General features: G+C 46.9%; 2 protein-coding genes across 4 annotated transcripts; one reads left to right on the top strand and one right to left on the bottom strand.

The window, feature by feature from the left end:
• The first annotated feature begins 5,299 nt into the window (after positions 1–5,299).
• Positions 5,300–43,448, top strand: SLC27A3 (solute carrier family 27 member 3). The gene is made up of 10 exons (XM_069768138.1): positions 5,300–5,859; positions 9,650–9,859; positions 9,934–10,092; positions 10,158–10,282; positions 10,590–10,784; positions 13,757–13,847; positions 13,922–14,120; positions 14,192–14,289; positions 14,363–14,493; positions 42,854–43,448. The coding sequence occupies exons 1-10, from the start codon at positions 5,376–5,378 to the stop codon at positions 43,028–43,030; spliced, it is 1,869 nt and encodes a 622-aa protein (XP_069624239.1). The 5' UTR covers positions 5,300–5,375; the 3' UTR covers positions 43,031–43,448.
• An 87,418-nt stretch (positions 43,449–130,866) lies between these two features.
• INTS3 (integrator complex subunit 3) lies at positions 130,867–280,865 on the bottom strand. 3 transcript variants are annotated; one of them, XM_069768127.1, is made up of 30 exons: positions 278,926–280,865; positions 277,883–277,966; positions 277,197–277,280; positions 225,024–225,137; positions 224,814–224,898; positions 224,612–224,678; positions 203,692–203,836; positions 203,032–203,161; positions 202,510–202,607; positions 201,523–201,714; positions 201,364–201,451; positions 193,460–193,539; positions 190,894–190,985; positions 189,488–189,594; positions 189,184–189,315; positions 188,924–189,053; positions 188,771–188,825; positions 188,586–188,689; positions 188,471–188,515; positions 188,254–188,373; positions 186,522–186,675; positions 186,371–186,439; positions 186,196–186,271; positions 185,998–186,111; positions 185,871–185,919; positions 185,256–185,423; positions 184,831–184,931; positions 133,004–133,076; positions 132,691–132,844; positions 130,867–131,128 (listed from the first exon to the last, which is right to left on the bottom strand). In XM_069768127.1, the coding sequence occupies exons 1-30, from the start codon at positions 278,992–278,994 to the stop codon at positions 131,051–131,053; spliced, it is 3,057 nt and encodes a 1,018-aa protein (XP_069624228.1). In that variant the 5' UTR covers positions 278,995–280,865; the 3' UTR covers positions 130,867–131,050. The 3 variants fall into 3 exon arrangements, with proteins under 3 accessions (XP_069624228.1, XP_069624221.1, XP_069624232.1); XM_069768120.1 differs by having other exon boundaries at positions 188,924–189,080; positions 278,926–279,148; XM_069768131.1 differs by lacking the exons at positions 224,612–224,678; positions 224,814–224,898; positions 225,024–225,137 and having other exon boundaries at positions 188,924–189,080; positions 278,926–278,979.
• Positions 280,866–288,358: the final 7,493 nt, after the last annotated feature.

Raw genomic sequence — 288,358 nt, 5'->3', positions numbered from 1 at the left:
ACTGGTGGGCGGCATACACTGTAGCTCCTCACTGGTGGACGGCATACATTCTAGCTCCTCACTGGTGGGCGGTATACACTGTAGCTCCTCACTGGTGGGCGATATACACTGTAGCTCCTCACTGGTGGGCGGTATACACTGTAGCTCCTCACTGGTGGGCGGTATACACTGTAGCTCCTCACTGGTGGGCGGCATACATTTTAGCTCCTCACTGGAGGGTGGTATACACTGTAGCTCCTCCCTTTGTGGGTGGTATACACTGTAGCTCCTCACTGGTGAGCGGTATACACTGTAGCTCCTCACTGGTGGGCGGTATACATTGTAGCTCCTCCCTTGGTGGGTGGTATACACTGTAGCTCCTCACTGGTGGGCGGTATACACTGTAGCTCCTCCCTTAGTGGGCGGTATACACTGTAGCTCCTCACTGGTGGGTGGTATACACTGTAGCTCCTCCCTTGGTGGGCGGTATACACTGTAGCTCCTCACTGGTGGGCGGCATACATTCTAGCTCACTGGTGGGCGGTATACACTGTAGCTCCTCACTGGTGGGCGATATACACTGTAGATTTCAAAAACCTGACCTGCACATCCAAACATAGACTCAGTGTGAACAGGTGCTGAACCTAGAGTCGCCAACTCGTATATAGTTAAGTAAATAAGGCAGCACACTGCAGCGCTAAAACATGCAAACTTGAAAACACGAAATTTGAACTGCATTACTGCACTAGAAATATGAAAAATGAGAGCTTTTAGCGCATAAAAATGGCCAATTTTATGTGTACCTGGTAGCCTCTTTACGGCATCTCTCTTATACCAGGTCCTACGCTTGCCCTACCTCGCTGAGAATAAACGTCTCCATCTGAATGGGTACATGTGAAACCTCTTCTTAGACTAAAATTCTCTCTCTCTGTGGAGGGGTATTGGACCTGCTGTAATTAAAACACCTGAAGCTAGGAGGCGGAGTGCACGATCAGAAGGCTAGAGAATACATTTCAAAAACCTGACCTGCACATCCAAACATAGACTCAGTGTGAACAGGTGCTGAACCCAGAGTCGCCAACTCGTATATAGTTAAGTAAATAAGGCAGCACACTGTAGCGCTAAAACATGCAAACTTGAAAAACGAAATTTGAACTGCATTACTGCACTACAAATATGAAAAATGAGAGCTTTTAGCGCATAAAAATGGCCAATTTTATGTGTACCTGGTAGCCTCTATGTTTGGATGTGCAGGTCAGGTTTTTGAAATGTATTCTCTAGCCTTCTGATCGTGCACTCCGCCTCCTAGCTTCAGGTGTTTTAATTACAGCAGGTCCAATACCCCTCCACAGAGAGAGAGAATTTTAGTCTAAGAAGAGGTTTCACATGTACCCATTCAGATGGAGACGTTTATTCTCAGCGAGGAAGGCAAGCGTAGGACCTGGTATAAGAGAGATGCCGTAAAGAGGCTACCAGGTACACATAAAATTGGCCATTTTTATGCGCTAAAAGCTCTCATTTTTCATATTTCTAGTGCAGTAATGCAGTTCAAATTTTGTGTTTTCAAGTTTGTATGTTCTAGCGCTGCAGTGTGCTGCCTTATTTACTTAACTATATACGAGTTGGCGACTCTAGGTTCAGCACCTGTTCACACTGAGTCTATATTTGGATGTGCAGGTCAGGTTTTTGAAATGTATTCTCTAGCCTTCTGATCATGCACTCCGCCTTCTAGCCACAGGTGTTTTATTACAGCAGGTCCAATACCCCTCCACAGAGAGAGAGAATTTTAGTCTAGGAAGAGGTTTCACATGAACCCATTCAGATGGAGACGTTTATTCTCAGCGAGGTAAGGCAAGCGTAGGACCTGGTATAAGAGAGATGCCGTAGAGGCTACCAGGTACACATAAAATTGGCCATTTTTATGCGCTAAAAGCTCTCATTTTTCATATTTCTAGTGCAGTAATGCAGTTCAAATTTCGTGTTTTCAAGTTTGCATGTTTTAGCGCTGCAGTGTGCTGCCCGATATACACTGTAGCTCCTCCCTTGGTGGGCGATATACACTGTAGCTCCTCACTGGTGGGCGGTATACACTGTAGCTCCTCACTGGTGGGTGGCATACACTGTACCTCCTCACTGGTGGGCGGCATACACTGTAGCTCCTCACTGGTGGGCGGCATACACTGTACCTCCTCACTGGTGGGCGGCATACACTGTACCTCCTCACTGGTGGGCGGCATACACTGTACCTCCTCACTGGTGGGCGATATACACTGTAGCTCCTCACTGGTGAGCGGTATACACTGTAGCTCCTCCCTTGGTGGGTGGTATACACTGTAGCTCCTCACTGGTGGGCGGCATACATTCTAGCTCCTCACTGGTGGGCGGTATACACTGTAGCTCCTCACTGGTGGGCGGTATACACTGTAGCTCCTCACTGGTGGGTGGCATACATTCTAGCTCCTCACTGGTGGGCGGTATACACTGTAGCTCCTCCCTTGGTGGGCGGTATACACTGTAGCTCCTCACTGGTGGGCGGCAGACATTCTAGCTCCTCACTGGTGGGCGGTATACACTGTAGCTCCTCCCTTGGTGGGCGGTATACACTGTAGCTCCTCACTGGTGGGCGGCATACATTCTAGCTCCTCACTGGTGGGCGGTATACACTGTAGCTCCTACCTTGGTGGGCGGTATACACTGTAGCTCCTCACTGGTGGGCGGCAGACACTGTAGCTCCTCACTGGTGGGCAGCATACATTCTAGCTCCTCACTGGTGGGCGGCAGACACTGTAGCTCCTCACTGGTGGGCGGTATACACTGTAGCTCCTCACTGGTGGGCGGCAGACACTGTAGCTCCTCACTGGTGGGCGGTATACACTGTAGCTCCTCACTGGTGGGCGGCATACACTGTAGCTCCTCACTGGTGGGCGGCATACACTGTAGCTCCTCACTGGTGGGCGTATACACTGTAGCTCCTCACTGGTGGGCGTATACACTGTAGCTCCTCACTGGTGGGCGGTATACACTGTAGCTCCTCACTGGTGGGCGGCATACACTGTAGCTCCTCACTGGTGGGCGGCAGACACTGTAGCTCCTCACTGGTGGGCGGTATACACTGTAGCTCCTCACTGGTGGGCGGCATACACTGTAGCTCCTCACTGGTGGGCGTATACACTGTAGCTCCTCACTGGTGGGCGGTATACACTGTAGCTCCTCACTGGTGGGCGGCAGACACTGTAGCTCCTCACTGGTGGGCGGTATACACTGTAGCTCCTCACTGGTGGGCGGCAGATACTGTAGCTCCTCACTGGTGGGCGGTATACACTGTAGCTCCTCACTGGTGGGCGGCATACACTGTAGCTCCTCACTGGTGGGCGGCATACACTGTAGCTCCTCACTGGTGGGCGGCATACACTGTAGCTCCTCACTGGTGGGCGGCATACACTGTAGCTCCTCACTGGTGGGCGATATACACTGTAGCTCCTCCTTTGGTGGGCGGCATACATTGTATCGCCTCACTGGTAGGCGGCAGACACTGTAGCTCCTCCCTTGTTGGGCGATATACACTGTAGCTCCTCCCTTGGTGGGCGGTATACACTGTAGCTCCTCCCTTGGTGGGTGGTATACACTGTAGCTCCTCCCTTGGTGGGCGGTATACACTGTAGCTCCTCTCTTGGTGGGCGGTATACATGGTAGCTCCTCCCTTGGTGGATGGTATACACTGTAGCTCCTCCCTTGGTGGATGGTATACACTGTAGCTCCTCCCTTGGTGGATGGTATACACTGTAGCTCCTCCCTTGGTGGGTGGTATACACTGTAGCTCCTCCTTTGGTGGATGGTATACACTGTAGCTCCTCCCTTGTTGGGCGATATACACTGTAGCTCCTCCCTTGGTGGGCGGTATACACTGTAGCTCCTCCCTTGGTGGGTGGTATACACTGTAGCTCCTCCCTTGGTGGGCGGTATACACTGTAGCTCCTCCCTTGGTGGATGGTATACACTGTAGCTCCTCCCTTGGTGGATGGTATACACTGTAGCTCCTCCCTTGGTGGATGGTATACACTGTAGCTCCTCCCTTGGTGGGTGGTATACACTGTAGCTCCTCCCTTGGTGGATGGTATACACTGTAGCTCCTCCCTTGTTGGGCGATATACACTGTAGCTCCTCCCTTGGTGGGCGGTATACACTGTAGCTCCTCCCTTGGTGGGTGGTATACACTGTAGCTCCTCCCTTGGTGGGTGGTATACACTGTAGCTCCTCCCTTGGTGGGTGGTATACACTGTAGCTCCTCTCTTGGTGGGTGGTATACACTGTAGCTCCTCCCTTGGTGGGTGGTATACACTGTAGCTCCTCTCTTGGTGGGCGGTATACACTGTAGCTCCTCCCTTGGTGGGTGGTATACACTGTAGCTCCTCCCTTGGTGGGTGGTATACACTGTAGCTCCTCTCTTGGTGGGTGGTATACACTGTAGCTCCTCCCTTGGTGGATGGTATACACTGTAGCTCCTCCCTTGTTGGGCGATATACACTGTAGCTCCTCCCTTGGTGGGTGGTATACACTGTAGCTCCTCCCTTGGTGGATGGTATACACTGTAGCTCCTCCCTTGTTGGGCGATATACACTGTAGCTCCTCCCTTGGTGGGCGGTATACACTGCAGCTCCTCCCTTGGTGGGTGGTATACACTGTAGCTCCTCTCTTGGTGGGCGATATACACTGTAGCTCCTCCCTTGGTGGGCGGTATACACTGCAGCTCCTCCCTTGGTGGGTGGTATACACTGTAGCTCCTCCCTTGGTGGGCGGTATACACTGCAGCTCCTCCCTTGGTGGGTGGTATACACTGTAGCTCCTCTCTTGGTGGGTGGTATACACTGTAGCTCCTCCCTTGGTGGGTGGTATACACTGTAGCTCCTCCCTTGGTGGGCGGTATACACTGTAGCTCCTCCCTTGGTGGGCGGTATACACTGTAGCTCCTCCCTTGGTGGGCGGTATACACTGTAGCTCCTCCCTTGGTGGGCGGTATACACTGTAGCTCCTCCCTTGGTGGGTGGTATACACTGTAGCTCCTCTCTTGGTGGGTGGTATACACTGTAGCTCCTCCCTTGGTGGGTGGTATACACTGTAGCTCCTCTCTTGGTGGGCGGTATACACTGCAGCTCCTCCCTTGGTGGGTGGTATACACTGTAGCTCCTCTCTTGGTGGGCGGTATACACTGTAGCTCCTCCCTTGGTGGGCGGTATACACTGTAGCTCCTCCCTTGGTGGGTGGTATACACTGTAGCTCCTCTCTTGGTGGGCGGTATACACGGTAGCTCCTCCCTTGGTGGGCGATGTACACTGTAGCTCGCTTGGTGGGCGGCAGACATTGTATCGCCTCACTGGTGGGCTGTGCTATTCGCAGTGATGTGGCCGGTTGTTCTCGCGCTCTTGCTCCCTGTCCTCGGTCTGTGGCTGTGGTACCAGGGCCCAAGGCGGGCGCGGCTTCTGCTGGAGGATCTCCGCTTCTGTGTGCAGGCTTGGCGGGTGAAGGGCTCTGTTCGGTTGTGGCTCCAGCAGGGGGCAATCTCTCTTCCCGGCCTCTTCCAGCTACAGCTCCGGGCTCGGGCGGACGCAGTGTTCCTCCGGTACCGGGATGAGAACATAACATACCAGGATCTGGAGTCCTCCAGTAACCGTGCCGCTCGTGCCCTGAGCTCCGCCGCTGCCCGCCTGCTCCCCGGGGCTACCATTGCTCTTCTCTTCGGGAACGAGCCGCGATTCTTGACCGCATGGTTCGCCCTCTACAAAGTCCGGCTGGTGCCTGCATTCCTCAACACCAACGTGCGCAGAGGAGGCCTCGTACACTGCATGCGGGCGTGCGGAGCCCGGGGCATCATCACCAGCCCAGGTACAGTGCGGGGCCCGGGGGGCATCATCACCAGCCCAGGTACAGTGCGGGGCCCGGGGCATCATCACCAGCCCAGGTACAGTGCGGGGCCCGGGGGGCATCATCACCAGCCCAGGTACAGTGCGGGGCCCGGGGCATCATCACCAGCCCAGGTACAGTGCGACGTCCGGGGCATCATCACCAGCCCAGGTACAGTGCGGGGCCCGGGGGGCATCATCACCAGCCCAGGTACAGTGCGGAGCCCGGGGCATCATCACCAGCCCAGGTACAGTGCGGGGCCCGGGGGGCATCATCACCAGCCCAGGTACAGTGCGGGGCCCGGGGCATCATCACCAGCCCAGGTACAGTGCGGGGCCCGGGGGGCATCATCACCAGCCCAGGTACAGTGCGGAGCCCGGGGCATCATCACCAGCCCAGGTACAGTGCGGGGCCCGGGGGGCATCATCACCAGCCCAGGTACAGTGCGGGGCCCGGGGCATCATCACCAGCCCAGGTACAGTGCGACGTCCGGGGCATCATCACCAGCCCAGGTACAGTGCGGGGCCCGGGGGGCATCATCACCAGCCCAGGTACAGTGCGACGTCCGGGGCATCATCACCAGCCCAGGTACAGTGCGGAGCCCGGGGCATCATCACCAGCCCAGGTACAGTGCGACGTCCGGGGCATCATCACCAGCCCAGGTACAGTGCGACGTCCGGGGTATCATCACCAGTCCAGGTACAGTGCGACGTGCGGGGCCCGGGGGGCATCATCACCAGCCCAGGTACAGTGCGGGGCCCGGGGCATCATCACCAGCCCAGGTACAGTGCGACGTCCGGGGCATCATCACCAGCCCAGGTACAGTGCGACGTCCGGGGCATCATCACCAGCCCAGGTACAGTGCGACGTCCGGGGTATCATCACCAGCCCAGGTACAGTGCGACGTGCGGGGCCCGGGGGGCATCATCACCAGCCCAGGTACAGTGCGGGGCCCGGGGGGCATCATCACCAGCCCAGGTACAGTGCGGGGCCCGGGGCATCATCACCAGCCCAGGTACAGTGCGACGTCCGGGGCATCATCACCAGCCCAGGTACAGTGCGACGTGCGGGGCCCGGGGGGCATCATCACCAGCCCAGGTACAGTGCGACGTCCGGGGCATCATCACCAGCCCAGGTACAGTGCGGAGCCCGGGGCATCATCACCAGCCCAGGTACAGTGCGACGTCCGGGGCATCATCACCAGCCCAGGTACAGTGCGACGTCCGGGGTATCATCACCAGCCCAGGTACAGTGCGACGTGCGGGGCCCGGGGGGCATCATCACCAGCCCAGGTACAGTGCGGGGCCCGGGGCATCATCACCAGCCCAGGTACAGTGCGACGTCCGGGGCATCATCACCAGCCCAGGTACAGTGCGACGTCCGGGGCATCATCACCAGCCCAGGTACAGTGCGACGTCCGGGGTATCATCACCAGCCCAGGTACAGTGCGACGTGCGGGGCCCGGGGGGCATCATCACCAGCCCAGGTACAGTGCGGGGCCCGGGGCATCATCACCAGCCCAGGTACAGTGCGACGTCCGGGGCATCATCACCAGCCCAGGTACAGTGCGACGTCCGGGGCATCATCACCAGCCCAGGTACAGTGCGGGGCCCGGGGCATCATCACCAGCCCAGGTACAGTGCGGGGCCCGGGGCATCATCACCAGCCCAGGTACAGTGCGACGTCCGGGGCATCATCACCAGCCCAGGTACAGTGCGGGGCCCGGGGGGCATCATCACCAGCCCAGGTACAGTGCGGGGCCCGGGGAATCCTCACCAGCCCAGGTACAGTGCGGGGCCCGGGGCATCATCACCAGCCCAGGTACAGTGCGGGGCCCGGGGCATCACCACCAGCCCAGGTACAGTGCGGGGCCCGGGGGGCATCATCACCAGCCCAGGTACAGTGCGGGGCCCGGGGCATCATCACCAGCCCAGGTACAGTGCGGGGCCCGGGGCATCATCACCAGCCCAGGTACAGTGCGACGTCCGGGGCATCATCACCAGCCCAGGTACAGTGCGACGTCCGGGGCATCATCACCAGCCCAGGTACAGTGCGACGTTCGGGGCATCATCACCAGCCCAGGTACAGTGCGACGTGCGGGGCCCGGGGCATCATCACCAGCCCAGGTACAGTGCGGGGCCCGGGGCATCATCACCAGCCCAGGTACAGTGCGGGGCCCGGGGCATCATCACCAGCCCAGGTACAGTGCGGGGCCCGGGGCATCATCACCAGCCCAGGTACAGTGCGGGGCCCGGGGCATCATCACCAGCCCAGGTACAGTGCGGGGCCCGGGGCATCATCACCAGCCCAGGTACAGTGCGGGGCCCGGGGCATCATCACCAGCCCAGGTACAGTGCGGGGCCCGGGGCATCATCACCAGCCCAGGTACAGTGCGGGGCCCGGGGCATCATCACCAGCCCAGGTACAGTGCGGGGCCCGGGGCATCATCACCAGCCCAGGTACAGTGCGGGGCCCGGGGCATCATCACCAGCCCAGGTACAGTGCGACGTGCGGGGCCCGGGGGGCATCATCACCAGCCCAGGTACAGTGCGGGGCCCGGGGCATCATCACCAGCCCAGGTACAGTGCGGGGCCCGGGGCATCATCACCAGCCCAGGTACAGTGCGACGTCCGGGGCATCATCACCAGCCCAGGTACAGTGCGACGTCCGGGGCATCATCACCAGCCCAGGTACAGTGCGACGTCCGGGGCATCATCACCAGCCCAGGTACAGTGCGACGTCCGGGGCATCATCACCAGCCCAGGTACAGTGCGACGTCCGGGGCATCATCACCAGCCCAGGTACAGTGCGACGTCCGGGGCATCATCACCAGCCCAGGTACAGTGCGGGGCCCGGGGCATCATCACCAGCCCAGGTACAGTGCGATGTCCGGGGCATCATCACCAGCCCAGGTACAGTGCGACGTGCGGGGCCCGGGGCATCATCACCAGCCCAGGTACAGTGCGACGTCCGGGGCATCATCACCAGCCCAGGTACAGTGCGACGTCCGGGGCATCACCACCAGCCCAGGTACAGTGCGACGTCCGGGGCATCATCACCAGCCCAGGTACAGTGCGACATGCGGGGCCCGGGGCATCATCACCAGCCCAGGTACAGTGCAGGGCCCGGGGCATCATCACCAGCCCAGGTACAGTGCGGGGCCCGGGGCATCATCACCAGCCCAGGTACAGTGCGGGGCCCGGGGCATCATCACCAGCCCAGGTACAGTGCGGGGCCCGGGGCATCATCACCAGCCCAGGTACAGTGCGGGGCCCGGGGAATCCTCACCAGCCCAGGTACAGTGCGGGGCCCGGGGGGGCATCATCACCAGCCCAGGTACAGTGCGACGTCCGGGGCATCATCACCAGCCCAGGTACAGTGCGGGGCCTGGGGGGGGGGAATCATCACCAGCCCAGGTACAGTGCGGGGCCCGGGGAATCATCACCAGCCCAGGTACAGTGCGGGGCCCGGGGAATCATCACCAGCCCAGGTACAGTGCGGGGCCCGGGGAATCATCACCAGCCCAGGTACAGTGCGGGGCCTGGGGGGGGGGGGAATCATCACCAGCCCAGTTACTGTGCGGGGCCCGGGGGGGGATCATCACCAGCCCAGGTACTGTGCGGGGCCCGGGGGGGGATCATCACCAGCCCAGGTACTGTGCGGGGCCCTTGGGGGACATTGCCAGGGACTCTTATTGCTCCTCTTATCAGAGCCGTGTGGGGCCATTGCTGACTTGTTACGACCAGTGACTCCTTGCCGCCATCTTCCTCAGAGCTCGTTGCCGCTGTCCTGGAGATTCTGCCAGAGCTGCGGGATATGGACGTCACAGTTTGGGTGATGGGTGCCGGATGCTTTTCCTCCGGGGTCATAAACTTGCAGAATCTGATGAACGAATCCTCAGACAGCCCCCTGCCCGACCACACTGGGCGCCCCACTGACCCCATGGACACCGCTATCTGCATCTTTACGTCTGGGACCACAGGTAAGGATGGAGGCTGGGTCACATCTGTGGATGTAGTGCGCGGCCGCCAGTGACCTGTCCGCTGTCCTGTACAGGATTACCCAAGGCCGCGCGCATCAGCCACCTGAAGACACTGATGTGCTGTGTCTTCTATCAGCTGTTCGGGGCGACCGCCGCCGACATCATCTACATGTCCCTGCCGCTCTACCACAAGGCCGGAGCCTTACTGGGGGTTGGCGGCTGCATCGGCATTGGTGAGTGCTATCGCACTACAACTCCCATAATGCAGTGGGGCAGCCTCTCACCTCTGTCCTTACAGGCGCCTCGTTAGTCCTGAAGGAGCGATTCTCCGCTTCGCAGTTCTGGAGCGATTGCCGCAGGTATCATGTGACTGTGTTCCAGTACATCGGGGAGCTGTGCCGCTACCTGACCAACCAGCCACAGGTACCTCGGGGCGGTGGGTCTGTCCTCGGGTGGGGGGGAGAGAGGGTCTGCCCTCAAGGGGGACTCTGTCCTCGGGGTGGGGGGGATCTATCCTGGGGGGGGATGGGTCTGTCCTCAGGAGGCGGGGGACTGTCCTCAGGAGGAAGAGGTCTGTTCTCAGAGGGTGAGGTTCTGTCCTCGGGGAGGAGGGGACAGGGAGAGTCTGTCTTCGGGGAGGAGGGGACGGGGAGTCTGTCCGCGTGGAGGAGGGGGCCAGGGGGAGTCTGTCCGCGTCGCTCACCTCCCGCTTGGTCTCTTTCTGGCACAGTCCGAGGACGAGGCGAGGCACACGGTGTGGCTGGCAGCCGGCAGCGGACTGCGTCCTGACGTCTGGAGGGAATTCAGCCGCCGCTTTGGGAATGTCAGAATCTGCGAGACGTATGGCCTGACGGAGTTCAACATCAGCTTCTTCAACTACACTGGGACACCCGGAGCTGTGGGGCGTGGCTCCTCCCTCTACAAGGCAAGTACCACCACCCTCATCAGCTCCGACCCATGTACTGCAGATCTGGAAAGGAGTAATGCTCTGCAGAGCATCACTCCTCTGCCTCGTGACAAATACAGTGATATATTCTGCAGATTATTACACCACTGACCTCTCTGCAGAGCATGACTTCTCCGCCTCCTGACAGATAGTTATATATCTGCAGATTATTACACCACTGACCTCTCTGCAGAGCATCGCTCCTCCACCTCCTGACATACAGTTGTGGCCAAAAGTATTGACACCCCTGCAGTTCAGTCAGATACCGTATATACTCGAGTATAAGCCGACCCCCCTAATTTTGCCACAAAAAACTGGGAAAACTTATTGACTCGAGTATAAGCTTAGGGTAGGAAATGCAGCAGCTACCGGTGAATTTCAAAAATAAAAATAGATGCTCCATACCGTTCATTATTGCCCCATAAGATGCTCCATATAAAGCTGTGCCACATATAATGCTCCATATTGTTCATTATTGCCCCATAGATGGGCCATAGATAGCTCTGCCATATAGTGCTCTGCACCGTTCATTATTGCCCCATAGAAAGCTGTGCCATATAAAACTGTGCCATATAGTGCTCTGCACCGTTCATTATTGCCCCATAGATGTACCATAGAAAGCTGTGCCATCGCTGCTGCTGCAATAAAAAAAAATTAAAAAAAATGCCATACTCGCCTCTCTTGCTTGCAGCTCCTCAGCGTCCCGTCCCGGCGTCTCTCCGCACTGACTGTTCAGGCAGAGGGCGGCGCGCACACTATATGCGTCATCTCGCCCTCTGACCTGCACAGTCAGTGCGGAAAGACACCGGGAAGATGGAGCGGCGCCCGGCGTGTGGAACATGGACAGGTGAATATGCGATACTTACCTGCTCCCGGCGTCCCGCTCCTTCTCCCGGATAGCTGGTCTCCGGGTGCCGCAGCTTCTTTCTCTATCAGCGGTCACTGTTACCGCTCATTAGAGAAATGAATATGTGGCTCCACCCCTATGGGGGTGGAGTCCATATTCATTTCTCTAATGAGCGGTCCCACGTGACCGCTGAACAGGGGAAGAACTGCGGCACCCGAAGACCGTGGGACGGCAGGGGGAGCGCCGGGACTAGGTAAGTATACCTCAGCCCTCTGTCCCCCTCACCCGCCGACCCCACCGCCGACCGTGACTCGAGTATAAACCGAGAGGGGCACTTTCAGCCCAAAAATTTGGGCTGAAAATCTCGGCTTATACTCGAGTATATACGGTAATACTCAGTTTCTTCCTGAAAATGATTGCAATCACAAATTCTTTGTTGTTATTGTCATTTAATTTGTCTTAAATGAAAAAACACAAAAAGAATTGCCCTAAAGCCAAATTGGATATAATTCCACACCAAACATAAAAAAGGGGGTGGAAAAAAGTATTCACACTGTTCGAAAAATCATGTGATGCTTCTCTAGTTTGTGTAATTAATAGCACCTGTAACTTACCTGTGGCACCTAACAGGTGTTGGCAATAACTAAATCACACTTGCAGCCAGTTGACATGGATTAAAGTTGACTCAACCTCTGTCCTGTGTCCTTGTGTGTACCACATTGAGCATGGAGAAAAGAAAGAAGACCAAAGAACTGTCTGAGCACTTGAGAAACCAAATTGTGAGGAAGCATGAGCAATCTCAAGGCTACAAGTCCATCTCCAAAGACCTGAATGTTCCTGTGTCTACCGTGCGCAGTGTCATCAAGAAGTTTAAAGCCCATGGCACTGTGGCTAACCTCCCTAGATGTGGACGGAAAAGAAAAATTGACAAGAGATTTCAACGCAAGATTGTGCGGATGTTGGATAAAAAACCTCGGCTAACATCCAAACAAGTTCAAGCTGCCCTGCAGTCCGAGGGTACAACAGTGTCAACCCGTACTATCCGTCGGCGTCTGAATGAAAAGGGACTGTATGGTAGGAGACCCAGAAAGACCCCACTTCTTACCCCGAGACATAAAAAAGCCAGGCTGGAGTTTGCCAAAATGTACCTGAAAAAGCCTAAAACGCTTTGGAAGAATGTTCTCTGGTCTGATGAGACAAAAGTACAGCTTTTTGGGCAAAGGCATCAACAAAGAGTTTACAGGAGAAAAAAAAGAGGCATTCAAAGAACACGGTCCCTACAGTCAAACATGGTGGAGGTTCCCTGATGTTTTTGGGTTGCTTTGCTGCCTCTGGCACTCGACTGCTTGACCGTGTGCATGGCATTATGAGGTTTGAAGACTACCAACAAATTTTGCAGCATAATGTAGGGCCCAGTGTGAGAAAGCTGGGTCACCCTCAGAGGTCATGGGTCTTCCAGCAGGACAATGACCCAAAACACACTTCAAAAAGCACTAGAAAATGGTTTGAGAGAAAGCACTGGAGACTTCTAAGGTGGCCAGCAATGAGTCCATACCTGAATCCCATAGAACACCTGTGGAGAGATCTAAAAATTGCAGTTTGGAAAAGGCACCCTTCAAATATCAGGGACCTAGAGCAGTTTGCCAAAGAATGGTCTAAAATTCCAGCAGAGCATTGTAAGAAACTCATTGATGGTTACCGGAAGCGGTTGGTCGCAGTTATTTTGGCTAAAGGTTGTGCAACCAAGTATTAGGCTGAGGGTGCCAATACTTTTGTCTGGCCCATTTTTGGAGTTTTGTGTGAAATGATCAAGGTTTTCCTTCATTCTCTTTTGTGCTTTTTCATTTAAGACAAATTAAATGAAGATAATACCAAAGAATTTGTGATTGCAATCATTTTCAGGAAGAAACTGAGTATTATCTGACAGAATTGCAGGGGTGTCAATACTTTTGGCCACAACTGTATATAGTGATGTATCCTGCAGATTATTACACCACTGATCTCTTTGCAGAGTATCGCTCCTTCACTCCCTGCAGGTTCATAGTAATATCCTGCAGGAGTGATGTTCTGCAGGCATCATTGGCACCCTCTTTCTTCCTTGCAGCGCTTCTGCCCCTTTGAGCTGGTCCGCTATGACACGCAGGAGGAACAGCCGATGAGGGACGGTGCAGGGCGGTGTCAGCTGACAGCTGCAGGTTTGTGTTCCTTCATGTCTCTGCCTCTGCTTGCTGTCAGTGAGTTTCTAACAGGCCCCTGTATCTGCATGCAGGAGAGACAGGGCTCCTCATCTCCCCGGTGACCCCCATGTCTCCCTTCTTGGGGTACGTGGGCAGCCAAGAGCTCTCGGAGAAGAAGTTGCTAAGAGACGTCTTCCAAGCTGGCGACTGTTACTTTAATACGGGCGACCTTATGATGCAGGACAACCTCGGCCTCATCTACTTCCGGGACAGGATGGGCGATACATTCCGGTAAGGTGTCAGTCCTTACCCCCCCCCCCCCTCCAACCCCCATCAACAGGCACTTATCTTCCTGTCTCCAGGTGGAAGGGGGAAAATGTTGCCACCACCGAGGTGTCTGAGATCATGAGCGGCTTGCAATGCTTCCAGGAGGTCAACGTCTATGGGGTTCCTGTACCAGGTGATGTGCCCCCTGCCCCACCGCCATCTGCTCAGTGCATGGCATAGTGTATAATGCTGCTCTCCTCCTCTAGGGCAAGAAGGGCGCACAGGGATGGCGGCTGTCACACTACGCCCCGGGCACCAGATGGACCCAGATCAGGTTTTCTCTCACGTGGTGGATTTCTTGCCGCCCTATGCCCGACCTCGATTCCTGAGAGTAATGGTAAGTACTGTGTGAGGCGCTAACAATCAGTCTGCGTACTGTACTCTGACGCCACCTCCATGGGGCTCTAACCATCTGTCTGCGTACTGTACTGTGACGCCACCTCCATGGGGCTCTAACCATCTGCGTACTGTACTCTATGACGCCACCTTCATGGGGCTCTAACCATCTGTCTGCGTACTGTACTGTATGACGCCACCTCTGCGGGGCGCTAACCATCCGTCTGTGTGGTGTACTGTATGACGCCACCTCCGTGGGGCGCTAACCATCTGTCTGTGTGGTGTACTGTATGACGCCACCTCTGTGGGGCGCTTGTCATCCGTCTGTGTGCTGTACTGTATGACGCCACCTCTGTGGGGCGCTACCCATCCGTCTGTGTGCTGTACTGTATGCCACCTCTGTGGGGCGCTAACCATCCGTCTGCGCTGTGCTGTGACGCCCCCTGCGGGGCACTTGCCATCCGTCTGCGCTGTGCTGTGTGATGCCACCTCCGCGGGGCTCTAACCATCCTTCTGTGTGCTGTACGACGCCACCTCCGCGGGGCGCTAACCATCCTTCTGTGCGCTGTGCTGTATGACGCCACCTCTGTGGGGCGCTAACCATCCGTCTGTGTGCTGTACTGTATGACACCACCTCCGCTGGGCCCTTGCCATCCGTCTGTGCGCTGTGCTGTGTGACGCCACCTCTGTGGGGCGCTAACCATCCGTCTACGTACTGTGCCACTGTGAAGAAACTGTATAATATTTTAATCACCCAGACTATTTTTTTTTTCTTTAACCATAAACTTTTTATTAATTTTATAAAGTCATATTTTATAACAATTTAGCCTCCAATCATTGTACATCGTTGCAATATCTTTCTCAATCATTGACAGCTAAACCTAATATTAATTTTAACATAACTAAATATTATGGGAGAAAGAAGGGGGAAGGGAATGGGTGAGGACATCAGATTATGATCCCCGCAGATTACCATTAATAGCCCTATTATATTTCTATGAATACCATGTTTAGTCTGAATGATAGCCAGCTATCCCATTTCCTGAGATATGATGTTGAATTATTGGTGGATGAAGCTATTATCTTCTCTGATAAACAATTGCCATTCACCAATGCCACGATCTTAGTTAATGACAGACATTTGGGGTTTTTCTAATATCCTGCAATCTTAATTTTAGTAGCTATGAGGATGTGCGCAATCACTGTCTGAAACGCGTGCGGGATCTAATCCAGGTCAATGGCCAGAAACGCCTGCTCTTTCCAATTTTCATTGGGATGCCGCTAATGTGGGACATTAGGTGGGAGATTGCATCCCAGAGCTGCTTTACTTTATGGCAATTCCACCAGACATGCATTATATCTGCATTGGCGTCTCCGCACCTCCAGCACACATCTGGGGAGCTGTGGTAGCTCTTAGACAATCTACATGGTGTGAAGTACCACCTGTACAGCAGCTTTCTGCCGTTCTCCAGGTGGTTGGTGCACTTAGTGTGTCTGTGTCCCTATCCTGGAGAAGGACGTCCGCCATTGCCCCGGGTGATCCCGCATTGTAGATCCCTCTCCCGTTTGTGGAGATACGTGTCCAGAGAGGAGCGTCTCCTCCAGAATATGGTTGTAGCTTACAGACAGCGCTCTCATCTGCCACACTGGGGCATTGTATATAGTTTGGAAGGTTGTGAAAATATTAATCTTTTTTTTCCCTGTAGGAAATGTCTTATTTGTAGATTTTCATAATGATCTTTATGTGGAAGATGGAATTTCTCTCTGATAATAGAGAAGGATAACAATATTCCTTCCTCGTACATGTCCCCAAACAGTAGGATTCCCAGTTTTGGATCTGGAGGTCCGGAATACACCCCTCCAAAGTCTCTATGGGGGCTATAGAGAGCGCCAATTTAATAGCGTGCAGTTTATTGATCAATATGTTCTATACTCCCAGCGCTGCTTCCACCGTTGGTGGCAGACCCAATTTCCTATCACCGCTGGGGTATGACCCGGCAATGATATGTGAATAGAAAAATGATGTAACATTTGGGGCTTTATGGTTTCTCGCTTTCCATCCAATGTCTGTCATCCTTATCGTTCCACATCAACCTCAGTTGTTCAAATATGTCTTCTCTATAGTATCTCACCACTGAGGGGCAGCCCAGTCCTCCTCCTGTTATTGGGATGAATAATATGTCTGCTCTATAGTATCTCACCACTGAGGGGCAGCCCAGCCCTCCTGTTATTGGGATGTATAATATGTGTGCTCTATAATATCTCACCACTGAGGGGCAGCCCAGTCCTCCTCCTGTTATTGGGATGTATAATATGGCTGCTCTATAGTATCTCACCACTGAGGGGCAGCCCAGTCCTCCTCCTGTTATTGGGATGTATAATATGGCTGCTCTATAGTATCTCACCACTGAGGGGCAGCCCAGTCCTCCTTCTGTTATTGGGATGAATAATATGGCTGCCCTATAATAGCTCACCACTGAGGGGCAGCCCAGTCCTCCTTCTGTTATTGGGATGTATAATATGTCTGCTCTATAGTATCTCAGCACTGAGGGGCAGCCCAGTCCTCCTCCTGTTATTGGGATGTATAATATGGCTGCTCTATAGTATCTCACCACTGAGGGGCAGCCCAGTCCTCCTCCTGTTATTGGGATGTATAATATGGCTGCTCTATAGTATCTCACCACTGAGGGGCAGCCCAGTCCTCCTTCTGTTATTGGGATGAATAATATGGCTGCCCTATAATAGCTCACCACTGAGGGGCAGCCCAGTCCTCCTTCTGTTATTGGGATGTATAATATGGCTGATCTATAATATCTCACCACTGAGGGGCAGCCCAGTCCTCCTCCTGTTATTGGGATGTATAATATGGCTGCTCTATAGTATCTCACCACTGAGGGGAAGCCCAGTCCTCCTTCTGTTATTGGGATGAATAATATGGCTGCTCTATAGTATCTCACCACTGAGGGGCAGCCCAGTCCTCCTGTTATTGGGATGTATAATATGTCGGCTCTATAATATCTCACCACTGAGGGGCAGCCCAGTCCTCCTCCTGTTATTGGGATGTATAATATGGCTGCTCTATAGTATCTCACCACTGAGGGGCAGCCCAGTCCTCCTCCTGTTATTGGGATGTATAATATGTCTGCTCTATAGTATCTCACCACTGAGGGGAAGCCCAGTCCTCCTTCTGTTATTGGGATGTATAATATGTCTGCACTATAGTATCTCACCACTGAGGGGCAGCCCAGTCCTCTGTTATTGGGATGTATAATATGGCTGCTCTATAGTATTTAACCACTGAGGGGCAGCCCAGTCCTCCTCCTGTTATTGGGATGTATAATATGGCTGCTCTATAATATCTCACCACTGAGGGGGGTAGCCCAGTCCTCCCTCTGTTATTGGGATGTATAATATGGCTGCTCTATAGTATCTCACCACTGAGGGGCAGCCCAGTCCTCCTCCTGTTATTGGGATGTATAATATGGCTGCTCTATAATATCTCACCACTGAGGGGCAGCCCAGTCCTCCTCCTGTTATTGGGATGTATATGGCTGCTCTATAATATCTCACCACTGAGGGGCAGCCCAGTCCTCCTGTTATTGGAATGTATAATATGGCTGCTCTATAGTATCTCACCACTGAGGGGCAGCCCAGTCCTCCTGTTATTGGGATGTATAATATGGCTGCTCTATAATATCTCACCACTGACAGCCCAGTCCTCCTCCTGTTATTGGGATGTATAATATGGCTGCTCTATAATATCTCACCACTGAGGGGCAGCCCAGTCCTCCTCCTGTTATTAGGATGTATAATATGTCTGCTCTATAGTATCTCACCACTGAGGGGCAGTCCAGTCCTCCTGTTATTGGGATGTATAATATGGCTGCTCTATAATATCTCACCACTGACAGCCCAGTCCTCCTCCTGTTATTGGGATGTATAATATGGCTGCTCTATAATATCTCACCACTGAGGGGCAGCCCAGTCCTCCTCCTGTTATTGGGATGTATAATATGGCTGCTCTATAGTATCTCACCACTGACAGCCCAGTCCTCCTCCTGTTATTGGGATATATAATATGTCTGCTCTATAGTATCTCACCACTGAGGGGCAGCCCAGCCCTCCTGTTATTGGGATGTATAATATGGCTGCTCTATAATATCTCACCACTGACAGCCCAGTCCTCCTCCTGTTATTGGGATATATAATATGTCTGCTCTATAGTATCTCACCACTGAGGGGCAGCCAGTCCTCCCTCTGTTATTGGGCTGTATAATATGGCTGCTCTATAGTATCTCACCACTGAGGGGCAGCCCAGTTCTCCTCCTGTTATTGGGATGTATAATATGGCTGCTCTATAGTATCTCACCACTGAGGGGCAGCCCAGTCCTCCTCCTGCTATTGGGATGTATAATATGGCTGCTCTATAGTATCTCAGCACTGAGGGGCAGCCCAGTCCTCCTCCTGTTATTGGGATGTATAATATGGCTGCTCTATAGTATCTCACCACTGAGGGGCAGCCCAGTCCTCCTTCTGTTATTGGGATGTATAATATGGCTGCTCTATAGTATCTCACCACTGAGGGGAAGCCCAGTCCTCCTTCTGTTATTGGGATGAATAATATGGCTGCTCTATAGTATCTCACCACTGAGGGGCACAGTCCTCCTCCTGTTATTGGGATGTATAATATAGCTGCTCTATAGTATCTCACCACTGAGGGGCAGCCAGTCCTCCCTCTGTTATTGGGATGTATAATATGGCTGCTCTATAGTATCTCACCACTGAGGGGCACAGTCCTCCTCCTGTTATTGGGATGTATAATATGGCTGCTCTATAGTATCTCACCACTGATGGGCAGCCCAGTCCTCCTCCTGTTATTGGGATATATAATATGGCTGCTCTGTAGAATCTGACCACTGAGGGGCAGCCAGTCCTCCCTCTGTTATTGGGATGTATAATATGGCTGCTCTATAATATCTCACCACTGAGGGGCAGCCCAGTCCTCCTGTTATTGGGATATATAATATGTCTGCTCTATAGTATCTCCCCACTGAGGGGCAGCCCAGTCCTCCTCCTGTTATTGGGATATATAATATGGCTGCTCTATAATATCTCACCACTGAGGGGCAGCCCAGTTCTCCTTTTATTGGGATGTATAATATGTCTGCTCTATAGTATCTCACCACTGAGGGGCAGCCCAGTCCTCCCTCTGTTATTGGGATGTATAATATGGCTGCTCTATAGTATCTCACCACTGAGGGGTAGCCCAGTCCTCCCTCTGTTATTGGGATGTATAATATGGCTGCTCTATAGTATCTCACCACTGAGGGGCAGCCCAGTCCTCCTCCTGTTATTGGGATGTATAATATGGCTGCTCTATAATATCTCACCACTGAGGGGCAGCCCAGTCCTCCTCCTGTTATTGGGATGTATAATATGGCTGCTCTATAATATCTCACCACTGAGGGGGGTAGCCCAGTCCTCCCTCTGTTATTGGGATGTATAATATGGCTGCTCTATAATATCTCACCACTGAGGGGCAGCCCAGTCCTCCTGTTATTGGAATGTATAATATGGCTGCTCTATAGTATCTCACCACTGAGGGGCAGCCCAGTCCTCCTGTTATTGGGATGTATAATATGGCTGCTCTATAATATCTCACCACTGAGGGGTAGCCCAGTCCTCCCTCTGTTATTGGGATGTATAATATGGCTGCTCTATAGTATCTCACCACTGAGGGGCAGCCCAGTCCTCCTCCTGTTATTGGGATGTATAATATGGCTGCTCTATAATATCTCATCACTGAGGGGCAGCCCAGTCCTCCCTCTGTTATTGGGATGTATAATATGGCTGCTCTATAATATCTCACCACTGAGGGGCAGCCCAGTCCTCCTCCTGTTATTGGGATGTTTATGGCTGCTCTATAATATCTCACCACTGAGGGGCAGCCCAGTCCTCCTGTTATTGGGATGTATAATATGGCTGCTCTATAATATCTCACCACTGACGGCCCAGTCCTCCTCCTGTTATTGGGATGTATAATATGGCTGCTCTATAATATCTCACCACTGAGGGGCAGCCCAGTCCTCCTCCTGTTATTAGGATGTATAATATGTCTGCTCTATAGTATCTCACCACTGAGGGGCAGCCCAGTCCTCCTGTTATTGGGATGTATAATATGGCTGCTCTATAATATCTCACCACTGACAGCCCAGTCCTCCTCCTGTTATTGGGATGTATAATATGGCTGCTCTATAGTATCTCACCACTGACAGCCCAGTCCTCCTCCTGTTATTGGGATATATAATATGTCTGCTCTATAGTATCTCACCACTGAGGGGCAGCCCAGCCCTCCTGTTATTGGGATGTATAATATGGCTGCTCTATAATATCTCACCACTGACAGCCCAGTCCTCCTCCTGTTATTGGGATGTATAGTATGGCTGCTCTATAGAATCTGACCACTGAGGGGCAGCCAGTCCTCCCTCTGTTATTGGGATGTATAATATGGCTGCTCTATAATATCTCACCACTGAGGGGCAGCCCAGTCCTCCTGTTATTGGGATATATAATATGTCTGCGCTATAGTATCTCACCACTGAGGGGCAGCCCAGTCCTCCTCCTGTTATTGGGATGTATAGTATGGCTGCTCTACAGTATCTGACCACTGAGGGGCAGCCAGTCCTCCCTCTGTTATTGGGATGTATAATATGGCTGCTCTATAATATCTCACCACTGAGGGGCAGCCCAGTTCTCCTTTTATTGGGATGTATAATATGTCTGCTCTATAGTATCTCACCACTGAGGGGCAGCCCAGTCCTCCCTCTGTTATTGGGATGTATAATATGTCTGCTCTATAGTATCTCACCACTGAGGGGTAGCCCAGTCCTCCTGTTATTTGGATGTATAATATGGCTGCTCTATAATATCTCACCACTGAGGGGCAGACCAGTCCTCCTCCTGTTATTGGAATGTATAATATGGCTGCTCTATAGTTTCTTACCACTGAGGGGCAGCCCAGTTCTCCTGTTATTGGGATGTATAATATGGCTGCTCTATAGTATCTCATCACTGAGGGGCAGCCCAGTCCTCCCTCTGTTATTGGGATGTATAATATGTCTTCTCTATAGTATCTGACCACTGAGGGGCAGCCAGTCCTCCCTCTGTTATTGGGATGTATAATATGTCTTCTCTATAGTATCTCACCACTGAGGGGCAGCCAGTCCTCCTTCTGTTATTGGGATGTATAATATGGCTGCTCTATAATATCTCACCACTGAGGGGCAGCCCAGTCCTCCTCCTGTTATTAGGATGTATAATATGTCTGCTCTATAGTATCTCTCCACTGAGGGGCAGCCCAGTCCTCCTCCTGGTATTGGGATGTATAATATGGCTGCTCTATAGTATCTCACCACTGAGGGGCAGCCCAGTCCTCCTCCTGTTATTGGGATGTATAATATGGCTGCTCTATAGTATCTCACCACTGAGGGGCAGCCCAGTCCTCCTCCTGTTATTGGGATGTATAATATGGCTGCTCTATAGTATCTCACCACTGAGGGGCAGCCCAGTCCTCCTCCTGTTATTGGGATGTATAATATGGCTGCTCTATAGTATCTGACCACTGAGGGGCAGCCCAGTCCTCCCTCTGTTACTGGGATGTATAATATGGCTGCTCTATAGTATCTCACCACTGAGGGGCAGCCCAGTCCTCCTCCTGTTATTGGGATGTATAATATGGCTGCTCTATAATATCTCATCACTGAGGGGCAGCCAGTCCTCCTTCTGTTATTGGGATGTATAATATGGCTGCTCTATAATATCTCACCACTGAGGGGTAGCCCAGTCCTCCTCCTGTTATTGGGATGTATAATATGGCTGCTCTATAATATCTCACCACTGATGGGCAGCCCAGTCCTCCTCCTGTTATTGAGATGTATAATATGGCTGCTCTATAATATCTCACAACTGAGGGGCAGCCCAGTCCTCCTCCTGTTATTGGGATGTATATGGCTGCTCTATAATATCTCACCACTGAGGGGCAGCCCAGTCCTCCCTCTGTTATTGGGATGTATAATATGTCTGCTCTATAGTATCTCACCACTGAGGGGCAGCCCAGTCCTCCTCCTGTTATTGGGATGTATAATATGGCTGCTCTATAATATCTCACCACTGAGGGGCAGCCCAGTCCTCCTCCTGTTATTGGGATATATAATATGGCTGCTCTATAGTATCTCACCACTGAGGGGCAGCCCAGTCCTACTCCTGTTATTGGGATGTATAATATGGCTACTCTATAATATCTCACCACTGAGGGGCAGCCCAGTCCTCCTTCTGTTATTGGGATATATAATGTCTGCTCTATAGTATCTCACCACTGAGGGGCAGCCAATCCTCCTCCTGTTATTATGGCTGCGCTATAATATCTCACCACTGAGGGGCAGCCAGTCCTCCCTCTGTTATTGGGATATATAATATGGCTGCGCTATAGTATCTCACCACTGAGGGGCAGCCCAGTCCTCCTTCTGTTATTGGGATGTATAATATGTCTTCTCTTTAGTATCTCACCACTGAGGGGCAGCCCAGTCCTCCTCCTGTTATTGGGATGTATAATATGGCTGCTCTATAGTATCTCACCACTGAGGGGCAGCCCAGTCCTCCTCCTGTTATTGGGATGTATAATATGGCTGCTCTATAGTATCTGACCACTGAGGGGCAGCCCAGTCCTCCTCCTGTTATTGGGATGTATAATATGGCTGCTCTATAGTATCTCACCACTGAGGGGCAGCCCAGTCCTCCTCCTGTTATTGGGATGTATAATATGGCTGCTCTATAGTATCTGACCACTGAGGGGCAGCCCAGTCCTCCTCCTGTTATTGGGATGTATAATATGGCTTCTCTATAGTATCTCACCACTGAGGGGCAGCCAGTCCTCCCTCTGTTATTGGGATGTATAATATGGCTGCTCTATAGTATCTCACCAATGAGGGGCAGCCCAGTCCTCCTCCTGTTATTGGGATGTATAATATGGCTGCTCTATAATATCTCACCACTGAGGGGCAGCCCAGTCCTCCTCCTGTTATTGGGATATATAATATGGCTGCTCTATAGTATCTCACCACTGAGGGGCAGCCCAGTCCTACTCCTGTTATTGGGATGTATAATATGGCTGCTCTATAGTATCTCACCACTGAGGGGCAGCCCAGTCCTCCTCCTGTTATTGGGATGTATAATATGGCTGCTCTAAAGTATCTCACCACTGAGGGGCAGCCAGTCCTCCCTCTGTTATTGGGATGTATAATATGGCTGCTCTATAGTATCTCACCACTGAGGGGCACAGTCCTCCTCCTGTTATTGGGATGTATAATATGGCTGCTCTATAGTATCTCACCACTGATGGGCAGCCCAGTCCTCCTCCTGTTATTGGGATATATAATATGGCTGCTCTATAATATCTCACCACTGAGGGGCAGCCCAGTCCTCCTCCTGTTATTAGGATGTATAATATGTCTGCTCTATAGTATCTCACCACTGAGGGGCAGCCCAGTCCTCCTGTTATTGGGATGTATAATATGGCTGCTCTATAATATCTCACCACTGACAGCCCAGTCCTCCTCCTGTTATTGGGATGTATAATATGGCTGCTCTATAATATCTCACCACTGAGGGGCAGCCCAGTCCTCCTCCTGTTATTGGGATGTATAATATGGCTGCTCTATAGTATCTCACCACTGACAGCCTAGTCCTCCTCCTGTTAGTGGGATATATAATATGTCTGCTCTATAGTATCTCACCACTGAGGGGCAGCCCAGCCCTCCTATTATTGGGATGTATAATATGGCTGCTCTATAATATCTCACCACTGACAGCCCAGTCCTCCTCCTGTTATTGGGATATATAATATGTCTGCTCTATAGTATCTCACCACTGAGGGGCAGCCAGTCCTCCCTCTGTTATTGGGCTGTATAATATGGCTGCTCTATAGTTTCTCACCACTGAGGGGCAGCCCAGTTCTCCTCCTGTTATTGGGATGTATAATATGGCTGCTCTATAGTATCTCACCACTGAGGGGCAGCCCAGTCCTCCTCCTGTTATTGGGATATATAATATAGCTGCTCTATAGTATCTCACCACTGAGGGGCAGCCAGTCCTCCCTCTGTTATTGGGATGTATAATATGGCTGCTCAATAGTATCTCACCACTGAGGGGCACAGTCCTCCTCCTGTTATTGGGATGTATAATATGGCTGCTCTATAGTATCTCACCACTGATGGGCAGCCCAGTCCTCCTCCTGTTATTGGGATATATAATATGGCTGCTCTATAGAATCTGACCACTGAGGGGCAGCCAGTCCTCCCTCTGTTATTGGGATGTATAATATGGCTGCTCTATAATATCTCACCACTGAGGGGCAGCCCAGTCCTCCTGTTATTGGGATATATAATATGTCTGCTCTATAGTATCTCCCCACTGAGGGGCAGCCCAGTCCTCCTGTTATTGGGATGTATAGTATGGCTGCTCTATAGTATCTCACCACTGAGGGGCAGCCCAGTCCTCCTCCTGTTATTGGGATGTATAATATGTCTGCTCTATAGTATCTCACCACTGAGGGGTAGCCCAGTCCTCCTCCTGTTATTGGGATGTATAGTATGGCTGCTCTATAGTATCTCACCACTGAGGGGCAGCCCAGTCCTCCTCCTGTTATTGGGATGTATAATATGTCTGCTCTATAGTATCTCACCACTGAGGGGTAGCCCAGTCCTCCTCCTGTTATTGGAATGTATAATATGTCTGCTCTATAGTATCTCACCACTGAGGGGAAGCCCAGTCCTCCTCCTGTTATTGGGATGTATAATATGTCTGCTCTATAGTATCTCACCACTGAGGGGCAGCCCAGTCCTCCTTCTGTTATTGGGATGTATAATATGTCTGCTCTATAGTATCTCACCACTGAGGGGCAGCCCAGTCCTCCTTCTGTTATTGGGATGTATAATATGGCTGCTCTATAGTATCTCACCACTGAGGGGCAGCCCAGTCCTCTGTTATTGGGATGTATAATATGGCTGCTCTATAGTATCTAACCACTGAGGGGCAGCCCAGTCCTCCCTCTGTTATTGGGATGTATAATATGGCTGCTCTATAGTATCTCACCACTGAGGGGCAGCCCAGTCCTCCCTCTGTTATTGAGATGTATAATATGGCTGCTCTATAGTATCTCACCACTGAGGGGCAGCCCAGTCCTCCTCCTGTTATTGGGATGTATAATATGGCTGCTCTATAATATCTCATCACTGAGGGGCAGCCAGTCCTCCTTCTGTTATTGGGATGTATAATATGGCTGCTCTATAATATCTCACCACTGAGGGGTAGCCCAGTCCTCCCTCTGTTATTGGGATGTATAATATGGCTGCTCTATAGTATCTCACCACTGAGGGGTAGCCCAGTCCTCCCTCTGTTATTGGGATGTATAATATGGCTGCTCTATAGTATCTCACCACTGAGGGGCAGCCCAGTCCTCCTCCTGTTATTGGGATGTATAATATGGCTGCTCTATAATATCTCATCACTGAGGGGCAGCCCAGTCCTCCCTCTGTTATTGGGATGTATAATATGGCTGCTCTATAATATCTCACCACTGAGGGGCAGCCCAGTCCTCCTCCTGTTATTGGGATGTATAATATGGCTGCTCTATAATATCTCACCACTGAGGGGGGGGTAGCCCAGTCCTCCCTCTGTTATTGGGATGTATAATATGGCTGATCTATAATATCTCACCACTGAGGGGCAGCCCAGTCCTCCTCCTGTTATTGGGATGTTTATGGCTGCTCTATAATATCTCACCACTGAGGGGCAGCCCAGTCCTCCTGTTATTGGGATGTATAATATGGCTGCTCTATAATATCTCACCACTGAGGGGCAGCCCAGTCCTCCTCCTGTTATTAGGATGTATAATATGTCTGCTCTATAGTATCTCACCACTGAGGGGCAGCCCAGTCCTCCTGTTATTGGGATGTATAATATGGCTGCTCTATAATATCTCACCACTGACAGCCCAGTCCTCCTCCTGTTATTGGGATGTATAATATGGCTGCTCTATAATATCTCACCACTGAGGGGCAGCCCAGTCCTCCTCCTGTTATTAGGATGTATAATATGTCTGCTCTATAGTATCTCACCACTGAGGGGCAGCCCAGTCCTCCTATTATTGGGATGTATAATATGGCTGCTCTATAATATCTCACCACTGACAGCCCAGTCCTCCTCCTGTTATTGGGATGTATAATATGGCTGCTCTATAATATCTCACCACTGAGGGGCAGCCCAGTCCTCCTCCTGTTATTGGGATGTATAATATGGCTGCTCTATAGTATCTCACCACTGACAGCCCAGTCCTCCTCCTGTTATTGGGATATATAATATGTCTGCTCTATAGTATCTCACCACTGAGGGGCAGCCCAGCCCTCCTGTTATTGGGATGTATAATATGGCTGCTCTATAATATCTCACCACTGACCGCCCAGTCCTCCTCCGGTTATTGGGATATATAATATGTCTGCTCTATAGTATCTCACCACTGAGGGGCAGCCAGTCCTCCCTCTGTTATTGGGTTGTATAATATGGCTGCTCTATAGTATCTCACCACTGAGGGGCAGCCCAGTTCTCCTCCTGTTATTGGGATGTATAATATGGCTGCTCTATAGTATCTCACCACTGAGGGGGCAGCCCAGTCCTCCTCCTGTTATTGGGATGTATAATATGGCTGCTCTATAATATCTCACCACTGACAGCCCAGTCCTCCTCCTGTTATTGGGATATATAATATGTCTGCTCTATAGTATCTCACCACTGAGGGGCAGCCAGTCCTCCCTCTGTTATTGGGATGTATAATATGGCTGCTCTATAGTATCTCACCACTGAGGGGCACAGTCCTCCTCCTGTTATTGGGATGTATAATATGGCTGCTCTATAGTATCTCACCACTGATGGGCAGCCCAGTCCTCCTCCTGTTATTGGGATGTATAGTATGGCTGCTCTATAGAATCTGACCACTGAGGGACAGCCAGTCCTCCCTCTGTTATTGGGATGTATAATATGGCTGCTCTATAATATCTCACCACTGAGGGGCAGCCCAGTCCTCCTGTTATTGGGATATATAATATGTCTGCGCTATAGTATCTCACCACTGAGGGGCAGCCCAGTCCTCCTCCTGTTATTGGGATGTATATTATGGCTGCTCTATAATATCTCACCACTGAGGGGCAGCCCAGTTCTCCTTTTATTGGGATGTATAATATGTCTGCTCTATAGTATCTCACCACTGAGGGGTAGCCCAGTCCTCCTGTTATTTGGATGTATAATATGGCTGCTCTATAATATCTCACCACTGAGGGGCAGCCCAGTCCTCCTCCTGTTATTGGAATGTATAATATGGCTGCTCTATAGTTTCTTACCACTGAGGGGCAGCCCAGTTCTCCTGTTATTGGAATGTATAATATGGCTGCTCTATAGTATCTCACCACTGAGGGGCAGCCCAGTCCTCCTGTTATTGGGATGTATAATATGGCTGCTCTATAGTATCTCATCACTGAGGGGCAGCCCAGTCCTCCTCCTGTTATTGGGATGTATAATATGGTTGCTCTATAATATCTCACCACTGAGGGGCAGCCCAGTCCTCCACCTGTTATTGGGATATATAATATGTCTGCGCTATAGTATCTCACCACTGAGGGGCAGCCCAGTCCTCCTGTTATTGGGATGTATAATATGGCTGCTCTATAGTATCTGACCACTGAGGGGCAGCCAGTCCTCCCTCTGTTATTGGGATGTATAATATGGCTGCTCTATAATATCTCACCACTGAGGGGTAGCCCAGTCCTCCTCCTGTTATTGGGATGTATAATATGGTTGCTCTATAGTATCTCACCACTGAGGGGCAGCCCAGTCCTCCTCCTGTTATTGGGATGTATAATATGGCTGCTCTATAATATCTCATCACTGAGGGGCAGCCAGTCCTCCTTCTGTTATTGGGATGTATAATATGGCTGCTCTATAATATCTCACCACTGAGGGGTAGCCCAGTCCTCCTCCTGTTATTGGGATGTATAATATGGCTGCTCTATAATATCTCACCACTGATGGGCAGCCCAGTCCTCCTGTTATTGGGATGTATAATATGGCTGCTCTATAATATCTCACCACTGAGGGGCAGCCCAGTTCTCCTGTTATTGGGATGTATAATATGGCTGCTCTATAGTATCTCACTACTGAGGGGCAGCCAGTCCTGCTCCTGTTATTGGGATGTATAATATGGCTGCTCTATAATATATCATCACTGAGGGGCAGCCCAGTCCTCCCTTTGTTATTGGGATGTATAATATGGCTGCTCTATAATATCTCACAACTGAGGGGCAGCCCAGTCCTCCTCCTGTTATTGGGATGTATATGGCTGCTCTATAATATCTCACCACTGAGGGGCAGCCCAGTCCTCCTGTTATTGGGATGTATAATATGTCTGCTCTATAGTATCTCACCACTGAGGGGCAGCCCGGTCCTCCTGTTATTGGGATGTATAATATGGCTGCTCTATAGTACCTCACCACTGAGGGGCAGCCCAGCCCTCCTGTTATTGGGATGTATAATATGGCTGCTCTATAATATCTCACCACTGACAGCCCAGTCCTCCTCCTGTTATTGGGATGTATAATATGGCTGCTCTATAATATCTCACCACTGAGGGGCAGCCCAGTCCTCCTCCTGTTATTAGGATGTATAATATGTCTGCTCTATAGTATCTCACCACTGAGGGGCAGCCCAGTCCTCCTGTTATTGGGATGTATAATATGGCTGCTCTATAATATCTCACCACTGACAGCCCAGTCCTCCTCCTGTTATTGGGATGTATAATATGGCTGCTCTATAATATCTCACCACTGAGGGGCAGCCCAGTCCTCCTCCTGTTATTGGGATGTATAATATGGCTGCTCTATAGTATCTCACCACTGACAGCCCAGTCCTCCTCCTGTTAGTGGGATATATAATATGTCTGCTCTATAGTATCTCACCACTGAGGGGCAGCCCAGCCCTCCTGTTATTGGGATGTATAATATGGCTGCTCTATAATATCTCACCACTGACAGCCCAGTCCTCCTCCTGTTATTGGGATATATAATATGTCTGCTCTATAGTATCTCACCACTGAGGGGCAGCCAGTCCTCCCTCTGTTATTGGGCTGTATAATATGGCTGCTCTATAGTATCTCACCACTGAGGGGCAGCCCAGTTCTCCTCCTGTTATTGGGATGTATAATATGGCTGCTCTATAGTATCTCACCACTGAGGGGCAGCCCAGTCCTCCTCCTGTTATTGGGATATATAATATAGCTGCTCTATAGTATCTCACCACTGAGGGGCAGCCAGTCCTCCCTCTGTTATTGGGATGTATAATATGGCTGCTCTATAGTATCTCACCACTGAGGGGCACAGTCCTCCTCCTGTTATTGGGATGTATAATATGGCTGCTCTATAGTATCTCACCACTGAGGGGCAGCCCAGTCCTCCTCCTGTTATTAGGATGTATAATATGTCTGCTCTATAGTATCTCACCACTGAGGGGCAGCCCAGTCCTCCTGTTATTGGGATGTATAATATGGCTGCTCTATAATATCTCACCACTGACAGCCCAGTCCTCCTCCTGTTATTGGGATGTATAATATGGCTGCTCTATAATATCTCACCACTGAGGGGCAGCCCAGTCCTCCTCCTGTTATTGGGATGTATAATATGGCTGCTCTATAGTATCTCACCACTGAGGGGCAGCCAGTCCTCCCTCTGTTATTGGGATGTATAATATGGCTGCTCTATAGTATCTCACCACTGAGGGGCAGAGTCCTCCTCCTGTTATTGGGATGTATAATATGGCTGCTGTATAGTATCTCACCACTGATGGGCAGCCCAGTCCTCCTCCTGTTATTGGGATATATAATATGGCTGCTCTATAGAATCTGACCACTGAGGGGCAGCCAGTCCTCCCTCTGTTATTGGGATGTATAATATGGCTGCTCTATAATATCTCACCACTGAGGGGCAGCCCAGTCCTCCTGTTATTGGGATATATAATATGTCTGCTCTATAGTATCTCCCCACTGAGGGGCAGCCCAGTCCTCCTGTTATTGGGATGTATAGTATGGCTGCTCTATAGTATCTCACCACTGAGGGGCAGCCCAGTCCTCCTCCTGTTATTGGGATGTATAATATGTCTGCTCTATAGTATCTCACCACTGAGGGGTAGCCCAGTCCTCCTCCTGTTATTGGGATGTATAGTATGGCTGCTCTATAGTATCTCACCACTGAGGGGCAGCCCAGTCCTCCTCCTGTTATTGGGATGTATAATATGTCTGCTCTATAGTATCTCACCACTGAGGGGTAGCCCAGTCCTCCTCCTGTTATTGGAATGTATAATATGTCTGCTCTATAGTATCTCACCACTGAGGGGAAGCCCAGTCCTCCTCCTGTTATTGGGATGTATGATATGTCTGCTCTATAGTATCTCACCACTGAGGGGCAGCCCAGTCCTCCTTCTGTTATTGGGATGTATAATATGTCTGCTCTATAGTATCTCACCACTGAGGGGCAGCCTAGTCCTCCTTCTGTTATTGGGATGTATAATATGGCTGCTCTATAGTATCTCACCACTGAGGGGCAGCCCAGTCCTCTGTTATTGGGATGTATAATATGGCTGCTCTATAGTATCTAACCACTGAGGGGCAGCCAGTCCTCCTCCTGTTATTGGGATGTATAATATGGCTGCTCTATAATATCTCATCACTGAGGGGCAGCCCAGTCCTCCCTCTGTTATTGGGATGTATAATATGGCTGCTCTATAATATCTCACCACTGAGGGGTAGCCCAGTCCTCCCTCTGTTATTGGGATGTATAATATGGCTGCTCTATAGTATCTCACCACTGAGGGGTAGCCCAGTCCTCCCTCTGTTATTGGGATGTATAATATGGCTGCTCTATAGTATCTCACCACTGAGGGGCAGCCCAGTCCTCCTCCTGTTATTGGGATGTATAATATGGCTGCTCTATAATATCTCATCACTGAGGGGCAGCCCAGTCCTCCCTCTGTTATTGGGATGTATAATATGGCTGCTCTATAATATCTCACCACTGAGGGGCAGCCCAGTCCTCCTCCTGTTATTGGGATGTATAATATGGCTGCTCTATAATATCTCACCACTGAGGGGGGTAGCCCAGTCCTCCCTCTGTTATTGGGATGTATAATATGGCTGCTCTATAATATCTCACCACTGAGGGGCAGCCCAGTCCTCCTGTTATTGGGATGTATAATATGGCTGCTCTATAATATCTCACCACTGAGGGGTAGCCCAGTCCTCCCTCTGTTATTGGGATGTATAATATGGCTGCTCTATAGTATCTCACCACTGAGGGGCAGCCCAGTCCTCCTCCTGTTATTGGGATGTATAATATGGCTGCTCTATAATATCTCACCACTGAGGGGGGCAGCCCAGTCCTCCCTCTGTTATTGGGATGTATAATATGGCTGCTCTATAATATCTCACCACTGAGGGGCAGCCCAGTCCTCCTCCTGTTATTGGGATGTTTATGGCTGCTCTATAATATCTCACCACTGAGGGGCAGCCCAGTCCTCCTGTTATTGGGATGTATAATATGGCTGCTCTATAATATCTCACCACTGACAGCCCAGTCCTCCTCCTGTTATTGGGATGTATAATATGGCTGCTCTATAATATCTCACCACTGAGGGGCAGCCCAGTCCTCCTCCTGTTATTAGGATGTATAATATGTCTGCTCTATAGTATCTCACCACTGAGGGGCAGCCCAGTCCTCCTGTTATTGGGATGTATAATATGGCTGCTCTATAATATCTCACCACTGACAGCCCAGTCCTCCTCCTGTTATTGGGATGTATAATATGGCTGCTCTATAATATCTCACCACTGAGGGGCAGCCCAGTCCTCTTCCTGTTATTGGGATGTATAATATGGCTGCTCTATAGTATCTCACCACTGACAGCCCAGTCCTCCTCCTGTTATTGGGATATATAATATGTCTGCTCTATAGTATCTCACCACTGAGGGTCAGCCCAGCCCTCCTGTTATTGGGATGTATAATATGGCTGCTCTATAATATCTCACCACTGACCGCCCAGTCCTCCTCCTGTTATTGGGATATATAATATGTCTGCTCTATAGTATCTCACCACTGAGGGGCAGCCAGTCCTCCCTCTGTTATTGGGTTGTATAATATGGCTGCTCTATAGTATCTCACCACTGAGGGGCAGCCCAGTTCTCCTCCTGTTATTGGGATGTATAATATGGCTGCTCTATAGTATCTCACCACTGAGGGGGCAGCCCAGTCCTCCTCCTGTTATTGGGATGTATAATATGGCTGCTCTATAATATCTCACCACTGACAGCCCAGTCCTCCTCCTGTTATTGGGATATATAATATGTCTGCTCTATAGTATCTCACCACTGAGGGGCAGCCAGTCCTCCCTCTGTTATTGGGATGTATAATATGGCTGCTCTATAGTATCTCACCACTGAGGGGCACAGTCCTCCTCCTGTTATTGGGATGTATAATATGGCTGCTCTATAGTATCTCACCACTGATGGGCAGCCCAGTCCTCCTCCTGTTATTGGGATGTATAGTATGGCTGCTCTATAGAATCTGACCACTGAGGGACAGCCAGTCCTCCCTCTGTTATTGGGATGTATAATATGGCTGCTCTATAATATCTCACCACTGAGGGGCAGCCCAGTCCTCCTGTTATTGGGATATATAATATGTCTGCGCTATAGTATCTCACCACTGAGGGGCAGCCCAGTCCTCCTCCTGTTATTGGGATGTATAGTATGGCTGCTCTATAGTATCTGACCACTGAGGGGCAGCCAGTCCTCCCTCTGTTATTGGGATGTATATTATGGCTGCTCTATAATATCTCACCACTGAGGGGCAGCCCAGTTCTCCTTTTATTGGGATGTATAATATGTCTGCTCTATAGTATCTCACCACTGAGGGGCAGCCCAGTCCTCCCTCTGTTATTGGGATGTATAATATGTCTGCTCTATAGTATCTCACCACTGAGGGGTAGCCCAGTCCTCCTGTTATTTGGATGTATAATATGGCTGCTCTATAGTTTCTTACCACTGAGGGGCAGCCCAGTTCTCCTGTTATTGGAATGTATAATATGGCTGCTCTATAGTATCTCACCACTGAGGGGCAGCCCAGTCCTCCTGTTATTGGGATGTATAATATGGCTGCTCTATAGTTTCTCATCACTGAGGGGCAGCCCAGTCCTCCTGTTATTAGGATGTATAATATGGCTGCTCTATAGTATCTCACCACTGAGGGGCAGCCCAGTCCACCTCCTGTTATTGGGATGTATAATATGGCTGCTCTATAGTATCTCACCACTGAGGGGCAGCCGAGTCCTCCTCCTGTTATTGGGATGTATAGTATGGCTGCTCTATAGTATCTGACCACTGAGGGGCAGCCAGTCCTGCTCCTGTTATTGGGATGTATAATATGGCTGCTCTATAGTATCTCACCACTGAGGGGCAGCCCAGTCCTCCTCCTGTTATTGGGATGTATAAAATGGCTGCTCTATAGTATCTCACCACTGAGGGGTAGCCCAGTCCTCCCTCTGTTATTGGGATGTATAATATGGCTGCTCTATAGTATCTCACCACTGAGGGGCAGCCCAGTCCTCCTCCTGTTATTGGGATGTATAATATGGCTGCTCTATAATATCTCATCACTGAGGGGCAGCCAGTCCTCCTTCTGTTATTGGGATGTATAATATGGCTGCTCTATAGTATCTCACCACTGAGGGGCAGCCCAGTCCTCCTCCTGTTATTGGGATGTATAATATGGCTGCTCTATAATATCTCACCACTGAGGGGTAGCCCAGTCCTCCTCCTGTTATTGGGATGTATAATATGGCTGCTCTATAATATCTCACCACTGATGGGCAGCCCAGTCCTCCTCCTGTTATTGAGATGTATAATATGGCTGCTCTATAATATCTCACCACTGAGGGGCAGCCCAGTTCTCCTGTTATTGGGATGTATAATATGGCTGCTCTATAGTATCTCACTACTGAGGGGCAGCCCAGTCCTCCTCCTGTTATTGGGATGTATAATATGGCTGCTCTATAATATCTCATCACTGAGGGGCAGCCCAGTCCTCCCTTTGTTATTGGGATGTATAATATGGCTGCTCTATAATATCTCACAACTGAGGGGCAGCCCAGTCCTGCTCCTGTTATTGGGATGTATAATATGGCTGCTCTATAATATCTCATCACTGAGGGGCAGCCCAGTCCTCCCTTTGTTATTGGGATGTATAATATGGCTGCTCTATAATATCTCACAACTGAGGGGCAGCCCAGTCCTCCTCCTGTTATTGGGATGTATATGGCTGCTCTATAATATCTCACCACTGAGGGGCAGCCCAGTCCTGCTCCTGTTATTGGGATGTATAATATGGCTGCTCTATAATATCTCATCACTGAGGGGCAGCCCAGTCCTCCCTTTGTTATTGGGATGTATAATATGGCTGCTCTATAATATCTCACAACTGAGGGGCAGCCCAGTCCTCCTCCTGTTATTGGGATGTATATGGCTGCTCTATAATATCTCACCACTGAGGGGCAGCCCAGTCCTCCTGTTATTGGGATGTATAATATGTCTGCTCTATAGTATCTCACCACTGAGGGGCAGCCCGGTCCTCCTGTTATTGGGATGTATAATATGGCTGCTCTATAGTACCTCACCACTGAGGGGCAGCCCAGTTTTCCTCCTGTTATTGGGATGTATAATATGGCTCCTCTATAGTATCTCATCACTGAGGGGCAGCCAGTACTCCTCCTGTTATTGGAATGTATAATATGGCTGCTCTATAACATCTCACCAATGAGGGGCAGCCCAGTCCTCCTCCTGTTATTGGGATGTATAGTATGGCTGCTCTATAGTATCTCACCACTGAGGGGCAGCCAGTCCTCCCTCTGTTATTGGAATGTATAATATGGCTGCTCTATAATATCTCACCACTGAGGGGCAGCCCAGTTCTCCTGTTATTGGTATGTATAATATGTCTGCTCTATAGTATCTCACCACTGAGGGGCAGCCAGTCCTCCTCCTGTTATTGGGATGTATAATATGGCTGCTCTATAATATCTCATCACTGAGGGGCAGCCCAGTCCTCCCTCTGTTATTGGGATGTATAATATGGCTGCTCTATAATATCTCACCACTGATGGGGCAGCCCAGTCCTCCTCCTGTTATTGGGATGTATAATATGGCTGCTCTATAGTATCTCACCACTGAGGGGCAGCCCAGTCCTCCTGTTATTGGAATGTATAATATGGCTGCTCTATAGTATCTCACCACTGAGGGGCAGCCCAGTCCTCCTCCTGTTTTTGTTATGTATAATATGTCTGCTCTATAGTATCTCACCACTGAGGGGCAGCCCAGTCCTCCTCCTGTTATTGGGATGAATAATATGGCTGCTCTATAGTATCTCACCACTGAGGGGCAGCCCAGTCCTCCTGTTATTGGAATGTATAATATGTCTGCTCTATAGTATCTCACCACTGAGGGGCAGCCCAGTCCTCCTGTTATTGGGATGTATAATATGGCTGCTCTATAATATCTCACCACTGAGGGGCAGCCCAGTCCTCCTGTTATTAGGATGTATAATATGTCTGCTCTATAGTATCTCACCACTGAGGGGCAGCCAGTCCTCCCTCTGTTATTGGGATGTATAATATGGCTGCTCTATAATATCTCACCACGGAGGGGCAGCCCAGTCCTCCTCCTGTTATTGGGATGTATAATATGGCTGCTCTATAATATCTCACCACTGAGGGGCAGCCCAGTCCTCCTTCTGTTATTGGGATATATAATATGTCTGCTCTATAGTATCTCACCACTGAGGGGCAGCCAATCCTCCTCCTGTTATTATGGCTGCGCTATAATATCTCACCACTGAGGGGCAGCCAGTCCTCCCTCTGTTATTGGGATATATAATATGGCTGCGCTATAGTATCTCACCACTGAGGGGCAGCCCAGTCCTCCTTCTGTTATTGGGATGTATAATATGTCTTCTCTTTAGTATCTCACCACTGAGGGGCAGCCCAGTCCTCCTCCTGTTATTGGGATGTATAATATGGCTGCTCTATAGTATCTCACCACTGAGGGGCAGCCCAGTCCTCCTCCTGTTATTGGGATGTATAATATGACTGCTCTATAGTATCTGACCACTGAGGGGCAGCCCAGTCCTCCTCCTGTTATTGGGATGTATAATATGGCTGCTCTATAGTATCTCACCACTGAGGGGCAGCCAGTCCTCCCTCTGTTATTGGGATGTATAATATGGCTGCTCTATAGTATCTCACCAATGAGGGGCAGCCCAGTCCTCCTCCTGTTATTGGGATGTATAATATGGCTGCTCTATAATATCTCACCACTGAGGGGCAGCCCAGTCCTCCTCCTGTTATTGGGATATATAATATGGCTGCTCTATAGTATCTCACCACTGAGGGGCAGCCCAGTCCTCCTCCTGTTATTGGGATGTATAATATGGCTGCTCTATAGTATCTCATCACTGAGGGGCAGCCCAGTCCTCCTCCTGTTATTGGGATGTATAATATGGCTGCTCTATAGTATCTCACCACTGAGGGGCAGCCCAGTCCTCCTCCTGTTATTGGGATGTATAATATGGCTGCTCTATAGTATCTCACCACTGAGGGGCAGCCCAGTCCTCCTGTTATTAGGATGTATAATATGGCTGCTCTATAGTATCTCACCACTAAGGGGCAGCCCAGTCCTCCTGTTATTAGGATGTATAATATGGCTGCTCTATAGTATCTCACCACTGAGGGGCAGCCCAGTCCTCCTGTTATTGGGATGTATAATATGGCTGCTCTATAGTATCTCACCACTGAGGGGCAGCCCAGTCCTCCTGTTATTAGGATGTATAATATGTCTGCTCTATAGTATCTCACCACTGAGGGGCAGCCAGTCCTCCCTCTGTTATTGGGATGTATAATATGTCTTCTCTATAGTATCTCACCACTGAGGGGCAGCCCAGTCCTCCTTCTGTTATTGGGATGTATAATATGTCTTCTCTATAGTATCTCACCACTGAGGGGCAGCCAGTCCTCCTCCTGTTATTGGGATGTATAATATGGGTGCTCTATAATATCTCACCACTGAGGGGCAGCCCAGTCCTCCTGTTATTGGGATGTATAATATGGCTGCTCTATAGTATTTCACCACTGAGGGGCAGCCCAGTCCTCCTCCTGTTATTGGGATGTATAATATGGCTTCTCTATAGTATCTCACCACTGAGGGGCAGCCCAGTCCTCCTCCTGTTATTGGGATGTATAATATGGCTGCTCTATAGTATCTCACCACTGAGGGGCAGCCCAGTCCTCCTGTTATTGGGATGTATAATATGTCTGCTCTATAGTATCTCACCACTGAGGGGCAGCCCAGTTCTCCCTCTGTTATTGGGATGTATAATATGGCTGCTCTATAATATCTCACCACTGAGGGGCAGCCCAGTCCTCCCTCTGTTATTGGGATGTATAATATGGCTGCTCTATAGTATCTCATCACTGAGGGGCAGCCCAGTCCTCCACCTGTTATTGGGATGTATAATATGGCTGCTCTATAGTATCTCACCACTGAGGGGCAGCCCAGTCCTCCTCCTGTTATTGGGATGTATAATATGGCTGCTCTATAATATCTCACCACTGAGGGGCAGCCCAGTCCTCCTCCTGTTATTGGGATGTATAATATGGCTGCTCTATAATATCTCACCACTGAGGGGCAGCCCAGTCCTCCTCCTGTTATTGGGATGTATAATATGGCTGCTCTATAATATCTCACCACTGAGGGGCAGCCCAGTCCTCCTCCTGTTATTGGGATGTATAATATGGCTGCTCTATAGTATCTGACCACTGAGGGGCAGCCCAGTCCTCCTGTTATTGGGATGAATAATATGTGTGCTCTATAGTATCTCACCACTGAGGGGCAGCCCAGTCCTCCTCCTGTTATTGGGATGTATAATATGGCTGCTCTATAATATCTCACCACTGAGGGGCAGCCCAGTCCTCCTCCTGTTATTGTGATGTATATGGCTGCTCTATAGTATCTCACCACTGAGGGGCAGCCCAGTCCTCCTCCTGTTATTGGGATGTATAATATGGCTGCTCTATAGTATCTCACCACTGAGGGGCAGCCCAGTCCTCCTCCTGTTATTGGGATATATAATATGGCTGCTCTATAATATCTCACCATTGAGGGGCAGCCCAGTCCTCCTCCTGTTATTGGGATATATAATATGTCTGCTCTATAGTATCTCACCACTGAGGGGCAGCCCAGTCCTCCTCCTGTTATTGGGATATATAATATGGCTGCGCTATAGTATCTCACCACTGAGGGGCAGCCCAGTCCTCCTTCTGTTATTGGGATGTATAATATGTCTTCTCTATAGTATCTCACCACTGAGGGGCAGCCCAGTCCTCCTCCTGTTATTGGGATGTATAATATGGCTGCTCTATAATATCTCACCACTGACCGCCCAGTCCTCCTCCTGTTATTGGGATATATAATATGTCTGCTCTATAGTATCTCACCACTGAGGGGCAGCCAGTCCTCCCTCTGTTATTGGGATGTATAATATGGCTGCTCTATAGTATCTCATCACTGAGGGGCAGCCAGTCCTCCTCCTGTTATTGGGATGTATAATATGGCTGCTCTATAATATCTCACCACTGAGGGGCAGCCCAGTCCTCCTGTTATTAGGATGTATAATATGTCTGCTCTATAGTATCTCACCACTGAGCGCAGCCCTGTCCTCCTCCTGTTATTGTTATGTATAATATGGCTGCTCTATAGTATCTGACCACTGAGGGGCAGCCCAGTCCTCCTGTTATTGTTATGTATAATATGTCTGCTCTATAGTATCTCACCACTGAGGGGCAGCCCAGTCCCAGTCCCAGTCAGATCCTGCTGAGAATCGTACGTCGTAGTAGATCGTTTGGAACATTCTTTCGTCGCTGGATCTCCCGCTGTCATCGCTGGATCGGTGTGTGTGTGACACCGATCTAGCGATGCGTTCGCTTGTAACCAGGGTAAACATCGGGTTACTAAGCGCAGGACCGCGCTTAGTAACCCGATGTTTACCCTGGTTACCAGCGTAAATGTAAAAAAAAAAAAACAGTACATACTTACATTCCACTGTCCATCAGGTCCCTTGCCGTTTGCTTCCCGCACTCACTGACTGCCGGCCGTAAAGTGAAAGCACAGTACAGCGGTGACTTCACCGCTGTGCTGTGCTTTCACTTTATGGCCGGCAGTCAGTGAGTGCGGGAAGCAGACGGCAAGGGACAGACACCGGAATGTAAGTATTTACTGTTTTGTTTTTTTTTACGTTGGTAACCAGGGTAAACATCGGGTTACTAAGCGCGGCCCTGCGCTTAGTAACCCGATGTTTACCCTGGTTACCCGGGGACCTCGGCATCGTTGGTCGCTGGAGAGCTGTCTGTGTGACAGCTCTCCAGCGACCACACTACGACTTACCAACGATCACGGCCAGGTCGTGTCGCTGGTCGTGATCGTTGGTAAATCGTATAGTGTGACGGTACCCTATGTTCAATGTGGTACACACAAGGACACAAGACAGAGGTTGAGTCAACTTTAATCCATGTCAACTGGCTGCAAGTGTGAGTGTTATAGCCAACACCTGTTAGGTGCCACAGGTAAGTTACAGGTGCTGTTAATTACACAGATTAGAGAAGCATCACATGATTTTTCAAACAGTGCCAATACTTTTGTCCACCCCTTTTTTATGTTTGGTGTGGAATTATATCCAATTTGGCTTTGGAACAATGCTTTTTGTGTTTTTTCATTTAAGACAAATTAAATGAAGATAATACCAAATAATTTGTGTTTGCAATCATTTTCAGGAAGAAACCGAGTATTATCTGACAGAATTGCAGGGGTGTCAATACTTTTGGCCATGACTGTATAATCACAATGTATTTCTGTAATGCAGTGAAGGCTGAGGTGATATCACTGTGTATAGCCTGCTTTAGCTCAGCTAGTAGGGACTTTAGAGTGGCCTCTGTAATGGGAGTGGAGCAGTGTCTGATGATTTCTGCTCCTGGAGGGTGATCTGCTCATCTCCTCTTGTGCCTGCTCCAGACCGCTGATGCTCCTCTCCAGTGATGTCTGACCCAGCGGCATAGAATCAGTCCCCACGGAGCGCTTCACAGTTCCATTGGCCGCATGTTGTGTGCCGCTGCAGCCATCTTATTTTTTTCTGGGCGCCGATACAAAGACCGCTATTTTGCCCAGCACTGTGTCTCTGCTCCTGATATTGCACTCCATTGCTGACCGGAGTGTGCCTGAGGCTGCTGTGAGTGTTTTGTGAGGGTTTCCCTGCTTTTTTTTGTGTTTCTGTGAGTTGCTAATCTTCTGTAGAAGCGCAGAGCCAGCACTACCTTCGACCACTCAGCTCCTCATCCGGACACGCCCCCCTCAGACTATTTTTAGCAAACCAAGAATATGCTGTTAATTATACTTTTGTTTGTATAAGCCTGTAATAGTGACTTGTAAGCTGATATTTCATATACCATAGTGTGCTCTTATCTTTGACTAGTGATGTTTGCTGATAACTATGCATTTTATTATGGAGCCAGTTTTATTGACATCGAAAGCAGATGGGGTAAAACTATAGAGGAGATCAAGTAGCATTATTTGATTTAATCACCATTGTTTCCCTTATCTTGATGCTGGACTGAAGGACATTTGTTAGATCTAAAAATAGGTTACATTCCTCGGGTATAAAGAGGCTCGGAGAAAGACAGCCAGAGATTCTGCCAAGACTTCCAAATACATTCAAAGTACCAGATACCAGAGACAGAACAGCAGCCAATTTCATGGCACCATCACGAGGGACGCGGCTCTATCATTCTACAGAAAACAACCTAGGGATTTTCGGCTCCGGTTAGAAGAATACAGATCTTCTCCATTGACCATCACTGGACCATGGATGCATTTAGAGAAAGCCAGGATTGGGACCCGCTGGTCGCTTGGGTCTATGGGGATGTTCGGAAAGCCAGGTTGTGACTCTCATGTCAACTGGCCTTGTACCTTGTATGGACTTAATGGTCTGTCATCTTCCTACTCTTAGTTCATGTAATCACTGCACACGTACAAGTTGAAAGATATGCTTGAAATATATGCTTCAAGTGAGAGTTTATTTATAGTGATTGGTGAAGCGACAGGCAAATGATGTTTCGGCCAGTTAATGGCCTTGATCACATAGTCGCCCTTTTAGTTGTGCATCATAGGTCAAAAACCGTTATGTCCCTGTACTTTGGTTGTTGAAGTCGATCATGCGATAAGATACACCCCCTCCTCCGGCTGCGGCCCCGAGTGACTGATCAGAAGTCTCTCCAGCACATCCGTCTGCTTATTGTACTGTATGACGCCACCTAAGCGGGGCGCGAACCATGCAAACTTATGACTGTGCAGTCTACTTGCCTCCGGTACGCCCATATTGTGTCTGCAGCGCGTGCTTTCTTATGGACTCTATCCCACTGTACTGTCCGCTTGTCTCCAATACATGTTGTGTCCGGTCTCTTACTTATGACCTTGTTGGACCCAGTTGTTTTACTTCTGCTTCACACTGTCTGCATGCCTCAGATACGACCATGTTGTCTGCTCCGCTCACTTAAGACTTTGTTTGCTCCCAGGTGTGTTACCTCTGTTCAGCACTGCATTCCTCCGATACACACATGTTGTCTACTCTGCTAGCTTACGGCTTTGTTGGCTCCAGTTGTTAACTCCGCTCCTCTCTGTCTGCATGCCTACGGTATGCCCATGTTGTGTCAGCTCCGCTCCCTTAATTACGACCTTGATGCCTCTTCTCCTCACTGTCTACATGCCTTTTGTATGCCCATGTTGTGTCCACTTGCTTACTTACGGCCTTGTTGGCTGTAGTTGTTACCTCTGCTCTGCATTGTCCACTTGCCTCTGATATGCCCATATTGTGTCCTCTCTGCTCGCTTAGTTATGACCTTGTTGGCTCCAGTTGTTACCTCCACACGTCACTGTCTGCACACCTCCGATACGCCCATGTTGTGTTCTTCGCTCGCTTACTTACGGCTGTGTTGCTTCCGTCTGCCCACTTTTGTGGCTGTTACTGCTGGTCCATCTGGTATTGGCATTTGTGGGTATAAACTCAGTGACCAATGTTAGTGTTGCCAATTTGCTGTAATTACTTCTTGTCTGTAATCTGCAGTATGAGATGGAGACCACCGGGACTTTCAAGCAGCAAAAGCAGCGATTGGTCAAGGAAGGCTTCTCCCTGTCACATATTAAGGACCCGCTGTACCTCTTGGACGAGGCTGCCCGCACCTACTGCCTTCTCACCTCTGACCTCCACTCCCGCATCGTCAACTCTGACCTTAGACTGTAGCATACCTGACCGCAGCCGTGTAGGAATCGTCCATTTCTTGTCACCTAGGGTTTCAAGTTGGAACCTGAGGTGGTTGCAACCATCAGTAGCTTCCATACACTGGCGATGCAAAGAGACCATGGTCCTAATCTGGATCTGGGCTGCCCATCTACTCCCCATTTCGCTGCTTCACTGACTCTTTGCTTCTGGAAATTGCTGAAAATGGGGACCTCTGCAGACTGTGTGAAGTGCCTTCTCCCTCATCGCTGCTGCCCAGTTCAACCAGCATGATTATAGTTCCTAGTATAAAATAGTCATGTGACCGAAGACGCACGTATTCCAATGCTTGCTTTTCCAGGGTAATTGCTACACTTTCTATTTTTTCGGTTTGTAACTTTTTTTTACTGCAGTACATTTTCAATAAAATAATTTTCTAGAATCCAAGTAATAATGTTCTGTCTGACAATCGGTACAAACCCCACATTCCCAAGAGTGTAAGCAGCCACTTCTTACCTCAGCACCCCTGGTATCTCCAGTATTAGGTCAGATAGACAGGCTGGACAGCAGTGTGAGCAGCCTCTTCTTACTTCAGTACTCCTAGCCTCTCAATGTGTTTAGATGGACAGGGAGGACAGCAATGTGAGCAGCCTCTTCTTACCTCGGCACTCTTGGTATCTCCAGAATTAGATCAGATACATGGGTGGACTGCAGTGTGAGCGGCCTCTTCTTACTTCAGCACCCCCTGATCTCGCAATGTATTAGGTCAGATTGATGGGGTGGACAGCAGTGTGAGCAGCCTCTTCTTTTTTTAATCAAGCAAATTTTTATTAATTTTATAACAGTTACACATATACAAATAGCATTCTCAACCAAAGGCGTTTAAACCCCCATATCATGAAGACCTTCCCCCCTCCCCTAACACTTGTTATTCGGAATACCATATCATAGATGTACGACTAAACAAAATAGAATAAATCAAGCCGGTCACGACCAGTCAAGTCGAAAGGCACTCAGCTGATTGGCATTTGTAAACGCATTGTGTAATGATTCCATAGCAACTGATACACCTCTTAACAAGAATCCTATTGAGGCTGATCTCTGGTTACCTCCAAGCCAGAGACCCCATAATTTATCGAAATATTTACTTCTATCCCTTTTGAGATATACTCCTTTTTCCATTGATATGAGGGACTCAACTTGATATCCAGTTTTTAGCAATCCGTTTTCTAGCCATGTATAGTAATCGAGCTATGGCAAGTTTCCCAGTCTCAACAGTACACAGTTCATCTACATATCCCAGTATGCAGGTGAGGGGATTACAAGTCACCACGCACCCATAGAATGATTCTATATGGCCCGAAACTGCTCCCCAATATGAGTGCAGACGTGAGCATGACCATAATATGTGCAATATTCCTTCTTCCTATTGGGCACACCTCTGATATCCAGAATCATTTCTAAGACTTATTTTAAACATTTCAGGTGATCTGTATATTCTGTGAATGATATAGAGCTGCGATAGTCGTTTGGGCTCACTAAGCAAAAGATTGGGCATGTATTCAAGCACCGAAGCACACTCATCATCTGAGAGCGCACCAATCTCTCTCCCATTTATTTTTAATCAACAGAGGGAATTTCTTAAGGAAGACAAATAGATGGTCACTATAGACACTAGATATTACCTCTATCGTGGCTCCCTCTTAGCAAATAGTGTCCAATGCCACGTCTCTCTGTGTTTTAACATCTTTCACTTTAGAATGGGATTTATATAGGTGTTTCAGTTGAAAGTATTGAAAGAAGCAACTATCAGGTAGATGAAACTCTTTTTGCAGACATGAAACACCAAAGAGGACCAAAAAATCCAAAAATAAATACCCACAGAAAGGCAAAAAAAAATTAAAACACCAAATAAAAAAAACCTTTAATAAAAATATATATATTTTTAGCCTATTTTTTTAAAGTATTATAAAAGAGATAATCAGAAATAATCGGCAGCAGAAATACACACAGGAACAAGACAAAGGTGGATGCATCTGGATATAATAAGCAAACAAAAAAGTCCAAGTGGAATAAAGTGCAAGTGAAAATGGATAATGTACATATCATGAATCAAATAAAAGGCATATCAATATATAGGATCATATGAATTTAAAGTAAAGAATCGTAGAACATATTAACCCATAAAACCAAACTATGTAACAATAATAAACCCAGTACTTGGCAAGAGAAAAATAGATTAAACTAGATGGTGGCCCGATTCTAACGTATCTGGTATTCTAGAATATGTAGGTAGTATATAGCACAGGCTACGTACTATATTGCACAGTGATGTAGTATATAGCCACGTAGTGTATTGCACAGCATAACAGAGCCCATGCAGTATGTAACACAGCCCGCATAGTATATAGCAATGTGGGCACTATATGCGTGGTTAAAAAACACTTAAAATAAAAAATAAACATATACTCACCTTCCGAGGGCCCCTTGTAGTCCTGGCGCCTGTGTGCGGTGCACGCGGCAGCTTCCGGTCCCAGGGTTGGTATGAGCGCAGGACCTGTGATGACGTCGCAGTCACATGACCGTGACGTCATGGAAGGTCCTTCTCGCATAGCATCCTTAGCACCGGAACCTGCCGCTTTCACTACCGAGGACAGCGGCACGTCGGAGGGTGAGAATAACCTATTTTTTTTTTTTTATTATTATTGTCGCATTAGATCTTTTTACTATTGATGCTGCATATGCAGCATCAATAGTACAAAGTTGGTCACACAGAGTTAATAGCTGCGTAACGGAGTGCGTTACACCGCGGTCCGTTAAGCTAGCATTAACCCTGTGTGAGCGCTCAGTGCTGACTGCAGGGCAGTAAAGCAGCGGCCATTTAGCTGCCAGACTATGGCCATCGGTGATTGGTCATGGGCGTTTTGCCACAACCAATCAGCGACTTGGATTTCCATGACAGACAAGCCACGACCAATGAATATCCATGACACAGACGGAAGTGACCCTTAGACAATTATATAGTAGACTAGATGGTGGCCCGATTTTAACGCATAGAGTATTGTAGAATATGTATGTAGTTTATTTATGAAGATTGAAGAATAATGCAATGAATACACAGGATTTTCTGGGTAAAATATATTTATTATAAAATTTTATTGGTCGTAGAACTTAATACAATTGAATACAATTATTAAACAGATCATCAAAATATATAAACCACATTACATGAATATCTAACTGTATTTAAATAAATCATCGGACAAAAGAAGTACATTGACACTATAATATATTTGTTAACTATCAAGCCAAAATATTTTTGCACACCACATTTCTTGTGAATTCCTATTGACTACCTATATGCAACTTTCCTTGTAAAGGGGTAGGACGAACTTGCACCTTGATGTTGGATCTCATTTTAACTCTTGAAAATGCAACGTAGAGTTGTCCATGACCAAAAATGGGCTCCGGTAGATATATGCCAACACGGTGTAGAGTTTGACCTTGTGACTTGTTTATTGTCATGGCAAAAAGCTGGGTTTATTGGAAACTGTCGACGCCGAAGTCTAAATGGAAGACCGGTGTCCTAAGTACATAAATCAATGCGTGGAATGAACACTTCATCTCCTTTTGCTGATCCAGTGATCACTCTTGCTTGAATGACGTGAGAATTTAGTCCAGTAACAATAAGGCGAGTTCCATTACATAGACCATTTTTCGTATTTAGATTCCGCAGCAACATTACGATTGTTCCAACTTTCAGTTCTAGTCTGTGGGATGGCATTCCTGATGGCGTAAGACTATTTAAAAATTCAACTGGATAATGCTCTCGTTCATCTTAATCGTCTACATCCACTGAGTCATCACTTTTATACAACTTATACTCACCAGGAATTCTATCACCCGGGAATTTAGCAGAGCCACGTCATCGTTCTTTGGGACAGAGAATTGCATGAGAAGAGGCCCTCTCAACACTGCTTTGGTCGTTCACATCAATTTCAATGCTTTATCCAAACACATCAGTTACGATGCAGTCAGTGCACAACATGTCTTCTGGTATTTCAATAATATCTTCTCCAAGGTTGTATTCGTTGCGAAGTTCACCGTTGCCAAGTTTAAGAAGCCAGTTTCTATTCTCTGGGTCAGAAGATCGCATATTGTTAATTAGTTGGAGTTTATTGAACTGTTTCCAAAGGTCAGCCATTTTTAAGTTGGACTCGATAACATCTGTTCTTGTTCCATTTGGTATGACTGGAAGGCATTGCCTAAAATCTCCGCCAATGACAAACTTTACCTCCAAACGGAATTTTATTTTTTTCAGCAACATTTGTAGTCATTAATTCACGCAGAAGTCTGTCAATTAAGCTCAAAGCGTATTTGGGTGCCATGGTGCACTCGTCAAGTATGATAACATTTGCGTTTATAACTGTCTTCCTGCAAATGTGTCTTGTTTTATTCTGGAACTAGAGATTTCATTGACTGGAACTGGTATCCCAAAGAGTGAATGGATAGCACGACCTCCTCGTAAAAGGTTTGCTGCAATCCCTGTTGTAGCAGATGGCAATACGACTTTTCCCAACCCTCTAACGTGATGCATTATAACTTCATAGAGGTATGTTTTACCGCTCCCTCCTGGACCATCAATAAAGAAACATGTTGGCCTTGCATCTGCTTGGTTTTCTATACCGCTCACAATAGTGTCATATGCAATCTGTTGTTCATTTAAGGAGTTTGTCTTCTCTGTTGCCAACAATAATTTGTAAGCTTCGTCATACTGTGGAACTTGTATGACAGGCTGTGGCAAATTAAAGTCTGAAAACGTTTTTCTATGCAGTAGTAAGATATTTTGGACATCTTGCATGGCATAGGATTCGCAATTTTGACAACTTCCACTTCTGTTGTGAAGACGTAAGCAGTAGGGTTGAGCGACTTTTTTAGGGTCGAGTCGGGTTTCGCGAAACCCGACTATCTCAAGAGTCGAGTGAAATTGGCCGATTATGGCGAAAAGTCGGGGATCGACCGAAACACGAAACCCAATGCAGAGTCAATGGGAAATCTTTTTTTTTTTCTCTCTCCCTCTCCCTCTCTCCTCCGTCCCTGAACAGAAAAGCTGGTGTTACACATTGCAAATCGCTACAGCGCACAAGCGACAAGATGGCGATAGGCGTCCACGCCCCTAAGACCTATGTCATCACTCTGCCCACGCTCCTTCATTGGCTGAAAAAATAGCGCCAAACGCGTCATACGAAACGCGACTTTGGCGCGAAGATCGCCGACCGCATGGCCAATCCCACACTAGGATCGGGTCGGGTTTCATGAAACCCGACTTTGCCAAAAGTCGGCGACTTTTGAATTTGTCCGATCCGTTTCGCTCAAGCCTAGTAAGCAGTAGTCCTCGATTAGATGTTCTTTAAAATTTGTCCAAAGTTGAGCTGGATTTGTTGGTGGTCCAAATACACCAAATATAGGCAAACAATTCACAAAGTTGCTTAGGCATATGTAGGGTAACTGCATCTTCTAAAGTAAGTCTCCACACAGTATCATCCAATAGAAGTCCTAAAGCCAAAGCTCCAGCTTTAAATGTATCGTGCAATACTCCGTTAACTGTTTTCAAATCATCATAAGTTTTAGCTCCTTTGACATGCTCTACTCTCCCTCCAATCTCCAAATGGCTGTCATATACCGACCACTGGGCTCAGCCACTGCCTTCATCGACCAATTCTCCACCTGGCTCCTTCACTTTCTCTCTGCTGACATCCCCACCATCATCATGGGCGACTTTAATATCCCTACTGACACCCGCCAGCCAGCAGCCTCCAAGCTCCTGGCCCTTACTTCATCCTTTGGACTCACTCAGTGGTCCTCCACAGCCACCCACACAGACGGACATACACTAGACATCTTCACCCGCCTCTGCTCCTTATCTAATCTCACAACCTCTCCCTTCCCCCTATCTGACCACCATCTACTCACCTTCTCATCCTTGTCCTCCTCACCTGCCCCCCATGTCCAGCCATTACCACATCCTTGCAGAAACCTCACACACCTAGACATTCACAGACTCTCTCCTACCCCTGTCCTCCATATCTTCACTCCACGACACGGACAGTGCCACCGCTTTCTAAAACTCCACTCTCACATCATCCGTAGACTCGCCTCTCTCATGCATGGCACAGTGCGACGAACCAATAGGCAACCTTGGCATAACAATCTCACAAAAAAACTTCGACAAGCATCCAGGGTTGCGGAGCGGCGTTGGAAGAAAACACGCCTGCCAGACGACTTCACTGCTTTCAAACAAGCTACATTTGACTTCAAATCTGCCCTCACCTCCGCTAAACAGACCTATTTCACGAACCTTGTATCTTCACTATCCTACAACCCAAAATAACTATTCAGTACATTTACCTCCCTCCTCCGCCCACCACTGCCACCTCCAACTCCCCTCATCTCCTCCGAGGACTTTGCCACCTACTTCAAAAACAAGATCGACCAAACAAGGCTAACCTTTACAGTTCCATCACCCCAACCACTCCATATACCAGACCTCTGCCCTTCCCTAATAACCCCCCTCTCCAACATCACTGAAGGAGAGCTTACTCGCCTCTTCTCCAAATCGCACCTCACCACCTGTGCACTTGACCCCATCCCCTCCCACCTGCTCCCCAACGTTACTAACATGCTCATTCCAGACCTAACCCATCTCTTCAACCTATCGCTATCTTCTGGTACCTTCCCCTCGGCCTTCAAACATGCCACCATTACACCCATCCTCAAAAAAGCTAACCTTGACCCAACTGCTATGCCCAGCTACCGCCCCATATCACTGCTGCCGTTTGCTTCAAAACTCCTTGAGCAGCATGTCCATGCTCAAATTTCTTCCCACCTCTCATCTAACTCTCTCCTTGACAACCTCCAGTCTGGCTTCCGCCTACACCACTCCACCGAAACTGCCCTGACAAAAATTACTAATGACTTACAGCCAAAGCTAAAAGACAGTTCTCCATCCTCCTCCTTCTTGACCTGTCCTCTGCTTTCGACATAGTCGATCACTGCCTACTGCTACAGATTCTTTCTTCCCTTGGCATCAAAGACCTTGCCCTGTCCTGGATTGCCTCATACCTTTCTGACCGCACATTTAGCGTTTCCCACTCCCACACCACCACCTCATCCCGCCCTCTCTCTGTTGGAGTCCCTCAGGGCTCTGTCCTAGGGCCCCTACTTTTTTCCATCTATACTCTTGGCCTAGGACAACTCAAAGTCCCACGGCTTCCAGTATCTCGGCTGCAGGAAAATGGCCGCCGCGATCGCCATCTGCTCACGCGTGGCATCCCGCGGCCATTTTCCTGAGGCCCCGGGAAGCCGAGAAGAACCATCTGCGCACGCGCGGCCTCACAAAGATGGCTGCGCCCACCGATAAACGCCTGAATAGCGCAGATCGCGCTATTTTTCTTGAAGCTGCACAGTGGATTCGCCACTTGGACATGCGCACACTACTACGCCACCAACAGAGATCTGAGGGAGAAACCGCTGTCACCACGCCCACATGACCTGACCAGCGTGAGTGACGGCCCAAAACGGCGACTTTACAAAGGTATTTCGGCAGCATAGGTGGGGAATAAAGGCTCCAAAATACACTAATGTAAAGCCCAGCTCTGCCCCTATTTAACACTATTTTTAGCTCTTCTTGAAAAAACGGGGTGACAGGTTCCCTTTAACAGTGTGCTGTTTCAACTCCTTTGGAAATCCTTTTGTACACTTTCCGTTTTCCATGCATGGACTTTTTGGATTTGCTACACCGCATGGGCCATGAACCATATGAGAGACTACAATATTATACAGTTCAGGATACTTTTCTTGGTTAGGAATTTCAGCCAACACTTTCTTCCTCCGTACAAATCTTGGAATCCGTGTCTAAGATAATTAGTATATGTGCATGTGGGAGACCTCGTTTCTGAAACTCTGACATGTATGACTGTTCCAAAAAGCCTATTTTTGATGTCTTTGAAAAGGCTGATGAGTTTTAGTCGAAATACGCGTGCGACTAAGTCCGGCCTGTGTTCAACTTTTTGCCAGGGTTCTAGATTTTCGGTAATTTCCGGCCATTTAGGATTAGAGGTCATTGTCACAAAAATGTCAGGTCTTCCATACTTTGTTACTATTGCCATTGCATCTTGATAACGCTGATGCATGTTGCGGGGGCTACCTTCAAACGACGACTGTTTTTCCAATTGTAATTCCCTTTTCAATTGATTGTTTTTGCAAATGTTTTTGAAGAACGCAGTAGTCTTCAACTTTAAGTTGTTTTTGGTTAATTCTTATGAAATTTAGACGATTAGCTTCAATTTTAACATATGCGTCAACGAAGTACTGTTGTGTCAGTTTAAAATAGGAATGAAGTAATTTCGGACAGACAGAAGATAACTGTAGTATTGCAGTTGGGTAATTTTTCTTGAAGTTCCTTGCTGGTTTAGGTTTTCATGCCACCCTTGTTCACCTCTTGGAAAGATAAGCGGACACAGAAGAGCATCAAGGTTGCTGTGCAAAATGCTAATTCGTTGTGTCTTAGGCTATGTTCACATTAGCGTTTCCCGACACAGCGTCAGGAAACGCAGCGGCGACGCATGCGTCATGCGCCCCTATATTTAACATGGGGGACGCATGGACATGCGTTGTGCTGCGTTGTGCGACGCATGCGGTTTTTTTGCCGCAAGAGTCGGGCGCAGAAAATGCAACAAGTTGCATTTTTCTTGCGTCCAAATTTCGGCAAAAAACGACGCATGCGTCGCAAAACGCTGCGTTTTTGCGTGCGTTTTGGTGCGTTTTTATTTGCGTTGTGCGTTGCCGACGCAGCGGCGCACAACGCAAATGTGAATGTAGCCTTAGTCCATCGTAAGCCAGACCAAAACAACCCTTTGGTTCCTAATATATCCCTTTTAACCCCTTAATCCCATATGACGTACTATCCCGTCCAGGTGACCTGGGACTTAATTCCCATGGACGGGATAGTACGTCATATGCGATCGGCCGCGCTCACGGGGGGAGCGCGGCCGATCGCGGCCGGGTGTCAGCTGCCTATCGCAGCTGACATCCGGCACTATGTGCCAGGAGCGGTCACGGACCGCTCCCGGCACATTAACCCCCGGCACACCGCGATCAAAGATGATCGCGGTGTGCCGGCGGTGCAGGGAAGCATCGCGCAGGGAGGGGGCTCCCTGCGGGCTTCCCTGAGACGATCGGTACACGGTGATGTGCTCACCGTGTACCGAGCGTCTTCTCCCTGCAGTCCCCGGATCCAAAATGGCCACCGGGCTGCATCCGGGTCCTGCAGGGAGCACTTCCGGGTCAGGATCAGGCTGCAGCTGCAGCTCTAATCCTGCCCGGCTGTATGTCAGATCACCGATCTGATAGAGTGCTGTGCACACTGTCAGATCGGTGATCTGTGATGTCCCCCCCTGGGACAAAGTGAAAAAGTAAAAAAAAAAATTTCCACACTTGTAAAAAAAAAAATAAAAAAAAAATTCCTAAATAAAGCAGAAAAAAAAAAATATTATTCCCATAAATACATTTCTTTACATAAAAAAAAAACAAAAAAACAATAAAAGTACACATATTTAGTATCGCCGCGTCCGTAACGACCCGACCTATAAAACTGGCCCACTAGTTAACCCCTTCAGTGAACACCGTAAGAAAAAAAAAAAAAAAACGAGCCAAAAAACAACGCTTTATTATCATAACGCTGAACAAAGAGTGGAATAACACGCGATCAAAAAGACGGATATAAATAACCATGTTACCTCTGAAAACGTCATCTTGTCCCGCAAAAAACGAGCCGCCATATAGCATCATAACCAAAAAAATAAAAAAGTTATAGTCCTCTGAATAAAGCGATGCCAAAATAATTATTTTTTCTATAAAATAGCTTTTATCGTATAAAAGCGCCAAAACATAAAAAAAATGATATAAATGAGGTGTCGCTGTAATCGTACTGACCCGAAGAATAAAACTGCTTCATCAATTTTACCAAACGCGGAACGGTATAAACGCCTCCCCCAAAAGAAATTCATGAATAGCTGGTTTTTGGTCATTCTGCCTCACAAAAAAATCGGAATAAAAAGCGATCAAAAACTGTCACGTGTCCGAAAATGTAACCGATAAAAACGTCAACTCGTCCCGCAAAAAACAAGACCTCACATGACTCTGTGGACCAAAATATGGAAAAATTATAGGTCTCAAAATGTGGAGACGCAAAAACTTTTTTGCTATAAAAAGCATCTTTTAGTGTGTGACGGCTGCCAATCATAAAAATCCGCTAAAAAACTCGCTATAAAAGTAAATCAAACCCCCCTTCATCACCCCCTTAGTTAGGCTAGGTTCACATTGCGTTAATGGGTTAACGCTAACGGACAGCGCTGCACGGCGAAAATGTCACAATTAACGCCGTGCAACGGGTCCGTTAGCACAACCATTGACAGCAATGTGATTTTCAGGTGTAGCGCATCGCTAGAGCGTGCCATTTTCGGCTCGCGCTAGCAAGGTGCCATTCTTTTGTGGCGCGCCTCAGACGCTGCTTGCAGCGTCCGCGGCGCGCCCGAGGTCCGATCCCCGATCTTCCAGAGCGGGGACGTTAACGCGACCACTAAACACGACACCTAAAAAGACATTGTGTTAGCGCAATCCGCTAGTGCTAAACGGATTTCCCTAACGCAATGTGAACCTAGCCTTAGGGAAAAATAATAAAATTAAAAAAAATGTATTTATTTCCATTTTCCGGTTAGGGCTAGGGTTGGGGCTAGGGTTAGGGTTTGGATTACATTTACGGTTGGGATTAGGGTTGGGATTAGAATTAGGGGTGTGTCTGGGTTAGGTGTGTGGTTAGGGTTACAGTTGGGATTAGGGTTAGTGGTGCGTTTGGATTAGGGTTTCATTTATAATTGGGGGGTTTCCACTGTTTAGACACATCAGGGGCTCTCCAAACGCGACATGGCGTCCGATCTCAATTCCAGCCAATTCTGCATTGAAAAAGTAAAACAGTGCTCCTTCACTTCCGAGCTCTCCCGTGCGCCCAAACAGGGGTTTACCCCAACATATGGGGTATCAGCGTACTCGAGACAAATTGGACAACAACTTTTTGGGTCCAAGTTCTCTTGTTATCCTTGGGAAAATAAAAATTTGGGGGGCTAAAAATCATTTTTGTGGGAAAAAAAAGGATTTTTATTTTCACGGCTCTGCGTTGTAAACTGTAGTGAAACACTTGGGGGTTCAAAGTTTTCACAACACATCTAGATAAGTTCCATGGGAGGTCTAGTTTCCAATATGGGGTCACTTGTGGGTGGTTTCTACTGTTTGGGTACATCAGGGGCTCTGCAAATGCAACGTGACGCCTGCAGACCAATCCATCTAAGTCTGCATTCCAAATGGCGCTCCTTCCCTTCCGAGCTCTGCCATGAGCCCAAACAGTGGTTCCCCCCCACATATGGGGTATCAGCGTACTCAGGACAAATTGAACAACAACTTTTGGGGTCCAATTTATTCTGTTACCCTTGTAAAAATACAAAGCTGGGGGCTAAAAAATCATTTTTGTGAAAAAAAAAAGAATTTTTATTTTCACGGGTCTGCGTTATAAACTGTAGTGAAACACTTAGGGGTTCAAAGTTCTCACAACACATCTAGATAAGTTCCATGGGAGGTCTAGTTTCTAATATGGGGTCACTTGTGGGGGGTTTGTACTGTTTGGGTACATCAGGGGCTCTGCAAATGCAACGTGACTCCTGCAGACCAATCCATCTAAATCTGCATTCCAAATGGCGCTCCTTCCCTTCCGAGCTCTGCCATGCGCCCAAACAGTGGTTCCCCCCCACATATGGGGTATCAGCGTACTCAGGACAAATTGGACAACAACTTTTGGGGTCCAATTTATTATGTTACCCTTGTGAAAATACAAAACTGGGGGCTAAAAAATTTTTGCGAAAAAAAAATAAATTTATTTTAACGGCTCTGCGTTATAAACTGTAGTGAAACACTTGGGGGTTCAAAGCTCTCAAAACACATCTAGATAAGTTCCTTAGAGGGTCTAGTTTCCAAAATGGTGTCACTTGTGGGGGTTTTTAATGTTTAGGCACATCAGGGGCTCTCCAAACCAACATGGCGTCCCATCTTAATTCCAGTCAATTTTGCATTGAAAAGTCAAATGGCGCTCCTTCCCTTCCGAGCTCTGCTATGCACCCAAAAAGTGGTTTACCCCCACATATGGGGTATCGTCGCACTCAGGACAAATTGCACAACAACTTTTGTGGTCTAATTTCTTCTCTTACCCTTGGGAAAATAAAAAATTGGGGGCGAAAAGATCATTTTTGTGAAAAAATAAGATTTTTTATTTTTACGGCTCTGCATTATAAACTTCTGTGAAGCACTTGTTGGGTCAAAGTGCTCACCACACATCTAGATAAGTTCCTTAAGGGGTCTACTTTTCAAAATGGTGTCACTTGTGAGGGGTTCCAATGTTTAGGCACATCAGGGGCTCTCCAAACGCAACATGGCGTCCCATCTCAATTCCAGTCAATTTTGCATTGAAAAGTCAAATGGCGCTCCTTTCCTTCCGAGCTCTGCCATGCGCCCAAACAGTGGTTTACCCCCACATATGGGGTATCGTCGCACTCAGGACAAATTGCACAACAACTTTTGTGGTCTAATTTCTTCTCTTACCCTTGGGAAAATAAAAAATTGGTGGCGAAAAGATTATTTTTGTGAAAAAATATGATTTTTTATTTTTACGGCTCTGCATTATAAACTTCTGTGAAGCAATTGGTGGGTCAAAGTGGTCACCACACATCTAGATAAGTTCCTTAGGGTGTCTACTTTCCAAAATGGTGTCACTTGTGGGGGGTTTCAATGTTTAGGCACATCAGTGGCTCTCCAAACGCAACATGGTGTCCCATCTCAATTCCTGTCAATTTTGCATTTAAAAGTCAAATGGCGCTCCTTCCCTTCCGAGCTCTGCCATGCGCCCAAACAGTGGTTTACCCCCACATATGGGGTATCAGCGTACTCAGTACAGATTGTACAACAATGTTTGGCATCCATTTTATCCTGTTACCCTTGGTAAAATAAAACAAATTGGAGCTGAAATAAATTTTGTGTGAAAAAAAGTTAAATATTCATTTTTATTTAAACATTCCAAAAATTCCTGTGAAACCCCTGAAGGGTTAATAAACTTCTTGAATGTGGTTTTGAGCACCTTGAGGGGTGCAGTTTTTAGAATGGTGTCACACTTGGGTATTTTCTATCATATAGACCCCTCAAAATGACATCAAATGAGATGTGGTCCCTAAAAAAAAATGGTGTTGTAAAAATGAGAAATTGCTGGTCAACTTTGAACCCTTATAACTCCCTAACAAAAAAAAAATTTTGGTTCCAAAATTGTGCTGATGTAAAGGAGACATGTGGGAAATGTTACTTATTAAGTATTTTGCGTGACATATCTCTGTGATTTAAGGGCATAAAAATTTAAAGTTGGAAAATTGCGAAATTTTCAAAATTTTCGCCAAATTTCCGTTTTTTTCACAAATAAATGCAAGTTATATCGAATAAATGTTACTACTAAAATGAAGTACAATATGTCACGAGAAAACAATGTCAGAATCGCCAAGATCCGTTGAAGCGTTCCAGAGTTATAACCTCATAAAGGGACAGTGGTCAGAATTGTAAAAATTGGCCCGGTCATTAACGTGCAAACCACCCTCGGGGCTTAAGGGGTTAAAAAGGAGGTTCTCCATCATCGTTTTGAAAAACAACTGCGACCTCACTTACACGTGGTTTGTTGTAAAGTCGAGGATTCTGTTTACGTTCTTGTTTAATGGCCATGACAATAGAAGGCATTTCAGTACCATTTTGTATAGCCCTCTGTTCCTCCTCAGCTTCAATGTCTTTTAGCATGCGATATGCGGCAGCAAATGGGCTTATTTTTTGTAAATGTACAGCAATTTGGTTCATCAGTTCAGCATCACACTTTTTCTTTCAGGTACATCCTTTGTTCTGTAGCCTCATTTGTATCAATGATGTATAATTGTGCAAATTTTGGTGGTTGTCCTATTTCTGGGTGAAGTGTTACAGTGCGGTGGTAGATCTAGCCGTGAATTTTAAAACAATACCTTCCGAATCCAGGGGGTGGTGCAATGTTGGCACCGAATTAAACAAACGCATGAGAACTGTTGATGCTTCTGATATTTTCCATGAAATTTCTACTGTGTTGATGCGTTCCTTTCATCAACTGCTCAAACAAATCTGAGTAGTGAGGTCTTGGTAGCATAACTTTTCCTTCCCTACAGCATTGAGTAAACTGACTGTCAGATGGTTTTTCATCAACGAAATTCAGAGGGTCGCATTTGGAGCAAACTGCATTCATATTCCCACAGTAGTGTTCATGAATTGTACTTTCATTGTCTGTTACGTAATGTGCAAGTTGTTGAATATTGTCCTGGTCGTGCCTTAGTTGGTAGAGCATTCGTTTTTTATGAATTTGGCGATCATGTTGCATATAATTCCCACCTGGTATGCTGCTGTTCATCTACTCTGCCTTTCCTGCAATGTCTGTCTATATGAAGTGCATGTAATTGCCACATGGCATTCTTTGCTTACCCGTTATTTTCTATCCATATGTACTTCACTCCTCTCTTGCGTCTTCCTTGCATACCTGAGTAGCCATCTACCCCACCCCCTCTTTATGACCTGGCTTAACTGTGAACATGTGCTCTGGACACACACGCCCACATCCTCCCTCTCAGCTGTGAGCCCTTAGGTGCCCATAAATTCATAGCCATGAGTCTGACCAGACGTGTCTGACCATCTTAGAAATTGCATTTTTAAATTGCAGTTTTTTAATTGCTATGAATTAGACTAGAATTGGACTGGAATTGACTGGAAGGTAAAGGAATAGAATACCACTATAATGTTTCGGTTTCTCTTCACATTCACCCCCATACTACTTTATTTCTTCCTAACTCCTGTAGTCCCTCCACCCAGTAAGGAACTAGTCATTTCTCCCTCCATCCTCCCCAGTCATCTCACCTCCTCCACAGAACTATTCCTCCACATACAATCCTTTCTCGCCAGGCACACACGGCCACATCATGACCTATCCAGCTCACACCTTCTAACGCTCTGTCTGCTGCTCCTCATTGCTGGCGACATATCCCCAAATCCTGGCCCTCCTCATCACATCCCCACACTCATTTCTAATCCCCTGCCACGATCCTCTACACATCCTCGCAACCACAGTAACCTCATACCCATTCATCCAGCCCCCACTCCCCCAATTTCCCTATCTGGAGCACTATGGAACGCACGCTCTGTCTGCAATAAACTGTCATTTATCCATGACCTCTTTATCAATAACAAACTCTCCTTCCTCGGCATCACTGAAACCTGGCTCACCCCTTCTGACACAGCCTCCCCTGCGGCACTCTCTTACGGTGGCTTCCACCTTTCTCACACACCCCGCCCCAGCAGCAAACATGGCGGAGGAGTTGGTTTTCTCCTGTCAGATAACTGCTCCTTCACCCCAATCCCACTGCCACCCTCTGTTACCCTCCCTTCCTTTGAGGTGCACTCTGTGCGCATCTACTCCCCCTCCAACCTCCAACTGGCTGTCATCTACCGTCCCCCAGGGCCAGCCACCACCTTCTTCGACCACTTCACCACCTGGCTACTCCATTTCCTCGCCGCTGACATCCCCACTATCATCATGGGCGACTTCAACATCCCCATTGACACTTCCCTCTCAGCTGCCACTAAACTTCTATCCCTCACTTCCTCCTTTGGCCTTACTCAATGGTCTTCTACAGCCACCCACAAAGATGGTCACACACTGGACCTCATTCTCACCCGCCTCTGCTCCCTATCTAACCTCTCAAACTCACCTCTTCCTCTTTCTGACCACAACCTACTTACATTCTCTTCCCTTTCCACTCCTTGTCTACAACCCCCACCCCACAAACTCTCACACCCTCGCAGAAATCTTAAACACCTTGATCTTCACTCACTCTCTGAATCCCTCCTCCCTCTCACAGACATAAGCTCCCTACACAATGCGGATGATGCTGCCACTCTATATAACACCACAATAGCTGCAGCTTTGGAATCTCTTGCCCCTCTCACACATACCAAAGCTCGCAAAATCAACAGACAACCCTGGCACACCAGCATGACCAAAGAACTGAGGCGAGCTTCCAGAGCTGCTGAGCGCAGATGGAAAAGATCCCACTCCATCGAGCACTTCATCGCATTCAAACAGTCCCTCACTGCTTTCAAAACCACGCTCGCCACAGCAAAACAAACCTACTTCTCATCTCTCATATCCTCCCTGTCTCACAACCCCAAACAGTTATTCAACACCTTCAACTCTCTCCTCCGTCCCCCAGCACCTCCTCCCTCCCCACTCATCTCAGCTGAAGACTTTGCCTCATTTTTCAAGCAGAAAATTGAGAACATCAGAGACAATTTTAGTAAACAACCCCCAGAACCCTTCCTCCCAACTACCCAGCCCTCCACCTCCAAAACCAACTTCTCCACCATTACAGAAGATGGACTCTCCACTCTACTCTCAAGATCGCATCTCACCACCTGTGCACTTGACCCACTCCCATCCCACTTCATCCCAAACCTCACCACAGTCTTCATCCCAACCCTAACCCATCTCTTTAACCTATCACTAACAACTGGCATTTTCCCCTCAAGCTTTAAACATGCCTCAATCACACCTATCCTCAAAAAGCCCTCTCTTGACCCATCCTCTGCATCTAGCTATCGCCCTATATCACTTCTCCCCTTTGCCTCAAAACTACTGGAACAACATGTCCATCTTGAACTGTCCTCCCATCTATCTTCCTGCTCCTTCTTCGACCGCTTTCAATCAGGCTTCCGGTCACACCACTCCACTGAAACTGCCCTAACTAAGGTCACCAATGACCTATTAACCGCCAAGAGCAAGCGACACTACTCTGTCCTCCTCCTCCTGGACCTGTCCTCTGCCTTTGACACAGTGGACCATTCCCTGCTGCTGCAGACCCTCTCATCCCTTGGAATCACAGAATTGGCCCTATCCTGGATCTCATCATACCTAACTGACCGTACATTCAGCGTCTCCCACTCACACATCACCTCCTCACCTCGCCCCCTATCTGTCGGAGTCCCGCAAGGTTCAGTTCTAGGACCCCTGCTCTTCTCCATCTACACCTTTGGCCTGGGACAGCTCATAGAATCTCACGGCTTTCAGTATCATCTCTATGCTGACGACACACAGATCTACATCTCTGGACCAGATATCACCTCCCTACTAACCAGAATCCCTCAATGTCTGTCTGCTATTTCATCCTTCTTCTCCACTAGATTTCTAAAACTTAACATGGACAAAACAGAATTCATCATCTTTCCCCCATCTCACGCGACCTCCCCAACGAACCTATCCATTACAGTAAACGGCTGCCCACTCTCCCCAGTCCCACAAGCCCGCTGTCTTGGGGTAATCCTTGACACTGATCTCTCCTTTAAACCACATATCCAAACCCTTTCCACTTCCTGCCGCCTCCAACTCAAAAATATTTCACGGATCCGCACATTCCTAAACCAAGAATCTGCAAAGACCCTAGTCCATGCCCTCATCATCTCCCGCCTTGACTACTGTAACCTCCTGCTCTGTGGCCTCCCCTCTAACACTCTTGCACCCCTCCAATCTATTCTAAACTCTGCTGCCCGACTAATCCACCTGTCCCCCCGCTATTCCCCGGCCTCTCCCCTCTGTCAATCCCTGCACTGGCTCCCCATCACCCAGAGACTCCAGTACAAAAACCTAACCATGACATACAAAGCCATCCACAACCTGTCTCCTCCATACATCTGCGACCTCGTCTCCCGGTACTTTCCTGCACGCAACCTCCGATCCTCACAAGATCTCCTTCTCTACTCCCCTATTATCTCCTCTTCCCACAATCGCATACAAGATTTCTCTCGTGCATCCCCCCTACTCTGGAATGCTCTACCACAACATATCAGACTCTCGCCTACCATCGAAACCTTCAAAAAGAACCTGAAGACCCACCTCTTCCGACAAGCCTACAACCTGCAGTAACCACCGATTGACCAAACCGCTGCACAGCCAGCTCTACCCTCACCTACTGTATCCTCACCCATCCCTTGTAGATTGTGAGCCCTCGCGGGCAGGGTCCTCTCTCCTCCTGTACCAGTTGTGACTTGTATTGTTAAAGATTATTGTACTTGTTTTATTATGCATACCCCTCCTCACATGTAAAGCGCCATGGAATAAATGGCGCTATAATAATAAATAATAATAATAATAATGTTGTTCCTGTCGTACAACAGTTTGTTGTGGTGTCTCCATTTGGCGAAGTTGTCTGTGAGATTCCGTATCCTGGGCTTGTCTGGTGGCAGTTTGCTGTGGTGTCTCCTGTTGGCGACGTCTGTGAGATTCCACGTCCTGAGCTTGTCTGGCGGCAGTTTGTTGTGGTGTCTCTTGTTCCCGATGTTGTCGTTTTCTTGCTGCTGCTGCTTTTCTGTCATCCTCATTGGCGTATTTTTGTTTACGACCCATTCTAAGATAGAAAGCATAAATCGTGATAGCGTACAGTAAAGTATCTGTTCAGCGCGCTGTAACTGACAGAACGTATTCAGTGAACGTGACTGAACTACGTGGCACTGTGACTGACAAAGTGTTCATTAAACGTGACTGAACTATGTGGCACTATGACTGACCTGACAGAACTTATTCAGTTAACATGCGTGAACTACGTCGCGCTGTGAGTGGGGGTTGAATTGCGCACCAATATCACTGATTGGTCGCGGCCGGCGGGCGCGACCAATCAGCGAAGCGTGGTTCAAATCCCGCGCCAACTTGCAACTGATTGGCGTGGGATTTGAACCACGCTTCGCTGATTGGTCGCCACCGGCGTGTCGCTACCAATCAGAAACAGGCACAATCTGGTCTGAAGCGTGGTTCAAATCCCGCGCCAATTTGCGGTCGGACTACGCCTGTCCCTGATTGGTTGCGGCCGGCCGGGACTAATCACCGAAATAATGTTTAAATCCCACACCAATCAGCGACAGGTGCAGTCTGGCAGCGAATTGTCGCGGGATTTAAACACTGCTTCACGCTTCGCTGATTGGGCGCTGCTGGCCACGAATTGGCGCGGGATTTAAACACCGCTTCTCTGCGACATTGCCTTGGGATTTACTATTGATGCTGCTTATGCAGCATCAATAGTAAAAACATATAATGTTAAAAATAATAAAAAATCTAAAATAATTGTGATATTCTCACCTTCCGTCGCCTCCGCAGCAGTTTTTCCTGCACCTCGCGTGCTTTGGTCCCACCACTTCGCTGATTGGTCGCGACCAATTAGCGACATTGGCGCGGGATTTAAACACAGCTTCGCTGATTGATCGCTGCCGGCCACGACCAATCAACGACATTGGTGCGGGATTTAAATCACACTTCGCTGATTGGTTGCGCCGGGCCGCAAGCAATCAGAGAAGCGGTGTTTAAATCCCGCACCAATTCGCGGCCGGACAGCGACCAATCAGCGAAGCGGTGGAACTGGAGCATCGCGAGGAGCAGGAAAAGTTGCCGCGGACAACGAAAGATGAGAATATCGGGGTTTTTTTTTTTATTTGTTGCTATTTTTACACTTGGTCACACTTGTCAAAAGCAGTGACTGACTCAGAAATGCTGCAGGCAGCGTTTCCGGGTCCGTCACAGAATGACGGCACATCGCTACCGCATGCCCAGTATGGCATGCGTTGGCGATGCGCCCGATAACAGGGTTAATGGCAGCGTTAACTGACTGCGTTACACCGTTATGCCGCGGCGTAACGGACTGCTAAAAAGCTATGTGGGCGCTGACTGCAGGGGAGTAGCGAGGGGGCACTGACTGCAGAGGAGTAGAGAGGGGCCAATTCGCGGCCAGATTGTGCCAGTCGCGGGCTGCGACCAATCAGCGACGCGGGATTTCGTTATATACTCAGCACCGCCCCACACAGGGAGACGCAGGCATGAGCCCTACACAGGGAGACGCTGGCACACGCACCACACAGGGAGACGCAGTCACACGCACCACACAGCGAGATGGCCGCACGTGCCCCTCACAGGGAGACGCAGGCACGCGCCCCACACAGGGAGACGCAGGGACGCTCCCCACACAGGGAGACGCAGGCAAGCGCCCCACGCAGGAATGCGCACCACACAGGGAGACACTGCCCCAAGCAGGGAGACTCTGCCGCACGCACCACACAGGGAGACGCGCCCCACGGGAGGAGACGCCGCCCCACACAAGGAGATGCCGCCCATACAGGGAGACCCAGGCACGCACGCCACACACACAGGGAGACATCAATGGCCGCACTTGATGAAGACACTGCACAACACAGGGAGATGCTGCCCATACAGGGGGCGCAGGCACGCACCCCACACACACAGGGAGAAATCAATGTTGGCACTTGATGAAGACGCTGCCCCACACAGGGAGATGCCGCCCATACAGGGAGACGCAGGCACGCCCCCCCTCACGCAGGGAGACATCAATGGCGGCAGTGTGGCACTTGACGAAGACGCTGCACAACACAGGGAGGAGACTCCGCCCCACACAGGGAGCCGCAGGCACTTGACGGCAGTGGAGGACAATGATTATTACAGAATTTGCGGCGGACTGTGCCTGTCGCTGATTGGTCGCCTGCCGCCCGCGACCAATCAGCAATGCGGGATTTCCAAGACAGACGGAAGTACCCCTTAGACGTTTATATAGATAGATGATTATAGAAACTTGATTCCAGCTCACCTCAGTTGCTCCATGTTCATCCAAAAAATTGGAGTCTGGCTGAAAAGGACTGGATTTTACTTTTATTTTTCAAAATAAAATATAGTGCATACAAAAGAAAAATTTATATGGTCTACATGACCCAGTCGACGCGTTTCGACTGCACTAGGCAGTCATCAGTAAGACTGCCTAGTGCAGTCGAAACGCGTCTTGGTCATGTCGACCGTGTAAAAAATTTTTTTTTTTTAATGCACTATATATTCTTTTGAAAAATAAAAGGAAAATCCAGTCCTGTTGAGCCGGACTCCAAATTTTTTTTCTATTTTCATAGAAATGCATAATTACCGTAGTGCAGATATCCAGGTTCCCACCACACCCGACTCACATTTCGCAAAGAAAGCTTTGCTATTTATTTTTTAATGATCTCTTTTATACATTTTATATTACTTTAATAAAATGTTTTTTTAGCCCATTTTTTTTTTTTTTTTAAAGATTTTTTTATTTGGTGTTTTCTTTTTGCAGACAGTCAAAGGATTTAAGCCCCTCATTGCCGACCACCTGGTGAACGTGCTGTGTGCCCATACTCTTCCTGTTCCCGAACTCAGTTTGGCAAATTCTGAGAGTGGTTACTCCAAAGAGGAGTGTACATTGCACAGGTCTGCAAAATATATTTTTTGGAATCATCGCAGGTGACTTTGTACTTTTCTGAATCATCTTTTTGTCCTGATTTCAAAAATGTATATAGTTTTTCTGTAGCACATATAGTTTCCTTGGAGCAGCATCATTATTATAGTTTATAGGAAATATACTGGCGACATTAAGAAAACAGTAATCTACATATCAGAAAAAAATTCAAAACAGTTTTTATTGAACCAAAATCATTTCACATGCAAAATAGAAACTAAAATATGAGCAGGAAATTAAGTGCTTGACATTATTAGACTGTCGTTGATACGATTTTTCAGGGTTGTCCCTATATAACATCCAACAGTAATCTGCCATCATTGAGTCATTCCAAAACCCTGGTAGCGGTGTCCCATTACTTTAAAGTCCTGGTGAAACTGGCTGCCTTGTTCATCGCTTACAACCCCAAGATTTTGAGGAGAGAAATGTGAATGCAAAAAGTGCATTTTCAGAGACATGCGACATCCAAGACACTGGTATGCATTTAGCAGTTCCTCAACACCTTTAACATATTCTGGAGATTTTTGTTTTCCTAAGTAGTTTTCACAGATCCACTTGAAGGTTTTCCAAGATTTCAATTCCTTATCATTTAGAGTTACTTCAAACACATCGTCTCTCATAATTTCTCTGATTGGAGGACCAACAAATACGCCTTCCTTTAGTTTCACTGGTGAAATGCTGGAGAATTTCTGTGGAATGTACTGGAACCTTTGTGAATTTGTCTTTGCCATGGCTTTCACAAAGGTTTTAATCAATCCCAACTTTATATGTAGTGGAGGAAGAAAGATTGTTGTTGGAGCAACTAAAGAATTATGCTGAACATTGTCTCTACCTGGAGCATAGATGTTTCTCTGTCCCCAATCACAACGAACATCATGCTCTACTGTATTTCTACTGTCCCATAAACACAAGAAGCAACAATATTTTGTGAAACCTTGCATTCCCATTAACAAACCAATCACTTTCAAGTCTCCACAGATATTCCATTGATGCTTTTATTGTAATACATCCAAAACAACTGACAGATTTTCATAACTTTCCTTTAGATGACATGAGTGAGCAATAGGGATTGATGGTTTCAGATTTCCATTGTGAAGCAACACTACTTTCAAACTTCTCTGGGATGAGTCAATAAACAATTGCCAATCTGCAACAAAATAATCTTGATTTTGATCTTCAGTTCTTCAAATAGGCCATTCACATTTTTACATTACCCCATTGGTCCATCAGCTGTGAATAATTGTCAAAGTGTTACTTCTGTTTCATTAATAACACACTTTGACATAATCACAAAGAAGATCCTTCTGTTTCAAACTAGATGCAAGAAGTTCAGCTTTATCTTTTGACAATGAAAGGTCTCTGATGAGATCATTTAATTTATGTTGAGTAAAGGGTTCTGGCTGCTCCATCAGGTACATACTCCTCTTGACTTGAGGTCTCCATGTCTTCCCCAGTAGCTTCAGCTCCATAGTCTTCATGTTCTACTGCATTTTCATCCAATCCAGACAACGGTGGTACAGCAACTGGCAAGGTATCATCATGTGGAACTGGCCTAATCGCAGATTCAAGTTCAGGGTAATTAATCTTATGTTTATTCTTTATAGAAAAGCCCTTCAGTTTGACCAAACAAAAGTAGCAGTCATCACTATGATTTTTGGGTTCTCTCCAAATCATGGGAACAGCAAATGGCATAGCCATTTTCCTCATATTCAACCAGTCACAAAGACCATTAAAACAACTTGAGCATATCACATGAGGGGCTCAGCTTTTGTCTTGATCACCAAGTGGACACTTAAAGTGTTTCTGGTACATCAAAGAACAGTTCGAACATCTTTGCCAAGCTGAGGTGCGACAGTTCGTGATGGACCGAGAGCCCAAAGATGTGACTAAAGCAGCATAGATTGCCAATGCCTATGAAGCCAACCGTAAATCGCAAGTCCGGAAGCCAGTCACCGCCACCTGGAGAGGGGGTAAGTCTGCAACCAACCTCGGTACCCCTGCCAGCCAACTCACCAGAGGCCCTGTCCCCGTTGCTAACAGCACCAACTTACCACCGACCTTTGCCAGTGTTTTCCTGCAAACGGACTGGCCATACCAGCGCCAACTGTTTGGAGAATCAGAGGAACCCCTCCAGCCAAGGCCCCAAGGATTAATGCAGCAGTTCTTTTGGTGGGTGGGATGGTTGGGAGGGTCAATGACAAAGTGCAGCACATCACTCTGCGGGGTGGGATGGCTGAGGAACCCCTAACAGGAGCAAGCGATGGTGCTAAGGTAAATGGGGAGATGCATCGGAACCGTGAGGAAGGTGATGCCGTGCAACTGACCAGTGCCACAGAGGAAGGTAACTGCCCCATAAGAAGCATTGCTCCTGAGATGTTGAGGGTGGATGGGGAGGTAGCACCCATAGCAGCGCCGGCTGATGGGTCTGTGGAAATCCCCGGGGAGACAGCCCACGTAGCTGCTCTCACCCACAGTCAGAGTGCCCGGAATGCAGATAACGTTCTGCCTTCTGGACCCTCCTCAGTCACAGGCGTGACTGAACCAGAGATGGACGCAGAGCAGGTCCCAGAAGGACCCTGACGTCGCTTCTGGCTGCCCCTAGCCAGGAGTTCCAGGCTGCTCTGCACTCAGACGCGAGCCTGGAGAATTTGAGGCACCTCGCCGAGATGCCCACCTCCGTGACTGATTAGGAGAGGGTGTTCTGGGAACGAGGGAGGTTGTACCAGGAGACTACCCGGAAAAGCCCACAAGGAGTGGCAGAGATAAAGACAGCTGGTCGTCCCGTACCAATTCAGGGGTGAGTTTTTGCAAATTGCCCATGAGATCCCGCTCGCTGGACACTTGGAGATTAACAAAACTAAGGCCTGGCTGTCTCTATACTTCTATTGGCCCAAGATGGGGACAGATGTGACACACCACTGCCGCTCCTGCATCACCTGCCAGAGTGGGGAAGCCAGGGCCTGCTCTTAAGGCTCCCCTGATCCCTTTGCCAGTGATAAAGGAGCCTTTCCAGAGGATCGTGGTGGACATTGTGGGCCTGCTGGCTGTCCCCAGCAGCTCTGGAAAGCAATACGTCCTAACTGTGGTAGACTACACTACCCGATACCCAGAGGCAGTGGCTCTGTCCTCAACCAGGGAGAATAAGGTTTGCGGATGCACTGTTGGCCATCTTTTCACGGGTAGGATTTCCCAGGGAGATGCTTATCGATCAAGGATCAAGCTGGGGATGCTTTAATAGTCAAAGAGTGCGTGGGCCTAACCTGTAGTTCTCGTGCCAAAGAAGGATTGGACCACCCGGTTCTGCGTGGACTACAGGGGCTCAACGCCATCACAGCCTCTGATGTGCACCAAATGCCGAGCATCGCGGAGTTGCTTAAGCGCATAACTGGCACAAAATATCTGTCCATAATGGATCTGAGTTGGGGATACTGGCAGATTCCCCTGAGCCCCGAGGCACAGGAGACTTCTGCCTTTATCACACCTTTCGGACTGTACGAGTCCATGGTCATGCCCTTCGGCATGAAAAATGCCCCTGCCACTTTCCAGCAGATGGTCAACCACCTGCTTCAGGAACTGGAGAAGTACGCGGTGGCGTACTTGGATGACATTGCCTTCTTCAGTTCCTTCTGGGTTGAACACCTGCAGCATCTTCAGGAGGTGCTCAGGCAAATTCATCAAGCAGGTGTGACCATCAAGCCGGGAAAGTGCCAGATGGGCATGAGAGAGGTCCACTACCTGGGGCATCGGGTAGGCGGGAACTCCATGAGGCCAGAGCCTCAGAAAGTCGACGTGACAGCGTCCTGGCCCACCCCCAGGACCAAAAAGCAGATATCCTTCCTGGGCACTGCAAGGTACTATAGGCACTTTGTACAAAACTATAGTAGCCTGGCAAAACACTTGACGGACCTCACCAGGAAGAAGCAACCCCAAATAGTCAACTGGACCGACGGCTGTGAGGGGGCCTTCCTGGCTTTGAAAACAGCCCTGTGCAACTCTCCTGTGTTAAAAGCAGTCGAGCGTTCCTGGTGCAGACCGACACTAGCGAGTTTGACCTTGGTTCTGTACTCAGCCAGGTTGACTCAGGGAACCAAGAGCACCCCGTGTTGTACCTGAGCCAAAAGCTTCTGCCGAGGGAAGTGGCCTATTCCACCATCAAGAAGGGAGTGCATGGCCATGGTCTGGGCCTTGCAACGTTTGCAGCCCTACTTGTACGGTCGCACCTTCACTGTGGTGACCGACCACAACCCTCTCCGCTGGCTACAACCATGTATGGAACCAATGGAAGGTTGCTACGCTGGAGCCTTGCCCTCCAACAGTAAATGATAGCAACGCGTGCACTATTAGTAGCGGTGCAAAAGGTAGGTTCACACACCTTGTAGTACATAGAGTAATAAACCTTTGCACTCAACTTAATGCTCAGGTGAGATTTTTATTGTAGTACTAAAACGTTTCGGTCCAAAACATACAGGACCTTCATCAGTTACTGAATAGACCATGAGATTCGAACCAGATAAGCTGCGGGATAGTGACGATGTGTGCCCAGGTCAGACGCGGTATCCCCCGCTTGTCTCTCTTTACTGTGAAACACAAAAAGGGCAGCGAGCATGGCAGTGCAGATGGGTTGTCCCTCCAGAGTGAACCTGCCGAGGTGCGCATGGACAAGTACCGAGGTTCTGCCTCCATAGCATAGTCCAAAAGGACACATACAGAGCTCTCAGCTGCAATTCCCTCTGCCTGCAGGTGCCTGTGCGATTTCACCTTTCCCACTCCCTCTCCCTGCTATATAGCTGTAATGTGAGACCAGCGTGCCAGCAACATTCACTGAGGAGTTCTATGGCTTTGAGCTGGGAAAGCCAGTCCTTTGTCTGAAATCATGTGCTCCTTTGTGTATCAGAGAATTATTCAAGATGGAATAATTCCACCCCAAATAGTGACCTAGATCTGAAAGTTATATATTTGTTATGTGCAACAAGAGGGCTCCTCTGGTGGGTTTTGGGAGCCAAGTGCATAGCAGAAAGTGAGAAACGCATTACTACGTAACTGGGTCATCCAGCTACCCCATGTCTATACTCAAACGAATCCCAAGGTCATACTGCGCATAACAACACGGGTGTTGTCTTTCTATGAGGTTCATACGCCGAGATGTGCGGAATGATGGTTTTTCATATACTCAAGAAATATGAGTGCATTCCATGACTCTGCCCACACCATGAGGTCATCCAGGGAGAGAAACCCTTAGTTTTGGGCAAAGGTATAAAACTCAGAGGCCCAGACAAAGGGGGATCTATTGCCGGGGGATTCAGCTACAACAGGCTGTGCAATCTGAACTGAAGATAAGTGGGGAAGGTCCCCTCCCCCGCCACCGCATGGCGTACCATTGAATGATATGAAAGAACCGTAATTCGATTTTCACCGTTAAACCCTTTTTATTTGTAATTGTTTGTACATACGATACTTTTCTTTTATAATATCTTTTAACCCTTTTGTAACATTGCCTACCTTTTTGGAATAAAATATATAAAATTACTAGCTTCGTTTCTCCTTGCTCTATAACGTACTGTCACGTCCTCTGAAGTGAATTCCTCTACTAATTTGGGTTGGCTCAGGACCCATTATTAATTAAGAAATCGGAGCTGGTGGCTATATACAGTTGTGAGGTAAACTGGCCAGCCTATTCCTTACAGATGAACATTTGCAGACAGGCAGATTCTCAGTGTGATATTGGCTGCTTTCAGGTTCTCTCTCTGTGGTGACCTTCATTCATTTACACCTCAGTGGCTGAGCTGTTTTCTTCCCTCTGAGGCGACTTGTCCTCCCAGAAATGCAGTGAAAATAATCTCACAATGGTGGATGTCCGCTGCCTTCCCTTCTATCTCCCTGTGGCAGGACTCCGATCCTTGTAGAGTCCTGTGTCCTATCAGTCTCACATACCAGTCCTTGCTGCCATCACCATCCTTTTCTGACTGACTCAAATCTTACCGCTTCATAACATCTCCTCCCCATAACGTGACTTTCTGAGAAGCAGTCATTGGTTGACTACACTGTCAATACTCCTTTCCATAAAACACACTAAAACTTTTACTGATGTTGTCCCTGTAAGAAAATTCGTAATTCAGTAAGACAAGCAAAGAAATGGGAATATCATGGGAAAAAACCACATACATTGAAAATGCAGAAATAACTTAATAACAAAAAACACTTCTATCTCAGAAACTTTGTGATCGAGCAAAACTAAGCATATTTTTGGAATCTGCACATCAAACTCCATAAGACATATTACCTTTGCTGATTATTTTTTTTTTTTTAGTTGAACTGTTTGACCTCTCATTTTTTATTTTAAGCCAAACCTTGGAAATTAACCCCTTAACCCCCAAGGGTGGTTTGCACGTTAATGACCGGGCCAATTTTTACAATTCCCTTTGAGGTTATAACTCTGGAACGCGCCAACGGATCCTGATGATTCGGACATTGTTTTCTCGTGACATATTTTACGTAATGATGGTGGTAAAATTTATTTGATATTACCTGCGTTTATTTGTGAAAAAAATGGAAATTTGGTGAAAATTTTCCAACTTTGAATTTTTATGCCCTTAAATCACACAGATATGTCACACAACATACTTAATAAGTAACATTTCCCACATGTCTACTTTACATCAGCACAATTTTGGAACCAACATTTTTTTTGTTAGGGAGTTATAAGGGTTAAAAGTTGACCAGCAATTTCTCATTTTTACAACACCTTTTTTTAAGGGACCACATCACATTTGAAGTCACTTTGAGGGGTCTATATGATAGAAAATACCCAAGTGTGACACCATTCTAAAAGCTGCACCCCTGAAGGTGCTCAAAACCATTTTCAAGAAGTTTATTTACCCTTCAGGTGTATCACAGGAATTTTTGGAATGTTTAAAAAAAAATGAACATTTAACTTTTTTTCACACAAAATTTACTTCAGCTCCAATTTGTTTTATTTTACCACGGGTAACAGGAGAAATTGGACCCCAATAGTTGTCCAATTTGTCCTGTACGCTGATACCCCATATGTTGGGGGGAACCACTATTTGGGCGCATGGCAGAGCTTGGAAGGGAGGGTGCGCCATTTGGAATGCAGACTTAGATGGATTGGTCTGCAGGCGTCACGTTGCATTTGCAGAGCCCCTGATGTACCTAAACAGTAGTTTACCCCACAAGTAACCCCCACAAGTGACCCCATATTGGAAACTAGACCCCCAAAGAACTTATCTAGATGTGTTGTGAGAACTTTGAACCCCCCAAATGTTTCACTGCAGTTTATAACGCAGAACCGTGAAAATAAAAAAATCTTTTTTTTCCACAAAAATGATTTTCTAGCCCCCGGTTTTGTATTTTCCCAAGGGTAACAGGAGAAATTGGACCCCAAAAGTTGTTGTCCAATTTGTCCTGAGTACGCTGAAACCCTATATGTTGAGGTAAACCCCTGTTTGGGCGCAAGGGAGAGCTCGGAAGGGAAGGAGCACTGTTTTACTTTTTCAACACAGAATTGGCTGGAATTGAGATTGGACGCCATGTCGCGTTTGGAGAGCGACACACCCCTAACCCTAATCCCAACCATAACCCTAACCACACCCCTAATCCGAACATGCCCCTAACCCAACCACACCCCTAACCCTAATCTCAACCGTAAATGTAATCCAAACCCTAACTTTAGCCCTAACCCTAACTTTAGCCCCAACCCTAACCCTAACTTTAGCCCCAACCCTAACTTTAGCCCCAACCGTAACTGTAGCCCTAACCCTAACTTTAACCCCAACCCTAGCTGTAGCCCCAACCCTATCTTTAACCCTAACTTTAGCCCCATCCCTAACCCTAAGTCTAACCCTAACCCTAATGGGAAAATGGAAATAAATACTTTTTTTTTATTTTATTATTTTTTCCTAACTAAGGGGGTGATGAAGGGGGGTTTGATTTACTTTTATAGCCATTTTTTTAGCGGATTTGTATGATTGGCACCTGTCACACACTAAAAGACGCTTTTTATTGCAAAAAATTGTTTTTGCGTCTCCACATTTTGAGAGCTATAATTTTTCCATATTTTGGTTCGCAGAGTCATGCGAGGTCTTGTTTTTTGTGGGACGAGTTGACGTTTTTATTGGTAACATTTTCGGGCACGTGACTTTTTTTATCGCTTTTTATTCCGATTTTTGTGAGGCAGAATGACCAAAAAACAGTTATTCGAGAATTTCTTTTTTGGGGGGGCGTTTATACCTTTCCGCATTTGGTAAAATTGATTAAAGCAGTCTTATTCTTCGGGTCAGTATGATTACAGCGATTCCTCATTTATATTTCTTTTAATGTTTTGGCGCTTTTATACGATAAAAACTATTTTATATAAAAAATAATTATTTTTGCATAGCTTTATTCTGAGAACTATAACTTTTTTTTTTCTCTGATGATGCTGTATGGCGGCTCGTTTTTTGCAGGGCAAGATGACGTTTTCAGCAGTACCATGGTTATTTATATGTCTTTTTGATCGCGTGTTATGCCACTTTTTGTTTGGCAGTATGATATAGCGTTTTTTACCTCGCTTTTTTTTTCTTTCTTTTTTTTAAGGTGTTCACTGAAGGGGTTAACTAGTAGGACAGTTTTATAGGTCGGGTCGTTACGGACACGGCAATACTAAATATGTGTACTTTTATTGTTTTTTTATTATAAGTTAGATAAAGAAATTTATTTATTGGAACAATTTTTTTTTACCTCTTTATGATTTTTTTTCTCTTACACATGTACAGTGCAGACCAAAAGTTTGGACACACCTCATTTAAAGATTTTTCTGTATTTTCATGACTATGAAAATTGTACATTCACACTGAAGGCATCAAAGCTATGAATTAACACATGTGGAATTATATACTTAACAAAAAAGTGTGAAACAACTTAAATTGTCTTATATTCTAGGTTCTTCTGTTGAGGAGAGCGATAAGATCAAATACTTAACCTCTAGACATAAGAGGTTGAGAGAAGCAACCCATAACATGTATTGTTTGATCTTGCATAAGTTTTTTTAGATGAAAGTAAGACACTAAAGATGGCTGCCATTTCCTGTATCAGCCATGTGGCTGCCTGGCTGGTATCCAAGAGGACGCCCACCCTGATGACCTCATGGATCCACCCACAGTGACGCCCACCTTGATGACCTCATGGACCAACCCACCCTGATGACCTCATAGATCCTCCCATGGACTTGCTCATTGCCCAACCCACTAACCAATGGAATGCATCCGATCACTCCCATTTTAAAGCTAACCGAGCTCCCCTTACAGGGGATATGTAACCATGTGTTCTGACTGAATAAAGCTCCTTTTTCCCTTGGAGCTGGGCCATAGATTGATCATGGAGAGTTTACATATGACTGTGTGGTGTTATATGTTTATTTCTTTGGTGCGCACCTGATCAATATCCATTAGGCCAGGAGTAGGCAACTTAAGTGAAGTGAACATTTTATTATTATTTGTTCAAACCGCTGCATGACCATCTCTACCCTAACCTACTGTATTCTCACCCATCCCTTGTAGATTGTGAGCCTTCGCGGGCAGGGTCCTCATTCCTCCTGTACCAGTTATGACTTGTATTGTTTAAGATTATTGTACTTGTTTTCATTATGTATACCCCTCCTCACATGTAAAGCGCCATGGAATAAATGGCGCTATAACAATAAATAATAATAACCTAACACTTCAAAGTAGCCACCTTTTGCTTTGACTGCTTTGCACACTCTTGGCATTCTCTTGATGAGCTTCAAGAGGTAGTCACTGGTCTTCCAACAATCTTGAAGAAGTTCCTAGAGATGCTTAGCACTTGTTGGCCCTATTGCTTTCACTCTGCGGTCCAGCGCACCCCAAACCGTCTCGATTGGGTTCAGGTCTGGTGACTGTGGAGGCCAGGTCATCTGGCGTAGCACCCCATCACTCTCCTTCTTGGTCAAATAGCCCTTACACAGCCTGGAGGTGTGTTTGGGGTCATTGTCCTGTTGAAAAATAAATGATGGTCCAACTAAAGGCAAAGCGGATGGAATAGCATGCCGCTGCAAGATGCTGTGGTAGCCATGCTGGTTCAGTATGCCTTCAATTTTGAATAAATCCCCAACAGTGTCACCAGCAAAGCACCCCCACACCTCCTCCTCCATGCTTCACGGTGAGAACCAGGCATGTAGAGTCCAGCCATTCACCTCTGCGTCGCACAAAGACATGGTGTTGGAACCAAAGATCTCAAATTTGGACTCATCAGACCAAAGCACAGATTTCCACTGGTCTAATGTCCATTCCTTGTGTTCTTTAGCCCAAACAAGTCTCTTCTGCTTGTTGCCTGTCCTTAGCAATGGTTTCCTAGCAGCTATTTTACCATGAAGGCCTGCTGCACAAAGTCTCCTCTTAAGGGCTCCTTTTCACGTGCGAGAAATACGTCCGAGTCTCGCATGTTAAAACCAAGCTCTGGCACCGGCACTTGGGAGCGGAGCGTGCAGCTCCATGTATTGCTATGCAGCCGCACGCTCCGCTCTGGAGTGCCGGCGCCAGAGCTTGGTTTTAACATTTGAGACTCGGACATATTTCTCGTAAGTGAAAAGGAGCCCTAACAGTTGTTGTAGAGATGTGTCTGCAGCTAGAACTCTGTGTGGCATTGACCTGGTCTCTAATCTGAGCTGCTGTTAACCTGCGATTTCTGAGGCTGGTGCCTCAGATAAACTTATTCTCAGAAGCAGAGGTGACTCTTGATCTTCCTTTCCTGAGGCTTGATGGTTTTTTCCACTGTACTTGGGGACACTTTCAAAGTTTTCCCAATTTTTCGGACTGACTGACCTTCATTTCTTAACCCCTTTACCCCCAAGGGTGGTTTGCACGTCAATGACCAGGCCAATTTTTCCAATTCTGACCACTGTCCCTTTATGAGGTTATAACTCTGGAACGCTTCAACGGATCCTGGTGATTCTGACAATGTTTTCTCGTGACATATTGTACTTCATGATGGTGGTAAAATTTCTTTGATATTACCTGCGTTTATTTGTGAAAAAAAAACAGAAATTTGGCGAAAATTTAAAAAAATTTTGCAATTTTCCAACTTTGAATTTTTATGCAATTAAATCACAGAGATATGTCACGCAAAATACTTAATAAGTAACATTTCCCACATGTCTATTTTACATCAGCACAATTTTGGAACCAAAATTTTTTTTTGTTAGGGAGTTATAAGGGTTAAAAGTTGACCAGCAATTTCTCATTTTTACAACACCATTTTTTTTTTAGGGACCACATCTCATTTGAAGTCATATTGAGGGGTCTATATGATAGAAAATACCCAAGTGTGACACCATTCTAAAAACTGCACCCCTCAAGGTGCTCAAAACCACATTCAAGAAGTTTATTAACCCTTCAGGTTTTTCACAGGAATTTTTGGAATGTTTAAATAAAAATGAACATTTAACTTTTTTCATAAAAAATTTACTTCAGCTCCAATTTGTTTTATTTTACCAAGGGTAACAGGAGAAAAGGGACCCCAAAAGTTGTTGTACAATTTGTCCTGAGTACGCTGATACCCCATATGTGGGGGTAAACCACTGTTTGGGCGCATGGGAGAGCTCGGAAGGGAAGGAGCGCCGTTTGACTTATCAATGCAAAATTGACAGGAATTGAGATGGGACGCCATGTTGCATTTGGAGAGCCACTGATGTGCCTAAACATTGAAACCCCCCACAAGTGAACATTTTGGAAAGTAGACCCCCTAAGGAACTTATCTGGATGTGTGGTGAGCACTTTGACCCACCAAGTGCTTCACAGGAGTTTATAATGCAGAGCTTTTTTTCCCACAAAAGGTATTTTTTAGCCCCCAGTTTTGTATTTTCCCGAGGGTAACAGGAGAAATTGGACCCCAAACGTTGTTGTCCAATTTGTCCTGAGTACGCTGATACCCCATATGTGGGGGGGGGGGGGGGGGAACCACGGTTTGAGAGCATGGCAGAGCTCGGAAGGGAAGGAGCATCATTTGGAATGCAGACTTAGATGGATTGGTCTGCAGGCGTCACATTGCGTTTGCAGAGCCCCTAATGTACCTAAACAGTAGAAACCCCCCACAAGTGACACCATATTGGAAACTAGACCCCTCAAGGAACTTATCTAGATGTGTTGTGAGAACTTTGAACTCCCAAGTGATTCACTACAGTTTATAACGCAGAGCCGTGAAAATAAAAAATCTTTTTTTTCCCACAAAAATTATTTTTTAGCCCCCAGTTTTGTATTTTCCCAAGGGTAACTGTTGTGAATTCTGTTGTCGAACTCTCTCCTGTGGTCGTGAATGGTACTTCGGCGAGTTCTGTCTATGGGCTCCCTCTGGTGGCTATGAGTGAAGCTGCTGCTTCTGAGGTTCCTTACACAGGTGACGTGGTTTATCGTTTGGTTGGCTGCTCTATTTAACTCCTCTCAGATCGTTACTCCATGCCAGCTGTCTATGTTTTTGCATTGGTTCAGTTCGCTCCTGGATCTCTCTGGTGACCTGCCTTCTCCTGCAGAAGCTAAGTTCCTGATAGTCATTATTTGTTCTCTGTTTTCTTGTCCAGCTGGTTATCATGATTTTGTCTTGCTAGCTGGAAGCTCTGGGATGCAGAGTGGCCCCTCCGCACCGTGAGTCGGTGCGGAGGTCTTTTTTGCACACTCTGCGTGGTCATTTGTAGGTTTTTGTGCTGATCGCAAAGTTACCTTTCCTATCCTCTGTCTATTTAGTAAGTCTGGCCTTCCTTTGCTGAAACCTGTTTCATTTCTGCGTTTGTGACTTTCATCTTTACTCACAGTCATTATATGTGGGGGGCTGCCTATTCCTTTGGGGAATTTCTCTGAGGCAAGGTAGGCTTTATTTTCTATCTCTAGGGCTAGCTAGTCCTTAGGCTGTGACGAGGCGCATATGGAGCGTCATGGCATATGGCGCTCCTCGGCTATTTCTAGTGTGTGCGATAGGATTAGGGCTTGCGGTCAGCAGAGCTCCCACATCCCAGAGCTAGTCCTGTATGAGTTTAACTATCAGGTCGGGTGCTCCTAACCACCAGGTCATAACAGGTAACAGGACAAACTGGACAACAACTTTTGGGGTCCAATTTCTCCTCAGTACGCTGATACCCCATATCTTGGGGTAAACCCCTGTTTGGGCACACGGGAGAGCTCGGAAGGGAAGGAGCACTGTTTTACTTTTTCAACGCAGAATTGGCTGGAATTTGAGATCGGACGCCATGTTGCGTTTGGAGAGCCCCTGATGTGCCTAAACAGTGGAAACCACCCAATTATAACTGAAACCCTAATGCAAACACATCCCTAACCCTAATCCCAACGGTAACCCTAACCACACCTCTAACCCAGACACACCCCTAACCATAATCCCAACCCTATTCACAACTGTAAATGTAATCCAAACCCTAACTTTAGCCCTAGCCCTAATGGGAAAATGGAAATAAATACATTTTATGTTTTATTTTTCCCTAACTAAGGGGGTGATGAAGGGGGGTTTGATTTACTTTTATAGCGAGTTATTTAGCAGATTTTTATGATTGGCAGCCGTCACACACTGAAAGACGCTTTTTATTGCAAAAAATATTTTTTGCGTTACCACATTTTGAGAGCTATAATTTTTCCATATTTGAGTCCACAGAGCCATGTACGGTCTTGTTTTTTGCGGGATGAGTTAACGTTTTTATTGGAAACATTTTCGGTCACGTGACATTTTTTGATCGCTTTTTATTCTGATTTTTGTGAGGCAGAATGACCGAAAACCAGCTATTCATGAATTTCTTTTGGGGGAGGTGTTTATACCGTTCTGCATTTGGTAAAATTGATAAAGCAGTTTTATTCTTCGGGTCAGTACGATTACAGCGATACCTCATTTATATTTTTTTTTATGTTTTGGTGCTTTTATACGATAAAAACTATTTTATAGAAAAAATAATTATTTTTGCATCGCTTTATTCTGAGGACTATAACTTTTTTATTTTTTCGCTGATGATGCTGTATGGCGGCTCGTTTTTTGCGGGACACGATGACGTTTTCAGCGGTACCATGGTTATTTATATATGTCTTTTTGATAGCATGTTATTCCATTTTTGTTCGGCGGTATGATAATAATGCGTTGTTTTTTGCCTCTTTTTTTTTTACGGACGCGGCGATACTAAATGTGTACTTTTATTGTTTTTTTTTTTTATTTAGATAAAGAAATGTATTTATGAGAATAATAATTTTTTTTTTTTATTTAGGAATTTTTTTTTTTTACACGTGGAAATTTTTTTAAAAACTTTTTTACTTTGTCCCGGGGGGGACATCACAGATAACTGATCTGACAGTTTGCACAGCACTCTGTCAGATCAGTGATCTGACTTAAGGTACCGTCACATTAAGCGACGCTGCAGCGTCGCTGTTTAGGTCGCTATAGAGACGTCAAACACGGCAACACCAGAACGATGCAGAAGCCATCCAGTGACGTACTTGCTGGTTGTTGGCTCGATGTAAAAACATTGCTGGCATCGTTGCTTTTGCTGTCAAACATGACGAATCACGCCGACCTGACGACCAAATAAAGTTCTGGACTTCTAGCTACGACCAGCGATGTCACAGAAGGATCCTGATCGCTGCTGCTTGTCAAACACAACGAGATCGCTAACCAGGACGCTGCAACGTCACGGATCGTTGTCGTTCTCGTTGTAAAGTTGCTCAGTGTGAAGGTACCTTTAGAGCACGCAGGCTTACCAAGCGCCTGCTTCAAGCAGGCACTTGGTAAGCCACCTCCCTCCCTACAGGACCCGGATGCCGCGGCCATCTTGGATCCGGGCCTGCTACAGGGAGGGAGGTAAGGAGACCCTCGCAGCAACGCGAACACATCGCCTTGCTCCGGGGGTCTTAGGGAAGCCCGCAGGGAGCCCCCTCCCTGCGCGACGCTTCCCTATACCGCCGGCACACCGCGATCATGTTTGATCGCCGTGTGCCGGGGGTTAATGTGCCGGGGGCGGTCCGTGACCGCTCCTTGCACATAGTGCCGGATGTCAGCTGCGATAGGCAGCTGACACCCGGCCGCGATCGTGAACGCGGCCGATCGCTATGACGTACTATCCCGTCGAGGGTCAGATAGGCCCAGGGCACCTCGACGGGATAGTACGTCTAAGGTCAGAGAGGGGTTAAAGTAATCATGGCCACTGGTTTTTCTTTACTTAGCTGCTATTTTCTTGCCATAATACAAATTCTAAGAGTCTATTCAGTAGGACTATCAGCTGTGTATCCACCAGAATTCTGCACAACACAACTGATGGTCCCAACCCCATTTATAAGGCAAGAAATCCCACTTATTAACCCCTCTGTGACCTTAGACGTACTATCCCGTCGAGGTGCCCTGAGCTTATCTGACCCTGGACGGGATAGTACGTCATAGCCGATCGGCCGCGCTCACGGGGGGAGCGCGGCCGATCGCGGCCGGGTGTCAGCTGCTTATCGCAGCTGACATCCGGCACTATGTGCCAGGAGCGGTCACGGACCGCCCCCGGCACATTAACCCCTGGCACACCGCGATCAAAGATGATCGCGATGTGTCGGCGGTGCAGGGAAGCACCGCGCAGGGAGGGGGCTCCCTGCGGGCTTCCCTGAGCCCCCCGCAGCAACGCGATGTGATCGCGTTGCTGCGAGGGTCTCCTCACCTCCCTCCCTGCTCGAGCCCCGGATCCAAGATGGCCACGGATCCGGGTCCTGCAGGGAGGGAGGTGGCTTCACAGAGCCTGCTCAGAGCAGGCACTGTGAAGGCTGCAGCGCTGCATGTCAGATCAGTGATCTGACAGAGTGCTGTGCAAACTGTCAGATCACTGATCTGTGATGTCCCCCCCTGGGACAAAGTAAAAAAAAAATTTTCCAAATGTGTAAAAAAAATAAAAAAAAATATTCCAAAATAATGAAAAAAAAAAAAAAATATTATTCCCATAAATACATTTCTTCATCTAAATAAAAAAAAAAAACCAATAAAAGTACACATATTTAGTATCGCCGCGTCCGTAACGACCCGACCTATAAAACTGTCCCACTAGTTAACCCCTTCAGTAAACACCGTAAGAAAAAAAAAAACGAGGCAAAAAACAACGCTTTATTATCATACCGCTGAACAAAAAGTGGAATAACACGCGATCAAAAGGACAGATATAAATAACCATGGTACCGCTGAAAGCGTCATATTGTCCCGCAAAAAAAGAGCCGCCATACAGCATCATCAGCAAAAAAATAAAAAAGTTATAGTCCTGAGAATAAAGCGATGCAAAAATAATTATTTTTTCTGTAAAATAGTTTTTATCGTATAAAAGCGCCAAACCATAAAAAAATGATATAAATGAGGTATCGCTGTAATGGTACTGACCCGAAGAATAAAACTGATTTATCAATTTTACCAAACGCGGAACGGTATAAACGCCTCCCCCAATAGAAATTCATGAATAGCTGGCTTTTGGTCATTCTTCCTCACAAAAATCGGAATAAAAAGCGATAAAAAAATGTCACGTGCCCAAAAATGTTTTCAATAAAAACGTCAACTCGTCCCGCAAAAAACAAGACCTCACATGACTCTGTGGACCAAAATATGGAAAAATTATAGCTCTCAAAATGTGGTATTGCAAAAAATATTTTTTGCAATAAAAAGGGTCTTTCAGTGTGTGACGGCTGCCAATCATAAAAATCCGCTAAAAAACTCGCTATAAAAGTAAATCAAACCCCCCTTCATCACCCCCTTAGTTAGGGAAAAATAAAAAAAAATGTATTTATTTCCATTTTCCCATTAGGGCTAGGGTTAGGGCTAGGGTTAGGGCTAGGGTTAGGGTTAGGGCTAGGGCTAGGGTTAGGGCTAGGGTTAGGGCTAGGGCTAGGGCTAGGGTTAGGGCTAGGGTTAGGGTTAGGGTTAGGGCTAGGGTTAGGGCTAGGATTAGGGTTAGGGTTAGGGTTGGGGCTACAGTTAGGGTTGGGGCTAAAGTTAGGGTTAGGGTTTAGATTACATTTACAGTTGGGAATAGGGTTGGGATTAGGGTTAGGGGTGTGTCAGGGTTAGAGGTGTGGTTAGGGTTACCGTTGGAATTAGGGTTAGGGGTGTGTTTAGATTAGGGTTTCAGTTATAATTGGGGGGTTTCCACTGTTTCGGCACATCAGGGGCTCTCCAAACACGACATGGCGTCCGATCTCAATTCCAGCCAATTCTGCGTTGAAAAAGTAAAACAGTGCTCCTTCCCTTCCGAGCTCTCCTGTGTGCCCAAACAGGGGTTTACCCCAACATATGGGGTATCAGCGTACTCAGGACAAATTGGACAACAACTTTTGTGGACCAATTTCTCCTGTTACCCTTGGGAAAATACAAAACTGGGGGCTAAAAAATAATTTTTGTGGGAAAACAAAAAGATTTTTTATTTTCACGGCTCTGCGTTATAAACTGTAGTGAAACACTTGGGGGTTCAAAGCTCTCACAACACATCAAGATGAGTTCCTTAGGGGGTCTACTTTCCAAAATGGTGTCACTTGTGGGGGGTTTCTACTGTTTAGGTACATTAGGGGCTCTGCAAACGCAATGTGACGCCTGCAGACCATTCCATCTAAGTCTGCATTCCAAATGGCGCTCCTTCCCTTCCGAACCCTCCCATGCGCCCAAACGGTGGTTCCCCCCCACATATGGGGTATCAGCGTACTCAGGACAAATTGGACCACAACTTTTGTGGTCCAATTTCTCCTGTTACCCTAGGGAAAATACAAAACTGGGGGCTAAAAAATAATTTTTGTGGGAAAAAAATTTTGTTTTATTTTTATGGCTCTGCATTATAAACTTCTGTGAAGCTCTTGGTGGGTCAAAGTGCTCACCACACATCCAGATAAGTTCCTTAGGGGGTCTACTTTCCAAAATGGTGTCACTTGTGGGGGGTTTCAATGTTTAGGCACATCAGTGGCTCTCCAAACGCAACATGGCGTCCCATCTCAATTTCTGTCAATTTTGCATTGAAAAGTCAAACTGCGCTCCTTCCCTTCCGAGCTCTCCCATGCGCCCAAACAGTGGTTTACTGCCACATATGGGGTATCAGCGTACTCAGGACAAATTGGACAACAACTTTTGAGGTCCAATTTCTTCTCTTACCCTTGGAAAAATAAAAAATTGGGGGCAAAAATATAATTTTTGTGAAAAAATATGATTTTTTATTTTTACGGTTCTGCATTATAAACTTCTGTGAAGCACTTGGTGGGTCAAAGTGCTCACCACACATCCAGATAAGTTCCTTAGGGGGTCTACTTTCCAAAATGGTGTCACTTGTGGGGGGTTTCAATGTTTAGGCACATCAGTGGCTCTCCAAACGCAACATGGCGTCCCATCTCAATTCCTGTCAATTTTGCATTGAAAAGTCAAATAGCGCTCCTTCCCTTCCGAGCTCTCCCATGCGCCCAAACAGTGGTTTACTGCCACATATGGGGTATCGGCGTACTCAGGACAAATTGGACAACAACTTTTTGGGTCCAATTTCTCCTGTTACCCTTGGTAAAATAAAACAAATTGGAGCTGAAGTAAATTTTTTGTGTAAAAAAGTTAAATGTTCATTTTTATTTAAACATTCCAAAAATTCCTATTAAACACCTGAAGGGTTAATAAACTTCTTGAATGTGGTTTTGAGCACCTTGAGGGGTGCAGTTTTTAGAATGGTGTCACACTTGGTTATTTTCTATCATATAGACCCCTCAAAATGACTTCAAATGAGACGTGGTCCCTAAAAAAAAATGGTGTTGTAAAAATGAGAAATTGCTGGTCAACTTTTAACCCTTATAACTCCCTAACAAAAAAAAAAATTGGTTCCAAAATTATGCTGATGTAAAGGAGACATGTGGGAAATGTTACTTATTAAGTATTTTGTGTGACATATCTCTGTGATTTAATTGCATAAAAATTCAAAGTTTGAAAATTGCGAAATTTTCAAAATTTTCGCCAAATTTCCGTTTTTTTCACAAATAAACGCAGGTACTATCAAAGAAATTTTACCACTATCATGAAGTACAATATGTCACGAGAAAACAATGTCAGAATCACCAGGATCCGTTGAAGCGTTTCGGAGTTATAACCTCATAAAGGGACAGTGGTCAGAATTGTAAAAATTGGCCTGGTCATTAACGTGCAAACCACCCTTGGGGGTAAAGGGGTTAAACCTGACAGGGCACACCTGTGAAGTGAAAACCATTCCCGGTGACTACCTCTTGAAGTTCATCAAGAGAATGCCAAGAGTGTGCAAAGCAGTCATCAAAGCAAAAGGTGGCTACTTTGAAGAACCTAGAATATAAGACATAAAAAAGTGTGAAACAACTGATATTAAAGGGACACTGTCACCTGAATTTGGAGGGAACAATCTTCAGCCATGGAGGCGGGGTTTTTGGGTGTTTGATACACCCTTTCCTTACCCGCTGGCTGCATGCTGGCTGCAATATTGGATTGAAGTTCATTCTCTGTCCTCCATAGTACACGCCTGTGCAAGGCAAGATTGCACTGTGCAGGCGTGTACTACGGAGGACCGAGAATAAACTTCATTCCAATATTGCAGCCAGCATGCAGCCAGCGGGTAAGGAAAGGGTGTATTAAACACCCAAAAACCCCGCCTCCATGACTGAAGATTGTTCCCTCCAAATTCAGGTGACAGTGTCCCTTTAAGTATATAATTCCACATGTGTTAATTCATAGTTTTGATGCCTTCAGTGTGAATGTACAATTTTCATAGTCATGAAAATACAGAAAAATCTTTAAATGAGAAGGTGTCCAAACTTTTGGTCTGAACTGTAAATATTTTTTTTTTTTTTACTTTGCCCCAGGGGGGGACATCACCATATATTATCAGATCGCTGATCTGACACTTTGGAGTGCACTGTCAGATCAGCGATCTGACAGGCACTGCAGGGAGGCTTGCTGGCGACTGCTCTGAGTCGGCACTTGCAAGCCACCTCCCTGCAGTACCCGGAAGGAGCCCCGCCCCGTGTTTTTCCGAGGGTCTCAGGGAAGCACGCAGGGAGACCCCTCCCTGAGCGATGCTTCCCTATGCCGCCGGAACGCTCCCTCCATGAACGCGGCCGATCGACTATGACATATTATCCCATCACTGGGAATTAAGTTCCAGGTCACCTCGACGGGATAGTACGTCATATGGGGTTAAAGGGGTTGTCCACTACTTTCAATTAACCCCCCAATGTATCCCCCCCGGGCCCCTAACGAACTTTGTAAATACCTTCTGTTGCCGATACTGGCTGTGAGCAGCCCTATGCTGGCTGAATCCTGGTCACGTGAACTCCAGGCTGCAGCCGCCGCTAATATCCACCGACGTCACGTCAACTTCCTGACTCTGGAAATTGACGTGACATCATCAGCAGGTGTGACCCAGCTTCCAGTCAGAGGTCACTCATCAAGAGTGACAGGGCTGTGGGCGGTGCTGGGGTCTGCGGCGCTGTCTGGGGGGGGGGGGGGTGCGGCACTGTCTGAGGCTCTGCTGGGTTGTCCGGGGGTCTGCTTGGCTGTCCAGGGGTTTGTCCGGGGCTGTGCCTGGCTGTCCGGGGGTCTGCGGGTTATCTGGGGGATGTTTTTGGGGAGTTGTGTGTGTCTGTGTGTGTGTGTGTACAGGCATCGTCTGATGGGACTACAAGTCCCATCCGGCTATGCCTGCTACAGTGACAGTGATTGACACATTAGCCGGATAAAGGGACTACTACTGTCCCACCATTGGCTAATGTGTTGAATGTAAAAAAAAAAAAAAACACGTACACACATATACAGTACATGCAACATAGAGTACATACTCACCAATCACCTTGTCCCTGAAGCCATCGATCACCTGTAAAAAATATTAAAATAATAAACCAACAATATACTCCCTGATCCGCAGTAATCCATGTAATAACGATTGTCCCACGACGATCTTCTGTGGAGAGCTGTCACATCAGCTGATGATGGAAGGTATCCTTCCGTATTGTATCCCTCCGCCGCTGTGTGTACAGTAAGTTCATACTCTCACTTGTGGGACTGCTACGTAGGAAAATTCCCACGCAGCATTGCCATAAAGTGAGAGCAATGAACTGAAGTAACCTCTTCAGTGATGCCCTATAGAGCGGTAACATCACCCGATGTCACTGTTCTATAGGGGAGATGGTCGTGGGACACTCATTATTAATTGGACTGGGAGTAGAAGGTTGGTTTATTATTTTTTATTTTTGCAGGCGATCGAGCGTGTCACAGAAATTGTTGTAAGTATGGTGAAATTTAGAATATTAAAATTCTTTTTTCTGGCTGTGCCTTTTTTTTTTTTTAAACTATTTCACTACTATAGGATTAATAATGGAGAGGCGTCTTATTGACGCCTCTCCATTATTAACCGGCTTAATGTCACCTTACAATAGCAAGGTGACATTAACCTCTTATTACCCCATATCCCACTGCTACATGGGAGTGGGAAGAGAGGGGCTAAATGCCAGAATTGGCGCATCTTAGAGATGCGCTATTTCTGGGGCGGCTGCGGGCTGGTATTTGTAGCCGGGGGGGGGGGTCAATATCCATGGCCCCTTCCTAGGCTATGAATATCAGCCCACGGCTGTCTGCGTAGTCTTTCTGGCTATAAAATATAGGGGGACCCGACGTCATTTTTTTGGGTGTCCCCCTATTTTAATAGCCAGTAAAGGCTATTCAGACAGCTGCGGGCTGATATTCACATCCTGGGAAGGGGCCATGGGTATTACCCCCTTCCCAGGCTACAAAAATTGGCCCCCAGCCGTTGGCTTTCCCCTTCTGGCGCAGAAAATGTTGCGGTAGCCCACGCCATTTATTTTTTCTTTTTATCTATCTATCTATCTATCCCGTATCTTTCTATCTATCCCATATCTATCTATCCCATATGTATTTATCCGATAACTATCTCATCTATCTATCCCACATCTATCTATATATCCCCTATCTATCTATCTATCTATCTATATCTATCTATCCCATATCTACTGAATAATTGTCTAAGATGATAACGTAGGGGTCTCGCGAGACCGCTGCGTCATCATCTCGCGAGACCGCAATGCACTCTTGGGACCGGAGCATCGGTAAATGCCTGGGCTGGATTCGGTGGGCCGACGGAGGGTGAGTATATAACTATTTTTATTTTAATTCTTTTTTTAACAGGGATATGTTGCCCACATTGCTATATACTGCGTGGGCTGCTTTATATACTACATCTCTGTGCTATATACTATGTGGGCTGTGCTATATACTACGTGGCTGTGGTATATATTACGTGGCTGGGCAATATACTACATCGCTGTGCTCTATACCAGGGGTCCCCAACTCCAGTCCTCAAGGCCCACCAACATGTCATGTTTTCAGGATTTCCTTAGTCTTGCCCAGGTAATAATTGCATCACCTGTGCAATGCAAAGGAAATCCTGAAAACATGACCTGTTGGTGGGCCTTGAGGACTGGAGTTGGGGACCTCTGCTCTATACTACGTGGGCTGTGTTATATACTGCATGGGCAGTGTAAGATACTACGTGGCTGGGCAATATACTACATGGCTGTGCAATATACTACGTGGCTGGGCAATATACTACGTGGCTGGGCAATATTCTACGTGGCTGTGCGATATACTACGTGGGCTGTGTTATACGCTACTTGGCTGTGCTATATTTCTCTGCTGTATCTGTGCATCATGAATCGTGGTATGTGTTAAAGAGGGGGCCCACTGAGACTCTTTCGCCCGGGGCCCTCAAAAACCTGGAGCTGGCCCTGGCTTCACTGATTGGTCACGCCCGGCCGCGAACAATCAGCGACAGGTTGATTGACAGGCGACAATCAGTGAATTGGCGCTTAATTTGAACCACGCTTCGCTAATTGGTTGCGGCCGGCCGAATCCTGTGTATAAATTGCATTATTCTGAAAACTTCATAAATAAACTACATACATATTCTAGAATACTGCGTTAGAATCGGGCCAACATCTAGTTAATCTATATCTATATATCCCATATCTATCTATCCATCCATCCCATATCTATCTATATATCGTATTTTTTGGACTATAAGACGCACCGGACTATAAGACGCAAGGTTTTAGAAGTGGAAAATAAGGAAAAAAATATTTGAAGCAAAAAAGGTGGTAAAATATTTAATAACATAAACATACTATTATATGTGTTGTTATCTACTAGATCAGTGTTCCTGCAACTCCGGTCCTCGAGCCACCAACAGATCATGTTTTGAGGATTTCCTTAGTATTGCACAGGTCATTGAATGCTTACCTGTCCAGGTGATGCAATTATCACCTGTGCAATACTAAGGAAATCCTGAAACCATGACCTGTTGGTGGCTCTTGAGGACCGGACTTGGGGAACACTGTACTATATAATTGTCTAAGGGTCACTTCCGTCTTTGTGTCTGTCTGTCTGTCCTTCTGTCTGTCACGGAAATCCCAAGTCGCTGATTGGTCATGGCTGTTTTGCCGTGACCAATCAGCGATGGGCGCAGTCCGACGGCAACATGGCCGCTCCTTCCTCCCCGCAGTCAGTGCCCGCTCCATACTCCCCTCCAATCAGCGCTCACACAGGGTTAATGGCAGCGCTAATGGACAGCGTTATGCCGTGGTGTATTAACCCTGTGTGACCATCTTTTTTACTATTGATGCTGCCTATGCAGCATCAGTAGTAAATAGATCCAATGTTAAAAATAATTAAAAAAAATAAAAAATCATTATATGCTCACCGTCCGTCGGCCCCCGGATGCAGCCCAGGCCTTCGCGACGCTCGGGTCCGTGCATTGCAGTCTCGTGAGATGATGACGTGCGGTCTCGCGAGACCGCAATGCATTCTTGGGAGTGACCGGCGCAGTCCGGCCGCTCCCTACTCCCCTGCAGTCAGTGCCTCCTCCATACTCCCCCCCCCCCCCCCCCCAGTCAGCGCCCGCCACCCACATATCGTTGTAGCAGTCTGTTAAACTGACTGCGTTACACCGCGGGATTTAAATCACGCTTCACTGCTTGATCGCGCCCAGCCGGCGCGACCAATCATTGACATTGCCGCGGGATTTAAATCCCGCTTCCCTAATCGCGAAGCACCGGCTGGGAAGCGGGATTTAAATCATGCACTCTGGGACCGCTCACACAGTGTTAATGCCAGCGGTGACGGACCGTGTTATGCTGCGGGTTAAACGCACTCCTTTATCGCTGCTATTAACCATGTGTGTCCCCAATGTTTTACTATTGATGCTGCCTATGCTAAAAATAATAATTGAAAAAAAAAAAACCCTGCTATACTCACCCTCTGTAGTCCTACGATGCCCTCGCACCTTCCGGTCCCAGAGATGCATTGCAAAATTACCCAGAAGACTTAGCGGTTTCGCAATGCATCCTGGGAACGGAAGATGGGGGCAGCCGCGTGCCCATTGCCACAGCGCCGTTGGATCCCAGGGGGTGAGTATGTAACTATTTTTAATTTTAATTTTTTTTTTTTTTTTTTAACAGGGATATGTGCCCACACTGCTAAATACTGTGTGGGCTACATGGCTGCTATATATACTACGTGGACAGTACTATATACTACATGGCTGCTATATACTACGTGGGCAGTACTATATACTACATGGCTGCTATATACTACGTGGACAGTACTATATACTACATGGCTGCTATATACTACATGGGCAGTACTATATACTACATGGCTGCTATATACTACGTGGACAGTACTATATACTACATGGCTGCTATATACTACGTGGGCACTGTTATATACTACATGGCTGCTGTATACATGGCCTGTATGGCCTGTGTTAGATACTGCGTGGGCTGTGTTATATACAACGCATCGGGTACTCTACAATATGTATGTATATAGCAGCCACATACTATATAGCACAGGCCACGTACTATTTGTATGCTATATACTACATGGCTCTTATATACTACGTGGCCTGTGCTATATAGTACATAAACCCGATGCGTTAGAATCGGGCCACCATCTAGTTATATATAATAGTACCGTATTTTTCGGACTACAAGATGCACTTTTTCCCCCCAAAAAATGTGAGGAAAATGGGGGGTGTGTCTTTTAGTCGTAATGCAGGCTTACCGGGTGTGGTGGCGGCGGCAGAGGTGCGGGAATGATGAGCGGTACGACGTGAGCAGGGTCCCTTCGATAGGTGAGGTGAGGCAGCGGCCCGGGTTCCAATGTGAGCAGCAGAGCCGGGATAATTACCGGTGTCTCGGTGGCGGCGGCCATCTTCCTGAGGCCGCGTGTGCGCAGATGGAGTACTCTGCTTCCCGGGGCTTCAGGAAAATGGCCGCGGGAGGCAGCCCGTGCGCAGATGGAGATCGCGGCAGCCATTTTCCTGAAACCGATTTAGATCTCGGCTTCAGGAAAATGGCCGCCGCGATCTCCATCTGCGCACGCGCGGCCATTTTCCTGAAGCCCCGGGAAGCAGAGCACTTCATCTGCGCACGCGCGGCCTCAGGAACATGACCGCCGCCACCGAGACACCGGTAATTATCCCGGCTCTGCTGCTCACATTGGATACCGGGCCACTGCGTCACCTCACCTATCGAAGGGACCCTGCTCACGCCGTACCGCTCATCATCCCCGCACCTCTGCCATCGCCACACCACTGCTGCAACCCCCCCATGGATACCAGGCAGTGGCATCGCCCACCTAAGCAGGAAGGGACCGTGCTCAGGTGCACGCCGTACCGCATCACCCCACCTCTGCCGACACCATGCCTCCTGTGACCCTGCTCTGCCACCACCAGCCCTCAGGTAAGATACTGTAAATTCGGACAATAAGACGGACCCCCATCTTATAAAAAATCTTTTTTTCTGCAATTTTCACCCCAAATTCGGGGTGCGTCTTATGGTCTGGTGCGTCTTATAGTCCGAAAGATACGGTGTGTTATTATGTTGGAAGCTACGGGTAGAAGATGGTGCTGCGGGACCAGTGTGGTGTCTGTAAAGTACTGTATGAAGATGCTGGAGGGTGAGTATAAGAATGGGGGCACAGGGCTTATATTTAAAGCACCACTCCAGCACTTAAAAATAACACGAGTGCTGCTTTGAGATCCCATTGGGATAACTATAACTCCCAGCATGTCCTGCAGAACCTATGGCATGCTGGGAGATATAGTTCACCACAGGAGTGGCAGAGTGCTTTATTGTGAGTTGTAGTGACTAACCTTTTAATTGTGGCAGCCAGCCACACTGTGGTGAGGTAAAATGCTGGAGCATCCCATCCCATGACACCACAGAGCGCTCCCTCTTGTTGCCTCTCTACAGCACAGGAGTAAGCTTGCAGATTGTAGTGTGGTGTCTGCAGGACCTGTGATGACATCAGAAGAGGGAGGGCTCTGTGCTGCCATGTTATGCTCTAGCCTGCCCTCTTCATGACATCACACAGGTCCTTGTGCTGGAGCACTCAGCATCCAGCACAGCCCCGGCAGACAGGTATCCAGCGATCTTGTCCCCTCTGGCCCCTGCTGCTGCCCCCTCCTCCACCAGACACACAGATCTCCCCAGCTGCTGCAGGAATCCAGCGCTGGAGAAACCATGTGTGTCCCTGTGAAGGAGTATTTTTCTGCCTCCTGCCTCCCAGTGCAATCCCACTGGCTGCTGCCCCCTCCCCATGTTACTTCCCTACCATAAGAGGCACTCACACTTTCCTCTCAAATTTGGAGGAAAAAAAGTGCGTCTTATGGTCAGAAAAATACGGTATCTATCTATCCCATATCTTTCTATCCCATATCTATCTGCTGCAGCTCTGAGGTCATGCACAGCTCCGTTAACCTTCTGTCCTCCTCAGACTCCGGTCTGGAACTAACAGAACTCCTGTCTGGAGCTCTGCCAGGAACTGACTAACCTTCCCTACAGACTACCAGTGTGTATATGTATATATATTGTTAAATATTAATTATTACCGTAATTGAATTATTCTCAATTCTGTGCTGAGCACATTGCTTCTTGCTGACACTATCAAAAGCTATTTATGTGAATGTAGCTCAGAGTATAAGTTAACACCATATACAGAGGACACGTGGTCTGTAGGAAATGTATATAAACGTCTCTAAGGAGGGTGGGGGGCTTTTTGTCACGTGGGGGTTGTCACCTCCTGCTTCTCCATCATTCTCCATGGACATGAGACAAGACACGAGGAACAACAGCCGGTATCCATGATGACCTTCAAACTTCACACAGACTTTTACCATTCAAACTTTGGGAAAGATGAGTATCAAGTGCTGATATCTACACATGGACAATCTGTTTTATGTTTTGCTGCAATGTGGTTTTCCTGTGGATAATTCAATAAACCACTATACTTTTCATCAGAATATCATGACATTTTTCTTTAAGAGTAAGCACCTGGTGAATAGTCCTGATTAGATATTTTTGTGAAATAACCATTTTTTTGTGCTATTTTTGCGTGAATTTCCTTCAATCTTGCACACGGGGGAGGAGAGAAGAGCTCCGCTAGATGTTATGCAAGTTTTCAGAAACTTCACTTCAAAACTTCAAGTCACAAAGATCTCACAAGAACCTATGAAACAGACTAACAGGTGCAAGACGGTTTGACAAGCACTAGCATTGGAAGTGCTGAAGATAGACGTGACGTACTGAAAATAGCCGTGCTGATGACCAGAGCCCAGCGTTGTGCAGCAAAGGGACTACAAGCGGAGACATTTTAAGGTAAGAAATGGATTTGATTAATTCATATGCTAAATCAAGTCAGATAGAATTTGTAAGTTTATACAAATCTAGCTTAGAAATATTTTGGCTTTCTTTATATGCAAAATGGCATATTTAAAGTTAGATTCTAAGCTAGTATTTAGGAAAAAAGAAAAAGAGCAACTGAAAAATATATTACATATGGTTAATGTATTTCACGAGTTTGTTACAGAAAAGTCCAAAAAAGACAGTGTAGAAAGAATTTCTAAGGAAACTAATGATGTTCCCAAGATTGACTGTAGTAATGGGAAGAGTGAGGAAGATGTTACACACGTGTGTGTATTGGCCACCGAAGGTGACTGTGACTCATGATGAAAAACAAGATGGAGGAAGGGTAGGAGACATGACAACTGACAAAGATGATGTACAAGGGACAGATGTACCATTGCCATTAAAAATAGAAGACGAGGCCCAACTCCAACTTAAAGGGCCACTGTCACCCCCCTGCAGCCGTTATAAACTAAAAGAGCCACCTTGTGCAGCAGTAATGCTGCATTCTAACAAGGTGGCTCTTTTAGTTTTGTGTTCAGGTATTATTAAAATAAAGCGTTTTGAAACTCTGCAGAAATACCTGTCTTTGTCCACGGAGGCGGGTCTGAAGCCTCCTCTGTGAAGTGCCCAACAGCCGTCACTCACATCTTCTGGGGCGATGGTCGCCGCCCCCTGCACGCTGTTTTCTTTTCAAATCCAACGCCGACGCTGTGTAAATATTTGTGGGGCAGGCGCAGTAAGCTCTGGCTGTCTGACGTCACAGCCAGGCTTGCAGACTGTGCCTGTGCTGGCAGTGCGGCCACCCACCTCGGGACTCCCTGCCCCGCAATGTGTTATGCATTATGCACAGTGCGGGGCTAGGATTCCTGGGAATGTGCACTGCATGTCTCAGACTCTCACCCACGTCCCCGCCTTCCACCCTCTGGCTATTCAGCTGAGCTCATCCTGCCGCCTCCTCCTTCTGCTCATAGCAATCGCCGGGAAAGAAACAACCTACGAAACTTGCCTGCTAGCTGGCTGGAAGGCGGGGGACGTGGGTGAGAGTTGGATTTGAAAAGAAAACAGCGCGCAGGGGGCGGCGACCATCGCCCCAGAAGATGTGAGTGACGGCTGTTGGGCACTTCACAGAGGAGGCTTCAGACCCGCCTCCGTGGACAAAGACAGGTATTTCTGCAGAGTTTCAAAACGCTTTATTTTAATAATACCTGAACACAAAACTAAAAGAGCCACCTTGTTAGAATGCAGAATTACTGCTGCACAAGGTGGCTCTTTTAGTTTATAACGGCTGCAGGGGGGTGACAGTGGCCCTTTAAATCTAGAAAAATCTTGCTAAAATTATGCAAAATCATTCCTGCATATGATGAGAAAATGAGAAAATCCATGTGTGCAGAAATTCAGAGATATTTGAAAGTTTTGCTGATAAGTTTGATTTGACTAATGTGCAGAGAAATCAATTGTTTAAAATTTGGCTTCCGGTAACTTTTATCAGAACTTTCTCATTAAAAAATGCAGAATGATGAGTTCCATGAAGACATGACTGATGTAGAAAGATTAAAAATTTTGATATTCTGTGGATTGAAAGAAAATTATCCAGATGTTGATATTCTTCTAAAATTGAAGATTGGCCGGAAAGAATGTACGTTTACATTTATGTCCATTTTTGAAAGGGTTTACAGAATGGTCAGTACGAATTCCAATAAAAAAAATCAATGATAAATTGTTTTGTAAACAAATTTAGATTCTTAAATCCTGCATCTCGTGTTATTGCGTCACAAAAAGATTCTTTATATGAATGTGCGCAATCCCTTGATTTTTCTAGAAAACACGAGAATTTTGAAAGGAAAATAAATCATGCTAAGTTTTTTAAAACATGCAGAATTCAGTCTTATCAAAAGCCAAAATCAAAGTCTCGAAAACTGACCCAAAATCAAATCTATGAAGTACGAAGAAAATTACATATTTGCTACAAACCCTATGAAACAATTCAGGAGTCTATTAAAGAAGTTCCTCTGAAAGGGTTAAAAGCTGAAGGCTCAGATCTCTCTGTAAAGATGGCGGAAATTGACAAATGGAAGCAGGTGAGTATCTCAGGGGGTGCTCAGCTGAACACTCCATTATCACCGCTCTTCAAAGAGTCTATAGGGTTAAAAATTACCTTATTAAATAAAGCATTCCAACAGATTATCAACAGAGTTAAATTTTGGGATAGGAATTGCCTAAAAATGTAATTATATTATATGATGAGTTATACAATGTATTATTTATTAACCCCTTCCCGACCCATGACGCCACGTAGGCGTCATGAAAGTCGGTGCCAATCCGACCCATGACGCCTATGTGGCGTCATGAAAAGATCGCGTCCCTGCAGATCGGGTGAAAGGGTTAACTCCCATTTCACCCGATCTGCAGGGACAGGGGAAGTGGTAGTTTAGCCCAGGGGGGGTGGCTTCACCCCCTTCCCCCCCCCCCCCCCCCCGTGGCTACGATCGCTCTGATTGGCAGTTTCACTTTCAACAGCCAATCAGAGCGATTTGTAATATTTCACCTATTAAACCTGGTAAATATTACAATCCAGCCATGGCCGATGCTGCAATATCATCGTCCATTGCTGGAAACACTAATGTGCCCCCACCCCACCGATCGTCCCCCCCCAGCCCTCCGATCTGTCCGCTCCCCCCGTGCTCCAATCACCCCCCCGTGCTCCGATCCAACCCCCCTGCACTCTGATTCAGGGGTAGGGTTAGGGGTAGGGTTAGGGCTAGGGCTAGGGTTAGGGCTAGGGGTAGGATTAGGGGTTCGGTATGTGCACACGCATTCTGGTCCTCTGCGGATTTTTCCGCTGCGGATTTGATAAATCCGCAGTGCTAAACCGCTGCGGATTTATGGCGGATTTACCGCGTTTTTTCTGCGCATTTCACTGCGGTTTTACAACTGCGATTTTCTATTGGAGCAGTTGTAAAACCGCTGCGGAATCCACACAAAGTGACATGCTGCAGAATGTAAACCGCTGCGTTTCCATGCAGTTTTTCTGCAGCGATTTTTGTTTCCCATAGGTTTACATTGAACTGTAAACTCATGGGAAACTGCTGCGGATCCGCAGCGTTTTCCGCAGTGTGTGCACATACCTTTAGAATTAGGCTATGTGCACACGGTGCGGATTTGGCTGTGGATCCGCAGCGGATTGGCCGCTGCGGATTCGCAGCAGTGTTCCATCAGGTTTACAGTACCATGTAAACCTATGGAAAACCAAATCCGCGCGGAAATGCTGCGTTGTATTTTCCGCAGCATGTCAATTCTTTGTGCGGATTCCGCAGCGTTTTACACCTGTTCCTCAATAGGAATCCGCAGGTGAAATCCGCACAAAAAACACTGGAAATCCGCGGTAAATCCGCAGGTAAAACGCAGTGCCTTTTACCCGCGGATTTTTCAAAAATGATGCTGAAAAATCTCACACGAATCCGCAACGTGGGCACATAGCCTTAGGGTTGGGTTGGAATTAGGGTTGTGGTTAGGGTTAGGTGTGTGTTGAGGTTAGGGTTGTGGTTAGGGGTGTGTTGGGGTTAGGGTTGTGATTAGGGTTACGGCTACAGTTGGGATAAGGGTTAGGGGTGTGTTGGAGTTAGAATTGAGGGGTTTCCACTGTTTAGGCACATCAGGGGTCTCCAAAAGCAACATGGCGCCACCATTGATTCCAGCCAATCTTGTATTCAAAAAGTCAAATGGTGCTCCCTCAATTCCGAGCCCCGACGTGTGCCCAAACAGTGGTTTACCCCCACATATTGGGTACCAGCATACTCAGGATAAACTGCGCAACAATTACTGGGGTCCAATTTCTCCTGTTACCCTTGTGAAAATAAAAAAATGCTTGCTGAAACATCATTTTTGAGGAAAGAAAAATGATTTTTTATTTTCGCGGCTCTGCGTTGTAAACGTCTGTCAAGCACTTGGGGGTCCAAAGTGCTCACCACATATCTAGATAAGTTCCTTGGGGGGTCTAGTTTCTAAAATGGGGTCACTTGTGGGGGGTTTCTACTGTTTAGGCACACTAGGGGCTCTGCAAACGCAACGTGACGCCCGCAGACCATTCCGTCAAAGTCTGCATTTCAAAAGTCACTACTTCCCTTCTGAGCCCCGACGTGTGCCCAAACAGTGGTTTACCCCCACACATGGGGTATCAGCGTACTCAGGAGAAACTGGACAACAACTTTTGGGGTCCAATTTCTCATATTACCCTTGGCAAAATAGGAAATTCCAGGCTAAAAAATCATTTTTGAGGAAAGAAAAATTATTTTTTATTTTCATGGCTCTGCGTTATAAACTTCTGTGAAGCACCTGGGGGTTTAAAGTGCTCAATATACATGTAGATAAGTTCCTTGGGGGGTCTAGTTTCCAAAATGCGGTCACTTGTGGGGGAGCTCCAATGTTTAGGCACACAGGGGCTCTCCAAACGTGACATGGTGTCCGCTAACAATTGGAGCTAATTTTCCATTCAAAAAGTCAAATGGAGCGCCTTCCCTTCCGAGCCCTGCCGTGTGCCCAAACAGTGGTTTACCCCCACATATGAGGTATCGGCGTACTCGGGAGAAATTGCCCAACAAATTTTATGATCCATTTTATCCTATTGCCCATGTGAAAATGAAAAAATTGAGGCGAAAAAAATTTTTTGTGAAAAAAAAAAAGTACTTTTTCATTTTTACAGATCAATTTGTGAAGCACCTGAGGGTTTAAAGTACTCACTAGGCATCTAGATAAGTTCCTTGGGGGGTCTAGTTTCCAAAATGGGGTCACTTGTGGGGGAGCGCCAATGTTTAGGCACACAGGGGCTCTCCAAACGCGACATGGTGTCCGCTAAAGAGTGGAGCCAATTTTTCATTCAAAAAGTCAAATGGCGCTCCTTCCCTTCCAAGCCCTGCCGTGCGCCCAAACAGTGGTTTACCCCCACATATGAGGTATCAGCGTACTGAGGACAAATTGGACAACAACTTTTGTGGTTCAGTTTCTCCTTTTACCATTGGGAAAATAAAAAAATTGTTGCTAAAAGAAAATTTTTGTGACTAAAAAGTTAAATGTTCATTTTTTCCTTCCATGTTGCTTCTGCTGCTGTAAAGTACCTGAAGGGTTAATAAACTTCTTGAATGTGGTTTTGAGTACCTTGAGGGGTGCATTTTTTAGAATGGTGTCACTTTTGGGTATTTCCAGCCATATAGACCCCTCAAACTGACTTCAAATGTGAGGTGGTCCCTAAAAAAATGGTTTTGTAAATTTCGTTGTAAAAATGAGAAATCGCTGGTCAAATTTTAACCCTTATAACTTCCTAGCAAAAAAAAATGTTGTTTCCAAAATTGTGCTGATGTAAAGTAAACATGTGGGAAATGTTATTTATTAACTATTTTGTGTCACATAACTCTCTGGTTTAACAGAATAAAAATTCAAAATGTGAAAATTGCGAAATTTTCAAAATTTTCGCCAAATTTCCGTTTTTATCACAAATAAACGCAAAATTTATTGACCTAAATTTACCACTAACATGAAGCCCAATATGTCACGAAAAAACAATCTCAGAACCGCTAGGATCCGTTGAAGCGTTCCTGAGTTATTACCTCATAAAGGGACACTGGTCAGAATTGCAAAAAACGGCAAGGTCTTTAAGGTCAAAATAGGCTGGGTCATAAAGGGGTTAATGTAATTATTTTATTCAATATAATTCTGCAGTTACATATATTAATATAATATACAGTAAATACTGTAACATTTGTATAAGTAGAGATTATATTAACTGTATTTTTATATGTATAGTGAAATAATTAAAATTTACTCCAGTAAAAATATTTAGAATTACATTAAATACATTAAATATATACATATGTATAAGATATTTAAATTATTTTGTTTTTAAATAAATATGAAATTAACCTTTATCTTATTTTTCTTTAGAGTTTTCATTTCAAAACAGGAATTGGAAAAAACACCTCTTTCATGAATTTGTCTTATTCACACAGTTAGTTATATTAACTGCATGATTTTTATATATATATATATATATATATATATATATATATATATATATATATATATATATATATATATATATATACACACTTAAAATAAATAATATATAACTAATTTCTAAAACTTGTTTTTTTTCCGTCCACTGCATGGTGCATGACATGTGGCATATGTGAGTTAAGCCTTGTTTTAGCTTTAGGAATTTCCTCAGCCTTTACATTCAATGGATTCAGTTACAGGCCTGTACCGATTTAGCTGTGGAATATTCAACTCGGTTTTCTTGTGAATGGGTCCTGTCCTATCTACTAGTTAGAACATAGTGTTAGATAATATTTGGGGAATATTCAAATAAATATTAGAATACTAAATTTAATAGATTACAATGCGCATTGATAATTAGGATACAATATTTTGGGTTAATATACATGTATTATTATTGTTTGTATGTGAAATATGTAGTTTCAATGTCTGTGTGTCACAGTCTGAGTGACAGATGACAGATGAGCGTATGAGCAGCTGCTGAGTGGACTTAACGTAAGAGTGAAGTTAACGAGGGAGTGAATATAGTGTGGAATGTATGGTATGAAACAGGCCTCATGATTTATGGTATGTTGGGAGAAAGAAAAAAAAAAAAAACCTTTTGGTTATGAGAAAATAAGATTCAGTTAAATTATTAGAATATTAAAATATATTTAATTATTTACTCAACATATATTTATATATTTCTTTAGTAATTATTATTTGATTTAGTTGATAGTGAATAAGTGCAATCACACATCAATATGGTTTATCAAGAAAATCTACATTTAGAACATTTTTCCTAATGATAATTTTATGATATTCAGTATTTTTAATGGTTATATAGATAAGTACACATCTTCAAACAAATATAAGTCGTAAAGCTGATATGACAGTTATAAAAATAATTATTTTTCACTTGGGTTTTTACAAATTAATTTTTCACAAAATAATATTTTTTGATATTAAGGGGGAAATGTGTTTTTGATCCTGATCACATCATCACATTTCATCAATACCTCTTCTTCACACATTTTAATAAAGAAGAAATATTAACCCCTTTCTGACCTCGGACGGGATAGTACGTCCAAGGTCAGCTCCCCTGCTTTGATGCAGGGCTCCGCGGTGAGCCCGCATCAAAGCCGGGACATGTCAGCTGTTTTGAACAGCTGACATGTGCCCGTAATAGGCGCAGGCAGAATCGCGATCTGCCCGCACCTATTAACTAGTTAAATACCGCTGTCAAACGCAGACAGCGGCATTCAACTACTGCTTCCGGCCGGGCGGCCGGAAATGACGTCAACGCCGACCCCCGTCACATTATCGGGGGTCGGCGATGCTTCAGAATTGTAACCATAGAGGTCCTAGAGACCTCTATGGTTACTGATGACCGGTGGCTGTGAGCGCCACCCTGTGGTCGGCGCTCACAGCACACCTCCATTTCTGCTACATAGCAGCGATCAGCAGATCGCTGCTATGTAGCAGAGCCGATCGTGCTGTCCCTGCTTCTAGCCTCCCATGGAGGCTATTGAAGCATGGCAAAAGTTAAAAAAAAAAGGTTAAAAAAAGTGAAAAAAAAAAAAAAGTTTAAATCACCCCCCTTTCGCCCCAATCAAAATAAATCAATAAAAAAAAAAATCAAATCTACAAATATTTGGTATCGCCGCGCTCAGAATCGCCCGATCTATCAATTAAAAAAAAGCATTAACCTGATCGCTAAACGGCGTAGCGAGAAAAAAATTCGAAACGCCAGAATTACGTTTTTTAGGTCGCTGCGACATTGCATTAAAATGCAATAACAAGCAATCAAAAGAACGTATCTGCACCAAAATGCTATCATTAAAAACGCCAGCTCGGCACGCAAAAAATAAGCCCTCAACCGACCCCAGATCACGAAAAATGGAGACGCTACGAGTATCGGAAAATGGCGCAATTTTTTTTTTTTTTTTAGCAAAGTTTGGAATTTTTTTTCACCACTTAGATAAAAAATAACCTAGTCATGTTTGGTGTCTATGAACTCGTACTGACCTGGAGAATCATAATGGCAGGTCATTTTTAGCATTTAGTGAACCTAGCAAAAAAGCCAAACAAAAAAAAGTGTGGGATTGCACTTTTTTTTGCAATTTCACCGCACTTGGAATTTTTTTCCCGTTTTCTAGTACACGACATGCTAAAACCAATGATGTTGTTCAAAAGTACAACTTGTCCCGCAAAAAATAAGCCCTCACATGGCCATATTGACGGAAAAATAAAAAAGTTATGGCTCTGGGAAGGAGGGGAGTGAAAAACGAACACGGAAAAACGAAAAATCCCAAGGTCATGAAGGGGTTAATAAGGTATTATTGGGTATAATAACATTAAGTATTATAAAAGTCATTTTTTTCCCTTTAATGAAGGGTATTATATGCAAGGCTGCATAATTTCAATATTTTGGTAATCCAAGGTTATGACAATATCTAGATGATGAAAATATTAAGGAAATGTGTTACTGAGACATAACCTCAGCATTTTTCCATCAACATATAAAGGCCTTATTTTTATTTTTTATTCTCATTTTTATTTTACATTTTTCACTTTTTCTTCAATTTTTAATTCTTAATTTTTATTTTTTCTCAAGAAGGAAAAAAATCAATATTTAATAATGTCTATACAATAATATTGCTTTATTAAATATAATGATCATGTGGTTTCATTATATAAGAAATGTTTCAATTCTGAGTTAAATACAATTCTTTCACTCATTCATTCATTTATTCATATACAGTGGGGCAAAAAAGTATTTAGTCAGTCAGCAATAGTGCAAGTTCCACCACTTAAAAAGATGAGAGGCGTCTGTAATTTGCATCATAGGTAGACCTCAACAATGGGAGACAAACTGAGAAAAAAAAATCCAGAAAATCACATTGTCTGTTTTTTTTAACATTTTATTTGCATATTATGGTGGAAAATAAGTATTTGGTCAGAAACAAAATTTCATCTCAATACTTTGTAATATATCCTTTGTTGGCAATGACAGAGGTCAAACGTTTTCTGTAAGTCTTCACAAGGTTGCCACACACTGTTGTTGGTATGTTGGCCCATTCCTCCTAGCAGATTTCCTCTAGAGTAGTGATGTTTTTGGCTTTTCGCTTGGCAACACGGACTTTCAACTCCCTCCAAAGGTTTTCTATAGGGTTGAGATCTGGAGACTGGCTAGGCCACTCCAGGACCTTGAAATGCTTCTTACGAAGCCACTCCTTCGTTGCCCTGGCGGTGTGCTTTGGATCATTGTCATGTTGAAAGACCCAGCCACGTTTCATCTTCAATGCCCTTGCTGATGGAAGGAGGTTTGCACTCAAAATCTCACGATACATGGCCCCATTCATTCTTTCATGTACCCGGATCAGTCGTCCTGGCCCCTTTGCAGAGAAACAGCCCCAAAGCATGATGTTTCCACCACCATGCTTTAAGGTAGGTATGGTGTTTGATGGATGCAACTCAGTATTTTTTTTCCTCCAAACACGACAAGTTGTGTTTCTACCAAACAGTTCCAGTTTGGTTTCATCAGACCATAGGACATTCTCCCAAAACTCCTCTGGATCATCCAAATGCTCTTTAGCAAATTTCAGACGGGCCCGGACATGTACTGGCTTAAGCAGTGGGACACGTCTGGCACTGCAGGATCTGAGTCCATGGTGGCATAGTGTGTTACTTATGGTAGGCCTTGTTACATTGGTCCCAGCTCTCTGCAGTTCATTCACTAGGTCCCCCCGCGTGGTCCTGGGATTTTTGCTCACCGTTCTTGTGATCATTCTGACCCCACGGGGTGGGATTTTGCGTGGAGCCCCAGATCGAGGGAGATTATCAGTGGTCTTGTATGTCTTCCATTTTCTAATTATTGCTCCCACTGTTGATTTCTTCACTCCAAGCTGGTTGGCTATTGCAGATTCAGTCTTCCCAGCCTGGTGCAGGGCTACAATTTGGTTTCTGGTGTCCTTTGACAGCTCTTTGGTCTTCACCATAGTGGAGTTTGGAGTCAGACTGTTTGAGGGTGTGCACAGGTGTCTTTTTATACTGATAACAAGTTTAAACAGGTGCCATTACTACAGGTAATGAGTGGAGGAAAGAGGAGACTCTTAAAGAAGAAGTTACAGGTCTGTGAGAGCCAGAAATCTTGATTGTTTGTTTCTGACCAAATACTTATTTTCCACCATAATATGCAAATAAAATGTTAAAAAAACAGACAATGTGATTTTCTGGATTTTTTTTTCTCAGTTTGTCTCCCATAGTTGAGGTCTACCTATGATGTAAATTACAGACGCCTCTCATCTTTTTAAGTGGTGGAACTTGCACTATTGCTGACTGACTAAATACTTTTTTGCCCCACTGTATACTTATTTTGGTTCATGGCTACACATTCTTATATATTATTGGTCTAATAATTATAGTTTATTAATAAAGTTTTAAAAATAATAAAGTTTTAGTAATAAAATACTTGTTACATAAAAGACACACTGACATCTATGGGTTCAAAAAGAAATTACACCTACGACATAAAAATGTCCAATCACATGAAGAATATGGTTAATAATATATAATTTATTATTATTATTATTTTTCCAAATATAAATTTCATATTAATATCATTTAATAATTATATGAATATTGATTGCTATGGTACGCTGTGATATTATAAGTTAGGAAAATTACCAGATTTGGTATAGAATAGGGAATGAAGACTTCAATCAAGATACTGAAATTACGTTAATAAAGATTTTCATATTTCTAAATTCAATTGATCCTTAACCCCTTCATGACCCAGCCTATTTTGACCTTAAAGACCTTGCCGTTTTTTGCAATTCTGACCAGTGTCCCTTTATGAGGTAATAACTCAGGAACGCTTCAACGGATCCTAGCGGTTCGGAGATTGTTTTTTCGTGACATATTGGGCTTCATGTTAGTGGTAAATTTAGGTCAATAAATTATGCGTTTATTTTTGATAAAAACGGAAATTTGGTGAAAATTTTGAAAATTTCGCAATTTTCACATTTTGAATTTTTATTCTGTTAAACCAGAGAGTTATGTGACACAAAATAGTTAATAAATAACATTTCCCACATGTTTACTTTACATCAGCACAATTTTGGAAACAAAATTTTTTTTTGCTAGGAAGTTATAAGGGTTAAAATTTGACCAGCGATTTCTCATTTTTACAACGAAATTTACAAAACCATTTTTTTAGGGACCACCTCACATTTGAAGTCAGTTTGAGGGGTCTATATGGCTGAAAATACCCAAAAGTGACACCATTCTAAAAACTGCACTCCTCAAGGTACTCAAAACCACATTCCAGAAGTTTATTAACCCTTCAGGTACTTCACAGCAGCAGAAGCAACATGGAAGGAAAAAATGAACATTTAACTTTTTAGTCACAAAAATTATCTTTTAGCAACAATTTTTTTATTTTCCCAATGGTAAAAGGAGAAACTGAACCACGTAAGTTGTTGTCCAATTTGTCCTGAGTACGCTGATACCTCATATGTGGGGGTAAACCACTGTTTGGGCGCACGGCAGGGCTTGGAAGGGAAGGAGCGCCATTTGACTTTTTGAATCAAAAATTGGCTCCACTCTTTAGCGGACACCATGTCACGTTTGGAGAGCCCCCGTGTGCCTAAAAATTGGAGCTCCCCCACAAGTGACCCCATTTTGGAAACTAGACGCCCCAGGGAACTTATCTAGATGCATAGTGAGCACTTTGAACCCCCAGGTGCTTCACAAATTGATCCGTAAAAATGAAAAAGTACTTTTTTTTTCACAAAAAAATTCTTTTAGCCTCAATTTTTTCATTTTCACATGGGCAACAGGATAAATGGATCCTAAAATTTGTTGGGCAATTTCTCCTGAGTACGCTGATACCCCATATGTGGGGGTAAACCACTGTTTGGGCGCACGGCAGGGCTCGGAAGGGAAGGCACGCCATTTGGCTTTTTAAATGGAAAATTAGCTCCAATCATTAGCGGACACCATGTCACGTTTGGATAGCCCCTGTGTGCCTAAACATTGGAGATCCCCCAGAAATGACCCCATTTTGGAAACTAGTCCACCAAAGGAACTAATCTAGATGTGTGGTGAGGACTTTGAACCCCCAAGTGCTTCACAGAAGTTTATAACGCAGAGCCATGAAAATAAAATAAAAAAATTATTTTCTCAAAAATGATCTTTTAGCCTGCAATTTTTTATTTTCCCAAGGGTATCAGGAGAAATTTGACCCCAAAATTTGTTGTCCAGTTTCTCCTGAGTACGCTGATACCCCATATGTGGGGGTAAACTACTGTTTGGGCACATGCCGGGGCTCGGAATTGAAGTAGTGACGTTTTGAAATGCAGACTTTGATGGAATGGTCTGCGGGCGTCATGCTGCGTTTGCAGAGCCCCTGGTGTGCCTAAACAGTAGAAACCCCCCACAAGTGACCTCATTTTAGAAACTAGACCCCCCAAGGAACTTATCTAGATATGTGGTGAGCACTTTGAACCCCCAAGTGCTTCACAGACGTTTACAACGTAGAGCCGTGAAAATAATAAATCATTTTTCTTTCCTCAAAAATGATGGTTTAGCAAGCATTTTTTTATTTTCACAAGGGTAACAGGAGAAATTGGACCCCAGTAATTGTTGCGCAGTTTATCCTGAGTATGCTGGTACCCCATATGTGGGGGTAAACCACTGTTTAAGCACACGTCAGGGCTCGGAATTGAGGGAGCACCATTTGACTTTTTGAATACGAGATTGGCTGGAATCAATGGTGGCGCCATGTTGCGTTTGGAGACCCCTGATGTGCCTAAACAGTGGTAACCCCTCAATTCTACCTCCAACACTAACCCCAACACACCCCTAACCCTAATCCCAACTGTAGCCATAACCCTAATCACAACCCTAACCACAACCCTAACCCCAACACACCCCTAACCCTAACCACAACCCTAATTCCAACCCTAACCCTAACCACAACCCTAATTCCAACTGTAGCCATAACCCTAATCACAGCCCTAACCCTAACCCCAACACATCCCTAACCCTAATCCCAACTGTAGCCATAACCCTAATCACAGCCCTAACCCCAACACACCCCTAACCCTAATCCCAACTGTAGCCATAACCCTAATCACAACCCTAACCACAACACACCCCTAACCACAACCCTAATTCCAACCCTAACCCTAAGGTTATGTGCCCACGTTGCGGATTCGTGTGAGATTTTTCAGCATCATTTTTTAAAAATCCGCAGGTAAAAGGCACTGCGTTTTACCTGCGGATTTTCCGCGGACTTCCAGTGTTTTTTGTGCGGATTTCACCTGTGGATTCCTATTGAGGAGCAGGTGTAAAACGCTGCGGAATCCGCACAAAGAATTGACATGCTGCGGAAAATACAACGCAGCGTTTCCGCGCGGTATTTTCCGCACCATGGGCACAGCGGATTTGGTTTCCATATGTTTACATACATGTTTACGGATCCGCAGCAGTTTCCCATGAGTTTACAGTTCAATGTAAACCTATGGGAAACAAAAATCGCTGTACACACGCTGCGGAAAAACTGCACGGAAACGCAGCGGTTTACATTCCGCAGCATGTCACTTCTTTGTGCGGATTCCGCAGCGGTTTTACAACTGCTCAAATAGAAAATCGCAGTTGTAAAACCGCAGTGAAATGCGCAGAAAAAACGCGGTAAATCCGCCATAAATCCGCAGCGGTTTAGCACTGCGGATTTATCAAATCCGCAGCGGAAAAATCCGCAGAGGACCAGAATACGTGTGCACATACCGAACCCCTAATCCTACCCCTAACCCTACCCCTAGCCCTAACCCTATCCCTAACCCTATTCTAACATTAGTGGAAAAAAAAAATTCTTTATTTTTTTTTATTGTCCCTACCTATGGGGGTGACAAATTCGGCGGGCGCACTGCATTTTGGAAGATGGCGGCGCCCGGGGAGAAGACGGACGGACCCCGGCAGGATCGGTAAGTATGATAGGGTGCGGGGGGGGGAGCACGGGGGGGGATCGGAGCATGGGGGGGTGAATCGGAGCGCGGGAGGGGTGGAACGGAGCACGGGGGGGTGGAACGGAGCACGGGGGGTGGAACGGAGCACGGAGCGGGGTGGATCGGAGTGCAGGGGGTGTGATCGGAGCACGGGGGGGTGATTGAAGCACGGGGGAGTGGACAAGAGCACGGGGGGGAGCGGACAAGAGCACGGGGGGGGAGCGGAGCACAGGAAAGAGGGGAGCCGGAGCAGTGTACCGGACAGATCGGGGGGCTGGGGGGGCGATCGGTGGGGTGGGGGCACATTAGTATTTCCAGCCATGGCCGATGATATTGCAGCATCGGCCATGGCTGGATTGTAATATTTCACCCGTTATAATAGGTGAAATATTACAAATCGCTCTGATTGGCAGTTTCACTTTCAACAGCCAATCAGAGCGATCGTAGCCACGAGGGGGTGAAGCCACCCCCCCTGGGCTAAACTACCACTCCCCCTGTCCCTGCAGATCAGGTGAAATGGGAGTTAACCCTTTCACCCGATCTGCAGGGACGCGATCTTTCCATGACGCCACATAGGCGTCATGGGTCGGATTGGCACCGACTTTCATGACGCCTACGTGGCGTCATGGGTCGGGAAGGGGTTAAAAGTTACAAGAAGAAAAGCCGTTATCCAGAAGTTCCACAAGGTAACAATGCTATGATTTCTGAGTAATAATAGACTGTGTCAAATACAATTCATGTCACCACTCACGACTGCAGCATACATCACTGACAACTGAGTACAGTATTAAAGATGAACTGTGTTATTACGTTTTTATCACGTTCCAGCGGTTTCCTATCACCTATAAGACTTCCATGAAAGCTGGTGAACAATCAGGTAATTGTCAGGACGCTACAACAACCCTGACATGTGTCCTGTGCACTAAGGACTGGTTATGGTGCTATGTTTAGCAAGGAAGAGTCAATGTAACCCTTACTGTGCTGACCAAAGACGTCACATCTGTTCCAAAACCAGTGCGGATGATATGAGGATTCCAGATGATTTCCAAGGCGAGCCAATGTAAGTCCAGGTTTCTAAAGGTGACACTGCACAGATATTAAAGCGACATTTCATCTATGAACTTTGTTTTCTTATCAACATTTGAATTTATGGACTTTGATTGACACATGACACACAGTCTCTACATATCTACATGCCATCATCTATTTCAAAAGAATTATACTAAAGATTGTTTTAAAAGAACCAAGAAAAAGACATCAAGATGAACACCAGATGACATCAGATGATGATCAGACCTGAGATGCTTCAAGTAGATATAGGGAAGTATAATTATATATTTTATATGAATATTAGTCACGGCTTACCATAACATTAATTTACATATCATTATATTATTGAGAACATATAACAATATTATTATAGATATTATTTATTAAATTATTTTGCCAATGAAGAAAGTAGATCTTATTAATATTTTTAATTTGAGGGTTCCAATCAATGTCTGTCACCCTCAAAAGGGGGAATTGTTAAATATTAATTATTACCGTAATTGAATTATTCTCAATTCTGTACTGAGCACATTGCTTCTTGCTGACACTATCAAAAGCTATTTCTGTGTATGTAGCTCAGAGTATAAGTTATCACCATATACAGAGGACACGTGGTCTGTAGGAAATGTATATAAACGTCTCTAAGGAGAGTGGGGGGCTTTTTGTCACGTGGGGGTTGTCACCTCCTGCTTCACCATCATTCTCCATGGACATGAGACAAGACATGAGGAACAACAGCCGGTATCCATGATGACCTTCAAACTTCACACAGACAGACGACTTTTACCATTCAAACTTTGGGAAAGATGAGTATCAAGTGCTGATATCTACACATGGACAATCTGTTTTATGTTTTGCTGCAATGTGGTTTTCCTGTGGATAATTCAATAAACCACTATACTTTTCATCAGAATAACATGACATTTTTCTTTAAGAGTAAGCACCTGGTGAATAGTCCTGATTAGATATTTTTGCGAAATAACCATTTTTAACTATATATATATCTACTATATAAAGCTGTATGTGTGTGTGTATGTCCGGGATTGGCATCTGCACCGTCGCAGCTACAGCCACAAAATTTTGCACAGTCACACGCCTGGACCCCGAGAGCGTCATAGGCTACGTTGTGAGGCGAAATTTTTACCCCGCGCGTTCCAATTCACCAAACAATTTTGCCCCTATCTACATAATGGGGAAAAAAGTGAAAGGAAAAGTGTTGGAGGCAAATTGACAGCTGCTAGATGTGAACAAGGGGGACTTAAAGAATGAGAGCGATGGCGCCAAAGAGTATATACCGATCAGTTGCTAAGGTGGGGCCCCGACATGAGATACTCACCACACATGGGGATATGAACACACACACAAAATGCGCCACACACTACCACGTGCTTGAACACATATACCACCCTCAGCACACATTTCACCACACATACACCAACCTCGCCACATAAAAGTCGAAAAACAAAAGTCGCCGCTCAAAACTCACCACGCGCAAAACTCGCCACACGCAAAAACTAGGCTCACGCAAAACTCACCACAAGTGCAAAACTCACCTCATGGAAAACTCGCCACACGCAAAACTTGCACACGCGGAAAAATTGCCACATGCACAAAATTTGCAACACATGCAAAAGTTGCCTCACACAAAACTTGCACATACTCAAAAGGCACCACACATAAAACTCACCACGTGCAAAACTCGCCATGCGCAAAACTTGCTGCACACAACTTGCTACACTAACCTGTCACATGCAACTCGACACACAAAAAGTTGCTACACGCATGTTGCCACACAAAACTCATCTCACAAAAGTCGCTACATGCATGTCGCCACACACAACTTGACAGACGAAACTCGCCCTAAAACACACACAAGTCTAGTATTAGCCTTCAAAAATAAAAATCTGATTAATAAGCAGACAAACTACAAGAGCAACAAATGTACCATATAGGAAATACAGCAGCTGTCAGTCACATGACCTGTCTATTATGTGTATGTGTGAGCTAATATATACTGCCAGGGGGAGGGCTTCCTGTTGGCTGGGGATTTATCAGGCTGCCAATTTATCTTACAAATACTGAGGTAAAAATACTGAGCAAATAACGTGTTAACGAGGTCTAATACAGGAGATCACACAGGTATATACTATATACAGGGGAGATGACACACAGGTATATACTATATAGAGGAGGAGATGACATACAGGTACATAATATATACAGGAGGAGATGACATACAGGTATATGCTATATATAGAAGATGACATACAGGTATATACTATATACAGGAGGAGATGACACACAGATATATACTATATATAGGAGGAGAGGACATACAGGTATATACTATATATAGGAGGAGATGACATACAGGTATATACTATATACAGGGGAGATGACACACAGCAGGTATATACTATATACAGGGGAGATGACATACAGGTGTATACTATATATAAGGGAGATGACAAACATGTATATACTGAGGTGAAAATGAGAGGTGTGAGGTGAAAATGAAAAGGTGTGAGTGCAAAATGAGAGGAGTGAGGGAAAATAGTGTAGTGATCGGAAAATGACAGATGTGAGGTTGAAATGACAAGTGTTAGGCAGGAATGAGGATTGAGGGAGAAAATGAGAGGTGTGAGGGAGAAAATGAGAGATGTGAGGGGGAAAATTAAAGATGTGATTGGGAAAATAAGAGAAGTGACGTGCTATAACTAACCACAGATATTTACTATGCCCAGGCAACGCCGGGCTCTTCAGCTAGTATATATATATATATATATATATATATATATAATCTAATAAATAGGAGCAGAAGCTCCCCCTGGTGGTCTGGAGTGTGAAATGTGTTGCATGTTTGTGATACCTGGATGCAGTTATCCTTCTTTGCCTCCAAGCGTACCATCACTCTCCCCGAGAGGAAAGCAATAACACTGCGATGACCAGGACCCTGGGGCGCCACATGTACTTCCCACTGGGGAGGAGCTACAGTGAATACCGCCCACCAAAGGAGGAGCAACAGTGTATACCACCAATCGGTGAGGAGCTAGTGTATATCACCCACCGGTGAGGAGCTGCAGTGTATACCGCCAATCGGAGAGGAGCTACAGTGTATACCGCCCACCGGTGAGGAGCTACAGTGTATACTGCCAATCGGAAAGGAGCAACAGTGTGCACCACCAATCCGTGAGGAGCTGCAGTGTATATCACCCACCAAGGGAGGAACTACAGTGTATACCACCCACCAAGGGAGGAGCTACAGTATATACCACCCTCCGGTGAGGAGCTACCGTGTATACCGCCAGCGTCGGACTGGAGCACCTTGGGCCCACCAGAGAAAATCATTCTTAGGGCCCACTATATAGCTACATAGAAATAAATACAAGACCACCAACTGTGCAATATAACATGCTAATATCAGGGCATAACATAAGGTAGTATACGTCTTGATGATATAGCAGGGGTTGGCGCTCACATTTTGGTTCAAACTCAATGATAAATGTTCCCTGGTGTTTATTAACCACTAGGCCAATGTGTTATAGCACCAGTGGAAGGGATTTTATGACATCTGAGAAAATCCACGGAGGTAGTAGTAAATGCAGCAATGTCTGCACTATGTGTGGATATTTCTGCTGTTAATTTGCGGTTTGATTTCAGCAGCAAATGCATTGTGAATGCCCCCTCTTCTAGTGGTGGGGGTCCTAGATCACTTATGTATGACATTTGAGTAATAGTGAGAGTTTTCACTTACATCCCTCCATACACTTTTTACAGAAATCTCTTTGCCACCTCTAAGGCCATAATGTCTTATGAAGGGACTCATTCTGTTGGTAGCAGTGAAAGAAAAGGTTTAGGGGTGATAAAGGGGAGAGGGGCTCAATCATTGGGAGGTGACGCAGTCAGTCAGGGGTGAAACGGGGGAGGGGATGCAGTCAGTCGGGTGATACAGGAGGAGGGGATGCAGTCAGGGGTAATACAGGGGGAGAGGAGCTCAGTCCGTCAGTGGTGATAAAGGGGGAGAGGCGCTCAGTCAGGGTTGATACAGGCGGAGGTGGCGCAGTCAGGGTGATAGAGGGGGAGGTGGCGCAGTCAGGGTGATACAGGGGGTGGCGCAGTCGGAACACGGGGAGGTGGCGCAGTCAGGTGAACGGGGAGGTGGAGCAGTCAATCAGGAATGATACAGGGGGGTGGTGCAGTCAGGATGATACAGGGGGAGGTGGCACAGTCAGGGTGATACAGGGGGTGGCACAGTCGGAACACGGGGAGGTGGCGCAGTCAGGTGAACGGGGAGGTGGAGCAGTCAATCAGGAATGATACAGGGGGTTGGCGCAGTCAGGGTAATACAGGGGGAGGTGGCGCAGTCAGGTGAACAGGGGAGGTGGAGCAGTCAATCAGGAATGATACAGGGAGGTGGCGCAGTCAGGGAACACGGGGAGGTGGCGCAGTCAGGTGAACAGGAGGAGGTGGAATAATACAGGGGGAGGTGGCGCATTCAGGGTGATACAGGGGGAGGTGGCGCATTCAGGGTGATACAGGGGGAGGTGGCGCAGTCAGTCAGGTATTATACAGGGGGAGGTGCCAGTCAGGAATGATACAGAGGGGTAGCGCAGTCAGCGTAATACAGGGGGAGGTGACGCATTCAAGGTGATACAGGGGGAGTGTCATGGTTAGGACATGATTAATGTCCTGTTCTCTCAGGGTTAATTTTGCTGGCCTCCCTTTGGATCTGGGAGGGGTATTTATACTCCAGACTAGGATTCCCTGTCAGCTATACTTTCGTCTTGTCTGTGTGCCTGTCCCCTGGAGTGTGTGCTCAGTTTGCAATTGTGTTCCTTGCTCGTGCTTTACTCTGCTCATTTGTTCTTAGGTATTTCTGACCTCTGGCTTCTCTTCTGACAATCCAGTCTCTCCCCTTTGGTACCTTGTGATCTCTTGGTTCTGATCTTAGCATGTTTGACTACTCTCCTGTGTGTATCGTCTCCTCTGCACCCCCGAACCACCTTCCACTCTGTCACATGGTTCAGGTCCTGTTTGTTACCTGGTTAGTAACCGGCGCTTTGCTCAGCTCCCTTGCTGCTGTGGCACAGTCATATGATATAGGAGGAGGGGGTGCAGTCAGGGGTAATACAGGGGTAGAGGGGCTCAGTCAGGGTGATTCCAGGGCGAGGGGGTGCAGTCAGGGTGATACAGGGGAGGGGGTGCTGTCAGGAGTCATATAGAGGGAAGTGGCGCAGTCAGGTGTAATACAGGGGCTCAGTCATGGTGAATCCAGGGCGAGGGGAATCAGCAGGGGTGATACAGGGGAGGGGGTGCAGTCATGGGTAATACAGGGGTAGAGTCAGGGTGATTCTAGGATGAGGGGATTCAGCAGGGGAGGGGGTGCAGTCACGGGTGATACAATGGAAGGTGGCTCAGTCAGGGGTCATATAGTGGGAGAGGGCTCAGTCAGTGGAGATATGGGGGAGGGGGTGCAGTTGGGTGATATAGTGGGAGGGGGTGCAGTCAGGAGTGAAAGGAGAGATGAGGTAATGGGGCCCTCATTTATCGATAAGTAACTTAGCCCCTCCCCCTCTATCACCCCATACTAAAGGCTCTCCATTTACACTTACTTTTAGGCTGGCATGGGGCCCTTGTTCATCCTAGCAAGATGTCCTCTATCTACCTTTGCTGCTTACACTGTGGGGGAGGAGAGCGCGTGTTACAGATGACAGCAGCTCATTACCGGAGCTTTGCTGTACGGCCGGGGAGAAGAGGCCTCAAACAAAGCTAACACTGATTGGCTGCGCTGTGGCGAATCAGTGTTACCGTAAACCTTATTTAGAGTGGCTTTACCGCAGGGAAGAGTGGTGAGTGACAGAAAAACTCATCAGGACAGGAGCGCTGTGTTACTTACAAAGCCTGAGCAGCAGTCGAACATGTCAGTTATCAGTGACACCCGCGCTGCTCTCTCTGACTAGCTCTGAGTTCCGGAGTCGGGAGTAGTGGTGACGTCATGCTGGGAAGATGTCGTGCTCGCGACTCCTTCCACAGTTAGAGAGCAGTGTGGGCGTCACTGATAACAGCTGACATGTTCGGCTGCTGCGGCTCAGGATTTGTAAGTAACACAGCGCTTATATGCAGACTGCGGTAAACCCTGCCCGCTGCTATAGTGAAATTAATATTCACCCATTTCCACGCCCATGGGGGTGTGGGAAGCAGTGAATATTCATTTCCCTTTAGCTGCAGGGACAGGGGCTTCTGCTTCCTGTCTCCAGCTGCTGCTCTGCTGGCACTGGGGCCCCCATAACAGCTGCTCACTGGCTGGGGGCCACTAGAGCCGTGGGGGCCCTAGGCAGCTGCTGGCCAGTATGCCAGCAGGTGTCAGTGCCTGGGCCCACCGGAGAATCCTCCAGTGGGCCAGTCCGACCCTGTATACCGCTCACTGGTGAGGAGCTACAGTGTATGCCACCCACCAGGGGAGGATATACAGTGTATACGCCTAAGGGGGACCTACAGTGTATGCCGCCCACTGGTGAGGAGCTGCAGGGTATACCACCAATCAGAGAGGAGCTATAGTGTATACCGCCCACCGAAGGGAGGAGTTACAGTGTATACTGCCCACCGTTGAGTTACTGTATATGCCACCCACTAGAGGAGCTACAGTGTATACCGCCCACCAAGGGAGGAGCTACAGTGTATACCGCCAATTGGAGAGGAGCTACAGTGAATACCGCCCACCGGTGAGGAGCTACAGTGTATACCACCCACCAGAGGAGGAGTTACCGTGTATGGTGCCCACCAGAGGAGCTACATTGTATACCGTGTGAGATAGCGCTGAGTGTGTTGGGGGACACTCGCTTGGTGTCACGATAATGTAAAAATACCATGGTCTAAGGGATTTTTGACATGTGACCATGGTCCTAGACACACCACCTGGGACCTTCCCTGGCTTGCCTGTAACCTTAGACCCTCCTCACTCCTTTCTTCCCCCTTCCTGTAGGAATGTTAATTAGCAAGGAGTGTTTACAAGTCTCTTTGTCTGAAGTCCATGTTCTTGCTGTATATCGGGGAGATATTACAGAAGCCGTAATGCGACGGCAGTGTGTGATAGAAATATGAGTTCTATATTTGAAACGTGCTTCGATAGAATTTAGCAAGAGGCTCTGTATCGAAGCTCTAACTTCCAAGTAACCCGAGAAATGGATTTCTCCTGAACCGCGTGGAATAGCTAGTCTGAGTGTGGTATCATTAGAAAGCTAATTTCAATATAAGATGGTGTGTGTACTGTTACTCTGCTAGGTTCTCCAGGCAAGTTAGGATAAGTGTTGCTAGCAAATCTGTAACTCTGAGAAAAGGGGAAGGCGATGGTAACTCAACCCCCTTTAGTGATGTCACAGCCTACAAGTATAAGTTACTGCCAGTCAGTCTAGCCTTCAGTCTTGCCTGAGAAGCTGTTGCACCAAGACCCTCTGATGCATTGTGATGTCTGGCTCCTCCCACCAGCATGGTTAGCCTGGAACGATCAAAGTAACACGTGTGTTTTTCTTTAATCCCTGTTTTTTTTTGTAATTGCTTGTGCATACCTTAATTGTCTCATATTGCAAAATCTTTATATACCTTTTGTAAACGCTGCCTACCTTTTTGGAGTAAAATATAAAATTTATTAGTTTGTATTCTCCATGTTCCATAGCAAATTTTCACGTGCCTGAGTTAATTACGGTACTAATTTGGGTTTGCTTCGGACCCCTCTATTGAGGAATCGGAGCTGGTGATGGCGAAGTGTGTTATGGGCTAGGTGGGTAAAGCTGGCAGCGACAGAATGGGTTTTATAAGCTATTGTCTGGCTGCAGCCTGAGCATTTATAATTCCCTCGCTGCAGCATGCCTGCTAGCCTGTCCACAGTGAAGCCGCCCATCCAGCGACTAATTATCCTAGGTGTAGTTCCCTGACTGACCTGAGGGTAAGGGGGACTCAGAGAGCTGAAAGTTCCGAAGCAGAACATAAATCCCTGAAGTTCGTGACATATTGTAGCAGCAGTGGGATAACTAAAATAAGCCCCTGGAGTAAATTGATAGGTTAATAGCCTTGTTTGTGTTTTCATCACGTTAGCAGTGGTGGGATAACTCAGATAAGCCCCCTGCACATGTGATAGCCGTGTGCTGGCCAAAGGTCACCCCCCTTTTTGTGATACTTGGCACGGGATTAAAGCACACAGGAGTGATTTCCTCACCTAAATCAGTCTATTTGGTTTATTCAGGTATCATAAACCACATAACGTAAAGTTCATTTCCTTAAATCCATGAACATGTCATGACTACCAGTCTGTTCATGTAGCAGATAAACTTCTCTGCCATGTATTACAACCCCCCTTGTCTGGGGTTAATTTCCAGGAGCTCCGCTCCTCACGCTGACTCCTTGCCAGTCTTCGCTTCGCCAACACAGATGCCGTCCCAGGCACTGTAGGTACATGGTCTCACCAGGTGCTATTCAGGAAGTCTCCACTCACAGGAGCTTTCAACACTGACCATCCAGGTCCACGGTCTATCCATGTACTCTTCAGGAAGTCTCCACTCGCCGGAACTTCCAACACAGACCTGACCTCTTTTAGGACCTACAACACACACCATTCAGGTCCAAACACTCTGAACCATGTGACCACACCATGGTCACATTATGGTACCTGTAACCCCTCCCCTGGATGGGAGGTGTGTGTGGTTGGCCAGACTCACCCAGCTCTCTGACCAACCCTGCAAGCGTCCCTTTACAACTATACAAATACTTGTGGGACTACAGGTCCCAGGACAACATTACTTCAGGCTACAGTGCTGTAATGAATATACACTGAGCTGGTGCATCTCTCTGCTAGTGTGACACACGCAGCAGCTGTGGTTTTCCCCCACAGACCCCCCTTCTTCACACTGCCTACAAAGCTCTCCTCACTTGCCTGCATGTAATTCTAAACCCCTCATCCCCCCTCCCGCCTGATAACAGCTATAACTGGTACAGCAACTTTCAAACCGCATGGGACTCCTTTGTTCTTGAAATGTTATGTATCATGGCACCGATCAGGGATAGTGATATAAAAGTTGCATATTCCGAATGTCCACCGAGAAATCTATAACTCACTGAAATCGCTAGGATCTAAACCCAATGAAATGCAAAGAACGGATTTCTCCGTGAGCGGGTCATATATCTACTCCGGGTTTATACTTAAAGGGACCCCATGACGTGGTGAGCATCATGATCATTGTGTAATTCTTCTATGAGGTTCATACAGCAAATTATGTATAGAAATGACTTGTCAAAACTAAGAAAAGGGAGTATTCAGCCTCTGAGAAGTCACCACAGGGGGAGTGCCTTGGTTTTGGGCAAGTCTTCACTAGTCTTTTTTCCCGGGTTTAGCGGAGTCTGTCATGCACTGGGATATATGTTCACCCTTCCCCCAAGCCACATAGTCTGCCATGATCTGAAATTATATAACTGTGTTTTTTCGCTGTTAATCCCATTTTATTTGTAATTGTACCGTACATACGATACTTGTCTTTATTTATAATATCCTTTTACCCTTCTGTAAACACTGCCTACCTTTTTGGAGTAAAATATATAAAATTACTAGCTTTGTTTCTCCATGCTCTATAACATACTGTCACGTACTCGGAAGTGAATTACACTACTAATTTGGGTCGGCTCCGGACCTGTTTTTAAGAAATCGGAGCTGGTGGCAGCGGATTCATCCTGTGTGTTTGGAAGACTTTGTAGCGACGGACGGCATTGATAATTATTGTTCCTGCGTGAGTGGGAGTAGTTATATTGCCCTCACTACAGCGTGCCCATTAGCCAGGACATAGTAAGGCAACCTTTCTGGTGACTAATTATCCTAGGTGCAGTACCCTGTCTGACCTGAGGGTAAGGGGGCGCCAGAGAGCTGCAAGTTCCAAACTGGAAGTGGGATATAGATAAATCCCCTTCAGAAAAGAACTGGGCAACCAAACAACCCCAGTTCATGGCATATTATTGTGAGTGGCGGGGATGATAAAGGTATACTCCCTGGGATCTGTGACAAGTGCAGACTCCCCCTGCGACACATACCGGCCATTTACAATCTTGCTGGACACAGTTTCATTGTCACCATTACAGATACGCCTCCATGCGTATCCTGAGGAGCACATACAGTGCCTTGCGAAAGTATTCGGCCCCCTGGAACTTTTCAACCTTTTCCCACATACCATGCTTCAAACATAAAGATACCAAATGTAAATTTTTGGTGAAGAATCAACAAGTGGAACATAATTGTGAAGTTGAACGAAATTTATTGGTTATTTAAAATTTTTGTGGAAATTCAAAAACTGAAAATTGGGGCGTGCATTATTATTCGGCCCCTTTACTTTCAGTGCAGCAAACTCACTCCAGAAGTTCATTGTGGATTGCTGAATGATCCAATGTTGTCCTAAATGCCTAATGATGATAAATATATTCCACCTGTGTGTAATCAAGTCTCCGAATAAATGCACCTGCTCTGTGATAGTCTCAGGGTTCTGTTTGAAGCACAGAGAGCATCATGAAGACCAAGGAGCACAACAGGCAGGTTCGTGATACTGTTGTGGAGAAGTTTAAAGCCAGATTTGGATACAAAATGATTTCCAAAACTTTAAACATCCCAAGGAGCACTGTGCAAGCGATAATATTGAAATGGAAGGAATATAATACCACTGCAAATCTACCAAGACCCAGCCGTCCCGCTAAACTTTCATCTCAAATAAGAAGACTTTGGGCCTGCTTTCCCCAGTCCTTACAGTAAAGAATCCATAACATCACTGTCCTAACAGTAAATAATTCATAACCTCATTGCCCTTAGAGTAAAGGATCCATAGTATCACTACCCTTACAGTAAATAACCCATAGCCTGTCTACAGTAAAGAACCTATCGCCCCAGTGACCTTACAGTAAACACCAAAACTAGTCTTACAGTAGAGAACCGCTAGTTTCACTGCCCTTACAGTAAAGAACCCATAACATCACTGCTCTTACAGTAGAGAGCCCATGGAGTTACTGCCCCTTACAGTAGAGAAACCATAGCCTCACTGCCCTTACAGTAGAGAACCCATAGCCTCACTTCCCTTACAGTAGAGAACCCACAGCCTCACTGCCCTTACAGTAGAGAACTCTCAGCCTCACTGCCCTTACAGTGGAGAACCCATAGCCTCGCTACCCTTACAGTACAATTGCACTACAATTACAGTAGAGAACCTGTAGCCTCACTACCCTTACAGTAGAGAATCCATTGTCTCACTACCCTTACAGTAGAAAACCCACAGCCTCACTATCCTTACAGTAGAAAAACTCAGCCTCACTGCCCTTACAGTAGAGAACCCATAGCCTCGCTACCCTTACAGTAATTACAGTAGACAACCCACAGCCTCTCTCTCCTTACAGTAGAGAACCCATAGCCTCACTGGCAGCACAGTAATGTGAGACAGTCCTTGGACACCTCTGACACTGCTATACAGCTTGTCATAGCCACTGTATCTGTGATATGACCATGTGCACTGGACTTATATATGACAGCGTCGGACTTAAGCACCTTGGGCCCACCAGAGAAAATCATTCTTGGGGCCCACTATGTAGCTACATAGAAATAGATACAAGACCACCAATTGTGCGGTAAAAAGCGCTAATATCAGGGTATAATATAAGGTAGTTCACGTCTTAATAATGTAGCAAGGGTTGGGGTAGCCCCCTCTCAGAATATAATGTAGTCCCCTCATAAAATATAATGCAGTCCTCTCTCATAGAATATAATGCAGCACCCCACAAAATATAATACAACCCCTTCAGGTATGACACAGTCCCCACCATAGAATATAATGTAGCACCCCATAGGGTATAATGCAGCCCCCCCATATAGTATAATGCCACCCACCACAGAATATAATGTAGTCCCAAGAGAATGCAGTTCCACCACAAAATATAATGCAGCCCCCCCATAGAGTATACTGTAGCCCCCTCATATAGTATGATGTAGCCCCCATAATATTATGTAGTACCTTGAGTATAATGCAGTCCCCCCACAGAATATAATGTAGCCCCCCAGGGCCGTATTTAGAGTTTCTGCTGCCCTAGGCACTTTTAGTGCTGCCTCCCCCTTTGGTGAGTATGATACTATCGGCATAGACTTTGGCAAGAATCGCTGATGTGAAAGTCGCCTTTTGCAGCAGATCGGGCAGTTTTTCTGCATCTGCCGCGTAACGGATCACTTATGGCAACACTGCGTTCGGCCTCATTCATTCCCTATGGGATTTGCGGCACTTCCCCGTGATCTGGGAAATGCGGTACCATACCTCCCAACTTTTGAAGAAGGGAAGGAGGTATAACGTTTGCGGCGCGCGTAGTGCACCGTGGCAAATTTTAGGCCACGCCTCTGACCAGACCCATTTCGCAACTAGTCACACCCATATCCACGTCCCAACCGTTTAGCACTGCTGATCACACTGTTTGCTTATAATTATTGTATATAAAACAAAAATATGGCCACACAGTGCTCCATACTGTATAATGGCCACACATGATGCTCAATACTGTATAACGGCCACCACACATGATGCTCCATACTGTATAATGGCCACACATGATGCTGCATATTGTATAATGGCCACACACAGTTCTTCATACTGTATAATGGCCACACATGATGCTCCATAGTGTATAATGGCCACACATTGCTCCATACTGTATAACGGCCACACATGATGCTCCATACTGTATTATGTCCATTGGCCACACATGATGCTCCATACTGTATAACGGCCACACATGAATACTGAATACTGTATAATGACCCCCCTCCTGTATGCATGGCTCATCTCCCTTCTATCCCATATACATAGCTCATATCCCCCCCCCTGTATGCATGGCTCATATCCCCCCTGCATGGCTCATATTACCCCCCCCCCCCTGTATGCATAGCTTATATTCCCCCCTGTATGGCTCATATCCCCCTGTATGGCTTATATTCCCCCCTGCATGGCTTATATTCCCCCCCGTATGCATGGCTCATTCCCCCCTGCATGGCTTATATTCCCCCCTGTATGGCTCATATTCCCCCCCGTATGCATGGCTCATTCCCCCCTGCATGGCTTAGATTCCCCCCTGCATGGCGGCTTATCTCTCTGCACCCGCACCTGCTCCTGCTTGGCGCGCCGGCTTATGTCCTCCTTCCTCCCCCCCCCGTACCCCATACTCACCTGTTCCACTGCATGGCCGTGCCGACATCCCTCGCGCTCTGTCCCGACTCCAGGCGGCGGCGCCGGCGCAGCAGCTTCTTCCTGCTTGAGCGGTCATGTGACACAGTTCATTAAGATCATGAATATGCGCATATTCATGATCTTAATGAGCGGTGTCACGTGACCGCTCGTTCAGGACGCGCTGCAGTGCAGACGCCGAGACCATCGCTGGAGCAGGCAGGGTGAGTATTCAAGGCGGGCGGCGGGGGGGGGCCCTGCCAGTAGGTCGGTGTCAGTGCCAGGGCCCACCGGAGGATCCTCCGGTTCCCCGGTGGGCCAGTCCGAGCCTGGCAGCATGACATGGCTATTTATGATGCTGTACGCAGGATGTGGCCACATTGGTCACTGTTCTGCACTATATGGCGGCGTTATCAGGTGTGTAGGCTGCGGTATGATCCCCTTATCAGATGTGTGGCACTATATGGTGTGCTGCAGGACTGGCACTGCGGGTGTGGGCACCTTGGCATAAAAGGATTGTGGAACCTGTGACAAATGAGTGGTCAGCAGCCGCAGTCTCTCACACTAAAGCACCCATTTAAGCGGTCATTTCAAGAAGGTAGTAGACCCTCATGTGACCGCCCTCCTACCAGGATACCTCAGGGGCGCTGTTGCATTGCTGTTTATGGTGAGAATGTGCAGCTGTCAGTGTCAGCAGTGCTACTTGTTTTTTGGAAGTGCATTGAACAGCAAGGTGGATTGCAGCTGAGGGGAAAAAGAAAAAAAAAAATCTTTAAATCTTCAGCATAGCGAGTGTGAACGAGCTGAGTGTGATCTGAGTGTAAAGGCCCCTTCACAATAAGCGACGCTGCAGCGATACCAACAACGATCCGGATCGCTGCAGCGTCGCTGTTTGGTCGCAGGAGAGCTGTCACACAGACAGCTCTCCAGCGACCAACGATGCCGGTAACCAGGGTAAACATCGGGTTACTAAGCGCAGGGCCGCGCTTAGTAACCCGATGTTTACCCTGGTTACCAGCGTAAAAGTAAAAAAAAAAAAAACACTACATACTTACCTACCACTGCGGTGGAAGAGAATGATGCAGGACGGTGCAGGAACCCAAAAACTCCATTACCACCGTGGGATAAGGAGAAGGACTGTCCACCACCCCTCTATCACCGCAGCCCAAAGCATAGGTGTAGAAAAAAAACGGGGGACACACGGACATCTGAGGGCACCTGTACAGCCTATGGTCTGAATACCTCAGGGTGGTCAGGGCCAATTCCGGCGTGTAATCCCACATCGCGGGAAAGGATATGTGGAGGTACTTGCACGTGCTTGCCCGTTGCTGGTTTGTGGAGATCGGACCCTCAAAAGGGTCCATCGCCCCTCTCAATCCATATTGTAGGAGTGAAACAAGGGTCCGAAGGATCCGGGACCCAGAGGTGTGCCTCCGTCAGACACCAAGCATGAACTGGTAGCCAGTGTCAGGGTGTATAAGACGGAGGAGCTAAACCTTTTTTATTTTTACTTAGTGTCAGCCTCCTGGTGGCAGAAGCATACACCCACTGTCCTGTGTCCCCCAATGAGGCGAAGGAGAAATCCTGGAGGGCATTCTAAGGGATGCTATACTGGAGTATCTGAACAGGAATAACCTCATGACCCAGTATCAGCACGGGTTTACTAGGGACCGTTCATGTCAGACTAATCTGATCAGCTTCTATGAAGAGGTAAGTTCCAGACTGGACCAAGGGAACCTAGTGGACGTAGTGTATATGGACTTTTCAAAAGCTTTTGATACGGTGCCACACAAAAGGTTGATACATAAAATGAGAATGGGGATACTGGAAAATATGTGTAAGTGGGTTGAGGGCTGGCTCAGGGATAGGAAACAAAGGGTGGTTATTAATGGAACACACTCGGACTGGGTCGCGGTTAGAAGTGGGGTACCACAGAGGTCAGTATTGGGCCCTCTTTTTAACATATTTATTAATGACCTTGTAGGGGGCATTCAGATTAGAATTTCAATATTTGCAGATGACACTAAACTCTGCAGGGTAATCAATACAGAGGAGGACAATTTTATATTACAGGATGATTTATGTAAACTAGAAGCTTGGGCTGATAAATGGCAAATGAGCTTTAATGGGGATAAATGTAAGGTCATGCACTTGGGTAGAAGTAATAAGATGTATAACTATGCGCTTAATTCTAAAACTCTGGGTAAAACCTTCAATGAAAAAAGACCTGGGTTTATGGGTGGATGACAAACTCATATTCAGTGGCCAGTATCAGTCAGCTGCTACAAAGGCAAATAAAATAATGGGATGCATTAAAAGAGGCATAGATGCTCATGAGGAGAACATAATTTTACCTCTATACAAGTCACTAGTTCGACCACACTTAGAATACTGTGCACAGTTCTGGTCTCCGGTGTATAAGAAAGACATAGCTGAACTAGAGCGGGTGCAGAGAAGAGCGACCAAGGTTATTAGAGGACTGGGGGGTCTACAATACCAAGATAGGTTATTACACTTGGGGCTATTTAGTTTGGAAATACGAAGACTAAGGGGTGATCTTATTTTGATGTATAAATATATGAGGGGACAGTACAAAGACCTTTCTGATGATCTTTTTAATCATAGACCTGAGACAGGGACAAGGAGGCATCCTCTACGTCTGGAGGAAAGAAGGTTTAGGCATAATAACAGATGCGGGTTCTTTACTGTAAGAGCAGTGAAACTATGGAACTCTCTGCCGTATGATGTTGTAATGAGTGATTCATTACTTAAATTTAAGAGGGGATTGGATACCTTTCTTGAAAAGTATAATGTTACAGGATATATATATATATATACTAGATTCATTGATAGGGCGTTGATCCAGGGAACTAGTCTGATTGCCATATGTGGGGCCGGGAAGGAATTTTTTCCCCCAAAGTGGAGCTTACTATTTGCCACATGGTTTTTTTTGCCTTCCTCTGGATCAACATGTTAGGTTAGGCTATGGGTTGAACTAGATGGACTTAAAGTCTTCCTTCAACCTTAATAACTATGTTACTTCAGATGGAAAGACATAGGGGGCACTGCGGAGCTCCTGTGCAGATGATATAATGGTGTGACTATTATACGAGTGAAATGTTTTAATAAACATTAGCCAATAGAGCCACCTTGTACAGCACAAATGCTGCATTCTGACAAGGTGGCTCTTTTAGTTATGCTCCCTGCACACGCTGAAATAAACGTTTATAAAATGCGCCCCTCATACTCTGAAATCGTCAGGGAGGCGGGTCTTTCCTTCCTAAGCCAGACGCCTCCCAGTTGTCACTCCAGGCCTGTGCACGCCGGGCACCGCCTCCTCTTGCTTCATTATCGTCCCCGGCGCCTGCGTTGTAACTACGACGAGCAGCGCAACTGCGCATGTCCGAAAAAAAAAACTTAACGCGCCAGGGACGATAATGCTGCAAGAGGCGGCGGCGCCTGGTGCTCACAGGCCCGGAGTGACAACTGGGAGGCGTCTGGCTTAGGAAGGAAAGACCTGCCTCCCTGGTAATTTCAGGGTATGACGGGCGCATTTTATAAACGTTTATTTCAGCATGTGCAGGGAGCATAACTAAAAGAGCCACCTTGTCAGAATGCAGCATTTGTGCTGCACAACGTGGCTCTTTCAGTTACAAACACCTGGGGGAGGGATGTGACAGGTTCCCTTTAATATATGATGAGATCCTGGTGGTGTAATCGTAGTATTAGCACTCTATTACCTTTGTACCCAAAGTTGCTGCGGTACACTGTGACAACTACGTATTGTTGGAATTTTTTTTTTTTGCACTATTTGCACTTTACTCTGTTTATTGATGCTTGATATATCCACTATACATAACTTTCTGGTAATACACTATATATTTTTACGCTTTGATATATTTTTTCATTTTTTTAATCTTTGGATAGTTGTACACTTTAATATTTCCACATCTATCTTATTTAACCTGGGTAGAATGTACCCCCTTTTTTGTAGCATACAAATATACTATGTTAATTTATTGGAGTATTATTTGATGTAGCTTTTGAACTTCGATCATTTTTAACCTGGCATACTAATAAAATAAAATAATTTAGATTTGTCATACTCTGGACTTGTAGTCTGTTTTCTTTCTTGATCTTTTTTTTTTCCGATTGTCCATTTCTATTTCGGTCCATTCTCACAGTAGTGCTTACTTAAGGTGGTGGTTTAATATTTTACTATTTTGATTCATTTATCACTACACTGACATATATACACCCCCTTAGTTATTTGGCACTCTGGGTTGTGTTCCCTTTTCTTGTGATTTAATGTTAGAGTTAAAAGGGACCTCCAGGGTCATCGGGACCGCCGGGGTCATCGTGTCCAACCTCCTACCCAATTCAGGATTCACTAAACCATCTCAGATGTCTGTCCAGCCTCTGAAGACTTCCATTGAAGGAGAACTCGCCACCTCTCGTGGCCACCTGTTCCACTCATTGATCACCCTTACTGTCAAAAAGTTGTTCTAATATAAAATCTTTATTTTCTCCCATTCAGTTTCATTCCATTGCGTCTCATGTTACCATGTGTAGATGAAAATAATGATGATCCCTCTACCCTGTGACATCCTTTCAGATATTTGTAGACTGCTATTAAGTCTCCTCTTAGCCTTCTTTTTTTGCAGCTAAACATTCTTAGAACCTTTAACTGTTCCTGTAAGGCCATACTTTGCAGTCCCCACGCCCTCCGGGTAGCTCTACTCTGAACTTGCTCCGATTTTTCAATGTATTTTTTAATACTAAAAATTTTAATAATAAAATGTGGTGCCAAGAACTGGACACAGTATTCCAGGTGAGACCTGACCAAGGAAGAGTAGAGGGGAAGAATTACTTCACGTGATCTAGACCAGGGGTGTCAAACTGCATTCCTCGAGGGCCGCAAACCATGCGTGTTTTCAAGATTTCTTTAGCTTTGCACAAGGTGCTGTAATCATTATGTGTGTAGGAGATTAAATTATCATCTGTGCAGTACAAGGAAATCCCTAAAACATGACCTGTTTGCAGCCCTTGAGGATTGCAGTTTGACACCCCTGATCTAGACTCTATGCTTCTCTTAAAACATCCTAGAACTGTTTGCTTTTTTGTTGCTGCATCACACCGGTGACTCGTGCAAACTGTGATCTATTAGGCTACGTTCACATTAGCGTCGCGTCGCTGTTGCGTCGGCGACGCACCCCTATGTTTAACATAGGGGACGCGTGCGTCTTTTTGCACGCGTTTTCCGACACGTGCGTCGTTTTAGACGCTAGCGTCGGACGCAAGAAAACGCTACAAGTTGCATTTTTCTTGCGTCCGATTTCGTAAAAAAACGACGCACGCGTCGCAAAACGCGCGCGTTTGCGCGTGTTTTTCCGTGCGTCGCGCATTGCGTCGCCGACGCAGGGCGGCGCAACGCTAGTGTGAACGTAGCCTTAGTATATCCAAGTCTTTTTCACATGTGCTGTTGCTTAGTTCTATTCCTCCCATTCTGTAGATGTAATTTTTGTTTTTCTTGCCCAGATGTAGAATCTTCTATTTCTCTCCTTAAACCTTTCTATTATTCTTTGTCCATTGTTCAAGCTTATCTAGATCCTTCTGAATCCTGTATTTTCTAGTGACAGCTTCCCTCCTGGCTTTGCATTGTCTGCAAATTTGAATAGTTTATCTTCAGTTCCCTTATCTAGATCATTGATCAAGATGTTGAACAACACTGGGGCCAGGACAGCCTTGTGGTTCCCCATTTGCAACACTTTTCCAGTTGGATGTGCAACCATTTATTATCACTCGAGTACGATCACTGAGCCAGTTATGAATCCACCTAAACATAGCCTTGTCAATCCCATACTTGTTTTTTTTTTAATGAGCATAGTATGAGATACTTTATCAAATGCTTTGATGAAGTCGAGATATACTATAATCTACCACATTTCCATGATCCACCCAGCCAGTGATTCCATCATAGAAGGAAATTAGGCATTACTTATTTGCTACAAACCTATGCTGGCTCTGGTTAATTACTGCATTCTTATTCTAGTACTTACATACATGCTGTGTAAAAATGTATGCACAGATCTTTCCTTGTACAGAAGTAAGTCTCACTGGCCTGTAATATCCTGGCTCCGTCTTTCCTTTTCTAAAGATGGGGACAACATTTGCCCTTCTCCAATCTCCTGTTCTCCAGGATTTTTCTTAGACTCTGGCTAGTAGTTCTGCAATTTCCCCTGCTAACTCTTTCAGTACCCTAGGAAGTAATTCATCTGGACAAGGAGATGTAAATTAGCTAGAGTTCCCTCATCATCTCTCAGTTTATGGATAGTGTGAATTCTTTTATTCCTTCAACGGCACCATGAAGATCAGTTGAGGTTACATTTCCCTTCTTAGAGAACACACATGTAAAATAGGAATTTAACAATTCAGCTACTCAATATAATTTTTGACCACATCACCCTTTTGATCCTGTAAAAGTCCTATAGCATCTTTGACTTTTCTTTTGCTTTTGACATACACCCAAAATAATTTTGGGGTACTTTTGGTCTCCCTGGCCTCACTTCATTATTGGCTTTAGCTCTTCTCTTTCCATGCAGACAGCATTATTCTGTTCTTTAAATATTCCCCCTTTCCATTTGCTACACATTTCGTTTTTCCTTTTTAACAAGTGATTAAGTTCTGTGGTTCATCCACCCTGGTCTCTTTAAATGCTTCCAATTCTTCCTTGTTTTTGGGATTATTACAGATTGTGCGCTGAGAATTTAATTTAGCGAAATCTCCCACCCTTCTTGGACATTTTTGTCCTTTATAACATCCAGCCATTGGACCTTTCCTACGCTCTTTAAGTCCATTAACCACTTCATGACCAGGAGAATTTTTGTTTTTTCGCTTCCCTCCTTCCCAGAGCCATAACTTTTTTACTTTTCTGTCAATATGGCCATGTGAGGGCTTATTTTTTGCAGGATGAGCTGTACTTTTGAACGACATCATTGGTTTTAGCATGTCTTGTACTAGAAAACAAGGAAAAAAATCCAAGCGCGGTGAAATTGCAAAAAATAAGGGCAATCCACACTTGTTATTTGTTTGGCTTTTTTGCTAGGTTCACTAAATGCTAAAACTGACTTGCCATTATGATTCTCCAGGTCATTACGAGTTCATAGACACCAAACATGTCTAGGTTATTTTTTATCTAAGTGGTGAAAAAAAACTCCAAACGTTGTTTAAAAAAAATAAAAAAAAAATTGCGCTATATTCTGATACCCGTAGCGTCTCCATTTTTCATGATCTGGTGTCAGGTGAGGGCTTATTTTTTGCGCGCCAAGCTGACGTTTTTAATGATACCATTTTGATGCAGATAAGTTCTTTTGATCGCCCATTATTGCATGTTACTTCAATGTCGTGGCAACAAAACAAAAAAAAAAAACAACTTAATTCTAGCGTTTCAAATTTTTTTCTCGCTACGCTGTTTAGCGATCAACTTAATCTTATCGATCGGGCAATTCTGAACGCGGCGATACCAAATATGTGCATATTTGAATTTTTTTGTTTTTTTGAAAGGGACGAAAGGGGGGCCCATTTAAACTTTTATATATCTTAAAACTTTTTTTTTTTTTTAACTTTTGCTATGCTTCTATAGCCTTCATGGGAGGCTAGAAGCTGGCACAATTCAATTGGCTCAGCTACATAGGAGCGAAGCTCAGATCGCTCCTATGTAGAATTACAGACTTGCTATGAGCGCCGACCACAGGGTGGCGCTCCTAGCAATCCGGCATCAACAACCATAGAGTTCTCAAGGAGACCTCTGGTTGTTATGCCGACGCATCGCTGACCCACGATCATGTGACAGGGGTCAGCAATGTGCTCATTTCCGGCCCAATGGCTGGAAGCAGTAGTTAAATGCCGCTGTCAGCGTTTGACAGCAGCATTTAACTAGTTAATAGTGGCGGGTGAGTCGCGATTCCACCCGCCGCTATTGTTTTGTGGGCACATGTCAGCTGACATGTCCCAGCTTTGATGCGGGCTCACCGCCGGAGCCCGCATCAAGGCAGGGGATCTGACCTCGAACGTACTATCTCGTCTGAGGTCAGAAAGGGGTTAAAATCTGACTGTGAATTCCAACCTTAAAGTCTGATTCCTCGCTGGTCTTCCTCCTTCTGTAATCCAAAATTTGAGGATAGCATGATAGCCGCCTCCAAAATTCCCAGACACCTTTACTTCCTCAACCATTTCCTCCTTGTTGGTTCCAAGTTGAAGATACTCTTGTTCTCTCTTGTACCTTTGAAAGAAAGTGGTCAGCAAGAGAGTATAAGAATTTTATGGACCCATTACTTTTGTCTGAGAGATTCCCAACAATTATCTGGATAGTTAAAATCTACCATGATCACTACGTGGTACTATTTTGAGAACACAGTAGTAATAAGCGATTATACTCATTGCACGTGTTTTCCCAAGCAGGCTCAGGTGATCTCCGAGTATTTGCGAGTGCTCGGAGATTTAGTTTTCATCACTGCAGCTGCATGATTTAAGGCCGCTAGACAGCTTGAATACATGTGGTGATTCCCTAGCAACCAGGCAATCCCACATGTAATCAGGCTGGCTAGTAGTTGTAAATCATGCAGCTGCGTCAACAAAAACAATCTCCGAGCACTCACAAATACTAGGAGACCACTCGAGCGTGATCGGGAAAACCCGAGCAAAGAGTATACTCACTCATCACTAGAACAGAGGCATCTGATGTAAAAAGAGTTCATCCATATTTTCAGTCTGTCTAGGTGGCCTATAGTAAACACCTACAATAGTGTCCTTTCTGTTCTTCTCTACATGTATTCGTATGCAAAACAGTTTCTGCAGAGCTACCAGTCTCTGACACTTGGATTTCTGTGGAGATATACATTTTCCTAACATACACCTTCTCCCCTCTTGTTAATCCGGATTCTCCCAGCAGTCAGCGTTCCATCCTGCCTCCTCTGCTCCTGTTCTCCTTGCAGTCAGCGCTCTGTCCTGTCTCATCTGCTCCTGTCCTCTCAGCTGGCAGCACTCCAACCCTCTTCTACTCCTGTCCTCCCAGCAGGCAGCCCTCCACCTCCTCTGCTCCCAGCAATCAGCACTCCGTCCTGCCTTCTCTGCCCAAAACACAGGAGAATCCAAGGCTCCTGACCCTTATCTGGGCTTCCTAGGCTTGGCCCCACCAATTTCTCTGCCTTATTTGCATAATTAATTCAAAACTCACCTCATTAGCATACGTTTTGTTAGAGCTGAAAACTGTAAATTCAATCAAGGAAACATTTAGAGGAATGCACTGGACAATAAGTTGGCTTTCCAGTGGCTGCTGATCAAGGGATCACAAAGAGGGGCTGAAATTTTTTTTTTTTACAGCTGTATAGGAGAAATAGCTCGTACAGGGGAATCTTGGCCTCCTTATGCCAGAGACCACAAGCAGGTCCGTCACAAGACAGCCACCACAGAGCAGAAGCTTAGGTCCACCTGCAAGCAGGCACACCCCACCACTGAGTGCTAAGCGAACTCCGCCTTTCTAATCACGCAGGAGAACAGCTCTGGCCTCGCTGACCCATCATTTATCTGAGGGAGAGTTTGAAATTTGGAGAATTATACAAATCTGACAAAAAAATTTATAGCAGGGAGGAATCACAATGGAAGAGCCTTCCATGAGCCCACCGAGGACCACTTATCCAATAGTCCTCCTGATCAACACTTGGGGGGGGGGGGGGGGTGTTAAAGTCACTTAAAGTTTGGTTACAATTTGATGTCATGGACAAAATATCTGATTTGAATGAGGGCAGGTGGATGCACTGGAAGAGAAGCCACAAGGGGCAAAGCAGTACATGAGCCCTCCCAAGACAGAGCCACAATGACACCATAAGCCAGCCATGGAGCAGTGCCCTTGGAGGCAGTGGCCATTTATAGGCAGAGATCTAAGTCATTTAAGGCGAGCGGGTGGAAGCAATGCACTCTGGGAAATCAAGCACTAAGTCACAGTGAGCGACATAAGCTGGTCCTCTACAAAAGCCACATCAACAGGCATCTGACTTGCCTGGTGATACTGCGGGGTAACTAGGAGGAAACCCAGAGGAATTTGGGGTTTGTCATGTCATCACCAGAGGGCAGGGTTGACAACTTGTCACACGATACACAGGCTGGTTTGTCAGCTGTAACTGAAGATGAGCCGGCGGTGTGATGTTAGGTGTGTGATCACATCATACTTCTTGAATCCTGTGCTGTTGTGATGGCGGCTGCAGCACATTGGATACTAGCAGGTCCAGATATCAGGAATCTCTTGTGTTTTAAAATATTTATTTTCTATAAAAGCGGGATTTGGCACCGACATTCTGTGCCAGAGTCGTTTATTTACACTTCAGTAAGAAAATATGAGATATGCTAAATTGCCCGGGCTGGCCAAGATGACAGCTGCCCACTACAGACAGGAGAACAAAAACGCGACAACATCCGGAGCCGGTCAGTCACTGTCCGAGGCCACCGCCATTGAACCCTTCCTTTTCCTCTTTGAGGGTTTTGGTTTCGCATCTTCCTCCTCCTAAATGTGACAATGAGAAAACATAACAGGTGACCCAAAATCTGCACTTGCCCCAATCCTCTGACTTCCTACACGTAAAAAAGAACTAATAAAATGTCTTGGCCTCCTTCCCGCCAGGCAGCCTTTGCCCCACCAGGCAGACATTATCTCGTCAGACCCCTTCCCGCCAAGCAGTTGTTTTTTCCCCCCAGTCCTTGCCCACCAGGCAGCCGTCCCCTCCCTGCCGTGTGGCTGTCGCCTCTCTCATCCATCCGTTCCTCCCCATCCCCACTGTGCGGCAGTCACCTCACCGCCGTGCAGCCCTCATTTTTCCTCTCGAATCTGGGCAGACACTGCCTCTCTAGTCTTCCTTTTCCTCTCCGTCAGTCAGCAGTCACCTCTCCTCCACCATGCAGCCCTCATCTCTTCCAGCTGTGCAGTCGTCCCCTCCCCGCTAAGTAGCTGTCACCTGTTCTATCTGTTCCCCCCTCTCTGGCCATTTGGATGTCTCCTCTCCTTTCCCCCTCCCAGCCGTGCAGCCGTTGGCTCTCCTCCCCGATGCCCTTGCCGCAGTGCAGCCCTCGCCTTTCCTCTCCCATCTGGGTGGCGATTAATAATAATAATAATAATTTTTTTTTATAGCGCCAACATATTCCGCAGCGCACATTGCTGTCCCCGATGGGGCTCACCATCTACATTTCCTATTAGTATGTCTTTGGAATGTGGGAGGAAACCTGAGTACCCAGAGAAACCCACGCAAACATGGGGAGAACATACAAACTCCTTGCAGATGTTGTCCTTGGTGGGATATGAACCCAGGACTAAAGTGCTGCAAGGCTGCAGTGCTATCCACTGAGCCACCGTGCTGCCATTGCCTCTCCTCCCTAGTATGCTCCCAACTGGACGGCTGTCAGCTCTTCTCCCCAATCCTCTCCCAACTGGATGACCGTTGTCACTTTTCCTCGACTGTGGTTCTCTCCCCACTGGTCAGCCATCACCTTTCCTTCCTGATCCTCTCCCCACTGGTCAGCCATCACCCTTTTCTCCCTGACCCTCTCCCCACCAGGCCGTTGCGCCTCTCCTCTCTGATCCTATTCCCAACCAAGCTGCCATCGCTTCTCCCTGATCCTCTTCTCAACCAGGCTGCTATCACCTTTCTTCCCTGATCCTCTCCCCACCAGGCTGTCATCACCACTCCTCCCTGGTCAGCCATCACCTTTTTTTTTCCCTGATCTTTTCCCCACCAGGTGGCTGTTGCGTCTCCTCTCTGTGCCTCTCCCCAACCAGGCTGCCATGGCCTCTCCTCCCTGATCATCTCCCCAACCAGGCTGCCATCGCCTCTCCTGTCTGACCTTCTCCCCAACCAGACTGCCATCGCTTCTCCTCCCTGGTCCTCTTCCCAGCAGTCAGTCATTGCTTCTCCTCCCTGACGCGCTCCCCACCAGGCTGCCATCGCCTCTAGACCCTGGTCCTCTCCCCAACCAGACAGCCATCGCTTCTCCTCTGGGGGCGCTCTCCCCACCACGTTGAACTCACCACTTACCAAGCCCTGCCCTGTCAGTCAGCAGTGCCCCTTTACTCACTGATGCGCTGCTGGACACAGACTCCTCCTCAGTGTTTGTGGGCTGCGCCGTGTTCTTCCGGCTGCGAGGACTTGTCATTGGACCTTTCCTCCGGCTCTTGGGGGGTTTGGTGGAGTCTTCGTACTCCTCAGCCAGTGCAAAGAGGTCACTGAACCTTAATTAATGTCAGAAAAGTTATCAGCACCAACAGCCGCACCAAGCCCAGTATATACACCCAGTACCTAAAATGGCCACAAGGTGGCAGCCAAACCAAGTATCTCTCCTTCCTCACTGCATGCACTAGTAGCAGGGGGTGGGGTGATGCTGCACTTACTTCATCTTGTGTACCTCGTCACAGCTGGCCTGGACATGCTGCAGAGCCTGCAATATGGGCGTCTGGCTGAAAACTAAGAAAAAGGCTCCGTTACACAGCAGGGAACAGACCTGGGACCCCCACATCAGTTATACTGGGATATACAAGTGCTTCTCACAAAATTAGATAATTCAAAAAGTTAATTTATTTCAGTTCTTCAATACTAAAAGTGAAACTCATTATATAAAGTCATTACAGAGTGATCTATTTCAAGTGTTTATTTCTGTTACTGTTGATTATTATTTACAGCCAAAGAAAACCCAAACATCATTATCTCAGTAAATTAGAATAATTAACAAAAACTCCTGCAAAGGCTTCCTAAGCATTTATAAAGGTCCCTTAGTCTGTTTCAGTAGCTCCACAATCATGGGGAAGACTTCTGACTTGACAGATGTCCAGAAGGCAGTCAGAAGCACCAGTATCTATATATAATGCTCTATATAAAGTGGATACAAAAGTCTACACAACCCTGTAACATGCAACATTTTTGTAAAAATATCCTACAAAGAAGAATCTTCTCAGGACTTTTCCCCCCTCTTTAACCCCTTCACAAGCGATGACGTATATTTACATCATCGTTAGTGTCCCTGCCTTGGATGCAGGCTCACACGCTGAGTCGTCATCTCTCCTGCACTTGATGGCTGATTTAATTAGTCACCAAGTGTCTATCAGTCGTGGGTGGATCATAGATCCATCCACAGTTAAACGCCGCTGTCAAATGCCAATTTCAGTGACTGACAGACAGGAAGAGCGACACAAATCCCACCCATTGGTGCGCCGTTGGGTTGTCATGACAGCCAGGGGTCTTATTAGACCCTTGTGCCTGTCATCCCGATCCTCCTGTGAATACTAGCCCGAGGCTGTCGTTCATAGACCATAATTTCTGCTACACATAGCAGGGCTAAAGCCATGCTATGTATAGTACAAGTGATTGGATAATCACACATTCAACTCTGCCATTAACCCCTTAATCCCATATGACGTACTATCCCGTCAAGGTGACCAGGGACTTAATTCCGGGGGAAGAGCGGCCGTGTGTCAACTGACTATCGCAGCTGACATCCGGCACTATGTGCCAGGAGCGGTCACGGACCACCCCTGGCACATTAACCCCCGTCACACAGCGATCAAACATGATGGCAGTGTTCCGGCGGCATAGGGAAGCATCGTGCAGGGAGGGGGCTCCCTGCATGCTTCCCTGAGACCCTCGGAGCAATGCGATGTGATCGCATTGCTCCGAGGGTCTCCTACCTCCTTCTCCCTGCAGGCCCCGGATCCAAAATAGCCGCGGGGCAATGTTATAAAGTAAAAAATATTCACATGTGTAAAAAAAAAAAAAAAAAAAAAATTCCTAAATAAAGAAAAAAAAAATATTGTTCCCATAAATACATTTCTTTATGTAAATAATAATAAATAAAAAAAAACAATAAAAGTACACATATTTAGTATCGCTGCGTCTGTAACGACCCCACCTATAAAACTGTGCCGCTAGTTAACCCCTTCAGTGAACGAGGTAAAAAAAACGAGGCAAAAAATGCTTTATTATCATACGGCCGAACAAAAAGTGGAATAACACGCGATCAAAAAGATGGATATAAATAACCATGGTACCGCTGAAAAAGTAATCTTGTCCCGCAAAAAACAAGCCACCATACAGCATCATCAGCAAAAAAATAAAAAAGTTATAGTCCTCAGAATAAAGTGATTCAAAAATGATTTTTTCTATAAAAGTTTTTATCGTATAAAAGCGCCAAAACATAAAAAAAAAAAAAGATATAAATCATACTGACCCGAACGATAAAACCGCTTTATCCATTTTACCAAACGTGGAACAGTATAAATGCCCCCCCTGAAGAAATTCATGAATAGCTGGTTTTTGGTCATTCTGCCTCACAAAAATCAGAATAAAAAGTGATAAAAAAAAAGTCACGTGCCCGAAAATGTTACCAATAAACAAAGACTGCAAAAAACAAGACCTCACACGACGAACGAAAATATGGAAAAAGTATAGCTCTCAAAGTGTGGAGAAGCATAAACTATTTTTTGCAATAAAAAGCGTCTTTTAGTCTGTGATGGCTGACAAACATAAAAATCCGCTAAAAAACAGCTATGAAAGTAAATCAAACCCCCCTTCATCACATCTTTAGTTAGGGAAAAATAATAAAATTAAGAAAAATGTATTTATTTCCATTTTCCCATTAGGGTTAGGGCTAGGGTTGGGGCTAGGGTGAGGATTAGGGTTTCAGTTAGAATTGGGGGTTTCCATTGTTTAGGCACATCAGGGGCTCTCCAAAAGCGACATGGCTTCCCATCTCAATTCCAGCCAATTCTGCGTTGAAAAAGTAAAACAGCGCTCCTTCCCTTCCGAGCTCTCCCGTGCCCCCAGTGGTTTACCCCAACATATGGGGTATCAGGGTACTCAGGACAAATTGGACAACAACTTTTGGGGTCCAATTTCTCCTTTTACCCTTGGGAAAATACAAAACTTGGGGCTAAAAAATTTTTGTGGGAAAAAAAGAATTTTTATTTTCACGGCTCTGCGTTATAAACTGTAGTGAAACACTTGGGGGTTCAAAGCTCTCACAACACATCTAGATAAGTTCCTTAGGGGGTCTACTTTCCAAAATTGTGTCACTTTTGGGGGGGTTTCAATGTTTAGGCAGATCAGTGGCTCTCCAAACGCAACATGGCGTCCCATCTCAATTCCTGTCAATTTTGCATTGAAAAGGTCAAATGGCGCTCCTTCCCTTCCAAGCTCTGCCAAGCACCCAAACAGTGGTTTACCCCCACAAATGGGGTATCAGCGTACTCAGAAGAAATTGGACCCCAATAGTTGTTATGCAATTTGTCCTCTTACCCTTGGAAAAATAAAAAATTGGGGGCGAAAAGATCATTTTTGTGAAAAAAGTCGTAGTTACTCACTGATAACGGTGTTTCTCAGAGCCCATGACAGCACTACCAGAGAGAGGGGATCTGCCCTTCAGGGGCAGGAAACCTACAGGATAAAAGGGCGGTACCTCTCCCCTGCATCAGTTTGGTTTACAGAGCATCGGAGGTCCTCCAGGCTAGTCACAACAACAAAAAATATACAATTTTATCATAATGCTTAATAAGTGAACACCGTGTCTATATGGAAAACCACTTCACACAAAATAATGTGCTCACCGCACACGTGATGAGGGGGGGGGGAAAGCAGGTGCTGTCATGGGCTCTGAGAAACACTGTTATCGGTGAGTAACTACGACTTTCTCAGTCGCCCAGGACAGCACTACCAGAGAGAATTACAGAGATTATTGCTTAGGGAGGGACCACAGCCTGCAGAACCCTTCTTCCGAAGGTTAGGTCAGATGAAGAGGCTAGGTCTAAGCGGTAGTGTCTGAAAAAGGTTGAAGGTGATGACCAGGTGGCCGCCTTACAAATTTGATCTAATGGTACCTCTGACCTTTCGGCCCAGGAGGTCGCCATAGCCCTTGTACAGTGAGCCTTTAGTCCCTGCGGAACGGCTATTGCGTCCGTTACCCATCGAGCTATAGTGCCCTTAGAAGCTTTGAGTCCTTTCCTGGGCCCCGGGAAGCAAATAAAAAAAGACCCTTCCTTTCTATACTGCTGGGTAACTTCTTAGCAGGTACCGTCCTAGAAGGTTCCCCATCAGGGACAGGAAACCAAACTGATGCAGGGGAGAGGTACCGCCCTTTTATCCTGTAGGTTTCCTGTCCCTGAAGGGCGGATCCCCTCTCTCTGGCTGTCATGGGCGACTGAGAAATATGATTTTTTATTTTTACGGCTGTGCATTATAAACTTCTGTGAAGCACTTGGTGGGTCAAAGTGCTCACCACTCATCTAGATAAGTTCTTTAGGGGGTCTACTTTCCAAAATGGTGTCACTTGTGGGGGGTTTCAATGTTTAGGCACATCAGTGGCTCTCCAAACGCAACATGGCTTCCCATCTCAATTCCTGTCAATTTTGCATTGAAAAGTCAAACAGCGCTCCTTCTCTTCCGAGCTCTGCCATGCGCCCAAACAGTGGTATAATAATGATAATAATAATAATAATAATAATAATTTTTATTTATATAGCGCCAATAAATTCCGCAGCACTTTACAATAAGCGGGGACATGTACAGACAATAAATTCAGTACAAGTTAAGACAATTTAAACAGTGACATTAGGGGTGAGGTCCCTGCTCGAAAGCTTACAATCTACAAGGAAATGGGGGGACAAAATAGGTGAAAAATTATTGTTATTTCAGGTCTGGCAATTATAATAAATAGGGATTTTCATATAAAGCTGCATGATCCGGTTACAGGCCGTGTGTTTAAGTGCAATAGTCAAGTATCATGTGCAGTTATCGTGTGCCTGGAGGGTGTGGAGACAGATGAGTAGTAGGGTGCAGATTCACATGCAGATAATATTTGGAAGGAGGGAACAGGACAAAGTTAGTTTACTGAGTAGTTGATGTGGTAGGCTTGTTTGAAGAGATGGGTTTTTAAAGCGCGCTTGAATAGGTCGGGGCTAGGTACCCCCACATATGGGGTATCAGCGTACTCAGGACAAATTGTACAACAACTTTTGGGGTCCATTTTCTCCTGTTACCCTTGGTAAACTAAATTAAATTGGAGCTGAAGTAAATTTTGTGTGAAAAAAAGTTAAATGTTCTTATTTTGTTTCCAAAACATTCAACTTCTTGAATGTGGTTTTGAGCACATTGAGGGGTGCAGTTTTTAGAATGGTGTCACACTTGGTTATTTTCTATCATATAGAACCCTCAAAATGATTTCAAATGAGATGTGGTCCTTAAAAAAAAAAAAAAAAGGGTGTGGTAAAAATGAGAAATTGCTGGTCAACTTTTAACCCTTATAACTCCATAAAAAAATTTTTGGGTTCAAAAATTGTGCTGATGTAAAGTTGACATGTGGGAAATGTTACTTATTAAGTATTTTGTGTGACATATCTCTGTGATTTAAGGGCATAAAAATTCAAAGTTGGAAAATTGCAAAATTTTCGCCAAATTTCCATTTTTTTGACAAATAAACGCAGGTAATATCAAATAAATTTTTACCACCATCATTAAGTACAATATGTCACGAGAAAACAGTCTCAGAATCATCAGGTTCCGTTGAAACGTTCCAGAGTTATAACCTCAAAGGGAATTGTAAATATTGGCCCAGTCATTAACGTGCAAACACCCTTAGGGCTTAAGGGGTTAAGTACAGTAAAAAAATAAATAAAACAAAGTTCAAATCATCCTTTTTTCCCCCCCATTAAAAAAATAAAACATCTGGGGTCTCTGCGTTCAGAAATGTTCTATCAAAATATAAAGTAAATTAATCTGATCAGTAAATGGCGTAATGAAAAAAAAAAATCAAAAGGCCAGAATTGCGTTTTTTAGTCACCACAACATTGCAATAAAAGGCGATCAAAACATCGTTATCTATCTGAAAATATCATCAATAAAAGAATCAAATCAACCTGTATAAAATAAGCCCTCACAGTGACAACATTACGGATCTCGGAAAATGGTGACAAAAGCAACTTTTTTTTACAACATTTTTGAATTTTTTGTTTTAACCATGTGAAGTGTGTGTATAAATTATATATATATATGTCCACCATACCCAGGGGTCGGCAAAGGAGGGGGAGCGGGGGCTGTCTAATAATACTCAGCTGCTCCCTGGTTCCCTGACGCCGCAGCTTCTTCCTGTACTGAGCGGTCAAATGGTACCGCTCATTAAAGTTATGAATATGTGGCTCCACCTCCCATAGGGGTGGAGCCGCATATTCATTACTGTAATGAGCGGTAACAGTGACAGCTCAATACAGGAAGAAGCTGTGGCGCTGGGGAACCAGGGACCTGGAGGGACCGCGCCAAAAGCAGGTGAGTATAATGGGGTGGGGGAGTGCTGCACAATAGTCACCTTACCTCGTTCCGATGCCGCTCCGTCTTCAGCATCTTCTGCAGTGACGCTCAGATAAGAGGGCGCGGTGACCTGGTTAGTGCGCGCCCTCTGGCTGAACGTCAGCGCAGAAGATGCTGAAGACGGAACGGCACCGGAACGAGGAAAGGTGAATATTGCAAGTGTCGGGGGCCTGAGCAATGTTTTTTTTTCATTGCAGCAACAGCAAATGGGGCAAGTTGTCTGTATAGAGCATCTTATGGGGCCATAATTAACATTTGTGCAGCATTATATGGGGCAAGTGTCTGTATGGAGCATCTTATGGGGCCATAATTAACGTCTGTGCAGCACTATATGGGGCAAATGTGCCTATGGAGCATCTTATGGGGCCATTATTAACCTTTATGCAGGATTATATGGGGCATATTTTAACATGGAGCATCTTATGGGGCCATCATAAACTTTATTTGGGGCTCTTGATTCAATATCAATATTCAAAAACATTTAACCTACTGATGTCTCAATTAATTTTACTTTTATTGGTATCCTTTTACTTTTGACATTTACCGGTAGCTGCTGCATTTCCCACCCTAGCCTTATACTCGAGTCATTAACTTTTCCCAGATTTTTGTGGCAAAATTAGGGGGGGGGGGGGGGTCGGTTTATACTCGAATGTGAAATATATATATATATATATATATATTACATACATATGTATATATACAGTGCCTACAAGTAGTATTCAACCCCCTGCAGATTTAGCAGGTTTACACATTTGGAATTAACTTGGCATTGTGACATTTGGACTGTAGATCAGCCTGGAAGTGTGAAATGCACTGCAGCAAAAAAGAATGTTATTTCTTTGTTTATTTTTTTTTTAAATTGTGAAAAGTCTTTTCAGAGGGTCATTTATTATTCAACCCCTCAACCCACCAGAATTCCGTTTGGTTCCCCTAAAGTATTAAGAAGTAGTTCAGGCACAAAGAACAATGAGCTTCACATGTTTGGATTAATTATCTCTTTTTCCAGCCTTTTCTGACTATTTAAGACCCTCCCCAAACTTGTGAACAGCACTCATACATGGTCAACATGGGAAAGACAAAGGAGCATTCCAAGGCCATCAGAGACAAGATCGTGGAGGGTCACAAGGCTGGCAAGGGGTACAAAACCCTTTCCAAGGAGTTGGGCCTACCTGTCTCCACTGTTGGGAGCATCATCCGGAAGTGGAAGGCTTATGGAACTACTGTTAGCCTTCCACGGCCTGGACAGCCTTTGAAAGTTTCCTCCCGTGCCGAGGCCAGGCTTGTCCGAAGAGTCAAGGCTAACCCAAGGACAACAAGGAAGGAGCTCCGGGAAGATCTCATGGCAGTGGGGACATTGGTTTCAGTCAATACCATAAGTAACGTACTCCACCGCAATGGTCTCCGTTCCAGACGAGCCCGTAAGGTACCTTTACTTTCAAAGCGTCATGTCAAGGCTCGTCTACAGTTTGCTCATGATCACTTGGAGGACTCTGAGACTGACTGGTTCAAGGTTCTCTGGTCTGATGAGACCAAGATCGAGATCTTTGGTGCCAACCACACACGTGACGTTTGGAGACTGGATGGTACTGCATATGACCCCAAGAATACCATCCCTACAGTCAAGCATGGTGGTGGCAGCATCATGCTGTGGGGCTGTTTCTCAGCCAAGGGGCCTGGCCATCTGGTCCGCATCCATGGGAAGATGGATAGCACGGCCTACCTGGAGATTTTGGCCAAGAACCTCCGCTCCTCCATCAAGGGTCTTAAGATGGGTCGTCATTTCATCTTCCAACAAGACAACGACCCAAAGCACACAGCCAAGAAAACCAAGGCCTGGTTCAAGAGGCAAAAAATCAAGGTGTTGCAGTGGCCTAGTCAGTCTCCTGACCTTAACCCAATTGAAAACATGTGGAAGGAGCTCAAGATTAAAGTCCACATGAGACACCCAAAGAACCTAGATAACTTGGAGAAGATCTGCATGGAGGAGTGGGCCAAGATAACTCCAGAGACCTGTGCCGGCCTGATCAGGTCTTATAAAAGACGATTATTAGCTGTAATTGCAAACAAAGGTTATTCCACAAAATATTAAACATAGGGGTTGAATAATAATTGACCCACACTTTTATGTTTAAAATTTATAAAAAATTTAAATGAGCAACAAAACTTTTTGGTTTGTAAGATTTATGCATCTGTTAATAAATCCTGCTCTTGTTTGAAGTTTGAAGGCTCTAACTTATTTGCATCTTATTAAACCTGCTAAATCTGCAGGGGGTTGAATACTACTTGTAGGCACTGTATATATATATATATATGTGTGTGTGTGTGTGTGTGTGTGTGTGTGTGTGTGTGTGTGTGTGTGTGTGTGTGTGTGTGTGTGTGTGTATATATATATATATGCGGATATATACATGTGCGTATATATATGTATATATATATGTGTATGCATATGGGTCTCTTCATGCGGCAAAATAATATAAGTCCGTAATTGGTAGAAAAATATATATGAGTATATATATAATTGTCTAAGGGTCACTTCCGTCTGTCTTGTCACGGTTATTCATTCGCTGATTGGTCTCGCCAGCTGCCTGTCATGGCTGCCGCGACCGATCAGCGACGGGCACAGTCCGGAAGAAAATGGCCGCTCCTTACTCACCGCAGTCAGTGCCTGTCGCCCGCATATTCCCCACCGGTCACCGCTAACACAGGGTTAATGCCGGCGGTAACAGACCGCGTTATGCCGCGGGTAACGCACTCCGTTACCACCGCTATTAACCGTGTGTGTCCCCAACTTTTTACTATTGACGCTGCCTATGCGGCATCAATAGTAAAAAATGTAATGTTAAAAATAATGAAAAAAATAAATAAACCTGCTATACTCACCCTCCGTAGTCTGCTGAGCCGCTCCTGCCGGCCGCCATCTTCCGCTGCAGTTTCCGGTGGCAAAGATGGTATGGCAGAAGGACCTGCCATGATGTCATGGTCATGTGACCGCAACGTCATCACAGGCCTTGCGCGCCAAGGACCTGCCATGACGTCACGGTCATGTGACCGCGACGTCATCACAGGTCCTGCGCTCTGATACCAACCCTGGGACCGCAAACTGCCGTGGACTACAAGGGGCCTTCGGAAAGGGGAGTATATGTTTATTTTTTCACCTGTGACAAACCTGGCAATATACTACGTAGCTGGGCAATATACTACGTGACTGGGCAATATACTACGTAACTGGGCAATATACTACGTGGCTGCGCAATATACTACGTGACTGGGCAATATACTATGTAACTGACCAATATACTACGTGGCTGAGCAATATACTACGTAAGTGGGCAATATACTACGTGGCTGCGCAATATACTACGTGGCTAGGCAATATACTACGTAACTGGGCAATATACTACGTGGCTGAGCAATATACTACGTGGTTGGGCAATATACTACGTGACTGGGCAATATACTACGTGACTGGGCAATATACTACGGGGCTGGGCAATATACTACGTGGCTGCGCAATATACTACGTCACTGGGCAATATACTATGTCACTGGGCAATATACTACGTGGCTGGGCAATATACTACACACACGAGTATATACTGTATGTATATATAGGGACTGAAACGTCGCACATGGGCCAATAAAATACTCTTATTTTTTCTACTGGAGTGCTGCCTTCATCTTCCTGGACAATAGCATGAGGTTTGGTATATACCTGGAAGGATGTTTTGCACCCTCTGTCTTCTTTTGGTGCTGCTTTTTGATATATATATATATATATATATATATATAGATATATATATATATATATATATAGTGGAGTCCCTTTATACTTGTATCAAGCATCAAGACGGTCTGGACTGGAAGCGGTTACATTCTTTCTCCAAGCCAGCAATTTGGATGGTCCCCTTGCCAATTTCATACTTACATTGTTGGAATTTCTGTTACATCATAATGCATTTGTTTTCAATTCACAAACTTTTGTTCAGCAACAAGGTATGGCAATGGGGGCTTCATGTGCCCCAGCCTATGCCAACCTTTTTCTAGGGGCATGGGAAAGGGGGATTTTTCAAGATGGCCTCATCCAGGAAATGAACTCTGTTCATAACTGGATGAGGTATATCGATGATATTTTGTTCTTTTGGGAGGGTGATATTGGTGGTCTACATTGTCTGATGTCCAAATTAAATAATAACTTGAATATTTAACTAACCTTTGTCTCTGGTAGACACATTGATTTTTTGGATATTAACCCCTTTACCCCCAAGGATGGTTTGCACGTTATGGACCGGGCCAATTTTTACAATTCTGACCACTGTCCCTTTATGAGGTTATAACTCTGGAACGCTTCAACGGATCCCGGTGATTCTGAGACTGTTTTCTTGTAACATATTGTACTTCATGATAGTGGTAAAATTTCTTCGATATAACTTGTGTTTATTTGTTAAAAAAACGGAAATTTGGGGAAAATTTTGAAAATTTCGCAATTTTTCAACTTTGAATTTTTATTCTGTTAAACCAGAGAGATATGTGACACAATATAGTTAATAAATAACATTTCCCACATGTCTACTTTACATCAGCACAATTTTGGAAACAAAATTTTTTTTTTCTACAAAGTTATAAGGGTTAAAATTTGACCAGCAATTTCTCATTTTTACAACACAATTTAGAAAACCATTTTTTTAGGGACCACCTCACATTTGAAGTCATTTTGAGGGGTCTATATGGCAGAAAATACCCAAAAGTGACACCATTCTAAAAACTGCACCCCTCAAGGTGCGCAAAACCATATTCAAGAAGTTGATTAACCCTTCAGGTGTTTCACAGCAGCAGAAGCAACATGGAAGGAAAAAATTAACATTTTACTTTTTAGTCACAAAAATGATCTTTCAGCAATAATTTTTTTAATTTCCCAAGGGTAAAAAGATGAAATGGACCTCAAAAGTTGTCCAATTTGTCCTGAGTACGCTGATACCCCACATGTGAGGGGGAACCACTTTTTGGGCGCACGGCAGGGCTCAGAAGGAAAGGAGCGCCGTTTGACATTTTCAATCTAAAATCGGCTGGAATTGAGATCGGACGCCATGTCGCGTTTGGCGAGCCCCTGATGTGCCTAAACAGTGTAAAAACCCCACAAGTGACCCCATTTTGGAAACTAGACCCCCTAAGGAACTTATCGAGATGTGTTGTGAGCACTTTTATCCCCCAAGTGCTTCACAAAAGTTTATAACGCCCGGGCGTGAAAATAAAAAATCCTATTTTTCCCACAAAAATGAACATTTAGTCCCCAATTTTTAATTTTCCCAAGTGTAACAGGAGAAATTGGACCCCAAAAGTTGTTGTCCAATTTGTCCTGAGTACGCCGATACCCCACATGTAGGAGAAAACTACTGTTTGGGTACACTTTGGGGCTCGGAAGGGAATTAGTGACGTTTTGAAAAGCAGACTTTGATGGAATGGTACGCGGACATCATGTTCCGTTTGCAGAGCCCCTGATGTGGGGGATTTCTACTTTTCAGGCACAAGTGACCCCATTTTGGAAACTAGACATAATTGGGAACTTATCTAGGTGTGTGGTGAGAATTTTGAACCCCCAAGTGTTTCACTTAAATTTATAACGCCCGGGCATGAAAATAAAATATCCTATTTTTTCCTACAAAAATGATCATTTAGTCCCCAATTTTTAATTTTCCCAAGTGTAACAGGAGAAATTGGACCCCAAAAGTTGTTGTCCAATTTGTCCTGAATACGCTGATACCCCACATGTGGGAAAAAATACTGTTTGGGCACACGTTGGGGCTCGGAAGGGATGTGGTGACGTTTTGGGAAGCAGACTTTGATGGAATGGTCTGCAGGCGTCATGTTCCGTTTGCAGAGCCCCTGATGTGCCCAAACAGTAAAAAAAAAAAACCACAAGTGACATTTTGTAAACTAGACCCCCAATGAACTTACATAGATGTGCCCCCTTTTTGGAACTAATCTACTGTAAAGTAAATTAGTAGTGCATGGAGGTGTGGTGCAATCTGAAGCAGTCCTTCATACACAGGCCAGGTTTTTCGGGGCAGGTGTCGCATTGATAAATGGTGTCCTTGCGTATTCCTCTTTTGTAACACACTCGGCACCTTTTTTGCGACTTACCTCTTTTTCCAGTTTGCGGGACCACCCCCGGGAAATGCTGACCTGGTACGATACGAGCACCTTCAGTTCCGGAAGTACTGGGGCCAGCTCCTTCCCTCGTGCCAAATAACAGGGCCTTAACCACTACCTCCTGGAACTGAAGGTACGACGTATCGCTGTGGCGTGCACATCGTGACAGCAGGAAAGCGTTGAGCATTGCCATTTGTACGATGTGCACGGACAGCTTTTTGTACCATACCTTGGCCTTCCTCAAAGCACTGTACGGTTGGAGGAGTTGATCGGAGAGATCAACGCCCCCCATGTTTTTGTTGTACCCCAGTACACAGTCCGGTTTGCAGACCTGTGTAGAGGTACCCCGTACAGTGCTGAGGGCACTGCCATCACCGTGTATGGTGGTCAAGAGAAGGACATCCCTCTTGTCCTTGTACTTGACCACCAGCAGGTGGTCGCTACATTGGGCTCTGCTCTCACCTTTTCTGAGCATCTGCCCAAGTAGCGTCTTTGGGAGGCCTCTCTGATTTTTGCAGACAGTACCGCAGGCTGCGGTACCTCGCGCAGAGAGGGATTTGTAGAGTGGTATGCTGGAATAAAAGTTATCAGTGTAGAGGTGATAACCTTTATCCAGCAGTGGGTGCACACTATTTTCCCACTCACTCCCAGGACAGGGGGACACTCAGGCGGTTCAATCCTGGTGTCCTTCCCTTCGTAAACTCTAAAGCTGTGGGTGTACCCTGAGCTACTCTCACACAGCTTGTAGAGTTTGATTCCGTACCTGGCCCTCTTGCTGGGCAGGTATTGACGGAATCCAAGCCGCCCCTTAAAATGAACCAAGGACTCATACACGCAGATGTCCCTTTTGGGCACGTACACTTCACCGAACTTTTTGTTGAAGTGTTCGATGACAGGCCGAACTTTGAACAAACGGTCAAAGTTGGGGTCATCTCGTGCAGGACATTGTGCATTATCGTTATAATGCAGGAATTTGTGGATGGCCTCAAAACGCGTTCGGACCATGACCATTCGGAACACTGGAGTGTTGAATAAAATATCAACACTCCAATATTGCCGAACTTCTGGCTTCTTCAGGAGCCCCATATGAAGCATCAGGCCCCAAAACTGCATCATTTCAACTGCGTCTACAGGAGACCAGTTAGAATATGATGAACCGGTGTTTTGCTCCAAAAATTTGACGAGCGTACAAATTAGTTTGCTCCACCATGAGGTTAACAAAATCCTCAGAGAAAAAGACTTTGAAAAAAGTCTATTTCTGTGAGGCCGGTGGTGTCAAACCTGATTCCTGATTCTGCCACAAAATCAGGAATCAGTGGCTCGAAATTTTCGGGGGGCGAGGTCCATACGGGGTCTGAAGAGGGGCGCGCTGGTTCATCTTCAGGAGTGGGCCCTGCCTCATCTTCATCTTCATGAATGATGGGCACTTCTGTCCTGCGGCGTCTGCGTGGCGGTTCCGCAGGGTCGGAGGAGGAAGATGAGGAGGGGGAAGAGGATGAGGAAGAGGAAGAATCAGAAAAATAAAGAAAAGTGGGATCCTCTCCCTCGCTATCAGTGTCGGAGGCAAGGAAAGCATATGCCTCCTCCGCTGAATAGCGCTGTTGGGACGAACGGGCCTTTTTTTTTGTTAGTATGGTGCTTTTGTGTACTTTATTGGGAACTATGTGTACGTGTGGGGGGATAGTGTTTGGTGCAAACTATTCTAAAAAGAAAAAGCTAAAGGAAAAAAATACCTGTGAAAGAAAAGTCTAAAACAGCAGGCCCTAGCTCTGATAAGTGAACCGCGTCAATTATCAAATTTCGGCGCCTGCTGGGTGTACGAACGGGGATGTGGAAAAAACGCCAGGCACGAGAGCTCTGATAAGTGACACGGTTCTCTTATCAGAGTTCGGCGGCTGCTGGGTGTGCGAACGGGGATGTGAAAAGGGAAGGCACGGATTAGACGCAGCGGCTGGGGGAGCGCACGGGGATGGGGGAAAAAAAAAAAAGAAAAGGGAAGGCACAGATTACACGCGGCGGCTGGGGGAGCGCAAGGGGATGGGGGAAAAAAAAAAAAGAAAAGGCACGGATTAGACGCAGCGGCTGGGGGAGCGCAAGGGGATGGGGGAAAAAACAGGATTTTTGGTTGCTTACCGTAAAATCTGTTTCTTGAAGCCTCCATTGGGGACACAGGAACCATGGGTGTATGCTGCTGCCACTAGGAGGCTGACACTATGCAAATAAAAAAAGTTAGCTCCTCCTCTGCAGTGTACACCCCACCGACTGGCATTAAACTCTTCAGTTAGTGAGAAAGCAGTAGGAGAAAAGAACAAGGTTGAAAAACCATAACCACAAACTTGAGAACTGTAAACGTAAGAACAGTCATAGAATCAGATAACAGAAACATTGGGAGGGAGCTGTGTCCCCCAATGGAGGCTTCAAGAAACAGATTTTACGGTAAGCAACCAAAAATCCTGTTTTCTTTATCGCCTCTCATTGGGGGACACAGGAACCATGGGACGTCCCAAAGCAGTCCCTAGGGCGGGAAAAAACAGACTTCCATCAGGTCAGAGGACTCACCACTGCCGCCTGCAGGATCCTTCTGCCTAGGCTGGCGTCCGCCGATGCGTAGGTATGGACCTTGTAAAATTTGGCAAACGTGTGGATGGAAGACCAAGTTGCCGCTTTGCAAAGCTATAGGGCGGAAGCCCTGTGGTGCACCGCCCAGGAGGCGCCGACTGCCCGGGTAGAGTGAGCCTTAATCCCAGGAGGGGGCACTCTGTTCTTGACCCGGTAAGCCTCCAAAATTGCCATTCTGATCCATCGAGCAATAGTCACTTTAGAAGCCGGCTGGCCTCTGCGCGTGCCATCAGGAATGACGAAAAAAGAATCCGTCTTCCGGAAAGAGGATGTTCTATCCAGATAAATCCTCACTGCCCTGACAAGGTCTAGCTTGTTCAACGATCGCTCCAGAGGATGAGTCGGAGCTGGACAAAGGGAAGGTAGAACGATGTCCTCGTTGAGGTGGAAGGTGGAAACCACCTTAGGAAGAAAATAAGGTGGGGGCCGGAAGACCACCCTGTCCTGGTGAATGACCAAAAACGGAGGACGGCAAGACAGGGCCGCCAACTCGGAAACGTGACGAATAGACGTGATGGTCACAAGAAAAGGTCACCTTCCAAGATAAAACTGATAGAGGAATCTCCCTAAGAGGTTCAAATGGAGAAACTCTCAGAACGTCCAGTACCAGGTTTAAGTCCCATGCCTCCACAGGAGCCCTGAACGGCGGGACAGCATGGGCTACCCCTTGAAAGAAGGTCTTAACCAGTGGCCGAGAGGCTAAGCGCAGAGACCTGACCCTTCAGGGAGCTAACAGCCAGGCCAGAATCCAGTCCTGCCTGAAGGAAGGCCAAAAGAGAAGGCAGGGAAAAAACCATAGGCGGAACGCGGTTGGACTCGCACCATCGGAAGTAAGCCTTCCAGGTGCGGTAGTAGATCCTGGAAGACGAAGGCTTCCGAGCCTGAATCATGGTGTGAATCACCCGGTCTCAAAGACCGGACGCTCTTAGAACCGCGGTCTCAACAGCCACGCCATTAAACTGAGCGACCGAGAATTCGGGTGGCAGATTGGACCCTGGGACAGCAGATCGGGCCTGTCTGGAAGGCGCCAGGGAGCGTCCGCGAGGTTGACGAGCTCCGCGAACCAAGCTCTCCTGGGCCAATCCGGGGCAATCAGGATGACCGGCACCCCTTCCGCTTTGATCTTCTTCAACAGTTTGGGAAGTAATGGAAGGGGTGGGAACAAGTAGGGCAGCTCGAACTGTGACCAAGGAATGGCCGGAGCATCGACGCCCACTGCGAGAGGATCGCGGGACCCGGAGACGAACTGCGGAACCTTCCTGTTGATTCAAGACGTTGTGAGATCCACGTCCGGAGTCCCCCATCGAAGACAAATCTGATGGAAGACCTCCGGATGCAAGGACCATTCCCCTGCCGCGAGGCCCTCGCGGCTGAGGAAGTCGGCGGCCCAGTTGTCCACGCCGGTGATATGCACCGCGGATATCACCGCAACCGTTGCCTCTGCCCAAAGGAGGATCTTGGATACCTCGGCAAGGGCCAAGGAGCTCCGGGTCCCCCCCTGATGGTGACATATGCCACAGCCGTGGCGTTGTCCGTCTGGATCCGGACTGGAAGGCCCCTGAGGCGGAGGGACAGGAAGATGGCCCGAATTTCGAGGACATTGATTGGCAGAGATGACTCCTGCGACGAACAACGGCCCTGAACCGTCAGGTGGCAAAAAAAAAAAAACCGCACCCCAGCCATCAGGCTGGCATCCGTTGTCACCACCTGCCAGAGAACTGGAAGGAAGGACCTGTCCTGGGAGATGAGAGGTGACGTCAGCCACCAGTTGAGAGACGCTTGGCCCGAGAAGAGAGTCTGATCGGCCAATCCATGGAGAAGACCGACCTGTCCCAGTGAGACAGAATGGCTTGCTGAAGGGGTCGAGAATGAAATTGGGCGAAGAGAATCGCTTCCAATGTAGCTACCATCCTCCCCAGAACCTTCATGGCCGATCGGAGGGAGGGAGGCCGAGGACCCTGGAGCAAGCGTATGTCCCAACAAAGAGTGGATCTCTTGTCTTTGGGAAGGAAGACTCTGCTCTGACGAGTGTCGGAAAGCATGCCCAGAAAGATGATGCGCTGAGAAGGAATAAGGCAGGACTTTTTCCGGATGACCAGCCACCCGAAACGGGCTAAGGTGTCGAGAACAATGGACAGGCTTTCGTGAGCCTGAGAAAAGGACGGAGCCTTGAAGAGAATGTCGGTATGGAAATAGGACCAGGTCTCTGACTCAAGATGGCCATCAGCGCCGCCATGATTTTCGTGAACACCCTTGGAGCGGTTGCGAGACCGAACGGCAGGGCGACGAATAGAAAATGTTCTCGTTGCACTGCAAAGCGCAGGAAACGGTGATGTCCGGGAAGTATCGGAACATGGAGGTAGGCGTCCTGGATATCTATTGAGCATAGAAATTCCTGAGCCTCCATGGAAGCAATTACTGAATGAAGGGATTCCATCCTGAAGAGTCTCAGGCGAACTCTCCTGTTCAGCAATTTGAGGTCCAGAATGGGGCGAACCTTGCCGTCTTTTTTCGGTACCCCAAAAAGGTTCGAGTAGAAACCCGTGAACCGTTCTTCTTCTGGGATGGGAACTATTACCCCGGACTTGAGCAGAGAAGCAGAAGCGATGGCTGCGAAGAAGCCCGGAACTAGAGTGGGATCTCTTGGAGGACCGGAAATCCAGACGTCCCTGAAAAGGAGAAGACGGCCGCCCAATCTGGGAGTTGGGCTGGAGTCTTGCCAAGAGTCATGCGGAAGTGGATCTTCCAGTCCTGGGCCTGGAGGATCTACCCTGGGAGTAGCGAGGACGCCAAGATGGAGTGGGCCTAAAGGACACCGCCTTTTTCTCTTGACGTGCCTGCGGCCTCTGGTGCTGCTGGGAAAAGGAGTTTGCCACAGCGAAGCGACGAAAGGGCCGAAAAGAGCGAAACTGCTGTCTAGGAGGAGGGCGACGAGGCTGAGCCTGGGGGAGAAGAGAACTTGTACCCCCGGTGGCGTCCTTAATGATTTGGTCCAGCTGGGAACCAAAGAGACGAGAGCCCTGGAAGGGCAGACTAGTGAGGGACTTCTTGGAAGACAAGTCCGCCTGCCAGGCCTTGAGCCAAACGGTCCGGCGAATGGCAACGGCATTGCTGGAAGCCTGAGCCGCACAGGACGCGACATCCAGGGAGGCGGAGACCAGGTATTCACCAGCATGGGAAATCTGGTTGGCAAGTTCCGCTAATTGCGCGGGAGGCGCCCCGTCCAGGATACCTCGCCGTATCCTTGGCCCATTTTGAGATGGATTTTGAGGCCCAAGTGGAAGCAAAAGCTGGACAGAGCCGCTGAAGCCGCTTCAAAGGCAGATTTTGCAAAGGATTCTATAACTATCGTTAGAATCCTTCAGAGATGCTCCGCCGGACAGTGGAAGCACCGTGTTGGTGGACAGCCTGGAAACAGGGGGATCCACCGAGGGAGAGACCGTCCAATTGGCAGTAAGTTCTGGTGAAAAAGGATACAACACACCCAGGCGTTTTCCCCTCTGAAAACGTCTGGTCGGATTCTCTCTCTCTCTCTGGACAAGATTTCCTCGAATTCAGGATGAGAAGCAAAAAATCTAGAAGGTGGTTTGGCCCGTCTAAACGAAACCGCCTGATCTGCGGGTTCCGTAGAGGGATCCTTGATGCCACAGGTTTGGTTTATTGCCCCAATGAGGTTCTGGACCGTCTCCCTCATGGTGGCGATTTGGTTAGGATCCAGCTCCGAAATATCCTCCGAGGGCGCATCAGATAATGCCTCGCCTGACTCAGGGGAGGAGGATCGGGGGGGCACCGACCGCAGGGGAGGGCCGGGTGGCGAGATGGAGCGAGAAGAGGACTCAGACCGACGTTCATGTCTGGACCTTTTGTGGCTAATCAAGGAGGGCTCAGACGGCGGTTCATGCGACCCGCTGGCAACTGCAGGGGTCTGCAGGGATAACCGATCCAGCGCGGACACCAGGGTTTGGGACACCCGTGTTAGATCAGCCACCGATAGAGACAGAGAGGAGGCCCAGCCTGGGATGGGGGTATCACTCTCGGGCGGAACGGCCGGGGGGTCCTGGGCGGTGGGAACAATCGGGTTGCTGCAGGATTGACATAGCGGAGAGGACTGACCCGAGGGAAGTTTGCTGTTACAGGACGAACATGCAAAGTACTTGACTAAGACAGAAGATGAAGAAGTAGGGGGGCGAGAGCTGCCCCCTTTAGAGTTAGACATTTTGATAGGTCCCTGAAGAAATGCCAGTGGGTTAGGGGACAGTGGGGCAGAGGGGGGTGTCAGTCTGCAGAGCTACTCACGGCGGATGAAAACGGAATCTCGAGGAAGCTGACCGGCTTGATGGAATGGACCTCCGGAAGAAAGAAGTCCCTCTGGCAGGAGGTATGGGCTCCTGCCTCAAACTGGGTCAGTGGAGGTGCCGGGCTGCGGACGTGTGCTGTGACGACAGGTGTCTGCAGAGGAACCTTGTGTTCCAAGATGGCGCCGGTGGGTGGGGAAAGGGGCGGGACAAGTGCCCCTGCCACAGAGAGGTTGTCGGGCGGGAGAAAAGCCCGCCCGACGAAGAGGAAAAGGGGGCAGAGTCCCGCGCCGGAAGTAATTACAAATGGGTGCCGGAGAAGGCCGCGGCGTCTGGTGGAGCGGCGCGGTAGCTGAGACGCCGCACATCGCGGCAGACGCAAAGCGGTGTGGTGGCCTGCAAGCCGCCGTGCAAAGGTGGGCTGGACGGCCGCATACAGCGGCCGGGAACAGTGCAGCTGCAGGGACCCGCAGCGGTGCGGCGGCTTAGCAGAGCCGCCGCACTGAGGAAAATTAATGAACGGCCGCTGTAAGCCGTGCAGGCAGTGCGGCGAACGGAGAAAGGCCGTGCTAGTGGCAAGGACACTATTGAGAGCGGCCGGAACAGAGTGCATGGCAAGGCATTGTAGGAGCACAGGGGCAAGGCGGCCGCTGCGCCGGGCACAGGGGCAAGGCGGCCGCTGCCACAGAAGCATTGCGGCGGCTGAAAGAGATGGGGCCCACCTTGGGAAAAGACCCCTACCTCAGCCCAGCAGGGAAGGTGACTGCACCTGAAACCCCTAAATAAGGCACCGCCTTAGGGACCGTTAGGGAAAATACTCACCTTAGACATCCCACGCCGGTACTAACCTGGAAGGTATCAGACGTCCAGGGAGCTGATGGACATCCTCGTCTCCGCAACCGACAGGCTCTGGTGGGCGAGTGGGTGGGGGACGGAGCCAGGACCGGACTTCTGAGCACGCTTGTGTGGTAGGATCTTGGTCCTGGAGAGGGATCTATGAGGATACGGGGTGGCAGTACACGCCGTACTCATAGTCCGCATTGTGGGAGTACAGGTGTGACTTCACCCTGTATCCCTCCGGAAAACCTGAAAAGAAACGACGCACATTGAGGTAGATAAGGGTCTAATGAAAGACCCGTGTCCACCTCCTACTGACACTAAGCTAAACTGAAGAGTTTAATGCCAGTCGGTGGGGTGTACACTGCAGAGGAGGAGCTAACTTTTTTATTTGCATAGTGTCAGCCTCCTAGTGGCAGCAGCATACACCCATGGTTCCTGTGTCCCCCAATGAGAGGCGATAAAGAAAAAAAGAAGAAAAGGCACGGATTAGACGCAGCGGCTGGGGGAGCGCAAGGGGATGGGGGAAAAAAAAAAAGAAAAAGGAAGGCACAGATTACACGCGGCGGCTGGGGGAGCGCAAGGGGATGGGGGGGGGGGGGAAGAAAAGGCACAGATTACACGCGGCGGCTGGGGGAGCGCAAGGGGATGGGGAAAAAAAAAAGAAAAGACACGGATTAAACGCAGCGGCTGGGGGAGCGCACGGGGATGGGGAAAAAAAAGAAAGAAAAAGGAAGGCACAGATTACACGCGGCGGCTGGGGGAGCGCAAGGGGATGGGGGAAAAAAAAAAGAAAAGGCACGGATTAGACGCAGCGGCTGGGGGAGCGCACGGGGATGGGGAAAGAAGAAAAGAAAAAGGAAGGCACGGATTAGACGCAGCGGCTGGGGGAGCGCAAGGGGATGGGGGGAAAAAAAAGAAAAGGCACGGATTAGACGCAGCGGCTGGGGGAGCGCAAGGGGATGGGGGAAAAAAAAGAAGAAAAGGCACGGATTAGACGCAGCGGCTGGGGGAGCGCAAGGGGATAGGGAAAAAAAAAAAAGAAAAGGGAAGGCACAGATTACACGCGGCGGCTGGGGGAGCGTAAGGGGATGGGGGAAAAAAAAGAAAGGGCACGGACTAGACGCAGCGGCTGGGGGACGCACGGGGATGGGGAAAAAAAAGTGAGCACGAGTGTTGATAGGTGAACTGCGTCACCAATGAACGCTCGGCGGCGCTAAGGGGGTTAAAAAAAAAGCGAGCACGAGTGTTGATAGGTGAACTGCGTCACCAATCAACGCTCGGCGGCTAAATTTGGGCACGGATATGGCGCAAGGAGGGGGATAGGAGAAGGGGGGATGGGAGAAGGGGGGGGATGGGAGAAGGGGGGATGAATAGAGATCGGCCCGGGATCGGGGTATCAACACTTACGGTTTGTAGTCTCTCTTCTTTCTTTAGCTAGAATTGTGGTGTCACAGGCTACTGTGGCACCACAAGTCTCAGCACAGGAGGGGATCTCACAGCGTGACCGCTCTGAAGGAATCCTCACCAAGTGTGAGGATTCCTTCAGAGCAGTTACACAGGTCAGTGGCAGGTGAGACAGGTCACAGAGCGGTCACACCGCTGCTGTGACCTGTGATTGGTGGGATCGATGATCACATCGATCCCACCAATCAAAGAAGGCCCTGGTGACGCTGGTGTTGCTATGCACCAGCCTATGATCGGAGCTCACAGCTCCGATCATAGGCAGGTCACCGGCAGGTCACCAGCAGGTGACAGGCAGGTGACCGGCAGGTCACCATCAGGGCACAGCGCGGTCACACCGCTGCTGTGCCCTGTGATTGGCGCGATCGACGATCACATCGATCGCGCCAATCAGACTGGAAGGATCCCCATCCGGAGGCAGGGAACATGGGGCTGCAGAGCGCGCAGGTAGGCAGGACACAGCGGCGGTAACACCGCCGCTGTGTCCTGCGATTGGCGCGATCGATGTGATCGTCGATCGCGCCAATCAGACTTGAATGCTCCGGAGCCATGGCAGGGGATCCGCAGCCATGGCCCGGGGCTGCAGAGCGCGCAGGTACAGGCAGGGCACAGAGCGGTAACACCGCCGCTGTGCCCTGCGATTGGCGCGATCGATCGATCTCGATAATCCTGGGGGGGTTTGGGCCCATGCCTGGCATTGCCAGGCACTGGCCCAGGATCGAGTACATCGGTACTCGATCCTAGGCTGGGACCTCACTGTTTCAGCCAAATTGATTGGCTGAAACAATGAGAAAGGCTGCGATTGGCTGCTCAGAATTGAGCAGCCAATCACAGCGATCGGGAGGCCGGGGGGGCGGCGACAGGCCCTAGGATACCGACACCATCTTCCTGCAGGTAAGATGGCGTTGGAATTTTAATGCGATCGCTGCGACTTAAGTCGCAGTGTCGCATTAAAGGCCATGACGTACTATTCCGTCCTTGGGAAGTAAAGCCCACCCCACATGGACGGAATAGTACGTCTAATGGCAGAAAGGGGTTAAGATTCAAAACGGACAACAAGGGTAGGATTCAAACAGATATATATAGAAAACCTACAGCTACCAATTCCCTACTCATGGCAGACTCATCACACCCTAGATCTACGATACGCGGAATCCCAATTGGACAATTTCTAAGAGCAAAAAGAATCTGCTGTAATGAACAGAATTTTGAAAAACAATCAATGGATCTGGCAGCAAGATTTACCCAAAGAGGTTATACCAAGGGATTGATAAAGAGGATATTTCAGGGCAAAAAAGACCCCACGTGCGTTTGACAGTGGCATTTAACAGGTTAATAGCGGCGGGTGAATAGCGATTTCACCCGCCGCTATTGCGCGCACATGTCAGCTGTACAAAACAGCTGACATGTCGCGACTGATGTGGGCTCACCGCCGGAGCCCACATCAAAGGGGGTGACACGGCATGCGCAGTACTAGTACCGCATATGTCGTGAAGGGGTTAAATATGTTTATGTCGATGTGTTTACTAATTCTTTTATTTCTTCCTTTTCTGTTAGATGGTTTCTTATGGGTTACTATATGGGGGTCAAATATGAGGACTGATTGTAGCTGAGGATATACATCCATAAAATCAGGTTCCATGACAGGCTTCTAAAGGACTTTGGGTCTGGGAATAGTTCTTGGATGGAAGAAATAAGACATGAAGAACAAAGATTGATTTTATATATGAAGAAGTGCAAAGAATTTATATTTCCGGCATGTTATCTATTTATTTATATAATTATCTATAATGGTGGGGAGGATTTTATTATGATGTATATACAAGACAGGGGAATTTTTATATTAGTCTTAGTTAATGATATTATCTTGTAACTAAATGAAAATATATAGATCTATATACTAATATTTTTGACTAGACATGTACTGGTATGGGATAACAAGGGACCATGTTTATCTTGTAGCATAGGTTTATGGGGACCATACCTAATATTGAACATAATTATAGGAATATTTTCTTCTAACAGTCTTATGGTTATAACGGGTATTAACTTTCAGTAAATTCACTTTTCTTTCTCACTTTTGTTATAATGGGGATTTTTTTAGTATTGGCATAATAAATTTAGAATTATGGGTATTTTACAAATGTAGCATTTGCACTTTAAGAAAATATATTAGGAGACTTATTAGCATTTAATAGAGCCATATATACATTTTGGTAATTTATAGGTGATGTTATGTAATATTCACTTTTGTCACAATTAAATTACATTCGAATAATAATTAATGTATTTTCACATATAATTGATGTTTTATTATAATCACAATAAAAGACACTCAATTTAATTCACGTTTCATTTAATACATTTATTTCACCTCCGCACGTCCATAATGATTAATGGTATCGTATGTATCACATTATTTTGGTATTAGTTTATTTTATTATTTTTAGGATTCAACACAATGGCACTTTTAGCACTTATATAGGGTTTTATGGTACGGCTCTAGTAATCAGGATATCACAAATAATAATAATAATAATAATAATAATTTTTATTTATATAGCGCCAATAAATTCCGCAGCACTTTACAATAAGCGGGGACATGTACAGACAATAAATTCAGTACAAGTTAAGACAATTTAAACAGTGACATTAGGGGTGAAGTCCCTGCTCGCAAGCTTACAATCTACAAGGAAATGGGGGGACAAAATAGGTGAAAAGTGCTTGTTATTTCAGGTCTGGCAATTGTAATAAATAGGGATTTTCATATAAAGCTGCATGATCCGGTCATCAGCCCGTGTGTTTAAGTGCAATAGTCAAGCATCAAGTGCAGTTATCATGTGCATGGAGGGTGTGGAGACAGATGAATAGTAGGGTGCAGATTCAGAATAATGTTTGGAAGGAGGGAACAGGACAAAGTTAGTTTACGGAGTAGTAGATGTGGTAGGCTTGTTTGAAGAGATGGGTTTTTAAAGCGCGCTTGAATAGGTCAGGGCTAGGTATCAGTCTGATCGTCTGGGGAAGTGCATTCCAGAGAGCTGGCGCAGCACGAGAGAAGTCTTGGAGACGGAGGTACGAGGTTCGGATTACGGGGGATGTTAGTCTTAGGTCATTTGTAGAACGGGGGGCACGTGTAGGGCGATAGACGGAGATGAGAGAGGAGATATAAGGCGGTGCAGAACTGTGGAGAGCTTTGTGGGTGAGAGAGATGAGTTTATACTGGACCCTATAGCGAATGGGTAGCCAGTGTAATGACTGGCACAAGATGGAGGCATCAGTGAAGCGGCTGGACAGAAATATGACCCTGGCTGCCGCATTCAAGATGGATTGGAGATTAGAAAGTTTAGAAAGAGGGAGACCGATCAGAAGAGAGTTGCCGTAGTCCAGACGAGAATGAATAAGAGTGACAGTTAGAGTCTTAGCAGTTTCAAAGGTGAGAAAAGGTCGGATTCTGGAGATGTTTTTAAGATGCAGGTGACAGGAGCGAGTGAGTGATCGGATATAGGGAGTAAAGGAAAGTTCGGTATAATAACTATTAGCTATATTGAGTCATCTTCTTTCTTTGTTCACTGCCCCGTTCTTCTATTTTGTGACCGGATTACGTCCGTCTTGCGGTGCGCATGCGGTTAATCCCAAGTCCCGGCGCACTAAGATGCGCTCAATACTGGTTACGCTTGCGTGTCATGCAGCGTTCCAGTGAGCGCAGACTCAGTTGCACCCCTTCAAGAAGGAATGGGATTGGAACGCTATGCGCCGCCAGAGCTTGACGGACGTCCACAGCTACTCCGCCCCCTATGACGCGCCACAACTCTATTGGTGGCGCGTGATATAAAAAGCTGTCTGTTCTCTCACTGGGTCACGCCCCCGGAAGAAGCTTACGGGCGAAACGCACGTCGGGGCGCACCTGGAGGGTTCGGTGGGCTCACATCTCCTAGTCACAGTCTCCTGAGGTAACCTTAGTCTGCAAGTAAGTGCCACATTGTTAATAGCCGTATATTACCAGCGGGGCCAGATAATGGTACCATAGTGTCTTGGAACCTAGGTTTAATGTAGGTAGTTTGCGGATACGGGTACCCTCAGTTTTGTTGTGTGATATATATGGTCCCTTAAAATAGGTGATTTATCACCACTATTAATATAAATAGGACGTCAACATATCATCTCAAATAAGGCAGTGACAGCTATATATTGATTGTATTTTGTACAAAATAGAAAATTGTTAATAGATATGGGTTTGAGCTCTACTTTTCCATTCCAATGGACACATTTGTTTATTCATGTCTGATATGTCTGTAGATATTTTAGTATTTTTTGTTAATAATTTTAAATACATGCATATGGGTCTTTTCATGCGGCAAAATAATATAAGTCCGTAATTGGTAGAAAAATATATATATGAGTATATAATTGTTTAAGGGTCACTTCCGTCTGTCTGTCCTTCTGTCTGTCACGGTTATTCGATCTCTGATCGCCAGCTGCCTGTCACGGCTGCCGCAACCAATCAGTGACAGGCACAGTCCGGAAGAAAATGGCCGCTCCTTATTCCCCGCAGTGTCCCTGGCGATCCGCTCCATTATCTCTGCTCCCGCAGTCAGTGTCCCCGGCGCTCCGCTCCATACTCCCCGCAGTGTCCCCGGCGCTCCGCTCCATGCTCCCCGCAGTCACTGTCCCCGGCGCCCACTCCATGCTCCCCGCAGTCACTGTCCCCGGCGCCCGCTCCATGCTCCCCTCCGGTCACCGCTAACACAGGGTTAATGCCAGCGGTAACGGACCGCGTTATGCCGCGGGTAACGCACTCCGTTACCGCCGCTATTAACCCTGTGTGTCCCTAACCTTTTACTATTGATGCTGCCTATGCGGCATCAATAGTAAAAAAAAAAAGTAATGTTAAAAATAGTAAAACAACAAAAAACCTGCTATACTCAGTTTGGAGTCAGACTGTTTGAGGGTGTGCACAGGTGTCTTTTTATACTGATAACAAGTTTAAACAGGTGCCATTACTACAGGTAATGAGTGGAGGAAAGAGGAGACTCTTAAAGAAGAAGTTACAGGTCTGTGAGAGCCAGAAATCTTGATTGTTTGTTTCTGACCAAATACTTATTTTCCACCATAATATGCAAATAAAATGTTAAAAAAAACAGACAATGTGATTTTCTGGATTTTTTTTTCTCAGTTTGTCTCCCATAGTTGAGGTCTACCTATGATGTAAATTACAGACGCCTCTCATCTTTTTAAGTGGTGGAACTTCCACTATTGCTGACTGACTAAATACTTTTTTGCCCCACTGTATATATATACATACACACATACATACACACATATATACATACATACATACATACAGACTCTCCTCCATAAGATGTAGAAAAGCCGGTGGCCTGGATGGAATCCTACCAGAAATGCTGAAGTACAGCCCACCAGAAATACAGGCTGCAATGGTTAAACTCTTCAATATTGTACTGAGTGCCGGCTACTTCCCTCGTACCTGGAACCAAGGCCTCATCACACCCATCCACAAGAGTGGGGACAGGTATGACCCAGCCAACTACAGAGGCATATGCGTCAGCAGCAACCTGGGAAAACTGTTCAACAGTATCCTGAACAAGAGGATCCTCACCTTCCTCACCGAGCACAACGTCCTCAGCAAGAGCCAAGCAGGGTTCATGCCGAACCACCGCACCACTGACCACATCTATACTCTGCACAGCCTCATTCATAGACACGTCTACAATACAAAGAATGGGAAGATATACGCCTGCTTTGTGGACTTTAAAAAGGCCTTTGATTCAGTGTGGCACCCGGGCTTATTCCTGAAACTGCTGGAGAGTGGAATAGGAGGAAAGACCTACGATGTCATCAAAAGCTCCTACACCGAGAACCGCTGCAGCGTGAGTGTGAACGGCAAAAGAACTGCTTATTTCCAGCAGAGCCGCGGAGTCAGACAAGGCTGCAGCCTAAGTCCAACGCTCTTCATCATCTACATCAACGAGCTGGCTACTGCCCTGGAATCCTCCTCAGCACCAGGACTCACCCTCCACGACGCTCAGGTGAAATTCCTGCTGTATGCAGATGACCTGCTGCTGCTGTCACCAACCGAGAAAGGCCTCCAGGACAACCTGAAAATCCTAGAGAAATTCAGCTCCACCTGGGCTCTACCGGTCAACCTAAAGAAAACCAACACCATGGTGTTCCAGAGGAGAAAGAAGATCAGACCAACACCCATCATTTATCCTCAACAACTGCGACCTCACAGGAACAGACAAATATACCTACCTGGGCCTAGAGATTCACCGGTCAGGGAGCTTCAAACAAGCCATAGAGACCCTGAAAGACAAGGCCTGCAAAACCTTCTATGCCATCCGAAGGACACTCTACCATCTGAAGCCACCAGTGAGGGTCTGGCTAAAAATCTTCGACTCCATCATCGCCCCAATCCTCCTGTATGGCAGCGAAGTCTGGGGTCCTCACACCTACCCAGACTGGTCAAAGTGGGACTCCAGTCCAACAGAAATATTCCACCTGGAATTCTGCAAGCACCTTCTCCAGGTCCATCGGAGCAACTCCAACAGTGCTTGCCGGGCCGATTCCCTCTACACCTAACAGTTCTAAAGAGGGCGCTGTCATTCCGGGCTCACCTGCATAGGAGCAATCCAAGCTCCCATCACCATAAAGCCCTGATACATGTAGGTGAAACAGAAAAACCAGAACCCTCGGAACAGCCCAGCCAAACCCAACCGGACCAGAACACCAATCACAACAACCTGACAAAAGCCGGAATCAGGAAGATGGCAGACGAAGGCCAGGAGAGGTATGTCAGTGACTGGAAGAATGATATCATCAGCTCACAGAAACTGACCATGTACCGGAGCCTACAGAGAGACTACAGACTGGCCCCATATCTGGAGAAACTCCCGGACCCCAGAGACCGCCAGATCCTGAGCCGATATAGACTCAGCGCCCACAGTCTGGCCATCGAATGTGGCCGACACAGGCAGAGCTACAAGCCCAGGGAGGAAAGACTGTGCCAACACTGTGACCAGGAGGCCATAGAGGATGAAACCCACTTCCTGCTACACTGCTCCAAATACTCAGCAGTGAGGGACACTCACTTCAGGAGACTCTCACATCTCTTCCCAGACTTCATCACCATGAAGGAGGAAGAGAAAACATATATCCTGCTGGGAGAAGAAGAGAGAGCGGTGGAGATAGCAGCGCGGTATGTGAGCGAATGCCATAGACTGCGAGAAAGAGAACTATGATGCCATGGACTATAGCCCCCACCCTGGATCTGCCCCCATCCACCTCCCCTATACCATGGTCTATAGCCCCTACAATGAATCTGCCCCCATCCACCTCCCCTATGCCATGGACTATAGCCCCCACAATGGATCTGCCCCCATCCACCTTCCCTACAGCTCCTACCCAACATCCCCACAGTCCCTATCCCTATTGCCTTTATACACTTGCTTTGGCAAAACTGATGTGTATTTGGTCCTGCCAATAAAGCTTCTTTGAATCTTTAATCTACCTCTATGTGAAGCTACATACATATATATATATATACATATACATACATACATATATATACATACATATATATACATACACATACATACATATATATATATACTTATACATACACATACATACATATACATACACATATATATACATACATACATACATACACATACATACATACATACACATACATATATATATACTTATACATACACATACATACATATACATACACATATATTATTATTATTATTATTATACATTTTTATAGCGCCATTTATTCCATGGCGCTTTACATGTGAATACGGGGCAAATATAGACAAATACATTAAACATGAGCAGATAACAAGGCACACGAGTACATAAGGAGGGAGGACCCTGCCCGCGAGGGCTCACAGTCTGCAGGGGGTGGGTGAGGATACACTAGGAGAGGGAAGAGCTGGCTGTACGGCTGTTCAGTAGGTTGAGGATCCCTGCAGGCTGTAGGCTTGTCGGAAGAGATGAGTCTTCAGGTTCTTTTTGAATGTTTCTATGGTAGGCGCAAGTCTGATGTGTTGGGGTAGAGAGTTCCAGAGTATGTATATATATATACACACATGCATATATACATACACATACATATATACATACACATACATACACACATACATACACACATATATATACATACACACACATATATATATATATATATATATATATATACACACACATATACATATATACACACACATATACATATATACACATACATACACATATATATACATACACAGACACACACACATATATATATATATATATATATATATATATATATATATATATATATATATATATATATATACATATATATATACACATATATACATGATCGCGGTGTGCCGGCGGTATAGGGAATCATCGCGCAGGGAGGGAGCTCCCTGCGGGCTTCCCTGAGACCCCCGCAGCAACGCGATGTGATCGCGCTGCTCCGAGGGTCTCCCTACCTCCTTCCCTGTAGCAGGCCCGGATCCAAGATGGCCGCAGCATCCGGGTCCTGCAGGGAGGGAGGTGGCTTACCAAGTGCCTGCTCAGAGCAGTGATCTGACAGAGTGCTGTGTAAACTGTCAGATCAGCGATCTGTGATGTCCCCTACCCTGGGAAAAAGTAAAAAAAAAATTTCCACATGTGTAAATAAAAAAATTCCTAAATAAAGAAAAAAAAAATATTCCCATAAATACATTTCCTTATCTAAATAAAAAAAAAAACAAAAAAACAAACAAACAATAAAAGTACACATATTTAGTATCGCCGCGTCCGTAACGACCCAACCTATAAAACTGTCCCACTAGGCAAAAAACGCTTTATTATCATACCGCCAAACAAAAAGTGGAATAACACGCGATAAAAAAAAGACAGACATAAATAACTATGGTACCGCTGAAAGTGTCATCTTGTCCCGCAAAAAACGAGCCGCCATACAGCATCATCAGCAAAAAAATAAAAAAAAGTTATTGTCCTCAGAATAAAGCGATGCAAAAATAATTATTTTTTCTATAAAATAGTTTTTGTCGTATAAAAGCGCCAAAACATAAAAAAAAGATATAAATGAGGTATCGCTGTAATCGTACTGACCCGAAGAATAAAACTGCTTTATCAATTTTACCAAACGCGGAACGGTATAAACGCCTCCCCCAAAAGAAATTCATGAATTGCTGGTTTTTGGTCATTCTGCCACACAAAAATCGGAAAAAAAAGCGATAAAAAAATGTCACGTGCCCGAAAATGTTACCAATAAAAACGTCAACTCGTCCCGCAAAAAACAAGACCTCACATGACTCTGTGGACTCAGATATGGAAAAATTATAGCTCTCAAAATGTGGGAACGCAAAAAATTTTTTTTGCAATAAAAAGCGTCTTTCAGTGTGTGACGGCTGCCAATCATAAAAATCCGCTAAAAACCTGCTATAAAAGTAAATCAAACCCCCCTTCATCACCCACTTACTTAGGGAAAAATTAAAAAAATGTATTTATTTCCATTTTCCCATTAGGGTTAGGGCTAGGGTTAGGAGTACAGTTAGGGTTGGGGCTAAAGTTAGGATTACATTTATGGTTGGGAATAGGGGTGTGTCTGGGTTAGAGGTGTGGTTAGGATTACCGTTGGAATTCGGGTTAGGGGTGTGTTTGGATTAGGGTTTCAGTTATAATTGGGGGGTTTCCACTGTTTAGGCACATCAGGGGCTCTCCAAACGTGACATGGCGTCCGATCTCAATTCCAGCCAATTCTGCGTTGAAAAAGTAAAACAGTGCTCCTTCCCTTCCGAGCTCTCCCGTGTGCCCAAACAGGAGTTTACCCCAATATATGGGGTATCAGCGTACTCCGGACAAATTGAGCAACAACTTTTGGGGTCCAATTTCTCCTGTTACCCTCGGGAAAATACAAAACTGGGGGCTAAAAAAATAATTTTTGGGGGAAAGTTTTTTTTTTTTTTTCACGGCTCTGCGTTATAAACTTTAGTGAAACACTTGGGGGCTCAAAGTTCTCACAACACATCTAGATAAGTTACTTGGGGGGGGTCTGCTTTCCAATATGGGGTCACTTGTGGGAGGTTTCCGCTGTTTAGGTACATTAGGGGCTCTGCAAACGCAATGTGACGCCTGCAGACCATTTCATCTAAGTCTGCATTCCATATGGCGCTCCTTCCCTTCCAAGCCCTCCCATGCGCCCAAACAGTGGTTCCCCCCCCCACATATGGGGTATCAGCGTACTCAGGACAAATTGTACAACTTTTGGGGTCCAATTTCTTCTCTTACCCTTGGGAAAATAAAAAATTGGGGACGAAAAGATAATTTTTGTGAAAAAATATGATTTTTTATTTTTACGGTTCTGCATTATAAACTTCTGTAAAGCACTTGGTGGGTCAAAGTGCTCACCACACATCTAGATAAGTTCCTTAGGGGGTCTACTTTCCAAAATGGTGTCACTTGTGGGGGGTTTCAATGTTTAGGCACATAAGTGGCTCTCCAAACGCAACATAGTGTCCCATCTCAATTCCTGTCAATTTTGCATTGAAAAGTCAAACAGCGCTCCTTCTCTTCCGAGCTCTCCCATGCGCCCAAACAGTGGTTTACTCCCACATATGGGGTATCAGCGTACTCAGGACAAATTGTACAACAACTTTTGTGGTCCATTTTCTCCTGTTACCCTTGGTAAAATAAAACAAATTGGAGCTGAAGTAAATTTTTTGTGAAAAAAAGTTAAATGTTCATTTTTATTTAAACATTCCAAAAATTCCTGTGAAACACCTGAAGGGTTAATACACTTCTTGAATGTGGTTTTGAGCACCTTGAGGGGTGCAGTTTTTAGAATGGTGTCACACTTAGGTATTTTCTATCATATAGACCCCTAAAAATGACTTCAATTGAGATGTGGTCCCTAAAATAAAATGGTGTTGACAAAATGAGAAATTGCTGGTCAAGTTTTAACCCTTAACTCCCTAACAAAAAAAAATTTTGGTTCCAAAATTGTGCTGATATAAAGTAGACATGTGGGAAATGTTACTTATTAAGTATTTTGTGTGGCATATCTCTGTGATTTAATTGCATAAAAATTCTAAGTAGGAAAATTAATTTTCGCCAAATTTCCGTTTTTTTCACAAATAAACGCAAGTAATATCAAACAAATTTTACCACTAAAATGAAGTACAATATGTCTCGAGAAAACAATGTCAATCACCGGGATCTGTTGAAGCGTTCCAGAGTTATAACCTCATAAAGGGACAGTGGTCAGAATTGTAAAAATTGGTCCGGTCCATAACGTGCAAACCACCCTTGGGGGTAAAGGGGTTAATGGACGAAGCAAGGGTGACTCCTTAGGAAGTTATACACTAAATTCCCATGTAAGGAGGAGTGTAGTAGATTACGCCATTACAGATCTGAACCTGGCAGATGTCAACGCCTTCATAGTCACCAACGCACCTGTCAGACAACAGCCAACTTCTTCTGTACATGAAATCTACAGAGAAACCATCCACTCAGAAGCCACAGCAGAGCGGCCTCTTCACCCGGCTTCCACCCTATAAATGGTCTAAAATGTCGGCACTAAAGTATAAAGAAGCTTCCAGCAGACCTGAAAATAGAATTATTTCTTACCGATAATTCGGTTTCTAGGAACCTTCCACGACAGCAGAATTGGAGGATGTCTCCCCGCCCTAATAGGGGACAGGAAATCAAAAGAGGTTAAATACCCTCCCCTTCCTGCAACCATCAGTGTTTTTTCTGGACACAGTAGCATGTATAGTTACCACAAGTGCAGGAATCATCCAATAAAATATCAGATAGGGAGGGAAATTAGTGCGGTCGTGGAAGGTTCCTAGAAACCGAATTATCGGTAAGAAATAATTCTATTTTCTCTAGTCACCTTCCACGACAGCAGAATCGGAGATATACCAACAGCTAATTTCTCTAGGGAGGGACAACAGCCTGCAGAACACGTCTGCCAAATGATAGGTCCTTATTGAAATTTTCAGTGATACCGGGGGAGCCATTCCCCGGGTTGAGTATGCAAGACAGATGGCCTGCTTGATCCAGTTAGCGATTGTATTTTTAGCCGCTTTTTTGCCTTTATTTCGTCCTGATCATTGGACGAAAAAGTTTTGGTCTATCCTCCAACCTTCGGTTTGTTGGAGGTAGAAGAGGACCACCCTGCGGACATCCAGGGTGTGAAAGGTTTCTGCTTTCGGATTAGAGGGATCTGGACAGAATGAGGGTAAGACAATATCCTGATTTTTGTGAAAGTTTGAGACCACTTTCGGCATAAAGGCAGGGTCCAGTTTAAGGATTATGCTATCCATGGTTATTGTTAAGTATGGTACTTGTACTGACAAGGCCTGCAGCTCTCCTACACGCCTAGCGGTGGTAATTGCCACTAGGAAGACAGTCTTGAGGATCAGGATTTTAAGACCAATGGCAGGTAAAGGCTCAAAGGGGTCCCTGGTTAAACTATTTAGTACGAGGTTCAGATCCCAAGGAGGGGTTTGGACCTGAAACCTGGGACGAATTCTAGCTGCGGAAACCATAAAATGTTTGACCCATCGGTGGCCTGCTAAATCCTGATCAAAGAAGGAACTTAGAGCCGACACCTGAACTTTTAAGGTGCTAGGTGAGAGACCTAGCTCCAGACCTTTTTGGAGAAATTCTAATATCTGAGCGATATTGGGATAGAATGGATCAGGTTTGTTTGGGGCACACCAAGAAGAATTTTTTTTTCCAGACCTTGCCATAAATGGCATTAGTTACAGGCTTTCTCCTATTTTGTAGGGTTTTAATGACATCATCTCAGAATCTCGGAATCAGTAACCATGCTGCCAGTTTTAGCCTGTGTATGTCTGGGTATAGCAGTGGTCCTTGATGAAGAAGGTCTGCTATCTGAGGTAGAGGTATCGGGCCTTCCAGAGCCATGTCTGTTAGTGCACCGTACCAGGTTCTTCCTGGCCACATTGGTGCTACCAGAATTGTTGTGACCTGATCCGTCCGGATCTTCTGTAAAGTTCTTGGCAACATGGGAATCGGTGGGAAGGCATATGCCAGGGTAAACTTCCAAGGATGAGAGAAGGCGTCCAATCCCTGAGCCCCGTTTGATAGGTTGAGGGAGAAGAACGTGCTCGACTTCGTGTTCCTGCTGTTGGCAAACAGATCCACGTCGGGATTTCCCCATCTCCGGACTAGGGAAAGAAACACCTCTTGGTTCAAGGACCATTCTCCAGGATGGAGATCTTTCCGACTTAGGAAGTCCGCCTCGGCATTGTGTGATCCCTTTATGTGCACTGCCGAGATGGACAGGAGATGTCTTTCTCCCCAGGAAAAAATTCTTGTAGTGGTAGATTTTAGGCTGATGCTTTTCGTGCCTCCCTGGTGACGGAGGTAGGCCACCGTAGTTGTATTGTCTGACATTATCTGCACGTGGTGACCCCGGATGAGGGTCGAAGCAGCTTTTAGCGCCTCACTTCTCTCAGATTCGAGGAACTTGATCTGACGTCTGGGGGCCACAACCCCTGGAAGTGGGATCCCTCGATTATGGCACCCCACCCTCTCTGGCTCGCATCTGTTGTGAGCACCTTCAGAGGTCTCTGATCCCAGCTGACTCCTTTTTGAAGGTTCTGGGAGTTCAGCCACCATGAAAGGGAGGATTTCACGTGATTGGGAAGGGAAATCCTCTTGTTCAGGGCATTTTGGGCTCCTCTTGAATGTCTCAGGAAGTGGGTCTGAAGGATTCTGGTGTGAGCCTGGGCCCAGGAGACTGCCTGGATGCAGGACGTCAACGAACCCAGGATTGACATCGAGTCCCTTAGGGTCGGGAAATTCTGGCTCCTGAACCTGGAGATCCTGTGTACTAGATCGTCCTGACGGTCCCTGGGCAAGAAGGACATTCTTTCCCTTGAGTCCAGAAGAACTCCTAGAAATTTTTTCCTTGGTGATGGATGGAGGTCCGACTTCTCCAGGTTCGGAATCCAACCCAGTGACTTCAGGATATCCAGGACTCTCGTTACGCCCTGATTTAACCAAGGGACAGATGGAGCGATAATAAGAAAATCGTCCAGGTATGGGATGATACAAATCCCTTGATGCCTGATGAAGATCACTGCCTCTGACATGATCTTAGTAAAAACCCGTGGAGCTGACGAGACCCCGAATGGGAGGACGTTGAATTGATAATGGCTGGTTTGATGGTTCTGGGTCACCGCGAATCTGAGGAATTTCCTGTGGTCAGGATGTATCGGCACATGATAGTAAGCATCCCTCAGATCCAACGTAGCCATTACCCAGTCCTGGCCAATCAGCGGGATTGCCGATTTGATTGACTCCATCTTGAATCTGTGGTATTTGATTACTTGATTCAGGGGTTTCCGGTTTATGATAACCCGATGTTTTCCAGAGGGTTTTTTCACCAAAAATAGGTGAGAGTAGTGGCCTTCTCCTACTTCCTGAGGAGGTACCCGGGAGATCGCCCCTGTCCGAAGCAGATCGAGAATGTCTGCATTGAGGCATCCTCGAAGGTATGGAGAATGTAGGGATGTAATTTTTAGACGGTGAGGAGGACTCTCGAATTCTAACCTTAATCCCTCCTGAATGGTACGCAGGACCCACTGATTTGTGGTGATGGTCTGCCATTGGGGAAAGAAACCTGAGAGTTGACATCTGACCGGAGGGCAGTCATTGTTTGTCAGTGGTCTGCTGGGGTTGAGGAACAAGGATGTTCCTAGCCTTACCCCCTTTGGGGTAACTCCAGCGACCCGTCTTGCCTTTACCTCTGTAATCCCTCTGGGGAACCTGTTCCCGGGGGTTGGGACGAAAAAAGCGTTTCCTTGAGCTTTTTTGCTTTGGGAGAGCTTTCTTTTTATCCGTAGCTTTGTCTAGTATGTCATCGAGGGCTGGCCCAAACACAATGTCCCTGGAAGGGAAGACCACATAATCTGGATTTAGAAGTTAAATCTACCCCCCAGGACTTAAGCCATAGAGCCCTCCTAGCGGAGTTGGAGAAAACTGCAGACCTAGCAGCTACCCGTACAGATTCAGCTGAAGCATCCGCCAGGAATCCTGTAGCCTTCTGGAGTAGTGGTAGGGAATCTAAAATTTCCTCCCTAGGTGTCCTCTGAGAAAGGTGATTTGCTAAGGTACGTAACCAAAGAAATAGAGATCTGGCAACACATGTGGAGGCCACGTTTGTCTTCAGTAAATTAGTAGATGTGTCCCAGGATTTCCTCAGTAATCTCTCAGTTTTGCGATCCATAGGATCTTTGAGCTGTGAGGCATCCTCGAAGGGTAGAGCCGTCTTTTTGGTCACCCTGGACACTTGTACGTCTACTTTAGGCATCTCCCATAAAGAACAATCCCCCTCAAGAGGGAAACGATTCTTTAGTTCTGAAGGGACACTCAAAGCTTTCTCAGGAAGGCCCCACTCCTGAAGGATAAGGTTCTCAATATTCTCGTGGATAGGAAAACCTTTCGGGGTCCTAGGTTTTAACCCTCCCAACATGTCATCCTGAATGGAATGACTTGTTACCTCCTCTTCCACCCCCATAGTGCCCCTCACCATGGAGATCAGCTCTTCCATATCTTCGGAAGAGAAGAGATATTTTTTATTGTATGTTTTGGGGTTGGAAGTAGAACCCTCATTCTCCCAAACCTCCTCTGAACCCGAGGTATGAATCTTGCCAGAGTCAGATATAATAGGAGCCATCTTCCTTTTCTTAGGAGGAGGAGGCTGTGGAGTCAGAGCCTGGGACAGGGCCGCCATAGAGGACTGAACCTCTTGTTTGATGAGGGTTCTGATACTGTCCAGGAGGGAGGGCTGTTCACTACGTAGCACTTCATCTGTGCATGGTTGGCAAAGCTTTTTCTTATAAGCCGAAGGAAGCTTGGTCGCACATGTACTACACTTGCAGCTGGATTTTTTTGGGGCAGAGGCCTGGTCTCCCTAGAAGAGAGAGAGAGAGGCTAAGTCTTTTAAATAACGTCATCACTGGACAGCAAGGGACCTCATCCTCTACTTACAGTAGGAGGGTGTACGCTGGGCTCTGCAGAAGCAGAGTGCAGGGGTTTGTCACCGTCCATAAGGTCCGTCAGTCAGTCACCGTCAGCAGGGATACAGACATAGGCCTTACCTGGAGGCTTCCCCCGACCAGGAATATATGCGCATATCGAGGTAGTCAGCTGATTCATGCTCCTCCTCCTCCCAGGTCCGTAGGGGTTGCTGATAGAAACGGCTGTCATGGCTGCCGCCAGCCCCAGCCATAGGGAGGGACGCTGGCCGGCGCGCACGAGGCCTCCAGAGCCTGGAGGCTTAGACTGGAAGTCCGGAAGTGTCACTTCTGGTGCACGGCGCGCGGCTTCCAGCGGCAGCGAGGAGGGAGGAGGAGAGCCGGGGAGCTACAAGAGGACCCCGGAGAGCTTCACCGCCCTGCTTTGCCCCACGAAGGAGGCGCAGGAAGAGCGGGATGGAGGGTCCCAAGTCACGCAGAAGCTGCGGAGATGGGAGCAGTCACAGAGGGGGAGAGCGGAAACCCTCCGACCGCAACTGCCCGGCTATAAGGTATTAGTGCTCCGATCACCGGCCACGGCAGCACCATCTGAGAACCTCTTCATGCCCCATAGGGGACAGGAAAAACACTGGTGGTTGCAGGAAGGGGAGGGTATTTAACCTCTTGATTTCCAGTCCCCTATTAGGGCGGGGAGACATCCTCCGATTCTGCTGTCATGGAAGGTGACTAGAGAAATACAGCGGATGCTCCACCACTTCTACAACCTCGAGTACAAGCCAAACCCAGAGGGAGTGAGCCAAGCCGCAAAGGACCTCAACAATATATTCTACGCAATGGCCAGGCTGTCCGACCTTAAAAAAGTCGACTACAAAAGACTAAAAGAAACACAGGTCAATGGCTGGTTTGACAGAGAATGTAAAGTTGTACGGAAGACCCTGAGAACAGCCTCCAACAAGAAACACAGAGACCCCAACCACCTGGGTCTGAGGGAAGCTTATGACTCCATACAAAGGCAGTACAAAACCATCCTCGGGAGGAAGAAGCAGAGTTACATCTCTACCAAGCCTAACCAACTCCAAGACGCCCTCCAAGACAACTCCTTCTGGGAACTATGGAACCACATGGGCACCAAAGACAAGAAAAACACCCATATCCAAAATGGCAACCTCTGGCTCCAATACTTCAGAGACCGCTATAAAGACATTCCAAAGGAAGAACTAAGCCAAGAACAGGAAAACAATGGCGAAACTAAAAGCAATGGAGGAAAAAAAAAATCAAAAACTTCCAAAACCCGGTGGATACACCTATAACACTATAGGAAGTAGCCGAGAGGGGGGCGTGGCCTAGCGAGCGATGTGAGCGGACGTGCGCCGGGTCTCTCTCCCCGCACCGCTCCTAAGTTCTTACCTTTGAAGGCGTCGCCGAGCGCCGAAAACCGGACGGAGACGCTCCGCAAGACCCCTGGGCACGGGGGAGAGGGCCGGAGGCAGGGAGAGGAGTAAAGCGGCGATGCCGCGCCGAAAACAGTCGGCGCCCGCGACTGGCGCGAAAATCCAAGATGGCGCCGTGGCAGAGGAGGAGGCGGCCAGAGCCAGTACTGAATACCGCCGGAGGCTGGAGGTAATCGCCCGGCTGGAAAGGTTTGCTCGAACGGAGGAGGGGGGTGCCCTGCTGCTGGGCCCAGAAGGGCCGGAAGAGAGGGAACCTCTGCAGAGGCAGAAGAGAGGGGGGGGAAGATACCCTCAGTGTGGTGGAGGAGCAGCTTTCTCCAGGGAGGATGCAGGAGATGCATGGTGCAAATAACATGACACCTGCCGCCAGCCCAGTACAGGCTAAGGACTCTGAGGGTGCGCAGCAATCAAATGTGGGGGAGCCTACACTGCAGGACATTTTCTCAGTCGTTATACACTGTAAATCTGCCCTGGCCGCACTGAATCTAAGAGTGGACGATTTAACAGTTGAAATGAAGTCCCTTAATTCTGCTATGCGTAAAGTGGAGAAAAGAGTGGAGGTGGTGGAGGAGCGCGTGGGCAGTGTGGAGGATCAGACAAATGAACTGTTAAAAAGAGAAAAGAGATACATTCAGCGCATTGCGGAACTGGAATTTAAAACAGATGACCTGGAAAACCGTTCCCGAAGGAACAATCTAAGAATAATTGGGGTGCCGGAGAAGGTGGAGGGGAATAATCCTGCTGAATACATTGAGGCATGGCTTAAAAACTCGGTGGGAGGAGCAGATCTTACTAACCACTTCTCCGTGGAAAGGGCCCATAGAGTCCCCACCCGACCCCTGCCGCCTGGATCCCCCCCTCGAGCCTTGATGGCAAAAATTTTGGACTATCGGGATCGGGAAACCCTACTAAGGAAGGCCAGGATCAGTGATGGACTGAGTATAGACGGAAATCGGATCTCCATTTATCCGGACTATTCGGCATCGGTGCAAAAACTGAGAATGAAGTTCGGGGAAGTCAAGCGGCGGCTCCGAGACCTGGATCTAAAATATTCAATGCTATACCCGGCTAAGCTCAGGGTGGTAGCGCTGGACCGGGTTCATTTTTTCCAGAACCCGGAGGAGGCTATGCAGTGGCTGGATACCAATACCAAGAAAACTGGCGTGGATCGGAACCGATGAGACTGACACTGTGACTTCGCCACTCATCTGGTTATACCCCATGACTGTGATTTTTTAAATTGTCTTGTGTCTTTAGACAGAATGTTCTCAAAAGGATAAAACCGTGTGCTCGGCGGCGCAAAGAATACTTCATGCTGTTAGCGGTGGGAGGGGGAGAGATGGACTGCAAAGGGCTTAGTTCTAGGTTGTATCAAGAGCTCTCAGTTCTCATACAGAGAAAGAAAGTTTGTTCTAGTTGAACTCCATTGAGTTTTAGATGGGGGAGTCGAGGAAAGGGGCGGGGAGGGGGGAGGTGGGTATCGGGGGAGACCTGAAGGAGACTGCTCTAACTAATCATTTTGTTTCTAGGAAATGGGAGGGGATGTTAACATTATAAGCTGGAATGTTAGGGGATTAGCGGACGCCACTAAACGCGCAGCAATATTTCAGTATTTACTGAAACAGAGGCCCTCGGTGATTTGCCTGCAAGAGACCCATCTAGTGAAGGAAAAAGTTGATATGTTACAGAAAAGATGGGTGCGCAAGGCGTATCATTCGACGTTCTCTAGTTATGCGAGAGGTGTGTCAGTATTGATTCATACTAATACCCCATTTGAGGAAGTTGAGGTCAAAATTGACACGGATGGTCAATATGTTTTGTTGGTGTGTAAACTCTTTAATCGTTTAATATGCATAGTATCATTGTATATACCTCCGCCATACTCTGGAAGGAAGATCCAGGACATATTGGAGTCTATAAGAGGTTGGGATGGGATCCCTCTTTTGGTGGTGGGGGATGTAAATAATATAGCAAATGACCACTGGGACAAGAGTAACCATGCACCTAAGCGTAGGGACGGTAATGACACTCCCTTTGGTAATTATCTCAGAGAAATAGGCTGGACTGATCTGTGGAGGGTCCGCAATGTCAACACATATTCCTATTCCTGTTACTCGACTACATATGGCTCGATGTCAAGAATTGATGTCGCCTTGGGAAACGATAGGATGAACGAACTGTTAAACGGGGTGGAATATAATCCTAGGATTTTATCAGATCACAGCCCTGTTCAGGTCTCTTTAAAGTTGTCAAGTCAGGATGGTTTGGGGAAGGCGGGATGGAAAATTCACCCAGTTTGGTTACAAATTTTGGACATGGAAAAGGTGGGGGCAGAGATAGAGGAGTTTTTTAAGATCAATGAAGGGAGCGCAGAATGCCATGTAGTGTGGGACACCATGAAAGCGTATCTAAGGGGAATTTTGTTTAGGGACATCTCAAGACATAAGACAAGGACCAGAGAGCGGGATCAGGGTGTCCTAGAGGAATTGAAGGCAGCAGAGGCGGCATTGGGGGAACATCGTACTGTGGAATCTCGGAATCGTATGAGGGCAGCTCAGAGGGAGGTTGACCAGCTATTTTTGAAAAAGGCGGAGAGGTTGAGGGCCTTCCAGAAAGAAACCTTTTACTCAGAGGGGGAAAAAGTGGGGCACTTGCTCTCGGTAGTGGCGTCCGCGCAAAGAGAATCTTCACATGTCTACTCTATTAAGACGGAGGAGGGAACGGTGGTCACTCAGGGGGTGCAGATCTTGGAAGTGTTCAGGAAATTCTATGACAAATTATACGCGTCCAGTGTGGAGAGGGGACCCGAAGATATGGCAAAATATTTGGAAGAAATTGATTTGCCCCGGTTGAGTAGAGAGGAGTGTGAATTGTTGGAAGAACCGATTGGGGAGGAAGAATTGGGGGCTGCATTGGCGGGCGTTGCGGGGGGTAAGGCTCCGGGAGCGGACGGCATTCCAGCTGAGATTTATAAGACCCTGAAAGAAACTCTGTTGGCCAAATTGGTAGGGGTGTATAATAGCTCGTTGGAAAGAGGGGAGTTGCCTTTGTCGATGAGAGAGGCTATTGTGGTGGTTATCCCTAAGGCCGACAAAGATCCACTGATGCCAGAATCCTATAGACCAATTTCACTCCTGACTGCCGATATTAAGATTTTGGCAAAAACCTTGGCAAATAGGTTAAGTAGGGTGATAGACAAATTGGTACACCCTGATCAGTCAGGCTTCATGCCAAACAAATCAACGGCACTCAATCTGAGAAGGCTGTTTTTAAATTTACAAATCCCTTCGGACAATGTTGGCAAAAGGGTTGTGGTATCATTGGACGCCCACAAGGCCTTTGACTGTGTGGAGTGGGGCTATTTGTGGTCAGTGTTGGAACGTTTGGGATTTGGACCTAAATTCATCTCATGGGTGCGGCTGTTGTACTCTTCCCCAGTGGCCAAAATTAGAGTGAATAATGTCCTTTCTGAGACTTTCTCTCTGTCTAGGGGAACTAGACAGGGATGTCCTTTGTCCCCACTGCTATTTGCCCTGGCGGTGGAGCCCCTTGCTGCGAAAATTAGAGGCTCCCGGGAGGTGAAAGGATTTATGTATGGGGTTTCGGAAGAAAAGATTGCGTTATACGCAGATGATATTTTGCTATTCTTGGAGGATTCGGGGGAGACCCTGGCAGGGGCGGAGGCCATTATTGAGGAATTTGGGAGTTAAGGTACCTTCACACATAACGATATTGTTAACGATATCGTTGCTATTTGTGACGTAGCAACGATATCGTTAATGAAATCGTTCTGTGTGACAGCGACCAAAGATCAGGCCCCTGCTGGGAGATCGTTGGTCGCTGAACAAAGTCCAGAACTTTATTTCGTCGCTGGATCTCCCGTGGACATCGCTGGATCGGCGTGTGTGACACCGATCCAGCGATGTCTTCACTGGTAACCAGGGTAAACATCGGGTAACTAAGCGCAGGGCCGCGCTTAGTAACCCGATGTTTACCCTGGTTACCATGCTAAAAGTAAAAAAAAACAAACACTAGATCCTTATCTACCGCTGTCTGTCCTCCAGCGCTGTGCTCTGCACTCCTCCTGTACTGTCTGTGAGCCGGAAAGCAGAGCGGTGACGTCACCGCTCTGCTTTCCGGCTCACAGACAGTACAGGAGGAGAGCAGAGAAGCAGAGCGCAGCGCTGGAGGACAGACGGCGGTAGGTAAGTATCTAGTGTTTGTTTTTTTTTTTACTTTTAGCATGGTATCCAGGGTAAACATCGGGTTACTAAGCGCGGCCCTGCGCTTAGTTACCCGATGTTTACCCTGGTTACCGGCATCGTTGGTCGCTGGAGAGCTGTCTGTGTGACAGCTCTCCAGCGACCAAACAGCGACGCTGCAGCGATCCGGATCGTTGTCGGTATCGCTGCAGCGTCGCTTAATGTGAAGGGGCCTTTACTCTGGTTTGAGAATCAACTGGGAAAAGTCCAATATGATGGTAGTAGATGGGGACTATGAGAATAGTGAAATACGGGACTCTCCTACAAAGCTGAGGTTAGTAGATAAATTTAAATACCTGGGGATCCAGATCGCGTTGCCTCTGACTAGCTTTGAGGAACTAAATTTGGCGCCACTTTTGCGGAAGATACGCACTAAGGTTCAGGCGTGGAAAAAGCTACATTTATCGGTTATTGGTAGAATAAATCTAATAAAGATGATTGTGATGCCGCAACTTCTCTACGTGCTACACAACTCCCCTATGTGGATATCGCAGAATAGATTTAGGAGGATTAAATCTCTATTTGGCGAGCTGATTTGGGATGGGAAAAGTTCTAGATTTAAACAAGAAATTCTACAAAGACCAAAGACGGAAGGAGGAGTGGCATTGCCCAACCCATGGTTATACTTTTTGGCTGCACAATGTCAACATTTTAGGGGATGGGGTGAGGAATCGGGTTGGGAGCGGACACCCTGCAGTCTGAGGAATTTGATTGGGTCAAGGGTACTGAGTGAGGGCCTGGAGGGTGGGCATTTTCGAGAGAAGGGTACTAAATTCTGCACTATTAGGCTTATCCAAAAGGTTTGGGACAAAGTTAAGGGAATTAGGGGAGTGAGGGCACTTACTAGGTTCTCGCCCTTGTGGAATAATTGTCTCCTACAGGAGTTTAGACAGATGGAGGGATTTCAGGTTTGGAAGGGAGCGGGAATCTCTCGGATGAGCCAGGTTTTGCACCAAGGTAGAATTAAGGATTTCAAGACATTACAGGAGGAATTTCTGCTGCCAAGCTCTGAACTGTATCAGTATAATCGCATCTCTCATGCATATCGGGCACAATGTAGGAGGGGGCCTATAGAGATTCAGGTGGACCTGATGCTAGACTTTATCCTTATGGGGGAAAGCACAAGGGGGGTGATCTCGGGAATATATGAGTTCCTGCTATTTTCCTTTTTAGAGAAACATCCTATCAGAGCCAGGGCGAAGTGGGAGGCCGATTTGGGGGCGATTGACGGCGATCGGTGGGACTCAATATTGGAATACGTGCCCAAGATCTCGATGAGTGAGTCTGGGAGGTTGTCACAATTGTTTGTTATTCATAGGGCCTATAGAACTCCGGATATGCTGTTCAGGGCAGGTTTAAGACCTAATTCTGAGTGCCCTAGGTGCTCGCAATCCGAGGCGGGTATCTTTCATATGATGTGGCAGTGCCCTAGGCTGGCCTCGTTTTGGATTGTAGTGATAAACAAAGTGGGACTAACATACAATTGTTCGGTACCACGGGACCCTCTGGTATGCATATTAGGTTACGTGGAGGAAATTGTAACTGATAACTTGTATAAAACAGTTATTGCTAGATTGCTGTTTATTGCACGAAAGTTGATCGCTAAGTTCTGGATTAGGGTTGAGCCACCAACGAGAAGAGATTTCATGATGCAAGTAGACCATATTGTTGCATTGGAGAGGAGCATCTATTCTAAAAGAAACAAGATGGACCTTTTCAACAGGTTATGGAATCCCTGGATCGAGTCGACGTGATCTGGAGACCTTGCTCGTGCTTTTGGAACATATATCCCCGTGGGAGCAGTATTGATACGACGCCTTCTTGTTCCTGGTTAATAATGGACATTCGGGTAGATCGGAGTGGTTCTTGTTAGGTCTCCAGGGGTGGGGGTGAGGGGGGGGGAGGGAGGTTGGTTTGGGGCTGAAAGTTTATTGAAAATGCAAAGCATAGATGTGTACTGTTTGCAGTAATGTAATCTGCATATATTTTTCTCACTGTTTAATAAAAACATTTGATTAAAAAAAAAAAAAAAAGTAGCCGAGAGACTCTTCTCCATAAGATGTAGAAAAGCCGGTGGCCTGGATGGAATCCTACCAGAAATGCTGAAGTACAGCCCACCAGAAATACAGGCTGCAATGGTTAAACTCTTCAATATTGTGCAGAGTGCCGGCTACTTCCCTCGTACCTAGAACCAAGGCCTCATCACATCCATCCACAAGAGTGGAGACAGGTATGACCCAGTCAACTACAGAGGCATATGTGTCAGCAGCAACCTGGGAAAACTGTTCAACGGTATCCTGAACGGTATTTTCACAAAAAAATTTCTTTTAGCCTCAATTTTTTCATTTTCACATGGGTAACAGGATAAAATGGATCCTAAAATGGGTTGGGCAATTTCTCCTGAGTACATCGATACCTCATATGTGGTCACAAACCACTGTTTGTGCACACGGCAAGGCTCGGAAGGGAAGGAGCGCCATTTGACTTTTGAATGAAAAATTAGCTCCAATCATTAGCGGACACCATGTCACGTTTGGAGAGCCCGTGTGCCTAAACATTGGAGCTTCCCCACATGAGACCCCATTTTGGAAACTAGACCCCCCAAGGAACTTATCTAGATGCATAGTGAGCGCTTTGAACCCCCAGGTGCTTCACAAATTGATCCGTAAAAATGAAAAAGTACTTTTTTTTTTTTTTCACAAAAAATTTCTTAGCCTCAATTTGTTCATTTCCACATGGGCAACAGGATAAAATGGATCCTAAAATGTATTGGGCAATTTCTCCTGAGTACACTGGTACCTCACATGTGGGGGTAAACCACTGTTTGGGCACACGGTAGGGCTCAGAAGGGAAGGAGCGCCATTTGACTTTTTGAATGAAAAATTAGCTCCAATCGTTTGCTGACACCATGTCGCGTTTGGAGAGCCCCTGATGTGCCTAAACAGTAGAAACCCCACACAAGTGACCCCCCAAGGAACTTATCTAGATATGTGGTGAGCACTTTGAACCCCCAAGTGCTTCACAGAAGTTTACAACGCACAGCCGTGAAAATAAAAAATCATGTTTCTTTTCTCAAAAATGATATTTTAGCAAGCAATTTTTTATTTTCACAAGGGTAACAGGAGAAATTGGACCCCAATAGTTGTTGCTGAGTTTGTCCTGAGTAGACTGATACCTAATATGTGGGGGTAAACCACTGTTTGGGCACACGTCGGGGCTCGGAAGGGAAGTAGTGACTTTTGAAATGCAGACTTTGATGGAATGGTTTGCGGGCGTCACATTGCGTTTGCAGAGCCCCTGATGTGCCTAAACAGTAGAAACCCCCCACAAGTGACCCCTCTTTGGAAACTAGACCCCCCAAGGAACTTATCTAGATATGTTGTGAGCACTTTGAACCCCCAAGTGCTTCACAGAAGTTTACAACGCACAGCCATGAAAATAAAAAATCATGTTTCTTTTCTCAAAAATGATGTTTTAGCAAGCAATTTTTTATTTTCACAAGTGTAACAGGAGAAATTGGACCCCAATAATTGTTGCCCAGTTTGTCCTGAGTATGCTGGTACCCCATATGTGGTGGTAAACCACTGTTTGGGTGCACATCGGGGCTTGGAAGGGAGGGAGCACCATTTGACTTTTTGAATGCAAGATTGACTGGAATCAATGGCGGCGCCATGTTGCGTTTGGAGACCCCTGATGTGCCTAAACAGTGGAAACCCCTCAATTCTAACTCCAACACTAACCCCAACACACTCCTAACCCTAATCCCAACTCTAGCCATAACCCTAATCACAACCCTAACCCCAACACACCCCTAACCACGACCCTAACCCCAACACACCCCTAACCCTAATCCCAACCCTAACCCCAACACACCCCTAACCCTTACCACAGCCTAATCTTAACCCTATTTCCAACCCTAGCCCTAATTCCAACCCTAACCCTAAGGCTATGTGCCCACGTTGCGGATTCGTGTGAGATTTTTCCGCACCATTTTTGAAAAATCCGCAGGTAAAGTGCACTGTATTTTACCTGCGGATTTACTGGGGATTTCCAGTGTTTTTTGTGCGGATTTCACTTGTGGATTCCTATTGAGGAACAGGTGTAAAACGCTGAGGAATCCGCACAAAGAATTGACATGCTGCGGAAAATACAACACAGCGTTTCCGCGCGGTATTTTCCGCACCATGGGCACAGTGGATTTGGTTTTCCATAGGTTTACATGGTACTGTAAACTTGATGGAAAACTGCTATGAATACGCAGCGGCCAATCCGCTGCGGATCCGCAGCCAAATCTGCTGCAGATCCGCAGCCAAATCCGCACCGTGTGCACAAAGCCTAATTCTAACCCTAACCCTAGTTCTAACCCTAATTCTAGCCGTAACCCAAACCCTAAGACCAGGTTCACATTGCGCTAGCAGCAGCCCGTTCAGCACATACGCTAATGGGCTGCTGCTAGCGCAAGTGCCGACGTTTGCATCGCGCTAGAGCTAGCAGATGCTCTATCTGCACTATCTGCGCTAGCAGTGACGGACCCGGAAACACTGCAGCCCGCGTCTCCGGGTCCGTCACTCAATGACGGCACATCCCTAGCATACGCCCATTGTGGGCGTGCGCTAGTGATGCGTCCGACATTGCTGTCAATGGCGGCCATAACGGACTACGTTACACCGCGTTTATGCCGTGGTGTAACGTAGTCTGTCTAACGGACTGCTTAGACGCAGTGTGAACTAACCCTAACCCTAGTGGGGCAAAAAAAAAAAAAATTTCTTTATTTTATTTTTGTCCCTACCTATGGGGGTGATAAAAAAAATAATAAATAAACCGCCCCTTTATTTTGATCGCTGTGATAGAACCTATTACAGCGATCAAAATGTACTGGCAGATTCCTCGGGCGCATTTTCCAAGATGGCGGCGCCCATGCAGCAGCCGGATGGACACCGGGAGGCACACGGGAGGTCAGTAAGTATGATGGGGGGGAGGGGGGGAAATCAGACAGGAGGAAGACGGAGGGGAGCGGGGGACACTATTTGACCGGACGGAGGACCGGAGGGGGGGTGATCGGTGGGGCACATCGCAATCTCCAGCCATGGCTGATGCTATTGCAGCATCGGCCATGTATGGATTGTAATATTTAACCAATTTTCATTGGTGAAATATTACTATCGCTCTGATTGAAAGTGAAAGTGAAACGTCACTTTCAACAGCCAATCAGAGCGATCGTAGCCACAGGGGGGGGGGGGGGGGGGGTAGGGTAGCCACCCCCCCTGGGCTAAAGTACAACTCCTCCTGTCCCTGCAGGCCGGGTGAAGTTACAGTTAACCCTTTCACCCGGCCTGCAGGAGCCCAATCCGGCCATGACACATATGCTGCGTCACAGGTCGGAATGGCACAGATTTTCATGACGCATACGCTGCGTCAAAGGTTGGGAAGGGGTTAATTAGCCCCTATGGTAATAATATCCCCCATCCTGGCCACCATATGTCTCATTCCTGGCTCCGGCTCCAGCCATATGTTCTCCCATCCTGCCCTTATGAGGATCCATTCTGACCTCATGAGGATCCATTCTGCCACCATGTGATGTCCCAGACTGCCCCATCTGTCTCCATTGTATCCATCCTGCACCATCTGTCTCCATCCTGCCCCATGATCCTGCACAATTTGTCTCCATCCTGCCCTGTGTCTCCGGCAAATGACAATGACGTCACACGCCGGTGACATGCGCACTGACGTCAGCTGCCAGCCTCTAATTGGCTGGCAGCTTTTAACTATTGCTGTGCGGAAGGATATATAACCTTACATTTACCATTATTAAACTGCATCTGCCACCTTTCGACTCAAGTTTCCAACTCACCCCCTGTCCTGCAGTATATACTGTACCTCTATATACTATAAAGTGTACACACTCACCCCCGGTCCTGCAGCATATGTCAGTACGCTATCAATGTACACACTCACCCCCGCTCCTGCAGTATATACCTCTACATACTGTCAGTGTTCACACTCACCTGCGGTCCTGCAGTATATATACCCCTATATACTATCAGTGTACACACTCATCCCGTCCTGTATTATGTCTGTATACTCTCAGTGTACACACTCACCCCCGCTCCTGCAGTATATACCTCTACATACTGTCAGTGTACACACTCACCTGCGGTCCTGCAGTATATATACCCCTATATACTATCAGTGTACACACTCATCCCGTCCTGTATTATGTCTGTATACTCTCAGTGTACACACTCACCCCTGGTCCTGCAGCATGTCAGTATGCCATCAGTGTACACACTCACCCCTGCAGGTCCTGCAGTATACACCCCTATATACTATTAGTGTACACACTCACCCCCAGTCCTGCATTATACCCCCTATCAGTGTACACACTCACCCCCAATCCTGCAGCATATACCCTATATACTACCAGTGTACACACTCACCCCCGGTCCTGCAGTATATACCCCTATATACTACCAGTGTGCACACTCACCCCAGATCCTGCAGTATATACCCCTATATACTACCAGTGTACACACTCACCCAGTCATGCAGTATGTACTTCTGCATAGTATCAGTGTACACACTCACCCCTGGTCCTGCAGCCGATCTTCCTCGCTCCAGTCCTCCAGCTCCTGCAGGCCCCGCCGCTCCTCCTCGCTCCCCCGCTCCGGGATCATAGTTGCCCCGTCGCTGCCGCTCTACCCCCGGGAGGTGCTCAGTCGCGTCAAGAGTCTAATCCTCCCTGCGCCGACCGCAGCAGGGCCGTGGAGCTGCTCACCAGCCAGTTCAGTTATGTGTGCCGAGAGGCCGGTAGCCCTGTGGGCGCTCGCTCTGCCAGCAGCTCCACCAGGCCAGCCAGCTGCTGCCAGACGTGCCGTTCCACCTGCTTGGCCTGGATCACCTGCAGCCGCCGACACAGCCTGCGGTCCCGGGCCCCGGCTGGACATGCGGGCCGCCCTCCGCATCCTTCGGCTTGTCCGGATTCCCCTTACTCCTGGGTGCAGTCCTTGCCGCCCCCATTGAGCAGGAGGAGGCTGTTCCTCTGGGCCCGGCCCCGTTCAGCTCTGGCTTCCACACGGGCAGATAGTGCTCGGCAGCCGGGGACGGAGCGCTCAGCTTCAGCCTGTGGGGAGCTTCCTGTACGGCTCCATTTAGCACCGGGGCCATGTCCGCAATACAGGGATATCTGGAGGAGGGGGGTAGCACACACGTCACGGCTCCGAGGGGCCCGGGCTCTTCTTGGCTGGGGGGGGGGGGGGTTCTCCCTCCGGCACTCAAAGCAGCACTCTTAAGAATGCCCTAGCACGGCAACGGCAAAGACTGACACTAAACTAAAAAAAAAAAAAAAACTTCCTCAGGTCCCGCTCGCCCGCATTCAGGCACCCTAGGCACGTACCCTCAAGTGCCTAGTGGCAAATACAGCCCTGCCCACAGAACATCATTTACCAGGCCGCCAAGAGACCAGTTCCAAGGCTGAAGGGCAGCACTCTGATATCCCTCTAGCAAGTGTGCAGCTGGACTGGGGCGACAGACGAGAAAGGTTGAGGTGGGGGCTTATGGACAGCATCCTCACACCTGTTATTTTGGGGAACAAACTAGGACAAGGTTTATCAAGCCATTTTGTTATGGTCACCACCCACAACCAACCCAGCAGCATTCTGATGCGGATCCTTCTGCCACACCTTCGGAGGATAACCCATACTCCAAACCTCTGTCATCTTTCTCTGAGCTGGCGACTGCAAAAGATCATGGAAATGCTGACTGACAAACCCAACAAGTGGAGAAAAATGATTGGAAGCCTATCACGTCTGGCAGCCCAGTCAACAGCGACCCACAACTGGATCAATTAAGAAGGGGGAGGAATGTGATGACACAGCCTCAATGTGGCCACTGTTGCAGGGATGAATTATGCCAAACGTACTGTTCCTTTGTTTATTAAGTCAAGGGACATGAGCCATTGTTTCATGTGAAACTGTCCATCAACCCTTGCATGTTAATTTGCGGAATGCCTGCTGATTAAGAAATGCACCAGCCCCCTGTGGTTTACTAGTCTGCAAAACTTGAGAGGAAAAATCTGCAGTCTAATTGAACAATGAGAGGTTACCTTCCCTCAATCCTGTTGCACAGTGTTCAGAAATAAGAGCTGTGGGATATAAAAGGGCCCTGCTTCTGTCACCGGTGTGACTACAGGACGTCAGCTCAAGAATGACGACTTCAGATCTGCTCTAATGCCCATCACTATTGTTTGGAGAATCCAGATTGGTACAAGCCGGTCTTCTGGCCACATACCTCAAATGTTCTACATCAGCTTCTTAGGCTTGCCGTTACCTCTTCTCTGTGGGTGACACCAAAAGCGGGGTGCTACTAGCTGGGGTAGTTGGCCCTGGATGCCCCAAAGTTGTGGAGGCTTTAATCTCTGGCTAGCCAGCGGAAGGGTGAGTGACATTTGCACCATCTTGTGTAGTTGCTGGGAATGTACTATATGTTGTTGACTGTTTGTGATCCAATAGTCTTAACGGAGTAGAGGTACCCTCACCCTCCAGTGTCTGACTAATAATCTGGCCACGTTGAAGGAGTACGGGAGTTCAGTGGGATGAGCTCCTGTCCATGTGGTCTTTCTATAGAGTCAGGCCAGCGGACGAGAGCACCCACAGACCCCAGCATCTCCTCAAGTAGCCTGTGATACATTGGGCATTAACTGTGACATGATGTGTGGCAAGCGGTGGAAACCCGTCACGCAGAAGCCCATCACTTACAGTTCTGCTTGGTGTTGGACAGGTTCAGCCGCAGATTATCCAGATGCTCCAGGATCTGCTCCAACGTCAGCTGTGCCAGCTTACTGCTCGAGCTCCGTAAACTGAAAAGGAAGGGTCATCAAATCCGATCACACACACCACAATGGGGCAGTCTTTAGAAATCCCAGATTACACCCCCTCATGCATCCCCGCATCTGCTCCTGTATGTGGTGGGGCGTCTCTGGAGCCGTGTAGAGTCAGGTATAGGAGCTGTAGTGTGCCCATGTCTCAGGTTTATGTCACAGGGTGATGGGCTTAGCTGGGGTGTCGGTCCCGCACAGAATAAAGGACAGTGATCATGAGTCTTGTTCCACTGGGAGCCATGCTGCTCAAGGGGCCTATACTACTGGGTGTAGGTGTGTCTGTACGGGGCAGAAGGCACTCACCTCTGCCGCTTGCGGGGAAGGCTGTTGTTCTTGATGAGCAGGGACTTAATGTGCTCAGCAAGGGGGTCATCATGCTTCAAGCACCAGTGGCGTAGGATGCTGGTCGTGAACTGGTCATCGGAGTGATAAGGGCGGCTCAGCACCATCTTTACCATCTCTTCTGTGGGCCTGAATCATCGACAGGGATGGTGGGAGACAAAATATAGCATAGCAGTGAATATGGGAGTGATCCGTCCTCGGTTTCCCTTGATCTCCACTAGTGCAGGTTCTCTGCCCCCGCTCCTCTCCATACCCTGGTGCCAGCTCTCAGCCCCCAATCCCCTCCAAGACTTGGTGCCGACTCTCTGCCCCCCCCCCCCCCCCCCCTCTCCATGCCCCAGTGCCAGCTCTTTGCCTGCTCCCACTCCTCTCCATGCCCCGGATGCTGGCTCTCTGCCCCCGCTCCTTTCCATGCCCTGGTACCGGCTCTGGTAATGGCTTTCTGCCTCTCTGCCTCAGCTCTCCTCCATGTCCTGGTGCCAGCTCTCCCTGCTCCCGCTTCCCTCCATGCCCTAGTGCCGCCTCTCTTCATGCCAATTCCCAAACAAACTGCACCAGATACGGATCAGCACTCACTTCTCACGCCTCAGCTGCAGCAGCAGGCAGGACAGTGCCTCGGGGTGCTCTGTAAATCACAGAAGGTCAGGAGGTCATAAACTTTTGCACATTCAAGTAGTGATGTTGAAGATGATGGGACACGGACCTTTGTACTTCAGGTGCTGAAGGATAGGGATTATAGTCTCCAGAGGAACATTGTGGGCCAGGAAGAGCTGCCAGGTACAGTACTGCTCGAAAGTCTCCCAGTCCAAGCTCTGAACTGCAAGACACAGGGACGGGGGCAATTACTTATCCAAACAAACTGCCATCATACCCCACCCACGCCAGTTGGAACACTACTTACTCAGGATGTTGAGCACAGAGTCCTTGCGGAACATCACCAGGTTCCCCATCATGACATGGCACACCAGCTCCTGCAGCTGCAGGGAGAGATTTGTTCACAGCCAGGTCCTGCTCACACAGCGGTGGCAGCACCAGGCCGAGAAGCAGCAGAGATCCTGAAAGCAACATCACTGTACCTGGGCGGAGTCAATGACCGCGACAATCATGTTCAGCAACTCCCCACTGCGGAGGGTCTCATCCGGGAACTGAAGGAAAGAAAGAAGGTAAGAGCAGCCGCCACCGACCTTTAGAGTGCTCAACCCTGCCGTCAGGGGCGCCAGCACTCACCTCACTGTATATGGAGGGGGTCAGGTAACACAGCAGTCTCACGTCATCCTCCTGACACGCCTTCATGTCCATCATCAGACACGTGTGCAGGTCTCCCAGTTGCGTGGCCTGAGCAAACGACTCGTACAGGTTCATCTTCCCCGCTGCCGCTTTACTGCAGTCAGAGAGCAAGGGTTAATGGCAGAGGGACCCCACCGTCACAGCGGGGGACTCCAGGACAGGCAGGAGACAGCGAGAGGAGAGAGTAATTAGTGGTAATGAGATGACATGACAAAATGAGAGGTAATGAGGGGAAGGAAGTGGGCAAGGCAGGGGTAGGACTGAAAGCATCATGGGAGTAACGCAGCGCCCTCACCCAGGGGCAGGTAGCAGCGCAGGAGTAACGTGCAGTGCCCTCGCAAGGGGGTAGGTAGCAGTGCAGGAGTAACGTGCAGCGCCCTCACAAGGGGGCAGGTACCATTGCAGGAGCAACGCAGCGCCCTCACCCGGGGGCAGGTAGTATCGAGGGAGTAATGCTGCACCCTCACCCAGGGGCAGGTAGTACCACGGGAGTAACCAACACCCTCACCAGGGGCAGGTAGCATTGCGGGAATAACGCAGCGCCCTCACCCAGGGGCAGGTAGTACCACGGGAGTAACCAACACCCTCACCAGGGGCAGGTAGCATTGCGGAAATAACGCAGCGCCCTCCCCGGGGCAGGTAGCATTACGGGTGTAACGCAGGGCCCTCACCCAGGTGGGCAGGTAGCATCGTGGGAGTAATGCAGCGCCCTCACCCGGGGGCAGGTAACATCAAGGAGTAATGCAGGGCCCTCAACCGGGGGGCAGGTAGCATCATGGGAGTAATGCAGCACCCTCACCTGAGGGCAGGAAGCATTGCGGGACTAACGTGCAGCGCCCTCGCAAGGGGGCAGGTAGCAATGCTGGAGTAACGCAGCGCCCTCACCATGGGGCAGGTAGAATCGCAACACCCACACCAGTGGGCAGGCAGCATCGCGGGAGTAATGCAAGGGCCTCACCCGGGGGGCAGGTAGCATAATGAGAGTAAGGCAGCGCCCTCACTCGGAGGCAGGTAGCATAATGGGAGTAAGGCAGCGCCCTCACCCGGGGGCAGGTAGCATAATGGGAGTAAGACAGCGCCCTCACCCGAGGGCAGGTAGCATCGCGGGAGTAACGCCGCTGTGCCCTCACCCGGGAGCAGGTAGCATCGCAGGAGTAACAGCGCCCTCACCCGAGGGCAGGTACTCCCACGATGCTAACGCATCACCCTCACCTGGGGGCAGGTAACATCGCGGGAGTAACGCAGCGCCCTCACCAGGGGGCAGGTAGCATAGCGGGAGTAATGCAGCGCCCTCCCCAGTGGGCAGGTAGCATTGCAGGATTAACGCAGAGCCCTCACCCGGGGGCAGGTAGCACCGCAGGAGTAACGCAAGGCCCTCATCCGGGGAGCAGGTAGCACAGAGGGTGTAACACAGGACCCTCACCCGGGGGCAGGTAGTATCACGGGAGTAACGCAGCGCCTTCACCCAGGGGTAGGTAGCATCGCGGGAGTAATGCAGCGCCCTCACCCGGGGGCAGGTTACATCGCGGCAGTAACGCAGCGCCCACACCCGTGAGCAGGTAGCATCCCGGGAGTAATGCAGCACCCTCACCTGGGGGCAGGTAGCATCGCTGGAGTAATGCATTTTCACATGGGGGCAGGTAGCACCGCACGAGTAAGGCAGTGCCCTCACCTGGCCTTCAGGTAGTACAGCAGGTGGTAGCCAATCTTTGGTTGCTTCTGGTAAAGTTCGGACAGGAGATCAAGGAGCAGAGAGAACCCACTGCTGTCCTCCTGCATCTGGATCAAGTTTCTGGAAGGAGAAGAGGCGAAGATTGGGGCGAGGCTAAAGGAGGCGGGGCGAGGGGAAAGAAGGGGGGTTCAGGAGAAGGGCAGGAAAAAGGACTTGCCTGAATATCAGATACAGCGGCTTCCCCACTGACTCCTCCAGAGACCTGAGAATAAACAGAGGACAGTCTTCGACAGCCCAGAAGTGCAACCAGTGCCCATGGCGGGGGTACTTACTCTTCTGTGATTTCCTCCGGTAGGACCTCACCACGGAAATGCGCTTTGAATAACTCCTGGAGGCAGGAGGCCAGCACACATAGCTGCTCAGAGTCAAAGTCATCCTGTGGGGGAGAGGGGGACAGGATGTTACCAGTGATGACATCACCACGTACCTCGAGGCTGATATCTGTGTTGTCACTCACCTCCAGTATCTGCTCCACGATGTCCTGCATCAGCTCACACTGTGACTCCATGTCACTGCAACACAAGTGCATAGAAGGCCATAAGACAGGGTGAAATCCTGGCCATAAGCAATATCAGCGGGTACAAAGCCGCCCAATCATAGGCCCACATACCTCTCTTTCTGCAGGGCGATCACCTTCTCCCGAAGCGGCTCCTCCAGCTGCTCCAGGTATGGGGTGATGTCCACCGGCTCCTCGACGATCGGCTCCTTGATGGGGTGGAAGCGGAACTCCCTCTTTTTCCCTGTAGGGGGCGAGACCCCGATACCATCTATACAATAGGAACCCCGCTATTAAATCAGTATAGAATAATACTGGGGGCAGCAAAAACTCCAGGTGCACTACAATGCCAGGAGCAGGCGCAGAGCCATTACCGTTGTCAGCACTCTTGCTGTTCACCTCCTCCTCGTCGTCACTGAAGGCAGCCTCTGCGCTGTCATAGCAGCTCTCATCCTTGTCTGCAAGACCACTATCCATCTCAAGAGAAGCTGGCTCCTCCGCCTTCACTGGAAGCGCAGAGAGGGCGCTATAGTAAATGAGTCACCACGCCCACCGCCACCCCCTGCACCAGCACAGTGCGCAGGTACTACATGATAGTGATGTCGTCATCACCGGGAGCAGCAGAGAGCGAGGAAGGCAGACACAGCGAGACGGCACATACTCACGTGCAGCCCTTACTTTCTGAAGCCGGAGATGGCAGGTTACAGAACTCCGGGAACTTCTCTCTGAGCATCGAACGCAGCTCCTTATCCAACTTCGGGTTGTGGAAAAGTGGAGCAAGATGTCTGTAGCAAGGAACACACAATCGGTCAACACCACACCACAGAGATCCACACAAAGTAGTGGTACTACAGCACGTAGGGAGCAGTATTATAGTAGAAATATTCTTGGACATAGGAGCAGTATTATAGTAGTTCTATTCTTGTACGTAGGAGCAGTATTATAGAAGTTATATTCTTGTACATAGGGGCAGTATTATAGTAGTTCTATTCTTGTACATAGGGGACAGTATTATAGTAGTTCTATTCCTCTACATAGGAGCAGTATTATAGTAGTTATATTCCTGTACATAGGGAGCAGTATTACAGTAGTTATATTCCTGTACTATATAAGTATATACCGTAAGTACTATATATTATATATAAGTACTATATAAGTATACTATATAGAAGTATTATAGTAGGTATATTCTTGTACATAGGGACAGTAATATAGTAGTTCTATTCTTGTACGTAGGAGCAGTATTATAGAAGTTATATTCTTGTACATAGGGGCAGTATTATAATAGTTATATTCTTGTACATAGGGGACAGTATTATAGTAGTTATATTCTTGTACTTAGGAGCAGTATTATAGAAGTTATATTCTTGTACATAGGGGCAGTATTATAGTAGTTCTATTCTTGTACATAGGGGACAGTATTATAGTAGTTCTATTCCTCTACATAGGAGCAGTATTATAGTAGTTATATTCCTGTACATAGGGAGCAGTATTATAGTAGTTATATTCCTGTACTATATAAGTATATAAGTACTATATATTATATATAAGTACTATATAAGTATACTATATAGAAGTATTATAGTAGGTATATTCTTGTACATAGGGACAGTATTATAGTAGTTCTATTCTTGTACGTAGGAGCAGTATTATAGAAGTTATATTCTTGTACATAGGGGCAGTATTATAATAGTTATATTCTTGTACATAGGGGACAGTATTATAGTAGTTATATTCTTGTACGTAGGAGCAGTATTATAGAAGTTATATTCTTGTACATAGGGGCAGTATTATAATAGTTATATTCTTGTACATAGGGGACAGTATTATAGTCGTTATATTCTTGTACGTAGCAGTAGTATTATAGAAGTTATATTCTTGTACATAGGGGCAGTATTATAATAGTTATATTCTTGTACATAGGGGACAGTATTATAGTAGTTATATTCCTGTACATAGGGACAGTATTATAGTTGTTCTATTCTTGTACGTAGGAGCAGTATTATAGTAGTTCTATTCTTGTACATAGGGAGCAGCGTTACAGTAGTAATATTCTTGTACATAGGGGGCAGTATTATACTCACGCCAGGACCCTCTTCTCCATGATGTGAGTGAGGGAGCTGAATACGCCCTGCCTGACATGCCCCTCTAGTGGAGGGTAGAAGTTGGGGATTATCTGTGAGATGAGAAGACATGGAGATGTCAGCCATGATGTCGGACACTTCTCTAGTTCGGCAGTATTATGTGTGGAGTGACATGAGTCCAGTATCGAGTGACTGCTTTGTGACCAACACCAGTACATCATGCCCCATACACTCCTCTGTACACAGCTCTTCTGCTCCTGCAGGCTTGCAGCCGGCCTGTCACACAAGCTTTGTGGAGGATTCAGAATGAGAAGAAAATGAGAAATACCAGGACTGCGCAAAGAACAATAATCTGCAATTGGGGGAATATTAAAGCAGAGGGCAGGGGTCCCACAGAATGACTTCATACAGCCTGTGGTGAAGTGTGTGTGTGTATATCATCTATATGTGTGTAGTGACATATGTCTAGGGTTATATGTGTGACTAGTGATAATGTAACACCTATCCTGAAGGCAAGTCCCACCTAGATGTTAATAGGTACTTCCTTGGGACTAGTAGAAATTGTGTCTCCATATCACACCAGGAGGTCTAGCTAGAGCCAAGAAGAAGGTAACATTTGACACCTCTGAGGTCTTGGAGGGGAGATGATAAATTGCAGCCTGAGGTGATCTATTCCTGGGAACCTGGTCACAAGTGTCTCAAGAGTAAAATAATATATATTCATTAGTAGAGCGGCCGTGGCCAATCAACAAGCCAGCAATTATGATATTAACCGGTCTAGAAACCTGACCTCAGACCAAAGTTATAAAATTAGGCTGCAGACAGAATTGTATTCACATGATGGGGGCAGCCTGAGAAGCTGGTGTGATCCAATCTACACTCCATATCCAGGGAGCAGAAATCAAACTACCAGTTAGATGATTTCTGTAAGTTTTTCTCCTGTTTAATTTTACACTGTTTTGCATAAGTTGTATGTCTTTATTATCATATTTTTATACCTTTTTCTTATTGTAAGCACTGACCCTTTTGTTATTAAAGTATAAAACTTTAACAAGTTGAACCTTGAATGTTCTAAAAGAATCCATAGCCTAAGGTGTGTGAACCTTATGATTGATAGACATTTTTATTAGTATTATTAGTCCGGGACTCACCGCCCGTGTATTCGGTGAGTGGTGGCAGCGTGTATGAGGGGGGGGTGTGGCCTGGATCGGCGTGTGATTTATGCTCCCATTACAGCATAGGACAGAGGTTGAATGCTGGACTGAGTGTGGGGAGATAGATTAACCCTTGCAGGCACAACCCCAAGTCACGTGTGAGAGCAGGCACATGACGAATAAGCGACACCACGGAGTAGGGATCCGTGACACAGCTCAACTCTAAAATTGGGAAATTGCTTGCATTTTCTGATAGTCTCCTGAGTACGGTAGAGGGGTCGGGGGGCAGCCATGACTGATTTAAGGACACAGATTCTGTGCAAGGCGCCACCCTAATGGCTGGGGGGGGAAAGAAACGCTCCATCCCTACAGTAACAGTCAGCTGCTTGTCAGGTATTTGGCATCATCTTTACTATAAATAAAATTGATTGAAGCGAGGGCAGATTGCTCCTGAAAAAGATTTTCTATGGCAGAGGACATGTGGCCTCACCGTGCAGCCCCCGCTGATGTCGGGGCAGTATAATATATCTGATGCTTTTCTATTTCAGAGGACACGTGGCCACACAATGCAGTCTCCACTCATGTCGGGGCAGTATAATAATATATCTAATAATAATAATCTACTTACATTTCTAACAAAAATCGATACCTGGCTGTCTTTTCAGTTGAATACTATTACTATATAATTTTGAATATCACACACAGAATATATAACATTTCTTATATAGATTTATAGTCACCACTTTTGTCCCTCCGCTAATCCCCAATATTGTGCTATGTTAACAAGTTGGTGTTAGGCTACTTTCACACTTGCGTCTGCCCGACGTACCGACGGACAGTGTGTTAAATGTAGCACAACGTGGGCAGTGGATGCAGTTTTACAACGCATCCGTTGCCCATTGTGAGTTCATTCAACGTTCATTGAGCGTTTTTTTGTGCGTCGCGGCCGCCAAAACACGACGCATCCGTCGCATGACGGATGTGACGTGTGGCCATACATCGCAATGCGTTGCTAATGCAAGTCTATGGAGTCTATGGAGAAAAAACGCATCCTGCGGACAACTTTGCAGGATGCGTTTTTTCCCCAAAACGACGCATTGCGATGTACGCCTAACAACGCAAGTGTGAAAGTAGCCTTAAGTGGCAGTCCTGTAATGTAGACAGGATAGCCGGGACCGGCACTGCCCGTGGCTGCATGCCAAGATCACGGATCATATTGTTAATATGCTGTGAGACACGACATCTTTATTCTAAAGAAAAACTTACGATTGAAAAAAAAAAAAAAAAAAGATGTCAGTGGTCAGAGGAGCAGGCGTAGTGACTAATTCATGGAACTCCCGTTCTGTGCCTTACAGTACCACTGCATCTGCGACGCTTCGACCCCAGCAGAGAGCAGGGCCATTATCTCTTACCCGGCACATGAAATCTAGAAGAGTGGCGGTGATGGCAGGGTGTGGCTTCATGGAGTGGTGCATCACCAAGATAGCCGGTTCTGCAGATAGAAAGTGGGCACAGTGAGTGTGGGGAAATATGTGTGTGAGTACATACAGTGGGGCAAAAAAGTATTTAGTCAGTCAGCAATAGTGCAAGTTCCACCACTTAAAAAGATGAGAGGCGTCTGTAATTTACATCATAGGTAGACCTCAACTATGGGAGACAAACTGAGAAAAAAAAAATCCAGAAAATCACATTGTCTGTTTTTTTAACATTTTATTTGCATATTATGGTGGAAAATAAGTATTTGGTCAGAAACAAAATTTCATCTCAATACTTTGTAATATATCCTTTGTTGGCAATGACAGAGGTCAAACGTTTTCTGTAAGTCTTCACAAGGTTGCCACACACTGTTGTTGGTATGTTGGCCCATTCCTCCATGCAGATCTCCTCTAGAGCAGTGATGTTTTTGGCTTTTCGCTTGGCAACACGGACTTTCAACTCCCTCCAAAGGTTTTCTATAGGGTTGAGATCTGGAGACTGGCTAGGCCACTCCAGGACCTTGAAATGCTTCTTACGAAGCCACTCCTTCGTTGCCCTGGCGGTGTGCTTTGGATCATTGTCATGTTGAAAGACCCAGCCACGTTTCATCTTCAATGCCCTTGCTGATGGAAGGAGGTTTGCACTCAAAATCTCACGATACATGGCCCCATTCATTCTTTCATGTACCCGGATCAGTCGTCCTGGCACCTTTGCAGAGAAACAGCCCCAAAGCATGATGTTTCCACCACCATGCTTTACAGTAGGTATGGTGTTTGATGGATGCAACTCAGTATTCTTTTTTCTCCAAACACGACAAGTTGTGCTTCTACCAAACAGTACCAGTTTGGTTTCATCAGACCATAGGACATTCTCCCAAAACTCCTCTGGATCATCCAAATGCTCTCTAGCAAACTTCAGACGGGCCCGGACATGTACTGGCTTAAGCAGTGGGACACGTCTGGCACTGCAGGATCTGAGACCATGGTGGCGTAGTGTGTTACTTATGGTAGGCCTTGTTACATTGGTCCCAACTCTCTGCAGTTCATTCACTAGGTCCCCCCGCGTGGTTCTGGGATTTTTGCTCACCGTTCTTGTGATCATTCTGACCCCACGGGGTGGGATTTTGCGTGGAGCCCCAGATCGAGGGAGATTATCAGTGGTCTTGTATGTCTTCCATTTTCTAATTATTGCTCCCACTGTTGATTTCTTCACTCCAAGCTGGTTGGCTATTGCAGATTCAGTCTTCCCAGCCTGGTGCAGGGCTACAATTTTGTTTCTGGTGTCCTTTGACAGCTCTTTGGTCTTCACCATAGTGGAGTTTGGAGTCAGACTGTTTGAGGGTGTGCACAGGTGTCTTTTTATACTGATAACAAGTTTAAACAGGTGCCATTACTACAGGTAATGAGTGGAGGAAAGAGGAGACTCTTAACCCCTTCATGACCCAGCCTATTTTGACCTTAAAGACCTTGCCGTTTTTTGCAATTCTGACCAGTGTCCCTTTATGAGGTAATAACTCAGGAACGCTTCAACGGATCCTAGCGGTTCTGAGATTGTTTTTTCGTGACATATTGGGCTTCATGTTAGTGGTAAATTTAGGTCAATAAATTCTGCGTTTATTTGTGATAAAAACGGAAATTTGGCGAAAATTTTGAAAATTTCGCAATTTTCACATTTTGAATTTTTATTCTGTTAAACCAGAGAGATATGTGACACAAAATAGTTAATAAATAACATTTCCCACATGTTTACTTTACATCAGCACAATTTTGGAAACAAAATTTTTTTTTGTTAGGAAGTTATAAGGGTTAAAATTTGACCAGCGATTTGTCATTTTTACAACGAAATTTACAAAACCATTTTTTTTAGGGACCACCTCACATTTGAAGTCAGTTTGAGGTGTCTATATGACTGAAAATACCCAAAAGTGACACCATTCTAAAAACTGCACCCCTCAAGGTACTCAAAACCACATTCAAGAAGTTTATTAACCCTTCAGGTGCTTCACAGCAGCAGAAGCAACATGGAAGGAAAAAATGAACATTTAACTTTTTAGTCACAAAAATTATCTTTTAGCAACAATTTTTTTATTTTCCCAATGGTAAAAGGAGAAACTGAACCACGAAAGTTGTTGTCCAATTTGTCCTGAGTACGCTGATACCTCATATGTGGGGGTAAACCACTGTTTGGGCGCACGGCAGGGCTTGGAAGGGAAGGAGCGCCATTTGACTTTTTGAATCAAAAATTGGCTCCACTCTTTAGCGGACACCATGTCACGTTTGGAGAGCCCCCGTGTGCCTAAAAATTGGAGCTCCCCCACAAGTGACCCCATTTTGGAAACTAGACGCCCCAAGGAACTTATCTAGATGCATAGTGAGCACTTTGAACCCCCAGGTGCTTCACAAATTAATCCGTAAAAATGAAAAAGTACTTTTTTTTCACAAATTATTTTAGCCTCAATTTTTTCATTTTCACATGGGCAACAGGATAAAATGGATCCTAAAATGTGTTGGGCAATTTCTCCTGAGTACACCAATACCTCACATGTGGGGGTAAACCACTGTTTGGGCACATGGTAAGGCTCGGAAGGGAAGGAGCGCCATTTGACTTTTTGAATGAAAAATTATTTCCATCGTTAGCGGACACCATGTCGCGTTTGGAGAGCTCCTGTGTGCCTAAACATTGGCGCTCCCCCACAAGTGACCCCATTTTGGAAACTAGACCCCCCAAGGAACTTATTTAGATGCCTAGTGAGCACTTTAAACCCTCAGGTGCTTCACAAATTGATCTGTAAAAATGAAAAAGTACTTTTTTTTCACAAAAAAATTCTTTTCGCCTCAATTTTTTCATTTTCACATGGGCAGTAGGGTAAAATGGATCATAAAATTTGTTGGGCAATTTCTCCCGAGTACGTCGATACCTCATATGTGGGGGTAAACCATTGTTTGGGCACTCGGCAGGGCTCGGAAGGGAAGGCGCGCCATTTGACTTTTTGAATGGAAAATTAGCTCCAATTGTTAGCGGACACCATGTCGCGTTTGGAGAGCCCCTGTGTGCCTAAACATTGGAGCTCCCCCACAAGTGACCCCATTTTGGAAACTAGACCCCCCAAGGAACTTATCTAGATGCATATTGAGCACTTTAAACCCCCAGGTGCTTCACAGAAGTTTATAACGCAGAGCCATGAAAATAAAAAATAATTTTTCTTTCCTCAAAAATGATTTTTTAGCCTGGAATTTCCTATTTTGCCAAGGATAATAGGAGAAATTGGACCCCAAATATTGTTGTCCTGTTTGTCCTGAGTACGCAGATACCCAATATGTGGGGGTAAACCACTGTTTGGGCGCACGGCAGGGCTCGGAAGGGATGGCACGCCATTTGGCTTTTTAAATGGAAAATTAGCTCCAATCATTAGCGGACACCATGTCACGTTTGGAGAGCCCCTGTGTGCCTAAACATTGGAGATCCCCCAGAAATGACATCATTTTGGAAACTAGACCCCCAAAGGAACTAATCTAGATGTGTGGTGAGGACTTTGAACCCCCAAGTGCTTCACAGAAGTTTATAACGCAGAGCCATGAAAAAAAAAAAAAAATATTTTCTCAAAAATGATCTTTTAGCCTGCAATTTTTTATTTTCCCAAGGGTAACAGGAGAAATTTGACCCCAAAAGTTGTTGTCCAGTTTCTCCTGAGTACGCTGATACCCCATATGTGGGGGTAAATCACTGTTTGGGCACATGCCGGGGCTCGGAAGTGAAGTAGTGACGTTTTGAAATGCAGACTTTGATGGAATGCTCTGTGGGCGTCACGTTGCGTTTGCAGAGCCCCTGATGTGGCTTACCAGTAGAAACCCCCCACAAGTGACCCCATTTTGGAAACTAGACCCCCAAAGGAACTTATCTAGATGTGTGGTGAGCACTTTGAACCCCCAAGTGCTTCATAGAAGTTTATAATGCAGAGCCGTGAAAATAATAAATACGTTTTCTTTCCTCAAAAATAATTATTTAGCCCAGAATTTTTTATTTTCCCAAGGGTTACAGAAGAAACTGGACCCCAAAAGTTGTTGTCCAGTTTCTCCTGAGTACGCCGATACCCCATATGTGGGGGTAAACCACTGTTTGGGCACATGCCGAGGCTCGGAAGTGAAGTAGTGACGTTTTGAAATGCAGACTTTGATGGAATGCTCTGTGGGCGTCACGTTGCGTTTGCAGAGCCCCTGATGTGGCTTACCAGTAGAAACCCCCCACAAGTGACCGCATTTTGGAAACTAGACCCCGAAAGGAACTTATCTAGATGTGTGGTGAGCACTTTGAACCCCCAAGCGCTTCATAGAAATTTATAATGCAGAGCCGTGAAAATAATAAATACGTTTTCTTTCCTCAAAAATAATTATTTAGCCCAGAATTTTTTAATTTTCCCAAGGGTAACAGGAGAAATTTGACCCCAATATTTGTTGTCCAGTTTCTCCTGAGTATGGTGATACCCCATATGTGGGGGTAAACTACTGTTTGGGCACATGCCGGGGCTTGGAATTGAAGTAGTGACGTTTTGAAATGCAGACTTTGATGGAATGCTCTGCGGGCGTCACGTTGCGTTTGCAGAGCCCCTGATGTGCCTAAACAGTAGAAACCCCCCACAAGTGACCCCATTTTGGAAACTAGACCCCGAAAGGAACTTATCTAGATGTGTGGTGAGCACTTTGAACCCCCAAGTGCTTCATAGAAGTTTATAATGCAGAGCCGTGAAAATAATAAATATGTTTTCTTTCCTCAAAAATAATTATTTAGCCCAGAATTTTTTATTTTCCCAAGGGTTACAGGAGAAATTGGACCCCAAAAGTTGTTGTCCAGTTTCTCCTGAGTACGCTGATACCCCATGAGTGGGGGTAAACCACTGTTTGGGCACACGTCGGGGCTCAGAAGGGAAGTAGTGACTTTTGAAATGCAGACTTTGATGGAATGGTCTGCGGGTGTCACGTTGCGTTTGCAGAGCCCCTGGTGTGCCTAAACAGTAGAAACCCCCACAAGTGACCCCATTTTAGAAATTAGACCCCCCAAGGAACTTATCTAGATGTGTGGTGAGCACTTTGAACCCCCAAGTGCTTCACAGACGTTTACAACGCAGAGCCGTGAAAATAAAAAATCATTTTTCTTTCCTCAAAAATTATGTTTTAGCAAGCATTTTTTTTGATTCACAAGGGTAACAGGAGAAATTGGACCCCAGTAATTGTTGCGCAGTTTGTCCTGAGTATGCTGGTACCCCATATGTGGGGGTAAACCACTGTTTGGGCACACGTCAGGGCTCGGAAGTGAGGGAGCACCATTTGACTTTTTGAATACGAGATTGGCTGGAATCAATGGTGGCGCCATGTTGCGTTTGGAGACCCCTGATGTGCCTAAACAGTGGTAACCCCTCAATTCTACCTCCAACACTAACCCCAACACATCCCTAACCCTAATCCCAACTGTAGCCATAACCCTAAACACAACCCTAACCGCAACACACCCCTAACCACAACCCTAACCCCAACACACCCCTAACCATAACCACAACCCTAATTCCAACCCTAACCCTAAGGCTATGTGCCCACGTTGCGGATTCGTGTGAGATATTTTCGCACCATTTTTGAAAAATCCGCGGGTAAAAGGCACTGCGTTTTACCTGCGGATTTTCCGCGGATTTCCAGTGTTTTTTGTGCGGATTTCACCTGCGGATTCCTATTGAGGAACAGGTGTAAAACGCTGCGGAATCCGCACAAAGAATTGACATGCTGCGGAAAATACAACGCAGCGTTTCCGCGTGGTATTTTCTGCACCATGGGCACAGCGGATTTGGTTTCCATATGTTTACATGGTACTGTAAACCTGATGGAACACTGCTGCGAATCCGCAGCCAAATCCGCACCGTGTGCACATAGCCTAATTCTAAAGGTATGTGCACACGCTGCGGAAAACGCTGCGGATCCGCAGCAGTTTCCCATGAGTTTACAGTTCAATGTAAACCTACGGGAAACAAAAATCGCTGTGCCCATGCTGCGGAAAAACTGCACGGAAACGCAGCGGTTTACATTCCGCAGCATGTCACTTCTTTGTGCGGATTCCGCAGCGGTTTTACAACTGCTCAAATAGAAAATCGCAGTTGTAAAACCGCAGTGAAATGCGCAGAAAAACCGCGGTAAATCCGCAGCGGTTTAGCACTGCGGATTTATCAAATCCGCAGCGGAAAAATCCGCAGAGGACCAGAATACGTGTGCACATACCGAAACCCTAACCCTAGCCCTAACCCTAACCCCACCCCTACCCCTAGCCCTAACCCTACCCCTACCCCTAGCCCTAACCCTAACCCTACCCCTAGCCCTAACCCTAGCCCTAACCCTACCCCTAACCCTACCCCTAACCCTATTCTAACATTAGTGGAAAAAAAAATTTTCTTTATTTTTTTATTGTCCCTACCTATGGGGGTGACAAAGGGGGGGGGGTCATTTTTTATTTTTTTTATTTTGATCACTGAGATAGATTATATCTCAGTGATCAAAATGCACTTTGGAACGAATCTGCCGGCCGGCAGATTCGGCGGGCGCACTGCGCATGCGCCCGCCATTTTGGAAGATGGCGGCGCCCAGGGAGAAGACGGACGGGACCCCGGCTGGATCGGTAAGTATGATGGGGTGGGGGGGGACCACGGGGGGGGGGGGGGGGGGGGTTTATCGGAGCACGGGGGGGGGGGGGGGAATCGGAGTGCGGGAGGGGTGGAACGGAGCACGGGGGGCGTGGAACGGAGCACGGGGGGGGGCTGGAATGGAGCACGGGGGGGTGGAACGGAGCACCGGGGGGGGTGGATCGGAGTGCAGGGGGGGTGATTGGAGCACGGGGGGGTGATTGGAGCACGGGGGGAGCGGACAAGAGCACGGGGGGGAGCGGAGCACTGGACGGAGGGGAGCCGGAGCAGTGTACCGGCCAGATCGGAGGGCTGGGGGGGCGATCGGAGGGGTGGGGTGGGGGCACACTAGTATTTCCAGCCATGGCCGATGATATTTCAGCATCGGCCATGGCTGGATTGTAATATTTCACCCGTTATAATGGGTGAAATATTACAAATCGCTCTGATTGGCTGTTGAAAGTGAAACTGCCAATCAGAGCGATCGTAGCCACGAGGGGGTGAAGCCACCCCCCCTGGGCTAAACTACCACTCCCCCTGTCCCTGCAGATCAGGTGAAATGGGAGTTAACCCTTTCACCCGATCTGCAGGGACGCGATCTTTCCATGACGCCGCATAGGCATCATGGGTCGGAATGGCACCGACTTTCATGACGCCTACGTGGCGTCAAAGGTCGGGAAGGGGTTAAAGAAGAAGTTACAGGTCTGTGAGAGCCAGAAATCTTGATTGTTTGTTACTGACCAAATACTTATTTTCCACCATAAAATGCAAAAAAAAGGTTAAAAAAAACAGACGTGATTTTCTGGATTTTTTTTCTCAGTTTGTCTCCCATAGTTGAGGTCTACCTATGATGTAAATTACAGACGCCTCTCATCTTTTTAAGTGGTGGAACTTGCACTATTGCTGACTGACTAAATACTTTTTTGCCCCACTGTATTATATAGTATATAAATTATAGTATATACTATATTATATAGTATATATTATGTATCTTGTGTGTGATTTATGCTCCCATTACAGCATAGGACAGAGGTTGCATGCTGGACTGAGAGTGGGGAGATTAATCCTTGCAGGCACAACACAAGTCACGCGTTGAGAGCAGGCACATGACAAATTAGTTACACCACGGAGTAGGGATCCGTGACAGTGAGGAAAATTGGCGACGGCCACCAGAGGCGGACTCACCGATGTTCATAATACTGTCCTTCTCAGGGCTGAAGAAGAGCCAATCGTAAAACAGGGCGAGTTTGGCATTGGAGGCAGCCACATTGGACTGTAAGACAAAGGCAGAGATGTCAGGACAAGTTCGGCATGTACCGCATGCACAATGCCATGCGCACTCACCGTGCAGGTGGTCAGCAGCCACCCAATGATGGCCCAGCGGGGCAGAATGTCGGAGCTCAGCACCTCGTTAGACGGGTGCACCACACCACAGATGTAGCGGATCAGATCGCAGCGCAGGGACTGGCTGTCTGGGGTGGAGAGGTACTGACGCTGGAACCAGTCTTGGTATCTCTTCTGCTGCCCGAACCGGACCTGCGGGGAAGGGGTGAAGACAGTGAGAGTCGAGTCATTGCGTGGCACGGGGGCCAGACTAATGAGACAGGCGATGTGGAGTTCACTAACAGCTCACCACCTGAGGATCAAAAGGTCAGGTGGTTCCTAAGGGAATCTTCACATTACACGCACTGCCCCCTGCTGTGTGTGCTGGGCTGTGCACTCTACATCCGAGAAGCTCATTTTCCACCCCAGCGATTTCCAGAGCGAGAGTCACTGATCCATAGTCCACCGCGTCAGCAGCGCCATACATTTGGCTGAACTAACCATTACCCATACCACACTTCTTCCTACAAACAAAGTAAGCTTATCACGACTTGCCTATTCTGGCACATTTTCCCCACCACCATCTACAATACGTAACTGATGATGGTCAAATTGGTGACCGAATCATTTTTGTTACTTGAATAATAAACCGCCTATAGATAAGTTGAGTGCCAGGTTTTTTCTTATATATGGTTAAGGTGTTGGAACCTACTTGGGCACCTCTTATTGAAGCTGTGCACACGTTTATTTGCCAAATTGTAACTCACAATCAGAACTGCAGCCAGGGCATGTAGTGCAATGCAAGTAATCTGCAAACTGCAGCACAAAGCAAAGTGTGCAAGCATTGTCACAATGAATAGTGATTGCAGCTCTGGAGGTGACGAGCACAGGACATGACGCAAGACTCTTAACTGCAGCTCTGGAGGTGACCGGAGTATAAGATATCTTGTAACACTAGTGACTGCAGCTCTGGAGGTGAGTGCAGTGGGCTGATGGACTTCGTCGTACCCGGGAAGTCATGAACAGCAGCTTGGTCTCCATGTCGGGGGTCAAACGACAAGCCAGGAACTTCCGGGACGTGCGAGACTGAAGAAGCTGCAGGATTCCTGGAGGATAGAGAAAAGGAGAAGGTGGTGAGCTGTGGCAGACCTCCACCAGGTGCTGCATATCACCTCTGATGCCACTCGCAGCAGCATCAGATTACCCACTCAGGATGCTTGGAGAGCTGGGTGATGGTGGCTATAATGATTATCTCCCAGCTGCAGTGCTGCCACTCTCACCAGCGGGAGATGATCTGCGGGGCTGGTAGTCCTCCTCATTACCCCACAGCCCCAGCTGGATCACTGAGCCGAGAAGCCAGTACAAAGCGCTGCTATACACAGATGTTGAGGACGGGAGCTAATTGGGCCCTGCCTGAAGGATGGGGACACAATCATCTGCCCTCCCCCACCATCTCCAGAGCAGATCAGCAGCACTCAGACGAGACACACTTGGCTGTGACCCTGTGCCTATTACTGTGGGAGCATGTACCTGTGAACTGGGGGTTCAGCGCCTGAGGGTTGTGCAGCATATCCTTCCATAACGAATCAAACTCTGGAAGGCGTGCGACATTCTGCAGCAGCCGCACCAGGTCCCGGCCAATCATGAAGCAGTCCATAAACTGTGCAGGAAAGGAGAAAAAAGGTGAGCAAGCGAGGACCACATGCAGCCGCCATGACAGACCGGAGTCACTGATGTCGCGAGGGAGGGCGAGACAGGTCGCGAGGGAGGGCGAGGCAGGTCGCGAGGGAGGGCGAGGCAGGTCGCGAGGGAGGGCGAGGCAGGTCGCGAGGGAGGGCGAGGCAGGTCGCGAGGGAGGGCGAGGCAGGTCGCGAGGGAGGGCGAGGCAGGTCGCGAGGGAGGGCGAGGCAGGTCGCGAGGGAGGGCGAGGCAGGTCGCGAGGGAGGGCGAGGCAGGTCGCGAGGGAGGGCGAGGCAGGTCGCGAGGGAGGGCGAGGCAGGTCGCGAGGGAGGGCGAGACAGGTCGCGAGGGAGCGGAGTGAGAGAGGAGTTTTCCAGAAGATTCTGTGTCTCGGTTTGCTGGGTGACCACTCCGTAATATGGGCAGAACATTGGCCGTTCCCAGAGGATTCTGTACTGAGTGGTGGACCTCTCAGGGATCACTCATCAGGGGCAGGCTGGGATAGGCTACCCGTTCTCTCAACAGCATGGTGCAGAAGTCCACCTCCTTCTGCCGCAGTGTCAGGAGCTGGGGGGTCCCATGGTGGTCAACAATCAGCCGAAGGTAGGTGTACACGGACATGGCAATGAGGAGGCTGCTCTTCATCACCCACTCTCTGAAACACAAGAAAGGAGCAGAGTAGAAGGTCGGTACAGATGGGCTATAGGATCGATGCGAATGTAACAAGTTAACAAGTTAGTACAAGGGCGACACTGCAAGGGGAAACTGGCTGAAGTCTGCTGACCCTGTGGAGTTAAAGACTTTCTAAAAAGCCTCGCCAGCACATATACATTTAAGTACTTCCGTCTCGGCTCTCCTGTAGCCGCTCTACATTTATTGTTTGGTTTAAGTCCCCTGTAACTCAATAGATTGATGCCTGATCCTGAACTGATGAGCTGGAAGGAAAGTGAAAGTGTTTGTTACATACCGGTAACGGTATTTTTCGGAGCCCATGATGGCACCAGGAGAGAGGGGATCCACCCTTCAGGGACAAGAAATCTACAGACATAAAAGGGAGGCACCTCTCCCATGCATCAAGTTGGATTACAAACCACGAGAAGACCTCCCATGGTTAATGGCAGAAACATACAATACACCTAATACCTGATGATTTCACACTTGGGAATACTTGTAAGTGGAAGAAGTGCTCACCCACACGTGAAGGGAGGGAATATAAGGGTGCGGTCGCAGGCTCCGAAAAATACAGTTACCTACAAGTAACTAATACTTTTCGGTCTCCCATGACAGCACCACAACAGAATTACAGAGAGAGGTAAGAATTTTCTTAGGGAGGGACTACAGCCTGATGCACCCTTATCCCAAATGTGAGATCGGAGGAGGCACCCATATCCAACCCATAAGGTTTATAAAAGTTGGACGGAGAAGACAATGTAGCTGCCTTACATGTCTTCTGGAACAACAACTACCATCCTACACCTGCAGCACTCCTGTATAGACCCATTTAGGGCATGTATAGTTGTGACTAGTGACTGAGGCTCACATAACAGGTTTATAGGAACAGGAATATTTTACAGCCAAGCAAGTAGTAACACTGAGGTTCTCTGCAAAAAGCTGGGCAGCAGCCATCAAGGAATTTCCTGTGACTTAGTTTGTCAAATGCTAAATTGACACTAATCACTTGTGTACCAGTAGACATTAATACTTCATCCTGTTACTGTAAGTCACTGTATAATCACTTTAACAGGATACTACCCCATAGCACAGGAAATGCCTTACATGTCTGTTCAATTGAGACCTCCGATCTTTCCACCCAGAAGGCTGCCATGGCTTGAGTGGAATGAGGCCTCAGACCTTCTGGCCACTTGACGTATAAGGTAATGAAATAACCTCAGTAATTCATCAAGCTAAAGTACTTCTCGACACCCCAAGACCCTTCCTAGGCCCCTGGAAGGACACAAATAAATAAGGAATTATCCTTCCAAGAATTAGTGACAAAAGTACTCTAACAGGCACCTCTTGACATCTATAGTATGAAGCTTCATCTCTTTCTGGTCCTTACGATTGGGATGGAAGGATGAACTATTTCCTGCAACCTTTGGAATTTGGAGGCTACTTTTGGCACGAAAGATGGTTCTGGCTTACGCATAACCCTGTCTTCCAGGTACTGGGTATATGGTGGGAGCCTAGAAAGAGCCTGCATATCACTCACCATCTGGGCTGATGTTAATGCACCAAGAGAGCAACTTCAAGGGAAAGCACCTTTATAGGGGCTGACTCGATGGGTTCAAACGTGGGATCTCGGATAGCTGTGTGAACCAAGTTTAGGTCCCACGACAATCCTCTTCTTAAGGATGGGCCTAGATCTATTCGATGCTTTAATGAATCTAGCAACCCAGTAAAAACCCGCGATATCACAGCTAAACAGGGCCTCCAAGGAGGATACCTGGATTTTAAGGGTACTAGTGGAAAGACCCATTTCAAGTCCTTTTTGAAGGAATTCTAGGACCTGACGTATCAGGACCTTCCCCGACCCTAAAATCTGACGTAGCCAAGAACTTTTTCCAGATTCTGGTGTTGATTTTGGTCGTGGACCACCTTCCTACTCTTTAGGAGAATGGTTATCAAATTAGGGGAAAATCCTTTTTCGCTCAACAATGACCTTAAAAATTCCACGCCATCAAGGGAAGCCCAGCCATTTGTGGATGGTAGACAGGCCCCTGGGCGAGGAGAATCCTTGCACTGTCTTCTCTGATCATCCTCACCACTAGAGGTAATAGGGCTGAGGGGGGAAATGTATAAGCTAGGTTGAAGTTCCACCTGATTAGGAAGGCATCTACCACCAGTGTTTTTTCTCTGGGGCTGAGAGAACAGAACTGCCTCACTTTTCTGTTATTCCTGGTGGAGAAGAGGTCCATGTATGGAAAACCCCACATCAGCCCAATCTGGTCGAAGATGGAATCTTTCAGTATCCACTCTCCTTGCCGGAGTAGGTTGCGGCTTAAGAAGTCTGCTCTGATATTGTCCATTCTTATGTGCAGAGCCGTCCGTGATAGAAAATTTTTCTCTGCCACTTGATATAGTCGTTTCGCTACTTCCATTAGGGGTCTGGATCAAGTTCCCCCTTGGTGGTTGATGTAACAGTTATTAAGGTTGAAGGAAGACTAACCCCATATAGTTCAACCCATAGCCTAACCCAACATGCCCTAACATGTTGATTCAGAGGAAGGCAAAAACATGGCAATGGCAAACAGTAAGCTCCACATTGGGTAAAAAAATTCCTTCCCGACTCCACATACAGCAATCAGACTAGTTCCCTGGATCACGCCCTATTAAGGAATCTAGTATATATAACCTGTAACATTATACTTTAAGAAAGGCATCCAGTCCCCTCTTAAATTTAAGTTATGAATCACTCATTACAACATCACACGGCAGAGAGTTCCATAGTCTCATTGCTCTTACAGTAAAGAACCCGCGTCTGTTATGCTTAAACCTTCTTTCCTCCAGATGTAGAGGAAGCCCCCTTGTCCCTGTCTCAGGTCTATGATTAAAAAGATCATCAGAAAGGTCTTTGTACTGTCCCCTCATATATTTATACATTAAAATAAGATCACCCCTTAGCCTTTGTTTTTCCAAACTAAATAGCCCCAAATGTAATAACCTGTCTTGGTATTGCAGACCACCCAGTCCTCTAATAACCTTGGTCGCTCTTCTCTGCACCCGCTCTAGTTAAGCTATGTCTTTCTTATACACCGGAGACCAGAACTGTGCACAGTATTCTAAGTGTGGTCAAACTAGTGACTTGTATAGAGGTAAAATTATGTTCTCCTCATGAGCATCTATGCCTCTTTTAATGCATCCCATTATTTTAATTGCCTTTGTAGCAGCTGCCTGACACTGGCCACTAAATGTGAGTTTGTCATCCACCCATACTCCCAGGTCTTTTTCAATGATGGTTTTGCCCAGATCTTTAGAATTAAGCACATAGTTATACATCTTATTACTTCTACCCAAGTGCATGACCATACATTTATCCCCATTAAAGCTCATTTGCCATTTGTCAGCCTAAGCTTCTTGTTTACATAAATCATCCTGTAATATAAAATTGTCCTCTGAATTGATTACCCTTCAGAGTTTAGTGTCATCTGCAAATATTGAAATTCCACTCTGTATGCCCCCTACAAGATCATTAATAAATATGTTAAAAAGAAGAGGGGATAATACTGACCCCTGTGGTACCCCACTGCTAACCGCTACCCAGTCCGAGTGTGCTCCATTAATAACCACCCTTTGTTTCCTATCCCTGGGCCAGCTCTTAACCCACTTACACATATTTTCCCCTATCCCCATTATTCTCATTTTATGTATCAAACTTTTGTGTGGCACCGTATCAAAAGCTTTTGAAAAGTCCATATACACTACGTCCACTGGGTTCTCTAGGTCCAGTACGAAACTTACCTCTTCATAGAAATTGATCAGATTAGTCTGACAGGAACGGTCCCTAGTAAACCCATGCTGATATTGGGTCATGAGGTTATTCCTCTTCAGATACTCCAGTATAGCATCCCTTAGGCTAGGTTCAGATTGCGTTAGTGCAATCCGTTTAGCGCCTAGCGCTAGCGGATTGCGCTAACGCAATGTGATATAAAGGGGTCGCGTTAAACGTCCCCGCTCTCGCAGATCGAAGATCTGCGAGAGCGGGGAACGGACCGCGGGTGCGCCTCGGACGCTGCAAGCAGCGTCCGCGGCGCGCCACAAAACACCGGCACATCGCTAGCGCGTGCCGAAAATGGCACGCGCTAGTGATGCGCGTCCCCATTGTTGTTAATGGGCGCGCTAACGGACGTGTTGCACGGCGTTAATTTCGCCGTGCAACGCTGTCCGTTAGCGCGGTCCCATTAACGCAATGGGAACCTAGCCTTAGAATGCCAGGATTTTACCCACAGTAGAGGTTAAGCTTACTGGCCTTTAATTTTCGAGTACAGTTTTTGTCCCCTTTTTGAATATTGGCACCACATTTGCTATATGCCAGTCCTGTGGTATAGACCCTGTTTTATGGAGGCTTCGAAGGCCTAACATAATAAAATTGGGCTGTAGGCACTTTATAATTGGTTCCAGAGGTACACGGGCAGCAGTAGACAGGTCAGTGGAGGCGTAGTGGAAGGAGGAACCGCAGACAGGCTTCGAAGGCCTAACATAATAAATTTGGGCTGTAGTCACTTTGAATTCTCTTGCAGGGGTACACAGGCAGCATTGGTGTTGTCAGCGGAGGCCGATTGTAATGAGTGTCTGCCAGTTAGTAGTCCCAAACAATACATACATGTTAATGTCTCGCATTACAACAAAACGAAAACACAAATGGGTGCAATCATTAGGTACAGGGGTGGGCTCCTCTGCGTAGTTTCAGACATAGTAATTTGGCACAAAGTATTTACTTGGGTAAATATAGGACACTGCCCCTGACTATGTTAAGTACCATCATACATGTCAACACAATGGTATTGTCAGTGGCAGGAATTTACGGATGTCAGCGCATAGACTAAACATTGGTGGAACTGTGAGAGATAATTGTGCAAGTGGTAGAGCAATGTTTGAGCTGGGGGAACTCTCTTGTGGCCGGCAGTACAGGCCCAGGGCCCCTCATGTTACAACAGTGTGTCTGACGTTGGGTGCGCACCACCACCGCCAGAGACACTTTACTGTACTATGAGGGACCCAGTGGCAGTGCCGTCGACCAAAAGCGGGCACACCCACCTCTTCAGACAAACAGCACTCTCACGGGTGCTTGCTCCAAGTGGCGATACCACGGCCCCGTGTGGGGAGTTTGGCCATTTAGGGAGGTGTAAACATGTCGTATGCTGGACAATCAGCTGCTGCAAATTATGAGATTGGTAAAGTCATTCAGAGTAGTCCACAGGCAATACCTTTTCATAGGAAAGCTAGGTGTCGGCCGGGCAAGGTGGGGCAAAAGAATTCGAAATCCAGTTGTGGTTCATTTTAATGAAGGTTAGATCATCAACATTTTGGGTAGCCAGACGAGTCCTTTTTTCGGTTAACATTGAACCTGCAGCACTGAATACTCTTTCTGATAGGACACTAGCTGCCGGGCAAGCAAGCTCCTGCAATGCATATTCTGCCAATTCTGGCCAGGTGTCTAATTTGGATGCCCAGTAATCAAATGGGAATGACGGTTGAGGTAGAACATCGATAAGGGATGAAAAATAGTTAGTAACCATACTGGACAAATGTTGTCTCCTGTCACTTTGAATTGATGCAGCAGTACCTGTCCTGTCTGCGGTCATAGCAAAATCACTCCACAACCTGGTCAGAAAACCCCTCTGTCCAACGCCACTTCTGATTTCTGCACCTCTAACACTTCTGGTCTGCTGCCCCCTGCAGCTCGTGTGAGAACGGTCACGGGCGCTGTGTGCTGGGAATGCCTGAAGCAAACGGTCAACAAGAGTTGATTGTTTGGTTGCTAATATTAGTTCCAAGTTCTCATGTGGCATAATATTTTGCAATTTGCCTTTATAGCGAGGATCAAGGAGGCAGGCCAACCAGTAATCGTCATCGTTCATCATTTTCGTAATGCGTGTGTCCCTTTTGAGGATACGTAACGCATAATCCGCCATGTGTGCCAAAGCTCCAGTTGTCAAATCTGCGGTTGTGCTTGGTTGAGGGGCAGTTTCAGGCAAATCTACGTCACTTGTGTCCCTCAAAAAACCAGAACCCGGCCTTGCCACGCCACCAATTTCCAGTGGCCCCGGAGAAGCTTCCTCATTGACAAAATACTCATCCCCATCATCCTCCTCCTCCTCCTGTTCGCCCGCTACCTCGTCCTGTACACTGCCCTGACCAGACAATGGCTGACTGTCATCAAGGCTTTCCTCTTCCTCGGCTGCAGATGCCTGCTCCTTTATGTGCGTCAAACTTTGCATCAGCAGACGCATTAGGGGGATGACCATGCTTATTATGGCGTTGTCTGCACTAACCAGCCGTGTAGATTCCTCAAAACACTGAAGGACTTGACACATGTCTTGTATCTTCGACCACTGCACACCTGACAACTCCATGTCTGCCATCCTACTGCCTGCCCGTGTATGTGTATCCTCCCACAAAAACCATAACAGCCCGCCTCTGTTCGCAGAGTCTCTGAAGCATGTGCAGTGTTGAGTTCCACCTTGTTGCAACGTCTATGATTAGGCGATGCTGGGGAAGGTTCAAAGACCGCTGATAGGTCTGCATACGGCTGGAGTGTACGGGCGAACGGCGGATATGTGAGCAAAGTCCGCGCACTTTGAGGAGCAGGCCGGATAACCCCGGATAACTTTTCAGGAAGCACTGCACCACCAGGTTTAAGGTGTGAGCCAGGCAAGGAATGTGTTTCAGTTGGGAAAGGGAGATGGCAGCCATGAAATTCCTTCCGTTATCACTCACTACCTTGCCTGCCTCAAGATCTACCGTGCCCAGCCACGACTGCGTTTCTGTCTGCAAGAACTCGGACAGAACTTCCGCGGTGTGTCTGTTGTCGCCCAAACACTTCATAGCCAATACAGCCTGCTGACGCTTGCCAGTAGCTGGCCCATAATGGGACAACTGGTGTGCAACAGTGGCAGCTGCGGATGGAGTGGTTTGCCGACTGCGGTCTGTGGACGAGCTCTCGCTTCTGCAGAAGAACGAGGAGGAGGGGGTGCAAACACCTACAGCCAACTGTTTCCTAGACCGTGGGCTAGGCAGAACTGTCCCGAAATTGATGTCCCCTGTGGACCCTGCATCCACCACATTCACCCAGTGTGCCGTGATGGACACGTAACGTCCCTGGCCATGCCTACTGGTCCATGCATCTGTTGTCAGGTGCACCTTTGTACTCACAGATTGCCTGAGTGCATGGACGATGCGCTCTTTAACATGCTGGTGGAGGGCTGGGATGGCTTTTCTCGAAAAGAAGTGTCGACTGGGTAGTTCGTAGCGTGGTTCAGCGTAGTCCATCAGGGCTTTGAAAGCTTCGCTTTCAACTAACCGGTAGGGCATCATCTCTAACGAGATTAGTCTAGCTATGTGGGCGTTCAAACCATGTGTACGCGGATGCGAGGATAAGTATTTCCTTTTTCTAACCAGAGTCTCATGTAGGGTGAGCTGGACCGGAGAGTTGGAGATCGTGGAACTAGCGGGTGTGCCGGTGGACATGGCAGAATGAGAGACGGTTGGAGACGGTATTGTTTCCGCCGGTGCCCTACATGCAGTGTTTTCCTACTATGAAACTGGTGATTCCCTGACCCTGACTGCTTTGGCCTGGCAAAGAAACCTGCACAGATACTGCAGGTGGTGCGGAAAATGGTGGCCTTAGAGTGACGGCAGGGATGTAGCGTTGCTGACTAGCTTCATTGGCCGAGGGTGCTACAACCTTAAGGGACGTTTGGTAGTTAGTCCAGGCTTGCAAATGCATGGTGGTTAAATGTCTATGCATGCAACTTGTATTGAGACTTTTCAGATTCTGACCTCTGCTTAAGGTAGTTGAACATTTTTGACAGATGACTTTGCGCTGATCATTTGGATGTTGTTTAAAAAAATGCCAGACTGCACTCTTTCGAGCCTCGGATCCCTTTTCAGGCATTGCAGACTGAGCTTTAACCGGATGGCCACGCTGTCCTCCAACAGGTTTTGGCTTTGCCACGCGTTTTGTCCCATCTACGGGCCCGGCAGATGGAACCTGTTGCGATGTTGATGCCTGCTGCGGCCCCTCCTCCTCTGCTTCAGAACTACTGCCGCCTGCACCCTGTTCCCCCAATGGCTGCCAATCGGGGTCAACAACTGGGTCATCTATAACCTCCTCTTCTAGCTCGTGCACAACTTTGTCTGTGTCACCGTGTAAGTCGGTGGTAGAGCGTTCGTGACGGGGCAACATAGTCTCATCAGGGTCTGATTCTGGATCAGTACCCTGCGAGGGCAATGTTGTGGTCTGAGTCAAAGGAGCAGCATAGTAGTCTGGCTGTGGCTGTGCATCAGTGCACTCCATGTCAGATTCAACTTGTAATGGGCATGGCCTGTTAACTGTTTCACTTTCTAAGCCAGGGACGGAATGTGTAAAGAGCTCCATGGAGTAACCCGTTGTGTCGCCTGCTGCATCCTTCTCTGTTGTTGTTTTTGCTGAAGAGGACAAGGAAGCGACTTGTCCCTGACCGTGAACATCCACTAACGACGCGCTGCTTTTACATTTACCAGTTTCAAAAGAGGAGGCAAAAGAGCTAGAGGCTGAGTCAGCAAGGTAAGCCAAAACTTGCTCTTGCTGCTCCGGCTTTAAAAGCGGTTTTCCTAATCCCAGAAAAGGGAACGCCCACGGCCTCTTCCACCAGACTTCCTCATTGTTTTAAAAACTTAACCAAAGTAACGGTATTTGTTGCTGTCAAACAACTTACACGGTGAGCTATAACTTCAGTATGATTTAGATATCCCTTCACAGGTGGGTGAGACCGCAAGGAAAATCAGGCACAATGTTACACACTCTGTTTTCGGTGGCACCAAATGAGAGAGATGCCACACACGCAGGACTGTCACTCAAGCACAAATGTCAATATTGATCTCCCACTTTTTTTTTTTTTTTCAGGGAGAATTTAGAAACCAAATAAAAAAAAAAACAGGCTTTCTATGGCCCACTATTTGAGAGACAGAGATGGCACACCCAGGAGTCAGGAGTGGCACACAAGCAGAAAGGCCAATATTAATCTCCCAATGATTTTTTTTTTATTTTTTCAGGGAGAATTTAGAAACTAAAAAAAAAAAAAAAAAAAAAAAAAGGCTTTCTATGGCCCACTATTTGAGAGAGAGATGGCACACTCAGGACTGGCACACAAGCCCAAAGGCCAATATTAATCTCCCACCGTTTTTTTTTTTTTATCAGGGAGAATTTATAAACCCCACAAAAAAAAAAAAAAACAGAAAAATAAAAAGGCTTTCTATGGCCCACTATGTGAGAGATGGCACACACAGGGATGGCACTCTAGCAGAAATGCCAATCTTAATCTCCCACAACTTTTTTTTTTAGGGAGAAAAAAAAAAAAAAAAAACAGGGACTGTCCTACAATTACTATCTCCCTGCAGTAATCTCAGCCAGGTATTGCAGGCAGCAATAAGGAGTGGACTGCTGCACAAATTAAATAAAAAGTGTGGACAAACAAACAAGATAGCTGTGCAGAAAGGAAGGAACAACAGGATTTGTGCTTTGAAAAAAGCAGTTGGTTTGCACAGCGGCGTACACACAGCAATGCAGCTATCAGGGAGCCTTCTAGGGCAGCCCAATGAGCTACAGCGCTGAGGGAAAAAAAATGTAGCTTCCACTGTCCCTGCAAACAAAAGGTGGTGTTGGACAGTGGAAATCGCTACAGCACAAGCGGTTTGGTGGTTAATGGACCCTGCCTAACGCTATCCCTGCTTCTGACGAAGCGGCAGCAACCTCTCCCTAGGCTCAGATCAGCAGCAGTAAGATGGAGGTCGGCGGGAACGCCCCTTTATAGCCCGTGACGCCGCAGACAGCAAGCCAATCACTGCAATGCCCTTCTCTAAGATGGTGGGGACCAGGACCTATGTCATCACGCTGCCCACACTCTGCGTCCACCTTCATTGGCTGAGAAATGGCGCTTTTCGCGTCATTGAAACGCGACTTTGGCGCGAAAGTCGCGTACCGCATGGCCGACCCCACACAGGGGTCGGGTTTCATGAAACCCGACTTTGCCAAAAGTCGGCGACTTTTGAAAATGAACGATCCGTTTCGCTCAACCCTACTCGGGGGTGTATCCCATCCGGGCCCAGAAATGTAAATTTTAGGGATTTTTAGACGGCGCCTTACTTCCTGCTGGGTTAAGCAGGTGACATTTAATGGGAAATTTTTGTTATCACTGATCATATTGTCTGCCATGGAATTTTCTTGTGTAAATACTGATGAAAAAAAGTAATTTAGCATATTGGCTTTTTCCTCACTCTCATTCATCATTTCATCCAGACTATTTTTAAGGGGGCCAACACTATCATTTTTTAGTTTCTTACTATTTACATAGTTAAAGAATATTTTGGGATTATTTTTACTCTCTCTGGCAATGAGTCTCTCTGTCTCAATTTTTGCTGCCTTGATTTGCGTTTTACAGAATTTATTTCATTTTCTGTATTTATTTAATGCCTCCTCACTACCTACTTCCTTTAATTCTCTAAATGCTTTCTTTTTGTCACTTATTGCGCCCCTTACAGCTCTATTTAGCCATATTGGTTTCCTCCTATTCCTAGTATGTTTATTCCCATACGGTATATACTGTGCACAGGTCCTATCCAGGATGCACATTTTCTTTGTGTATTTTTATGTCTCAGGATATCGTCCCAGTTAATTGCACCAAGATCCTCTCTCATCCGTTGGAAATTTGCCCTCCTGAAGTTTAGTGTCCTTGTAACCCCTCTACTACACATCTTATTGAAAGATACATGAAAACTTATTTTGTGATCACGATTCCCCAAGTGACCCCCAACCCTTATATTTGCTATGCGGTCTGGCCTGTTGGTTAATATTAGGTCTAGCAGTGCCCCCCTTCTTGTTGGGTTCTGAACCAGTTTTGAAAGGTAATTGTCTCTCATAGTTGTCAAAAACCGATTACCTTTGCTGGAACTGCAGATTTCCGTTCCCCAATCTATTTCAGGGTAGTTGAAGTCCCCCATAATAATGACTTCTCCTTGAGTCGCAGCTTCATCTATTTGCTTTATGAGGATATTCTCCGTTGCTTTCATTATTCTTGGAGACTTATAACAAACCCCTATCAGTAATTTATTATTTATTACCCCTCCCCTTATCTCCACCCACAGGGACTCTACATTTTCCTTAGATTCACCTATATTATCACGCAGGATGGGTTTTAGGGATGATTTTACATATAGACACACCCCTCCCCCCCCCCCGCTTATCCGTTCGGTCATTTCTGAACAGACTATAGCCCTGCACGTTAACAGCCCAGTCATGGCTCTCATCTAGCCGTGTCTCAGATATCCCCACCATGTCATAATTATGCTCCAACAACATTAATTCTAATTCCTCCATTTTGTTGGCGAGGCTTCTGGCATTAGTATACATGCACTTTACGTATCTCTCTGTATCTCTATTCTTTCTTAAATTATTAATTGTTCTAACCCCACCCCCCACTTCCTTATTTGTGCCCAGGTCTCTATCTGCACTATCTTCACCTCCTATAAAATGAATACCCTCCCCCCAATCCCTAGTTTAAACACTCCTCCAACCTTCTAGCCATTTTCTCCCTTAGCACAGCTAAGAACAGCTTGAGAACCTGTAGCCAACTGAGAAGTCGGCCCAGTTCTGCAGGAACCCAAACCCCTCCTTCCTACACCAAATCTTGAGCCACTTATTAACATCCCTAATCTCCTGTTGCCTCTCTGGCGTGGCACAGGCAGTATTTCGGAAAATACCACGTTGGAGGTCCTTGCTTTCAGCTTGCAGCCTAATTCCCTAAAATCGTTTTTAAGGACCTTCCACCTACTGTACCTCTAACTTTGTAATTTGTGCCAATGTGCACCATGACCGCGGGGTCCTCACCAGCCCCTCCCAGTAATCTGTCCACCCGATCAGCGATGCGTCAGACTCGAGCGCCAGGTAGGCAGCACACCGTTCGACAATCCCTGTCTTTCTGACAGATTGCCCCATCTGTTCCCCTAATACAGTCACCCACTACCAGCACCTGTCTGGCCTGCCCTGCTCTCCTATTTCCCTCCTTACTGTAGCAGACACTCGTCCGGCTTTCAGAGGACATGGCTGCCTGCAGCAGTGCTACCCCTGCACTGGCAACCCCCTCATCTGCCAACTTAGCAAACTTATTGGTGTGTGCCAGATCAGGACTAGCCTCCCTGGCAATCTTCCCTCTACCCGGCCTTCTAACTGTCACCCAGCTTGCTGCTCCACTGTCCTGCAGTTCCATCCCACCATCCCCCCCTCATCAGTCCCATTCAGCGTCTGCTCCATGAGCAGAGGACTCCTCTCCATATTGTCAATGGATCTCAGTGTTGCCAGCTGCACATTTAGATTCAGAATCTGGGCTTCCAAATGCACAACTTGCTCACATCTCGCACAGCAGTATGCACCAAATAAAAAATAAATGCAAAGTATTAATAAAATACAGACAGCAATTCCTCCCTTGGAAACTCCCTGAATCACAAGTCACACTTACCGCCGTTCACACTTACAGAGCGTAAGTGTGAACGGCGGTCACAGTCAGCTCGTTCACACTCACTAAGCTGAAGATTTAGAGAGATTTTTTTTCCCCCCTCAGCAGCAATCCAACTTGCTGTTCAATGCACTTCCTGATTATCGGAGAGGATTCTGACATCATGACCCTGTAGGGATATAAGAGCCTTCTTACACCAAGCTCCACTGCCATCAGCTCCTTCAGGTTAGAAGAATCTTTTCTTGCCATGATACCTGGACTATAACCTCCCCCAAATGCACCCCCAATCCGGTAGGGCTAGCGTCTGTGGCGACAACCCAAGTTATGAGATTTTCCAAGTAAACCATCCTGGACAGATTATCCCGGTCTAACCACTACATTAGTTAATATATAGATGAAGGGGGATAAGGTTATCAGACCCTGCAGCCACCCCCTAAGGGATGTGTCATTAAACAAAATGTCCCACTGCAAGGTTGTTGTATGAAACGGAGCCCACCGGACCGCTGGTATGTAGGAGGTTAGCGACCCTAACAGGGACATAACCTTCCTTGAAGGAAACAGTGGAACTGTTCAAAGCTCTTATCACTGTGTCGAAGGCTACCTAATTTATAAAGCGGCAGATGACAATCCTGCATTTCTTTGTCTAGAATAAGCCCCAAGAACTGCTGCACCTTCAAGGGCTCTAGTCGCAATTTCTTAATGTTTAGTAGCCACCCCAAGCGCTCCAAGGTGGCCATTATCTCCCTAACTTGTGCTGGGCAATGATCAGCTTACCTGCCTACAATAAGAAAATTGTCCAGGTAGGGGATAATCAAGACATTGGTTTCACACAGATAAGCCATGACCTCGGCCACTACCTTTGTGAAGGCTCGAGAAGCCATGGTAAGAACCAAAAGGGAAGAGCTCTAAATTGGAAATGCCTAATAGTGCCCTCAATGACTACCGCCACCCTGAGGAACCACCAAATTTCTGGGGGAATAGGCACGTGATAGTACACATCTCTAGATCCAACACTGCCATAAGACAATTTTTAAAGAATAGCTTTATTGCCGATCTAATTGACTCCATTTAATGGGGGCATACTATCAAGAATCGATTTACAGCTCTAAGGTTAATAGTCCTAAAGGACCCATCTGGTTTCTGATCCAGAAAAAGGGGGGGGTGGTGGTTGAGATGGAGTAAAAACAGTTTTTACTGCTGGCCACGACATTCGACTCACCCAGGCCGCGCCCCCAAGGCATAACCATGGCGTCCCGGGGCCATGTCACCAGGGTCCGCCTGTCACATCACCAGAACAGCCGCCGGCCAGCATCCGGGATCGCCCTGGCAGCGGCATGTTCCCCGGACGTCCCCAGAGCCCGAGGACACACACCCAGGTGGCACGACACCGGAGACCACGCTGGATAGCTCCAGGGGTATACTTCCCTATCTTCCGGCGCTGACCTTCAGGAGCTGGTAATCCTCCCTGGACACCGCTCCACTCACTATTGTGCAGTCTATCCTTGACCCACTGTGGCGCTTCCAAAGACCCTGAACCAGCCGAGGCAGGGAACCAACGCTGCCTGAATTGATTGTCCAGGCCTGGGAATCCGACGAATGTTCGTACAGGTATGGCTGACGAGATTCCCTGTCTGATACAGGAAACCATGATGTGTGGGAGAGGTGCCGCCCTTTTATATTTGTAGGTTTCCTGTCACTGAAGGGCATATCCCCCCTCTCTCATGGTGCCGTCATGGGAGACAAACTAAACAGACGCTTTCTATAGAGGACTCACAACCACATAATCATGGAAATGTTTCCACTCTCCCCCAGCTGCGCTTTATCTACTGGGTTGCCAACATATCCTCCAAATCTACAGATTGAAGTCTTGCTCTGCACTGATTAGCTTAAGGCTGTGTGTACACTTTGCGTTTCTTTCACGTTTTTCCCGATAAAAACGGTATTAAACCGCAAAAAAAAATGCATACAATAAGCATCCCATCATTTAGAATGAATTCCGCATGTTTTGTGCACATGATGCGTTTTTTTCCGCGAAAAAAAAACGCATCGCGATAAAAACCGCAGCATGTTCATTAATTTTGTGGGTTTTTTTGCGGATTTCCCACTACAAAATGCATTGGGAAGTGTCCAGAAAAAAAACGTGGCAAAAACGCATACGGTTTTCTTGCAGAAAATGTTCGGTTTTTCTCAGGAATTTTCTGCGAGAAATCCTGAACGTGTGCACATAGCCTAAAAAAAAAAAAAAAAATTGTGAAAACAGATATTCCATAGGAGATTTGATGGCATACATATAATGTTTATCATCACTCCCCTGTAACTGGGCTAAATCTACTATTTGGTCTAAATATCCCTCTAACTGTACATTTTGAGGTCTCGTCCTGCACTGATGAGCTCCAAAAGGAGTGAAACAGACCTATAGAGGACTCACTGGTACATACAAATTGAAGTGTCTGACTCCGTTGACACTCTACATCTACCATTTGGTTCAGTTCTCATCACTCTTCATGTCTTGCACTGATGAGCCTTATGGAGCATGAAAAGGACACTTTCTATAAAAGACTCAGCAGCACTATTACTGCGGAGGTCGGGTCCCCTGCTTTGATGTGGGCTCCGGCGCTGAGCCCACCTCAAAGCCGGGACATGTCAGCTGTTTTGAACAGCTGACATGTGCCCGCAAAAGCGGCGGGTGAAATCGCGATTCACCCGCCACTATTAACCAGTTAAATGCCGCTGTCAAACGCTGACAGCGGCATTTAACCGGCGTTTCCGGCCGCGCCGGAAATGATTGCAACGCCGACCCCCATCACATGATCAGGGGTCAGCGATGAGTCAGGACAGTAACCATAGAGGTAGTTGAGACCTCTATGGTTACTGATGCCAGCCTGCTGTGAGCGCACCCTGTGGTCGGCGCTCATAGCAAGCCTGCAATTCAGCCACATACCAGCGATCTGGTGATCGCTGCTATGCAGCAGAGCCGATCGAGTTGGGCCAGCTTCTAGCCTCCCATGGAGGCTATTGAAGCATGGCAAAAGTGAAAACAAAAAGGTTTTAAAAAATAGGAAAAAATAAAAAAAATATTAAAGTTTAAATCACCCCCTTTCGCCCCATTCAATATAAAACAAACAAAAAAACAAAAACAAAAAACAAACCTACACATTACGTATATACTCGAGTATAAGCCGAGATTTTCGGCCCCAAATTTTGGGCTGAAAGTGCCCCTCTCGGCTTATACTCGAGTCACAGTGGGCGGCAGGGTCGGCGGGTGAGGGGGAGAGGGCGCTGAGGCATACTTACCTAGTCCCGGCGATCCCTCTGCCCATCACACGGTCTTCGGTGCTGCAGTTCTCCTCTTCAGCGGTCACGTGGGACCGCTCATTAGAGAAATGAATATGCGTCTCCACCTCCCATAGGGGTGGAGCCGCATATTCATTTCTCTAATCAGCGGTGCCGGTGACCGCTGATAGAGGAAGAGGCTGTGGCACCGAAGACCGTGTGACAGGCAGAGGGAGCGGGACGCCGGGAGCAGGTAAGTATGTAATATTCACCTGTCCCCGTTCCACACACCGGGCGCCGCTCCATCTTCCCGGCGTCTCTCCGCTCTGACTGTGCAGGTCGGAGGGCACGATGACGCATATAGTGTGCGCGGCGCCCTCTGCCTGATCAGTCAGTGTGGAGAGACGCCGGGACCGGACGCTGGGAGCTGCAAGCAAGAGAGGTGAGTATGGCGTTATTTTTTTTTTTTTATTGCAGCAGCAGCAATGGCACAGCTTTATATGGTACATCAATGGGGCAATACTGAACGGCGCAGAGCACTATATGGCACAGCTATGGGGCAATAATGAACGGCGCAGAGCACTATATGGCACAGCTATGGGGCAATACTGAACGGCGCAGAGCACTATATGGCAGCTATGGGGCAATACTGAACGGCGCAGAGCACTATATGGCACAGCTATGGGGCAATACTGAACGGCGCAGAGCACTATATGGCAGCTATGGTGCAATAATGAACGGTGCAGAGCACTATATGGCAGCTATGGGGCAATACTGAACGGCGCAGAGCACTATATGGCAGCTATGGGGCAATAATGAACGGTGCAGAGCACTATATGGCACAGCTATGGGGCAATACTGAACGGCGCAGAGCACTATATGGCAGCTATGGGGCAATAATGAACGGCGCAGAGCATTATATGGCAGCTATGGGGCAATAATGAACGGCGCAGAGCACTATATGGCACAGCTATGGGGCAATAATGAACGGCGCAGAGCACTATATGGCAGCTATGGGGCAATAATGAACGGTGCAGAGCACTATATGGCACAGCTTTATATGGCACATCTATGGGTCAATAATGAACGGTGCAGAGCACTATATGGCAGAGCTTTCTATGGCACATCTATGGGGCAATAATGAACAGTATGGAGCATTATATGTGGCACAGCTTTATATGGAGCATCTTATGGGGCAATAATGAACAGTATGGAGCATCTATTTTTATTTTTGAAATTCACTGGTAGCTGCTGCATTTCCTACCCTGGGCTTATACTCGAGTCAATAAGTTTTCCCAGTTTTTTGTGGCAAAATTAGGGGGGTCGGCTTATACTCGAGTGTATACGGTATTTGGTATCGCCTCGTTCAGAATCGCCCGATCTATCAATAAAAAAAGGATTAACCTGATAGCGAGAAAAAAATTTGAAACGCCAGAATTACGTATTTTTTTGGTCGCCGCGACATTGCATTAAAATGTAATAACAGGCGATCAAAAGAACGTATCTGCACAAAAATGGTATCATTAAAAACGTCAGCTCGGCACGCAAAAAAATAAGCCCTCACCTGACCCCAGATCACGAAAAATGGAGACGCTACGGGTATTGGAAAATTGCGCAATTTTTATTTTTTTTAAGCAAAGTTTGGATTTTGTTTTTACCACTTAGATAAAATGTAACCTAGACATGTTTGGTGTCTATGAACTCGTAATGACCTGGAGAATCATAATATCAGGTCAGTTTTAGCATTTAGTGAACCTAGCAATAAAAGCCAAACAAAAAAACAAGTGTGGGATTGCACTTTTTTGCAATTTCACTGCACTTGGAATTTTTTTCCCCCATTTTCTAGTACGCGACATGCTAAAACCAATGATGTCGTTGAAAAGTGCAACTTGTCCCGCAAAAAAAAAGCCCTCACATGGCCATATTGATGGAAAAATAAAAAAAGTTATGGCTCTGGGAAAGAGGGGAGCGAACAACGAGAATGCAAAAATGGAAAAGGGCAAGGTCGTGAAGGGGTTAAGGGTACGTGTACACGATCAGGAATAGCTCCATATTTGACACAGGTGAAATCTGCACCAAATCTGCATCTGAGGTCACTGGCATGTCACCTGAATTTATGCGTTTTTTCATTGCAAGCGTTTTTTGACACTTGAAATAAAGCTAATCGAAAGTTGGCTTCTGGGAAGAAAAAAAAAATGATTTCCTGTTTTCAGATAGATTGGGATATGCGCACACGGTCAGTATTCCGCAACGTGTAACCAGCTGTTACAGCATAGTGGATGGGATTTCAAGAAATATGCGTGCACGGACGCCACTGGCTTACCTGCGGAGACAGCCATGAGGCGCGTCTTTCCAGATTGTAACATGTCAATTTATGTAGCGGAGACGCTCAGTCTCCTCTGCATAAATTACCCATAACTTTCATTAGATGCGGTAAAACCTCTTTATCTTCCTAGTTACATGCGTATTAAGTGCAGGAACGAAGCTTACTACGCATGTGGCATGTGTACTAATTTAAATAATGGTAAATCTTGCGACACAGCCAGAAGTACATGACACGGGAAGTGGAGGAAAGCACAGAGGTCCCCTCCTTAATAAATAAAACAATAGAGTGGAGTCCCCCATATATGTTAACCAGCCAGAGTAAAGCAGACTACTGGGACTAGTGTTTCATGCTGGTAAGGATCCAATATCCATGAACGTTACCAGCCTGATAACACCAGCCAACAGCAGTCTGCTTACCTTGGATGGTTAAAATAAATAAATAAATAATAATAATAAATGAAGTGCCACATTAGGCGCATCTTTATAGATGCCTTTTTAGGCGCATATATATAGCGTGGGGTCCCCATAATTTGTTAACCAGCCAAGGAAAAAGCAGACAGCGGCCTGGTATTCTCAGGCTCGCGAGGCCCATAGATTTTGGCCCTCTCCAGCCTAAAATTAGCAGCCCGCAGCCGCTCCACAACTGGCACATTCAAAGATGCGCCTAATGTGGCACTTCACCCGGCTCTTGCCAATTGCCTTGGAGTGGTGGCAAGAGGGGTAATATTTGTGCGGTTGATGTCACCTTTGTATTGTCAAGTGACAGCAAAGCCCACAGATTAGTAAGGGAGAAGTGTCTATAAGACACCTATCCATTACTAATCCTATAGTTATATGGTAAATAAAGACACTCAGAATAACGTCTTAATGTAAATACTGACAGACTCCTTGAATAATCTTAATTAAACCATACTTATTGCATCGCCTATTCCACCAACGCCATTGTTCTCCTGTAAGAGAATTAAAATAAAAAAGCAACAATATCCTTACTTGTCCGCCGAGAAGATATACATACTGTCCCGAGACTAGTCCAGCTCTGCTACATCTGGATGCTTTTGACTGAAAGGTGGCATTATGTACACAGACACAGTGGAGCTTGAAGATGATCACCGGAGATGTCTCCGACGGTCACGTTCACTGCAGTTCTTGCGATAAGCTGATTGTGAGAACTTGGCTAGTGACTGGAGATAACCCCGTCCCCGGCGGTCACGTGCACGGCAGTTCTCGCAATCAGCGAAAACTGCCGTGTACGAGTACTTCCAGCTGAATCCAGGTTTGGCATTTAAATTAGGACACATGCGTAGTAAGCTGCGTTTCCGCACTTAATACACATGAGACTAAGAAGATAATGCGGTTTTACCGCATCTAGTGAAAGTGTATGGGAAATTTATTTATAAATAGACATGCTGCAGTCTGTAAAGACGTGCCACATGTCTATCTCCGCAGTGAAGCTGGAGGCATTCCTGCACGCATAGCGGAGATGAGATTTCTTGAAATCCCATCCACTATGCTGTAACATCTGGACACTGCGGGTTGGACGCTGAGAATGTATGCAGCGTCCAACCCGTGGCGTTTACGAACCGTGGGAATGTACCCTAAGTATCTGTTTCTCTGCTGCCACGTTACATCTACCATTTAGTCCACGACTCCTCTGACTCTTCTAGCACTGATGAGCTTCTTATGGGGTGAAAGACGTTTTCCATAGAAACCTTGCAGGCATTTAAACATATGTTGTCTCCTCCCGCAGTCGCTCTCACAGCTTGCACATGAGTCTAATGGAAGTAGCAGAAAGTAGGAGCGAGCAAGATAATAAAACATTTAAAGAATGTCTGACTTTCTCAATAAAGAGCAATTAGCGCAGGATTCACGGCGGACAGCTCACATTCTATTTATAAGTCAGACATTTTATATTTCTTTCCTAGAAGCCCGAAAATAGCCAACGTTGAATATTAGTCTCTGCAGCCACAGACGATGAGCGCAGAGCTCAGAAAAAGCGACGATCACCAACCAGGCAGCGAGGGAATGTCATCTACATGAGTTTGGAAAGTGGGTGCCAACCCCATATAGGCAATGTAAAGCCACCAGTGGTTCTCAGTCTAGTAGTAGGTTAGAATTGGACATGACCAATGAGATCAAGAACGGTGTGTGTACAGGCACTTACAGCGCCTATACTACACTAACAGTAGATCTTTTTCTGGAGTCGCTCTCAGCAGTTCCTGCTTCCAAAGACATACTGATAGGGATTCTAGATTGTGAGCCCCATCGGGGACAGTGATGATAATGTGTGCAAACTGTAAAGCGCTGCGGAATATGTTAGCGCTATATAAAAATAAAGATTATTATTATTTATTACCCCGGCTGAAGACATCTGCAGACACTGGAGACGACACCCCCCCTCTGGGCACTCCAGGGCAGTAAGGGGTACGAGACTGGGTAGATCAGAAGGAGACATTGGATACACTGCGCGGCATGATGACATGGAGTCGGGGTTCCACCTGTGTTTACTGTAATCCTGTGATTTGTCAGGGGCTTACTTGCCGTCATCAGCAATCAGATCCCCATTCTCAATATAGTCAAGGCATTTTCTAGTGACACTGTACAACAAGACCCTGAAGACCACTCACCTCTGATCCATCAGAATATCCAGAACGTTCTCCGCCAGCCATATATTCTTAGCAGATATGTCGCCGCCTGGGGTGGGCACACAGTAATGGGTGAAAGACAACAAATTATCCTGCGGTTACAGTCATTCCATCCTGCATCATCCATTACCTTCCTGCTACAGGAGACACTGTGAACGCCAACGTGCCTGGGTATGGCACCCACCTGCAATTTGCTTCATGAATGTCATGCAGACTCCGTCCGCTCCCAGGACGCCGCTCTTCACCAGCTCTCGCACCAGCCACACCAGCTGAAAGGAGATGTCGATAATACATTCATTGAGGCCACGTACGACACTGCACCAATTTGGCATTGTGCAGAAAATTGCTGTCACCTGCAGGAAGACCCTGCCAATGTGTAGATGGCACCCCCTACCTGCGTCCGGCACGTGTCCTGCAGCTTCAGATACTTCTCCATTAGCAGCTGGTTGATTTTGTTGAGTACGATGTTCATGCCATCGCGGCTGACGAGCGCCAGGTCGCGGTAACACTGCGGAGAGAGGGAAGAAATGGGCAAATCATCAACATGTAAGCTGGGTGTGCGATTGTCCATTTTATGGACCCCACACTTGTGACTGGTTACCCTCCAGTCGGTTTTGGAGCAGAGAGGACCCCAATTTCCAGCAGCCGTCATTATGTGCACTCTTCAATACTTCTTCAGTTTTCAGAAAAATTCCTTTTTCGCTTGTTTCACAGCTAATTCAGCAGCCGCCATCATGTATGATGATGTCACAACTGCCTCCATTACCATAATGCTTCCCAGAGCAGACTGGATGTGTTTGCAGGTACAAAGAAACTTCAGTATTCACGCACCAGAGAGCGAGGTGCTGCACTAATAACTCCAGTGCGAGAAGCTACACGTCACAAATAAAAGATGAGGCAGGGGTGCGATGTCTCCAACACTGCCTGGCACTGCAAGGGTTACCATGTGGGTGGCTCAGGCGAAGGTGCACTCTGAACCTCCAGGCCCAGCTCAGTGTAAAGTCGGCATCAAAGCGACAGATCCAATTATCTGGAGCCAAGCATCCTGCAGCAGAGCCCAAGACAGGGATCAAAAGCCACGTCAGGATAGAGAATATGCATGTCCCCGTAGTATATGGACAATGATGATTCCAGAATTCGCGGCACACTGTGCCCGTCGCTGATTGGTCGAGGCAACCTTTATGACATCATCGTCGCCATGGCAACCATTATGACATCTACGTCGATATTGTGCCCGTCGCTGAATCAGAAACGTGGGATTTCTACGTCCTTTATGACATCATCGTCGCTGTGCCTGTCGCTGATTGGTCGAGGCCTGGCGGCCTCAACCAATCAGAGACGCGGGATTTCTACGTCGATACTGTGCCCGTCGCTGATTGGTCGAGGCCTGGCGGCCTCGGCCAATCAAAGACGCGGGATTTCCAGGACAGACAGACAGACAGACAGACAGACAGACAGACGGAAAAACCCTTAGACAATTATATATATAGAAGATATTTTAATATGGAGCATTTTATGAGGCCATCATTAATCTAATAATAATAATAATAATTTTATTTATATAGCGCCAACATATTCCGCAGCGCTTTACAAATTATAGAGGGGACTTGTACAGACAATAAACATTACAGCATAACAGAAATACAGTTCAAAACAGATACCAGGAGGAGTGAGGGCCCTGCTCGCAAGCTACAAACTATGAGGAAAAGGGGAGACACGAGAGGTGGATGGTAACAATTGCTTTAGTTATTCGGACCAGCTATAGTGTAAGGCTCAGGTGTTCATGTAAAGCTGCATGAACCAGTTACCTGCCTAAGTATGTAGCAGTACAGACACAGAGGGCTAATACTGCATAAAGTGTATGAGAACATGATGCGAGGAACCTTTTTTTTTTTTTTATTATAAATAGGCCACACAGGGATCGTTAGGTTAATGCATTGAGGCGGTAGGCCAGTCTGAACAAATGAGTTTTTAGGGCACGCTTAAAACTGTGGGGATTGGGGATTAATCGTATTAACCTAGGTAGTGCATTCCAAAGAATCGGCGCAGCACGTGTAAAGTATTGGAGACGGGAGTGGGAGGTTCTGATTATTGAGGATGCTAACCTGAGGTCATTAGCGGAGCGGAGGGCACGGGTAGGGTGGTAGACTGATACCAGGGAGGAGATGTAGGGTGGTGCTGAGCCATGGAGTGCTTTGTGGATGAGGGTAGTAGTTTTGTACTGGATTCTGGAGTGGATGGGTAGCCAGTGTAATGACTGGCACAGGGTAGAGGCATCGGTGTAACGGTTGGTGAGGAATATGATCCTGGCTGCAGCATTCAGGACAGATTGGAGCGGGGAGAGTTTTGCAAGAGGGAGACCGATTAGTAGAGAGTTACAATAGTCCAGACGAGAATGAATAAGTGAAACAGTCAGAGTTTTTGCAGAGTCGAAATTAAGAAAAGGGCGAATTCTAGAAATGTTTTTGAGATGCAGGTAAGAAGAGCGAGCCAGTGATCGGATGTAGGGGGTGAATGAAAGGTCAGAATCAAGGATGACCCCAAGGCAGCGGGCATGTTGCTTTGGAGTAATGGTGGAACCGCACACGGAGATGGCAATGTCAGGCAAAGGTAGGTTAGTAGAGGGAGAGAACACGAGGAGTTCAGTTTTTGACAGGTTTAGTTTCAGATAGAGGGAGGACATGATGTTAGAGACAGCGGTAAGACAATCATTATATGGGGCATATTTTAATACTAGATTGTGGCCCGATTCTAACGCATCGGGTATTCTAGAATATGCATGTCCCCGTAGTATATGGACAACGATGATTCCAGAATTCGCGGCAGACTGTGTCCGTCGCTGATTGATCGAGGCAACCTTTATGACATCGTCGCCATGGCAACCATTATGACATCATCGTCGCTGTGCCCGTTGCTGATTGGTCGAGGCCTGGCGACCTCGACCAATCAGAGACGCGGGATGTCTACGTCCTTTATGACATCATCGTCACTGTGCCCGTCGCTGATTGGTCGAGGCCTGGCGGCCTCGACCAATCAGAGACGCAGGATTTCCAGGACAGACAGACAGAAAGACAGAGACAGAAAAACCCTTAGACAATTATATATATACTAGATTGTGGCCCGATTCTAACGCATCAGGTATTCTAGAATATGCATGTCCCCGTAGTATATGGACAATGATGATTCCAGAATTCGCGGCACACTGTGCCCGTCGCTGATTGGTCGAGGCAACCTTTATGACATCATCGTCGCCATGGCAACCATTATGACATCTACGTCGATACTGTGCCCGTCGCTGAATCAGAAACGTGAGATGTCTACGTCCTTTATGACATCATCGTCGCTGTGCCCATTGCTGATTGGTCGAGGCCTGGCGGCCTCGACCAATCAGACGCGGGATTTCTACGTCCTTTATGACATCATCGTCGCTGTGCCCGTCACTGTAGGGCCACCTCCAGGTTTGCACCATTATCGGACACGGCCTTCCCTGGATGCAGGTTCAGCGGAGACAGCCATTGATCAAACTCAGCCTAGAGAGCTATCCAAAACTCTTCAGCTGTATGACTGCAATCTCCAAGGCATATCAATTTTAACACTGCCTGATTGCGATGAGCCCTGGCTGCGCAATACGGATGTGGTGGGAATTTGCTGTGCAGTTTTGGAATGTGTGTATCATTAAGGCAGAGGTTGAGGGTAGAGATGGATGCCCTGGAGCAGTGTCCAACTCCTCAAGAGGTCCTCAAGAGCCACCAATAAGTCATGTTTTCAAGATTTCCTTTGCAAGGCCCAGGTGATTATTGCATCATCTTAACAGGCAGGAATTTCATCACCTGTAAAATACAGAGGAAATCCTGAAACATGACCTGTTGGTGGCTCTTGAGGACTGGAGTTGGGGAACACTGCCCTAGAGGATAAAAAGGAGGATTCAGAAGCAGTGGGGGAAGTGTTAAAGTAGAGGTTTGTCCTGAAAGCTTTGGGCATTCCAAGACTTGTGGAGCAGTGCCTGCCCCCACAGCCACCAGAGTCACCCAGTGCCCAGTCAGCCAGATGTAAGCCCTTGGCCATGTTTACTTGTGGCCCGATTCTAACGCATCGGGTATCCTAGAATATGCATGTCCCCGTAGTATATGGACAATGATGATTCCAGAATTTGCGGCAGACTGTGCCCGTCGCTGATTGGTCGAGGCAACCTTTATGACATCTTCGTCACCATGGCAACCATTATGACATCATCGTCGCTGTGCCCGATGCTGATTGGTCGAGGCCTGGCGGCCTCGGCCAGAGACGCGGGATGTCTACGTCCTTTATGACATCATCGTCGCTGGCCCGATTCTAACGCATCGGGTATTCTAGAATATGCATGTCCCTGTAGTATATGGACAATGATGATTCCAGAATTCACGGCAGACTGTGCCCGTCGCTGATTGGTCGAGGCAACCTTTATGACATCATCGTCGCCATGGCAACCATTATGACATCTACGTCGATACTGTGCCCGTCGCTGAATCAGAAACGTGAGATGTCTACGTCCTTTATGACATCATCGTCGCTGTGCCCGTTGCTGATTGGTCGAGGCCGCCAGGCCTCGACCAATCAGAGACGCGGGATTTCTACGTCGATGCTGTGCCGGTCTTTTTTGTTCTTGATTTCCTTTAGTGTTTCTTAAAGCCAGAAAGTTGCTGTGCCGGTCTTTTTTGTTCTTGATTTCCTTTAGTGTTTCATAAAGCCAGAAAGTTGCCATTTGAAATGACTGTAGTTTTGTGCCACGTCTGTGATCTGCTTTTTTTCTACAAATTACAAACAACTGAATGAACATCCTCCAAGGCCGGTGATAACATAATTTTTGCCAGGGGTTGTATATGCACCTGACACAGGGCACTCCTTCACCCCCATCACAGAGGCCACACTAAACTCCCTGCTAGGTGATCTAAAGCAGGCTATACATAGTCACATTACTTCAGCTTTCACTGCTTTACAGAAAGACATTGTGCAGATAGACATAACAGCCCATAATGAGAAGTTGGAGGAGTCTCCACAGCCCACAACCACTTAGTGGACGCTCAAAATGAGGCAGATGAGGAGATCACCGCCCTAAAACTGAAGCTGGCGGACCTGGAGGACAGCTCTAGATGCAACTATCTGCGCTTCAGGGGGGATACCAGAAAGTGTTGCTGTGGACGCATTAGAGGAGTTCCTAATGGATTTTTCTACAGCATTGGTCCCCAAGGTGGAACAGCGAGACCTCATAATACAGCGCATAGGATCCCCAAACCCAAAATTGACCCCGCCTCTGCACCCAAGGATGCATTTGCCCGGCTTCATTTTTACCACTTCAAAGAAGCCATTAGCAAAGTTGCAGCGGGCAGACCGGAGCTCCCGGAGAGATTCAAGAGTATCCTGGCGTTCACCAACCTCTCTGCTGTCACCCTGAACAGAAGGCGGGAGTTCTCCACAGTCACCAAGATCGCATAAAGGTGGGGTTAGCCTGTGAAGCTGATTGTCACCAAGAATGGAGCCACACAGGTCTGACTCCCTCCTCCCCCTCCCCCTCCCCCCCCCCCCCCCCCCAAGAGGCCATGACTGCTGCAGATGTGGTCGCTGGCAATGGTGGATGATGATACCAGCTCCACACTGAAGAAGCCGACTACCATGAGGAAGGTGTGGACATGAACAAGAAAGCAGAAGATAGAACTTTTTCATTTTCACCATGGTGTGCGGAGGCAAGAGAGGACAATTTTTTTTTTTGTTTCTCTCAATACCCCCCACTATATACTGGATAGCGGTGCATATCCTGGAGGGTCACTTAGAACCGAACTCTATTGTTGAAAAGGTTACAGTTTTTCACAAATTTAAGATTTATTTTTTGTTATTCCCCCATATTTTCCTAACTTTTTAGTGCTGACAGATTTTATCTGTAGTTTGTACATGGTTCTTCACATTTCCAGCATTAATGTCAAAGGACTGAATAGTCCATTCAAAAGATCCCTTCTATGGAAAGAAGCCTAATCCCTAAAAGCTGACACATTATGCGTTCAAGAAACCCACCTAAAAAGCATCAGCCCCCCCCCCCCCCCCCCAGAAAGAACAGAAATTTTCCAAATGGATTTAATTCCCGTGCAATTGACAAAAAAGGGGAGTAGTAATTGCGATAAAGAACGTAGTCCCTTCCAGCTAATTACCAGCACAGTGGATGATAAGGGCAGATACCTCATCCTAGTCTGCAGCATAAACTAGACCTACACTATTGTCTCTATTTACGCCCCTAACTCCAGGCAGATAATGTTTCTTAAAGACACCCTGGCGGTGGTAGCAAAGGTTAAAAAGGCACCCTGTTAATCTGTGGGGACTTTAACAACACTCTTTGTCCCAACATAGACAAATCGGTACCCCCTCAAAAGTAGTAAAATACCTGATCACTCTCCAAGACCCTCCTAGCGGAGGAACTCCATGATGTCTGGTGGGTCTGCACACCTCCAATCGGGATTACACCTCTTACTCAAACTCACATACAGGCTACCCCAGAATTATTCTAATGGTCACAAATAAATGGTTAGTACAGGTTATTCAAACAGCCACGATAGGGAACAACACCTGGTCGGATCCCCCCCCCCCCCCCCATCTCCTGCCAAATTACAGAGGGGTACAACTACCCGACATATTCCTCAAGGAGAGAAAATCATTAATCACATACCATAAAATTAGGCCCCAATTACATTAAGGATTAGAATATTTCAAAATTAATCACACACCTGAGGTGTCCTCAACAGCAGTATGGTGCACTCACAAGGCCTACACATGGGGTAAACTGCTCCAAATAGCGTCCCAAAAGAAAAAAGCGAGATTACGCCAAATAGGGGAAATTAATCAAAACATAGCCGCACTAAAAGACGCACAAACACAATTCTCTAAAAATTACAGAAACTAAGGTATGAACTCAACCAACTGCTCCAACATAATATGAACACAATCTACAGAAAAGCAAAATATTACTGGCAGGGAAACAAAGCAGGAAAAATAATAGCCAACAAAATCACAGCCAAAATGACCAAACAAAGGTTATCCCACATACAGAACAACCAAAACACCACAACATATAACCCTAAGGAGATCACCAATACCTTCTCATATTACTACTCATCCCTCTACAACCTACAGGAAAACATAATATATAACCCTAAGGAGATCGCCAATACCGTCTTATATTACTACTCATCCCTCTACAACCTACAGGAAACACAATATATAACCCTAAAGAGATCGTCAATACCTTCTCATATTACTACTCATCCCTCTACAACCTGCAGGAAAACATAATATATTCTTTACTGTAAGAGCAGTGAGACTATGGAACTCTCTGCCGTATGATGTTGTAATGAGTGATTCATTACTTAAATTTAAGAAGGGACTGGATACCTTTCTGGAAAAGTATAATGTTACAGGGTATATACACTAGATTCCTTGATAGGGCGTTGATCCAGGGAACTAGTCTGATTGCCGTATGTGGAGTCGGGAAGGAATTTTTTTCCCCAATGTGGAGCTTACTCTTTGCCACGTGGGTTTTTTTTGCCTTCCTCTGGATCAACATGTTAGGGCATGTTAGGTTAGGCTATGGGTTGAACTAGATGGACTTATAGTCTTCCTTCAACCTTAATAACTATGTAACTAAGGAGATCGCCAATACCTTCTAACACTACTACACATCCCTCTACAACCTACAGGAAAACATAATATATAACCCTAAGGAGATCACCAATACCTTCTCACGCTACTACACATCCCTCTACAACCTACAGGAAAACATAATATATAACCCTAAGGAGATCACCAATACCTTCTCACACTACTACTCATCCCTCTACAACCTACAGTAAAACATAATATATAACCCTAAGGAGATCGCCAATACCTTCTCACATTACTACTCATCCTTCCACAGCCTACAGGAAAACATAATATATAACCCTAAGGAGATCACCAATACCTTCTCATATTACTACTCATCCCTCTACAACCTACAGGAAAATACAATATATAACCCTAAAGAGATCACCAATACTTTCTCATATTACTACTCATCCCTCTACAGCCTACAGGAAAACATAATATATAACCCTAAGGAGATTACCAATACCTTCTCATATTACTACTCATCCCTCTACAACCTACAGGAAAACACAATATATAACCCTAAGGAGATTACCAATACCTTCTCATATTACTACTCATCCCTCTACAACCTACAGGAAAACACAATATATAACCCTAAGGAGATTACCAATACCTTCTCATATTACTACTCATCCTCTACAACCTACAGCATAACATCTATAATATAACATTGGGAGCGTCACTCTGTCCGAAGCCTTTATAGACTGCGCAAGCGCCGGCGCAGTCTGGGCCTCACAGAGTGACGCTCCAAGGAGATCGTGGTATGCGTAAACACTGAACGCACACCGCGATCTCCACCGGAGAGTCAGGGACCGCCAGGAGGGTAATTATATTCACCTGTCCCCCGTTCCAGCGCTGCGTGCGGCTCCATCTCCCGGGTCCTCTGCTGTGACGTTCCCAGTTCAGAGGGCGCAATGACACGCTTAATGCGCGCCGGCGCCGCCCTCTGACTGAACAGTCACAGCCAGAGGAGCCGGAAAATGGCGGCGCGCAGCACTGGAACGGGATAGACAGGTGAGTATAGCAAGTGCTGGGGGCCTGAGCTAGCGGTGACTCCGGCACCTGACCCCCACAGCGAGCTGGTGTCCCCGCCTGCTCAGGCCCCCAGCACTCGGCGCCCAGCGACGATAGGTGAGTATGGTATTTATATATATATATATATATATATATATATATATATATATATATATATATATATATATATATATATATATATATATATATATATATGTAGCAGCAGCAGCATACGGGGCATATATAATGGAGCATCTTATGGGGGCATATAATACAATAGTGGCGCAGGATGGGAGCAGCACATGACAGAACGGGCGCAGGATGGCAGCAGCACATGACAGAACGGGCGCAGGGTGGCAGCAGCACATGACAGAACGAGCGTAGGATGGCAGCAGCACATGACAAAACGGGCGCAGGATGGCAGCAGCACATGACAAAACGGGCGCGCAGGATGGGAGCAGCACATGAAAGAACGGGGACACAGGATGGCAGCAGCACATGACAGAACAGGGGCGCGGGATGGCAGCAGCACATGACAGAACGGACGCAGGATGGGAGCAGCACATGACAGAACAGGGGCGCAGGATGGTAGCAGCACATGAAAGAACGGGGGCACAGGATGGGAGCAGCACATCACAGAACGGGGGCGCAGGATGGGAGCAGCACATGACAAAACGGGCGCGCAGGATGGGAGCAGCACATGAAAGAACGGGGACACAGGATGGGAGCAGCACATGACAGAACAGGGGCGCGGGATGGGAGCAGCACATGACAGAACAGGGGCGCAGGATGGCAGCAGCACATGACAGAACGGGCGCAGGATGGGAGCAGCACATGACAGAACAGGGGCGCAGGATGGTAGCAGCACATGAAAGAACGGGGGCACAGGATGGGAGCAGCACATGACAGAACGGGGGCGCAGGATGGGAACAGCACATGACAGGATGGGAGCAGCACATGACAGAACGGGGGCGCAGGATGGGAACAGCACATGACAGAACGGGCGCACGGTGGCAGCAGCACATGACAGAACGGGGGAATAGGATGGGAGCAGCACATGACAGGATGGGAGCAGCACATGACAGAATGGAGGTGCAGGATGGGTGCAGCACATGTCACAATGGGGGCGCAGGATGGGAGCAGCACATGACAGAATGGGGGCGCAGGATGGGTGCTACACATGACAGAATGGTGGCGCAATATGGGTGCAGAACATGTCAGAATGGAGGCGCAAGATGGGTGCAGAACATGTCAGAATGGGGGCGCAGGATGGGAGTAGCACATGTCACAATGGGGGCACAGGATGGAAGCAGCACGTGACAGAATGGGGGCGCAGGATGGGTGCAACACATGACAGAATGGGGGCGCAAGATGGGTGCAACACATGGCAGGATGGGGGCGCAGGATGGGTGCAGCACATGACAGGATGGGGACGCAGTATGGAGCAGCACATGTCAGAATGGGGGTGCAGGATGGAAGCAGCACATGTCAGAATGGGGGTGTAGGATGGAGCAGCTCATGACAGGATGGGGACGCAGGATGGAGCAGCACATACCAGGATGGAGACCATATACCAATATAGATGCTAGACATCCGGGCGTAGAACGGGTTCAATAGCTAGTAATATATAACCCTAAGGAGATCACCAATACCTTCTCATATTACTACTCATCCCTCTACAACCTACAGGATAACATAATATATAACCCTAAGGAGATCACCAATACCTTCTCATATTACTACTCATCCCTCTACAACCTACAGGATAACATAATATATAACCCTAAGGAGATCGCCAATACCGTCTTATATTACTACTCATCCCTCTACAACCTACAGGAAACACAATATATAACCCTAAAGAGATCGTCAATACCTTCTCATATTACTACTCATCCCTCTACAACCTGCAGGAAAACATAATATATTCTTTACTGTAAGAGCAGTGAGACTATGGAACTCTCTGCCGTATGATGTTGTAATGAGTGATTCATTACTTAAATTTAAGAAGGGACTGGATACCTTTCTGGAAAAGTATAATGTTACAGGGTATATACACTAGATTCCTTGATAGGGCGTTGATCCAGGGAACTAGTCTGATTGCCGTATGTGGAGTCGGGAAGGAATTTTTTTCCCCAATGTGGAGCTTACTCTTTGCCACGTGGGTTTTTTTTGCCTTCCTCTGGATCAACATGTTAGGGCATGTTAGGTTAGGCTATGGGTTGAACTAGATGGACTTATAGTCTTCCTTCAACCTTAATAACTATGTAACTAAGGAGATCGCCAATACCTTCTAACACTACTACACATCCCTCTACAACCTACAGGAAAACATAATATATAACCCTAAGGAGATCACCAATACCTTCTCACGCTACTACACATCCCTCTACAACCTACAGGAAAACATAATATATAACCCTAAGGAGATCACCAATACCTTCTCACACTACTACTCATCCCTCTACAACCTACAGTAAAACATAATATATAACCCTAAGGAGATCGCCAATACCTTCTCACATTACTACTCATCCTTCTACAGCCTACAGGAAAACATAATATATAACCCTAAGGAGATCACCAATACCTTCTCATATTACTACTCATCCCTCTACAACCTACAGGAAAATACAATATATAACCCTAAAGAGATCACCAATACTTTCTCATATTACTACTCATCCCTCTACAGCCTACAGGAAAACATAATATATAACCCTAAGGAGATTACCAATACCTTCTCATATTACTACTCATCCCTCTACAACCTACAGGAAAACACAATATATAACCCTAAGGAGATTACCAATACCTTCTCATATTACTACTCATCCCTCTACAACCTACAGGAAAACACAATATATAACCCTAAGGAGATTACCAATACCTTCTCATATTACTACTCATCCTCTACAACCTACAGCATAACATCTATAATATAACATTGGGAGCGTCACTCTGTCCGAAGCCTTTATAGACTGCGCAAGCGCCGGCGCAGTCTGGGCCTCACAGAGTGACGCTCCAAGGAGATCGTGGTATGCGTAAACACTGAACGCACACCGCGATCTCCACCGGAGAGTCAGGGACCGCCAGGAGGGTAATTATATTCACCTGTCCCCCGTTCCAGCGCTGCGTGCGGCTCCATCTCCCGGGTCCTCTGCTGTGACGTTCCCAGTTCAGAGGGCGCAATGACACGCTTAATGCGCGCCGGCGCCGCCCTCTGACTGAACAGTCACAGCCAGAGGAGCCGGAAAATGGCGGCGCGCAGCACTGGAACGGGATAGACAGGTGAGTATAGCAAGTGCTGGGGGCCTGAGCTAGCGGTGACTCCGGCACCTGACCCCCACAGCGAGCTGGTGTCCCCGCCTGCTCAGGCCCCCAGCACTCGGCGCCCAGCGACGATAGGTGAGTATGGTGTATATATATATGTAGCAGCAGCAGCATACGGGGCATATATAATGGAGCATCTTATGGGGGCATATAATACAATAGTGGCGCAGGATGGGAGCAGCACATGACAGAACGGGCGCAGGATGGCAGCAGCACATGACAGAACGGGCGCAGGGTGGCAGCAGCACATGACAGAACGAGCGTAGGATGGCAGCAGCACATGACAAAACGGGCGCAGGATGGCAGCAGCACATGACAAAACGGGCGCGCAGGATGGGAGCAGCACATGAAAGAACGGGGACACAGGATGGCAGCAGCACATGACAGAACAGGGGCGCGGGATGGCAGCAGCACATGACAGAACGGACGCAGGATGGGAGCAGCACATGACAGAACAGGGGCGCAGGATGGTAGCAGCACATGAAAGAACGGGGGCACAGGATGGGAGCAGCACATCACAGAACGGGGGCGCAGGATGGGAGCAGCACATGACAAAACGGGCGCGCAGGATGGGAGCAGCACATGAAAGAACGGGGACACAGGATGGGAGCAGCACATGACAGAACAGGGGCGCGGGATGGGAGCAGCACATGACAGAACAGGGGCGCAGGATGGCAGCAGCACATGACAGAACGGGCGCAGGATGGGAGCAGCACATGACAGAACAGGGGCGCAGGATGGTAGCAGCACATGAAAGAACGGGGGCACAGGATGGGAGCAGCACATGACAGAACGGGGGCGCAGGATGGGAACAGCACATGACAGGATGGGAGCAGCACATGACAGAACGGGGGCGCAGGATGGGAACAGCACATGACAGAACGGGCGCACGGTGGCAGCAGCACATGACAGAACGGGGGCATAGGATGGGAGCAGCACATGACAGGATGGGAGCAGCACATGACAGAATGGAGGTGCAGGATGGGTGCAGCACATGTCACAATGGGGGCGCAGGATGGGAGCAGCACATGACAGAATGGGGGCGCAGGATGGGTGCTACACATGACAGAATGGTGGCGCAATATGGGTGCAGAACATGTCAGAATGGAGGCGCAAGATGGGTGCAGAACATGTCAGAATGGGGGCGCAGGATGGGAGTAGCACGTCACAATGGGGGCACAGGATGGAAGCAGCACATGACAGAATGGGGGCGCAGGATGGGTGCAACACATGACAGAATGGGGGCGCAAGATGGGTGCAACACATGGCAGGATGGGGGCGCAGGATGGGTGCAGCACATGACAGGATGGGGACGCAGTATGGAGCAGCACATGTCAGAATGGGGGTGCAGGATGGAAGCAGCACATGTCAGAATGGGGGTGTAGGATGGAGCAGCTCATGACAGGATGGGGACGCAGGATGGAGCAGCACATACCAGGATGGAGACCATATACCAATATAGATGCTAGACATCCGGGCGTAGAACGGGTTCAATAGCTAGTAATATATAACCCTATGGAGATCGCCAATACCTTCTCATATTACTACTCATCCCTCTACAACTTACAGGAAAACATAATATATAACCCTAAGGAGATCGCCAATACCTTCTCATATTACTACTCATCCTTCTACAACCTACAGGAAAACACAATATATAACCCTAAGGAGACCACCAATACCTTCTCATATTACTACTCATCCCTCTACAACCTACAGGAAAACACAATATATAACCCTCAGGAGATCACCAATACCTTCTCATATTACTATTCATCCCTCTACAACCTACAGGAAAACATAATATATAACACTAAGGAGATCGCCAATACCTTCTCATATTACTCCTCATCCCTCTACAGTCTACTGGAAAACAATCTATAACCCTAAGGAGATCACCAATACCTTCTCATATTACTACTCATCCCTCTACAACCTACAGGAAAACACAATATTTAACCCTAAGGAGATCACCAATACCTTCTCATATTACTACACATCCCTCTACAACCTACAGGAAAACATAATATATAACCCTAAGGAGATCGCCAATACCTTCTCATATTACTACACATCCCTCTACAACCTACAGGAAAACATAATATATAATCCTAAGGAGATCGCCAATACCTTCTCATATTACTACTCATCCCTCTACAACCTACAGGAAAACATTATATATAACCCTAAGGAGATCGCCAATACCTTCTCACATTACTACTCATCCCTCTACAATCTACAGGAAAACATAATATATAACCCTAAGGAGATCACCAATACCTTCTCATATTACTACTCATCCTCTACAATCTACAGGAAAACACAATATATAACCCTAAGGAGATCGCCAATACCTTCTCATATTACTACTCATCCCTCTACAACCTACAGGAAAACACAATATATAACCCTAAGGAAATCACCAACACCTTCTCACACTACTACACATCCTCTACAACCTACAGGAAAACATCTACTACATAATTGTCTACGGGTCACTTCCGTCTTTCTGTCCGTCTGTCCTGTCTGTCACTGATATTCATTGGTGGCGGCCTCTGTCTCATGGAAATCCACGTCGCTGATTGGTCATGGCTGTTTTGCCACGACCAATCAGCGACGGACACAGTCCGGAAAAAAAATGGCCCTCCTTCCTCCCCGCAGTCAGTGCCCAGTGCCTGGCGCCCGCATACTCCCCTCCAGTCACCGCTCACACAGGGTTAATGCCGGCGGTAACGGAACGCATTATGCCGCGGGTAACTCACTCCGTTACCGCCGCTATTAACCCTGTGTGACCAAGTTTTTACTATTGATGCTGCCTATGCAGCGTCAACAGTAAAAAACCGGTTTTTACGTACCGGTAATAGGATTTTACAGAGTCCACGACAGCACCCACAACGAGAGAGAGGGGATCCGCCCACCTTCCGGACAGGAACCTACAAGTTAAAAAGGGGCGGTCCCCCTCGCCCTCCAGTTTGTGTTCCAGAGTACAAGGGATACCGCCAATGAATCAGTACATGACAATATTATCTTAAACACTACTAAATACCACCACCTCTATAGAGTGATCTCTAAGGCACACCTTCCAACAGAGTGCAAGAATAAGTAACTAAATACAAAGGGGGGAATGTATGGGTGCTGTCGTGGACTCTGTAAAATCCTATTACCGGTACGTAAAAACCGGTTTTCCTATCGCCACGACAGCACCCACAACGAGAGACTTTCAAAGATTATCTATTTGGGAGGGACCACAGCACTAAGTACTGAACGGCCAAACTGTAAGCTGGAATTAGCAGATAGATCAAGGCGATAGTGCTTATAAAAGGTGGAAGGTGATGACCAAGTTGCCGCCTTACATATCATTTCAATGGGGACATCTGCCTTCTCTGCCCAAGATGATGCCATAGCCCGAGTGGAGTGCGCTCTGATGCCTTCTGGTGGTGTTACTCCCCTGGCAGAGTAAGCAAGACATATCGCTTCTTTCCGATTCTGGAAAGAAACAAACAGAGCCCTACTCTGTCTCCAGCTCTGTGTCCTATTCAAGTATTCTAATATCGCCCTCTTTACATCTAGGGTATGATATTTTTTCTCCTCTTCTGAACCTGGATTTTGATAAAAGGATGGTAAATAAATCTCCTGACTTCTATGAAATTTAGTTGCTACTTTTGGCAAGTATGCAGGATCAGGTTTTAAGACAATCTTATCCTGGAGAATTATTAGATAGGGAGGATCTACTGACAACGCATGTATATCACTGACCCTCCTGGCAGATGTTAATGCTAAAAGTAGAGCTGTTTTTAAGGTTAAATTTTTTATCGAAATGGAATCTAATGGCTCGAAAGGAGGTTCAGTCAACGCCTCAAGCACCAAATTTAGATCCCAAGGGGGTATTCTTACAATATGGATTGGGTTAGAACGCTGACATGCCTTAATAAACCTAGCAACCCATCTATTACCAGCTATATCACTGTTATACAGAGCCCCCAAGGCTGAAACATGAACTCTTAGAGTGTTGACTGCTAAACCCAATTCCCAGCCTTTCTGAAGGAATTCTAAAATAGCTGAAAACAGAGCCTTATCTCCTAATGGTTGCAGATAAAAGATAAGGAATTTTTTCCAAATTTGTGTGTAGATTTTCGTAGTGACCTCCTTTCTGCTTTTCAATAAGGTAGCTATTAAAGCATTAGAGAACCCCCTCTCCCTCAGAAGCTCCCTCTCAAGTTCCAAGCCATTAAGTGAAGAGTCTCCAAATCTGGATGACGAAATGGACCTTGAGAAAGGAGTTCCGGAACCACTGGCAATACCCAGGGATCGGTCACAGACATTGTCCTGAGGAGAGAGAACCAAGGCCTCCTGGGCCAGAAGGGGGCGATTAAGATCACTCTGGCTCTTTCCTCCCTGATCTTTCTGAGAACTATCGGAATCAGACACATTGGGGGAAAGGCATATGCCAGCTGGAAGTCCCAACGGACACGAAGGGAATCCACTATGAACGGTCGGTCTGCTATGTGTAAAGATGCAAACCTCCTGACCTTCCTGTTCTTCCTCGTAGCAAATAGATCTATTATCGGCAATCCCCAAAGATTGACTATCCGATCGAATATTTGTTGGTTTAGGGACCATTCTCCCTGACGAAGGGAATGGCGACTGAGATAGTCCGCCTCTATATTGAGTTCCCCTTTTATATGAACTGCCGACAGGGACTGTAAGTGATTCTCGGCCAGGGACAATATCTGTGCTGTAGTGGTCATTAGGGATCGTGACCTTGTCCCCCCCTGATGATTGATGTAGGCCACCACAGTCATATTGTCGGTTTGTATCTGTACATGTGAATTCCTCAGGGATGGTAGTAAGGAAAGAAGAGCCTGATTGACCGCAGCAAGCTCTCTTAGATTTGAGGAATTCTGGGATTCTTGAATCGACCATCGCCCTTGGGTTAGAATGTGTCCCATATGGGCTCCCCAACCGAACGGACTGGCATCTGTTGTAACTACATTGTCCGGAGTGATGGTCCAGAGAACTCCTTTTGCTAAATGTGCTAGATTGAGCCACCATCTCAGATCGTGAAGAGTGGCGGGTGATAAATTGAATTTTCTGCTTAGAGAACCCTGAAGATCTTTCTCTGCTTGAAGAACTTCGTACTGAAGTATTCGAGTATGGGCCTGAGCCCATCTCACCGCCGGTGTACATGCAGTCAATGATCCCAGTAGAGACATTGCGTCTCTTAAACTTAAGCTTGGAACTTTCCTTACGGCCGTGATCCTTTGATCTTCTGCTTCTTCTCATCTGGTAGGAAGGATGACTGATCTTCTGAGTCTAGAAGAACTCCTAGGAACATTTGACGTCTTGTAGGTTCCAGTTTTGACTTTTCCCAGTTGATTATCCATCCGAGTTCCTGTAAGGATGATATTATGGCATTTACCCTAGCCGTACACTGAGCAATTGAATTCCCAACTATTAAAAAATCATCTAGATAGGGCACTACAAGGGTTTCCCTTTCCCTGATATGGGCCATTACTTCCGAAACAACCTTTGTAAAAACTCTAGGTGCCATAGACAGGCCAAAGGGCATTGCCAGAAATTGGAAATGTTTAATCTGATGGTTTACCCATACTGCCATCCTGAGGAATTGCTGGTGATTTCTGTAAACTGGAAGATGGTAGTACGCATCTTTTAGATCCAAGACCGACATGTAGCACCTAGGAAACAAAAGCTTAGTTGTTGACCTAATGGATTCCATCTTAAAAGCGTGGTACTGAAGATATTTATTCAATTTACGTAAATTTATGATAGTCCTAAAGGACCCATCAGGTTTAGAGATTAAGAATAGCGGAGAATAAAAACCCGTCTTCTCCTGATGTTTTGGAACTTCTTCAATAACTCGCTTTGTAAGCAATTGTTGAATCTCTAATTCTAAGGCCTGTTGTTGGGCCGGAGTGTCCAGCGATGTTATTACAAAATGATTTGGGGGAGTTCTCAAAAATTCTAATTTTAACCCTGATTCAACTACCCCCATTATCCAGGCACTAGAAGTTATCTTTTTCCATTCATCTGAGAAGAACCTCAGTCTTCCCCCTACTGGTAGATCTGTTCTATCTGTAGTTACGCCTACGTCTTGAGAAAGATGAAGGGTTCTTATAGTATCCACCTTTCTTCTTTTGATCCGATGTTTCCCAGTCACGATTATATCCCTGCTGGTCTGACTGGACTTTTCTGAAGGGCATGCGTCTCCGGAAGGCGTTCCTAAAAGTGGGATTAAACGTTTTAGGAAATCCCTTTTTTCTATCTTCTGCCTTTGCAAGGATGTCATCCAGCACCGGGCCGAATAGGTACTCACCCCTACACGGAATGGAGCACAATTTGGCTTTAGCCTGAGCATCCCCCTTCCAGGTCTTTAGTCATAGTGCCCGTCGGGCTGCATTTGAAAGACCCGCCGATCTTGCGGCCAATTTCAGGGAATCAATCGAGGCATCAGCTAGATAAGCCGCTCCTTCTCTGACCTGAGACAGGGAATTTAACAATTTATCCCTGGGTACTTTAGCTTTAAGCTGTTCCTCCAGCTGAGTCACCCAGACCATAATTGATCTAGCAGTACAGGTGCCTGCGATTGCGGGCTTAAAGGCTCCAGATGATGACTCCCACAACTTCTTAAGGAGCATGTCAGCCTTCCTGTCTGAAGGATCCTTAAGGAGTCCTACATCCTCTAATGGTAGCAAGGCTGTTTTCGAAGTAGAGGCTACTGCCGCATCTACTTTTGGGATCTTGATCCACTGGGATAAGGTGTCATCCTCAAAGGGGTACCTTCTTTTTGCGGCTGAAGGTAAGAACCCTTTATCCAGCTTGTCCCATTCCCGTTTGACCAGATCTTTACTGGAATCTACTACCGGGAAAGCTTTGCGACTTCTCTGGCTCAGCCCTGCGAACATGATCTCCTGGGTTGTTTTCGGTTCTTTACTCTCCGCAACCCCCATAGTTGCACGGACTGCCTTAATTAAAGTCTCCATATTGTCAGCGGAAAAGCAAGGCCTTCCTTCCTCATCTGAGGAGGATGGTGAAGAACTTTCCGAGCACTCGCCCTCTTGTAATGAAGGGCTAGAACCGGATACCATCTCCATACTGCTCTTTTCATGCCGTCTAGATTTCAGGGACGATTTTATTTCTTCCCTAATTACTTCCCTCAAATCCGATACCCGGAGAGGGGCCTCTTCCTCTAACGTCTACAACAAAGTATAGTACAGAAAACAGTTGTATCAGCCAATGGCTCAGATATAACACTCACCACCGCTGACAAGATTAGAGTACCGGTTTCTGAGGGGGCGAGGTGCGACGTGACGTCGGGTTGCCAGGGTCCTGCTGCCCGCGTACTACATCACCACTACGAGATCTGCCGCTGCTCCCCTGCTCTCCTAGCTGTCGGTGTTCGGCGTCTCCTGTGGAAGACATGTTGCCGCACACACTCACCAAGCGCTGCCTTCTTTTCAAAAGTCCCGCGCTCCTCCTCCCGGCCTCCTCCGGAAGTCGTTAATTTTACTTCCGGGTCATAAGCGCCGACCTGCTCCTGCAGCGTCGCACGCGCGTGGACGACCCAGGGCGGCATGCCTTCCCCCGGGAACGCCACCGATCCTTGCCAGACGAGGGGGGAAGCTGGACACAGGACTTCCCCCGACGCTGCTTCCGGGCCTCCGACTCTGCCGTTCCCCCCGGACACCGCACAGAGGCTTGGCAGACCCGGGTAAGACGAAAACCTGCAGGCTCCCGCCATCCGGACAGGAACCCAAACTGGAGGGCGAGGGGGACCGCCCCTTTTTAACCTATAGGTTCCTGTCCGGAAGGTGGGCGGATCCCCTCTCTCTCGTTGTGGGTGCTGTCGTGGCGATAGGAAAAATGTAATGTTAAAAATAATTAAAAAAACAAAAAACCTGCAATACTCACCCTCCATTGTCCGAAGAGCCACGCGCGGCCTCCGCCATCTTCTGTTCCCACAGATACATTGCGAAATTACCCAGAATACTTAGAGGTCTCGCGAGACCGCTAAGTCATCTGGGTAATTTCGCAATGCATCTGTGGGAACAGAAGATGGCGGCAGCTGTGCGCGTATCACCGTAGCTTCGATGGATCCCATCAGAGGGCGAGTATATAACTTTTTTATTTTAATTATTATTTTATTTTTATTTTTTAACAGGGATATGGTGCCCACACTGCTGTATACTACGTGGGCTGTTACATACTGCGTGGCTCTGTGCTGTATACTACATAGACAGTGTTATATACTATGTGGGCTGTGTGATATACTGCATGGGCTGTGCTATATATTACGTGGGCTGTGTGATATACTGCGTGGGCTGTGCTATATATTACGTGGCCACTGTTCTATACTATGTGGCTGGGCAATATACTAATATATGCTACGTGGCTGGGCAATATGCTACGTGGCTGGGCAATATGCTACGTGGCTGGGCAATATGCTACGTGGCTGGGCAATATGCTACGTGGCTGGGCAATATGCTACGTGGCTGGGCAATATGCTACGTGGCTGGGCAATATGCTACGTGGCTGGGCAATATGCTACGTGGCTGGGCAATATGCTACGTGGCTGGGCAATATGCTACGTGGCTGGGCAATATGCTACGTGGCTGGGCAATATGCTACGTGGCTGGGCAATATGCTACGTGGCTGGGCAATATGCTACGTGGCTGGGCAATATGCTACGTGGCTGGGCAATATGCTACGTGGCTGGGCAATATGCTACGTGGCTGGGCAATATGCTACGTGGCTGGGCAACATGCTACGTGGCTGGGCAACATGCTACGTGGCTGGGCAACATGCTACGTGGCTGGGCAATATGCTACGTGGCTGGGAAATATGCTACGTGGACATGCATATTCTAGAATACCCGATGCGTTAGAATCGGGCCACTATCTAGTAATATATAACCCTAAGGAGATCGCCAATACCTTCTCATATTACTACACATCCCTCTACAATGTACAGGAAAACATAATATATAACCCTAAGGAGATCGCCAATACCTTCTCATATTACTACTCATCCCTCTACATCTACAGGAAAACATAATATATAACCCTAAGGAGATCGCCAATACCTTCTCATTACTACTCATCCCTCTAGAACCTTCAGAAAAACATAATACACTGCTCAAAAAAATAAAGGGAACACTTAAACAACAGAATATAACTCCAAGTAAATCAAACTTCTGTGAAATTAAACTGTCCACTTAGGAAGCAACTTTGTTTGACAATCAATTTCACATGCTGTTGTGCAAATAGAACAGACAACAGATGGAAATTATTGGCAATTATCGAGACCCTCAATAAAGGAGTGGTTCTGCAGGTGGAGACCACATCTCAGTACCAATGATTTCTGGCTGATGTTTTGGTCACTTTTGAATGTTGGTTGTGCTTTCACACTCGTGGTAGCACGAGACGGACTCTACAACCAACACAAGTGGCTCAGGTAGTGCAGGTCATACAGGATGGCACATCAATGCGAGCTGTGGCAAGAAGGTTTGCTGTGTGTCAGCGTAGTGTCCAGAGGCTGGAGGCGCTACCAGGAGACAGGCCAGCACACCAGGAGACGTGGAGGGGGCCATATGAAGGGCAACAACCCAGCAGCAAGACCACTACCTCAGCCTTTGTTCAAGGAGAAACAGGAGCACTGCCAGAGACATGCAAAATGACCTCCAGCAGGCCACAAATGTGCATGTGTCTGCTTAAATGGTTAATAACAGACTACATGAGGTTGGTCTGAGTGCCTGACGTCCACAGATGGGGGTTGTGCTCACAGCTAGTGATGAGCGAGTGAACTCGTTGCTCGGGTTTTTCCGAGCACGCTCGGATGACCTCTGAGTATTTATGACTGCTCGGAGATTTATTTTTCATCGCGGCAGCTCAATGATTTACAGCTACTAGCCAGGCTGAGTACATGTCGGGGTTGCCTGGTTGCAAGGGAATCCCCACATGTAATCAAGCTGTCTAGTAGCTGCAGCGCAGCGATGAAAACTAAATCTCCGAGCAGTCAAATACTCGGAGGTCACCCGAGCGTGCTCGGGAAAACCAGAGCAACGAGAACACTCGCTCATCACTACTCACAGCCCAACACCGTGCAGGACGCTTGACATTTGCCACAGAACACCAGGATTGGCAAATTCGCCACTGGCGCCCTGTACACTTCACAGATGAAAGCAGGTTCACACTGAGCACGTGACAGACGTGACAGTCTGGAGATGCGATGGAGAGCGATCTGCTGCCTGCAACATCCTTCAGCACGGTTTGGGTCAGTAATGCTGTGGGGTGCTATTTCTGTGGAGGGTCACACAGCCCTCCATGTGCTCGTCAGAGGTAGCCTGACTGCCATTAGTTACCGAGATAAGTTCATCAGACCCCTTGTGAGACCATATGCTGGTGTGGCTGGCCCTGAGTTCCTCCTAATGCAGGACAATCCCAGATCTCATGTGGCTGGAGTGTGTCAGCAGTTCCTGCAAGATGAAGGCATTGAAGCTATAGACTGGCCGGGCTGTCCGTTCCCCAGACCTGAATCCGACTGAACACATCTGGGACATCATGTCTCACACCATCCACCAAGGTCACGTTGTACCACAGACTGTCCAGAAGTTGGCGGATGCTTTAGTCCAGGTCTGTGAGGAGATCCCTCAGGAGACCATCCGACGCCTCATCAGGAGCATGCCCAGGCATTGTAGGGAGGTCATCCTCCCTCTCACAGACATAAGTTCCATACACAATGCGGATGACGCTGCCGTTCTATATAACACCACAATAGCTGTAGCTTTGGAATCTGCTGCCCCACTTACCCATACCAAAGCTCGCAAAATCAACAGACAGCCCTGGCACACCAGCCTGACCAAAGAACTGAGGCGAGCTTCCAGGGCTGCTGAGCGCAGATGGAAAAGATCCCACTCCAACGAGCACTTCATCGCATTCAAACAGTCCCTCACTACTTTCAAGACCACACTCGCCACAGCTAAACAAACCTACTTCTCATCTCTCACATCCTCTCTCTCACACAACCCTAAACAGTTATTCAACACCTTCAATTCTCTCCTCCGTCCCCCAGCACCTCCTTCCTCCCCACTTATCTCCGCTGAAGACTTTGCCTCATTTTTCAAGCAGAAGATTGATAGCATCAGAGACAGTTTTGGTCAACAACCCCCAGAGCCCTTCCTCCCGACTTCCCAGCCCTCCACCTCCAAAACCAACTTCTCCACCATTACAGAAGATCAACTCTCCACTCTACTCTCAAGATCGCATCTCACCACCTGTGCTCCCATGCCACCTCATCCCAAACCTCACCAGTCTTCATCCCAACCCTAACCCATCTCTTCAACCTATCACTAACAACTGGTGTTTTCCCCTCAAGCTTTAAACATGCCTCCATCACACCTATCCTCAAAAAGCCCTCTCTTTACCCATCCTCTGTATCTAGCTATCGCCCTATATCACTTCTCCCTTATACCTCCAAACTACTGGAACAACACGTTTACCTTGAACTGTCCTCCCATCTCTCTTCTTCCTCCCTCTTTGACCGCTTGCAATCTGGCTTCCGGTCACACCATTCCACTGAAACTGCCCTAACTAAGGTCACCAATGACCTCTTAACCGCCAAGAGCAAGCGACACTACTGTCCTCCTCCTTCTGGACCTGTCGGCTGCCTTTGACACAGTGGACCATTCCCTATTACAGACCCTCTCATCCCTTGGCATCACAGACTTGGCCCTATCCTGGATCTCATCATACCTAACAGACCGGACATTCAGCGTCTCCCACTCACACACCACCTCCTCACCTCCTGTCGGGAGTCCCACAAGGTTCAGTCCTTGGGCCCCTGCTCTTCTCCATTTACACTTTTGGCCTGGGATAGATCATAGAATCTCATGGCTTTCAGTATCACCTCTATGCTGATGACACACAGATCTACATCTCTGGACCAGGTATCACTTCCCTACTAACCAGAATCCCTCAATGTCTGTCCACTATTTCATCCTTCTTCTCCGCTAGATTTCTCAAACTCAACATGGACAAAACAGAATTCATCATCTTTCCCCCATCTCACGCGACCCCCCCAACGAACCTATCCATTACAGTAAATGCCTGCCCACTCTCCCCAGTCCCACAAGCTCACTGCCTCGGGGTAATCCTTGACGCTGATCTCTCCTTCAAACCACATATCCAAGCCCTTTCCACTTCCTGCCGACTTCAACTCAAAAATATTTCACAAATCCGTTCATTCCTCAACCAAGAATCTGCAAAAACCCTAGTCCATGCCCTCATCATCTCTCGCCTTAACTACTGCAACCTCCTGCTCTGTGGCCTCCCCTCTAACACTCTCGCACCCCTCCAATCTATTCTAAACTCAGCTGCCCGACTAATCCACCTGTCCCCCCGCTATTCCCCGGCCTCTCCCCTCTGTCAATCCCTTCACTGGCTCCCCATTGCCCAGAGACTCCACTACAAAACCCTAACCATGATGTACAAAGCCATCCACAACCTGTCTCCTCAATACATCTGTGAACTCGTCTCCCGGTACTTACCTACACGCAACCTCCGATCCTCACAAGACCTCCTTCTCTACTCCCCTCTTATCTCCTCCTCCCACAATCGTATACACGATTTCTCTCGCGTATCACCCCTACTCTGGAACCCTCTACCACAACACATCAGACTCTCGCCTACCATCGAAACCTTCAAAAAGAACCTGAAGACCCACCTCTTCCGACAAGCCTACAACCTGCAGTAACCACCGATCGACCAAACCGCTGCATGACCAGCTCTATCCTCACCTACTGTATTCTCACCCATCCCTTGTAGATTGTGAGCCTTCGCAGGCAGTGTCCTCACTTCTCCTGTACCAGTTATGACTTGTATTGTTTAAGATTATTGTACTTGTTTTTATTATGTATACCCTTCCTCAAATGTAAAGCGCCATGGAATAAATGGCGCTATAACAATAAATAATATTATTATTAATAATACAGGCACATGGAGGCCACACACACACTACAGAGCATCATTTGCTTGTCTTGAGGCATTCCCACTGAAGTTGGATCAGCCTGTAACTTCATTTTCCACTTTGATTTTGAGCATCATTCCAACTCCAGACCTCCGTGGGATATTAGTTGTGATTTACGTTGATAATTTTAAGGTTTTAGTGTTCTCAACACATTCCACTATGTAAGGAATAAAGATTTACAACTGGAATATTTCATTCAGTGATATTTAGGATGTGGGATTTTAGTGTTCCCTTTATTTTTTTGAGCAGTGTATATAATCATAAGGAAAGACCAAATACCTTCTCACACTACTACTCAACTATCTACATCCTACTGGAAAACATAATATATAACCATAAGGAAAGTGCCAATACCTTCTTACATTACTATTCCTCCCTCCACAATCTACAGGAAAATACCACAACCTACCCCACCAACTAATAAATCCGTTCTAAGAGAGCGTAAAACTTCCTAAGATACTGTAGGACACATTACATCTATGAAACCAATCATTATCCCAAACAGAAATACAACAATTAGAGGAATGAAAAACAAGTCTCCCGGCCTACAGCGAGTACTTCAGAACACACTAATCCCTCATATGACCTCAATTCTCCAAAATATTACGCAAACCGGGAAAATTCAAAAAAAGATGATACCGGCAACAATTCTACCCATCCCCAAAGCAGGAAAAATCCTTGATCGAACCATCAACTTTAGGCAGATTTCATTATTAAACCTGGGTTGTTTTTTTTTTTTTTTAGGGACCACCTCACATTTGAAGTCACTTAGAGTTCTATATAATAATAATAATAATAATCTTTATATAGCGCCAACATATTCCGCAGCGCTTTACAGTTTAACAGTTTCAAACACAAAAGTCATAAGTAACAACGTTAACAATACAATTATTAAAGCAAAATAAGACGACTCTGCTCGTGAGAGCTTACAATCTACAATGAGGTGGGGGAGATGCAAAGTACAGGTGTGTATTTACAATGATGTATTTACAATCATGGTCCAGCCATCTTCAGGGGTTGGGGAATAGATGGGGATAGTGAATGGGCTACACACACACAAACATAACATAACTTTGATTAGTGAACGTGATAGGCCGCTCTGAACAAATGTGTTTTGAGCGAGCGCCTAAAACTATGCAAATTATGGATGGTCCTAATATCTTGGGGTAGAGCATTCCAGAGGATTGGCGCAGCACGGGAGAAGTCTTGGAGTCGGGAGTGGGAGGTACGGATTAGTGCAGAGGTTAATCGAAAGTCATTTGCAGAGCGCAGTGGTCTGTTAGGCTGATAGACAGAAATGAGGGAGGAGATGTAAGGGGGTGCCGCACTGTGGAGAGCTTTGTGGGTGAGAACAAGTACTTTGAATTGTATCCTGTAATGAATGGGTAGCCAGTGTAACGACTGGCAAAGAGCGGACGCGTCCGAGTAACGATTAGCCAGATGGACTACCCTGGCTGCTGCATTGAGGATGGACTGGAGAGGGGAAAGTCGAGTGAGGGGGAAGCCAATTAATAGAGCGTTACAGTAGTCCAGGCGGGAGTGGATCAGGGCGACAGTGAGGGTTTTAGCTGTCTCCATGGTGAGAAAAGAGCGGATTCTAGAGATGTTCTTTAGGTGTAAGCGGCACGAGCGGGCAAGAGATTGTTTATGGGAGGTGAAGGAGAGATCGGAGTCAAACATAACACCCAGACAGCGCGCCTGCTGCCGGGGTGTTATTATGGTGCCACCCACGGAGAGGGAAATGTCAGATTTAGGGAGGTTAGTAGATGGTGGGAGCAGAAGAAGTTCAGTTTTGGAGAGGTTGAGTTTCAGATAGAGAGCGGACATGATGTTGGAGACTGCGGACAGACAGTCAGTGGCGTTCTGTAGTACAGCGGGGGTAAGGTCAGGGGATGACGTATATAGTTGTATGTCGTCGGCATAAAGATGGTACTGAAAGCCAAATCTGCTGATGGTCTGTCCAATTGGGGCCGTGTAGAGAGAGAACAGAAGGGGGCCAAGGACTGAGCCCTGAGGTACCCCGACAGCGAGAGGAAGAGGAGATGAAGTGGAGTCAGAGAACAGAACACTGAAGGAGCGGTCAGAAAGGTAGGAGGAGAACCAGGAGAGAGCAGTGTCCTTAATGCCTAGTGACTGGAGCCTAGAGAGAAGGAGAGGGTGGTCAACAGTGTCGAAAGCTGCAGAAAGGTCGAGAAGAATGAGCAGAGAGTGGTCACCATTACGTTTTGCTGTCAGAAGGTCATTGGTCACTTTGACGAGTGCAGTTTCTGTCGAATGTATGGGGCGGAAACCGGACTGTGAAGGGTCTAGGAGGGAGTGAGTGGAGAGGTAACGGGTAAGGCGGGAGTATATCAGGCGTTCCAAGAGTTTAGAGATGAAGGGGAGATTGGAGACCGGTCTGTAGTTGTTTGTGCAGGATGGGTCGAGGGTGGGTTTCTTTAGTAATGGAGTAATGATAGAGTGTTTGAAGGAGCAGGTGAAAATGCTAGAGGAGAGGGAGAGATTAAAGATTGTAGTTAGGTGACTTGTGACAACTGGAGAGAGAGACTGGAGGAGATGTGAGGGAATGGGGTCGGTAGTGCATGTAGTCGGACGAGTAGAGGAGCTTGGAGACTTCTGTGATGGGATCGAATGTGGAGAGTGAGCCAGGGGCAATGAAGGGAGGGATGGGAGTCACTGAACTTAGTTGTTGGGAGCGGATTTCCTGACGGATATTGTCTATTTTCTCTATAAAGTGGGAGGCCAGGTCATCAGCACAAATATCTGTGATAGGGGCTTGTGCTTTTGGCCTGAGGAGGGAGTGAAAGGTGTCAAAAAGTTTCTTGGGGTTGTTGGATAGTGAGGAGATCAGAGTGGTAAAGTAGGTCTGTTTAGCGAAGTGAAGGGCAAAGTTATAGGTCCTTAACATAAATTTGAAGTGTATGAAGTCTTCTGGTGTGCGTGTTTTCCTCCATAAGCGTTCAGCACACCTAGCGCATCGCTGGAGAAATCGGGTTTGCGATGTGAGCCAGGGCTGTTTTATTCTGTGTTTGGAGGTTCTGAGGGTGAGGGGAGCTACTAGGTCAAGGGTGCTGCTAAGAGAGTGTCATTGAAGTGATGTACAGCCAGATCAGGACAGGAAAAGGAAGAGATTGGTGAAAATGATGAGCGTAGGGAGTCTGAAAGTGTAAGAGGGTTAATGGCTTGTAGATTTCTGACTGAATGGTATGTAGGAGGGTGCTGGGGTGAGCGAGGATATGTGAGTGTGAAGGAGAGAATGTTGTGGTCAGAGAGGGGAAGCGGTGAGTTATCTAGGTAGGAGATTGAGCAGAGCCGGGCAAAAACCAGGTCCAGGGTGTTACCGTCTTTGTGTGTTTCAGAGGTTGAGAGCTGTGAGAGGCCGAGAGAAGTGGTTAGTGACAGAAGATGGGATGCAGATGTGGAAGTGGGGCTGTTAATGGGGATGTTGAAGTCTCCCAGGATAAGGGTTGGTAGTTCTGAGGACATGAAGTGCGGCAGCCAGGCAGAGAAATGGTCCAGGAAGTGGGTGGGTGAGCCTGGGGGCCAGTATATGACCGCTACTCTGAAGGAGAGGGGATGAAAGAGCCCGATTGTGTGGACCTCAAAAGAAGGGAATGAGAGTGATGGAACTGAGGGGATGACCTGGAAAGTGCATTGTGGGGACAGGAGTATGCCAACTCCACCACCAGGTGGTCTATATGAAAGAAATTACCCAAAAGTGACACCATTCTAAAAACTGCACCCCTCAAGGTGCCCAAAACTACATTCAAGAAGTATATTAACCCTTCAGGTGCTTCTCAGGAATGAATGGAATGTGGAAGGAAAAAATAAATATTCACTTTTCTTTCTTTTTTTTTAGCTTTCGCAAGGGTAACAGGAGAAAATGGACTATACTCCTGAGCATGCCGATACCCCAGTATGTGGGGAAATCTACTGTTTGGGTGCACGGCAGGGCTCTGAAGGGAAGGAGAGCCATTTGACTTTTTGAATGTAAAATATGCTGCAATAGTTAGCGGTTGCCATGTCGCGTTTGGAGAGCCACTGATGTGCCTAAACAGTGAAAAACCCCAACAAGTGACATCATTTTGGAAACTAGACCCCTTAGGGAACTTACCGTATATAGATGTGTATTGAGCACCTTGAACCCACAGGTGCTTCACAGAAGTTTATAAAGTAGAGCTTTGGAAATATATATATATATATATATATATATATATATATATATATATATATATATATATATATATATATATATATATATATATATATATATATATATATATATATATATATATACAGTGGGGCAAAAAAGTATTTAGTCAGTCAGCAATAGTACAAGTTCCACCACTTAAAAAGATGAGAGGCGTCTGTAATTTACATCATAGGTAGACCTCAACTATGGGAGACAAACTGAGAAAAAAAATCCAGAAAATCACATTGTCTGTTTTTTTTAACATTTTATTTGCATATTATGGTGGAAAATAAGTATTTGGTCAGAAACAAAATTTCATCTCAATACTTTGTAATATATCCTTTGTTGGCAATGACAGAGGTCAAACGTTTTCTGTAAGTCTTCACAAGGTTGCCACACACTGTTGTTGGTATGTTGGCCCATTCCTCCATGCAGATCTCCTCTAGAGCAGTGATGTTTTTGGCTTTTCGCTTGGCAACACGGACTTTCAACTCCCTCCAAAGGTTTTGTATAGGGATGAGATCTGGAGACTGGCTAGGCCACTCCAGGACCTTGAAATGCTTCTTACGAAGCCACTCCTTCGTTGCCCTGGCGGTGTGCTTTGGATCATTGTCATGTTGAAAGACCCATCCACGTTTCATCTTCAATGCCCTTGCTGATGGAAGGAGTTTTGCACTCAAAATCTCACGATACATGGCCCCATTCATTCTTTCATGTACCCGGATCAGTCGTCCTGGCCCCTTTGCAGAGAAACAGCCCCAAAGCATGATGTTTCCACCACCATGCTTTACAGTAGGTATGGTGTTTGATGGATGCAACTCAGTATTCTTTTTCCTCCAAACACGACAAGTTGTGTTTCTACCAAACAGTTCCAGTTTGGTTTCATCAGACCATAGGACATTCTCCCAAAACTCCTCTGGATCATCCAAATGCTCTCTAGCAAACTTCAGACGGGCCCAGACATGTACTGGCTTAAGCAGTGGGACACGTCTGGCACTGCAGGATCTGAGTCCATGGTGGCGTAGTGTGTTACTTATGGTAGGCCTTTTTACATTGGTCCCAGCTCTCTGCAGTTCATTCACTAGGTCCCCCCGCGTGGTTCTGGGATTTTTGCTCACCGTTCTTGTGATCATTCTGACCCCACGGGGTGGGATTTTGCGTGGAGCACCAGATCGAGGGAGATTATCAGTGGTCTTGTATGTCTTCCATTTTCTAATTATTGCTCCCACTGTTGATTTCTTCACTCCAAGCTGGTTGGCTATTGCAGATTCAGTCTTCCCAGCCTGGTGCAGGGCTACAATTTTGTTTCTGGTGTCCTTTGACAGCTCTTTGGTCTTCACCATAGTGGAGTTTGGAGTCAGACTGTTTGAGGGTGTGCACAGGTGTCTTTTTATACTGATAACAAGTTTAAACAGGTGCCATTACTACAGGTAATGAGTGGAGGAAAGAGGAGACTCTTAAAGAAGAAGTTACAGGTCTGTGAGAGCCAGAAATCTTGATTGTTTGTTTCTGACCAAATACTTATTTTCCACCATAATATGCCAAAAAAATGATAAAAAAAAACAGACAATGTGATTTTCTGGATTTTTTTTCTCAGTTTGTCTCCCATAGTTGAGGTCTACCTATGATGTAAATTACAGACGCCTCTCATCTTTTTAAGTGGTGGAACTTGCACTATTGCTGACTGACTAAATACTTTTTTGCCCCACTGTATATATATATATATATATATAAAAATATTTTTCCCAAATAAATCTATTTTACCTTCATATTTTGCATTTTCATAAGGGTAAAATGTGAAATTGCTCCATACAATTTGTTGTGCAATTTCCCCTGAGCACGCCGAAACCCCATATGTAGGGGAATACTACTATTTGGGAGCACGGTAGGGCTCAGATGGGAAGGGGCGTCATTTGGCTTTTGGAATGCAAAATTGGATGGAATAGATAGCGGACGTCATTTTATGTTTGGGGAGCTTGTGACGTGCCTAAACAGTGGAAACCCCCAACAAGTGACCCCATTTTGGAAACTAGACCCCTCCAGGGGTTTCACAGAATTTTATAATATTGAGCCGTCAAAATAAAAAAAAACATTTTTACCACAAAAATGCTATTTTAGCCCCCACTTTTTTGTTTTCACAAGGGTAGCAAGAAAAAAATGCACCCCAAAGTTTGTTGTGCAATTTCTTTTGAGTATGCGAATACCCAGTATGTGGCGGAAAACTACTATCTGGGAGCACGGCAGGGCAAGAAATGGAAGGAGCGCCATATTAAAGTGCAGGTTTTGCTGCATTGGTTTGAGGGGCCATGTCAAATTGGCAGAGCCCCTGAGGTGCCAGAACAGCAGAAACCCCCATAGGTGACCCCATTTTACAAACTACACCTCTCAATGAGTTCATCTAAGGGTGCAGTGATCATATTGACACCACAAGTGCGTCACAGAATTTGATACCATTGGGCAGTGAAGAAAAAATAATTACATTTTTACTACAAGAAAAATGGTTTTAGCCCCAGATTGTACATTTTCACACTGGGAAATGGGTAAACATGGTACTAAAATGTGTTACACAATTTCTTCTGAGCTTGGCAATACCCCATATGTGGCGGTACAGTACTGCTTAGTCACACAGCAAAACTCTAAAGGGATGGAGCGCTATTTGACTCTTGTAGAACAAATTATAGAATAGTTTCCAGAATCTATATAAAAAGCGCTTAAATGCCAGAAAAGCAGAGACCACACTCAAGTGACCCAGTTTGGAAATTATACCCCTTTAGGAATTTATCTACAAGTGTTGTGATGATTTTGACTCCATGGGTGTTTTCAAGAAACGGGCAGCAGTGGATGTAGTGGAGTGGAAAATGCCATCTGCAGTTATAGTGATTAGTACGCTGTAGTGACCAGAACATTGCAGTCACCAATACGTTATGCCCAGCCTGTGCTTCTGGATACATGCAACCATAAATTAGGTGGGCTCTCATCACCACAGAAATGCCAAACATGTGGATGATATATGCGGTTTAGGTACCCTGTGGGGTTCAGAAAAGAGGGGGGCATTTGAATTTGGGAGCGCTGAATTTAATTTAGAGGGGCGAGGAGCCATAATGTTTTTCCAGAGCCTTTGTACTACCGGTAACGTGGAAGCCCCCTATATTTCCATTAACAGATGATGGACCTGAGTGAGGGATTTGCTTTTTTTGTGGATTGAGTTGAAGCTTTTATTGGGAACATTTTACATAACGTTTGGGATAACATTTATACTCCACGCAGGCTCAGCACTTACTTTGGGGTTTCCATCTAAATCTCTGAGTGACATGATTCAGATGAAATCCCTGTTGGTCCATTCACTATAATGAGGCAACAGAGTTACTCTGGTCTCCGTCTGGCCTCTGTGCACAAAACTGGCTGACTGCTCTTCTATGTATGACTAAAAAGACGGACACCGCCGGATCACAGGTCAGACAGCGTCCACAGAGCCTCCATCTGCCTCATTATAGGGAATCTTCTGCCAGAGGTTCCATCTGAATCACATATTTCAGAGATTTATATGGAAACTCCGGTGTAAGCGCTCAGCACAGTGCGCGGGATACATGTGCGCCGGAGCCTTACTGCGATCTTTGGGAGGCAGAATGAAAAAAATCAACAGCAGGAGAAGAATTGGTTTTTATATTTTACACTGTTCCTCGTGTGGTATAAGGGATTAGGTGACTATTCTTCAGGTAGGTGCGATTACAGCGATACCAGATGTATATCAGGTTTTCATGTTTGGCTGCTGTCACACACTAAAAGACGCTTTTTATTGCAAAAACTAGCTGTGCATCACCATATCTTGAGAGCTATAATTTTTCCATATTTCGGCCAACAGTCATGTAACGTCTTGTTTTTTTGCGGGTCGAGCTGACGTTTTTATTGGCACCATTTTCAGACACGACATTTTGTGATCACTTTCTATTCTGATTTTTGGAAGGCAGAATGATCAAACACCAGGAATTTTTTTTATTGACATTCTGTGTGTGGTAAGGCTACGTTCACACTAGCGTTCGGCTAGTGTGCGTCGCGCTAGCGTCGGGCGACGCAGCGGCGACGCACGCGTCATGCGCCCCTATGTTTAACATGGGGGATGCATGCGTTTTTGCTTGTTGCGTTTTCCGACACGTGCGTCTTTTTTGACGCTAGCGTCGGACCAAGAAAACGCAACAAGTTGCATTTTTCTTGCGTCCGATTTTTGTCAAAAAACGACGCACGCGTCGAAAAACGCAGCGTTTTTGCGTGCGTTTGCACGCGTTTTTTGGTGCATTGTGCGTCGCGTCGCCGACGCAGCGGCGCACAACGCTAGTGTGAACGTAGCCTAAGATTAATAAGGCAGCTTTATTCTTCGGGTCAGTACGATTACAGCGATAACACATTTACATTTTTTTTTTACGTTTTGCCCCTTTTTCCCAATAAAAATGTTATAGAAAAAATTATTGTTTTTGCATCACTTTATTCTCACAGCTATAACTTATTATTCTGCTGTTGGAGCTATATGTTGGATTTTTTTTCTGCGGGACAAGATGACGTTTTCACAGGTGCCATTTTTATTTTGATATGACTTTATCTCGTTTTATTCTACTTTTTGTTTGGCGGCATGATGAAAAAGCAAATGTTTTTGCTCTTTTTTTTTTCCACTGTGTGCACCGAAGGAGTGAACAAGTGTGACTGCTTTATAGGCTGGCTCATTCCGGTCGCGGCGATACCAAATACATAATCTTTTTTTTTTTTTTTTTTATTATCTTTTTTACTTTTTTACTGATTTCTTGCAGAAATTTCCTGAGCAAAACCGGACATTTTCTGCAAGAAATCCACATGCGTTTTTACGCTTTTTTTGCGCATTTTTTCCAGAGCTTCCCAATGCATTAAATAGCGAGATAAACGCAAAAAATCCGCAAAATTAATGAACATGCTGCGCTTTTTTACCGAGATGCAGTTTTTTCACGGAAAAAAACGCATCATGTGCACAAAAATTGCGGAATGCATTCTAAATAATGGGATGATTAATGTATGGGTTTATGTGTTTTTATAGCGAAAAAACCCGTGAAAAATCTGCAACGTGTGCACACAGCCTTAGTCTGATCACAGGTCTCTTACAATGCAATACATATGACAGCTTTACACAGACAGATCGCTTGTTAGACTCAGCTGCAGGCTGAGCCTAACAAGCCACCATAGCTGGAGGTAATCACGTGACCAAGGCCATAGAGAACATGATTCGGGTCGGTTTTTACCGACCCCGGGGTTGCGATCACCCTTATTAACCATATAACGGCAACCAGAAAAAAAAAAAAGTCTGATTTGCGATTTCGCTCTCCTCCGATGTTGTCACACATCAGAGGAGAGAAACAGGGTCCTCTGATCCCTACTGGTGACCCCGAGTCCTCCTGCTCCCCCCCACGGCTGCTGGCGTCTTCTTCCGGTAAGAAAAGGGAAGGCGCATGCGCAGTGCGCCCAAGATCTGCCAGCCGGCACCAATATATTTTTTCCTATTGGTTCATTTTGATCACTGTGATAGACCCTATCACAGTGAACAAAACAAAAAAAATAAAAAAAAATTGTAAATGAACCCCCTTTATCACTCCCTTAGATAGGAAAAAAAAATAATGAAATAAAAAAATATATATATTTATTTCCATTTTTCCATTAGGGCTAGAGTTGGGCTAAAGTGAGTTGGGCTAAAATTAGGGTTAGGGTTGGGGCTAAAGTTAGGGTTTGGATTACATTTACGGTTTACATATCACACCGGTTGGGATTAGGGTTATAGTTGGAGTTAGAATTGGGGGGTTCAGTTTAAAGTTCTCACAACACATCTAGATAAGTTCATTGTGGGGTCTAGTTTCTAAAATGGGGTAACTTGTGGGGGGTTTCTACTGTTTAGGCACATCCGGGGCTCTGCAATCACAACCTAACGCCCGCAGACCATTCCATCAAAGTCAGCATTCCAAAACGTCACTCCTTCCCTTCCGAGCCCCGAGGTATGCCCATACAGTAGTTTTCTCCCACATATGGGGTATCAGCGTACTCCGGCCAAATTGGATATCTTTTGGGGTCCAATTTCTCCTGTTACCCTTGGAAAAATAAATTGCGGGCTAAAAGAATTTTTGTGGGAAAAAAAATATTTATTTTCACGGCTCTACATTATAAACTTTAGTGAAACAATTGGGAGTTCAAAGTGCTCACCACTCATCTAGATAAGTTACTTGGCTGGTCTAGCTTCAAAAATGGGGTCACTTGTGGGGGGGTTTCCAGTGTTGAGGCACAACAGGGGCTCTCCAAATGCAACATTGCATCCAATCTAATTCTGCGTTGAAAAAGTCAAATCTCCCTGCCGTGCGCCCAGTGGTTTACCCCCACATATGGGGTATCGGCGTATTCAGGACAAATTGCACAACAACTTTGGAGATCATTTTTGTGGAAAAAAATATGACTTTCTATTTTCACGGCTCTATGTTATAAACTTCTGTGAAGTACTTGGGGGTTCAAAGTGCTCACCAGACATCTAGATAAGTTCCTTGGGGAAGGGGGGCGGGGTCTAGTTTCCAAAATTGTGTCACTTATGGGTAGTTTCCACTGTTCAGGGGCTCTCCAAACAAGACATGGTGTCCGATCTCAATTCCAGCCAATTCTGCATTGAAAAAGTCAAACAGCGCTCCTTTCCTTCCGAGCGCTGCTGTGTGCCCAAACAGCAGTTTACCTCCACACATGGGGTATCGGCGTATTCAGTAGAAATTGCACAACAAATTTTGTGGTTCATTTTCTCTTTTTACATTTGTGAAAATAAAAAAACTGGTTCTGAAATAAAAGGTTTGTGAAAAAAAAGTTAAATGTTCATTTTTTTCCTTCCACATTGCTTCAGTTCCTGTGAAGCACGTAAAGGATTATCTTCTTGAATGTGGTTTTGAGCATCTTGAGGGGTGCAGTTTCTAGAATTTGTCACTTGAGTATTTTCTGTCATGTACACACCTCTAAGTGACTTCAAATGTAATGTGGTGCTTGGAAAAAAAAATGGTGTTGTAAAAATGAGAAATCGCTGGCCAACTTTTAACCCTTATAACTTCCTAACAGAAAAAAAATTTGTTTTTCAAAATTTTGCTGATTTAAAGTAGACATGTGGGAAATGCTATTTAAGAATTTTTTGTGACATCTCTCTGATTTAATGGCATAAAAATTCAAAGTTAAAGGGACTGTCACCTGAATTTGGAGGGAACAATTTTCAGTCATAGGGGCGGGGTTTTCAGGTGTTTGATTCACCCTTTCCTTACCCGCTGGCTGCAATATTGGATTGAAGTTCATTCTCTGTCCTCCATAGTACATGCCTGCACAAGGCAATCTTGCCTTGCGCAGGCGTGTACTATGGAGGGCAGAGAATGAACTTCAATCCAATATTGCAGCCAGCGGGTAAGGAAAGGGTGAATCAAACACCCGAAAACCCCGCCCCTACGGCTGAAAATTGTTCCCTCCAAATTCAGGTGACAGAGTCCCTGTAAAGATAGTGCCGAAGTGTCGTGAGACTTCGGCACTATCTTCAATAGAGAACGGTGACACGCTCCACTGCACAGGCGCCAAATTCCCAGCCCTGCAGTGTGAATACATCATAACACACTGCGGGGCGGGATCTAGGGCCTCTACTACATGAAGGCGCCGGTGACATCACAACAAAGAGGAGGTGGCGCCCGGAGGAGGGGGATGATAGACGGCTGCGAGGAGGTTGAGTCCGGGGAAGAAAACATACCTCCCCCTGTCTCAATAGAGGTATGGCGGGAAATTTATAAAAGTCATTATTTCAGTGTTCCTAGGGATAATAAACATAAGAGTTGGGGACATGTATGAAAAGAAATATTGTTGCCCTTCACTACGATCAGAGAAATTCCTCCTTCCACATAAGGGTAAGTTCACACAGGGCGTTTTTGCTGCATTTATGCTAAGCCTATGAGATTTCAGAAATCTCATGCACACACATTGGTTTTTTGTGTGATCAGTATTTTGTGCTTTGCTGCGTTTTTTGGGCATAGAGCATGTCACTCAGCGTTTTTTCACCCATTGACTTGAATGAGTGTTGAAAAAACGCAGCAAAAATGCAGGTATTTGCTGCGTTTTTGCTGCTAAAAATTCAAGGCCATTAGCATGGACAAAGAATAAAAAAGCACCAAAAAAAACCAGCACCAAACATGCAATAAAAACGCCCCCAAAAAAGCACCAAATACGCAACAAAAAAATGCACATAATCCTCTGTTTTTGACGCAGCTTCTTTCCTGCCAAGAAGATCCGGTTTTGCTGCAGAAAAAAAAGAAAGCAGCAAAAACGCCCTGTATGAACTTACCCGTAGGTGCATTTTTTTGCTGCGCTTTTTCTCTTTGTCCATGCTAATGTCCTTGAATTTTCAGCAGCAAGGACGCAGCAAATGATACCTGCGTTTGCGATACCTGTGTTGAAAACACCATGCTCTATGTCCAAAAAACACAGCAAAGCACAAAATACTGATCACACAAAAAACCAATGTGTGTGCATGAGATTTCTGAAGTCTCATAGGCTTTGCTGGTACTGTAAAAAGCAGCTGAAAAGTTGCATAAAAAAACAGCCCTGTGAGAACTTACCTTAAAGATTATAAATAGTTACAAATAAGACATTTCCTTCAGGGAAAAGATATACGGTAATATTTTCACAACCCTACAAATTATACGCAATGCTCCTCACTCAGGCATGGCAGATGAGAGCGCTGTCCGTAAGCTACAACCATATGCTGGAAGAGACGCTCCTCTTATTTGGCGTGCAGACAGAGACCCCAAGTTGTCCTCTGCTAACTGAAAAATGGACCAGGTTACTTCCAGAAGACGACGGGAACGGGTCCCTCTCTGGTGATTTCAAGGGAATATGTCACCAGATTTGGCAGATATAAGATGCGGCCACTGCCTTTCAGGGCTTATAGAATGCTGTAGATAAGCCCCCGATCCAACCTGAATGAAAAATAAGTTATTATTCTCACCTGTGGGGTGGTCCGGTCCGATGGGTGTCGCAGATCCAGGTCCGGTGCCTCCCATCTTCTTGTGATGCCGCCCTCCTGCTTGATTCACAGGCTCCCCGGCATTGCGCTACTGCACAGGCGTACTTAACCGCAAAGTACTGCAGTGCGCAGGCACTGGGAAAGGTCAGAGAGGCCCAGTGCCTGCGCACTGCAGTACTTTGCTCTGCCCTCAACAGGGCAGATAAGTACGCTTGCGCAGGAGCGCGATGGCGGGGAGCCTGTGAAGCAAGCAGGAGGGCGGCATCACAAGAAGATGGGAGATCCGGACCCCAACCTGCGACACCCATAAGACAGGACCACCCCACAGGCAAGTATAATAAAAACTTATTTTTCTTATCTTTCAGGTCGAATCGGTGGCTTATCTACAGCACTAGAATGCAGTAGATAAGCCCTGAAAGGCAGTGGCCGTATCTCATATCAGCCAAACCATGTGACAGGTTCGCTTTAAGTATGCTAAAACCCCTGGTTGTCTGAGAATACTCTTGCGTGGGGTCCCTGGAGAGTGTTCAAGAATTCTAATAGGACAAACTTTACTGCCAATATTTCTTTCATGTCTGAGAATACTGACCTTAAGTCCTCTGTCCAGACACCTTGAGCTATCTAATCATTTAAGTGACCGTTAACTGCCCTTCTAAATTTCCTGTTAGAGAGTGTTTGGCTGACAATTTCCCACTGCAACGCTCTGGTGTGAACCTGAACCCATTGAACGTCCGGAATAAAGGCGGTCATGGAACCTAGGAGGGACATCGCCTTCCGTAAAAGCGTAGACGGGAGGCCCCTTATTCGAGATATCAGGGCTATGATTTTGTGAACTTTCTCCATTGGGAGGTGACACTCCTGTTTCCTTGAATCTAGTATGATACCCAGGTATGCCTGCACTTAGTTCGGCACAGTTTTATATTTCCCCAGATTCAAAAGCCAGCCTAAGTTGGTAAAGGAATCCATGACTTTCTCTAATTGGTACTTGCAATGCTGGGGGGAGTTGCCCATGATCAGAAAATCATCTAGCTATGGGACCATTAGGATATCTTGTTCCCTCAAATGTGCCATCAACTCTGCCACTATCTTGGTGAACACGCGTGGAGCTACGACTAGACCAAAAGGGAGGGCCATGAACTGATAGTGTTTTACTACTCCATTTATCCAGACTGCTACCCTGGGGTATTTTCGATAGTCTCTGTGGATGGGGACGTGATAGCACGCATCCTTTAGGACCAGAACACAACATTTTTACAGATGTTTTTATTGTTTCCATTTTGAAGTTTTGAACTTTCAGTAGCTTGTTGAGTTTCTTTAAATTGATGTGCAAATTGCCTCTTCTGAGAAAAAAGAGGACTTAAACTCTATAGCGCCACCTGTTGGAAGTAGCGATCCTACAAGTCACAATCAACCCTTTAACGAGTCGTGCAATATAACTTAGATCCCAGTCCAGAGCCTCTCACCTAGCCGAATTAGTTCTCATGCTTCGCACGGACGAGGGCCAACAGCCCGAAACATCGTGTCTGCGAATTGAGAAACTGATTTGGCTTTTATCCTAAGTCATATTGCACGACTCGTTAAAGGGTTGATTGTGACTTGTAGGATCGCTACTTCCAACAGGTAGCGCTATAGAGTTTAAGTCCTCTTTTTCTCAGAAGAGGCAATTTGCATATTATATTTCCCAGAGGAGCATTGCACGGCGAATAAGCCTCCTTACCTTGACAAGCCAGAGATGGTATGTCCCTCTCCATAAGGAGAAACGTTACCCCTTAGATCCCAGATTTAAATTGATGATCATTCTGAAAGTTCTAGCTGGCTTTTTCCTCAGAAATAGAGGGGAGTAGAATCCTTCGCCATTTCATGGTGGGGGACCTCTTGAAGGACTGCTTTCCCTATCAGACCCAGAACCTCCTGCTCTAAGGTTAGTTGCTCTTCGTTTGAAGATCTCTGGGGTGTCATTAGGAAATTTGGAGGGTAGGTGAGTGGAAGTGAAGTTGGATATTCTTTCCCAGGCAAGGAGAAAGAACCTTCCCCCCCACCTGGGAAAAACCCTCTAGGGCTCCATTCCTGTAATGAAAGGAGCTGCTGCTTTCTTGGCTGACGCATCAGCGTACTCGGTCAGGCTGACAGCCAGATCGTCACTCTTCTCCACTGCAGCCCGGCGAGCCCTCTGGCTTAAGTGTTGGTCTTGAAATCTCCAGACAAAGCCAAGACTTTGCTCCATTTCCTGTGAGGGCGAGTTCTTGTTTGGCCCTAAGCTTGATGATATTTTGGATAAAGTAGGGGACAACAATATACACTTCGCTATCCTCTCCAATCCCTCTTATAAGAAATCCTTTCTGAGTATGAAACTTATCCGGATGAATCCCCCAGGAACCAGGATAAGTGGGAATATATATAAGGAGTAAGACCAAGGGGTTCTTGTTCAACAGTGCCCCCAATAACGAAGTAATTTCAACGGGGTTTCTTCTACTCCTTTTTAATTAGGGATTGGGTTTTCTCATTTAGGGGGAAGGGATCTCCTCTTTTTGTTCTAGCCCGCCGAACATAACGACCTGCACTGATCTTGTTGAACGAGGGTCAACCAGCCCCATGGTGGCCCTACCAGCCCCATGGTGGCCCTGACTGCCTTGACGAGGCTGTTTCGTATAAGGGGAGACAGCTACGACTACTCCTGTCCCCGGATGAAGATTATTATGAATTGGACGTATCTGAATCCCTCTCTTCATCCTCTGAACTGCTAGACTCAGACTCCGGGGACCTGTCTCTGGATTTCCCCCATTTTTTTCCCCTTATCCTGGAGGGACCTAAGGGTATTTTCGACCTGTGATTTTATTAACCCCTTAACGACCAGATGTATTTTTGGTTTTGCATTTTCATTTTTTGCTCCACTTCTTCCCAGAGCCATAACTTTTTTATTTTTCGTGAAAATAGCCAGGTGAGGGCTTGATATTTGCGGGACGAGTTGTACTTTTGAGCTACACCATTGGTTTTAACATATCATGTACTAAAAAAATGGGAAAATATTCAAAGTGTGGTGAAAATGCAAAAAGAGTGCAATCCCGCACATGTTTTTTGTTTTGCTTTTTACTATGTTCACTAAATGCTAAAACTGACCTGCCATTGTGATTCCCCAGGTCATTACGTGTTCATAGACACCAAACATGTCTAGGTTTAATTTTTTATCTAAGTGGTGAAAAACGGTAATTAATCTTACCGATAATTGTATTTCCAGGAATCCATCCTGACAGCACCATGGAGGACGTCCTTCTTATCCACAGTGGGACAGGAAACCACGAGAGTTTAAAAGGACCCCCCTCCCCCTTCCACCCTTCAGTGCTTTTCCAAAGTAACACATCTGGATTAATACAAATGTTACTTCACATAAGTATAACACATTTACATTAGGGAGGGAACTATCCGTGCTGTCAGGATGGATTCCTGGAAATACAATTATCGGTAAGATTAATTACCGTTTTCCAGGTCACCACCTGACAGCACCATGGAGAAGTACCAAAGAAGACTTCCTAGTTCTAGGGTGGGACTACCGCTTGAAGCACTTTCCTGCCAAAAGCTTACTGAGAAGAGACTACGTCTAATTTGTAGTGTTTTGAAAAGGTGCTAATGTTAGACCAAGATGCTGCCTTGCAAATTTGATCTATCGAGGCCCCCCCTTTTTCTGCCCAAGATGCGGCCATAGCCCTAGATGAGTGAGCTTTAAGGCTATCTGGAGGATCTTTTCCCTGTGCCTGATAGGCTAGAGTAATAGTGGATCTAATCCATCTAGCAATAGTGGATTTTGATGCTTTCTTCCCCTTATTAGGACCCCCGTACAAGACAGAGATTATTATCTCGTCTCCAGGCCCTAGTCATGTCCAGGTATTTAAGTACTGTTTCCCTAACATCTAAGTTATGGAAAAAAGATTCTTTTTGATTCTTAGGGAACTGGCAAAAAGACGGAAGAACAACTTCTTGGTTAATATTTGAGACTGAAACTACCTTGGGAAGAAAACCCGGGCAAGCCTTAAAACCAACCTATCATCAAATATTTGTAGATAAGGGTTCTGGATGGATAGGGCCTGAAGCTCCCCCAATCTTTTGGCTGATGTAATGGCCACTAAGAAAACTGTTTTTAGGGAAAGATTAGCAATATTTATCGCCTTCTCTATATCAAAGGGCTCTTTACATAATTCATTAAAGACTAAATTAAGGTCCCAAGGAGGAACCGTCTTTCTGATTAGAGGTCTTAGTCTCATGACCGCTCTAGAAAATCGAGCGATCCAAGGGTGAGCAGCAAGGGAAGAGTCGTAAAATACGCTGAGGGCTGCTATCTGAACCCTCAAAGTACTCGGTTTAAGCCCCTTATTGAAGCCCTGCTGTAAGAAATCAAGAATTTTAGGTATGTTGGGGTGATCAATATCGATTGTTGTGTCTCCACAAAAACTGCAGAATCTCTTCCAGATTTTGAGATATATCATCGAAGTTACCGGCTTCCTACTTGCTTGTAGGATGGAAATCACCCCTTCTGATAGGCCCTTTGACCTTAGGATCTGCCGTTCAGGATCCATGCTGCTAACTGCAGATTCCCTGGGTTCTGATGAAGGATCGGACCCTGAGAAAGTAAGTCTCTCATGACTGGAAGATGGTAAGGACTGTCCACTGCCAGCTTTCTTAGAAGGGGAAACCAGCTTCTTCCGGCCCAGAAAGGGACCACTAAAATCACTCGAGCTCTGTCCTTGCAAATTTTTCTGAGGACCCTTGGTACTAATGCCAGAGGGGGAAAGGCGTATAGTAGCCCTTTGCTCCATGACTGGGAAAGGGCATCTACCCCTGCTGGATTCTCTTGAGGGTTTAGTGAAAAAAAGGTTTTTATTTTTGCATTCCTTCTGGTTGCAAATAGGTCCACAGTCGGGGTTCCCCAACGCTGACACAGGGTATTGAAAACCTTGCTGCTCAGTTCCCACTCTGTGGGTGATAGTTTTCCCTGCTCAGAAACTCCGCAACCTGGTTTCTTGCACCTTCTAAGTGAACAGCCGAAATCGAAAGTACCGATCTTTCCGCCCATGCGAAAATTTGATCCGCCAGATGTTGAAGCTTCGGATGCCTTGGGCCCCCCTGATGGCGAAGGAAAGCCACCGCCGTCGTGTTGTCCGATAAGATCTTCAGATGTTTGTTCTTTACTAGGGACCGGGCTGAACACAAAACCTTCCAAACCGCATGTAGTTCTCTGTGGTTTGAGGAATTTTTGCTCTCTTCCAAACTCCATTGTCCTTGATAGTATCTTCCGAGTACCTGGCCGCCCCAACCTTGTAGACTTGCATCCGTGGTTACCGTGACTGCTGGGGTCTGGATCCATGGGACCCCCACCTGGAGGTTTTCTGACACAGTCCACCATCGTAGGGATTCTCTGACCCGATAGGATAGGACAAACTGTCTGTCCAACGAAGACTGTCTTCTGTCCCATGTTACTAGAACCGCTTTCTGCAACTGACGGGAATGGAATTGGCTCCAGCTGACACAAGGGATACAGGCTGTCATCAGACCCAGGATCTTCATAGCGTCTCTTATTGTTACCCGAGATCTTGCAAACTGCTGAACTTTCTTTATCAGATCTGATCTTCTCTTGTCCGGAAGAAACGATTCCCTGATGTTTGAATCTAGTATTACACCTAGAAACTGCCTCCTTGTTCTTGGGGTTAGGTGTGATTTTTCCCAGTTCAACACCCAACCTAAATTCTGCAGTGTGGAGATCACTATTTGAGAATCGACATTGAGTTGCCCCACCGAATCTGCCACCAACAGGAAATCGTCTAGATATGGTATTATAATGATATCCTGCTTCCTTAGATAGGATACGATCTCCGTGACGAGTTTTGTAAAAACTCTTGGGGCCGACGCCAATCCGAATGGAAGGCAACAGAATTGATAGTGGAAGACTGACCCCTCCTTTTCTACTGCAAATCTTAGGAACTTCTGATGATGAGAAAGAATTGGCACGTGATAATATGCACTTTTTAAGTCCAAAGTGCACATTACCACATCTTTCCCTAACAGGGGAATCGTGGAGCGAATGGACTCCATTTTGAACCTTTTGTACTGTACCCATTTGTTTAGCGGCTTTAGATTTATGATGGTACGGGACTCTCCTGATGGTTTTTTTATAGAGAAGAGACCCGAGTAGTGGCCTGATCCTAATTGGTGGGGAGGTACAGGAGATTTTGCCCCCATCCGAAGAAGATCCTGAATGTCTGACCACATTGGTGAAGTCGAAGAGAGACGGACGTTGGAAACGAGATACCTTTCTGGGGGAAGGGAGTCGAACTCTATCCCGTACCCCTGAGATATAACCTGAAGGACCCACGGACTTGAAGTAATTTTTTCCCACTCCCCCAGGTAGTTCAACAATTGACCCCCTATTCTGGTGGCGTCATTTTCTCCGGAACTCAGATCTAGAGTTTGAGGGACCTGGATCTCTATTTCGGTTCCTATTTTCTCCCCCTTTCTGGTAGCTCCATCTCCCTTGTTTTCCTTTACCCCTATAGTCTGATCGCTGACTATAATAGGGCCTACGAAAGGGCTGGAACTTCTTTTTCTCCTCTGGAAACCCTTTCTTTTCATCAGAGGCCTTATCTAGAATATCATCTAATATGGGCCCGAACACTCTACCTCCTGAAAAGGGAATGGAACATAATTTGTTCTTGGAAGGAACATCTCCTGACCAGCTCTTCAACCATATAGCCCGACGGGCCGCATTCGATAATGACTGCCCCCTAGCCGTGAATCTGACCGATTCGGCAGTAGCATCTGCCAAAAACCCCGTAGCTAGTTTCAGCAAAGGGATAGCATTTATAATAGTCTCCCTAGGGGTCTTGGCTGACAACTGATCCTTTAAGTCGTCAACCCATAGATGCATTGCTCTCGCCACAGATGTTGCCGCTATATTTGTGCGGATCACTGCGGCCGAACTTTCCCAAGCTTTCTTTAGGAGACCATCAGCCTTTCTGTCCATAGGCTCCTTCAAGTTTGAGGAGTCCTCAAATGGTATGGCAGTTCTTTTAGACACCTTCGCTAGTGGGATGTCAATTTTCGGAATATCTTCCCAGTCTTTAACCTCATCATGGTCAAAGGGAAGACGAAGCCTAAAGTCTCTCGGAATAGATATCCTCTTTTCTGCCTCCTCCCACTCCTCCAAGATCATTGAGCTGTAGGAAGAGGTGAAGAAGGGGTTAACAGCTGCAAGCTGAAGCAAAGCCGAGACTGGAAACTCGGACTCACCGAATGTTGGCATTAACCGGGAAAACTTTTGAAGTCTGCGAGCGCAGCCCCCCGAACATCTCATCTTGGATAGACTGAGAGGTTGAAGGTTCCTCAATTTGCATAGTTTGTCTCACCGCATTCAGCAGCTCATCAATATCATTAGAGGAAAATAGATACTTTTTCCCCCTATGAGGAGGGTCTCTACACAATTCCTCCTCTTCCTCCATATCAGATTCGGAAAGGCTGTCTTCTGATGACAGATCGGATTCCCTCTGTCTTTTCTTAGACTTGGGAGGATCCTGGAAGTCAGGCTGGATCGACTGGGAGGCAGATAAGTTAGATATTGAGGCTTGTACTTCCTCTCTAACCATGGCCCTCATGCTCGTTATTAGGGAGGCCTGTTCTTCTCCCACAATACGAGTGGTGCAGGAGTCGCAGAGAGGCTTTTGCCACGAGACACTAAGTTTTGTGGCACAGATAGGACACTTTTTAGATCTGCCGGCCTTCTTATCCCCAGATGAAGGACGCCCCTGAAATAAAAATAAAAGGACCACTGATGGTATCTTTAATAGAGGCTTAGAGAAACACACCTCCTAGTGGAGACTCACATGAGCCAGGGATTCCTGTTTCCCCGGGACTTCCATGCTGACTGCCGGTGTACTTTGTACCTCCATCCTACACTGCTGACTGCGGTGCCTAGTGCACGCTACCACACATACCTTTTATCCTGTTCCTGTGTCCCAGCGCTCTCACAGGAGCGAAGAAGATGACCGCCCCTTGGTCGACTGCGACCCGGAAGTGACGCGGCCGCGGTGAACCGGAAGTTGATTGCCTGTTCACCGCCGAAATACCCGGCGCTCTCCAGCGTTCTGCTGAGCCTGCTTCCGCCCGGCCCCGAACGCCTGCGAAGGGTGCACCCTTGCAGGGACAACATGCAGGTATGTCTTGGGCCATCATCCAAGGTCGAGAGCCCCCAGGGGGAAGCGACCTTCTACCAGGAGCAGCGCTGCACTGGTGCTGCCGAGGGACCCGGTTACTAGGGTGTCAGCAATACAGAGGACATTCAGCGGGAAGGAAGAGGCCGAGCCCCCCCGATCCACACTCTCTGTAGGGACAGCGAATCTCTCGTCGTTCCCATCCACAGTGGGACAGGAAAAACACTGAAGGGTGGAAGGGGGGGGGGTCCTTTTAAACTCTCGTGGTTTCCTGTCCCACTGTGGATAAGAAGGACGTCCTCCATGGTGCTGTCAGGTGGTGACCTGGAAAAAATGTCCAAACTTTGTTTAAAAATAAATTGCGCAATTTTCCCGATATCCGTAGCGTCAACATTTTCCATGATCTCGAGTTGGGTGAGGGCTTATTTTTTGAGCGCCGAGCTGAAGTTATTAATTATACCATTTTGGTGTAGATACAATCTTTTGATCGCCCAATATTGCATTTTAATGCAATGGCGTGGCAACCAAAACGAAACGTAATTCTGGCATTTAGGCTTTTTTTTTTTTTTTATCGCTACGCAGTTTAACGATTGGGTTAATTTTTTATTATATTGATAAATCGGGCAATTCTGAACGCAGTGATACCAAATGTGAATGAGGCTTTGCACGTTTACGTTTTAAAAAAAAAAAAAAAATTACTTTTGGCATGCTTTAAGAAACTCCATAGGAGACTAGAAGCTGCCATAACCCGGTCGGCTCTGCTATACACAGGCGATGATCAGATCATCTGTATAAAGCAGAATTACCGTACTCACTTGCTATGAGCGCCGGTCGGCGTTCATAGCAGGTCGGCAGTGACAACCACAGAGGTCTGCAAGAGACTTATAATTGTCATGGTGACCCGCAATCACGTGAGTGATAGGAGTCACCGATGTGCGGATCTCCGACCCGATTGCCGGAAGCGCATGTTAAATGCAGCAGGTAGATTGCAATTCCGTCCGCGGCTGTACTGGGCACATGTCTGCTGTTCAAAACAACCAACATGTGCCAGGAAAGATGTGGGCTCCAGCGGTTGCCTTGTGCAGGCGTGTACTACGGAGGACAGAGAATGAACTTCAATCCAATATTGCAGCCAGCATGCAGCCAGCGGGTAAGGAAAGGGTGAATCAAACACCCGAAAACCCCGCCTCCATGGCTGAAGATTGTTCCCTCCAAATTCAGGTGACAGTGTCCCTTTAAGGACCAAAGATTTGAGGCAAACCTTGGGGTGTCTTCACAGATTGCAACTCGTGCACAGAGCAAACAGTTTTTTTTCCCACGTAGTGGGTAACTCTTCTGTGCAAAGTGCACAGGTCCTGTGTGTAGTCTTGCCCGCACTTTTCCTTCCCTGAAGAAGAGGACAGGGTGGACCCTAATTATAAGGCGAAATTTCAAGTAGATCACTTACCATTCTGACGGAAGAAGGGGTACCGGGTTAGAAGGATGAACCATTCTTGTAGATGGGTTCTCCCCTGCGCTTGACGCCACACTTACGTCCTTGCTGCGTTGGGACGACCTCCATAGCCACCTCTGGGAGGGGAGGGGAGGGGTGCGGCGAATCCAGACAGAACCCGGCACATACACCGGTGGTGAGGAAGCGCACATGTCCCAACTGGATTACCCAGTCATGCCTTGCACAGCAGCATCTTGGGGGGAGTGCGGTGCGCACATGAGCACCAGATCTCACAAGTACCGGGACGAGTGTCTGTCCAGCCTCATTGTCGGCGAGCTGTCTGCAGAGCCAGCAGGAGGATTTCCGGCAGTGTCCAGCGAGACTCTTCTCTGCTGCCTCTCCCCGCACACCCTAAAGGCCCACTGACCCCAGTGGTGGCGTCTCATGAAACCATGCCAGCCCAGGCATTTAACCCCCGTTAACTCGGTCTGGCCGGGCATCCCATGATGATCCCAGGTATGTCTTTCATTGCAGGTACGTCGACTGAAAGTCCCCCGTCAAGGACAGGAAACCAACTGATACGGGAGGTACCGCCCTTCTTATCTGTAGGTTTCCTGTCCTTGAAGGGCGGATTCCCTCTCTCTCCGTGGTGCCGTCATGGGGGTGAGGGGGAGGGAGAAAAGTAGAAAAAAAAATCATAGGCCTCTTTCAAATTGGCAAGAACCAGTATCTTGTGGCCAGGAGGGTTCTTATTTTCATAGACACAGCGTTTCCTGCCAGGTTTAAATCGGCTCATGTCATCACTATTGTAGGAACATTCCTTTACAGATTTATCTAATCATTCGCCTGGTTTATGATCAGGACAAACTTTTTTTCTTCATTTATTTGGAAACCACAGACCCTGCACACAGAGCACAGGCTGAGCAGGTCTGAATTACAGGTTTTAAAATTGGGGCTGTTCATATAGTTTTTTTTTTTTAATTTATTTTAAGTATGATCCCTTTGTGATCCTAACTAATTTTGGTAGAGATGTGGCAAGGTAGCATAGGAGACACATGGGAATTTTTGATAATTTTATATTATATTGCATTTTTGGAAACTTTAAAATTTTGCTTTGAAGTCGGCGTGGGGAAAAAGATACCCTGGTGACACATGGGAACTAAGCCTGGACAGTTCTGAGTACAGCGGGGTATTCCGCCTCTCTAGCTTGGTTGTGGCCGAAGTTATGAGCAAAAACAAAAGGCATGCAACACAGAAATTCACATTGTTTTCTTAAAATTAAGTTTTTTCCGTTCTTGTGATCATACTCAAAACCACCTGATTTCCTTAAGATTAGATTAAATCACTTCGGCCACCCTGCATCTTACACGCTTAGTTCTTAAAGATCTCCAAACTGAAACATTCCCTTCATCTTTAACTCCCGTGTCAGCTGCCCCGTATTTAGTGGACCCAAATTTTAAAGATTCATATAATATATGGTCGACATTGCCCAAAATCCCCCTAGGTGATCTCTATACTAATCGCAATGTTGTGAGAAGTGCCTGGCCTTTGGATGCCCTGTCCAGGCCTAAAGATTATCTCCAAGATCATCATATCACCCGAATCCTTTTGCAATTTAGACGAAGGTACCCAAACAAATCGCCCTGGTCATGGTTAGACCTCATGCTCAAAACATCATTCCCTAGATTTAAAACCATATCAAGACTATATTCTTGCCTTGTTTCCCCTCCTCAAAACTTTAAACCCACCTTTATCTACTCTTGGGAGTCCGAACTCAAATTCATGTTTTCAGATTTTCAGGTCACTAAAATTCTCCAGCATGCACGGGGTTTTTAACGTTGCATTTTCCTCCAAGAGAATGCATATAAGATTCTAACGAGATGGCATATCACACTGGCGAAACTACACCACCTAGGATTAGCAGACTGATGCGTGTTGGAGATGCGGAAGTCACCAGGGAAATCACATCCACATATTCTGGGACTGCCCACTAATTAAAAACTTCTGGTTAAATGTTAATCTCATTCTCAAAAAGTTAAACCTGATCCAATCGGACTTGACAGCCCAAGAAGCTTTACTCTCATGCCCATCAATCAACTTCAAACCCCATAAGCATGACCTTTTACCATTGTTGCTCAGCGCCGCTAAACACCTAATCACTTTACGCTGGCGATGCGTGATCCCCCCAACAATAGTAACAGAGTAGAAGGAACAGCGCCCTTGGTAGTGAGTGCTGCTGGTCATCTGCAAATTGGACAAGTTGAACCCCCCCCCAACAATAGAGGAATGGTTCACTAAAATAGAACATATCTCTAGATTGGAGGAACTGTCGAGCTGGGAGGTGTATAGGCATCACGTGTACTTGAAAACATGGAGGCTGTGGAAAATCTTTCAAGAGAACTATTAAGTCTGATCCTGCTAAATATTTTCACTTTCATTTTCGGCAACCCACTGCGTTGGAAATTTGCCCTTTAATACGAACATGTGTGTACCCTTGTTTTTTGTTCTTATAGTTATCCCTACCCTCCCCTCACCTTCATCCTCAGTCCCCCCTACCTATCCTCAACCCCTCCTGATCATCCCTCCCCCTCTTCCCCTCCACTTTGAAAGATGTTTTCTGGTTTAATTTTCCAATACCAATGCTTTAATGCATTTATACAGCATATATATTACTGTTTTGTAACACTTATTTCCTAAATAAAGAATTTAAAAAAAAAAAATTTAAGTTTTAAAGTTGTGAAAACAAAGTATATTGAAATATTGGTGTTCACATTTTGCATTCTCTAACACACCATTCGCAAAGAAAAACATCTCAAAGCAATTCAAAAACAGGAAGATTGCACCAGTTGACCGGAAAGGAAAAAAAGCATGCCAGCCCGAAAGCAAAAAAGGAAAGCGAGAAAAAGCGACGAAAGGCATAGCAGAAGAGAGAATGGAATACTGCAGGAAGAGGAGCCATGAACTCCTATTACTGCTGTTAGCAGGTACAGAGATGCAAGCAGGGCGACGCTGTACACACCACTGGTGGCCACTACCATGAGTACGTGACAACTAAGGACCTCTACATAAGAATTTTTCACGCAGGTTGTCAGCTCACTTTCCACAGCTCCTGAATGATATGATTGCATGCATTCTTCCAGCCTCTCTCACCAGATGCTGGGGATACATTAGGGTCCATGGGGGAGATCGCGCTCTGCTGTAAACCCCAAGCGATACCAGAGAAAAAGCCTGGACTCCGTGCAGTTCCTAAACCCCCCCCACACATTTGCTGGCACACTGCTCTGAAATCTCTGCAGCGGAGGCCTGACTCTTCCCATTATGCACTGCACCCGCCTCCTGAAATCCTCTATGCTGCCTGGCTTCTTGCAGGTGGCCTTGGGTGTGCAGTTATCCTACTGCTGCCGATCTCAGGAGCTGACAGTCGGCACTTTCCTGCACTCCTCGTGATCTCACATGCCCAATTGTTATTACCCAAGAAATATGAGAAAGAAAACACAGAGCTCGCCAGGGTCGCGCCCTCTCCCAGGAAGAACATGTTTGCTTAACGTTTCACCCAATATCAGAGGGTGCCTCCCCTGCCCACCACGCTGGGAATGTGAGAGCGGAGAGCACTGGGCAGCCGCAGCCAGCGTGATGGAAGAGGTTAATTCAGTGTGGAGGCTGAGACACAGGAGCTTACACTCTAACATGCAGGAGAACTAGCCCAAGATACCCATCAACTTACCAGGCACCAGCTCAGGATCCCCATCTTCTCCGCCAAACTATAAACCAGGCACGGACCCAGGACCCCCATCAGCTGCCCCAGATATAGGCACACCAGAGGCCCAGATCCTCCATGACCTGCCCCAGCTATAGACCAGGCACCAGCCCAGGAACCCCAAAGGACTCAAGCTATAGGCTCACCATCGGCTCAGGACCCCCATTCACCTGCCCCAGCTTTAGACTGACAGCCAGCCCATGAACCTGCCCCAGAACCCCAATCACCTGTCCCAGCTATAGACCAGGCACCAGCCCGGGAACCACATCAACGGCACCAGCTATAGGCACACCACCGGCTCAGGATGCCCATTATCTGCCCCAGCATTGGGCAACAACCCCCATCACCTGCTACAGCTATAGACCCAGCAGCGGCTCAAGATCCCAATCACCTACCCCAGCTATAGACCAGGCAGCAGCCCAGGACCCCCATCACTTGTCCAGCTATACACCAGGCACTGGCTCAGGATGCCTATTATCTGTCCTAGCTATAAACCCAGCACCAGCTAAGACACCCCCCCATCACCTACCCCAGAAATACACCAGGCACCTGCTCAGGATGTGCATCATCTACCCCAGCTATAGACCCAGAAGGAGAACAGGACCTCCCATCACCGGCCCCAGTTACAGACCCAGCACCATCTCTGGACCCTCATCACCTGCCCCAGTAATAAATCTAGCGCCTGCCCAGGACCCCCAGCACCTGCCTCAGGTATAAAATAAGCACCGGGCTCTGGATGCTGATTATCTGCCACAGTTATAGATCCAGCACCAGCTCAGGACCGCCATCACCTGCCTCAGTTATAGACCCAGTACTGGCTATTAAACCAGTATTTGCTCCCTTCCCCAGTGAGGTGTAGAATGAGCACCGCGCTCCTCGTACATAAAGTGTCATGGTTGACATTTACCTTCTGTGCCTGTGCTGCCTCTGACAGCACCAGGGTGAACAGCCCCAGGCAGACCTCCTCGTGCTGACTGGATCCTTTACAGACCTGGAAGAAGCAGACAAGACAGAATAAAGGAGGCGATGGGAGGCGGAGCGCTCAGCACCTATTGGCGGCATGGGAAGCAGAGCGCTCAGGGACAGTGGCGGGCTCAGCAATCAGAGGCGGTGGGGAGCAGAGCGCTCAGGGACAGCAGGGAACTGAAGCAATCAGGTGTGGTGGGGGAGCGCGGACACAGAGGTAATCTGCAGGTATGCAGGGGATCTGCTGTGGATGGGGAAGTTGATTAGTTAACATGGCAGCTCAGATCTCCCACCCTGTCAGTTTGTTACAATGTATTGGAGCAGCTAACATTATCTGCGGTCTATACGGGCCAGATACATTGTAACGAATCTCCAGTTGTGGAGATTTAAGAAAGGTTTTCTGCCAATGTCATTTCCATTCACTGACAGCAAGCAGAATCTTCATGCAGGACGGCTGTGCTACAGTGGAGATGACTATAAGTGACAGTGGCCAGAAATAAAGGAGGAAATGTGGCCCCCAAATATAGATATCAGATTGGGGGTCCGCACATTGGTGGGTAAGAGGGTAAGCTTGATGAGGAGAACAGGGGTGCCAGATGCTCTTAAAGGGAAAGTGAAAGTACTTACATAAGCATTGAGCGCGTCGTTGGCCTCTCGCTCTGACACGCCGTTAGTCATGGAGGTGACTAGCGCCACACAGCGCTCTAGCCTCTGAAAGACACAACAGGCCAGTCACACGGGAGGCCGCTCTCTAGAGGGACGAGCCCCTCTAATGCCACCCTCTAATATTGGGCGTCTCAGGAGTACAGGATCTTCTCTAAGTAAGCAGAGTACAAAGTGGTCCTGGAACTCTGTACTGGTTTGATTTTCGCACCTCCTGAGTAAGAATGCAGAAATTATCACAGCCGCTAACGAGCAAACAGGCGATCTGGACAAAGCATCAAAGCCCTTCGTTATCAGCTGCCAACCATTACACATTCCCTCTGAGCCATGCCCTCCAGGCCCCAAATCCACGCACAAAGAATCAGTGATGCAACAGTAGGGCTCAACTATCGTAAGAGTTATTAACCCTGTCCATAGCGGACACCGCAAACACATGCAGGACACATTGTAATACTGTATAAATACGGGGGGGGGGGTCTTAAGAGGGCAGCCCACAAGGGACGACAAGCCTGGGGCGACACGCAAGGACCGGCCCCCGAGTACAGCAGCACAAAACGGCCTCTCAACAGCTGTCTGTGTGCTGCAAGCCCTGAAGGGGGTGGTATCAGGTAATTGCCTGATTAGATATCTGTGGCCAGATATATGGGTGGCTCACCCTGTGCACACCACTCCACCACGGCCTTAATTAACCCTTTCCAGTAGCAGCATTCATCCAGAACCGCCTGGCCACTCAGCAGCATCCATCTTCTGATAGGATCAGCAGCTCCTGAGGTCAGCGCTGCGGCTGAACCGACGCCCTCATTACAGCACAATGGTTTCATTGGTCATTAACTTGACACCATGACAATTGAGTAAACACCAACCCAATGTTCTCCCTGTAACCTGGGAATGTACAGTGTGCGGATAATCACTGCAGATGGGATGGTGCTCCCCAGACATGTGCAAGCTGCAAAGCCGTCCCTGCCCCCGACACGCACAGAGCAGCACTCCTGCCCCAGACAAGTTACCTCCTCCAGTTCATCCTTAGCGTCCAGGCTGGTGGTGATTAGCAATTTGACTTTGGATTTCTGCTCCATTTTGGAGGCGTCTCTTCCTACTGCTTGGCTACAAATAGGGGGGGGGGGGCTCGACACTATCTAGAAGGAATGAGGGGATATTTGGGGGGATGTGATGTAACTCCCAGACATTTACAGGAAAATAGGGCAACTATCAAGTAAGGGGGACTGTCCTAAAAAAAAAAAAAAAAAAAAAAAAAAAATTGGCGCGTCACTAAAGAGCATTGGAAATGGGTGTAACTACATAACAGACTGATCAGGTGATCATAGAGATGGGGGGGTATGGAAAGGATTGGAGACCCCTAGTTATAATGAGGGGCAATGGGAAGGATGGGAGAGCCCTGGTTATAATGAGGGGCAATGGGAAGGATGGGAGAGCCCTGGTTATGAGGGGCAATGGGAAGGATGGGAGACCCTAGTTATAATGAGGGGCAATGGAAAGGATGGGAGAGCCCTAGTTATGAGGGGCAATGGGAAGGATTGGAGATCCCTAGTTATAATGAGGGGCAATGGGAAGGATGGGAGACCCTAGTTATAATGAGGGGCAATGGAAAGGATGGGAGACCCTAGTTATAATGAGGGGCAATGGGAAGGATTGGAGATCCCTAGTTATGAGGGGCAATGGGAAGGATTGGAGATCCCTAGTTATAATGAGGGGCAATGGGAAGGATTGGAGATCCCTAGTTATAATGAGGGGCAATGGGAAGGATTGGAGATCCCTAGTTATAATGAGGGGCAATGGGAAGGATTGGAGATCCCTAGTTATAATGAGGGGCAATGGGAAGGATTGGAGATCCCTAGTTATAATGAGGGGCAATGGGAAGGATTGGAGATCCCTAGTTATAATGAGGGGCAATGGGAAGGATTGGAGATCCCTAGTTATAATGAGGGGCAATGGGAAGGATGGGAGACCCTAGTTATAATGAGGGGCAATGGGAAGGATGGGAGACCCTAGTTATAATGAGGGGCAATGGGAAGGATGGGAGACCCTAGTTATAATGAGGGGCAATGGGAAGGATGGGAGACCCTAGTTATAATGAGGGGCAATGGGAAGGATGGGAGACCCTAGTTATAATGAGGGGCAATGGGAAGGATGGGAGACCCTAGTTATAATGAGGGGCAATGGGAAGGATGGGAGAGCTCTGGTTATAATGAGGGGCAATGGGAAGGATTGGAGACCCCTGGTTACACTGGGAGATTATGAGAAGAATGGTAAAGCTATGGTTATACTGGGGGGGCTATGGAAAGGATGTGAGACCACTAGTTATAATGAGGGGCTATGGGAAGGATTGTGGACCATTGGTTACACCGGGGGGATATGGGAAGGATGGGAGAGCCCTGGTTATAATGGGGGCTATGGAAAAAATGGGAGAGCCCTGGGTGTAATGGGGGCTATGGGAAGATTGGGAGAGCCCTGGGTGTAATGGGGGCTATGGGAAAAATGGGAGAGCCCTGGGTGTAATGGGGGCTATGGGAAGATTGGGAGAGCCCTGGGTGTAATGGGGGCTATGGGAAGATTGGGAGAGCCCTGGGTGTAATGGGGGCTATGGGAAAAATGGGAGAGCCCTGGGTGTAATGGGGGCTATGGGAAGATTGGGAGAGCACGGGGGGCTGAGACGGTTGGGAGGCCCCTGACTACACAGGGGGGCTGTGGGAAGATTGGGGTACCCCAGGTCCTAACAGTGGCCTCTGGGAAAGATGGGGTACCCCTGGCTACCTATAAGGGGCTCTTCAAAGCTTGGGTGAAAAGCGCTGAGACGTGGAGTCAAACGGTGGGTATTCGTCTAGTCTCCGGTCTGCAAGGCCTCTCTCAGATGCACCCCGTTTCAAACCGGCGTTAAGACGTCTCGCCCCCGCTCCTAGCACACACAGGAAACCATCCTGGGCCCAACAACCGGCCGCCGGAAGCTCCCGCCCTCTCTACTGAGGCTAACCAATCACATCACGAAGAACGCCATGATTGACGGCAGTTTCCCTCGCCTTCTCTCGTGACGTTTACGACTGCTGGAGTAGAGGAGATGGTACAGACAAGAGAGGACGTCATTACCAAGTGACCGAAGGCGACAAGCGGACATTTTTTTTGAGGGCGCCCTGAGTTGTTCGGTGATTCCTGATTTGTGATGGGCAGTCCGGCTCAGAAAACGGCTCTTCTTGCACATAGTGCTACTTTTCCCACTGTTATCACTCCAGTCCCTTAGCCATAAAGCTTGGGCCTCGCTATACACCTGTACGCGTGACTAGTGAAGACTTTTTAGCCATTTCTCGGATTGTAGCTCCTGGGATCAGGCCCTCGCTCTTAGGCCAGCCTCACACTAGCGAGTTTTACGGACGTATGAGAGGCGCAGAAAATACGGATTGCATACGGCCCAATTATTCTCTATGCCCCTGCTCCGGAAAATACTAAAACCCTATGTGTCATATTTGTCTATACCTATGGTAGATTTTGCCTATGGTAGATTTTTTTAGTCATATTAGTCTATACCTATGGTAGATTTTTTACAGTGTGCGGGAAATCAGCAATTCCGCAGAATTAATGAACATGTTGCTTTTTTTCCGCAATTCGTTTTTTTCGCGGAGAAAAATCGCAACATTTGCACAAGTTTTGCAAATTACATTGAAATGATTGGGAACCATATGCAAGCATTTTTTTCACATTTTTATCGCGTTTTTATAGCAAAAAAAAACGCGAAAAATACTGAACGTGTGCACATAGCCTTACAACTCCCTTTTCTGTGTACCTGAATTGAGAGAGGGAGGGGGATGTTTTGAGTGAGATAATATTAAGGCTAGGTTCTCATTTCGTTTTCGGGTGAGCGCTAACAGACAGCGTTGCACGGCGAAATTAACGCCGTGCAACGTGTCCGTTAGTGCTCCCATTGCCAGCAATGTTAAAGCGCATTGCTAGTGCGTGCCATTTTCGGCACGCGCTAGCGATGTGCCATTCTTTTGTGGCGCGCCTCGGACGCTGCTTGCAGCGTCCGAGGCGCGCCCGAGGTCCATTCCCCGCTCTCGCAGATTGGGGATCTGCGCTAGCGGGGACGTTTAACGCGACTCCTAAAAAGACATTGCGTTAGCGCAATCCCCTAGCGCTTAGCGCTAAACGGATTGCCCTAACGCAATGAGAACCTACCTAATATTGTCTACCTTGAGATAGTTTATAAGCCCTCCTCTCACACATCCAGTACCCTAGCAACCACAGAATGCAGAGTAAGTGGACATGCTAGCTGGGGCATATCTTAAGGTACCGTCACACTCAGCAACTTTACAACGAGAACGACAACAATCCGTGACGTTGCAGCGTCCTGGATAGCGATCTCGTTGTGTTTGACACGCAGCAGCGATCTGGATCCCGCTGTGCCATCGCTGGTCGGAGCTAGAAGTCCAGAACTTTATTTGGTCGCTAGATCGGCGTGTATCGTCGTGTTTGACAGCAAAAGCAACGACGCCAGCAACGTTTTACATGGAGCGAGAACGATAAGTGAGTCGCCGTTACGTCACTGGATCGCTCCTGCATCGTTCTGCTGTTACAGTGTTTGACGTCTCTACAGCGACGCTGCAGCGATCTAGTTTAGGTCGGATCGTTCTCTATATCACTGCAGCGTCGCTTAGGGTGACGGTACCTTACTGAAGTCAAGCTGCAACACCAGGCTCTCCCATCATCACTTTGGTATACGAATAACGGTTTTGAGCTCCGTTTTTTTTATTGGAAAAAGTTCATATTAGTACAACAACATTATCTTCCAAGTTTCATTAGGATCTTTTTGAGGATTCAGTCTTTATGCGCCATATTCTGCCATACCTATGCCTAGTGTGCTATCATGGTTGGAAACGGAATAACGGTTTTGAGCTCCGTTTTTTTTATTGGAATTAGTTCATATTAGTACAACAACATTATCTTCCAAGTTTCATTAGGATCTTTTTAGGGATTCAGTCTTTATGCGCCATATTCTGCCATACCTATGCCTAGTGTGTTATCACGGCTGGAAACGGAAAAACGGTTTTGAGCTCCGTTTTTTTTATTGGAATTAGTTCACATTAGTACAACAACGTTATCTTCCAAGTTTCATTAGGATCTTTTTAGGGATTCAGTCTTTATGCGCCATATTCTGCCATACCTATGCCTAGTGTGTTATCATGGTTGGAAACGGAATAACGGTTTTGAGCTCCGTTTTTTTTATTGGAATTAGTTCATATTAGTACAACAAGGTTATCTTCCAAGTTTCACTAGGATCTCTTTAGGGATTCAGTCTTTATGCGCCATATTCTTCCATACCTATGCCTAATGGGTTATCACGGTTGGAAACGGAAAAACGGTTTTGAGCTCCGTTTTTTTTATTGTAATATGTTCATATTAGTACAACAACGTTATCTTCCAAGTTTCATTAGGATCTTTTTAGGGATTCAGTCTTTATGCGCCATATTCTTCCATACCTATGCCTAGTGTGGTATCATGGTTGGAAACGGAAGAACGGTTTTGAGCTCCGTTTTTTTAATTGGAATATGTTCATATTAGTACAACAACGATATCTTCCAAGTTTCATTAGGATCTTTTTAGGGATTCAGTCTTTATGCGCCATATTCTGCCATACCTATGCCTATGGTAGTTTTTTTTCTAAAGTTGAATTTTTTGAATCTATTTTTCCTTTCCACTTCACTCTATTTAAAAATAAATTAGCGGAGGTTAAACTTTAATTGCGTTTTCCACAAGGCAAACCCATACATTTCTATATAGTAACTTTAAATTTGAAATCAACACTGAATCCCTGAGAAGATCTTGATGAAACTTTGAAAATAAGTTTGTCATTAATATGAACTTTTTCCAGCAAGAAAAACAGAGCTTAAAAATGTAATTCTGTTTTCAACAATGTTAATTCATACATTCCTATATAATAACTTTACATTTCAAATAAACAGTGAATCCCTAAGTAGATCTTTTTTTCATTAAATAGATTTTTATTGAAAGCGAATATGAACAATACAATTTATGCATTTTCCAGTATATTACAAAATTTTTACATTTTCCAAACCCCCAACAATCCCAACAAAACCCAAACCTCCCCCTCCCCTGACAGCTCATACCCAGTTATACTTTGTTACCAGTATTGATGGCTCTTTGAGCCATTTGAATCACTTATGTCCGCTTGTTCTTTAGCACTCTCTTCCTTTCAGAGGCCCTCATCCTCCCATTTCCCATACCTACTATCCCAGCTCGAGCCACGGAGACCACATTTTATCAAACGTTTCTATTTTCCCACGTCTTTTGTATACCCCCTTTTCCAAATTGAGACCATGTTTAACATATTTCAGGAATTCACCCCTTGTAGGCGGCTCATCCTTGATCCAGTTCCTTGCTATTACCTTCCTTGCCATATATAATAGCCTAGCAATTGCTATCTTCCAGGTGTTATCCACTCTAATTTCCTCTACATGTCCCAGTATACACACTATCGGATCTCTCGGCACTCTGCATTTATACGCCCCTTCCACACGGCTCATTACCACCAACCAGAAAGCAACCAGTCTTGGACATGTCCACATCATGTGGTATATTCCTGCATTCTCAGTCTTACATCTCGGGCATTCAGAGTCCGCACGCAACCCCGCTCTGTGCAACACTTCCGGTGATTTATAGACTCTGTGCAAGATGTACAGCTGCGATAGTCTATACGGCTCGCTCAGTGACACTCGTGGAACCCACTCCAACACCGACTCCCAGGTTTCATCCTCCATTGGGCCTAAATCTCTTTCCCATTTCGCTCTCGCTTTTAGAGGGAAGTCTAGTAAATATGCATGTAGAAGGTCCTTATAAAGGGTGGTAATGACTCCCCTTGTGGACCCTTCCCCACATACGTATTCCAGAACTATGTCCTCCTGGATCTCAATACCACCGCCCTTGTTTTGCGCTTTAAAGGCATGTTTCATCTGAGCATATTGATACTCCCCAGTCGGTCTCAATCCAAACTCCCCCTGCAGCTGCGAAAAGGACTTTAATCCTTGTTGTTGAATTATCTGAGCCACCAAGTGGATTCCTTTGGCCTGCCACTCCGCCAGCACTCCAAGAGCCGCAAACTCAACCAAATTATTATTAAGCCATATCGGTGTAAATTTAGTCAGCCCCGTAACCCCCCGAATATGTCGCAGTCTGGTCCATAATTTATGTATCAAAAACATAGTTGGGTATAATTTCCCCAATACTCCCAAGGAGCCATCCTCCAGACACTGCGCCACCGGTCTTCGGTTTGTCACCCTCTCCATCAAGTGTTGTACCGCACTGGTAGACGCTCCCCGCGCCCAGCCCTTCAAATGCTGGCTCTGGGCTGCAAGAAAATATAACTCAGGATTGGGTAAAGCCAATCCTCCATCTTCCTTGGGTCGCTGAAGCGTCTCCAGGCGAATACGTGGGTACCGCCTCCCCCATATCAGGCTTCTAAAAAGAGCATTAATCTGCCGGAATTTCCCACGTGGAATCCAAACTGGCGCATTATGTAGGACGTAAAGTAATTTGGGCATCAAAACCATTTTAATGAGATTAACCCTACCCACCACCGATAGGTGTAATTTATTCCACGCATCCACTTTTGCTTTAAGGGCGCCCATGAGAGGAGTCAAATTCCTATACAAAAACTCTGTAACTGGCATCGAGATCCATATTCCCAGGTATTTGAAAAGGGATGCCACCTTAAGCCGCCCCTCTCCCAATGGCTCACTTCTGCTCTCCTCCACCCCATCCACCTCGAAGAGGACCGATTTATCCCAATTTATCCTCAATCCCGACAAGGCTCCAAATTTCCCAATGATCTCGATAGCCCCATTCAATGCTTCATCCGGGTCCGCCAGGAACAGTAAGATGTCATCTGCATATAACGCGATCTTCTCCTCAACACTCCCATATCTGAACCCAGGAACCTCATCCGATTGTCGGATCTTAGCGGCCAGTGGCTCCACAGCTAAGGCAAACAGAAGGGGCGACAGTGGGCAACCCTGCCTCGTACCTCTGGCCAACTTTATAGGCTGAGAGAGTTCCCCATTCACTCTAATTCTAGCTGTTGGTAGTGAATATAACAGTTGAGTCCATGCCACAAATTGCGGACCAATACCCATACACTTCAACACCCGCCAGAGATATCCCCACTCCACACTGTCAAACGCCTTATGGGCATCCAAGGATGCAATAACCCTTCGGCCACAGTTGTCAGACTTCAGCTGTAGGTTCATATGCAGCCTCCGCAGATTAACCGCTGTAGACCTGTCAGGCATAAAACCAGACTGATCCGGATGTACAAGGCTAGCAATGACGCTGGACAAACGGGTAGCTAACACCTTGGCCAAGAGTTTGACATCGATGGTTAACAGAGAGATTGGTCGATATGACTCAGGCTTCCCCAGATCCTTATCCTCCTTCGGAATAACCACTATAATAGCCTCCCTCATAGATGCTGGGAGATACCCTTGGCATCCAGCCTCCTCCAGTACTAACTTTAATCTGGGAATCAGCACTTCCTCCAAACTTTTATAGATTTCGGCTGGTAACCCATCAACCCCAGGTGCCTTCCCATTAGCCATAGACTTCAGCGCCCGACTCAGTTCCTCCTCGGTGATAGGGGCATCGAGGCTCACCCCATCCTCCTCACTCAATTTCGGAAGACCCAGACTCTCAAGGAAAGTCTCCGTATCTCCGGCTGACTCATTGACCCTGGAGGAATATAAGTCCGCGTAAAAGTCCGCAAAGACCTTTATAATTTCAGGTGTTTCAGATACCCTGCTCCCCCCATCTGAAACCAACGAATGTACATACGAGGTACCACGCTGAGCCGCGGCTACCACCGATAGCATGTGTCCCACTGTTTCTCCCTCCTGAAAATAAGCCACCCTCTGAAACTCCCGCTTCCTTTCAGCTTTTCCCAGCAGAATCTTTTCCATACAATTTTGCGCTGTTCTCAACCTTTTCTCTGCCTCAGAAGTCCCCAGCACTACCATCTCGTCCTCTGCGGCTTTCAGCTCCTCCATCGCCACTCTCTCCGCCTCCCTTGTCCTCCTCTTACACCTACTAATGTCTCTAAATAGTAACCCTCTCAGGTACGCTTTCATTGCATCCCAAACAGTTAGAGCATCTGTACTCCCATCATTTAAAGCAAAGAATTCCGTCACCTCCTTCCCTATACCGTCCAAATCAATACTCTGTAACCAGTTAGGATGGATCTTCCATTCTCTCCCACTTGCGGTCCGTGTCCCCAACAACCTAACCTCCACCTCAATTGGACTGTGATCCGAAAGGGCCCTCGGCAGATAACGCACCTCTCCCACCATTGTGTCCAACAGGCGGTTACCCAGCGCCATATCAATTCTGGATAGCGTAGCATGAGCCGGCGAGTAGCACGAGTACCCTCTCTCCCCAACATGTCTAACTCTCCATAGATCAATCATGCCTATTTCACGCACATAGGTACCAAATGTTGTAGTGTGCCCCTCCGACCTGTTCTGGGTGTTTTTATTTTTATCCCAAAAGTCATCACAGATATTGTTCAAATCCCCAATAATTAAGAGTGGTAGTGGTTCCCATCGTTGCACCCTCTCCAACACCTCCCTGATCTTCTTACTTGAATATGGAGGTGGAATATACATTGCCGCCACACACAATCTCACTCCATACAATATACATTGTATCACCACATACTGACCCTCAGCATCCACGCATACTTTCACCTCTTCATACTGCACTCCCACCGGCACCAACACTGACACACCTCTTGAGTACGTCGAAAAGGTAGAATGATACCCTTTCTGTATCCAACGTCTATTCAGTACGTCCACTTTCTCCTGTATCAAGTGCGTCTCTAGCAAGCATATCATAGAAGCCCGCTGATCCTTCGCATACTGCAAGCTCGCAGCTCTCCTAGATTTATCCGCCAGACCTCTCACATTCCAACTCAAAATCTTAAAGCGGTCCCCTATTATGTGACTCATCATCTTTAGTTATGTCTTTACTCCCCGTTCTGAGCTGTCTAACTTCCCTCCCCACCCTTACCCCTACCCCCCCTCCCCCACACCCCCCAATACTATACATTCTGCCTCTTATCAAGAGTGGGGCACCATCACCCATTGCGAACACTCTTGTTAACGTAACCTCCTTCCGCCTCCCGCTACCGTTTATAACAGAATTCGGCGCAATTCTTAGAAGAACAATATAATTCAACCTGTATTAAATTACAACTGCAAGAAACTAAATAAACTTTTAGTACGCTGCACACCCTTCCTCCCTCGTACTTCTCCGCCGCATCAGCACACCCAGTACATTCCCTGAATAATACCCAGCTCCACCCTCCAACCTTCACATTTCAATTACCAGTGTACTGTCAGTCCATCTCTTTTTCCCCTTTTTGAAAGA

This window comes from Ranitomeya imitator, chromosome 1 (assembly GCF_032444005.1).
Source record: "Ranitomeya imitator isolate aRanImi1 chromosome 1, aRanImi1.pri, whole genome shotgun sequence".
In the NCBI taxonomy this organism is placed as follows: Eukaryota; Metazoa; Chordata; class Amphibia; order Anura; family Dendrobatidae; genus Ranitomeya; species Ranitomeya imitator.
Note: the sequence above shows the minus strand (reverse complement) of the source record. Positions and strands in the feature narration are given on the sequence as shown.

Excerpts from the sequence above, each read along its gene's own strand:
- SLC27A3 (XM_069768138.1), top strand. The coding sequence starts at position 5,376 with ATGTGGCCGGTTGTTCTCGCGCTCTTGCTCCCTGTCCTCGGTCTGTGG. Across the intron at positions 10,785-13,756 it reads GTGGCTCCTCCCTCTACAAG|CGCTTCTGCCCCTTTGAGCT; the intron begins GCAAGTACCACC and ends TCTTCCTTGCAG. Across the intron at positions 13,848-13,921 it reads GTGTCAGCTGACAGCTGCAG|GAGAGACAGGGCTCCTCATC; the intron begins GTTTGTGTTCCT and ends ATCTGCATGCAG.
- INTS3 (XM_069768120.1), bottom strand. The coding sequence starts at position 278,994 with ATGGAGCAGAAATCCAAAGTCAAATTGCTAATCACCACCAGCCTGGAC. Across the intron at positions 277,967-278,925 it reads CTAAGGATGAACTGGAGGAG|AGGCTAGAGCGCTGTGTGGC; the intron begins GTAACTTGTCTG and ends TGTGTCTTTCAG. Across the intron at positions 188,690-188,770 it reads TCGTGGAGCAGATACTGGAG|GATGACTTTGACTCTGAGCA; the intron begins GTGAGTGACAAC and ends TCTCCCCCACAG.